Source organism: Melanerpes formicivorus, unplaced genomic scaffold (assembly GCF_026170545.1).
Source record: "Melanerpes formicivorus ecotype bairdi unplaced genomic scaffold, bMelFor1.0.p_v2 SCAF_33, whole genome shotgun sequence".
NCBI lineage: Eukaryota > Metazoa > Chordata > Aves > Piciformes > Picidae > Melanerpes > Melanerpes formicivorus.
In genome coordinates, this window is record NW_027142385.1 from 6123078 (window position 1) to 6355656 (window position 232579).

At 49.5% G+C, this 232579-nt stretch overlaps 5 protein-coding genes across 18 annotated transcripts; 2 read left to right on the forward strand and 3 right to left on the reverse strand.

Moving 5' to 3' along the window:
* Positions 1 to 2327: 2327 nt before the first annotated feature.
* PSMD5 (proteasome 26S subunit, non-ATPase 5) lies at positions 2328 to 13736 on the forward strand. The gene is made up of 10 exons (XM_068155844.1): positions 2328 to 2506; positions 2708 to 2852; positions 3529 to 3642; positions 4756 to 4884; positions 5610 to 5719; positions 6608 to 6750; positions 7735 to 7926; positions 9429 to 9538; positions 11364 to 11504; positions 11975 to 13736. The coding sequence occupies exons 1-10, from the start codon at positions 2334 to 2336 to the stop codon at positions 12230 to 12232; spliced, it is 1515 nt and encodes a 504-aa protein (XP_068011945.1). The 5' UTR covers positions 2328 to 2333; the 3' UTR covers positions 12233 to 13736.
* A 1927-nt stretch (positions 13737 to 15663) lies between these two features.
* Positions 15664 to 27727, reverse strand: B3GALT9 (beta-1,3-galactosyltransferase 9). The gene is given in 4 exon segments (XM_068155596.1): positions 15664 to 16764; positions 17434 to 17454; positions 17456 to 17531; positions 27189 to 27727. Coding segments are annotated over 4 exon segments (1737 nt in total).
* A 39-nt stretch (positions 27728 to 27766) lies between these two features.
* KCNT1 (potassium sodium-activated channel subfamily T member 1) lies at positions 27767 to 127729 on the forward strand. Of its 6 annotated transcripts, none has more exons than XM_068155850.1 (32): positions 27767 to 27918; positions 42829 to 43008; positions 97628 to 97707; positions 98937 to 99036; positions 100640 to 100696; positions 101019 to 101067; positions 101510 to 101569; positions 102416 to 102490; positions 102843 to 102926; positions 103422 to 103516; positions 105156 to 105336; positions 105432 to 105596; positions 106457 to 106593; positions 106834 to 106897; positions 107169 to 107277; positions 107794 to 107902; positions 108395 to 108544; positions 108703 to 108941; positions 111584 to 111800; positions 112909 to 113014; positions 113123 to 113295; positions 113514 to 113585; positions 114078 to 114212; positions 114470 to 114581; positions 115188 to 115289; positions 115410 to 115493; positions 115868 to 115996; positions 116371 to 116391; positions 117395 to 117698; positions 119919 to 119981; positions 122951 to 123035; positions 124018 to 127729. In XM_068155850.1, the coding sequence occupies exons 1-32, from the start codon at positions 27773 to 27775 to the stop codon at positions 124136 to 124138; spliced, it is 3804 nt and encodes a 1267-aa protein (XP_068011951.1). In that variant the 5' UTR covers positions 27767 to 27772; the 3' UTR covers positions 124139 to 127729. The 6 variants fall into 6 exon arrangements, with proteins under 6 accessions (XP_068011951.1, XP_068011946.1, XP_068011947.1 ...); XM_068155845.1 differs by lacking the exons at positions 27767 to 27918; positions 42829 to 43008 and adding exons at positions 70758 to 71128; positions 85931 to 85972; XM_068155846.1 differs by lacking the exons at positions 27767 to 27918; positions 42829 to 43008 and adding exons at positions 70758 to 71128; positions 85931 to 85972 and having other exon boundaries at positions 117401 to 117698.
* A 5321-nt stretch (positions 127730 to 133050) lies between these two features.
* CAMSAP1 (calmodulin regulated spectrin associated protein 1) lies at positions 133051 to 177345 on the reverse strand. 8 transcript variants are annotated; one of them, XM_068155851.1, is made up of 20 exons: positions 177245 to 177345; positions 167726 to 167888; positions 156567 to 156829; positions 156210 to 156371; positions 154459 to 154539; positions 153444 to 153476; positions 151065 to 151124; positions 149582 to 149723; positions 147566 to 147705; positions 147360 to 147456; positions 146543 to 146726; positions 145786 to 145880; positions 142136 to 142220; positions 139216 to 141652; positions 137494 to 137630; positions 137197 to 137405; positions 137009 to 137111; positions 136518 to 136633; positions 136168 to 136286; positions 133051 to 135371 (listed from the first exon to the last, which is right to left on the reverse strand). In XM_068155851.1, the coding sequence occupies exons 1-20, from the start codon at positions 177311 to 177313 to the stop codon at positions 135069 to 135071; spliced, it is 4998 nt and encodes a 1665-aa protein (XP_068011952.1). In that variant the 5' UTR covers positions 177314 to 177345; the 3' UTR covers positions 133051 to 135068. The 8 variants fall into 8 exon arrangements, with proteins under 8 accessions (XP_068011952.1, XP_068011955.1, XP_068011956.1 ...); XM_068155854.1 differs by lacking the exon at positions 177245 to 177345 and adding an exon at positions 168718 to 168869; XM_068155855.1 differs by lacking the exon at positions 177245 to 177345 and adding an exon at positions 168389 to 168420.
* A 4684-nt stretch (positions 177346 to 182029) lies between these two features.
* Positions 182030 to 210814, reverse strand: UBAC1 (UBA domain containing 1). 2 transcript variants are annotated; one of them, XM_068155859.1, is made up of 10 exons: positions 210414 to 210814; positions 202435 to 202555; positions 200089 to 200162; positions 198595 to 198702; positions 197483 to 197600; positions 196693 to 196801; positions 195056 to 195287; positions 193271 to 193357; positions 192271 to 192409; positions 182030 to 189017 (listed from the first exon to the last, which is right to left on the reverse strand). In XM_068155859.1, the coding sequence occupies exons 1-10, from the start codon at positions 210549 to 210551 to the stop codon at positions 188902 to 188904; spliced, it is 1242 nt and encodes a 413-aa protein (XP_068011960.1). In that variant the 5' UTR covers positions 210552 to 210814; the 3' UTR covers positions 182030 to 188901. The 2 variants fall into 2 exon arrangements, with proteins under 2 accessions (XP_068011960.1, XP_068011961.1); XM_068155860.1 differs by having other exon boundaries at positions 197483 to 197585; positions 210414 to 210813.
* Positions 210815 to 232579: the final 21765 nt, after the last annotated feature.

Genomic DNA, 232579 nt, shown 5'->3' on the forward strand with positions numbered 1-232579 from the left:
CTAGGAAATAGTAAATTTCTCAGATTTAATATTGTTGGGGCTCTACTCTTTGGGTAGAATCTACTTGGAAGTTGCTAAGCCATTTTGTGTTGTTTGGGCCCAAAATGCTCCTGTAAGAAATCCAGCACAGAGGACAGAGAGCTCCAGTCTGTGTCATCCTTTATTATTCTTGTCAGTTCTCATCAGCTGTTAGGAAAACACATTTATTGTCAGCCTGCAGAGCTGTAGCCCTGCTGGTGTTCAGATGAGAGCCTGAGGGCTGCACCTCTGTGCACTGTCCCAGCTGGCAATGGAAGAGGCTGAAGATGCACTGCCTGCTTGGAGGCCTTGGGGAGCAATGATACACCCCTGGGCTCTGCAGTATGGTAACAGCTATTGATTTATTACACTCAGTTGTCTTCCTTATAGTTTCATAGTTTCATTCAGGGTTGGAAGGGACCACAAGGATCATCTAGTTCCAACCCCCCTGCCATGGGCAGGGACACCCCACACTAGATCAGGCTGGACAGAGCCTCATCCAGCCTGCTCTTAAACACCCCCAGGGATGGGGCCTCGACCACCTCCCTGGACAACCCATTCCAGGGTTTCACCACTCTCATGGGGAAGAACCTCCTCCTCACATCTAGCCTGAATCTCCCCACCTCCAGCTTCATTCCATTCCCCCTAGTCCTATCACTACCTGAGATCCTGAGAAGTCCTTCCCCAGCCTTCCTGTAGGCCCCCTTCAGATACTGGAAGGCCACAATGAGGTCACCTCGGAGCCTTCTCTTCTGCACACTGAACAGCCCCAACTCCTTCAGTCTGTCCTCATAGGAGAGGTGCTCCAGCCCTCTGCTCATCCTCGTGGCCCTTCTCTGGACACGTTCCAGCACCTCCACATCCCTCTTGTAACAGGGGCTCCAGAACTGGACACAGTACTCCAGGTGGGGTCTCACCAGGGCTGAGTAGAGGGGGAGGATCACCTCCCTCGACCTGCTGGCCACACTTCTCCTGATGCAGCCCAGGATCTGATTGGCTTTGCGGGCTGCAAGTGCACACTGAGAGCTCCTGTTGAGCTTTTTGTCCACCAGCACCCCCAAGTCTCTCTCCTCAGGGCTCCTTTCCAGCCAGTCACTGCCCAGCCTGGATTTGTGCCTGAGATTGCCTCGACCCAGATGCAGGACCCTGCACTTGCTCTTATTGAACTTCATGAGGTTGGCTTGTGCCCACCTCTCCAGCCTGTCCAGGTCCCTCTGGATGGCCTCCCTTCCCTCCAGCGTGTCTGCTGCAAAAAAAAGATGCTCAAAAAAGGGCATTTTCCACTGCTGCTGTGAAGCAAACAGCATGCTTTCTTGCAGTATGTCCCAGACTGAACTGTTCCCATGACTGTGAGCAGGGATGTGCAGCAACACAGGAGGAGGTCCCAGCACTCCACCCTCCTCCCAGCCAGTGGGACCCACCCCAGTGTTATCCCTAATAAAGGTTTTTCACCTGGTGCCCAAAAGCCAATCTCCACACTGAGCCATTTGTCTTCCTTCTGCAGAGCAGTGTGCCAGGCATCCATCACCACAGCCAGGCACACATTTCTGATAGCACACACACTCCATTCGTCATCACATCCCCTGCCCATCCCAGAACATATGAGTGTGTGCTACCTAATGATTGTAAGGAGGCTTGGGGAGGTTGCCTAATTAGCAAGTTCATCTTTACTTTAGGGGTGTGTGGTTTCGCATTCTAATTGCCCAAGGTTTCTTGGCTCCTCTTCAGTCCAGAAGTTCTACACTTTGTGATCTGATGTCTAAGTGAGCAGCAGCAGAACACATAACACACATTGGTTTATATCCTACGCAGGGTTAGGTACTCTCTGTGATGCCTCCACCGTATTTCAGCTGAAATGACTTGTTAAATTCTTAACCTTATTCTTTTACCATCCCTGGAGCGCAGCTGTCACCTTAGGACCGAAACCCCATGTCACACGTGGGACAACGCCCTGTCCTTCCAGGCTCTGTTTCCAGAGTCCAGCGAGCGTCTGCTGCATGCGGGCGCTGGCAGGCTCGCCTGGACTCTCCTGGGTGAGGTTTTCCCACTCCCAGCCGCTCACACCACCATTTCCCCCCACTTCTCCCCGCACCGGGCGGTGCCCGGCGCCCAGCCAAGCCCCGCGGCGCACACCCCGCCATAACCCCGCCCCTCGCTCGCCCGCTCAATCAGACCGCGGGAAGGGCGGAGCCAAGAGGAGGGCGGGGCGCGGCCGCCATTTTGTTAGCGGCGTGGCGGACGCGAAAGAGGCCCCCGGCGACGCGCGGCGGTTGCTAGGGGCGGGCGCTCTCGCGATGCTTTCCGGCGGTGCCAAGATGGCGGAGGCGGTGGTGGAGCTGCTGGAGCGGGCGGCCCGGCGGGACACGCCGCTGGAGGAGCTGCGGGCCCTGCGGCTCGCCGTGCAAGCCGTACCGCCCGCGGTCCTCCGCGCCCGCCTCAGCGACGATCACCTGGGAGCGCTCTTCGCCCTCCTGAGCGTTAATGACCGGTGAGTGGCGGCAGGGCCCTGTTGCCTGACCCGGGCTCGCCGCGGTCTCTCGCCCGTTCTCCCGCAGCAGGGTGGCTCCTGCTGCTACCCCATCTCCTTTCCTGCCCCTCTTCAGGGCGGGGGCGGGCACAGGTGAGGATCTGAGAGCACCCGGCGGCTTCCCTGTCCTGGAAGGCTTAGTTTCCTCTCTGTTCTGCCCAGGGAGCAGGTGTCTGCGTGTGTTTCCATCCTGGAGAGGCTCCTGCAGGCCCTGGACCCTGTCTATGTGATCCAGAACCTCAGAGAAGAGCTTCAGAAAGGGCTTTTCCACCCCGACGATTCTGTGAAGATCCTCACTATATGTCAGGTACAGAGTTTTCCTGCGGGAGGAGGGGGGAGAGCTCTGCCCTGAGCTCCTCAGGGAACTATCCACTTGGTTTTTGAGTGTCCTGAAAAGTGGTCATTTTGTTTCATAGTTTCATAGTTTCATTCAGGATTGGAAGGGACCGCAAGGATCATCTAGTTCCAACCCCCCTGCCATGGGCAGGGACACCCCACACTAGATCAGCCTGCCCAGAGCCTCATCCAGCCTGCTCTTAAACACCCCCAGGGACGGGGCCTCGACCACCTCCCTGGACAACCCATTCCAGGGTTTCACCACTCTCATGGTGAAGAACCTCCTCCTCCCCTCCAGCCTGAATCTCCCCACCTCCAGCTTCATTCCATTCCCCCTAGTCCTATCACTACCTGAGATCCTGAGCAGTCCCTCCCCAGCCTTCCTGTAGGCCCCCTTCAGATACTGGAAGGCCACAATGAGGTCACCTGGGAGCCTTCTCTTCTGCAGACTGAACAGCCCCAACTCCCTCAGTCTGTCCTCATAGGAGAGGTGCTCCAGCCCTCTGAACATCCTTGTGGCCCTGCTCTGGACACCTTCCAGCACCTCCACATCCCTCTTGTCTGGCCAGCTGTTCCAGTGCTTGAATGGTGGGGGGGAAAAGTCTGGTTTAGTGCTATTTTCTGTAATTATTTCTTCTTGTCTTTAGGTGGGGAGGATTGTTGAAGACTCAGAGGCTGTTGCAGAAATTCTCAACAGCCCTGAACTGTTGCGGCAAATCATAAACTGCATCGGTGGAGAGAAAATAGCAGTGGCCAAAGAGGTGAGCACTGCATGCTTTCTTCCTTTGCAGACTGATAACAGGCACTTCACAGAACATCTGTTCTACTCTCTGAGATGGTAGCCTCTGCTCTTCTGGGAAGAAAAGAGAGCTTATGTGGCTTGAAAGATGTTACAGGCGTGTAGGTGCTTTAAGCTGAGAAGTTACTTGGGTGTGGTGGAAAATGCACCTGGAACTGTTACCTTCCAGTAGCCGTTGATGCCAAAGAGAGCTCATAGCTCTGAGCTTGATGCTAGAGACTTGGGTCACAGTAACCATAGATGGCCCTTCATAGGTTTACAGAATAGAATAGAATAAACCAGGTTGGAAGAGACCTTCAAGATCATCGAGTCCAACCTATCATCCAACACCACCTAATCAACTAACCCATGCAACCAAGCACCCTGTCAAGTCTCCTCCTGAACACCTCCAGTGATGGTGACTCCACCACCTACCCAGGCAGCTCATTCCAATGGGCAATCACTCTCTCTGTGTAAAACTTCCTCCTGACCTCCAGCCTGAACCTCCCCTGGCACAGCCTGAGACTGTGTCCTCTTGTTCTGGTGCTGGCTGCCTGGGAGAAGAGACCAACCTCTGCCTGTCTACAACCTCCCTTCAGGTAGTTGTAGAGAGCAATAAGGTCACCCCTGAGTCTCCTCCTCACCAGGCTAAGCAACCCCAGCTCCCTCAGCCTCTCCTCATAGGGCTGTGTTCCAGGCCCCTCACCAACTTTGTTGCCCTGCTCTGGACTTGTTCCAGCAAGTCAACCTCCTTCCTAAACTGAGGGGCCCAGAACTGGACACAGCAATGGTTTAGGTAGGAAGGGACCTCAAAGATCATCTAGTTCCAACTCTACTGCCATGGGCAGGGACACCTTCCACTGGACCAGGTTGCTCAAAGCCTCATCCAGTCTGGCCTTGAACACCTCCAAGGTCCAGTGCATGACCTCCCAGGGCAACCTGTTCCAGTCAGTGAAGACTGAATTAGAAGTTAAGAGGTATAAATTGATTTAAAACATTAGTCAATAACATTGAAACTAAGTCAGATCATCTTGGGTTTTCTGACCTTTGTGGCTTTGTCTTTTTGTTTTCGATAAGCTCTTGCTTTTGTTTCCAGGCCATCAAGTCTCTCTCAAGAATAGCACAGACACAAGAAGGTTTGGAGGCTCTGTTTGTGAGCAGTTTGTTGAGTGACTTGAAAAACGTCATGGCAACCAATGACATCGTTCGATACAGAGTCTATGAGGTAGGGAGGCCATCCACGTTGCCATTTGTGTGGCAGGGTGGTGCACTTCTCTTGGCCAGCAGTTCTTAATTGCCATCTGGATTGCATGGCTTGCTTTTAAATATTGGTATTCCTCTCTTCTGCACAAGCTTTTTGTTATCTCTGTGCTCAAGGCTGGAAGAGAGTAGGAAGAACGCCGAAGTGGCCCCGAAATGATGTCAGACCTCGGTGTATGGAACTAAATTGTGAAGCACTACTTGCATCTTTCATTTTCTGCTTGTTGTGCCTAGGGCATTGGAGGGGTTACACAGAGTTAGTAAAGACAGAGTAAAATATTTACTTCTCTGAAAGTAAAATAACTGTAGTCTCATGACCTTTGGATGTGAAGTGCTGTTGGAACTTCTGGAGTGGGGAGGAGGCCGAGACATGCCAAGAGGGCCAGCACAGATATGTATGGCAAAGGAGAAACGATACAATATAGACATTCTAGAGCTTAATGGGGATAGCAGTGATGATCCTCTGAAGAAAAAATGGCTGTGATGAGAGATCAGAGGCATGTGCTGTGAACTTGGAGCCTCTTGTGAACTTGTTCCAAGCACATACTTAGCTTAATCATGAAGTTCTATACTTACCATGTAGAGAGCTAGTCAGCATTGTAAGATGTGTTTGGCCATTACTGGGAATTGTTATCATTGGTATGTTTTTTTAAACCATCCTTTTTTCCTCCCCTCTGTGCTTTTACTTAGTTAATTGTTGAGATTTCTTCAGTGTCAGCAGAGTCACTAAATTACTGTGCAAAGAGTGGATTGATATCAGAGTTAATCGGAGAGCTGACTGGAGATGATGTGCTGGTCAGGTATGTTGGTAGGAACGTTTTCTCTGTTGTTAAAACTCAAGTTAACATTCTTTAAGCACATTGGTGTCTGTTTCATGTGAAACCCTTTGAAGGAAAACACTTTGTCTGTCTCTTCACACAGAATCACACACAGAGGTTGGAAAAGACCCTTGATCATGAAGTCCAACCCTTAACCCTGCTCTACAAAGTTCACCCCTAAACCATATACCCAAGCACCACATCTAAATGACCTTTAAATGCATCCAGGGCTGGTGACTCACCACCTCCCACCTCCCTGGGCAGCCCCTTCCAATGACTGACTGGGAAATATTTTTTTCCTAATGCCCAGTCTAAAGCTGCTCTGTTGCACTTTGAGTCCATTTCCTCTTGTTCTGTCACTCTCAAACAGCCTGGAGTGTAAAATACCAAGATACTGATTTACCATCTTTTCTGGCTGTTAGGAAGAAGTTCTTCATAGAAAGAGTTACTGGCCATGGGAATGTGCTGCCCAGGGAGGTGTTTGAGTCCCCATCACTGGAGGTGCTTAGGAAGAGCCTGGATGGGGTGCTTGGTGCCATGGTTTAGTTGATTAGGTGGTGTTGGGTGATAGGTTGGACTCAATGATCTCAAAGGTCTCTTCCAACCTGGTTAATTCTATTCTACTGTACACTTAAATTTGAGACCCAAGCTGAAGATCCCCCATCGTGCTGAGATAATTCCAACACTGAGCTGTAGAATTCTTTCCAGCTAAACACCTAAACTAGGAGAGCTGAGTGAGGTTGGAGGAGTACTGGGCGGTTGGGGTAGCGTGGGTTTTGTCTTGAGGGTAGAAAGCCTGTTTCTAATTAAGCACTGAGTACTTCAAACCCCCATCTGAAGTATGGCCAAACAACTGTTTCTGTGTTCCAGAGCCACATGTATAGAGATGGTGACCTCGCTGGCCCACACCCCCCATGGGCGTCAGTACCTTGCTCAGCAGGGAGTTATCGATAAGATTTCAAACATCATCGTCGGTGCAGAGTCTGATCCTTTCTCAGGCTTCTATTTACCAGGTTACATCATGCATTTCTTCTTGTGTTTGCTGCTTGGTTTTGTTAGTGACTGTTACATCTCTTTGTTTTGAGAGCTCCTGGGAATTTTTTGGAAAGCTGGAATGTGTATGTTGGCTGTACCCAAAAAGTGCCTGCATGAGTGGTTACAGGTACACTGCTGCTAACAGTGGCAGTACAGGCAAGAGCTGGAGAGGCTGTGCTGCACACCTGAATTAGTTTCTGAATCCAAGATGACAGTTGTTAACATTGTGAATTAAGCAGCTTCCCAAATACTGGCTTGTTCCTTACTTCTGTCTTTACTCTGATGCATTTCACAAACAGTATTCAGGCTTAATAGAATCAGAGAATGGTAGGGTTTGGAAGGGGCCTCTAGAGAGTGTCAGGTCCAACCTCCCTGTCAAAGCAGCATAGCCTAGGGCAGGCCACACAGGAATGGGTCCAGATGGGTCTTGAAAGTCTCTTTAGGAGACTCCACAGCCTCTCTCAGCAGCCTGCTCCAGTGTTCAGGCACCCTCACAGTGAAGAAGTTTCTCCTCATGTTGAGGTGGAACTTTGTTCCAGCTGCTACCCATTGTTCCTTGTCCTGTTAGTGGGCACCACTGAAAGGAGACTGGCACCTTCATCCTAACACCCACCCCTCAATCTTTAGAGACATTCATAAGATCACTTCTCAGGCTTTTCTTCTCCAGACTAAACAGCCCCAGTTCTCTCAATCTCTCTTCCTAGGAGAGATACTGAAGTCCCTTAATCGTCCTTGAAGCTCTCAGTTGGACTCCCATAGATCCCTGTCTCCCTTGAACCTGGGAGCCTCAAAGTGGTTAGGAGGAGCCCCAAACTGGCTGTGCTGGTTTAGCAGGGAAACAGTCTTGCATTAATAAACTCTTGCTTTTGATGTTGCTGAAGTTACTGTTCCTCCACTCTGAATGTGTGGTTTTTCTGTGGGGTTTTTCTTCTTTAATCAATTTATTCTTTGCCTTCTTGCAGGGTTTGTCAAATTTTTTGGAAACCTGGCTGTTGTAGACAGTCCACAGCAGATCTGTGAACGCTACCCTGTCTTTGTGGAGAAAGTCTTTGAGATGGCAGAAAGTCAGGACCCAACCATGATTGGAGTGGCTGTGGACACACTTGGAATCCTGGGATCAAATGTGGAAGGCAAACAGGTTCTGCAGAAAACCAGTTAGTTTCTTTCTTTCTTTTCTTTTTCTTTTAGTCAAACCTTTTCTGTATGACCTAATAGACAAGAAAGATGCTTTGCTGCAGCAGAAATGAATTGAGATGTGTAGCTATTTAGCTGATCACCCATTAATGTTTAGATAAAGGATGAGTGCCAAGAGGATGGAGTCAGGCTCTTGGTGATGCCCAGTGACAGGGCAAGGGGCACTGGGTAGAAGTTGAGGCATGGGAAGTTCCATGTAAACATGAGGGGGGAAAAAATTCACTGTGAGGGTGACAGAAGATTGGAACAAGGCTGCCCAGGGGGGTTGTGGAGTCTTCTCTGGAGGTATTCAAACCCCATCTGGACAGGTTCCTGTGTGATCCACTCTGGGTGATCCTGCTCTGGCAGGGTGGTTGGACTGATCTTTCAGGGTCCCTTCCAAGCCCTAACACTCCATGATTCTGTAGAGGTATCTGAGCAGCAAATAAGGTGGGTTTTAGCTGTCTGCCAGGCGTGGCAGTGAGAAATAGGATTCTGGAGTCACCAGTGTGATGCAGATTATTCTTGCCTAGTGAGCTGCATCCTGTGAATCATCAGTACTTGTGCTACTTTAGACTCCTGATGTCATGACCTTCTCACTGGAATTAGAAACCCCCTGAGTTTCCATACAATGATGCTTTCTGTAAAGACTGCACAGGTTCTCTTCATAGAAGACTGTTGGTAGGACTGAAAGTAGGTACCAGCTGACTTCTTGCTGCTGGTCTTGGCTTGAAGTGAAAATCTGTGTTAGCAGGCAGCCATTGGAGCTCTGTAGGATGAGATTTACAGTTACAAATGTACTAGAGTCCATGCTTCCCAAGATAACTCAGTTGTCTGACACACAACTTCCTTTCTGGAAATGTCTGAGTGGTCTGGAGAGTTAACATCAGCTTTGGACTGACCTTTCCTAGGTGCACAGGAAGCAAAGAGTCTGAGATTGCCTTTATTACAGTAAAGCCAGAAGTATCACAGTATAACTTAGGTTGGAAAGGACCTCGAGGATCATCGAGTCCAACCTATCAACACAGACCCCATGACCAGACCATGGCACCAAGTGCCACATCCAATCCCCTCTTGAACACCTCCAGGGATGGGGACTCCACCACCTCCCTGGGCAGCACATCCCAATGACGAACGACTCGCTCGGTGAAGAACTTCCTCCTCACCTTGAGTCTAAACCTCCCCTGGCACAGCTTGAGACTGTGTCCCCTTGTTCTGGTGCTGGTTGCCTGGGAGAAGAGGCCAACCCCTTCCTGGCTACAACCACCTTTCAGGTAGTTGTAGAGGGCAGTGAGGTCACCCCTGAGCCTCCTCTTCTCCAGGCTAAACAATCCCAGCTCCCTCAGCCTCTCCTCACAGGGCTTGTACAAGTGTTGTACCCTAAACCTGAGAAACACTCTGACTGCACTTAGTGTGACTGACAGGTGACTTTGTACTCCTGTAGAGGTCTGTAAAATCCTTTTGGTTTGTGTTTTTCCCAAAGGAAGCAGATTCCAAAATCTGTTAACCAGAATAGGACACCAGGCAAAGAATGCCCCCACGGAGCTACGGCTGCGGTGCTTGGATGCAATTTCCTCTCTCCTTTACTTGCCTGTAAGTTTGTGGCTTGCTTTGGGTGGGTTTTTTTCCTGTTGTTGTTGGGGTTTTTTTTTGTTTTGTTTGTTTGGGGTTTTTTTTTAAATACACAAAGATGAAATTGCTGTGTGACTGTCTGTGTGAAGGCCTCTTGCAGTGCTGGAACATGCCCAGAGAAGGGCAGCAAAGCTGGTGTGAGGGGTTTGGAGCACAAGCCCTGTGAGGAAAGGCTGAGGGAGCTGGGGTTGCTTAGCCTGGAGAAGAGGAGGCTCAGGGCAGACCTTATTGCTGTCTACAACTACCTGAAGGGAGGTGGGGGCTGTTCCCTTCTCCAAGGCAGCCAGCACCAGAACAAGAGGACACAGTCTCAAGCTGTGCCAGGGGAGGTTTAAGCTAGATATTAGGAAGAAGTTCTTCATAGGAAGAGAGACTGGCCATTGGAATGTGCTGCTCAGGGAGGTGGTGGAGTCCCCATCACTGGAGGTGTTTAGGAAGAGACTGGATGGGGTGCTTGGTGCCATGGGTTAGTTGATTAGATGGTGTTGGATGATAGGTTGGACTCGATCTCAAAGGTCTCTTCCAACCTGGCTTATTCTAGTCTAATCCCAGGCACAAATACAGGCTGGGTACAGTGTGAGCTGAGAATAGCTCTGAGCACAGAGACCTGGGTGTATTGATTGAGAAGCTCAACATGAGTCTGCAGTGTGCTTGCCAGAGGGCAAATCCTATCCTAGGCTACATCAAGAGGAATGAGGCCAGAGGGGATTCTGCCCCTTAACTCTGTTGAGAGACCCCCACCTTGAATACTGTGTCCAGCTCTGGTGTCCCCATCATAAGAAGGACACAGAGCTGTTGGAGCAAGTCAGGAGTAGGGCCACAGAGATGATCCAAGGGCTGGAACACCTCTGCTATGAGGATAGGCTGAGGAAGCTGGAGTTGTTCAGCCTGCCGTGGCAGGGAGATTGCAGTAGATGGTATCTAAGGTCCCTTCCAACCTGAGCCATTCTATGATATATTTCAGGAGTCAATAACTTGACTGTTTTGACATTTCCTAATATTTGTTTGCTTAAAGTTTGTTTGTCAGAAGCCAGGTGTTCTGACATCTGTTTGTAAAACACAAGACAGCACTGGCAAGGGAGTGAGAGTAAATGCTTCAGTATGTTTGTGTTTTAAAGAGAGTGTGCTGTCAAACTGCTCTAAGCCCTCCAGTGATCTGCTTGTAATAGTGGAGCTTTAAATAGGCCAATAAGTCTCTTTCACTTGTCTTGCAAGGCTGCACTCAGCACAGCACTTTTTGAAAGAAATTGATTTTGATACATCTTTACTCCAAGCTAAATCAGAATCCTGAAATGGCTTAGATTGGAAGAGACCTCAGAGATCATCTACTCCAACCTCCTGCCATGGGCAGGGATTCCTCTCAACTAGACTTGGCTGCTCAAGGCCTTGTACAACCTGGCCTTGAACACCCCCAGGGAGGAGGCATTCACAACCTCCATGGGCAGCCTATTCTGGAGTCTCACCACGCTCATACTGAAGAACTTCTTCCTTAGCTCCAGTCAAACCCTGCTCTCCCTTGGCTTCAAACCATTCCCCCTTGTCCTATTGCCCTATGAAAAGCCCCTCTCCAGCTTTCCTGTAGGATCCCTTCAGGTATTGGAAGGCAGCTCTAAGGTGCCTCTGGAATCTTCTCACTTCTTCATTTGTGAACATAAGTTGCAAGTTTAAACTCTTTTGGTTTAATCTGCTGCTGGTTAATTGCAAATAACTTCCTAACTGTTGAACACCTAACTTGAAAGCTTTTCCTAGTCCTAATCAAGCTTCCATTTTTGTGTGCTCTGTGTAGCCAGAGCAGCAGACAGAAGACCTTCTAAGAATGACTGAATCATGGTTTACATCCTTGTCTAGCCAGCCTTTGGAACTCTTCAGGAGCATCAGTACTCAGCCCTTCCCTGATCTGCACTGTGGGGCTTTACGGGTGTTCACAGTAAGTGCTGCTTCCCTTTAAAGGTTAGTGCTGGATTGTGTTGCCATTCAGTGCCAGGTGAAGTGAATGCCATGAACATCTGCAGGGTCAGAGGTCAGGCATGTAGCACTGAGCCCCACTGGCACTCCCCATTTAAATCATGCAGCAGCCATGCCATGCCTGTAGTGCTTCATTTCTTCTGAACTGCAGAGGATTAAGAGCGGTACAGCCATGCTCTGGGCTGCTGCTTTCATAGCAGAGGCACTGCTGTGATCATTCACTTAAGGTAAGCACTGAGCTGTACTTGCTTTCCAGAGTTAAACCCTGCTGCTTAAGTTGAGGAGTGGTTGTGTAACTACTGTGTAGAATGATTATCCCATTTCATTTTCATCTGTTCTTGGCTATTTGCCTAACAACCTACTGCCTGATTGTTTTGGGGGACTTGAAAGTGAACTGTTTCCCTTTCCCTCCTCTTTTGTCTCCTCATCCAGGCTATTGCAAACCAACCATGGGCCCAGAAGCTGATGCTTGACAGTCCAGGGTTTGTGGAGTACATTGTTGACAGATCTGTGGAGCCTGACAAAGCTTCAAAGGATGCCAAATACGACCTGGTGAAGGCCCTTGTGAACTCCAAAACCATTGCGGAGGTCTTTGGCAATCAGTATTACTTGAGGCTCAGGGCTTACCTGCGTGAGGGCCCTTACTATGTCAAGGCAGTTTCTACTACAGCTGTGGAAGGAGCAGAATAATGTCACTGATGTCTTGGTTCCCCTTCCTGCAAACCATGTTGCTGAATTAAGTGTCAAGATAGGTGGTGTAAAGACTCCCCACGCCGGAGTCTCTTTGCGATTGTCTCGCCAAAGGATTGTGAAGCACTTTGACTCTGTCTGAAACGAGTCATGAGAGCAAATCAAACCCTATAGGGCACAGCATATTTTCCCATAGAGTGTCATGGCAGGAGGTCTCTGTGTGCTGTCATGAGACAAGTCACCAGGATGAGCACCCTGTCAGCTGCTCACTGTCTCACTCTGCAGAATTATCAGTGTTTAGATGAAGTGTTGCTGGGTGTGGAGTTCCTATCTTCTTTCTTCAGCAGATCACAATTCAATTTAAAAAGCCCAACCATCCAAACACCTTGAGGTTTGTAACCTCAGATGCTGCCATAGTTTCCTCTATGTTTTTTTAATTCTATCTGCTGAAGGCAGGCTCTTCCATGGAGCACTTAGCCAGTCATGTTCTGTCAGAAACCCTGTTGGTAGGAATGAGCTAGGTGGCATTCTGTCCACAGGAGGGAGCACAAACCGGAGGGTTTTATTTTCAGCTTGCTGGATGTGAGTCTTGCTTGAATACTTTGTTTACATTTTATGATGAGGATGAAAACTACAACAACAAAAAAAGCTTTTAGCCCTCTTGAAAACAAATGAGTGCACACTCTGGTGTGTTACAAAACCAAACTGGGAGCTCGCTCTCCCTTGTTGACTGCGACTTTGTGTGGCAGCTCAGTTGACTTGCTGAAAGGAGCTTGAGCTATAGCACTACAAATCTACTTCAGAACCAAATCTTCAATTGTTTACATTCTTTTTTTAACAGATATCTCTTTTTTTTTTTTTTTAAATCTTGGTAGTTTGAAAATATTATTTGAGTTGCCTGAGTTAGAATAAAAGTTAGAATGTCAAGCTTTCATATTTAAGGGTGTGATCTGAATTAGGGAAATGGAAGCAGTACCTTACAAGGTTGTAATCTTCTGTTGAAGAGGATCAGCTAGCTGCAGGTGAGGTGCAAGACTAGCTGGGGCACTAGTGTCTGTCTATAAACAGAGACCACAATGTACCTTATACAAAAGGTTTTACGTTTTTGAGGATGTAAGAAAGCAAGCTAAGGAATAGCTGAAGGGAGCATAATATGAAATCACTCCTTTGGTAGTGTCAGGTCAGTGTACCTCTATGGAAAGTACTCACCCTGTGTCCCCGCTCTGCCCATTGAAGTAGGATCACCCTAGTCACACAGAGCCTCTCTTCTTGCTTATAGTAACTGTAGCAGAGGTGATGCTGTTGCCTGCCAAAAGCTGCTGCTGAGGAGCCAGTGGGCTCAGAGAAGCAGGGTAGTGGGGGAAGTTCCCTTAATGTTCAATAAGCTGTCTGGGTGCAGGTGATTTCCCTTGTTTGTGATCTAGTGCGTGCAAAAGCTGTCGTCAACATCATACTGCTGATGCTTTCATCCTCGGTGTGCACAATAAACATCTGCTAGTGAGGAGTGCAGTACTCAGTGTCTCATTTGTGAACAAGAGAGAGCACAGAAGCCTCACCAATCCCACATCCAGAAAAAACATGAAAGCACTTAAAAGGAAAGGCTCTTGTATTGGACAGTTGAGCTTTGTTCTTTGCGGTGGCTTCCTGCGTTGGTAGCTCTGTGTGAGCTGTATCCTGCAATCTCTGAAAGAAATCAATACAGAAACCTTTTCTGCAATTCATGAGTCTCTTCCATGTGTGTTTTCAGCTGTTGCTTTTGAAGGCTACTCTGTGTGCTGAGTCCTTAGCATCTGCTTTGCTTGGTGCATTTGCCAAACACAATATTTTAGCATAGACAGAGATGCCAAACAAGAGGGCTTTATAAGATATGCACATATGCTTTATTTTGTTGAGCTTTGGGCTCAACACTGATTAATTGATCAGATGCTTACCCCTTAGCATTCTCTGCTGGCCTGGGTTAACACAGCCCACCCTCACAAGGCCCCCTCTCTCTCTCCACACAGACAGGAGGGAGAGTAATACACAGACCCCAAAAAATCTCTTGGTTGAGAGAGAGTTTTAGTGGAAATGGTCCAAAGCACAATTTCCTTAGCCTGTTTGCAGAACAGTGCAGCAAAGATGCAGAAGCCGACAACCTCCTCTCACCCATGCATGCAGCAGCCAGCCTGGCAGAAAAGACCCAGCACCCCAAACTACAAACTGGAAGCAGCATCTGGAACAAGAAGCCACTTGTATTACAATCTGAACTTCAAGCCCCATGATACTTTGCTGCAGCCAGCAGCTTCATTTTGAAGCTGGCACGATGGCAGCATGGGGTTGAGTATCAGCAGCAGGTTCAGCTCAGCCCATGACACCTGCCTGTGCTGTATGTTGCCATATGGTTTACATGTTGTTGCTGATGTATCCTCTGTGGTGGGAAAACTTTAAGTGGGAAAACTTTAAAGTGTGTGGTCCCTGTCCTTTCCCCATAAAGTAAACAGTGGAGGTAATTGAGGGAAAAACACATGGAGTGATGGAGAATGCAAGTTGAGGTAACGTGCTAAATCCAAACCCAACCCTAAAACCAGAGCTCATCATTTGACCCTGGTTAACAGCAGCATAACTTGGTACTTAAGAGCTGCAGATCCTTCAGAGCACCTCTCCAATTCCTTCAGTCACAGCAGGAAGAGCAGATGGACCCTCAAAAGTAAATGTGTGCCCAGCTCAACAAGACCAATTCTGTTGAGCTGATCTTCCTGCTGCTGAAAGTGATGATGTGGAGGACTTCACCCGGAGGATGCAGCTATAGGTATGTTTTATGTTCCACAACTGATTCCTAATGTGGGAACTCTCAGTACTTTTGGATGAGGTTGGTGTTTCCAGCGTGCTGGTGAACTTGTTCTGACCTCACTGCTGATGTTCTCTAGCACAATGCCCTGTGTGGAGCTCTGGGGCAGTGTTCTCTGATGCTGTGGCTGGCAGAAATAGAAGATTCTCCAACAGGTAGGTTGTGAAGCCTCCTTGGGCTGCTTTACCTAAGCAATCCCCATGGTGGTTCTATGTCTGCCCCCACTCTAAGCTGTTCTGTGGTTCCACTGGTACTGCTCCCTTTGTGGATGAAAAGATTCCCCTTGGTCACAAAATTCTTTGGGAGCAGGTGATGCCTCAGATAAAACAGAACCACCAGGGGTTTAGGCTTCAGAAGTCTGGGGAAGAAATGCTGCAAAGAGACAAAGTTTCTTACAACACCCATTAATTCTTTTACTTGTTTACATGCACTTGGAGGGTGTTTATGAGTACATCCAGTTCCCTGGCTGCTGTAACACTGTAGTGTTGAGAATTCATTTGCTGTTGAAGGGAAGAGAGCTATGAGAGATGGTTGCTGCTAAATGTTGACAAGATAAAGCAGCTGGTAAGGGAAAGCGCAGGCTTCCTGCGCAGGAGTTAGATCTTTAGTCAACGAAATGAAGAAGCTCACTTTTAATTCTATCCAAGTTCAACTGTTTGAACTTATCAATGTAGGTCAGAACCTTGCAGGACACCAGCCCATAGTAGGTCTCCAGTAATGAGCAATCTTCCCCCTCGCTTGTTTCCTTCCAGTCTTTAAATAGCTCGTCCTCTTTCATGTTGGAAGAGGTGAAAATGAATTTATAGCAGCATCGATTGTAGCTGATGTGCTTCTCCCCAGAAAAACGAGAGCTGTGGATGGGAGTGATGCCAGCTCTTTTAGCACAGATCCCAACGAAAATATCAGGGGGCACTGAAAGTGGCACCTCCTTGGCAGCCACGTACACCTTGCAAGCGGTGTCCTGGGACATGACGAAGGCGCTCCCGTCACAGTAATCTGGGTAAAACTCCTCTGAGTATTGATGGATGGGAACAAAGCCAAGGCTCTGGGGGTCTCTGATGGGCATTCCTTGATGGATGACCCTCCCAATGTAAATGTCCTCGAGTTGTTGTAAGCTAAGCAAGTATCCAGCCAGGCTTGGAATACTGACAAACACGTCCTCATCTGTTTTCAGAATATACTTTGCCTGGGGACAGAAAGTCACTGTCCACTCCACGCTCATCAACATCTTCTGTGTCTGTGTCTCAGGAGAATCAATGAAACTGCCTTCAATAATGTCTCTGTGCTTTTGAGACTCTTCATTGATCTCCAGCTGGGTGGCTACTGAAGCTGGCTTTCCTAAGGCAAAGAGAGTAAGGACAGCATAACCTCTGGTGGCTGTCACGTTGCCCCATGTCTGCCTGATCACATTGCGTCTTGTCCTGTTTTCTGGGCTGCTGCAGACGAGAACAAGCAAAAATATCTCCTGATCAGAGCATGTTGCTGCACTGCTGACAGTGTGAGAGAGGTTGGCCTTTAGAGCATCTGTATCAAGCTTCCTGGCCCTCTCCCTAATTTCCAGAGTCTTCGCATCGGTGTAAGAAAGAGGAAGTGACCGCAGGAAGTATTCCTCCAGCAAATCTGCTCCGAAAAGCAGCAGGTGGAAAAGCAAAACATTAAAGAGAATGAAGCACCACTGGTGAGTCCGGAGCCTGCAGAGTGTCAGCTGAGGAAGAGGAGAAATGGACACTGAACTCTCCTGGTACTGGAGCAGAAAGGCTTCCTTCAGCATGCAAACAGTCATGACTTGTAGAGCATGGACTTTGTATTATTAGTGTAAGGCTCTTTTCCTTCCAGAAACTTAAGCAACCCTACTTCTGGCAGGGTGAGATCCCATGCTGGGAAGGACACTACCATGCTCTGGTTTAGAGGGGTCCTTTCCTTGCATCCACACTGAGGAACAGCTCAGTATTTCTCTCTATTTTTAACCTGTTACTGGAGGCCTGAGACCCATAATGTTAATGTGTGCTGAGAGGAGAGCCTTTGGTACCTGGCCTGACAATGCTGTATGAAAGCAGCCAAGGTAAGGGGCCCAGGGAAAGCTCTGATCCCTGCTATCCCAGAGGGAACAGCCTCCCTGTTGCAGGCTGAGCAGCGAGCTTCACAGTATCACAGTATCACTTAGGTTGGAAAGGACCTCGAGGATCATCGAGTCCAACCTATCAACACAGACCCCATGCCTAGACCATGGCACCAAGTGCCACGTCCAATCTCCCCTTGAACGCCTCCAGGGTCGATGACTCAATCACCTCCCTGGGCAACCCATTCCAATGACGAATGACTCGCTCGGTGAAGAACTTCCTCCTCATCTCGAGTCTAAAGCTAAAGCACTTACCTGCATGGTGGTGGTTCTCCCTTGCAGCAGGGTCTGTGTGCACACCAGAGGCAGTTTCTCCCTAGCAGAAGCTCACAGGGCAGTGTCTGTATCTGGGTCTGTGGGATCCAGTTACTGTTCAGTACCCTAAGACAAGAGCTTCTACCTCACCTGTCTGCAGGGAAGAAAGATGATCTCAGAGGATGATCATGTTGCAGCTGTGTAAAACACAAAGGAAGCAAAACTTCAGCCTTTCCTTTTATTAATTTCTGACACTTGGGTTTGGGTCTCTGAGAAACAAAGAAGTGAAGAAACTGCCAGGGCTTACTTGGTGAAAGAGGTCCTCTGGTACCACTATGAATACATGCCAGGCCTGCCAGCTTGTTGCTGGTTTCAGGGTAATGAACCCCTGTGCTGAGCTCTCTGCATCTCCTGGCAAGGAGGTTTGGTGTGTGAACTTTTGTGGGTTTGCCTTGTGTGGGGTCTTTGTGGACTTGGAGGACATCCTAGTGCCATGGGCACTGCTGGGCCAGGCAGTCTCTCCAGAGAAGGGAGATTCCACAATCCCTCTGGGCAGCCTGCTCCAGGACTCTAGCATCCTCAGAGTAAAGAAATTTTTCCTGAAGTTCAAATGAAATCTCCTGGTTTCCAGTTTATACCCATTGCCCCATTGTCCCTTGTCCTATCACTGGCCACTTCTGAAAAGAGCTCATCCCCATGGCCACCACCCTTTAACTATTGATCAGCACTGAGAAGATCCCTTCTCAGGCTGCTCTTCTGCAAGCTAAACAGCCCCAGGTCTCTCAGTCTTTCCTTCCTCATCAGGAATGCTGCAGTCCCCTCAGCATCTTTGTTGTCCTCTGTTGGACTTTCTCCAGTAGTTTCTTCTTCCTCTTGGATGTCCTGGCAAAGAGCTGCAGTGATCTACCCATGGACAGGCTCCTGCCTTTGGTGGTGGCCTTGGCTGGGCTGGAGTCTCTGCTTGTTAATGTTGGCTCAGTTGTGGGCTGTGCTGGAGCTGGCTGGGCTGGGAGCTGCAGGGGACTGGAAGTGCTGGAGGAGGAAGTGCCAAGGACACCACAAACAGGATGGAGGTGTCAGCAGGGGTGAGAGTTGGGTTTGGCAGCAGGTCTGTGAGCTGCGGGGGCTGCAGGGCGCTGAGGTGGGGAGAAAGGCTTTAGAGTCCCCATCAGCCCCAGGGGAGGGCAGGTGGAGGGGTGGATGATGGTAATGATGCTATTCAATGGGCAAACTGTGGTGTAAGGTGCCAGCCTCCACCAGCACAAGTGTGGGAGCTCCAGCCTCCATGGGAGAGCAGAGAGCTGGAGATTATTTTTAATGCTGAAAAGACTTTTGCTAAGTGAGTGTTCGTGTTACTGCAACACTGGGGTGCAGCACTGCTGTGGTTTGCCTGTGAGGATGTGATCCTCTGACCATTGCAGTCCTCCCTGAAGCATCCTCAGGGAAACCTGTATCAGCCAAATGTCCCAGGGAGATGGAGAGGTGAGGATTTCAGTTTGCTGTTACCAAGAGTTAATCTTCCAGCTCTGGCTTAGCCCCTAAACTCTCTCAGTACCTGCCCCTGGGTCTGTGGCCTTCTGGGGAGGTCTTTCCCATACTGGGAAATGCACACTGAGAGAGGGAGCAGCTGGGATTACAGAAAAAAGGCCAAATCCTCACAACGTGGCCACACCTTGGAGGTGCATTGTGCTCCTCTGAACAGTGGCCCAAATGCATACAGCTTGTGTGTCCCAAGGGAGACCTCGGCTTTAGGCTCTGCAAAACCAAGGGGAAAACTCCTTCCACAGAGCTTGTGTTTCAGCTGGGCTGCAGCTTCAGCTGGCCCAGCCCCACCACCGCTGTAAGCCCTGCAGAAGTTGTCCTTTGAAGCTTGGCAAGCTGTCAGCAAGGAAAGTGTCAGTTAAATGTGTTCTCTGGAATAAAAAGCTAATAAGGAAATATTTTTCATGTATAATAATGTAGCACCCCAGCCCCAGATACCCATTCTGGGGAAAAAAAATTATATATATATATATATATATATCTCCCTCCTTTGAAGCTGGTCCATCTCCAGTGAAACCATTTAATAAGCAAATAAATACCAGCATTTGAAACCACTTCCATTAAAAATATTGGCTTTTCTAATTGTGTGCTTTCAGAAGAATAATAAAACCCACATGTGTACCATCCCTCTTGCAATTAGGCTCAGCGTGGTGCTTGCAGTTACTTCTGAAGTCATTTCTTGAGCACTGCTCGGTGGTGGCAGCAGGAACTTCAAACAGCCGCCGAGAGCACGTATAGGAGATGAAGGCTCTCCAGCCACAGCCGGGGTGCAAGCGGCGCTCGGACCTCGGTTTTGTTTATCCAAAGAGCCTGGCTCAGTCCCACGGGGAGAAAGCTGAGGAGGAATAGGCATGAAATGACTGCTGAAGGGGAAAATAACTGATCTGGGAGCACCACAAACCCCCTTAACTCCACGGAGTTTGCCTGGGGGTGATCTCTCCATCGCCTTCAGGCAAGTGTAGCACACAGCAGCTTACGTATGACCTTACCTCACTTTTCAGGTGGGTGAAGTCAAACACACTGAGAGAAGACCTCACCCCCAGTGAGATCCAAGAGTGCCCAGAAGAGTGAATTCAGGATGCTGGAGTGGCTGAAGTCAGGTCAGTCTGGGGAAAAGGAGTGCTGTTCCTAAAGCTTCATTTAAACCCTGAAAAGTCTTGTGGGTGTGAATGAGGCAAACAAGCAGGGAAGCAGGTTTGCCTGGGCCCCAGGGCTTTATTTTGCTTTGTGTTAGGTATTGTCCTATTTTCCTTTAAATTTATGTCCAAGCAAACCTCATTGTGGGAACAAGATGTACCAACAGTGCTGTAGGCTACTTAAGCTACCATACCAACAGTGAGAGTTTAAAAGGGTGTTTGGGTTTGACTTTTTTTGGAGAGGACAGGGCTCTGAACCCCTGTGATACCCGAAGATAAAAGCAGAGATGCCCACAGGGCAGTGGGAGCTGCTGCTGAGCTGGCTGAGCCTGGGACTGGTGCTATGGGGTGGGCAGCCATGGAGCAGCATGCTGCAGGGGAGCAGCTGTACCCACAGCTTCTTAAAATGTCTCTGAAAGTCTCCTGGCTTCCCTCCCAACGCTGTGAGCATTTGGAAGGGGGGGAGCAGAGCCTGGCTTGTTTCAGCTCTGCTGGGCTGTGCTTGATGAGGATGCGAAGGCTCTGGATGACGCAGCGCTCTCAGGAGATGCTGTGGATGAGGAAACCACTGAGAAGTGGCTTCTCCAGTATAAATTTGATTAAATAGCCAGGCTTGAGCTCTGCTTGCCTCAGCTGCCTGTGTGTAGGTCACTTCATGGCATGCACTGTTCTTCCCTTAAGTGTGGACACCCCTCTTTGCCCCCACCATGCTCCATGCTTCCAGGTTCTTCCCAAAAGCCAGGTTGATTCCCACAGGCAGGCTTTCAGATCTTCCCAAAAGCCAGGTTGATTCCTGCAGGCAGGCTTTCAGATCTTCTCAAAAGCCAGGTTGATTCCCATAGGCAGGCTTTCAGATCTTCTCAAAAGCCAGGCTGATTCCCACAGGCAGGCTTTCAGATCTTTGCTTGACTGCTCCTGCTCCATGGGCATGCCAGAGTGGGCAGGTATGTTTTCTTCCTGTTTCTATGGGGTGTTCACCCTGCCCTCATGCAGTTCTTGCCTTTGAAAGGTCACAGATGACCCCACCACAGAACATCCTCTGACAGCCCTGCTGGTCCCCAGCTGGGAAGCTCTGGGGAGCACAAAGCACTTTTCCCATCTTTTGGCCCCTGCCCAAGGCCTCCCCTCTGCTTACAACCTTTTTGCAGCATTTCAGCAGCACACACAGACCTGATAGCATGAGGGACTGGGAAGGGACTTGTCTGGTTTTTAATAACAGCATCAGTTGCAACAAATAAGGGGAGACAATCGTTTGGTCTTAGTCACCTAATAGCAATGTTTTTACTTCAAGGTATGATTCAGCTACTGCAGGCAGTTCTTCACCTGAAGTTCTCCGTGAGGCTTGGGAGATGATGGCAGGGAAGGCTTTAGGGGAGTCACACAGTGTGTGCTTCATTTGGGCTTTGAAACACAAGCAGAGAAACTTAAAAACAACCCAAAACCTCAGAGTGCTGACACTCTAGGCAGGGAGATTAGCCACTCCTGGCACACAAATGAGGTTGCCTTTTCTTCCTAATGGAAGCTGACTACACTAAAAACATGTTTTTCTATCCAGCTTCCTAGCATTAATTTTTTCTCTGCATACATCAGTCTCAGAGTTACAGAGCTCTATCTTTTTGTATGAGTATATTTGATTATTACTTCTTGAGTTTAATGACAGCTTTGACAACTAACTGCTGCTATATTCCTTGAAAAAGGCAGTTAAACCTTCTGTGCATTGTGAGTGCTGCATTCAGACCCAGAAACAGCCAGCTAAATAGGAGCTGAATGGAGAGAGCACCAGCTTGTGACAAATGTCAAGTTGCAAGGCCACAGAGCTCCAGCCTCTGTGCTGGGCTGGTTCCTGAGAGGTGGTTTCCCTGCCAAAATGTCACCTTGACAAAGTTCCCTGTTTTGCAGCAGAGCAGGGCTGTGTCCTCATTATTCATTTTCACAGTGTGCCATGCAGGTTACTTCACCTTGTCATTTATTCATAGAATCATAGAATATGCTGGGTTGGAAGGGATCTTTAAAGGTCATCTAGTCCAACATCTCTGCAATAAGCAGGGACATGGCCAACTAGATCCTGCTGCTCAGATCCCCACCAAGCCTGACCTTAAATATCTCCAGGGATGGGGCTTCCACCATGTCCCTGGGCAACCTGTTCCACTGCCCTCATAGGAAAGAACTTCCTCCTAATGTCCAGTCTAAATCTACCCTATTCTGCTTCAAAACCATTGCCCCTTGTCCTAGTGCCACATTCCTTGAAGCTGGATGCAGGCTGTATTTGTGCCTGGCAAACTGAGCTTTCACATGAAATTCAGTTCATGTGCGCATCATCCCGAGCACTGGAGTCTTGAATCAGACTCTGCTTTGATTAAATTCACTTCATGCTTTGACAATGTTTGCAGCTGGGAGCAGATTGAGTTGCTGTGCCTGATCCCACCGCTGCTCTGTAGCTGGAGTGATGCTGGGCCACAAGCTGGGGCAGTTCTTCTGGGGGGCTTCTTGCCCTCTGTGTGTGTTTGTGTGCATGTGTGTCTAGGTGAGATGTACCTCAAAGTGCAAATCTTGCCCATGGTTGTGGAGGAAAGTAGGAGCTGAGTGCACGTCCTGGGGTTCACACAATGCTCCATCCTATCCTCTCTAGATCCTGCTGTGCTCCAGCTGCATAGACCTGGGGGTGTCCCAGGGATTTGGGGAGGGAGGGGGGAGCTGCAGACCCTCCCCAGCTCTGGCCAGGGCTGCTGCCAGTTTGGCTGTTCCCTATTGTCCCCTGGCAGGGGTCTGTTGGGGAGCTGGAGCTGTGCAAGGGCACCCCCTGACATGAATCCTTCCTGGGCTGTGGAGCACTGTGGTGTGCTGGACTTGGGTAATGTGTTCCTCAGGCAATGACTTTCCCTCTTCCCTCTGACTCATCCCACCATTGCCTCCCACAGATGTATGTATTGCTTTCCCAGACACACAAACGGCGGAGTTGAGACTGCTGCCCTGTGATCTGCCAGGGGTGGTCATTCCCTCTCACCTGGGGGGTCACAGACTGAGGGTTTGCCTTTCTCAGCAGCCCTGCACGAGCTCCCCCCATGCTGCTCTCTGTGCCTGGCTCTGCTGGGAGATCTGTGCATGCACATACAGCACACGGCTGTGCAAATGGCACGTGTCATCCCACGGCGTGCCCATTCCCTGGTGTGCTGTGGGAGACAGCCCCTTGGGACGTGGTCTCCTTTGCTTCAGGGTGCAATGGGGAATGGTGGGATGCTGGATAGGGTCTCCAGCAGAGCTGCAGGGGGCTGAGTGGGTCACGAGGAGGATGAGAAGCCATGGTGTCACAGGGGACACCTGATTGATCTTACTTTCTGTTAAGAAGGTAACTGTTGGGAAATGAGGACTTGTAGCATTGGTGGTGTTTTGGGGAGCACTGCTGCTGCAGGCAGGGAGGACCAGCACTGCCTTTGATGACAACACTGCCTTGCCTTTCCCCTGCCTTCCCCATGCTTTTTCCCCACCTTCCCCCTTAGCTTTGGGAGCACAAGGCATATGTGATAGCCCCAGAGCAGGCCCCACAGCACCCTGCCCCAAGCCTGTGACATCTCTGGGGCTGAGCAATGATTAAAGATGATGTTGAGTCATGACAAATGGGAAGAAAGTCTTTATCACAGGGTAGTACTGGCTGTGACCCCCAAAAACTAAAAGTTACCTTTGAAAAATAAGTGAATTTTACTGCTGTAGATCTTGGACGAGTAGAGGAGAAGGGCAGCATCTCAGATGAGCAGGTGGAAAGGGGAGAGTGTGAAAAGAGCCCCCCCAAATTACCCAAAGGCTGCAGAAAATGCCTTGGGGAGGAGCAAGAGCGCTCAGCTCTGGGTGAGGCAAAGGAAGAGGTGTTTTGTGTTGCAGTGTATTTTCCTGGGGAGAAAACGCTGGATAAAAGCAGAGTGGGAAGAGGCTTTGCTGCGGCTGGGAGCTGCAGTCAGACAAATGAATCCTCGTTAGAGCGAGGGGGTGAGGCTGATTAACGAGCGAGGCGGCGGGTGGGGAAGCCACGGGAAAGAAGTACCAAGGGAGGGGGATGCGGTGATCTCAGCATCCTTTACTGTGTCTTTGGAAGTCAAAAGGTCCCAGGGCTGGCTAGGGCCTTAATGCCAACACCTCCATGTGTTGGGCAAGAGATGAGGGGGTTGGAACAACCTCTCTAGGCTCTGGCACAGCCAAGTGTCCTCTGTCAGGGAGAATGTGAAGTGGTCTTGCCTGGCACCATAAGGGAGTAGAAATCCAGCATGGACCCTGGCCTGAGCATCCACCTAGGATGGGAGCCCAGCTCCCAAATACATCCACCCTCCACATATACCTCTCTGTCTGGGCTCTGACCTGGAGGTTAGGACGAAACCAGCCTGTGCTCTGCTGAAAGCTGAGGAAGAACAAACAACCCTGGCCTGGGGGCTGACAGTGCTCCATGACAGCCAGTGTCAGAGCATGAAGAACCCCTATCCCCTGGCCTCCTCTGCTTTACACACACACTCTGCCCTGAAATCCTTCCTGGAGTTGAATGATAGCAGGGCAAGGAAAAATAATCAGTAGGGAAGGAGGGACAGGGTTTTGCTTTTTATTCAGTTAACTGCAGGCTGTAAAGTGGTTTGTTATGGAGGATGGTCTTGAGCTGTTCGGTGGGAGAAGTAAAAGCTGGAAGTTCTGCAGAATGCTGGAACTGGGAGCAGTCCCCAGGACAAGGAATCTCCTTTCTCAGGTAGGATGCCACCAAGTACCACCACCAGGACAGCGTGTGTCTGTGCCCAGTGGTCAGGACTCTGCCTTCCCCCTGCTGTGTGGCAGGGTTGGGGAAACGCCAGTGCTCTTCCGGGCACAGCTCCATGGCCAACCCATCACTGCTGGCTGTACTGGGTGGGACTGGGCAAACCTCACCACTCGAGCTGCAGCATTTGGATGGGGAGGTTCTCTTCTTCTGGCTCTTGTTCATTTGTCATTTCTCATTTCTCACCACCTCACCCTCCCTGCAACTGTTTTAAATAATTCCTCCTCCACTCCTGTGTTATCACCTCTCATGTCAATACGCTGCTGTGCCACCCACCCCTCTCCTCTCGGTGCTTCACGTCAACATTTTGCACCCAATAATGTGAAGCAATTAGTGAATGAAGAATAACTTTGGTGCTTAAAAGCATGACAGGTCGGGAAGCAGCTCAGGGATGGATGGCACGGGCAGCATTAATTGCTTTTCTCACAAATGACTCCTTGTGTAGGAGAGTCCATATGGAGAGGGAGGAGGAGGAAGAGATGCTGTGGGAGAAACAAAATCTCCGGTCCTAGTGAGGAGTGTAGAGCCCAGCCCGTGTGAGTGGGCATGTCCCTCTGGAGCGGAGGCTGCGGCAGTCGATGGGCACCGTGTGCCAATGCACCGCGCCAGGACCAGAGCTCCCGAGAGAAGCTGTTGGAGAGGGCGAAGGTTGGGGGCAGTCTGAGGGCAGCCTGGAGCTGTTGGAGAGAAAGCATCAGTCTGGAAGTGGTGAGCTCCTGACCTGGGTGGCGTCACCCTTCCCTGGGGACTGACTGTGCAGGCTTTGGTGTTTTGGGTGGTTGAGGTAGCAGAGGAGCATTATGCAGGTCACAGGAGCGGCCTGGCTGCTGTCTGCAGGAGCGATAAATAACGATGTAATAAATGGTAGTAAATGGTTGTACTAAATGGTCCTGGCTGGGGTTATCTGCTCATCCACACAGCTCTGGGATCATGCAATCTTCACCGTGGTGAAGTTTGAAGAGGATGGGACAGGGCTCTTTTCAGTGGTGCCAGGCAACAGGACGAGGGACAATGGGTACAAACTGAAACCCAGGAGGTTTCACTTGAACTTGAATTTGAACTTGAGCAGAAACTTCTTTGCTGTGAGGATGCTGGAGCCCTGGAGCAGGCTGCTCAGAGACATTGTGGACTCTCCTTCTCTGGAGAGATTCCAAACCCACCTGGGTATTGTGATCCTGAGCAACCTTCTGTGAGTGACCCTGCTTTAGTAGGGGGGGTGGTCTAGATGATTTCCAGATGCCCTTTACAACCCCCACCATTCTCTGAAGTCCCCAGTGCCCATGCAACAGCATGGTCTCTGGAAGAAGGATAAACCCAGAAGTAATAGAGATGGGGGAAGTGCCAGAAATGGGGCTCTGCTGCCCTTGTGTGCTGCATGACCACTTCTGCCACAGGGCCACGGTCCCTGCCATGGCCATTGCCCAGCATGGCAATGGGCGCTCTTTGCTCAGGGGCTTGCATCTGAGGGAAGGACCTCATTTTGGGGTGCTTTGGGCTTGGCTATATGACTGTGGAGGGCACCTCCTGGCTCCAGCTGATCTTGGAGGGGAGAGGAGGCAGATTGGACTTCATCCCATTAACCCTTTCCTGGAGGCATCCGGCTTGTGTCCGGGCCCTTCCTGCTGTCCCTGGGGCGGGGACGTTCCCGCAGCGGGGAAGGTGTTATTGCAGCAGGGCGCCCCTGGAAGATCAACGCTCCCAGCCCAGCCGCCCAGCATGGCTCAGGAATTCCCCAGCAGGCTGGGGCTCAGGCGGCCTCTTTGCTTTCGGCACGGTCAAAACACAAATATTTGTTTGGCTAGAAAATTAACATATAACATAAATTCAACTAATAAAAAAAAGGTTTAAAGGCGGGGGGGGGGGGGGGGGGGGGGAGGAAAAAAAAAGTAGCAAAAAGAAAAGTAAAAATATGAAAAGGGAAAGTAAAGGGAGACAAGAAAGAAAAAGGTGAAAAGAAGGGAATAAGGAGAAAATAAGTAAAGTGAAAAAGGGAAAATAAGGAAAAAGGGAAAGAAGAAGAAAAGAAGAGAAAAAGAAGGGAACAGAAGGAAAAAAGGGGAAACAAGGGGAAAATAAATGTAGTCAAGAAGGGCGGGAGAAAGGGAAGAAAAGGGGGGAAAAGAGGGGAAAAAAGGGAAGAAAAAGGGAGAAAACAAACAAACAAAAAAAAGGGGGGCGGGGGGAATAAAAAAGGGAGAAAACCTGAAAAATTAAAAATAAAGACCAAGCCGAATGCCCCGGGGAGCCGGGCGGGCAGAGGGAGCCGCCGTGCTCCGTGAACTCGATACCGGGGTGGGCTCACGGTCCGGCGCACGCAGCCCGGGGGTCCGAGGAGTCCCGGGGCCGGTGAGGGGGGCGGCGGCGGGAGGTGCCTGCGGAGCCGGCAGGGGGCGCCGCGGTGTAGCGGCGGGGTCGGGGGCGACGGTGGCGGCGGCAGCAGCAGGAGCAGCAGCACGGTGTCGAGTCCCGCCCCGCCGCTCTGCACCGCGGGCCTCGGCGGGCAGCGCGGTAGGGAGAGGAGGCGAATAGGGCCGTCGGTAGGCGTCGGGCAGGACCCCCTCCCCCCTCTCCTCCCACTCTCGCTCCGGTGCATCACTCCCCGCCCCTCAACTTTCCGGTACCTGTTGCTGCCCGCACGCCGCCGGGCTTCCCCCCGGCGGCCGCCCAGTCCCCGGCATGCGGAGCGCTCGGGCGGCCCGCGGGCTGCTGCGGCGGCGGGGCACGCCGTGATGGGCTGCTGGGAAGCGAGAACGGGACGGCGGCGGTGGCGGCTGTGCCCGCGGCAGGCAGCCCCCGGCCGGCGGCTTCGGCAGCCCGGGCAGCTCATGCTTTGCTCCGCCTCGCCCCTCCGGGCACCCGCGCCGCTTCGCCGATGCCGTTCTCGGGAGAAGAGCGGAGCTTGCAAGGCATCTACAAGCCGGCGGGACCGGCGGAGGGCCGGGCGGGCGGCGGGGCCGCCGTCTGCACCGAGTGCTACACCAACCGCTCCTTCGTCTACGACGATGGCAGCGCCCACAGGTACCGGGCGGCGGGACGGGGGGTGTCTGGGTGAGGGAAGGTGTCCCCGGGTCTGCCTGTGCCGCTGTCGTGGTGAGCCTCGGGGCTGTGGCACGGCAGAACTCCGCCGTGCAGAACCGGGACGAGCCCCGTCTCCCTTCTCCGGTCGTGTCCGGAGGGGCCGGGACCCCGCGGGGAGAACCGGGCTCGGCTGTGTGCAGTGATTTGGAGGAGCTGCTTCATCTGAGCTCTGAAGCCACCCCATAGCAAAGAGGCAACATTTCCATAGGTGCGTAGCAGCCCATGCGCCGGCATTGGGCTGGTTTTGTGCCAAACTTAGGGTGTCCAGTAATGAGGGAGGGGCTGAAATGAAGAGCTGCTTGAAGGGGATCAGAGATCCAATGCCACAGTCCTCCTGTGCCCATTCAGCAGCAGCGAATGTATCTCACACAAGGGACAAGCCTTGTGCTGAAGTATCCAAGCTTCTTCTAACAATTTCTTTATATTATCATTGATCTGATTGCATTTCCTAGCATGGCTCTTCTGACTGTCACACTCATCAACTGTCAGCTGGAATGAGCAAATGAAGTGTGTGTTTCAATTAATTCTTGGCAGATAAAGACCTTAGCTGTGTTTGTGCCCTAGGCTGGTCAGCTGAGGTGCTCTATCTTGGCATCTGCTTGCTGTGATTTAGGCAAACCATCTTTTATTCCCAAAAGCCTAGGTGGAAAAAGAAGGAACATTCTATTTGGTGAATGCATTCAGTACATTGCCACTGACCTGATAATTGGTAAAATCCTTGGATATTGGTTCTTGGGATGAAGTCCCTCATCATTTCCCTTATTGTCCTTTCTGTCAGAGGCACAACATCCAGTGTGGCCAAGGCATTGTGTTGCCTCAGGAACCAGGACTACCTAATTTGTGAGAACACCATTCAGCTGCTGTGGGCTGCTCCAGGAGGGCTGTGGAGCCACAGGCCCTTCGCCAAGTCCACTTGCCTCATTTTGCATCTGTACTTGGTGTGTTTGCAGAAATGACATCCTTCAGAAGGTTATTGAACATGTCTGTGAGACCAGGCCGGAGATGGCAGCTTGCAGTGGGTTTGGGCTCCAGCACTGTGGGAAAATGATGAGTTGCTCAGCTTGCCCAGCAGTTATTGCTCCTTAGTATTTACACTGCAGTCCTGCTTGGGGTCATTTATCCTCATCTGGTGTGCAACAACAAAATGCTTGTCCAAAGGTCTTCCCCTCTGTCTCTTTCAATCTGAATAGAAGAGCTTTGTTTTCTAATTATTATTATACAGCCCAATGTGTTTCTAACCCCCTCTGGCTCCAGAGAGGTTAAAATGCCATTGCTTTTTGTGGCTCATCTTGCCTTTGTGTTCATTCCCTTTGCTGCCCTTCCAGAGGTATTGAAAAGCTGGTTGGAGTCCTCAGGACTTGACAGCTTTGCCTGTGGCTGCCTGTTTGCCCAGCTCAGAGCAGCCTGGATCTCTAATGAACTTTTTCAGTGCTTGTTCAGATTTAGAAGCAGAAAATGATTGTTGTAGAATGGCTAAAGAGGACTGTGCAGGAGCAGGCAGAGAAATAAACACCATCTGCAATAGAAGATCTCAGGAATCCACTCAGGAGCTCCCTGATTTCCCCTCTGCAGCTTGGACTGGGGGTGCACATCCCTTTTCAGCAGGGGATAACCCATGTTTAACAACCTGCTGTTACTCAGCCTCTGCCTTACTACAAGAGTTTCTTCCTCGCCTTCCAAGGGTTTTACCTCTGTTCATTTGAAAGGGCCATGAAGGCAGCGCCCTGCCTGTGTCTGACATGGGCTTTGTGTGTGACGAACGTGCAGTTCCCAGGGGGAGGGGCCAGGGCTTGGGAATCCTACACAGGCTCCTCAGCTTGTCTCCACTCCATGCTCCCAGGTGTGTGCTTGTAAGGGTAGGTGTGATGGCAGACAAGCAGACCTGTCACCAGAGGTGTGTGTGAAGGATGGGACAGCCAGCATGTATCTGAGCAGCAAAGATGTGGAACGTGTTCAGTGTACCTGCTGCCAAACGTTCAAGGGGACTTCAGCTGTGCTGGCCCCCTTGAAACCAGTGGAAACCTCAGTTGTCTCCTTGCTTAGCAAACCTAGATTTGGATTAAAAGCTGTTGAAGAGAAATTCCAGCTTCTCAGTTGCTTCAGCGTGGAGATATGTGTGTGGATGGTCTGTGTGCTTTCCCTGGCCCTCTTTGTAAGGTGACAATGGTCCTGAAAGTCCCAGAAAGCAAGGAGTTAACTGTAAAAGCACTTGAAAGTGTGTTTGGAGAGCAAATACAGATTTCTGGGCCCCAGAGGGTACAAATTACTTAAATTTTCCTTTCCTACCTCATGGGAAATCTGGTAAATGTTTGTGTAAGGAGCCAGCCTGTCATTTAGGGGAATAGAGGATTTCCTCTGGCCAGCTGCTCTGCTTCCTCTGCCTTGCCCATGTAAGGGCACTCCGAAGAACAGTGATGAATGAGCAGCCATATGGAAGGGCTCACACAAAAATAACCTGCACAAGTAAAGGGGCCTGTGGGAGAAGCAGGGACACACGAGAGGAGGCTTGGGTTTGCCATCCACTACCTCCTGCCACCATGGCTTATTTAAGAAGCAAGAGGTGAAAGGCGGCGACATGCAAGAGGGTACCCGGAGGAGCTGTTTGGGAGGATCAGAGCCTTTTCTTAGACGTATGTGGCTTTTCTCGTGTGTGCTTCTAATGTCTCTCACAGGAGATCTGTCTGTCTGCTAGCTCAGTGCTGCTGTTTAGAATTGGAGCAAACAGTAGATGTTCTGTGCTGAGTGGGGTGGGTTCAGGTACCTTGATGTGGATTTGGGAGCAGGACATGGAGGGAAGCTAGGTCCCAGCTGGAGCAGCTGCAAGTGCTTGAGAAGCTGAGTTTGAGGGCAGGAGAGCAGCAACCAAAGAGACCTGGGAGCGCTGCTGGTAAAACAGATCTGAATATCCTTGTGCAGTGCCAGCTAGAGAGGGCTTGGCTTGATTTGGGCTGTGTTGTGGTGGGGTTTGTGTTCAGTCCCACCCACCTGGGCAGCCAGGTTGTGCTTTCTGGCCCTAGAAATCACAGCCAGACTTGGAGCAGTGACAGCAAGGATAAAAATACCTACAGGCACTTTATGCTGCTCTGGTCAAAATGCCCAAAGGCAGGTATTTGCCTGCTGTCCTTGCTGAACTGGAAGTGAGAGGTGTGTTCTCAGAGCTCTGTCTATATGAGAGAGCTGATCTGGATCCTTGAGGGATATGAACACCAGAAAAAAAGAGGCATTGATTAAACTAGAGTCTTGCTCAGTGTGAACACTCTCATCCAGACTTGGGTTGGCTCTCCCACAGCTTCTCCTGGCACGCTTCAGATGGACCAAATGGATTGTCTGAGTTAGCACAAGGATGGTCCCCGTAGCTGAGTGCCTGTTGTTGTCTCTTTAGTGTTCCATTTGGTGGAAATGAATGGGAAGATGCTTCTTTGGCAGAGCTTGTGCTGAACCAGACTCTGTAGATAATTAATAACCAGTTCCTCCAGGCAGGACCAGACATTTATCAGCTTCCAAAAAGTCAGCCTGGTGGATTGCAGCAACTGTTGCTCTGGCTGCCAGTGGGGATCCTGGCCTCACTGTTCCAGGAGAAATTGCAATAGGAGGCACAAAACTACAGGGCCAAACACCTTGTATTTTCAGAGATGAGGAATTCTGCTCTTGTTTTCCTCAGCTGATTAGGAACAGGAAGCATGCAGCTTTGTCTTGAGTCTTGACATGGTTGTTAGCAGGTTGTGATGTGAAAGCTGCTGCAGGAGAGTGTCCACCTGGGTCAGTGGGAAGAGGTTTTTGGGACCCTCCTGCTTTTCAGTGTAACAATTGACCCCTACCATGCTGAATGTCCTCCTTAGAAGGTGATGTTGGGATCTGGCATGGCTGTGTCACCCTTTGCTAGAGAACAGCAAAGTAGGTCACTGCCTGTGCTCAAGGCTCTTTCTGCTTTGCAAAAATATTTACAGCATCTATTTGAATCCTCCCTGCTCTCCATCAGTGACCTTTTCCTGACCTCCACGCCTGGTTCCCAAATGCTGTATGCAATTTGTTTTGGAGCCTGTAAGTGTTTCTCTTGCATCCACGCCAACCTGTGCCGGAGTGTGGAACATCTCATTCATCCTTCTTATGAATAAAAACAGGCAATGAGCCATCCTGGGTCTGAGCACAGGTGCCTCTGGCCTGGTGTCCTCTGACAGGGCAGCCCCTTCCCTGGGCTGTGTTGCTGCAGCCTGTTGGATTGGGATCTTCATCTGGCAGTTGTACATTGTGGTTGAGCTTTGAAGACCTGTCTGGATGCTTCCCCTTGGATTTGCCTGGTTCCTTTTGAACCCAGTGGTACTTTCTGCCTGTATGAGAGGATGTGACTTCTCTCATGCACCTGCTCTTTGTGCACACATGCTGCTTTTCCTTTGAGCCTTCTACCCTCTGATTTCCCTGGGTTCCTGCAGCTCTTGTGGTGTGCTTGCTCCCTGGTTGCCTGCTCTGATTTCACCTGCCTTTCATCATGTCTCTTTCCAGGCTAAAAACTCCTCCTGCTCTATTTAGTGTCTCCTTGAACAAAACACTTTATAACCCTGTAGTTATCCCTGTTGCCCTTCTCTGTGCCATATCATCTCTGAAGAGGGGAACCAGAGCTGTGTGTGGTTCCATGGTGGCTTTAGCTGAGCCTCTCCTAACACTTTGGGTTTTGACCACCACTGGCAGCCAGCTGTTGGCATTTATCTGCTGTGACTTTGGCTCTTTTCTGAGTGCTAATTTGCAGATCCTCTAGTGCCTGTGCAGGAAAGTGATTCCCCCCTCCACACTTCTGAATTTGTTGGCATTTATTGATGCTCATTTTTGGTTTATGTTTTATCACTGAGTCAGTCAGTGCTGCAAGATCCTCCTGCAGCTGTTCACAGACAGGTCTAATTTGATCATGCTGGATAATCTGGGGTCATCAGCATCACTTCTGAGCCTGTGGAATAGCAGAGCGCCTTGTGGGATCCCTTGGGAAATGTCTGCTTCAGCCTTCTCCTTCTGTTTGTCTCTTGCCTTCTAACCCAGGAGACATCCCCTTCTTCATCCTGTTGCATCCTGGTCTGGCAGGAGACAAGCTTGCCTCCTGGGGCTTTTTTTTTTCCTGTAAGTCTTTGTATCCTTGAACAGTGTGAAAAGACTTCTCCTCCTCCCACGTCCTGCTATTATTTTCTGCTTTCAATAGAAGGGAGTGTTCTGCAGTGGTCTGAAGTGTAGAGAAGTTTCTTCTCCATGCCTCATCCCTAGCAGTTCACAGCAGTCTGGGGCTGTGCAGAAAGGACAATTTTCTCAGCAGAACATTAACAGCAATTAGCACTTTCCTGATCTTGCAGCCTTTATTTTACTGGCATGAACCTGAAAACCTCTGGCCACTGGCAGATTTGGTGGAGGGTGTAACAGCTTGGAGTGAGGGGGAGTAAGACACTGCCAGGCTCGTGTGCAGTGGGATAAGCAGGTACCCTCCTGTGAATAATGACTCTGGAGAGCCATGAGCTCTGCCTTGGGAGCATCTTCTTGCTCATCCTGGTGAGAGCTAGGAACAGATAGCATTGTCCTGCCTGTGTGTCCTCATCTACTGAGACAAGGGTTTGGCTGGTTCCCAAGGTGGAGAGAGTGACATTGGTCTCAGGCAAGCTCCATGTTGGAGGGGAAGCCCCAGGAAAAGAAAAAAATGGATTGGGCAACAGCAGGAGGGCACAAAGGACTTTGAAGTGTCACTTTAGCTCAGAGTGAGGTTTTCTGTCCCCTGGGCTGGAGGCAGGAGGGCTGCTGCCACCTGCAGAAGGGTGCACTGGCAGGAGCGAGACTGCCATGGAGCGTTTGGATTTGTAGGGACTACAAGGATTCCTCGTGAGGGAGTTCTAACTGGCCAAGAGCCACTTGGCTTTCTGGCCTTCCTCATGATGCCAGCTGTGGGAGCAGGGACCTGTGGGATAGCTGAGGGGTCAGTCTGAGTGGTGAGTGGAACTGCACTGGGATTAGATACCTGATGTCTGTAAGCATCTGAGTGTAGAGACCTGTCGTAGTGTGGGGAGGAATTACATTCCCCTTCAGCAGGGAATAATGGAGGGTTGGCTATTGGTTTCCAGAGCAGAGCTGGAGGCTGTGACAAGTCAGTTGCTCTCTTTTTTAGTTTAATAATCTGTTTAGATTTAAGATTCTTCACGGTTGCTTGGCATGAATCATGAGCCTGGTGTTATCCCCGTGTGCAACAGCAGCGCCCTGTCATTGAAGGCTGGGGGATTTCCCAGGGAAGCCTGATGTGCACAGCCTCTGAAATCCCCAACAGGGCTGATGGTGCCCTGCAGTGAGGGATTGCTGCTCACTCCTTGAATCCCCTTTCTGGTCCTGTGCTGATAGCTCTCCCAAGCAGATGGTGTGCTCTGCTCCCTGGTGCTTGGCACAGCAGCGACCTGTGGGTGATAGACACTGTTCACAAAACTGAAAACCTGGAGGATTCAGTGGCACCTGGGAGCTGCTGGGCTTGAGAGCTGGAGTCCAGGCTGGTTCCCTGCACTAGTCACTGCAAACACTTTCTTCAGCTTTTTGTCTTGATACTGGTTGATACTGGCAAGCAAAGATGAGGAGGTAAGTTCCTCATCCCTCCAGGAGGGTCTTTGAGAGAGGCTGGAGCCTGTTTGCTGCCAGAAGCTGGGGGATGTGTTTTGAATTGCAGTGATAGCTCCAGTGCACTCTTGAAAAAGGACAGGGCTTGAGGTGGCTCTGGCTGGCCCTTAATGCATACTGTGCTCCTTATCCTCCTCTCCACCAGCCTTTATCTGCCCTGTCCAGCCTGTCTTTGCCCCATGTGGTTGCAACTGTCTCACAAACCTCTACAAAATGGAAGGATGGGCATACAATGCCACAGTTAAAATAACAAGAGTTAAACTGGAAGCTTGGTGCTTGTGTGAAAAGAGCTCCCAAGGCTGCAGATGTCCTTTCTGTCACCTTCCCACCACGGCACATACCTGTGCCTTTGGCGGAGGAACAGGGAGCAGGAGTGCAGGGGCTGGGTGGTCAGGAAGGCCCTGGAATGAAGGCAGTGTGCTGCAGAATGAGGGGCATGTCAGGAAAGGAAACCTGGCTGTGTGCTGCTCTTCTGCTTCACTGCTGTGGCAGCCCCAGCCCAGGCTTGGGGAGAGGGAGCTGATCCTCTCAGCCACCACTAACCAAGAGTTCCTTTCCCCATTATGCCAGCCTTAACGAGGCTTTGCAGTCACCAGGGACATCAGCATGACCTGTTTAACTTCTCTTCTGCTGGAACCCCCTCAGCACTGCCTTGCAGGATGCTCTTGAGGAAGGGCTGCAGCTTGCTCTTTCCAACTTCTTCACCCTTGGCAAGGCCACCAATGGATAATGCTAGCAGCCATCCAACTGCTGGGGCTGGAGTTGGCCAGGGCACTGCCTGCCTGTGCCACCTGTGTGCTCCCTGTGCTATTGCTGGGATCAAAGGAGAGTGAAAAGGCTTCTCAGCAGGGCTTTCCTTTCTGTGAGCTTTACCTTGTTGTACAAAGTGTGCGTGAGCACCAGGCCAGAAGGGAATGGGGAGACGTGGGGCTGAATTGCTAATACAGGGCTGTCTAATAAGAAAAATGGCTCTGGCCCTGGAAGGTACAATTTTGACTTCTATCTTCTAGAAAATAGCATTGCCAGCAGGAGGGAAGGCTTGGGGAGCTTTGCACTGACTCACTCTTCCTGTTCCTTTTCAATGAGAAACACACAAAATGCTAATTTTTCGGTGGGGCCTGTGGTGCTAAATTGCCTCAGCTTGTTGAAAGCCAAGCAGTGGATGGATGGATTTGTCACAGGGCTCAGTGCTTCTCTGCTACTTTGGAGCAATAGCAGCCCCTGATGTAGACAGTTTGACTGTCCATAGAGGTGCAAATGTGGATGTAAGGGTTTGATCTACTACCTGAAAGGAGGTTGTAGCCAGGTGAGGGTTGGTTTCTTCTCCCAGGCAACCAGCACCAGAACAAGAGGACACAGTCTCAAGCTGTTCCAGGGGAAGTTTAGGCTTGAGGTGAGGAGAAAGTTCTTCACAGAGAGAGTTGTTGGCCATTGGAATGTGCTGCCCAGGGAGGTGGTGGAGTCACTGTCCCTGGAGGTGTTCAAGAGGAGATTGGATGTGGCACTTGAAGACATGGCTTAGTTAGTCATGAGGTGTTGGGTGATAGGTTGGACTTGATGATCTCTGAGGTCTTTTCTAACCTTATTGATTCTTTGATTCTATGATCTGGGAGATGGAGTGCTTGAAAGACTTCACAGAGTCACATAATGCCAGGTTGGAGGGGACCCCAAGGATCATCTGCTCCAACCTTTCTAGGTGATAGTGTAGTTGAGATGGCTCACCCTGTAAAGCTGAGTCTTAAACTAGTCCAACGTAGGAGAACCCACCCTTGGGAGATGATTCCAATGTCTAACTGTTCTCATGGTGAAAAATTCACATGGGAAGTCCAACTGGAGTTTCCTCAGGAGCAACTCATACCCATTGCCCCTTCTCTTTTCCATGTCACTCCTTGAAACAAGCAAGTTTCCAATCTTCTTAGTAGCCACCCTTTATGTACTGGTACTTACAGATATGATGCTGGCCTGGGTTAACACAGCCCTGGGTTAACACAGCCCACTCTCACAAGCCTCCCTCTGTCCCCACACTGGTGGGGGGGAAAGTAACACGCAACCACTCCTCCCCACTCCACTCCCCCGAGCTGAGATAAGGAGTTTTTCTGTGAATGATCCAATGCACAATTGCCTTGGCCTATTGGCATGTTACAATCTGATCTTCAAGCCCCAGGATGCTTTGCTCCAGCCAGCAGTTTCATTTTGAAGCTGGCATGATGGCAGCATGGGATTGAGTATCATCAGCAGATTCAACTCACCCCGTGACAGATGCTTAGGGACAAGGTTTAGTGATGGACTTTGTGGTGTTTGGTTTATGGATGGATTCAGTGACCTTAAAGGTCTTTTCCAAATGAAATAATCCTATGATTCATGTTTTTTGTGTGTGTGTGTTCTGCAGCTGTTGTACCCACCAAAGAGGACTTGGGGCAAAGCTGCCCAGAGTCACTGGAAATAATTACTGGAATGCCATGATGGGCCCATTCACATCCCTTGGAGCACTTGAAACTCCTTGAATCAAGAACTATTAAACCCACAACTGTTGTACAAGTGACAAGAAGCTGAGAAAACAATTAAATGAAATGGTAGTGGACACAAGTGTTAGTGAAGTAGAGAAAAGGAGCCTATTAAAGGAAATAGACCTTCCGCCCCCCATCTTCCCCTGCTTCCCTTTTCCTGAACCAATTTCAGACCATTAGTGCCTGGGGCTTTAGTGCTGGGCTGTTGAGCTCTTTTCCATACATTACCAGAAAGTAATTTTGTGTAGTTCATCATTCCTGTCCCCCTGGTTTGATCTGTGGGCTGCCATGCAAGTGTGGCAGGGACAGGCTCTGCTCGTGCAGCTGGCAGCGTTTCTGCTGACTGTTGATTATCTTTAAGGTTGGAAGCAATTCTGATTTCAACAATTTATCACTTGGTTTGTGGGACTTGGGCTGAGAAAATGGAAGAGGTGTTTTTAGTCTTGTAGTTTTTGGGGAAAGAACCCTGCCACCTAGCCTGGTGTGTGCTCATCCCCAGCACAGCCCCACTTAGGAGGCTGCTCAGGCCACATCTTGGTGCAGAAGATCTTCCTGTGTCTTTGGTTCCAGGACTGCTGATCTCTATGGATGACATCAATGAGTTACTGTATCACCTCTGGGAAGTGAGAGGGGACGGTGGGATAAGAATCTAAGGCTCTTCCTCCAAGAAGCTGCCATTCCCTCTTGTTCTATCACTAATGACCTGGGAGCAGAGACCAGCACCAACCTCTCCACAACCTCCTTGCAGGTAGCTGTAGAGAGCCAGGAGGTCTTCCCTCAGCCTCCTCTCTTTCACACTAACCATCCCCAGCTCCTTCAGTTGCTCTTCATCAGATTTCTTCTCCAGGCCCTTCCCAGCTTCCTTGCTCTCCTCTGCCCTGGCTCCAGCACCTCCACATCTCTCCTGTATGGAGGTGCCCAAAATCGGACACAATACTCAAGGTGTGGCCTCCCCAGAGCTGAGTCCAAGGGGTGAACCAAAGCCCACTGCTGGGTAATGAAACACATTCAAGGGTTTGCTTTATTTTTCCAAGAGAGCTTAGGGAGCCTGCAGGCACATCTGCTTCCTGAAGCTGATGTAAGCCATGGTTTAGCTAGTCAGGAGGTGTTGGGTGACAGGTTGGACTTGATGATCTCTGAGGTCTTTTCCAACCCTATTGATTCTATGATTCTATATAACCAACAGTGATGTTGGCTGGTGCTCACAGGGTGATAAGGAACACATGCCGCTGAGGCAGTGGCAGGGAGAGCAGCCCTGTGCCTGAAATGAACACCCCAGCTCCTCCACAGGGACATCCTAACAGGGCAATCCTACCATGAAGGCTGCTGAGGTGTGGTTGGTGTCTGGGGAAGGGTGGTGCTGAGCCAGGGCGTGAGGCATGCCCATCGTGGGACCTGCTTTGCATGTGTGCTTGGCCACCGCTCTGCAGATCTGCTGCCTTCCTCCCCACGGTCTCTGCCCTGCCTTCTGTCGGGCTGTGCGGTGCTGCCGTGCCAGCTCGCTGCCCCTTCGTGCCAAGGGCGCGGTGCCAACGCCCACAGCAGTCGTGTGTTGCCGGCACAGGAGGAGGGTGCTGCTTCCAGCCTGGCTCTGGAGACCGAGCATGCGTCTCCCCACGCACTGGGGCCATTAGGAGACCCCACAGGGATGTCACTCAGAAGCAAGAAACAAAAAGAGAAGGGGGAACAACTGTAACCCGGTAACCACAAGAGCTGTGGGAAGAGAAGCAAACAGAAGATGATTGTGTGTATTTTAATAAATATAGCAAAAGAAAGGGCAGAATTTCCTCTGCAGCTTTGCTCATTGGAGATGCTCCCTCGGAGCCTCACAGTGGCTGAGCTTCCATCTTCATGTATGGACCAGAGATGCAGGGCCAGACTCCCAGACATAGCTGGCAGGAAGGAGAGGACACAGCAAGGTCCTTGCTGTCCTAGGGCAGCCTGGCTCCAGGTGAGAATTTTCCTATCCCTTGAGTGCAATCTAGACACCACTGCCCCGTGATGGGTCTTGGCCAGACAGAAATTCCAGTTCCTTAATCATCCTAGTAGCCTCCATTGGACTCTCTCTAGTATTTCCCCATCTCTCTTGAACTGGGGAGCCCAAGACTGGAGAAGGAGGAGGCTTATTGAAGAAATCCAAGGTCCTGAGACTCCTGCTAGAACATGCTCCAAGAGGCAGCTTTGTTGGCTGGGCTGGGTTGGTGATGATGCCTAGCTGCAGTTCAATAGTAGGAGAGATCAATGGGAAGATCTGATTTGGTTCAGACTCAGCTTGATCCCAATTCCCATGTTCCCAAGAGGCTGAGCAGGAGGGTGTTCCCCTCCCAGCATGCTGATTGCTGCCGGGGAGCTGGCCAAGCTGGGGGAGAGACGGTGTCGTAGCGAGAAAGTGGAATAGTGTTGAGGTTTCCATATGCTGATTGCAGCATGCAGTTTTAGTGGTACATGGTTCTGGAGGAAGGAAGGAAAAGGAAGATAAAAATAAAGCTGCAGTCCTGTATTTAGCTATAAACCACTCTGGGATATAATTTTTTTTCCAGTAGTATTTGAAGACTATGCAATAAACAAGCTTGTTCATGATTTTTTCATTTGATACCACTACTGCTTTGAAGAAGTAGCTGAGTTGCTGTGGCATTTTTACAGCTCAGAATCCCAATGTTTGGGCGGAGAAGAGGGTTGCAAATCCTCTGTGCCAGTGTCAGGAGATGTCTGTGCATTGCAGGAGCACATATTTTTTCCTATGACTCTTACGTGCAGCATACCTTAAAGTCCATGGGTGATTGATGAAGGCATCTCTATCGAGCAGATTCACTCTCCCTCTCACTGAACTTTTTGTCTTGCTGAACTTTTTGTCTCACTGATTTCTCTTCAAGACCAGATTTTGAATCAGTTCATCCAGAATAAACAAATGTGCCAAATCTTTAAGATGCTGAATGACTTCATATGCAAGAATAAGAGATAATGTATTCAAAATGTAGCTGCTACTGCAGCGGGAGGAGAGACTCAGATGCAAATACAAAGCAGAAATTGTGTTTCCACAGATACTGGTATAATTGGATTTTACTACAATTTCTTAATGCTAATGAAGGACAGTGGTAAATGTTTGCTTTTTTTTTGTTTTTTTGCCCTGAATCTGACACATTACCTGGGGCCAAAAGAGGAGGATTCATTTGGATTGAAAGAATCATGTGGAGTTTAAAATAAAAACCCCCAACACATCCAAACCCAAAGTACAAGTGTTTGACATTTGAGGAAGGTGGTTTTGTGTAGACATGAATGCCCTTGACTTCTGGTGGGTGCAGGGTTATGGTGGTCCTGCCTGCCTGCACCTCAGGCTGTGGGGAATGTAGGACAGGGTGGCAGCTCCGTGTAAAGGTGCCCTTTCCACATGGCAGTCAGTGTGTCCATGTCTGTGCAGCCGTAGCGCTCAGTCTTGCCTCTAGGAGAGGAAACTGTGCTGCTTTAAACAGGCCCTTAGTAATCAGTGGAGCTCACTGTGTGTGGCAGTGTCCTTCAGATGTGGTTCTAACACCCACATTTGGAGTTAGGCATCTGAAATCGTGTGTTATAATATGAGATGAATGGATGATCTTTAAGATTTATCTTTTCCTCTACCTGAAAGTCCAGTTTTATGATGCTGTCCTGGCCTCTGAGCAGCAGGAAATCCCAGCTGGGCTAGAACTTTGCTGGAGTTGGCCTGGAGAAAGTGTGCTTTTGGAGTAATTTATCATAGCTAAGCTCTAAGAGGAAGGATTTAATTGTGCCTTTTTCCTTTGTGATTAGATGAAGGTTAGCTCCTCCTTTGCAATGCGAGTTAAAGGTGGTCAGCTAACTTTTGTTCTTATAGCACTTGATCCAGAGGGAGTCCTTGAGTTGACAGAAGTTGGCTTGATTTCTCTTAAAGACCATGTTTTGGATCAATGTGTATTGTAGAGTAACGTCCCTGGTGCCCAAGGCCCTGCACAGATGTATGCAGTGCGCATATGGCAGCTAAAAGGGATTGAAAAGCTCAGGGGTACAGAATTAAGTGGCAAATAACATCAGTGAGAAACATCTGAAGTGCTGAGAGTGAGTTGCTTCGTCTTCTGGGGCTGTGTTCAGCAGAAATTTTGCATGCTGGTTGCTCTTCCAGAGACTCAGGAACAACAGCTGAACAGGATTTTGGAGCCTGGTCAGCTGGGAACTTATTTATTGGGGCTTGAGTTGTTAAAGGTGGAAGATGATTTGAAAGAGCCTCAGACCACATCTCTGCAGCCAGCAGCAAAAGCCCTACACGTCCACTTATTGCCAAGTTAGTATTCAGCTGTTTGAAGCTCTTTTTTTTTCCCTGCCTATAGCTTATGCAATATGTACTGGAGGCAAAGCTGCGGGAAGGTGGCAGGACTGGGTTGGAGAGGCTTTGGGTGAGACCTTTGGAAGTACATCTGACATGAGTTTCAGCTATTTGCCTGACTCACACTCCAAAGTTACATGTGAGGGACAAAGAACCAGCTCTCTGCAGAGGCACCACATCTCCTCTTCCAGGATTTCCCTGTCCTTCCCACTTTCCACAGAGGATCTTTGAAATTGGAGTTCTTTTCTTTCATGGCACAGATAAATTGCACTGATGAAGCCAAACCCCAAAGGATCAGGAGCTTTGATCTTGCTTTGTGTGTCTGCACAATGGCTTTAGGGCATTGAATGGCTTTGTTCCCTTGCAAAGGGAAGTTTTAGCTTAACTCTGGTTTGCTGAAATTAGTAAGTGGCACAGGGCAGCAATGCCATGCCCATGTTCTGGCTGGTAAATGTTGTTTGAAAAAAAGAGACCAACGACAAGCTCTTAACCCTCTGAAATGATAGTCTGAGAGCTGGTTGAGTTTCATCTCCTTTCTGTGTGGCAGAGCAGACTGCGTGGAGCTGGCTGCACATTGCTGTCTTTGAGCTATCACCTTGGGTCTCTCCCAGGCATCGCGATCCCCCCACCCTTGATCAGAGGCAGCAGCATGCCAAGGGATGGGTGATATATCCTCCTGGCCACGACACTTGGCAGCTGGACAGACGACTGACTCATCAGTGTTCGCGGTTTCTCATTTAATACTGGGACCGTTCAGATGATTTAAGAACTGGCAGGCCGGAGGGGAGGTTGTGCTTCTGCCTCCGGCACAGTTGTGGAGCCGTCGCCTCGTTTGCCTCCCATCCACACTTCTCCTTGCGGAGGGAGGCTGGGGGTGGATCTGGGTTTGGTTCTCAGCTGTGGATCTATCTTGCGAGCGGTTTTGTTCCCTGCTGCTGATTGGGCTGTTCCATTGGCTCTTCTTGCTCTCTGTTGTTTGCCTGCTGTGGAACAAATGTCCTGTGCGCAGCGGGCTGCGGGGAGCTCCGGGGGACCGGACTCTGTGCCGTGCCCACCCCGCCGGCCCCTCACCTGAGGCTGGCCGAGCCCTTGGCTACTCATGCCCCCGGGGGGAGCTCTCTGCAGTGGGGGCACCGCCGCCTGCCCCGCAATGTAATTGCATTTGGGGGGCTGCCAGCCTCTCCCGGCGCGGGGGGCGGCGGTGCGGGGCAGCAGCGGCCGGTGCGTGCCGGGGTGCGGGTTGTGCGGGGCCGGCCCCAGGAGGAGGTGTCGGGGCGGGGGCGAACGGCAGGGGCGGGCAGGGCAAGGCAGGGCGTCCCCCCTGTCTCTGTTCTAAACCCCTCTTTTCCCCCAATATTGCCACTGCCCCCTTCTCTCCCTCAGGCTCTCGTCGCCCGGCGGCTGCGGCGGCGGGGACGGCGGCGGGAGCCGCAAGAGCGGGGTCATTCTGGACATCGCCGCCTTGAAGATGACGGAGCTGGAGTCCGAAGTGCTGCCTTTGCCGCCCCGGTACCGCTTCCGCGACCTACTGCTGGGGGACCAGTCCTTCCAGAGCGACGACAGGTTCGGGGGTACAGCGGGATGGGGGGGGCACGAAAGAGACACCCCCACAACCTCCAGGCGTGGGGTAGGGAGGGAGACGCATACCCGGGACAGGCAGTCCCCAGGGCTGGGGACACACAGAGCTTGGATGGAGGACACATACCTGGGGTTGGGGACACACACCTGGGACCTCATTTTGTGTGTGGGGTGCCCACGCCTGGGGTGGGTGCGGACGCGGAGCTGTACGCGGTGCTGAAGCCCGGCCGGCGTGGAGCTGTCTGCGGTGCTGATCCCGCGGGCGCGGAGCTCTCCGCGGTGCTGGCGGCCGGATCTCACCGTAGCGGACCCGGCGGCGGAGGGTATCGGGATGCGGGAAGTGCTTGGAGTCTGCGGGCATCGGGCTGTGTTGGCAGGTATCAGTGATCAAGGGGCACTGGGATGTGTGTGCGTGTGCTGGCCATGGAGGCCGTGGGGATGCATGTGAGTACACCTTGGGCAGTAGGTACCAGGAACGTGTGGGTGTTCCAGGGCTGGTGGACATGCCAGAGCAGCTTGGTAGTGGCAGTTATGGATATACTGGGCCAGCAGAAATTGAGCTGTGTGGCAGCTTGCTGGGCAGCTTGCTGAGTCCCATGAAGGGTTGGTGAGGAGGAACATGACTGCTGTCTCAGAGATGCATGGGGGGCAGCTGGTGAGGTGAGGGGCTGGTAAAACTCCATCTTAAGCCACATGCAGATTTTGGGTTGAGCTTATGCATTTCCTTTGGGGGTAAGGCTCATTTAGGCTATTCTCAGAGGCTGTCTTTGCAGCAGGGGCTGTTGATGGGAGTAAACCCTAAAAGGATGCTGTGGATCTGGCACAACTCTCCCTTTCTTGGGCTGTCTAGAGAAATGGCCTTTATGGGTTGAGCACCAAGCCTGATCTTCCTGACTAGCTGGCAAGGATTTAGTATCAGGTTGAGTGAGCTGAAACAAACGAAGGAATGCCATGAGTGCAAAGTGAATTCTATGAGCAGAGCAGTTACATGAAGTGGAACAAGAACAACCCTGCCTTTAACTCTGTTCATAGCAGAATAATCAAGGAGCTACAGTGCTAATGAGACAGATAGATGGTCATCTTTCCCCACCAATTAATTGCATGGTGTATACAGAGACAGATGTAACTCTTGCAGAAAATAACACTTCAATTGCTTGTGATTAGCCTTTGGGTAGCTGCTGTGCATCTGGCATGCCTGCATCAAGGCTTTTGTGCATCTGTGTTTAAAGGTAATTTCATTTTTTTAAATGAGTACAAGGTGTCATGCCAAAAAGAAGAAAAAAAAAAGAGAGAGAGTGTATTTGACTTTGAGAATGTTAGATTTACAAGTGTTCTGGGGAAGTGTTCCCAACTTTTATAGCTGCATTAAAATTGAGCCGTCTTGGAAGTGAGTCTGTGCTCCGCGAGATTATAAAGCCCGGATTTCCTTAACAGGTACTTAAATATTAATAAAGTTTTCTTGCACCAGATGAGAGGCTGATAGGAGACTCCTGCTGCAGAAAGTGTTTGGATTTCAGAGTGGGGATGGTGTGGCCCATCTGAATAAATGTGGAGTTTACAGGTTTAGTAGTTTTCGTATTTAAGTGTTTGAAGGTTGGACTTGGAGAAGAGAAGGCTCCGAGGTGACCTAATTGTGGCCTTCCAGTAGCTGAAGGGGGCCTACAGGAAGGCTGGGGAGGGACTTCTCAGGATCTCAGGGAGTGATAGGACTAGGGGGAATGGAATGAAGCTGGAGGTGGGGAGATTCAGGCTGGATGTGAGGAGGAAGTTGTCACCATGAGAGTGGTGAAGCCCTGGAACAGGTTGTCCAGGGAGGTGGTTGGAGTGCCGTCCCTGGAGGTGTTTAAGCCCAGGCTGGATGAGGCTCTGGGCAGCCTGATCTAGTGTGGGGTGTCCCTGCCCATGGCAGGGGGGTTGGAACTAGATGATCCTTGTGGTCCCTTCCAACCCTGACTGATACTATGATACTATGATCTTTGAGGTCTTTTCCAAGCTTGTCGATTCTATGAATTGATCTGAAATACAGAAGATGGCAATTGCAGATTGTGGGGTTTCTGCATTTCACTGCTATAACCCTTGACCTTCATTTTCATCTGGATTTGAGTGTTTCTGATCCAGAACCTCTCTTTAGTTTTAGTGTGGGGGTGCTCTGTATTACTTTGTTGAATGAATTACCTTTGTTACTCAAGATACCTTAATTTTGTTTGCTTTATGTGCTGCTGTCTTTACTTGTTTGACTTTCTCCTTCATCCAGGAAATATTTAAAACTTCACAGTGGGTTTGGGAATGCAAATCTGTGAGCACACATTTGCTAGTCACGTGGAGTCCTCTTGGCTTCACTGGGAGGTGAGCCACTGCCCTAGGATTTTGGAAGTGGTGCTGTTAGGCCTCAATTTCAGTCCAAGTCATTAATGACACTGGCTGAAGCAAGCTTGCTGGAGTAATTATGACTAGTAGATCAGTCTGTTCCAAACCAACTGAATAAAGAGCTGATTTAGGCTAGCAGAGGAAAATCAGAAAGGCTTTTTGGCTTTGCTGTGCTTATAAATACTAAGCAGCTCAGAGATGTGCTTTGAAGTGCTTTGTTACAGCACTGACAGGAATGTGCTGGGGAAAATTCCCCACGTCAACAGTGTGGGGAACTGTGAATGGTAAAATAGAGCTCATTGGACTTACAGATGTAACACTGGAGGAAAACACCCCTAGCACTGAGTATCTCATCTATTTACAAAAGCAATGATAAAACCATTAGCATCTCAAGTAGCTGCTTTTGAAAAGCTCCCCTTGAACGATGGTGTGCTGATGAAAGTGAGGTTTCTGGGGTCAGCAGGAGACTGGAAGAATGGGAAGCTGTAGAGGAATCCAGGTTTTGCTGCTTCCTGGGAAATTAGAACCACTTCTGTTAGAAATGTATTAATCCATCCTCATCACAGAGGATGCTGAGGAGACACCAACACTGGCCTGAGGTAAGAGAATGAGGTAATGCTGGAGCTTGAGAAGGCAAGATCTTGCTGGAACAAGTGGGTAATTAGAGAACTGTGGTATGGCAGGAGGAGGGAGCATGTCCAGATAATTCATGGAACTGAAAGGGCTAATCAGTGATTATGAGGTGGAACAGGTACAATAGGCTGCCTCGACTGGACTTGGCTTTTTAGAAAGCAAGAGGTGAAGACAATCAGTCAAACTGAGGCAGGCTTGCTCCTTGGCAGGTAGGCTGATTGACGTGAGAACTGAAATAATACTATGAATTTTCTGTGGTGAATGGTAATAAATCAGCCAGGGAGCAAAGAGGAAAAGACTGGCTGGAAGAGGAGAGGGGGAGGAAAATGGATTTGTGCAACGGAGAGAGAAAAGCTTAATGACAAGCAAATATAGAGGTGGCAAATGGAAGTGTTCCGTCCAACATCTTATTCATCTTTAGAAGTCACTACCATGAGACACTGAGAAGGCTTTGGGCTGAGCTGTCTCAGTGCAGTGCAACTGTATTTAAATACCAAGCTTGACATTTCTGCAAGGCAAGTCTTTAGGTTCTGGAGGCAGGATTAACTGCCACTCAGCAATACATTTCCAGAGGGCACAAAATGCAGTCTCAGCGTAAATCTGACTAATGGGGACGGGGATATGATTTCCCCTATGGACAGAGAAGGTTCTTTTTGTGCACGTGGAAGTTACCTCAGTTTTCTGGCCTATCTGGCTCAGAAGTTTCTTTCCCTCTGTTTGGAAGGTTCTGTCAATGTCAATACTGGGAGAAAAAGAGACCTGTTCTGCTCTCTTGTGGCAGTATTGCATTTCTTATCTCACCAGTGTTTTGTTGTCGTGAAATATTCACAGGCACCGGAATAGAGCAGTGAAGGCAGAGTTTAAGATGTTGAGCCTGTAACAAAAAGAAGGTGAAGAACTGAGGGCATGAATTCTGGGCTTTCCTGGCTGCCCTTTCACATGCTTGGCACGTGGCTCCTCCAGCCATGGGAACCCTCCCTGCGGTGGTACCTGGTGTGGGAGCAAGGCCAAGGGATGCTGCTGGAAGGGAGAAGGAGCTGAATTCAGCTTCCCAAACTCCCAGCTGCGAGTTTGGGCCGTGTATGGAAGGCTTCTGTTCTCAAGTGATACTGGTATTTGCTGATTGAAGGCAGCTGAGAAAGCACATCTGCTGAATTGATAAATATTGTTCCATACCACAAGCTGTGGCATGCCTTTGATCTTTACTGCAGTTTTTGATCTGCATTCCCTTTCCTTGGACAATGCTGACAACTGAGTTGGGACATGTATTTAAACCCCCCATAAATAAAATTAAACTGTCACTCAGAGAAGCTCCATTAGGAGCTTGTTTGAGCCTCATTTCAATAGTCTGAAGACTTTCCAGAAAACTGTTGTCAGAAGCCACAGTCCTATTTACAGTAGCAAGAAATAATGGCTGTCACTTTGATTAAGTGCATTTTTCTGAGGCTAATTATCAGCAAAGGATCATTTTGGTGGATGAGGGTGTTTGGAGAAGCTCCTGGTGCAGAAGAATTCAGCAGCATCTCCATGAGGATTGTAGCATCTCCTGTTTCAAGTAAAAGACTTTTCAGATGTTGCATAACTGAGAAAAGAGACTTTGGGCAACTGGAGCAGATTCTTTTTTGTTTCTGCTTCCAGGTTAGACTTTGGAAACTCCTTTGGCTTTTAGCTGACATTTGGCCTTTGGCTCTTGAGCTTGTCACTGAGTGGTGGCTCTGAATCGTGGGTGGGATTATAGTTGGCACAAGCAGAGCGGGGTGCTGAAATACCAGGCTTGGAGGATCTCATCCCCGCAGTTTTTATGCTAACATGTCCCAAGTGACTTCCTCATCAAATGCATCATTACATTAATGGATCTCAGCAGTTTTGTGTCCCTCTGTCAGGTTCCTTGAATATCTCTGCAGCTGAGTCCCCACTTCATTGCCATTTGATTTAATGGGCAATTTCTCTCATTTTATTTGGAAGAGGCAGATGCTCATTTGAAAAAATCCAGTTTGTGAGGAGAAGTTAGAGAGGGATGTTTATGTCTGTGATGGTGAGGTAATGGCCAATATTTTAGCTTCTGGGCTGCAATGTCTGTTTGGGCTGTACCATCTGTGCTTGTGAAGGTTTGTACCTGGATTTAGAAAATACATCTCTCATGCCTCAAAATTTCTCTGGCAAAGGCTTTTCACCTCCCTGCAGTTTGATCCTTTGCTTGTGGAGGCAGGATGGAGGTATTTATTGTTTAAACCCCATTCCCTCAGTAACAGCATTGAGACTCAGTGCTCCCCAGCCCTGTGTGCTAAATCTCTCAAGGGGTGGCTCAATCTCAGTTGTGATGCCTGAGCTCAGGTCCAAACCAAGTCATAAATAACCCTGGTGAGGATGGTGGAAGCTGAAACAGAATCTTAGGAGTGCCTGTGTGGCCACTGGAAGAGAATTATTTCTCCTCTGCTTTTGCCACCTGGCAAAGCAAAATCAAAACATTTATTAATTTGATTAGGCTGTTTTCCTGATTCAGAGCTTGGTCAGGAAGTTTCTGTCTGACAGAACACGAGCAAAATCCTCAGCCAGCCTGTGGCAGTGACCCTGCTCCCAGCCAGAGTGACTGCTGTTCTATAGAAGCTCCTCCTCCTGGGCCAGGCAGCAGAGTGAGTCGGGCAGGTGGCACACAGTGGTTTAGCTCTCTCCAAAGTAGATCCCTACAGCTCCTCTCTGTCAGCCCAAGCTGTGGACAATCACAGAATCCCAGCATGGTGGGGTTGGAAGAGACCTCTGGAGACTGTCCAGTCCAACCCCTCTGCTAATGCAGGGTCACCCAGAGCAGGTTGCCCAGGATCACAACCTCCAGGTGGGTTTGGAATCTCTCCAGAGAAGGAGACTCTAAAACCTGTCCTTGATGAGGCTTGCTCCTGCTCTCTGAATGTGTGGACAGGGGTACCCCAGGCCATGAGGCATGGCTCTGAAATGTGATGTCTTAGGTATAGACTAGCAGAGCTTGTAGTAATGTAGGGTAAAAGCACCTGGGGCATGTTGCTGTTGCACTTAAATCTGCTGGCAGTACCATTTGCCACCTTGCAGGGAAGAGTAACCAAAATGACCGCAGCCCTGGGAGGCCCAGTTCTTTCCAGCAAGGGTGACAGCAGCGTATCCTCTCCCTTGACAGAGGCAAACTCAACATGGGTCACCACTGGATTCCTCAGCCTGGCTTCAGATGGGATGTACCTGGGTGAAGAGTGTGTTGGAAGGCTGGGACGGCTTTATAGGAAGGATTTGGGTTTTCTTCTGTTTGTAGATCTTTCCCTTTAACAATAGATGCAATTCCTACCTCTGCTTTGCTTTTCCAGATGTTCTGAAAGGCTGCAGGGATGATTACTAATGCAATGTCTTAATTGAAGTGCTCTTTGGAGTTCTTTAAATGGATGTTTCCTTCTAGCTATTGGTGTGCCTTTGACTATTCACCTTAAGGCAGGAGTCCCTGGACATCAGCAGGAATATTGGGAAAGCAGACTAAGGGAAGGAGTGCACTTCTTTTATAATGATATATATGATTTTATTTAACCAATGTCATTAGTCTTTGCAGGGATATTGCTTTAACAGACCCTTGCTAGCAATAAAGGTGCATGCATGTAGCAGCCTGGTGGAATGAGCAGAGGTGTCCCTGGAGAGCTGCAGCCTGTACAGCTGTACCCTGATGAGAAGGAAAAACAACATTGATTTTCAGTTATTTAGTGCAATTTAACACCATGGGCTTAAGTTTCCATCCCTCCCTGGTGGATTTGCTTGCTTTATTCGCTTTCACTTGGGTTTCTCTTCAGCTTATTGAGCAGATGGGCTGGAAAGTGAAAGCAGTGTTTCAGATTACCTGAAAGCATGGCCAGAGGTGGCAGAGGGCCATGTCCACCATGGCCATGGGTGTAGTCCCAGCAGAGACGCACACCAGTTGCAGGTCTGGGTTTTTTTTTGGCTCAAGCTGTCTTCAAGAGCAAAAGAGGAGAGCAGGGCCATGAGGAGGAGCAAGTGCCTGGAGAAGAGGAGGCTCAGGGGAGACCTTAGTGCTGTCTACAACTACCTGAAGGGAGGTTGTAACCAGAAGGGGGTTGGTCTCTTCTCCCAGGCAACCAGAACAAGAGAACACAGTCTCAAGCTGCACCAGGGGAAGTTTAAGCTTGAGGTGAGGAGAAAGTTCTTCACAGAGAGAGTTGTTAGCCATTGGAATGTGCTGCCCAGGGAGGTGGTGGAGTCCCCATCCCTGGAGGTGTTCAAGAGGGGATTGGATGTGGCACTTGGTGCCATGGTCTAGTAGTCATGAGGTGTTGGGAGACAGGTTGGACTTGATGATCTTTGAGGTCTTTTCCAACCTTGTTGATTCTATGATTCTGAGTGCTTGTACTCCAGGTGCTCTGCAAGGTGGGCATGCTGTCAGGGGAGGACCTGAGTGGCTGACATTGACCTTGCAGAAGGAAAATCAAACACATTAGCAAAATGAATATTTTTACTCCTCTTGACCACGTTATACAGAACATGTGGAAAGTCCTAATTGAAAAGTTGCCTGCAGTGAGACTGAAGGCATGGAATGCAGAGTGGCATGAAAAGTGCTGGAGTCTTGGATCCTACCATGATTAACTAGGGCAAATCTCTTTCCACGTGTTCCTTGCATGAGACTGAAGCCTGATGGGGACACTGCTGGTTGCTCCAGCTTTGTGTGCACCTTTATGCCTGGGGCTTCTTGGAGCTGCTGTGCTCCAATGGGCAGCTACTTAAACTGTCCAGTAAAGAGCAGAGAACAGACATCACATGTGAGCTGGTGGAAGAAGGTTGATTGTGTATAAAATCTTGGCAGAGATCACAAATGTGAGTCTCTGTCCACAAATTTGGTGAAAAAATGATGACATTTTTTATCTTTCTTACTGCTGTTGGGTCTGTTCAGCCTGGAAAAGAGAAGGCCCTGGGGATACCTTATAGTATGCTTTCAGTACCTGAATGGGGCTATAGGAGAGCTGGAGAGGGACTGTTTGTAAGGGCCTGTGATTACAGGGCAAGGGTCAGTGGTTTTAAACTAGAGCAGGGTAGATTTAAACTGGATATTAGGAAGAAGCTCTTTACTATGAGGATGGTGAGACACTGGAATGGGTTGCTCAGAGAAGTTGCCTCATCCCTGGAAGTGTTTAAGGCCAGGCTGGATGAGGCTTGGAGCAACCTGGGCTAGTGAGAAGTGTCCCTGCCCATAGCATGGGGGTTGGAACTTGATGATCTTTGAGGTCCCTTCCAACTCAAGCCATTTGATGGTCAGAGCAAAACCCTGTGTCTGTGGAAATCAGTGGAGTGCTGCTGTTGACTTGGGTGAGGGTAGAAGGTCAGGCTGTCACTGCTGCCTTAGTGACAGCATGAGAAACGATTTGGCAGCTGTAGCTGTAATGGCAGAGAATGCATTAAATTTTTCTGCTATGTTTTCCCACTGCCTTATCTCGTCACAGTTGCATCTTTGTTCCCTAGGGAAATGATTTATTGCTTTCTGAAGGTGGTGCTCATTCCTTTTCCCCTGCACAACCTGTTTGGTGACTGACGGCGTGTAGGGAGTTTTAGCTCAGACTTCCCCCACTGGCAGCCTCAGGAGAGGTGGGAATCCAAGCCCTGCTCCACCATCACTGCCTTCTGTAGCCAGTCCTGTCCTCTGCTTGAGTGTGAGTGGCCTTCTCATGGACCCCACTCTGGCACTCTGGTCACGGTAAAAGAGGTCACAAGCAGAGCCTAAACAAATTGGTGAGTAAATCTCTCCCTCTGTAAGGCACAGCATCTCAGACACTTCATTTGTGATAGACTACGCAGCAGAGGGGTTTAGAGAAGAAGAAAACCCTGAAATTTGAATCCAAACATCTCAGTTTCCCTGAAGTTCCACCAATAGAGAGGATTAATTCTTTATTGTCTACTGTTTTCAGTCCTGCTTATCAAGAGAGACATGAATACATCTTCCTGCCGAAGCCCTTCAGCTAATGAAGATTTCCTTGCCATGCTGCATTTGCCTCTGCTCCACTGGCACTTGCCTGGATCTGTAGCAAAGCTGTATGTACTCATTTGCAAAGAAAACACCTTGGTTATTCCCCCTGACTGACAGCTCAGTGAATAGGTCACAGCAGCACTGTACCAACCTCTCGCCAGCTACCTACAGAGCTGCGCCGGCCACACTTTGTCCGTGAAGTGTTGGCAACGCAGGTTGGCAAGGCAGGCTGCTGGGCAGTGTGAGGCTGAGCAGCAGCAGCCTCCAAGCCCACGAGTTGGGAGATTTCTTCCATTATCAGCCTATTAATTTGCTGCATTGCTGTAATGAAAATAATTTTCTCTTCCATTCTTTCTTATCTTTCAAAGAGAGTGCAGAGTTTAGATCACAGTGCTACATGTCACTTGGTACCAAATGCTACTGTTGAAGTTTTATCTGCTATCATGACCTTATTTCCTCTCTCTGTCACTGTTTTTCCCTGCCTGCTTTTGTGCAGCAGTTGTGTGGGTGTGCAGATACACATATCATGATGTACAAAGTAGCCATGGCCGCAGCCTTCGAGAGTTCAGAGCCAGACCAGGACGTGGGCGCAGCCGGAGGGAAGGAAGGAAGGAGGAACTGTGCAGAAGGCTGAGGATAACAGCACATGCTGATGGAGCCTGGGGGTGGGTAGCTCATGGGGTCAGCTGGATAACATAAAGAGCGAAACAGCCACAAATTAAATGGGTGAGATCAGTGATCTTCTTCAAGGGCAAAGGGCTGAAGTGTGGCTGGAGTGGGGGCACAGAGTGCAGCGTCACCTTGGTGAAGCTGAGAGGTTTGTTCAGCTCTTCCCATGGTAGGGTTACTGTGTTGATGTATTAAAGTCTGGACTGATATGAGCTAAAAAACACAACGAAGGTTTGTCTTGTGCTTGAAGCTGTTGGCTCAGAAATAACCTGCTTTTGCTCAGGGTTCAACTGCTGCTTGCAAAGCTGGGCACCAGTGAAGTACTGGCTGCTGCCTTCTGCTGTGCCACCAGCATGCTCTGGTGGGCTGGAACCTAAGCTACCCCAGCTCCCTGACACTGGAGTTGTTCCCAGCTGGGGTGGGAGGAGCAGCGCTGAGCCCTCACCTCTTCCCTTGGGTAGAGGAGCAGCCTTCCACCACCCAGGGAATGGTCTGTGTGCTTGGATGGACTGCTTGGTGTTGCCAGGAGCTGATGGAGAAGAGTGCAGGTACTCACTGTGGTCAATGCAAACCTTCTGTTGCTTGTGGGGATGCATCTCTGACACCATTCACTTTCTCACCCTTGTGGCATTGCTCCTTTGACCTGCATGGGGCTGCCCAGTGCCTGTCCCTCACTCTGTGCCAGACTGTTACTCTGTGCCCCACTGCAATTGGTTTACAGAGGCAATTTTATGTCTGTTGTTGTCAATAGTTTCTTTGCCACAGATGATTTTTGCTGCTGTCACATAACACTCTGGTAGAGCCCTCTTGAGGACAACACAAACATGACTCCAACCCAACAGAACTCCCTGAACTCACGGCAAAATTGTGATTTCATTATTCTCTCCAGGATTCTTCTCTGTCACTTGTCCTCTAGCTTTGGTTGTAGCCTTGCATAAAGCTGACTGGCAAGGTGTGTTTGTGTGTGAGATGCTGGAGGAACTGTCTGTAGGGTGGACCAACCTTGAAAGGGTTGTCAAGCCCTGGAACAGGCTGCCCAGGGCAGTGGTGGAGCCCCCATCCTTGGGGGGGGGATGGGTTTAAAAGCTGTGTAAATGTGGTACTGTGTGGTGTGGCTTAGCAGTGACCTGCAGTTCTCAGTTAATGGTTGGACTTGATGATCTTAAAGGTCTCTTCCACTATTATATTCTGTGATCTCCTGGGGCTGATCATGATTAACACTGGCTGGGTGGTGACTTCTGCTGCCTGGTGAACACCCCGTGCTCCTTTGCAGGCTATGGCTCCACTGGGGTCGTTTTGCAGCTTCTTTGGATTCTGTGCTGCTCAGACCTGCTGGGTCTCCAGCCAAGGGACTCCATCCACCATCCACAAGTGCCGCAGCTTGGCAGGACTGCAGCAGCTTTGGGAAGGATCCGTGGGGGAGTGCGGCGGGGAGGCTGCGGAGCCAGTGCCGGTACTCCAGCGACTGTGTTTGCATTAGTGACTCTGCTGCGCTTCCTGCAGCCCACGCAGGCTCCACGGCAGCAGGAGCGTTGCTCTGCAAATTTAGCAGCTGCCTTTAAGCAGGGAGCAATTACTTTTGGGGCTGTGGGCAGAGTCATCGAGCCGTTCCGCGTGTCTCATATCCTTTCCCGCTGCGCTGATGGGGACAGTTCGCTTTGGTTGAGCTTTGCTGCAGTCGTGTTCTGACTTCAGAGCAATACAAGCAGATTGATTTGGGGCTTGGCCTTTCCAAAGGCCTGACCAGCCCTCTGTGAGCCTTGGCCATGGGTCCATGCCCCAGTGAATCAGGCACCCATTGCTGGGGTGCCACAGAGCACTTAGAGCATGAAGCACGAACGTGGTGGCTCCATGACAGAGTATGTGATAGCTCCCTGATGGCAGGAGCTGTCAAGAAAAATGTCTCCTCTGTCTAGGAGAGAGGAATGTTTCTGGGGAGCAGGTGGTGAAGATGTTTAGCAAATGTCAGCCTGAGACCTTGCCATCCCGTGGGCAGCAGTGACATCGCTGAGAAATGTGTTATCCTGTCAGGAAGCAGCAAAAAATCCACCAGTGAAATGTTTACGAGCGAGGCAGGCCTTTGCCAAAAGTGGGAGTTCTACTCCCGAGACTCACGGAGTGAGAGCTCCTCAGAGCACTGGGGATCCTGCTCCTGCACACGTGGAGGCTGAAGGCAGGAGCTGTTAGCATTGGGTGGACAGGACATCGCTGTCCCTCCTGGGCCAGCCTCTGTTGACCCTGAGCCATGGCTCCTGCCCTGTCTTTGGAGTTGGTTTTGCTTCCTTGGCTCTGGGTTTGAGAAAGAAGCAGTCTCTGAACTTCCCCCTGCCTCCATGGGGGTGGTGGGAGGATCTTGTCTCCTTCCTCTTCACTAATCAGGACCCAGCAGGGGCAATGCCAGCGAGCAGCTCTGATGAGACACAGATGCCTCTGCCTGAAGAGGGACACTTGGCATTGCCACTCGTCTAACTTGGGTTGTGACAGAGCTTGTGTGGCTGGGGCTCAGCCAGCACTGCCTTCACCACTGGTCCCAGCATGGTATCTTTATTTTTACCAGAGAGAACAGGCAGCCTAGGTGTAGGCAGAAGGGAAGTGAACACTCTTGGTGTAGCTTGTCTTGAGTCTCCTCTTCTGTTTCCGCTGAGCTGGTCTTGTAGCTGCTACCATCAGGACAGCAGCATCTGGCCAAGCTATACTGCATTCATTCTGGAAATACCTTAATCAGTCCCCCACAACTATTTAATCTGAACTTTGCTGCATGCAGTGTGCTGATTTGTATGTGAGCAAAAAGGCTTCAACAGAGAGGACAGGCTGAGGGAGTTGGGTGTGTTCAGCCTGGAGAAGAGAAGGCTCTGGGGAGACCTTGTAGTGGCCTTCCTGTATCTGGAGAGGGCTACAGGAGAACTGGAGAGGGACTGTTTGTAAGGGCCTGTGGTGACAGGACAGGTTTGGTAGGATAGGTTGGAAACTAGAGTGGAGTAGATTTAGATTGGACATTGAGAAGAAGTTCTTTATTATGAGGGTGGTGAGACTGGAATGAGTTGCTCAGAGAAGTTGTGGATGCCTCATCCCTGGAAGTGTTTAAGGCCAGGCTGGAAGAGGCTTGGAGCAACCCAGTCTTTCAGAGGTGTCCTGACCATGACAGGGGATTTGGAATCTTTAAGGTCCCTTCCAACTCATGATTCTATCATCTTTCCTGCAGATAGGCACTGAATGCAGCTTTTCAAAGCTAAACCACCATCTAAACCATTTTCTTGCAGAGCAGCTATGGATGTGATTGGATGGCCAGGAGTGGGGAGAGCTGCAGAGACCTAAAGAAGCTCGTTTGCCCGGTGCCCACGTGTCGGTGTGTGAAGTGCATAATTACCTCTGGGCTAACAGCTCCATATGGGAGTATTGTTTGAAAAAATTCTAATTTAATCAAATGGATGGTAATTGATTATTAGAAGAGAGTTTAATTGAAATAATTGGCATGCACAGCGGAGTGCTAATTTTGTTTGGCATTTATAATGCAGAGTCACGGAGTTTGTTCAAGGACAGAGCGATGGGGATTGGGTGGTGCCCCTATTTCTCAGGGAGAAGTTACAGCTGGTCCCTGGAAAGACATTTATTGGGGGAAGCTATTTAGTCACTGTTCCTCAGCTTGGGTTTTGAAGATGGATTTGCTTCATTACAGTTTGATGCAATTACACCCACGCTGCTGAGAGTGAAGACCTTCTCTGACACTTCAGTTCCCACTTAGGATGACTTGAGATTGGTCTTTGTAGTCATCTGGAGCAGCTCCACGTCTTTGGCACAGTGACATACCCTTCTCAAGGCGCTCACAGACACAGAGTTGCAGGAGTGTGCTCGCTCCTGTGCTGGTGTGCAAGCAAGGAAGGGGATGTTGATCCTCTCCATACATCCTTTCATCCCCTCCTGTCTGAAATTCCTCAAGACCTGTGCACGTGACATTGGTTTCAGCATGGTGAATTAATACCATAAGGTTTCCCATGTGGAGAAGGACTTTATAGTCTCATTCCAGAGTGGAATTGCCATCTCAGAACTGTTGTACAGAGACTGCCATGAGCTGTAAGGTTCTGCTGCAGTAATGTACTGGGTCACTGTAAGTGTTACATGGTGAGGAGATGGTGATATGAAAAGATACTACATCTTATCACCTTCTTCCAGAGCTGATAGTCATGAATTGCTCCTCTTCATCTTTCTCTAGAATGCTTTTAGAGCTCAATATTGTCACTTGGTTTGGGTCCTTCCCACACAGTATCTGCACTTAAAACTGCCCAATGCTGGTGGAGAGGTTTATTGCTGGCAGCTACTGTGCTGAAATCAAGAGGAAAAACAATTTCTAGTCAGCTTTTGTTCTAGTCTCTAATGGGAGATATTTCTTTCTTGCTAAGAACTTGTAAATGCATTTTACTGCCGGATGCAGTGCTCTGTGGCTAAGAACTGTTCAGCCTCCCAGCGCTCAGCAGTGCAAATATTTCTGCCTACGGACATGTACAAGGCACATTGCACTGTATGAAGGATGAAAGCCTTCCCAACGGCCTCAGCTAAAATACCCCAACCCAGCAACAATGAAAAAGAGCAAAGGCCACAGCTATCAAGCCCCCAGGCTTGCTATGCAGCACCCAGGGACGTGCCTTGCTCAGCTTTGTGAAGGAGTCCTGGCTGCAGAGCTGGGCAGCAGGCTCAGGCTAAGCCCAAAGTTTAAGTAAATCCAGAGCCATCCTTTTCACGGACTGCTGAAGTTTTTCCATGAGAAGCTGGTGATGTGCTTTGCCCCAGGAAGGCAGCCAGAGCTGGAGGTGAGGGACAGCCTTTGTTCACCATGTAAGTGTGCTGAAGCAGATGGCATGGTGCCAGGCATGGCTTTGCCTGCTGAATGAGGTTGGCATTCACACCCCCAGAGATTTCTTCGCCATCCGTGTTCATGTTACTGAGTTCCTGAGGGACTGCACCGCTTCAGACGGAGCAAGTGAGGGCCTGATGCTACTTTTCTTGAGCATCTTTTGAGAGCTGGAACAATGACCCCCACCTTTTAAGGCTTTTCTCCCCTCTAAGCTGCCCTATTTCCCGCTACCAGATCATAGGGAGAGAAAGGAGTGCAGCTGAACCTGCTGGTTGCAGATATTAACGCAATCATCATCTAATTGGAGCTTGATCCCATTAAACACCCTTAATAATCAGAGAGCTTCTCACTTGGTTTAATGAACTCTTTTCCAGATGACGAGGCTGCAAGATCAGACACTTGTTATAAATGTCTGTTTATTAAACAATCTTTCTTCCTAAAAGCTTCTGCCTGGTCAGAATGAATATAAATGGCGAGGGAGGTGTTTGCAGTTCAGTCTTTAAGGACACACTGAGTGGAGAGAGAAAAAAAAAGAGGCTTTTTCCTTCTTGTTTTTGTGTGTCTTTAGATGAGAGATGAAAAGAGGCCAGGACAAATTTTTTTTTAAGGGTGCTTTTTACTTTAAATGTATGAGGCAGTCAAGAGCCAGCGCCTGTGAAATAGCATCTGCTGTCAGACTGGCTCCTGGAGCGGTTATTTCCTTCCCAACAGATGATTTGGTCATGGGAGTTGAACTGACAGGCAAGATAAGACCAACCATGTCCAATAACCTCACTTAAAATCCTTTTCTGGGGCTGTAGCTCACCTTTGGCTTGTGCCCGGCCGTGCTTGGCAGAAGGCAATGCATCTGTTGGATGCATCAGCAGTGCTCGCTCCTCTGGGCAGGATTTCAGGGGGGTTCAGTGCAGAAGAGGCCCCTGGAGGTTCTTGTGTCAGGGACATGGGGTTTAATGCAGTCATCTGCACACTTCAGAGTATGAGGTAGGTAGGTACCTGACATTGTAGAAGACTTTCATCATCATGCAACTGCTATCGTTAAGGCTTTGAGGACACGGTGCCTGTTTGTGGTGGTGGTTTGGATGGCCTGAGCATGGCACACGAAACCTTTCTTTTCACAGAATCCCAGCATGGTGGGGTTGGAAGGGATCTCTGCACATCATCTAGTCTAATCCCCCTGCTAAAGCAGGGTCACCCAGAGTAGGTTGCCCAGGATCTCAGTGTCCAGCTGGACTTGGAATCTCTCCAGAGAAGAAGACTCCACAGCCTCTCTGGGCAGCCTGCTCCAGGGCTCCAGCAGCCTCCATCACCTTTTCCTTTCAGTGTCTTGCTGCTGAGCCTTGCTTTTGGCTGAATGTGTACAGAGAAAGACCATGCTTGTCAGAATGGCATCTGGGTGCAGCATGAGCTTCAAGTTGGGCATTGCCCATCCCATGACTGGCAGGACCTCCTGTCTGATGGCAGAACTGTCAGCTGCAGCCCACTACAGATTGGTAAGCAAATTTTTCTCATTGAAGTTAAAATAAGAAACATCCTTGGAGATCAATGGTCTGGTACAACCCCTTGTTCTAGTCCTTCCCACACACTGTGATGAGGCTGTCATAGACTCCATGGAGTTCATGGCTCATTTCTGCAGCGCATTGTGAGTTCCTTTTTTATACGGACTTGCCATTTTCTCTGCCTTATATAAGGCATTACAAAATGAAAGGTGACATTAACAGGAAAAAACATGGCAAATGGTACCTAGCATGATCCAGTGACCCTGGGGAAGGTAAAAAAACCCAGACATGCTGGAGCACGTCCAGAGAAGGGCCACAAGGATGATCAGAGGACTGGAGTTCCTCTGCTATGAGGACAGATGGAGGGAGTTGGGGCTGTTCAGTCTGGAGAAGAGAAGGCTCTGAGGAGACCTTATTGTGGTCTTCTAGTGTCTGAAGAAAGCTGGGGAGGAACTTTTTAGGGTGTTAGGTAATAATAGAATAGAATAGAATAGAATAGAATAAACCAGGTTGGAAGAGACCTTCAAGATCATCACGTCCAACCTATCACCCAGCACCACCCAATCAACTAACCCATGGCACCAAGCATGCTGTCAAGTGTCCTCCTGAACACCTCCAGTGACGGCAACTCCACCACCTCCCCGGGCAGTCCATCCCAATGGGCAATCTCTCTCCATGTAAAACTTCCTCCTGACCTCCAGCCTGAACTTCCCCTGGCGCAGCCTGAGACTGTGTCCTCTTGTTCTGGTGCTGGCTGCCTGGGAGAAGAGACCAACCTCTGCCTGTTTACAACCCCCCTTCAGGTAGTTGTAGAGAGCAATAAGGTCACCCCTGAGTCTCCTCCTCTCCAGGCTAAGCAGCCCCAGCTCCCTCAGTCTCTCCTCACAGGGCTGTGTTCCAAGCCCCTCACCAACTTCGTTGCCCTTCTCTGGACTCGTTCCAGCAAGTCAACCTCCTTCCTAAACTGAGGGGCCTAGGACTAGGGGGAATGACAAAAAAAAATAGAAATGGGTAGATTTGGATTGGATGTTAGGAAGAAGTTTTTCCCCATGAGGGTGGTGAGACACTGGAACAGGTTGCCCAGGGAGATGCTGGAAGCTCTACCCGTGGAGGCTTTTAAGGCCAGGCTGGATGTGGCTCTGAGCCACCTGCTGTACTGTGAGGTGTCCCTGGCCATGGCAGGGGGATTGGAACTGGCTGATCCTTGAGGTCCCTTCCAACCCTGACAATTCTATGATTCTATGAATTATTGTCATGACACACAGTCAGCAGAGCTGCCAAAGAGCCCCAAAGTTTCTGCTTGGAAGATTCATCTTAAAAAAACCAAAACAAACAAAGCAAAGCAAACCAAAACCCACAAACCAAAAGATCCAACAGCAACAAAATCCAGCCCCAAAAAACCCAAACAAACAAAAAAAAAATCAAAGAAGTTAAAATTTGTAGGTGCCAAAATTCTCCACACTTTAAGCAGAAACTCTTGGAGCCATTTAATGAGCAGACACTGCTTGGCAGTTTAGCAGATCATTCCATTAGGATTTTAATACTTGGGTAATAAAGTTGTCACACCAAACAGTCATGCACCAAAAAAAAAAGAGTCCCAGGGTTCCTTACAAGTGCAAAGTAAGGATCAGTTTGGCACGTTGAAAGCCTCTGTGAAATTGCTTCCTGGTGAGCTCTGCTCAGGAGCTCTGTGAGGTGTTCCGTGGCTCCATCCGGAGCATCGCCAGCTCTGAAGGCGCTTCGCTGCTGGGCTGGAAATAGCAAGTGCTCAAAGGGCTTTGTGGGGAGGCACAAGGTGCTTTTTCAGCCCTTGCTGTCTGTAACAAACCCTGGAGGAAGCCAGGGTGAGGCCCAGAGGAGCAGGGTGGCCCCTGGAGCGGAGTGATTTGGACAGTGTGCTGCAGGAGCCAGAGCTGAGCATGCTGCTGTGGTCTGTCCTGTCCTTAGCTGCTGACCAAGCTTCCTCTGGGTCTTGGCTCAGCTGCTGGTGGAAAGAAGGCAGCAAGGGGAAGATCCTGGCCTTGGAGTGGGGCTGCAGGGCTCCATCCATTGGAAAAAGCTGGAGAGAAGGTAGAGACACTAGAGTGGTGGTGGATGCCTCATCCCTGGAATCATTCCAGGTCAGGTTGAACAGGGCTCTGAGCAACCTGCTGTAGCTGCAGATGTCCTTTCTCACTGCAGAGGAGTTGCACTAGATGAGCTTTAAAGGTCCCTCCTGATACAAACCAGTCTGTGATTCTATGACTGCCATGGTAATTACTCCACACATGGCTTTATTGCCTGACTGACAGCTTGAGCACAGAGACCTCTTCATCCCTGCTCCTCCTGTGGGTATGGTGAGTGGTTCCCCGTGTGTTTACCAGGTGTTTTCACATTCCCAGGGGAAGCAGAAACTCTTGGAGTAAGAAATATTTATAGTGCTAAGATCCTTACAGCTGGGAGGCAACAAACTGCAGATGCTGGCAGTGGAGGGCAGTCCCCAGCCTGCTCATCCCTGGGAAGGTTGCTCTGACAGCCCCAAGCTCTGCATCAGGGAGGAGCCCAGGAGCTCCTGGGTGTGGATCCTGCCCTGCCACCTCCTCTGAGCATCCTTGCTTCCTGCATTGCTCTGGCTCCCTGCACAGTGCCAGGGCTGAGTCATGCTGTGGAAGCTGTGCCCATCCCTGCCAGCGCCGGCTGTCAGCTGTGCTGGGTGAGGACCCCGGTGCTGGGCTCATTAAATCTTGGGAAGCAGCTCGTGACCCCATTATGTACTCATCTGGAAAAGTGACTCGGCTCTGCCTGATTACTTTGCTCTGCCTGAAGACTTTTCATGCTTCCCTTGCAGATATATATTTAGGTTTTCCCCAAGGGCTTTAATTTCCTTGCCAGCCTGAACAGCTGTGACAGGTATACAGACACCTTCTCTTTTCCTCTGGCCATTTTAACTTCTCTCCAGCTTTGTTAAGAAGTGGGAAGAGATTCCCAGTGACTGGACAGGTCCAGGGTCCCCTTGCTCTGCCTGTGAGCAGGTACAGTGCACCACAGGCAGAGGGAACGGGTGGGAGGTAGCGTGGCTCTGTAGGGATATTCAGCATCTGCTCAGGTCTGCTCTATTTCTTCTGCTCCCTGCAAAGCAATCCCAAGTTAACATTCTGGGTTTGCAGCTCTCATGTTCGTCGCTGATGAGCCACACTTAGAGAGGTAAAAATGGGTTTGCAAAGGCTGCGATGACAGTTCTGGGATTCAGCGCGCGAGGCTCCTGCGTCGCAGTTATGTAAGGCCTCCCGCCAGCTCCCCGGGTACTTGGGGAGTTCCCTGACCAAGAGGGCCTTCTGCCCCTCCTCTGGGCTGGCCAAGAGGGGACTCATTGGAGAAAGTCCTACAGTCACCCATGGGGGGCAGGGTGTAGCTGTGGGGTGACTGGATGAGCCCCCAGCACTCGGAGCCGTGAGGTGCTGTGGGTGCTGGGGCTGGCGTGGGTGCTGGGGCTGGTGTGGGTGCTGCTCACTGCTCTGGGTGGGGGGAAGCTGCAAGGCATGACTGGGCAGTTTCTGAAGCCCTGGGTCTGCAAGGCTGATGCTCTTCCCTCTTCTAAGTACTAATGTTTTGAAATTGTTAACATTTGAAATGTTGATGCAGAGAATTGGGGAAGAGGAGAGAAATCAAAGGCTCTTCCAGTATCAGGCACGCCAGCCCCCCCTGGGCTCACAGCCTGCCTGCAAGCTCTGTATGTATTTTCTTCCTTTACATAATTTTGCCATCTCTCTCCATCAGCCCAGCTCTTCAAAGGCTTCCTTCTGTTTCCAGCTCTCTTGCTGCTGCTAAATATGCTCTCCTCTGTGCTCTCTAAAATGTTCTCTTTTCCCTGAAACTCCAGTGCTCTGGTTTATTAGAGAAGTCTCCCAAACTCAGCTGTGGAGCTGCTGGGTGAGGCAGGGAGCTGCTGCCAGGTGCTGTTCTCGGGGCCTGCCTGATTCAGCTGCCAAGACTAAATAGGGGAAGTGAGGAAATAAACCCCAGCCAGTTAATTTCTGCCTGCGTCACGCAAATCTTTCAGGTGCCTTGAGTGTCTGGTACAGCACCAGTTGGCCCAAGGTTTCTGCAGCTATGGGATGGTGCCAGTGAATCTTGGTGCTTCCCTGCTTCAGGCTCCCTCCTGCTGGGTTTCTTCTGTTGGCTGTGGTGCCAAGCACACCACAGAAGCACAGTGGGGATGCAGCCACCCCGCAAGCCTACCATGGTGGAACAAGGTCCCACAGGGTGGTGTAAGAGGGAAATCCTCAGAGTCTGGTACCCTTCCAAAGGTGGATGTGGCTGCTGCGGTGGCGTTGCCTGCAGTCAATGCGCTCCAGTGGAGACTCCTGAATAGAGACAGGGACTTAGGCACTGAGTCGTGGTTTTGGCAGTGAGCACTCAGCACAGTTGCTGTCCCAGCCAGCTGCTGTGACGACAGAAATCCCTGCAGTTTGAGAACTTTTCCTGAAATGCTTTTAATGACACTTTAATAAGAACACTTAGTGCTTGGTACAGAGCTTCTCACCCCTGGAAATGAAATGCTTTACTGCAAAGGGTAAGGACCATTATCCCCCATGGTCACAGGGGGGGAATAGCTGGATTTTATTTGTGAGAGTAATTATAACAAGTGGAATTAATCAACTTTTCATATGAATGGTGTTGCTTTTTAAAGGCAAATGTTGGGTAAGAGTCCTAGATACAAAGGAGAACTCTCAGTGGTGAAGAACCATCTGACGGCTTCTTGGGGAACTCGTCAGTGCCTGTGGAGCAAAGACATTAACCCTGCCAAGGCAAGGTGCAGAGGGAGCAGAAAGCAGTGGAAGCAAAGGCAAGACAGGGCTTGGGGTTGGCTTACTGGTGCCCTAGATCTCGATGAGCAGGCATTACAGGGAGCTGCTCTCACCCCAACCTCAGTGTGTATCACTCCCTCTGCACATCACCTCTCCAGCTACTCAGTGGCCCTGTTACTTGGGAGGACTCTCCCAGCTCTTGAATGTCCCCTGGGCCTTGGTGAGCTCTGTGCAGTGCATGGAGAAATTCCACTGAAATAATGGATTTTCTGTTTCTTAGTGGAGGACTCAAAGAGGCTATAACTTCTTGCAAGCTCCTGTGGAATCACTGAGGGTTGGCCTTCCCCCCCCTTCCCTCTCCTGCTTTACATCAACCTCTTACATCTTGGCTCTCTTCAGACTGCAGGGGGAAAGGGCTTGGTTCTTCTGCTGAGCCCAGGGAAGCAGAAGCTTGTTTTGGCTAGGACCTCTTGGTGTGATGGTGATACACACAGTCAATAATATCTCTGTGCACTGTGAATGCAGGCGGGAGGGTCACTGAGATGCTTTCTGGTGTCACTGTCCCACTGCTTGCAGCCCATTACTGGTTCTGTCTGTGAGTGTACCAAGCCATGGATTCACCTCAAAGAAAACTGAAGTCCTGGGAAATCCTCCCTTTAGCTTTGGCAGATCTGCTGCTGGGGGCCCCTGCTTGCAGGAGAGGGGAAGGCAGGAGCTGTGATCCATCAGACACAGAGGCTGCAGGAGCTTAAATGCAGACTGTGTTTGTCCTGCTATGGACTTGTCAGGCCCTAACCTGATGTAGCAGTGCTCAGGCAGCCATCTGCTTGAGGAGATCCACTTCCCTCATGGGGAGCAACCTCTGGGAAGCCCATGTCTCTCTGGACATCAGTTAGGAGTCACCATCCATCCCTGGGTTTTCCCCAGCCCCTTCAGGAAGGATTTGATCATCTGTGTCTTTGAAACCCAGATTTTCACTGCCTAGCTCATCTGTGAGAAAGATCTGCTTGCTCTTTGGCAGCAGCTGAGTGCTGAGGTCCTGCTGCCCTGTTCGTGGCCATGTGCCAGGGAGGACCTTCCACTCCATGCTAATGGAAAGAAAATGGAGAGAGCTTTTGAAATTGACTCTGGTTCAATACCAACCATATTTTGTAAGCACTTTGGTTAATAAACACACAAATCCTTACTGTCCAGAGAGGATTCCCTAGCATCTCCTCTATATTCTAATATCTCTGCAATCTGAAGTAATCAATGTATTGAGTTAATACTTTTGACTTTAAAAGGAACCAAAACTCTTGGATTCAACCCTCTCATTAACTGCAACTCCACCTGCTGATCAATAGTCAAAAATATGGGCAAAAGGACCTATCCTGTTAGGAAAATGTTACTTGGGCCACCCTTGTGCAGGGTGTGCTGGTCAGGAGAGAAGGCAAGGGGCCTGTAAAGACCTCAAGGTCAGCATGGTGCTATGAAAGGGACATCTGGACATCATCTAGTCCAACCACCCTGCTAAAGCAGGGTCACCCAGAGCAGGTTACCCAGGATCACAATGTCCTGGTGGGTTTGGAGTCTCTCCACAGAAGGACTCCACAACCTCTCTGGGCAACCTGCTCCAGGGCTCCAGCAAAGTTTTCCTTCCTGTTCAGATGGAACCCCCTGGGTTCCAGTTTGTATCCATTGCCCCTTGTCCTGGGCACCACTGAGAAGAGTTTGGCCTTATTCTCTTACCCTTCACCCTTTAGCTCTTGCTGAGCATTGAGAAGATCCCTTCTCAATCTGTTCTTCTCCAGGCTAAACTGTGTGAGGTCTCTCAACCTTCCCACATCACAAAGATGCTTCACTCCCTTTGTCTTTGTAGCCCTCAGTCATCTTTGTAGTCGTTTGTACTCCTAGGCAAAGACTGAGCATGGAACAGCAATATTAGGGGGTTTTACCTTCTTCTTTTTTTTCTTTTCTTGTTGACAGACCTGTGAAGGTCAGAGGAAAAAAAAAATCCAGTGAGGAATCATTTTCTCCAAAACAGTGACATTTCCACCCAATTCTCTTGTGCTTAGACAGAGCTGCTGTGCATGGCTTGGTGCTTCCCTGGATGCATAGAATCACAGAATCAATAAGGTTGGAAAAGACCTCAAGGATCATCAAGTCCAACCTGTCTCCCAACACCTCCTGACTACTAGACCATGGCACCAAGTGCCACATCCAGTCCCCTCTTGAACACCTCCAGGGACGGTGACTCCACCACCTCCCTGGGGAGCACATTCCAATGGCTAACAACTCTCTCTGTGAAGAACTTTCTCCTCACTTCCAGTCTAAACTTCCCCTGGTGCAGCTTGAGGCTGTGTCCTCTATCAAGGCTCTGCAGGAGCCTTGCAGTGGGTGTGGAGCTGCTTTTGCAGGGCTGAGCCTGAGCCTTGGCAACCTCAAAGCTTTGGCAGCTTTTGCAAATCTCATGGTGACAGTGTAGGGCATCCCCTGGCCACCAAAGGGCAGCACTGGTGTGTGTGCACTCCTGCAAAAACACTTGAGCAAAGAGCTGGGCCAGAGGGTTTGTGAGGTTTGTCAAAGAATTAGTCATGCTCTGGAGTTTATTAAGCCATTAGTGTCATCCTGTTACATTTGTTGGGGTTTTGAAATATGGGAAGCCTTTTGTGGTGGTAATGAAATTGCTGGGACCTTCCTTTGCCATGGAATTATTGAGTAGCAGGAGGTCAGGGCTGCCCTGAGGCAGCACAGAGCCAAACCTGCCCGATGAGGGGAGCAGCTGGAGGATCTGGGTGACTTTGGCAGTTGGACTCAATGATCTTAGAGGTCTTTTCCCACCAAAACAACTCTGTGATGCTACGACCTTTCAAGATTCTAAAGACATTAATCTGACTGTTCTTACTGAAGGCTTTGCACACTGACACTTCTGGGTTGTATCCCAACACAACAGGTTTGTTTACCAGAAGAATCTGAAATCAACCCAGTGCCTTCCTGTTTCATCAACTGGTAATAATGGGCCAGGCCATGCTTTAGTAATCAGGAGATGGATAGGGGTGCAAAAGGAGTTTTGGCAGTCGGGACTGAAAGCTTACCTGGATCAAAGGAGAATATTTAACAGTGCAGTTGCTGCAGATTCAATTAGGACTAATGACAAATCTGCTTCTTTCTCAATCTTATTTTCAGAAATATTATTAGCACTGCAACTGCTGCTCAGCAGCTCCCAGTCAGCTCTTCAGCCCCCGGCACAGCAGTGGTGGCTGCACAATGCAGCCGCTGAAACGAGAAATCAGCAGTTTGTAATGGGCTCTCCAACCAAAATTAAACACCGATTTCCTGGCTTGCAGTCAGATGGTTAGCATCCAGGCTGGACCAGAGGAATTCTGGCTTGGACTTTGATGTTACCAAGGTTGTGGTTTGTTGATTTTTCACTCCTTGGAGAATGTGCTGTACAAACAAGGTGTTTGATGTGTAGCTTGCCCTGGTGGACTGTGGGTGGGAACACAGACAGTGTGTCCCTGCAGGGCAGACTCACCGAGCTGTACTTTGGGGCACCTGTACAGCTGTGGCTCTTTCTAGGAACACAGAGTTTCTCAGCAGGAGTGAGCATTCTGGATGTACAGAGCAAAGTGTTTTGTCTGTGGCATTGAGTTCAGGGTAAGCACACAGCAGCCATGAATGGGCATCACCAACAAAGGGAGCTGAAATTCATTTTAAATGTCTTTTCTGAGACGTGGCCCTTCACTTTTGAGTTACAGGGAAGTTTCTGTATCTGTTCAGTGGGATCCTTTACCTTTTGGCAGACAGTGATGTACTCCACCAGCAATCCAGCATTTGAGGATTTCTGGTTTTCATTATGAGATCCCCACCTGCAGTGCTGTGGCTCCAGCTCTGGAGCCCTCAGCACAGGAGATGTATGAACCTGTTGGAGTGTGGCTAAAGGAGGCCACAACAGTAATTAGAGTGGGGAACCCCTCTGCTGTGAGGACAGACTGAAAGAGTTGTGGTCGTTCAGCCTGGAGGAGAGAACATTCCAGGTCAGGTCGTTTGGGGCTCCGAGCAACCTGCTCTAGTTGCGGCTGTCCCTGCTCACTGCAGCGGGATTGGACTGGATGAGCTTTATGGATCCCTTCCAACCCAAATCAGTTGGTGATTGTATTTTTCCCTTTCTCTCACCAGAGCCCTGGCTGCCCATCTCCCAGCTGAGAGGACCAGGGTGCTTTTGCTGCATTGCTGGTGGCTCAGGGACACAGACAGCTCCAGGTTGCCTTTGCCCCAGGTTCCTGCTTTACTCCTTCTCCAGCTGCTCTTACTGACCTGACCGTGCTCAGTGACTGGCTGGGAGGTAGCTTGGCAGGACAGATGCAGCTGATGCTGTAGACTGTTTAGGTGATGTGTGGAACACATGGCCTTGCCTGAAAGAGGAATATTTTTTTCACAAAACTACAGCAAGGGAAGAGCTTCAGCAGCCCAACGCAGACCTGAGTAGCTCTGTGGTGTTATCCAGCCTTGGAGAGGCTCTCCTCACCATCAGGTGACCTCTTTTCTCCCTTGGAAGGAAGGTGGCTGTCCAACCCAGCAGCCTGCTTGCAGTTTCTCATGACCCTGTGTCAGATCATTCCCCTCTCTGCTGGTTTCTGTGCCTTGGTTTGTGTTCAAGAGTTCAACAGAAAAGGAATCTTCATGTAGAGGCTCCCGCAGGCAGGAACTAAGTTTCTCAAGGGGTTCTTTGATGTGGTTTTTGTCACCTTCAACACTGCTAAAGTATCAAGGGAGAGTTTGCATTTTCTGGTAGAATTCTCCAGATCTTTCCTTAATAGCTCTTCTGTTCTGTGCTGCTGCTCAATGGCATTAGTGCTGAGACTATAGTTGAAGCACTAACCACCTTAAACATCAGCCCTCAGCCCTGATATTCAGGTTCTGCTGGAATTAGGAGTCAACTCTGCAAACAGCTCTCGAAAAGAGGGACCTGATTGCCCCAGTCCCACTGACTCCAGTCGTCCAGTAGGATTCATCAGCCCTTGAGCTGGGCACTGCCCACTGCAGTAATTGTCCTGGGGCTTGGGAACAACGCCCTGAAGGAAGCAGACAAGGAGCAGTAAGCTGAGGCTGAAGCAACCCACGAAGCAGAAAGGATCGACTCTGTTAGGAGCTGATTGCATGGAGCTAATGAATTATTTTGAGGCAAAAGAAGAAATTAAATGTGTGCTGAAAGCTGGCAGATCAGCAAATGGGCTGTGGGTTTTTATCCATTTTACATTTCAAAATGCTGAAATAAAGGATGTCTCAGGGTGAAACCCCATTAAGAAATAATGCTCTGAGTGGGGAAACAAGGGCCTGGTTAACAGGAAAAAGGGACCTGGTTTCTCTTCCCAGAGCACCAGGGAACAGCCTCAGTGTCACAGGGTAAGTCATTGCTGGGTCCTGATGCTAGGGGACAGAGCAGGAGCAGAGTCCAGGCCTGACAGTTGCCTGGTGGGAGACAGGAAGGCAAGGACTTGGCTTTTCCACCCTGAGCTTGGTGCAGGATGGTGGTGCCACATACCTTGACAGCCTCACAGGGTGGTGGCAGTGTGGTCAGGGCATCTTGCTGGTGCTGGAGGAAAATGTCAGGCGTGTAATTCCATAAGTGAAGTCCTTGGGATCCCAGAGTTCCCATTTCAGGGCAACTTCTGTCCCTACCTCAGAGGCAGCCCTTACCTCGCTGTCTATTCTCAGACCCTGGGAAGACCCTTCCAGATATCACTGTGGTGACTCTTGGTACATCCTGGTCATTTACCAAAAAATCCTGTGGTGAAGTTTAATCATTCCCTGTTGTCTGCTCATGGTGTGATGGCTCCCTGTGAGCAGCCTGCAAATGTACTCTTTAGTTCAAGCACACAGTGGGGCAGCACTGGAGCACAGGGTTGGCATGATGTGTGGCGATGGTGGTATGCAGTGGGCTGGTGTTGGCATGCTACATGGTGATGTTGGCATGCCATGAGTAGGTGTGAACATGCCATGGGGTGATTGCTGTTATACCATGGGGTGATGATGATGTGTCGTGGTGTTGGTAGGCAGTGAGGTGATATTTGCTGTTATGCCGTGGGGTGATGTTGGCATGCCGTGGGGTGATGATGCCGTGGGGTGATGTTGGCATGCTGTGGGGTGATGTTGGCATGCTGTGGGGTGATGTTGATGTCGTGGGGTGGTGCCAGGCTACTGCTGTCCGAGGTGCTGGGCCCTGTGCCCCGGGTTTACAGTTCTGGCCCCTCTCTGCAGTACCCTTGTGGCCCTCCTGAAGATGCTCAGTGTTGAGGGCTGCCATCAAGCATGAGCAGGAGTGGCTATGGACTGGTGATATCCTGAGAGCAGCATGCTTGACCCTGCACTCTGGTCCCACCTGCTCACTGGGGGACTCGTGTGGCTCCTCCTTGGGCCACCCCTGGCTACAGTGAATTCCTTTTTCTGTTTGCTCTCTTGAGGAATCAATACCAAGCATGTCCAAGGAGCAGCAGCTTTTGTTCTCACCTGCAGAGGGAAAGCTGGGCTGTCTGGGAACCCCTCTGCAGGCACTGCCTCAGCTGGGCAGGTGAGCAGTGCCTGAGCCCCATGGCTGATGGCTGCTCAGAGGGAAGCAGCAGCAGGTTCCTCTCTGCTCCATTCCCAGGGGTGCATTTCAGAGGGGACCTTGCTTTGCTGCTTTGTGTCTGTGAGCCAAGCTGCTGAGTCTGTTCCCTGGCATGCAGTCCACACTGCTCCTTACACAGAGGAATACGATAAAATAGCTTCCTCCCCCTCATGCTGCTACTGAAAAACAGGGATGGGGAAAAAATAATCCCTCAGCCCCTGCCCTGCTTGTGGTGATAAGAGCAACGCAAGCACTTTGTTAAAGGAGGCAGCCAAGGCAATTACATTTTTTGCTAAACAAAGATGGTTCAGAGCTTCCTGCATTGTGGATGTTTTCTCAGTCGTCTTGCACCAAATTTGTTGCAGCAGCAAGGCCACAGAGTTTGCCTTGACTCCCCTCACTACCAAAATAAATGTACAGGGCAGGATTGTTCCACTGAGCAGCCGTGAGTGGGGAGAGAGAAGAAGGAAGGAGATGGTACATGCCGACAGCTCTAAACTGAATGCGGTGAGGATTGCTATGTATGAGAGAGTTCAGGGGGGAAAGAGGAGGAGGAGGAGGTTGGAGAGGCAGCCAAAGCGCGCAGATGGCAAGAGCCAAGCTGAAGAATTCCCCTTCAGAGAGCAATTCCCATGTAAAAACTGTCCCACCAGCAACGACAGAAGATGTCCATGGGGTGAGCCCCTTGTTACCAGCTCGGAGGATGGGATCCTTGGGGAGTGATGTCGGACAAAGGTATTGCAGGACCGCAGTGATGCGTGGGGCTTTGGGTGTGTGTGGGGGGAGGAAACACCTTTTATCTTTTAAATGAGGGAGAAAAGGATTAGTGCCACCCTGGGCTGGAGGGATGATGGATCAAATCCTGCCACTAGCGATGTTAAAGAGCCACACCAGCTCCAAAGTTGTGTTATGAAAGAGGCAGCTGGAGCAGAAAAAAGGCTAGCTCCTTTAAATTTTTGATGAGTGCTTGGGTGGTTTTGTTGGGGGTTTTGTTTTGATATGTCCAAAGCATGTCTGAACAGCTGCCCTGAGTCTGTGGGGCTGCCACCCAACACTGCTCACTTGCACTGCGCCTTATCTGTGCAGTACAAGGCTGAAGCTTATTTCCCCTGTGAACGCCACAGCGTGCACGGTACCTCAGCACCATGTTTGCATGGCAGAAGAGATGCTCAGCCTCTCATCTGAGGAATAATTTATTTACAACTGCAAAAAAAAAAGAAAAGAAAAGAAAAGAATGCTGCAGCCTCTTCCTGCAAGCACACAGCTGATGTGTGGAGAGGGAAATGGGCTCTGGTTGTCAGGAGGATGAAAACGCTTTCCTTTGCTCCTGAATCACAGTGTTTCGGGTCCCCTAGTTACGAGGAGGGTGCATCTGTCAGCAATTCAGTTCTTGTTCTGCTCATTTCATTTTCTGTTTCATTCTCCCCCATCTATTCAGCCTTTCAGCCCATCCATGCTGTCTTCCTTCTTGGCACCAACTGCCTTCCCTGTGACTGTGTACTGTACATCTTCTAGGATGTAATCTGCTGCTGTTTCCAGCTCCGCTTTCCAGGGCAAATTACTGCTGTAAGAAAGCTTCTGCTCACCAAATTCTACTTGTTTGGCTTTGGATTGGAAGGAATTAAACACTTTGGCTTCAGAACCTTGCTGTGTTTCCCTGGGAGGCTGGGGGGTGGATGGCAACAAGCCAGGACTAGCAGGTGTGGTCCCCACTGGGGAAGCCGAGGGGGGAGGTGTGCGTTGCGGGAGTGAGGCAGGGACATCAGCATGGTCCTTCCCTCGGTGCTGGGCTCTCTCCAGATCTGGGAGGCAGAGTCTTGGTGCACTTGCAGAACTGAGGGTGCATGTCTTGGTCTGATGGGTGGTGTGTCAGCTCTCCAGATGGCACTGGTGCCAGTTCTCTGGTGAGCAGACACTTGGATCTTGTGGGTCGTTGCTTTCTGACTTCGTCAGGCGAGAGCTTGCATGTGTGGAGAGCTGCGAATGGGCAGCGTGTGGGTGCATTGGAGCTAAATCTGTGAAGCTTATGTGGTCTCAGCATGTTTGACAAGCAATCTGTATCTTCTCCCATGATTGATCAGACTGCTCTCATTCTGGTTTTATGTCTTGCTTTCATTGCTTCAAAGAAACATCAAAGATTGACCTGTTCTGGGGGCACCTCCATCTCTGAGGGCATGTCCTGAACACTGCTGGTGGTGAAGCTTAGTTCCTTCCCCCTGCTCTTTCAGGTACTGTTGATGTACCCCTCGTGACAATACCCACTAATTAGCCATGAATAAAGACCCTAGAGAGGCTTCTCTCCTGTGCTCAGGAGCTTGGCAGGTTCCAGCTCAGGGCCAGACAGCCAAACTTTATCCCAGGGCTGAGCGTGGCACAAAGGAGGGATGCTGCAGAATGTCACTGGATCCTGGGGGGACAAGAGACAGTAATTCCCCAAACTGCACAGCTGCAGGGTTTTAGTGGAGCCTTGCCAGGAGGCCAAGCACTCAGAGCACACCAGGGTGCTTCAGGGCTTTATAAAAGAAACCAGCTCCCTGGGTTTCACCAGAATCCCAGGTGCATTGCTGCAGTCTTAAGGAACTGATGCTGCTGAGAGGCAGAGAAGTGGCAACACTTTTGCACTCCTCTGGCAGCGGGCAGAGCCCTGTGAGCTGCCGCTTGCGGTGTCTGAATCCCCAGCTGCCAGGCTCTCTTCCTTCTGTGTGCTGCTTCCCAACAGTGGAGCTGACAATTAAGATTGAGATTTGTGCTCTTCCCTCTCACTGCCTGTGCGCAGGCAACAAAGGCAGGAAGATTGCTGTGGAAGGGATGAATAGCATGGCTGAGTGGCTTTGTCTCCTCCAAAGCCAGACACAAGCAGCGTTATCAAGTTAGCAGCGACAATTGTCACTGGGAGTTTGGGAGTGCAGTTGCCAGGTTATGATGGAATAAGATTCTGGGTTTCAGGATGTTCTCAGGGATGCAAACGAATTCTTTAGATGATTGAAGCCAGAGAAGTTTATTCTCACCTACTTTATTTACCTCCTTACTCTTAGTCATTGCAGCATCTCAAAGCTCTTAGGCGTTCCCAGTCAAAACAGGAGGAAAGGATTTGAATTGATCTGGAAAGAAACGGCTCACAGACATATGTGATTGCACACCTGGAGGGAAAAAGGGAGTCCAGGGCTTGCCCTGGCTATGCCCACTCTTTCCTGTGGATGGGGAGCTGTGGGCACACTGGGACTGGCACAGCTGCTCATCATAGAATCATAGAATGCCAGGTCGGAAGGAACCCCAAGGATCATCTGGTCCAACCTTTCTAGGCAATAGTGCAGTTGAAATGAGCTGGCCCAGCACCCTGGCAAGCTGTGTCTTCAAACTGTCCCATGTAGGAGAATCCACTGCTTCCCCTGGGAGATGATTGCAATGTCTGACTGTTCTCATGGGGAACAATTTTCTTCAGGAATCCAATCAGAATATCCCCAGCAGTAACTTGTCCCCATCACCCCTTGTCTTCTCCGTGTGACTCCTTGTAAGAAGGGAGTCTCCATCCTCCTGGTAGCCACCTTTCATCTACTGGTACATAGGAATAAGGTCTCCTGTAAGCCTCCTCTTCTCAAAGCTGAGCAAACCCAGTTCTCTCAGCCTTTCTTCATATGTCAGGTCCTGTGGAAGTTGCTCCCACTGAAGATGCTTGGAGCTGCTTCTGTGCATCAGGGGCTGCTCTGAGAGAAGGATGCAACCAGGGCAGGCTCCTGGGCACTTTGGAGAGTGCTGTCAGCCCTGCTGCCTGAGTGCCAGATCTCTCCTGGAACACAGCAATCTTGCATTGGGAGCAAGGTGTGAAGGATTGAGTCTTTCCCCTAGGAGCTGGGCTTTTCCTGAGGCAGGTTGGTCCCATGTGCTTTATGTTGGGGGAGATCTGAAAGGAAAAGGTGTGAAGGGAACAAAGTCATCGAAAAACCGAGTGCTGAGCGGTGCTCTCCATTGAGTGGCCCTGGGTTTGGGAGGGAGCTGGGGGCAGGCATGAGGATGTGTAAATATCTGTGTTTGGATCCCATCTCATGGGCTGGTGATCTTGCTGTGATCCTGGGGATTAGGGTTTAAAACACAAACATTTTTACAAGATAATCACGTCCTGTTTATGCAGCTCTGCTGGAAGCAGGGGAAGCTCTGAGCACTACCTATCCTGGGGCACACTGATACTCTTAAGGGATTTCAGACCTTGAGGTATTTGATTTTGGAGCTCTGCCCTAAGCCCTGGGAGGGCTGGAGGCTGATAGTGCTGCGTGTCCCCTCTGTGCCCCACGTTTCCACTCTTGTCTCCGAGTCTCTCTTGCTGAGCTGCCAATAGCTGAAATCTGAACTGCTGAGGTTGGGGACAAAAAATTAGCATTGCAGAAAAGTTGAGTTTGGAGAAGAGCTCTGGAGGGCTCCAGTCCAACCCCTTGTCAAAGCTGGACTAACTTCAAAGTTGGCTCAGCTGGCTCAGGACCAGCCCTGCTGAGTTCGAACATCTCCCAGGCTGGGGATTTCTGTTTCTCTGGGTGCTGGGCTTGATCATCCTCAAGATGAATAGTTTTTCCTTTGCTGTATCTTGTACCTGTTCCCCCTTGTCCATTTGCTGCATGCATCCAAGAGGAGGCTGACTACACCTCACCCATCAGGTAGCAAAGGCCAGCAGTTAGATCCTTGCCTCCCCTTCTCTTCTTCAGCCTGCACAGTCCCACCTGGCTCAGCCTTGCCTTGTCTCTCAGTTGAGATATTTTTAGCAGGAATAAATGGGACTCAGTTTCAGCCATGTTATAGGCAACAAGGTAGCTGGAGCCTACTTAGTGAGAAGCAGCAGCCCTTGGCTAGGGTGAGCTTAGTGCAATGTTTCTTGGAGGTGAAGCTCTTTGGAGAGCAAGGAAGGTAGCTCAGTGTCTGAATACCTCAGTGTCTGAATACCCCAGTGTCTGAAACCAGCTTCTGACCAATGGGTGTTTGCTTCTCCATGGGGCAGTGAGACCTCAACAAGCAGGTCTCACTGAATGTGTTTTCATCACCTGGAAAGGTCCAGCCTGGCCATTAAAAGCTTTACCTCCCACTCTGCCCTTGCAGCCATATTTCCGGGTGATGGTCTCCATCACAGGTTGCTACAGCAAGTGCCTGGGTTCAGCTTGTGTTGTTGGATCCCCTCCTGGGGGAACAATAAGTCAAGAGCTTATTTATTGATTTAACAAAAGCTTTTGCCAACCAAGAGCTTTTGGAGATGTGTCTCTTTCTTCAGTGAACAGCATCGGCTGATTTGCCACTTCAGCTTTTGGTGAGGTGAAAATACTGTGGCAGGAACTTCCCAAGTGGGGTTTGCCCACATCTCCCCTTGCCAACATTCATGGTCCAGCCTCAGTTCTTTTCCTGCTTCTCTCTTAGCTGCCTGATGAGGGTTTGTATCAGAAATCTGAGGAATATTGAGGTCAGGGGTATTGGGAGGATTTCTGTGTCTGTGCCAGACCTAGCTCCTGCAATTCTCTCTGAGCTGGGACCATCTGTACCACACTGTGAAGGTGGCACTGCTATGTTTCCTCGAAATGGGTAGGAACTGGCATCACTGCAGGCTGGGTCTCTGCAGAAGCCTTCATGGAGCAGACTTGAAAGAGAGCCCAGGGGTTCTGGAGGGTTTAACTTGCAACATGCTTTGCCCAAAGAGGTTGTGGATGTGCCCTCCCTGGAAGTGGCCAAGGATGGGTTGGATGAGGCTTTGAGCAACCTGCTCTTGTGGAAGGTGTCCCTGCCCATGGCAGGGGTGTTGGAACTGGATGATCTTTAAAATCCCTCCAACCCAAACCATTCTGTGGTTCTGTGATCCCCTTTCCTCTGGCTGGGCTAGGCTGCCCCTCGTGGGGACATGTTTCTGGTGGTGAGTATCCTTGTGTGGAGAGTGCTGAGTCCACCTCAGGGTTCACTGTACTGACAGGGTGGTGACATTCAGCAGTGGCTGCCTGAACTGCAGCATGCTATCTCCAAGCATTCTCCCAGCAGCTGGCAAACCATGGGCTGGTCTCAGAGCTGGGGTTCAACCACCCAGCCAGGCTGTGTGTCATGGGAAGGTAGCCTCTCCTCACAGCCTTGGGTCTAGCTTCCTTGGGCTGCTCTTCCAGGCACCATCCTACAGCTAAGAGGGGGGTGGCACTGCTCACATGCCCTTTCACCAGGGCACTTCTTACCCACGTAGCAGAGGGCATTGCTGTGTGATGCTGAGCATGCTTTCAGTGTAGGATCGCTACAAGGAGCAGGCAGAGGGCTGGGTTGCTGCTCCCCCTTTATGAGGGCAGTATGCAAATGCTCTGCTTGATCCTGATGAACGGGAAAGGATCCCAGATCCTGCTGCCAGCACAGCGAGCTGACAGCTGGCATCCTTCACACTAAACAGAGCCATCCGTAAACACAGCCAGGGACTCCAGCCCGGGCTGTGGTGTGGGGGCTTCAGCCTGGCTGCTGCTTCTGCTCACCCAGAGCTGCCCTGGAATGGCCCCCTAAGGGCAATGAAGCTGGTGCAGGTTGGATATTAGGAAACATTTCTTCACAGAAAGGGTTCCCAGGTATTGGAACAGGCTGCCCAGGGAGGTGGTGGAGTCACTGTCCATGGAGGGATTTAGAAGACACGTGGATGTGGTGCTGAGGGATGTGGTTTAGGGGTAATCTTAGCAGTAGTGGTGAGATTGTGAGCTCTAGGTGAGTGGTTGGACTTGATCTCAAAGGTTTCTGTCAGCCTCAACAGTTCTATGGTTCTAAGGGTCTTGAGAACAAGTCTTCTGGAGAGTGGCTGAGGGAGCTGGGGTTGTTTAATCTGCAGAAAAGGAGGCTGAGGGGAGACCTCACTGCTCTCTACAACTGCCTGAAAGGAAATTCCAGTGAGGTGGGGTTGATATCTTCTTCCAGGTCACAAGTGGATAGGACAAGAGGAAATGGCATCAAGTTGTGCCAGGTGAGATTTAGGTTAGACATCAGGAAAAGCTTCTGTACCAAAAGGGTTCTCAAAGCCTGGAGCAGGCTGCCCAGGGAAGTGGTTGAATCACCATCCCTAGATGCATTCAAAAGCTTTCTAGATGTGGTGCTCAAGGGTATGGTGTAGCAGTGTCCCTGGCAGAGTTAGAAAGTGTTTGCATTTGGGGACCTTGATGGTCTTTTCCAACCATGGTGATTCTGTATGTGATTCTCTGCTCATCCTTCCTGCTTTGTACCCACACAGGGACTAGACCCACATCACCATGACCCTGGCAAGGCTTAGCTCTGAGCTTCCTCCTGCTGGTTTCAGATGTGTTTCAGTGGCTGGTCCTGCATTTGTGGTCCCTGTCCTGCAAATCCCTGTCCCCAGGCACTCTTGGGCAGAAAGCCTCTGGGGTTGGGGTAATGGTAACCCTTGAGCTAGCAGAGCTGCAGCCATGTGTCTGAGGGGAGCAGGCTGGGTTCCTCCCACGGCTGCTTGGTGAGATACCAAAGCCACTGAAAAACTCAGTGCCCTACATAGGCACTGACACCAGACAAGGAGCCTCTCCTAAGGGTGCCTACACTCCAGACTTGGGCTTTTGCTCTGTTTGTTTTAGATCCCTCATTCCCAGTCAAGTGCTACCAGGGCATGGCATTATCATTATCCTTCTCCAGTGGAGGCTTTCCTGCCTGCAGTGGAAGCAGGATGCCAGGCATGGCCATTTGTCTGAGCTGACACCAGCTGCCAATCTGTCCACTGGGGTTATGTGGGACTGTGATGGAGTGGGGTCCCACAGCCCTACTCCAAGCTCATGCACAGTCCTTCTTCTGCATGGCTCAACCACTTGACAGGGCTGCAGGGATTCATTTAGCTCATTAGGAAAGGCCAGGAGATGTGCCTTGCTGCCCAGTTCAAGAAGGACAGGGAACTGCTGGAAAGAGTCCAATGAAAGACCATGAGGATGCTGAGAGAATTGGAGCATCAGTGTGAGGAGGAAAGGCTGAGAGCCCTGGGGCTGTTTAGCCTGGAGGGGAGCAGACTGGGAGGGAATATGCTCAATGCTCAGCAAGAGCTAAAGGATGGAAGACAAGAAGATGGGGCCAGACTCTCTTCAGTGACAGGACAAGGGGCAATGGCACAAACTGGAACCCAGGAGGTTCCATCTGAACAGGAAGAGAAATTTCTGTGGTGTGAGGGTGCTGGAGCCCTGGAGCAGGCTGCCCAGAGAGGCTGTGGAATCTCCTGTGATCCTGGGCAATCTGCTGTGGGTGCCCTGCTTTAGCAGTGGGTTTGGACTAGATGATCTCCAGAGGTCCCTTCTAACTCCTACTATTCTGTGGACATCAGAACAGCATCTGTAGGGCTTTTTTCCCCTCCCCAGCAAGCAGAGTCCAATGCCCTGGCTTGGCAGCTCCCACTCCTCTGGAAGAGCCAAAACTCTCTGGAAGGTAATTGCTGACCATGCCAGGAGGTGCTGGGCACAGGGCTGGGAATGGCTTGTCTGGCTGCAGTGGGCAATGCTGCATTTGGCACTGCACCCTGTCTGTTTCTAAACTGGATATCTTTCAGTTGTGATGCATCAGCAATAGTGTGCCCAGCAGAACCAGGGACTGCCCCCCAGTGCTCAGCACCTCCAGTACTGGGTTCAGTTTTGGGCCCCTCACTGCAAGAAAAACATTGAGGTGCTGGAGCAGGTGCAGAGAAGGACAATGTAGCTCATGAAGGGTCTGGAGAACGAGTCTTGTGAGGAGCAGCTGAGGGAACTGGGGCTGATTAGCTTGGAGAAAAGGAGGCTGAGTGGAGACCTTCCTGCTCTCTACAACTCCCTGAATGGAGGCTGGAGCCAGGTTGGGGTTGGCCTCTTCTCCCACATAACAAGAGACAGGACAAGAGGAAATTGGCTCAGGTTCCTCCAGAGGAGGTTTAGATTGGACCTGAGGAGCAATTTCTTCCCTGTAAGTGTTGCCAAGCCCTAGAACAAGCTGTTCGGGGCAGTGGTGGAGTCCCCATCCTTGGGGGGAATGGAAAGCCATGGAGATGTGGTGATAAGGGACATAGTTCAGTGGTGATCTGGCAGTGCTGGGTTAATGGCTGGACTTGATGGTCTGAAAGGTCTCTTCCTGCCTAAATGATTCTATGATCCTGTAGATTTTGCAGAAGAATGCCAAGGAAAGCCACCTCTGTGACTGATGAAGAGCCCTGTGAGGTGCCCATTGACAGGAGGAGGCAGCTGCACTGGTGCTGCTTGCCTGCTGCATGGCAGGGCTTGCTGCTGGTGATTGGTCTGGAGGGGGGGATTGTAGTTCATGTGGCACTTCCTCAGACATCAGAGAACTGTCAGTGTCTGCCTGAAGCAGCTGGTGCCTTTTTTGGTTGTCCATCAGCACAGCTTGCTGAGCTTCCTCTGGACCGGGGTGCTGGGAGCTGGAGTCTCTTCCCTGGGGTCATCCCTGCTCTGTCCCACAGTTGGGGGTGGGGGTGGGGTGGGGTTCCCCTTCCTCCATGCTGAGCATGCATGCTTTTGCATCTTCCTCTCCCTTTCCCCTTCCTCTTGGTCGTTTCTTCCCCCCACCCCACCCCCCCTTACTTTCTTTTTTTGTCTCCTCCCATCTGTCCTTCTCACATCAGGTTATTTTGGGGGATGAGTTTCTCACTGTCAGTATGGTAGGAACTGTGGTGCATCTCATGTCTTAGAGGAAGAACAATGCTTTGGGAGCCTTCTCAAGCAGTTACCTTGCTTGGTTCATCTTAACCCCCATCCCCTGCCCCTGTCAAAGAGATGATTTTGAGACCAGGAGCTAACGAGCACTAAATTTGATCACTCTCTCCTCTGTGCTGGAGTGGAGTGAGACTGAATCTCAGAGCCAGAGGAGAGTCATCAAGTTTAGTGCTATTCAGCCCCTAGTTTCAAAATGCCTCTGAGCCTTGCAGGTGGTGATTAAGCAGCCTGAAGCCCAGTGTGGTGTTGGCAGGTCATTACTTGTGTCTTTGAAACTTCATTGGGCTCTCAGTGAAAGCGGGATTGTTTGGTTATTTATTTATTTAACTTGCAAGTAATAGGAACTGCAGGACCCAAAGTGAATTTTTAATACTTCTCATTCACCAAAAATCCTCTCAGGAAAATCAAGAGGCAGTGGTGCAGGCACAGAGCTGGCAGGGAGTTTACTGGGAGGCAGCAGATCTCTGTGTGAGCCCAGCCGAGCTGCTGCTGTGCTTTCCTCCACCTGAGCATCTTGGAGCACTTGAAGCACAGGGACAGTATTAGCCTCTGATTATCTGCATGAGGCAGATGAGCCAAAGCCACCCAGACCCTGCAGCACCCTGACAGACCTGGGAGAAGAGCTGGGGCTCAGGTCTGCTGCCTTCTCTTCCTAGGAGCAAAGGGCACTGGGGCTGCAGCCCAGATCCTTGGGGCTCAGGGAGTGCTGCCCCCATCCCTGCCCAGGCAGGAGGACTGCCTTTGCTAGGGTGAGCTGGAGACAGGGTAGAGTAGGACAGCAATGTGGTCTTGTGGCCAAGAAGGCAAATGGTCTCCTAGGCTGCATTAAGAAGAGTGTGGCCAGCACGTGGAGGGAGATTCTCACCTCTGCTCTGCCCTAGTGAGGCCACATCTGGAGCACTGGGTCCAGTTCTGGGCTCTGCAGTTCAAGGGAGGCTGCAAAGATGTTGAGGGGACTGGAGCATCTCTGTGAGGAGGAAAAGCTGAGAGACCTGGGGCTGTTTAGCCTGGAAGGGAGCAGACTGAGAGGAAATCTCAATGCTCAGCAAAAGCTAAAGGGTGGGAGACAAGAGACTGGGGTCAGACTCTTTTCAGTGGCGCAAGACAAGGGCCATAGCACAATCTGGAAGCCAGGAGGTTCCATCTGAACAGGAGGAGAATTTTCTTTGGTGTGAGGGTGCTGGAGCCCTGGAGCAGGCTGGGGAGTCTTCTCTGGAGAGATTCCAAACCTGCTTGGACATTGTGATCCTGGGCAGCCTGCTGTGGGTGCCCTGCTTTAGCAGTGAGTTTGGGCCAGATGATCTCTAGAGGTCCCTTCCAAACCCCCCCACGCCATGAGGCAGGATGGGTTGAAAAGGTGGCTGCTCAGCCAAGGAGCTGCTGTGCAGCGTGGGTGAGCAGGAGATTGCTCTCTCCTGTACATAACCAAGCTTTTTTTTGTGGCTTTTGTTCTAATAATACATGCACCATTGTCTCTTCACCTTCTAATAAAACCTTTCCATTTTGGAAAGGGCTGCAGCTTGAAAGGCACTGACAGGTCTGTCTTTGTAGCAGTGAAGTTTCTTCCCCCTCTGCTCCTCTCCTTTCTGTCCTTCTTCCCTGCTCTGCCCCACTCTGAAGGAGATGCTGCTTGAGCTACTGGGAGCTCAGCATTGTGGCTTAATGTTTTGCAGGACCAAGACACCAGAAGCCTTGACTTTCCTTGTGCTGGTAACAGCCCCTGGACTCCAGAGGGGAGGGGGAGGTTCAGCTCACCCCTATGTCATGGTTGTTATTCGTGGTAGGAATGAAATGAGTCAAGGTTTGTCTGCACAAGGTAATCAGGGGGAGACAGATCAGGATGAAATTAAAAAGTGGATTTCAAGTAGATTATCTAAACCCCATTAAAAGCTCATGTAACCTTCCTGCCTCGGTTAAGTGGCTTTGATTCTGCCTGTTGTAAATCTACTCTTCCCTTCCAAGTGACACTCTGCACAAAAGGGTTCACACTGTTCTGCTAATCCCCTCCAGCAGTTAACCCGCACTTAATGGTCAGATAAGTGACTCTGCAGACAAGTCCCCAAAGGCTGGGGTGGGATTGATGAGGAGCAGCCAAGGGAAGATGCTTGTGCAGCCCCCTGGAGGGGCTGGGTTAGACTCCCACTTGTAAGGATTTTTCTGGGACCTAGAAAACAAATCTTCAGATGAGACTTGGAATGATTTCCAACCTGGTTCATTCTTTTTCTTTTCTTTTCTTTTCTTTTCTTTTCTTTTCTTTTCTTTTCTTTTCTTTTCTTTTCTTTTCTTTTTCTTTTCTTTTCTTTTCTTTTCTTTTCTTTTCTTTTCTTTTCTTTTCTTTTCTTTTCTTTTCTTTTCTTTTCTTTTCTTTTTTTCTTTTCTTTTCTTTTCTTTTCTTTCTTTTCTTTTCTTTTCTTTTCTTTTCTTTTCTTTTCTTTTCTCTTTTTCTTTTCTCTCTTCTCTTCTCTTCTCTTCTCTTCTCTTCTCTTCTCTTCTCTTCTCTTCTCTTCTCTTCTCTTCTCTTCTCTTCTCTTCTCTTCTCTTCTCTTCTTCTTCTCTTCTCTTCTCTTCTCTTCTCTTCTCTTCTCTTCCTCTTCTCTTCTCTTCTCTTCCTCTTCTCTTTCTCTTCTCTCTTCTCTTCTCTTCTCTTCTCTTCTCTTCTCTTCTCTTCTCTTCTCTTCTCTTCTCTTCTCTTCTCTTCTCTTCTCTTCTTCTCTTCTCTTCTCTTCTCTTCTCTTCTCTTCTCTTCTCTTCTCTTCTCTTCTCTTCTCTTCTCTTCTCTTCTCTTCTCTTCTCTTCTCTTCTCTTCTCTTCTCTTCTCTTTCTCTTTCTCTTCTCTTCTCTTCTCTTCTCTTCCCTTCCTTCCCTTCCCTTCCCTTCCCTTCCCTTCCCTTCCCTTCCCCTTCCCTTCCCTTCCCTTCCTTCCCTTCCCCTTCCCTTCCCTTCCCTTCCCCTTCCCTTCCCTTCCCTTCCCTTCCCTTCCTTCCCCTTCCCTTCCCTTCCCTTCCCTTCCCTTCCCTTCCCTTCCTTCCCTCCCTTCCCTTCCCCTTCCCTTCCCTTCCCTTCCCTTCCCTTCCCTTCCTTCCCTTCCCTTCCACCCCCCTCCACCCCCCTTCCCTTCCACCCCCTTCCCTTCCCTTCCACCCCCTTCCCTTCCCTTCCACCCCCTTCCCTTCCCTTCCACCCCCTTCCCCTCCCTTCCCCCCCCCCCTTCCCTTCCCCCCCCCCTTCCCTATTCTATGTGTGTGTTGGTTGGATTTTGGTTCAGTATAGTTTTTTTTCCCCCTCCATATTTTCTGTTTAAGGAACACTTGGGTGCCTGGTGGGCAGAAGGAGAAGTTTCAGTGTGACTTCTCAGGGCCAGTTCTGTGATCAGCACAAAGCAGGCCATTCACTTGGAAGCTGAAGTCACCTTTGTGTTACCATTTTATCATGCGTGCTTTAACCACAGCACAGAGTGTCCAGAGCTGCTACTGGGGAAGTCTGTAGTCTGTCCATCACTTTGGAGTCCCTCTTATTCATGGTGCCTTTTTGTGAGTGGGGATGTTTAGGTCACCTCTTGGCTTGCCTGGCTGGGGAAGGTGTCCCAGGAATTACACCAGCTCATCCCAGTGCTCCAGGACTTACGGTGATGCCAGACCTTTGGGGTCTGTAGGACCCCATCAAGCTGTGTGGTTAAACGTGCCCTTGCTTGATTAAATGTTCCCTTGCTGTTTGGTTTACAGGATTGTTCTTCTGCACTGGGGAGCTGCAGGTGAAGTAAGCCCCTGTTTGCACAGGCTTCCCGGTTGCCAGCTGGCAGTAGATTAGGAGAAAACAGAATAATTTGCCACTTCTTTCCCATAAACATCTCAGCGAGGCATAAAATGATCCTGTGCAAAGCCCAATCGAGTGGAGGGGCTTGAAGAGCCCCTGGTGCTCATGTGGGATAATCCAATTTGGCAGGAGGGAGGCCGAGCTAGCAGGGCTCCTTCCTGGGGCTGCTCTTGCCTCTGCTTTGCAGCTGGAGCAAGTCTGGGTTTGTTTGTCGTTAACAAATGCCAGGGCTGCTCCGAGGGACAGCGCAGCTGATGGACCCCCCTCAGGCTTGTTATTGCAGGGAGATGACACAAGAGACCCATTTGGGTTTTGAACTACTTTAATGCACTGTGAGGGTCACACCAGAAAGCTAAAATTGATCAGGGCAGAGAGGGAAGAAGGCAGGTTCATGGTTTGCTTTCTGCAAGCAGATTGCTTGTGGAAGAGCAGAAAAATTGTTTCAGTTGGAGAAGAACTCTTAAGATCATGGAGTTCAACTGTCAGCATTACACCACTATGGCCATTAAACTCAGAGTGCCATGTCTTCACGGGTTTTGAGCACCTCCAGGGATGGGGTATTCCACTACCCACCCCTGGGCAGCCTGTAGCTCCAGGGCCACAAGCCCAGACTGGGCCTCCTGGGCTGTCTGCAGGACCCTCCTCGTGCTCCTCAGGAGCCAGGAGCAGTGACAGAGGCTTGGCCAGGGCTAAGCCTGCAGACCAGCGGTGGGAGTCCCCAGCTCTCCCCACAAGCAGCCCCTGCACCTCCTGAGCAGCTCCCCATGACAGGCTTCCAACCAGGCTCACTGGGATGTGGGGGCTGCGTGGGGAGCCTTGTCTAGACGGAGCACTCTGCAACGCCCACGCCCCGGCTCCCCAGCTCCCTTCCTTCGGAGTTGAGCATCTCCCATGGGTCTTCTGGGTGTAACGTGGGGGGATGTCACTGTCAGTGTCGCCCAGGGTGGTGGCTGCTGCCAGCACAGCCTGTGCTTTCTGCAGGAGGTTCAGCTCTGGGGTGCTGAGCTCCTCCTCGCAGCCTTTGCACAGACGTTAGAAGCAGAGTGGTAGCAAAGTAAATCATGTTGCAAGGGAGTTTGCTCCGTGTGCCTTGTAGCTGAGGGATGAGGGAGCTTTCCCTTGGACTTGCATTTTAATTGAAATGTGAATTTATTGCTTTTATTTAGTTTGAACTATGCTGGAGTGCTGTGCACTCATACAGCACAAAGGAAAAGGAAAGAACCTTCATGAGCTGCAGCTGCCCTCTTTGCTTCGGTTGTATTTCTCACTTGTCCAGACTCATGTTAAATAAGGCCAGGAAAGAGGGCACCAGGAGGCAGGGAAGAGCTTCAGCTCCAGCTCAGGCAGTCTCAGCTAATGCCCATGGTGATGGGAACCCACAGCCATCCATGGGGATGGCTTTGTCTCAAAGAAAGCATCGTTTTTACTTTTACTTCTCCGCTGCAGTTGCTTTGTTACCTGGTGCTGTGCTGCTGTCTGGCTGCAGGATGTACAGTACACTGACACAGTCCCTTCCCCTCCTACCTTCTCTTGTACATCTTCATGTTGTTCCTCATCCCCCTGCCACGATCCCCTGTGTTATCTCATGATTCTTTTCTGTCCTTTTACCATTTTTATTGCTTGTTTCCCTTCTCTGGTCATCAGCAGTGTCTGTAAAATCCACTCTCTGAAGGTGTGTTGTAGGAGCAACCCAGGGTCTGGCTCCTAAACCAGCCCCAACCAGCATCTTTCAACATCTAAATCCTCCACAGAAGGTGTGACACTGATCTGAGGCAGACCAGCAATGCTCTTTGCAAGACTCATTAAAACAAAACAGCATAAAAAAAGTTTTTATCTCTGAAGCTGAGCCCTTAAAGGGGCTGCACACTGGCAAAGCCACCAGAGCATCCCCAGTCCCCAGTGCCCCCAAGCTGGGGACCTCAACAGGGACACAGCCCCCAGCCCAGCTCTTGGGTAGTCACTGATTCCCCATGGCATGGCTCTGGCTGTCCCACCAGTTTCTGCTCAGCAGCTGTACCTGTCCCTCACCTCCTGTGATGCTCTCGCTCTGTAGGCCGCACGCTGAAGACTTCAGCATGGATTCCTCCTTCTCACAGTAAGTTCACTGCATGCATCTCCCTGTGCTGGAACTGGGGAGGGGGTGTGGGCTGCTATGACACTCTTGGCCCTGGGGCCATCGCTCTTCCAGCAGGGAGCAGCCAACCACATTCTCCAGAGAGCAAAACCCCCTTGGAGTTTGGGGCAGGGTGTGTGGTGCGTGGTGCCTCGTGAGCCAGGTATTTTGGGTAGCTGCACAGAATCACAGAATGGTAGGGGATGGAAGGAACCTCTGGAGATCATCCAGTCCAACATCCCTGCCAGAGCAGGATCAGCCAGGGCAGGTCACACAGGAGCACATCCAGGTGGCCTTGAAAGTCACCAGTAGCCCAATCATGTTGCATTCTCATGGCAATAAAGCCCCCCCAGATTGCTGCAAACACAGCACTACAGCAGACCTGACAGCTTCATGCCCAGACTCAAGCATCCTAAGAGGAACCACTGTTGAAAGTATCCCAAACCAGATGAGGTTGGTCTTTTGCTGCTCTTGGCACCAGGGAGTTGTGTGTGCAACCAGCAAACCCTTCTGAGGCAGCAATGGCTCTCACCACGGGGAGAGCTAACTACCCTCAGAGACAGATAAGTTTCCTGGGGAAGAAGTGATGTCCTTGGCAGCAAATTGATGATTATCCATTAACGATGAGCTCCATGCACAGGCTCTAATTAAACAATCCAGATTCATCAGCAGAAGCAATTACGGGAGCAGACTCATGAATGTCAGCCTCCAATGTTGCAAAACAAATAAGCCCAACAAAACACAGCGTGTTATTCCATTGCCTCTTCCCTTTCTGGCCTTTAATCTTCTTGATTATTCTGATTTTATTAAGATCAAGTGGTGCCACTGCCTGGCCACGAGCAGCCTGGGGCCAGGGCCGGGGCTGCTCCCTGCCTCCACGAGGCTGCTGAGACCTTGGAGGGGTGACGCAGCAGGGAGATGATTTGGGGGATGAGCCTGGCCTTGCCCAGGGCACATGGCTGAGGATGTGTGTCCTTGGACAGTGATGAGCAAGAGCCCTCTGACCTAACAGGAGAGGCTTGGATCAGCCCCCCCCCCCCCCCCCCCATCTTTTAGCAGAGCCTTTTGTGACAGGGCAAGGGGTGATAGTTTTAAACTAAAAGAGGGAGATGTAAACTAGAGAGAAGGAAGAAAGTTTTACACTGAGGGTGGTGAGATCTGTCCCAGGTTGCCCAGAGAGGTGGTGGATGCCTCATCCCTGGAACCATTCCAGATCAGGATGTTTGGGGCTCTGAGTAACCTCCTCTAGTTGCTAATGTCCCTGCTGAGTGCAGCAGGGTTTGGCTTGGATGAGCTTTAAAAGTTCCAACCCAAACCAACCTGTGATTCTATGACCAGTGCTGGGTTAAGGGTGCACTAAATGCATTATCTTAAAGGTCTCTTCCAATCTGAATGATTCTGTGACTGTGGGATTGTTTGATTGTCTATACTCAGCACTGGTGAGGCCACACCTTGAATACTGGGTTAAGTTGGAGCTACTCACTCCAAGAAGGACATTGAGGTGCTGGAGCAGGTCTAGAGAAGGGCAATGAGGCTGGTGAAGGGTCTGGAGAACAGGGCTAGTGAAGAGTGGCTGAGGAAAGTGGGCTTGTTTAGTCTGGAGAAGTGAAGGCTGAGGGGAGACCTTCTGGCTCTCTACAACTCCCTGAAAGGAGGTTGGCATGAGGTGGGGGTTGGTCTGTTCAACCAGGCAGCACAGGAGGAAATGGCCTCAAGTTGTGCCAAGGGGAGGTTAGATTGGATATTAGGAAGAATTTCTTCACTGAAAGGGTGGTCAGGCTTTGGAACAGGCTGCCCAGGGAGATGATGGAGGCCCCACCCCTCAAGAGATTAAAGAGCTTTGTAGATGTGGGAAAGGGTTTAGTCAAGGACTTCTCAGTGTTAGGATAATGATTTGATTTGATCATCTTAAAGGTCTTTTCCAACCTAGGCAATGCTGTGAGTCTGTGATCTTCAAGTCCAAGTCATGACAGCATCCCCACTGCCTCCAACGCTCAGCTTGGTGCCTGAAAATGAGCTTTGCAACTGCTGAGTAGAGCTGGAGAGGGATTTGGCTGCCTTTGGGGAAAGGGGAGGTGATAAAAATCCCATTTCCATTGCAATGTCCTCCTAAGGAAACAAAACCAACCAACCAAAACCCCAAAACAAAACCAACCAAACAAACCAACCCCACCACAGCAGGAAAAAGAAACCCAGCAGCAGATTTCTTTCTGATTACTGCAGGTTCCTGAAGCCCTTCCTGCAGCCTGTGTCAGGGCTGGACAAGCCCCAGCTCAGTGGAGACGTTGTGCTGCCTCCTGCCCTGTCTTCACCCCACCAAGTTCAAGGCATTGCTCATCTCAAGGAGTGAGATGAGTGAGCATGAGGCCTGGCCTGTGAAGCCAGCCTGGGCATTGTTTTGCAGAGGTGGCTGCTCAGAGCTGGCTTTTTGTCCCCCCACAAAAGAGCACTGCAGTGTTGCTGCTGGAGCCAGGGTGACATTACCTGGCATCCCGCTGGGTTTCATTCGCTGCAGAGGGGCTGGCAGTATCTCTCCTTTCTTTGGGCAGAATTCACACTCCATAATAAAGCAGGAGGTGTGCTTGCTTTTATTTGTTCAGATTTATTCCCATGGTAAATGCAGGCAATCTTGTTTCTTCAAGTTTTTGAGCTGGCCCTGGGGGGGAGTGCATGCCACAGCATCCTGATTCCCTGTGCAGCTTGTCTCTTGGTGTGAGACTCAGTTCTGTTAATCATCACTCTGATGTGTCTCAGCATACAATCATAGAATCATTTAGGCTGGAAAAGACCTTCAAGCTACCAAGCCCATCCCTAAGCCATATCCCCAAGCACCACATCCACACAGCTTTTAAACACCTCCAGGGATGGTGACTCCATCACCTCCCAGAGCAGCCTGTTCCAATGCCTGACCCTCGTTCCTAATGTTCAGCCTTAACCTCATCAGGTGCAGGTTGTGGCCATCCCCTCTCACATGTGCTGGGGCATGTGTTGGGCATGTGCTCTGTTTGGAGCCTCAGCAGCTCAGCAAACTCCTCCTTCATGCTACTTGAGCCATGGCTCAGAGTGTTCCAGTGGTCCAGCAGGGCCACCCAGGCAGCCTGACTGAGAGGCTGGGGTTGACTGCTCTCCCATGGGGTGCAGCAGTGCTGTGGTGGCTGTGACAGTGCCATGGTGGCTGTGGTGGTGTCATGGTGCCTTCAGCAGTACCATGGTGGTTGTGATGGTGATGTGCTTGCCCCATGATGGTGCCATGGTGGTTGTGATGGTGATGTGTTGGGCCCATGATGGTGCCATGGTGGTTGTGATGGTGATGTGTTGGGCCCATGATGGTGCCCTGGTGGTTGTGATGGTGATGTGTTGGCCCCATGATGGTGCCATGGTGGTTGTGATGATGATGTGTTGGCCCCATGATGGTGCCATGGTGGTTGTGATGGTGATGTGTTGGCCCCATGATGGTGCCATGGTGGTTGTGATGGTGATGTGTTGGCCCCATGATGGTGCCATGGTGGTTGTGATGGTGATGTGTTGGCCCCATCATGGTGCCATGGTGGTTGTGATGATGATGTGTTGGCCCCATGATGGTGCCATGGTGGTTGTGATGGTGATGTGTTGGCCCCATGATGGTGCCATGGTGGTTGTGATGATGATGTGTTGGGCCCATGATGGTGCCATGGTGGTTGTGATGGTGATGTGTTGGCCCCATCATGGTGCCATGGTGGTTGTGATGGTGATGTGTTGGGCCCATGATGGTGCCATGGTGGTTGTGATGGTGATGTGTTGGCCCCATGATGGTGCCATGGTGGTTGTGATGGTGATGTGTTGGCCCCATGATGGTGCCATGGTGGTTGTGATGGTGATGTGTTGGCCCCATGATGGTGCCATGGTGGTTGTGATGGTGATGTGTTGGGCCCATGATGGTGCCATGGTGGTTGTGATGATGATGTGTTGGCCCCATGATGGTGCCATGGTGGTTGTGATGGTGATGTGTTGGCCCCATCATGGTGCCATGGTGGTTGTGATGGTGATGTGTTGGGCCCATGATGGTGCCATGGTGGTTGTGATGGTGATGTGTTGGGCCCATGATGGTGCCATGGTGGTTGTGATGGTGATGTGTTGGCCCCATGATGGTGCCATGGTGGTTGTGATGGTGATGTGTTGGCCCCATCATGGTGCCATGGTGGTTGTGATGGTGATGTGTTGGCCCCATCATGGTGCCATGGTGGTTGTGATGGTGATGTGTTGGGCCCATGATGGTGCCATGGTGGTTGTGATGGTGCTGTGGTGATTCTTGGTGGTGACATGATGACTGTAACAGTGCCATGGTGGTTGTGATGTCAACATATTCACTGTGATATTGACTGCAGTGATGCTGTGGCAGCTTCAACAGTGCCATGGTGGTTGTGATAGTGCCATGGTACCTGCAAGCTACTTTGATGGCAGTGATGGTGTCATGGGGGTGGTGATGGTGCCATGGTGGCTAAGACAGTGCTGACAAGAGGCTGATGTGGGCACTGTTGAGCACCTCAAGGATGGCTGCTGCCATAATCCATGGGGATTCTCTGAGCCTCTGCAGAATGAGTGGGAAGTGGCTTCAGTATCACATCTCCTAAGGGATGGAAGAAGAGTAGTTCATAGAGAAAGGTCTGGTTTCCCCTCCCTGCACAGCTGACCTTTTGGACCTTGCAGCCTCTCCCACTGGTCTCCCAGGTGTTCTCAGGTACCTCCCAACAGCTGGAACCTGCCCTCCTGCTCCCAGCCCTTTGCCCTGACACAGGCTGCTCCTCTCCTCTTCCCTCCATGGGTCAGCAGTGTTGGCTGGGGGGCTGCTCTGCCTCCAAAGCAGGGAGAGGTGAGCCAGCTCCCAGTCCCTCTGCAGTTGCTTTGTGCTTTCTTGTTTAAAAATGTCTCAGGGATTTATTGGAGAAGCTGCTGCAGTGAGAGATGTTTGTGGCTGTTTCAGAATGTCCTGGAGAAGCTGAACTATTCATGAGGAAGCTCCTGGCCATGGTGCTGGTGAGCATCTGCTGTAGTTGAAGGATGACTGCATGTCCAGCCACGTTTGGCTTCCTGCATGGCATCAATCCTGCCCACCTTCCATGCAGGAGGGGTGAACTTGTGCATCCCAAGGAGCAACATGATGCAGCACCCTGTGAGCACCACAGCCTGGGCCACCATGAGCTCCCAGCCTGGCCTGGAGCCTGCAGATGAGGCAGGGAAGGAAAACTAGGCAGCAGGTTTTACAGAGTCCCTGTTGCAGGCTGGTCCCTGCATGGCTGCTTGGTGCACAGGAAGGATTCAAGGGACAAGCAGGGCTGCAGTGGGAGATACCCTCCCTGAGCTCTGCAGCCCCATGAGGTTTTGTGCAGCCTGCTGTGGGTGACCCTGCTTTAGCAGGGGGTTGGACTAGATGATCTCCAGAAGCTCCTTCCAACCCACACCATGGTGAGACTTGATGATTCTGTGTCTCCATGAAGCTGTTGCCTTGCAGTCTTGCCTTGTTGAAGCCCACAGCCCCCCTCCTTTGAGTAATTGTTCAATTACTGCTTGGTGAGCCCAGGGGCAGCTTGTTCCCTGTTTCTCACTTTGGCAGGCACCCAGCATCTCTGTACACACACAAACATGCAGTTATCCCTCCTTTCCACCCCAAAACCCTGTGCTGGGATCAGCTTGGTGCAAGCCAGCAAGGCAGGAGCTCCTGTGGGAAGGGCCATAGCTGCCCCCCATCCTCCATTTATCCTAGGATAGATGGGTCCAGAGAGGTTGTTGATGCCCCCTCCCTAGAGATGTTCAAGGCCTTGAGTAACCTGGTCTAGCTGAGAGGCATCCCTGCCCATGGCAGGGAGGTTGGATGAGATGATTTCTAAGGTCTCTTCCAGCCTAAGCCATTCTATGATGATTAGATGGCAACCACACAGATCACAGAGGTGGAGTCCTGTGTGCAAAACTCACTTGGTGTCACCATCTGGCTGCATCCAAATGCCTATTATTGTCAAGAAAACAGTGAAAGGAAAGAAAAGAGCATCTCTGAAGCAGAAGAGGAGGCTGGCAGCTGCAGGAGATGTGTCTGCCTGGGTAAGCTGTGTGGTTGCACCAGCAGGTGCCTCAAGCTGGCAGGTTTGGTGGTTTGTTTGGGGAGGATCTTGCAGCAGCCTTTCAGTACTTAAAGGGGTCTACAAGAAAGATAGGGACAGACTACTTAGCAGATTCTGTTGTGACAGGACAAGGGGTGATGATTTTAAACCAAAAGAGGGAGGTTTGGACTGGCTGGAAGGAAGGAAGGTATTGCTCACAGTGAGGATGGTGAGACCCGGCCCAGGTTGCCCAGAGTGGTGGTGGATGCCTCATCCCTGGAACCATTCCAGGTCAGGTTGTTTGGGGTTCTGAGCAACCTGCTCGGGGTTCTGAGCAAGCTGCAGATGTCCCTGCTGCCTGCAGTGGGCTTTGACCTTTAAAGGGCCCTTCCAACCCAACCCACTCAGTGATTCTATGACTCTGTGGCTTTTGGCCTTTACTCAGCTTCCCCCGATGCCCTGCAGGTCCCAGCTGGCAGCAGCTGGCACCCTGGTCCCCTGAGCCCTTCCCTGGAATGCAGCAGGGTGACTGTGGTCAGTGTCCTGGCACAGCTCACTCTCTTGGCTGCCCAGTGGGTTTTGGATCCGTCTCAGCTTTCATGCCGTGCTCAGCAGCTGTCACATGCCGCAGGGACCAGAGGGGACTGCCTGTGCCCAACTGCCCATGTAAGCCTCCTGGGTATGCAGAGCATGGGGCTACATCTCTGCACTGCCCTGGTGTGGGGCTGCCTGTGGGTTGCTATTTTTCATGGTTTAAGGGGGGTTGTTTCTCCCCTGCTCTCCAGGGAAGGCACAAATACAGAGCTGGGGCTGTGCCCCTCCCTGGCTTTTCTTTTGTGCTCACCCTGGTCCTGCAACCTGCACTTTTTCTGAACAAACTATTGTGTCTTTTTCTGGGGGGAGCTCATCACCTTAGAACAAATTGCCTCTAATCTTAGATTAATAAAGTACAATAAATAACAGAGCAAAGCAAATGAAACTGCTGAGGCATTATGAAGTGCATAATAGCAGTAATTACACTTCCAAGCACAGGGCTTGCAACTAAATTTGTACTGTGAGGATTATCTGCAAGGCCAGGGAGGTTCAGCCAGAGTGAGGTGAGGAGAGCAAGGTGCTGCTTGCTCCCTTCCTGCAGAGCATTCATTGCCTGCACCCATGTGTGCTGCCCAAGCTGGGCTGGCACCGTGCTGCCTGGCTGGCACTGTGCTGCCTGGCTGGTGAGAGGGATGCTGGGTTAATGGGAGGGATACTGGGCCAGCAAGGAGGATGCCTGGCTGAAGAGAAGGATACCCAGCTGGCAGTGGGGATGCCCAGCCGTGGCATCTCGGAGGGGGCAGTTTCAATGGTCCAGTTTGGTTGAGCTGCTGTGAAGGGAGAGCCTGTCAAGGGGGGTGGGGTGTTTTGGGGTGGGAAAGCAGTCAGAGTTTAGCTTGATTTTCATTTGAAGTTAACTTCTTGACAAGAAAATTAAAGGGTGTATTTTAGATGATATCATCTCCTTCCCTCAGCTGGAAACAGAGTAGGAGATTTGATACTTTCTGTTGGTAGCTGCTGCCTGGTGAAAGCCTTCACTTGCTCTGCTGTGGGTTGACTCTGGGGTGTTGGGTTAATGTGCAGAACAGGTGCCAGAACTGGAGTAGCAACGCCATGGTCCCTTTCATGCCAAGCCTTTGCTCTGCCCTCCTTCCTCTGCCAGACAGAGGCCCCATGGGATGGTCACAGAATGACAGAATGCATTGGGTTGGCAGGGACACTCGAAGGTCATCTTGTCCACCCCCCCTGCCGTGGGCAGGAACATCACCAACTGGATCAGGTTGCTCAGGGCCTCATTGGGTTTGACCACAATGTGTTCCAGGGCTCAGCAGGGCATCACTGGCTGTGGACCCCCATAGAGCTCCAGGGGCTCAGCCTGGTTAGCAGCAAGGGCAGGCTGTCTGCACAGGAGCATGTTGTTCCTGCATGCTTTCACTTCTTCATCTCTGTGCAGTGATAAATACCCTCCTCCCTCGCCAAGACCTGCTTTAGTTGCTTTCCAAGTGTTTCTTCTTCCTGCAGGCCTGATGATGGATGAACACTTGGGCTACTCTGTCATAAAAAGTTAGATCTCTCCCAATCATTCAGTCCTTTCCCTCATCAGTGTTCATATTCATAGTCTCGAGGTGGGCTGCAATGCTCTGGATCAGCAAACCATCTGTCTGGAGACAGAGATTTATGCTGCTGTTTGTTCCCTGGGTATGGAGGCGAACGTCTGGGAGAGGAATCGTGCTCCCTCGCCTCGGCACGCCGAATCCTCAGGGATGCTAATGAATGGGGTGCCCAATGCTCCTGACGTAGCTGAAGGCCAGTTCCTGGCATTTCCTGGGCATTTTTAATAAGGAGAAGGAACAACTTGCCTGTGGGTGTAGTGTCACGAGCAGTTGTGAGGGCTGATTTATGCCCTGGCACAGATAAATTGTTTGCCAAGTCTGGCTTTGGAAACGATCGATTGTAAGAGGCACTAAAGCTGTGTTGCAGGGCTTGTGGCTGCTGCTCCTAACACAACATGCTCCTAAATCCTCCTGCCTGCTCCCCAGCACTTGCTGTCCCTGCTCCCTTCTCATGGGGCTGGTTAGCATGCACCAGGATTGGTGCAAAGCCCCCGGTGGGCACCCTCCCTACCCCCAGGCTGGCTGGTCCCCACAAGCATCAGAGCTGCAGGGGAGAGGCAGGCTCAGCTCCTGTCCCTGTTGCTGCAGATGGGAACGTTTGTGATGAGCTGAAACTCCACAGCTGCTGCCATGGGTGCACTGCACAGTGTCAAAAGGATGGGGCCAGTCTTTTTTTCAGTCTAGCCAGTAACAGGACAAGTAATGGTCAGAAACTGGAGCCCAGGAGGTTCCATCTGAACAGGAGGAGAAACTCCTTTGGCATGAGGGTGCTGGAGCCCTGGAACAGGCTGCCCAGAGAGGCTGTGGAGTCTCCTTCCCTGGAGAGACTCCAAACCTGCCTGGACATTGTGATAGTGGGCAACCTGCTGTGAGTGCCCCTGGTTTAGCAGGGGAGGTAGACTTGATGATCTCCAGAGGTGCCTTCCAATTCCCACTGTGCTGGGATTGTGTGATGGTTTGATTTGTGTTTTAGCATTTTCTTCCCTTGATGCTGTGAGATGTCCTGGTGAGGAGCAATGTGCTCACACCACTGCTGATGTAAGCACTGCCAGCCCTGCCTGGGCATCCTTCACCTTGGCATTGTAAGCAGCACAAATACTAAATGCCTTAACAGAGATCATTAGTGACTGTCTCACCGAGGCTGTTGGTAATTGCCACCTCTGCTACAGTGCCTGACATCCTGCCAAGGACCCAGGCAAGCACAGGGTCTGCAGAGGACATGCCTGCAGGTGGGCAGCAGGAGCTCAGTGTTTCCTTCCTGGATAAGACTCCTGATTCCTTTCCTTCCAGCACCACCAGTGGGGACAAGGTGACTGCAGCATGGAGCCCCTTGGCTCTGCCCACTGAAACTGGAGGGGCTTTTTGGGTCTGCCAGGCTGCACCCCAGGCAGAGCTGCTTCACTCACACTAGGGAGATGCTGAACACCAGGCTCTTGGAGCAGATCAGCCACCCCCATCCTGTCAGTAAGTCCCTGCCAGCCATCAGACCAGGCAGCTGCTGGTGGGTTCCTACCGTGTCACTCCAAGGGAGATTAAACCAGAGAGCAGTTACTGGCTCACTGCAGAAGCATGCAAAGTTTGACAGCTCATTGGAGATTTCCTCCCAGCTGTCCTGCCTGAGCTGATGGATTTCTCAGCTCTGTATTTGCTTTTTGCACATAAGAGCCTTGTAAACTCAAAATCCGACTTTTTCAGCCTAATAAAGGAGCCCATGAGAAGCCCCAAGGGGCTCTCAAGGGTGTGCCATGCTTTTTATACACCAGGGTGTTTCCCCACGAGTCGCCAGGCTGGCTGTGACATGGCAGTGGGCAGCAGTGTGCCAGGATGAAGGACTCCTGAGCAATGAGGGTCTCCTAAAATCCCTTCCCTTTTTGCTGCCCTATCAGCTCAGCATGAGCACTCAGTAAAGACTTGTTTAGCCCTCTGTGGCCAGGGAGAGGAGCAGCAGCTTTCCAATAAATCAGGATTTGGTGAGGTGTGCCAGGAGCTGGCACTGCATGTGCAGGGGACTGGCACAAGTGAAACAAACGAGGGTGATGACTTTAATGACTGTCACTGGGAATTGGCTCACGTTGGTCCCTGCCTTGGCTTGGTAATATGCCTGATTAATGAGCTCTTGATGGTCTCTTTCAAGCAGTTAAAAAGATAGTAATAATAGTAGCACTTCCTTAAGAGACTTGTTGAATGTAGTGAATTAGGGGAAGCAGCTCATTCACGGCACTTAACTCCATTAGCAGCTGTAACTACAATGAGCAGGCTTTGTCTTGCTCAGACCTGAAGCTGAGGCGGCAGGAAGCAATCCCTTTTCTCCTGCTCTTAGCAGCCAGGAGTGTAATTTATAACCCTGCCCAGTGTGAGTGAGTTTGCAAAGGGCTGCAGGTGGTTGTAAAGTTACAGAGGAGTTGGGTGGCAGATGAGCCGAGCAGGGACCAGTGTGCCTGGTCCTTTGTCGGGGTGTGCTTGAGCCCAAAACTTGCTAACATCCCTGGGGAGGATACTTGGGGCGCCTGTGTGGTCATGGGCATCCCCCCAGCACGGAGGGACTGTTGGGAGGGCTGCTGGTGGGGATCAGTGATGGAGACTGGAGCAGATGGAGGTGTGCCTGTGGTGGCCATAGTGGTGCATGTGGCAGTTTCTCAAGTTCACCTGCAGGATCTGGTGCTGAGGGATGTGGTTCAGGGATGGTGGTACCTTAGCAGTAGTGGTGGGATTGTGAGCTCTGGGTGAGCAATTGGACTCGATGACCTCCAGCCTCAGTTGTTCTGTGATGCTATGGTTCCTCCCTGACGGTTTGCAGGGTGATTCTCTGCCATGGTGCTTTGTTTGGCTCCAAATGCCAAACGACACTGGTTGGCAGCTCCTGGGTTTTTCTGGAATGGACAAATGTGGTTTCTTAGCAACAAAGGGAGGTTTTCTCCTTTTAGATTGGATTTGGTTTTTTAACAGCTTCAATGCTGAGCATTGCTCCTGCTCAGGCAGAGCCAGGGCATGGGTGGAGTGAGGACATCATCCTTGCCGTCTCCTGCTCTGCTGCAGCCATGAGGGGTTGGAGCAGGTAAAGCATTGCTGGAAGAGACTTCTCCAAGGCTTTGGACATTGTGAAGTGTGTGGGAAAGGAGAAGTTTGCAAGTCCAGTGTCAGCTGGCTGCATGTGGAGGAAGGCAAAGCCCTCAACGCAAAGCGGACCTGGCCCCTGGTCACATCTGCTGCTTTGGTACTCATCTTGGTGCTCATGGCTGGTGGTACCAGAGATTTGGTGCTGTGGGAGCAGCTGGCATCTGGGGGCTGGGCCTGGGGGGGCTGCTGGGGGCTGCTCTGGGGGGGTCAGCCACTTGGGACAGGGGGAGAAGGCTCCTGGGGGGGTTCTGGGTCCAACATGCCACCCCACTGACAGGTTCCTCTGGGTGCTTTCCCTGCAGGGTGCAGGTCGAGTTCTACGTGAATGAAAACACCTTCAAGGAGCGGCTGAAGCTCTTCTTCATCAAAAACCAGCGATCGAGTGAGTGTTCCCCGAGCGGAGTGAGCACCTGCTGGGAGAAACCAAGCCCTGCCCGAGCGCGGAGCCACGCTCCCTCCTCCTGGGACGAGAAGCCATTGCCATCTGCTGGTGGCTGTTCCCTGCGTGTCCCCAGCGCTGACCAGCCCGGGGCTGCTGCTGCCCTTTGGCCTTTCTGTCGGGTGGTGGCCAGCTCGGTTTGAGCAGAGAGGATGCTGCCTGCCACCTTTGCTTGCCGGGGACAAACGCAGCGCAGGAGCTGGCTCTTTGTCCTCATCTGGGACAAACTGGCCAGGAGCAGGGTGGGCAGTGGGAGCTGCCCAAGGAGGGGTCAGGGAGTAAATGTCCCCATCCCAGAGCTGGTGATGCTGTGGTGCCTGCAGGTAGGTGGCTGGCTGTGGGGACAGCTTGGGCTCGATGATCTTTGAGGCCTTTTCCAAGCTTATCGATTCGATGCTTCCAGGACAGGCGAAGCAGGCTGCCATCCACCCGCCCCTGCTCCAGCCAGCCAGATTAGCCTCCACTTGACTAATGGTGTTTTTATTTTCTTTCTCCAAGATGTCATTAGCTGTCTGGAGGGAGTCTGCTCCTTAATTTATAAATTCACATTTGCCTTCCCTGCCTGCATCCTGTCGCCTTGTTAAAGAGCTGGAGCGCAGCGCTGCGGGGTGCCTGCGGGGAAGTTTTTAATGAAAATGTGATAAATTTCTCACTTGTAATTCGAGTAACAGCCCAGTGAACGGGCTGAGGGGGGTGAGGGAGAAAGCAGCAGCCTTTGCTCGCTGCCCCTCCTTCTGCAAGCCGCTTGAAGTGCGGCAAGTGGGGCTCTGGCCTTGCCTGATGCCTTTTTCATGGTTAATAAGGGGGACACACTCCAGCAGCTCCTCTGTGCAGCAAGGAGCTCTCTCAACTTTCTTTCTCTAGTAGTTTCCTATGTGACACAAGGTAGGACGTGTAGAGCCCTGGACAAAGGGTGAGCAATGTCTATGTGCTGCCCTGGGGGTCCTGCAGCTCTGCCTGGGGTTCAGAGGGGTTTTGCAAGGTTCTGCAAAGCTTGAGGAGAACTAAAGGGGCTGTGCTGTGGGTGCCTGGGGTGCCCAGGGTGCATGGGGTGCCCTGGGTGCCTGGGGTATGTGGGGTACATGAGATACATGAAGTGCCCGGGGTACATGGAGAGCCCAGGGTGCCTGGGAAGTGCTGCCTGGCCCACACCGTGCTCCCCTCTGCTGCAGGTCTGAGGATCCGGCTCTTCAACTTCTCACTGAAGCTGCTCACCTGCCTCCTGTACATTGTCCGGGTCCTGCTTGACAACCCAGAGGAGGGCATAGGCTGGTGAGTGCCATCAGTGCTGCCAGGCCCCCCAGGGCAGTGCTCAGCATGGATGCAGGGACAGTGAAGATGCATGAGAGAGAGTTTTGCTCACTCCAGCTGTTTGAATGAATAGTTTAGCAAAGCTGGCTGGTCCTGGTGGGCTCAGCCCCTGTGCTCAGGCACGTGGGGGTCTGCTGGCCCTGCACAGTGCATGGCAATACTCAGAGTCCCATTCACGCCGAGCACTGTGTGGCTGTAACGGGCAGGGGTGCAGAGCGGCCTTCAGCCAGGCAGGAGCTCATGGTTTCAGTGCAGCACTGTGCAAGTATTGTCTGCATCCTGATGCCCTTGAAGACACTTCTGCTAAATCCCATTGAAGTGTTTGGGAAGGGAATCTGCTTTGCCATTTAGATCCCCGAGGTGACAGATGATTGCATGTATCAGCTTCGCTCTGCGCTCCACTGTAAGCCTATTTTTAATGTGTCCTTGCTTTGTTTAGCTCATGTACAGTGTGGGGTTGGGCTGTGTTGGGGTTTTTTGTTGTTGGTGGTGGTGTTTTTTTTCCCCAAGAGCTAAGGAGAATTAGCAATTTGATTTTCCCTTTGTAAAGGCTGCAGACTACTAAGTACATCTGCGTGGTCCTAAAGTGATTTCGAGCCGGTGAGAATTAAACGTGACACAGACAGACGGCCTGGAAAAGTTTCAAGGAAGTTCACTTTCCTGAGGCTGTGTGGGGCAAAATCAGCATTGGCCAGTGGGCATGCACCCCTGGCAGCAAGGCAGGGAGATAGAATCATAGAATGACTTGACTTGGAAGGCACCTTAAAGATCATCTAGTTCCAAACACCCTGCCACGGGTAGGGATGCTTCCCTGGGACGACAGCCAGGTTGCTCAAAGCCTCATCCAGCCTGGTCTTAAACTGTTCCAGGGAGGAAGCATCCAGAGCTCCTTTAGGCAACCTCTTCCAGCGTCTCACCACCCTCATAGTAAAGAACTTCTTCCTAATGTCCAATCAAAATCTACCCTGCTGTAGATGGAAACCATTGCCCTTTGCCCTATCACCACAGCCTTTATAAAGAGTCCCTCTCCAGCTTTCCTGTAGGGCTCCTTCAGGTACTGGAAGGCTGCTCTAAGGTCTCCCTGGAGCCTTCTCCTCTCCAGGCTGAACAGACCCAACTCCCTGAGCCTGTCCTCACAGGAGAGGTGCTCCAGCCCTCTGATCAGCGTTGTGGCCTCCTTGGAACCCTCTTCAACAGATACATGTCCTTCTTGAGCTGGACACAGTACTCCAGGTGGGATCTCCCCCGGAGAGAAGCAGAATCACCTCCTGGCCATGCATCTTTTGGTGCAGCTCAGGATATGGTTGGCTTTTGGGGCTGCCAGTGCACATTGCTGGCTTGTGTCAAGTGCCTCATCCACCAGGACCCCCAGGTCCTTCTTTGCAGGGCTGCTGTGGAAAGCCCTGGCTATATGGACCAGTGTGTGTTTGGATCTACAGAGGCATGGTCCAGGGGCATCTCCCAGAATCAGGGCATGGTGGTGAGGACACCCCATGAGTCTACACCAGCATCCCTTTTCCATCCTCCCCTTCACTGACTGCTTCCCCCTGTTTATCTCTTCTAGCTGGGAATGTGAAAAGCAGAACTACAGCACATTCAACCAGTCCACAAAGATAAACTGGTGAGTCAAGTCTTGCTCCAGTGCTGGGGTCTGGCTCTGCTGGGACACAACGATGCAGTGATGGACATGGCTGGTGCTGGCAGCTCTGGTCATGGAGCTGCTCCAGGGATGTAGAGCAGCATCCCAGGATCAAATCAATTGGCAAATGCTGTGGCTGCACTTTTGGGAATGGTTTATTCCCAGTGCAGAGGCTGCTTGAACAAACAGTACCAGTCCTGTGCTGGATCCTGCATCAGGGATGGTCCCAGACTGGCATTCAGTGTGGGGTGAAGGCACTGCTGGTTGGGCTACAGTTTAGATCCATATTGAATTTTCTTTACAGGTCACACATCTTCTGGGTGGACAGGAAGATGCCACTGTGGGCTGTGCAGGTGAGTGCCCAGACCTCAAGCAGGAGTACTCAGGATCTGGAGTTTGAGCTCTGTTGCCAGTGGCTCTCTGGGCATCCTCTGCCCACCACAAAGAGAGGCAATGGCTTCTCCTGGGCCAGCAGAAAGTGAGCTGTGGCTAATGCTGGGAGCAGCCACGTGGCCCTGGGTGAAAATCCTGGGGGCTGATAGGAGATGAGGAGCTGTAGGAAGAGAAAACTGTGAGGCTGGCTCAGCTCCTGGCTGCAGCTCTATCAGTAATAGGCTGTTTGCAGGCTGGGCAGCTGCCTGGGGAATCATTTGCAGCAGTTCTGCTCAGGAGTCCCTGCAGATCCCTGGTTGCCAGATACTCACCTGTCTAACCTGGGAAGGCTTAGCAGAGCTCTGATCGACTGGCTCTGCATCGAGGGAGCTCTCAGCAGCCTTTGCCTGTCTGTCTCTGCAGGTCAGCATTGCTTTAATCAGCTTTCTGGAGACCATGCTGCTCATCTATCTCAGCTACAAGGTGAGAGCAATGGGGCAGGCAATGGACAGTGATGCTCAGCCTGGGTCTGAGCCCCTGCTGTGGATTCATTTCTTCTCCTGAGCTGTTTGAAGCTGAACCATCCCAGGGGGACGTCTGGCTCAGTGATGTCTGCCGGCTGTGGCTGTTTTCCTTTCTCATTCCCCCTCGGGCTGCTCAATAAGTGTTGGCAGAGCAGAGCTGAGGAATCTCTCCTTTTTCCAATTCCCTTTGCATTCAGTGCTGTTTCACAAAGGTTTCCTGGGTTTGTAGACACCTTCAGAGTTTCCTGAGGTTGAGGACCTGGAGCTGAGCTCAGCAGCCTGACTCCTGTTTATGCCAAAGTCTGCTGCCTCCGGAGGTAGCAGGCACTGCTTTAAGCCAGACAGGGAGAGGCACAGGCTGACTGCTTTGGACCAAAGCCCCTTAAAATGGCCAGGAAAAGTGACCTTAACAAATGGCATCTTCTCAAGGTCCCTGGACCAGTTGGCAGAGGAGACTCAGACCCTGCGTCACCCTCCTGCTTTGAGTGCCAGCCATCTGTATCAGTCACTCTCACTCTCCCTGCATGCACAAAGCATTGCTGTGCCCCAGCTTTGGGCAGCAGCAGTGGTGGCCAGAGGGATGTCATGGCTGTGGAAGGGACTGACCAGTCTGGGAAGGTGTTCCCCACTCCAGCACACCTGCCACCAGCAGCGCCTCTCTGCTGCAGGCACACCACAGCACCTCTCTGGCTGCTCTGATGTGCTTCCCCCATCGAGCTGTGTCTGTGGCAGAGTGGGATCTTTTTCATTGTCCTCTGGCACATTTTGAAGCTTATTTAATTATTATTTGTATTTTATTCCTCAGGGGAACATCTGGGAACAGATTTTCCGCATCTCATTCGTCCTGGAGATGATCAACACGGTGCCGTTTATCATCACAGTGAGTGTTTCCTGGTGGTATTTTAAAGCAGCTTCAAGTTTAACAAGGGCTGCAGTTTGGGGGGGGTGAAATGAAGCAAAATGGATGTTTGGCCAAGCAGTGTTTAAAGCTGGCAGGCCAATTTTTTTCTTCATCATTTTTAACACAATGACTTTCTCTGGAGTGTTCTCCCCAAACCCACCCTCCCCTTTCAGCTGCTCTGCTGCAGCCAGGGCAGCAAGGCAGCTCTCGGTGGCAGAGGCCAACGCTTGGTTTGGAGATGGACACTTCCCAACAGGGCTTGAATTGGCTGTTTCTAGCTTTTCCTGATGGAGTAGCTGGATTTTTCTCCAAGTAACTCTTGCTCTCATAGATATTCTGGCCTCCTTTGCGGAATTTGTTCATTCCTGTGTTTCTGAACTGCTGGCTTGCCAAGTATGCCCTGGAGAACATGATTGTGAGTGACCAGACACATCCCCCCCCCTTTTGCACTGGGTCCCTCTGCCCTGGGGATGCTGAGGGTGGTGTGGCTGGGAGGGGGACCCTGCCTGCTGCTGGCCCACAGGCAGGTTTTGTTCCTTGGTGTGTGCAGCCGAGATGGGGTTGGTAGGAGGGGAGGCTTTGTCAGCTGGTGATGCTGGGAGGTGGACCTGAGCAGGTGGTGTCTGTGCCACACTGACTGATGGCTGTGTACTGACAGGGATGGCCACTGGCTGTCCCTGGGATGTGGTGCTTCAGCAGGATGAGATACCCACCCATTCCCACATGCCCACTTGAGCTGTCTCTCCTGGCAGAGCCCAGACCTGCTTGCAGACATACACATCCCTTTTCAAGGGCCACATTCTGGCCTTACCTTCATCTGGGGTGGGGGCCAATAAGTTGGTGCTTGAATGACTACTTTACCCTCAGCTTCTCTGAGCTGGTGAGTGCTCTCCTTTTCCTTTCTTCCCAGAATGACCTACACAGGGCCATACAAAGGACCCAGTCTGCGATGTTTAACCAGGTGCTCATTCTGATCTGTACCCTCCTGTGTCTCGTTTTCACAGGGTGAGTGTTGCTCTTGGTTTCCCTAAACCACCTTCTTCATCCAGGGAAACAACCTTGCATGTCCCAAGGGTGGCTGGTGGGACCAGGCTCTCACAGAACTTGTAGGATGGTGGTGTTGGGTTTAACCTTCCTAGCTGTGGTGGGGTGGCAGTGCCAGGATATAACTTGGTTATCTGGGGAGCTGGAGGAGGTACTGCCTTTAGGTGGTGTCTCCTTGTTTGACTTTTTTCAGCCTGAGAGGTTTGTACAACAGAGGAAAGCTGTTCAGGGCTGCTGATTGAACTCCCATGTCTCTGGTGTCCTTCTTTCTCTAATGGGACAAGTCCCAATTACTTGGGCTGAGTGTTGGCACTGGGAGAGCCATGGCAAGGAGCGGGGCACAGGTTTCCACTCATGTCCATGGGCTGTGGCTCGGGCACAGCCATATCTGAGCTTTGGGAGGACCTTTGCTCCACCAGCCCCGGGTGCTGGAGTCCTCTGTGCCTTGCTTCATTCCCCAGCACACTGAACACTGGGAGGATCCATTCCTGGTTTAGAAGCTAATTATCCTCCCTAATTACATGATTTTAACTGAAACTTTTTAATGAGCATTGTCTGAGGGAGGTGGGTGATGTGGACACTCGAGTCTCAGATCAGGGCTGTGATTGCTCCAGGGTCAGCAGCTTCTCAGAGCAGGGGAGTGTGTGATGCCTCATTCACCACACCCCACTGTGCTCACTGCCTCTCACCCTGCTCTTCCTCCCCACCCAGTTAGCACAGCTGCTTGGCTCGTTTGTGTAATGGGCCACGGGGGCTCCTGCTAATGAGCTGTCCAGCACCACCAAGGGCATCTCTTCATGAAGGAGTCAGTTCTCCTCACTGGGCACTTAGCTTTGAATTAGGCTTCTGGAATCTTCCTCTGTCTCCCTCGATCTGGCTTTGAAGCCTGTAATACCATTATGTTGCTGGAGGGACAGGAAATGAAGCTCTTAGGCTCATGAGTCTTTGGCAGTAAGGATGATCCTCTGATGGGAATTTGGAGCTCAGCAGTGCTCCCTGCCTATGGCACTTCCTGCCTGCCCCAGCCATGGAAGTGTTTCTTGGTGGAGATGGCAGGGCTGCGTTTCAGGTCCAGGATGGCTTAGGTGACACTTGTGTTTAGCGAGGTGGCAGCTGTAGGTCTGTGCAATTATGCTGCCTTGCCTATCCATGGGGAACTGCGAGGGCAGCAGCACAGGGCTGGAGTGGGTGATGGGATGTGTCTCCTGCCTGCCAGATCACATCCTTCCCCCAGGCCAAGTCCCTCCAGAGCCTTCCTGGGAGAGCTGCTTGCTTCGAGTTTGGGCTTTTGCACTGCAAAGGCATTGATGTTCAACATGCTGCCCATGGCATGACCTTACTGCAACACATCACCCTGCACTAGGCTTCCCTGTGCTGCTTTGGTGAGCAGCCACAGCAAACTAACTCCACTTATAAGCACCACCAGCTGAATCATTTCTGGTGGTGCTATAAATCCACTGGTGATGCTCACAGTGTATATCAGACACATTTCCTCCGTGGACATGGGTATAAGTCACCTTCTGAGGGTCCCCACTGCCTTCAGCAGGTGCCGTGGGCACTACAGGAAGCCCTCGCTGTGATGTCTGCTTTCTCCCTTCAGGACCTGTGGCATCCAGCACTTAGAAAGAGCAGGTGAGAAACTCTCCCTCTTCAAGTCCTTCTATTTCTGCATTGTCACCTTTTCCACCGTGGGCTATGGAGATGTGACACCCAAGATCTGGCCTTCCCAGCTCCTCGTCGTGATAATGATTTGCGTCGCCCTGGTCGTGCTGCCGCTCCAGGTTAGAGCTGCACAGCTGAGGGCCGAGGGGGATGCAGAGCCTGCCCCGGGGCAGCCCTGCCGATGGGGACATCAGCTCTCTGCCTGTGTTTGCAGTTCGAGGAGCTCGTCTACCTCTGGATGGAGCGGCAGAAGTCAGGAGGCAATTACAGCCGTCACCGTGCCCAGACAGAGAAGCACGTCGTCCTCTGCGTCAGCTCCCTCAAGATTGATCTCCTCATGGATTTCCTCAATGAGTTTTATGCCCACCCACGCCTGCAGGTGAGGACCAGGCACGTGCTCATGTGCTTAGTCAGTGTTTGCCCTTGTCAGGCTCACAGCCTTGCTGGGCATGACCAGATCCCTGCTGGTGGTCAGTGCCCTGCCCAGCTATGGTGGATGTGCCATGGGACAAGGTAAAACCATCCAGCCTGGCACCTGCCAGTGTGTGCTGCACCGGCCAAGGAGAGGTGACAAGTGGTAGGTACCTCAGGGCTGTCTCATTTTGCCATCTCTGGGCTCTCTCTGTCTTATCCACCCCAATTTCTGGCCAGGCCTGCTGGAACACTGTGTAAACACGTGGAGAGGGACCAGAGGGACTTTTCTAAGTGTAAGGATGCCCCTGCTGAATGAGGAATCTCATCCAGAAGCAGAGCGTGTAATTGCTAAACCTCTGTGGGATTTACCCAGCTCTTCCTGGAGTATCCTCACATAATAAATGATCTTTCAAATGACAGAGCCTTCCCTGCTCCCCAGGATCAGAGCTTCACAGACTTTGCTTCAGATTTGCATTTCATTCCAGCACTCACATGCTCTACATTCCCCTCACCCAGCCCTGGTTCCACACATTCAAGCTTTAAAATCCTACTCACTGCAGTAACTGGAAGAGGCTTCACTTTGCTGTGGGCGTGCAGCTGTGCCTGCATTGGCCTTACTGTGCAGTGCAGGGGGGAGAAGATACTGAGGTGTTTCCCAAGACCCTTGTAGGAACTTGGAACAGGGGCAGGGGTGTCACACATGGGAGCAAATGCCACCAGAAGCCCCAGAGGAGCTGTCTGCTCAGCCAGCCAAATCCCTTGTCTGGGCTTGCTGTGGCAGGTGTGTGCAGGCCCAGCAGCCCACCTGAGCATCTTCTCTTGCAGGATTACTACGTGGTGATACTTTGCCCAACGGAGATGGATATCCAGGTACGGAGAGTCCTACAGATCCCTCTGTGGTCACAGCGAGTGATCTACCTCCAGGGCTCTGCACTGAAGGACCAGGACCTCATGAGAGCCAAGTAAGCAGAAGGACGCTGCACATGGGGAGGCTGGTTCTGCCATGCTGCTGAGATGCCCTCAGGCCTAGGAGCCTCGGAGGATAGTCCCCAGTAACAGTCAGCCCAGATGCATGACAGTGGGCTTCCCTGCATGCCTTTGCTAGAGTCTTGGAGGGGACTGGCAGCACCATGACTGGTATGGGCAGTTGCCCAGCTTTGCTGGCCTATGCAGTTCATGAGGTCACTGCTCTCCACTTGCAGGATGGACAATGGGGAAGCTTGCTTCATTCTCAGCAGCCGAAACGAGGTGGACCGCACTGCAGCGGTAAGCCAGGCCCAAGGGGTGGCGCTAGTGGAGATAATTAATTTCTCTGGCCAGAAGGGACTGGGGTGAGCACTGGGTTAAAGATGCATCCCCCAGGTCTGGCTTTTGGGGAGCAGGAGAGGGTAGCTATTCGATGTTAGCAGTGGGGATTGGAGAAGCCCTTGCTGTACATCTCCACAGGGGCTGGGTGCTTTGCAGTTCATCCTAGGTGTAGAAGTGTTGGGGAAAATAAGCCATCTGACATGTAGCTCTTGCTCTTCTCTTTGGCTAGGACCACCAGACCATACTGAGAGCCTGGGCTGTGAAGGATTTTGCTCCAAACTGTCCTCTCTACGTTCAGATCCTAAAGCCTGAAAACAAGTTTCATGTGAAGTTTGCAGGTGAGTTTGAGGGGCTGGGTGGCAGTGGGCAGCTCTGCTTACTTCACTGCCCTGGGGCTGTCTTACCTCCCATCACAGATGATTCCAGTGATGAGAGTCCATGAGCTGGTACTGAGAGTCCTCCCAGTTTCTGGAAGGTGTTTTAGGGCTGTCAACCCTTTTATCATGATCCACACTAAAGCCTGCAGCAGGGTGTCTGAGGCTGGGGGAGAGCTGACTCAGGGCTGATACAGGATGGGTTGCATGTGGGCACACCAGTCCCATATGTGTCTGGGTGTGCATCCCCATGGATGTGACAAAGGTGGCCTCAGTGGGCTGGTGCCCATCTGTCTGTTTTCCAGCCTACATCCTTGTTTTCATGCCTGCTTTAATCCCATTCATGCTGTTCCCAGTGGGCTGTTGGTCAGCTGAAATCTCTCCTGAACTGGCAGGAGGTGGAAGCTCCCAGACACCCCCCAAAAAGAATAAATTACTGCATCTCCAGGCACTGCCACAGTGGTCCCCTCTGCCTTTCAGATCATGTTGTCTGTGAAGAGGAGTGCAAGTATGCCATGCTGGCACTGAACTGCGTCTGTCCTGCCACCTCCACCCTCATCACGCTGCTGGTCCACACCTCCCGCGGCCAGTGAGTGCTGCTCTGCCTGCCCCTGCTTGCCCCTGCCTGCTCCTGCCCAGCCAGCCCAGGAAAACAGTGCCAGGGTGCTGTGCTCCTTGGCCAGTCAGAAATGCCTGAACTGTGGGTAAAGTGCCCTCAAAAGAGTCATGGAGCAGCATTGCCAGATGACTCTCACCCCAAGCTCGGAGCTGGTTGCCCACACTGGCTCTGAAATCAGCCTGCAAATGCCAACAGCTCCTGGAGACATGACCTCACCAGTGCTGGTCTAAGTGGCAGCTTCAGTGCTTCTGAGCATTTGCACAGTGCAAGTCTGCCCTGGGAGCTGGCTGGTGTGCCAGGGTCTGTGCCAGCACCAGGGCGTCCTGTCCTGGCTCTGTGCTGGTGTCCCATCCTGGCACAAGGTGGGAATCGCAGCACAGTGGGAGGTCCTGTCCCAGCACCAGAAGGTCCTATCCCAGCACTGGGAGGGTCCATCCCAGCAGGCTGCTGCTGTCGTTGCAGGGAGGGCCAGGAGTCCCCGGAGCAGTGGCAGCGGATGTACGGCCGCTGCTCGGGCAATGAGGTCTACCACATCCGGATGGGCGACAGCAAGTTCTTCATGGAGTACGAGGGGAAGAGCTTCACCTACGCTGCATTCCATGCACACAAGAAGTGAGGACAGGGGTGGGCAGAGGGTGTATCTGCCAGTCTGCATCCCTGGGGGTGTCTGGGCTGCAGGTGGAAGCTGCTGTGAGGTCCTTTGTGCAGAGGCAAAGCCCTGAGAGGGCTTTTCTCCAGCTCTGAATGCCCACCTCCCGCTCCTGGCACAGGTATGGCGTCTGCTTGATCGGCATCCGGAGGGAGGAGAATAAGAGCATCCTGCTGAACCCTGGCCCAAGGCACATCATGGCAGCGTCTGACACCTGCTTCTACATCAACATCACCAAGGAGGAGAACTCTGCCTTCATTTTCAAGCAGGAGGAGAAGCAGAAGAAGAAGGGCTTTGCCGGGAGAGGCACCTACGACGGCCCATCCCGCCTGCCTGTGCACAGCATCATTGCCAGCATGGGTGAGTCAGGGGGCACGGGGGCAGTGGGGGTCCCTAGGAGGTAGGGGGCACACACCACTCCATCTCCTTCCCCAGGTGTTGGTTTCCTTCTCCTGGTTTGGTTTATTTTGCTTTCTGCAAACTCCCTGGTTGGATGAGATGGTCTTGAAGGTCTCTTCCAGCCAAAGATATTCTGTCACTCTGTGAAATATCTAAAGGGTGGAGGTCCAGTGGATGGGGCTGGGCTTTTTTCAGTGGTGCCTAGTGAAAAGGCAAGGGGCAGTGGGTATGAACTAGAATGCAAGAGGTTTCACTTGAACTTAAGGAGAAACTTCTTTCCTGTGAGGGTGCCAGAGCACTGGAACAGGCTGCACAGAGAGGTTGTGGAGTCTCCCTCTCTGGCCACTTTCAAAACCCACCTGGCTGTGTTCCTGTGCAACCTGATCTAGGCATACCTGCATTAGCAGGGAGGTTGGGCTAGATGATCTCCAGAGGTCCCTTCCAACCCTTACCATTCTGTGATTCCTTGCCGTGCCCCCATGGAAATCCCTTTCCATCCTTCGTCCTAGTTGCCTCACCAGTAAAAGCCACACTGCTCCCTGCACCCGGGGTGCTCTCAGCAAACTCAAGTATCATTATTCAAGCTTGGGAGGTGCATTATCATTAATGTTATTTGCATAAATCCCTCAAGCCCTGGCTGGCAGAATAAATGCCATTGACCGGGTACTAAATCATGTGTATGAATCAGAGCCTTCCGAAGAGCAGTTTGCTCTGCAGCCACTGCTGCATTCTCACAAATAAAAAATGCCATGAGTCATTGCCTCCAGCTCATGTCGGGGGAGAGAGGGGTTTGGGGAGGCTGCACTGCACGAGCAGATTATATTTCAGGCAAATAATTGATGGGTTTGTACTCATAAGCAGCAATTTGCATAGATTATCCTCCAGCAAGCTGCAGAGCGCTTTGCTCGGCAGCAGTTGTCAAGTGCTCTCCTCCCGTGGCTCTTTTGCAGAGAGACCTTTGGCAAAGAGCAACCAGAGGGAGGGAAATGGTGCAAGTGCAAGTAGGGCAGCAGTGCCCAGTAAGCCCAGAGCCTGGGCTGTGCTTGCTGGGAAATTCCCTGTTTCCCTGACCATCTGAGAACCACTGGCCAAGATTCAGGTGACAGCCTCCGTGAGATGATGGCTTGGTGGCCCTGGTCAAGGCTCTGTAAATGTGGTTGATTTTCAGAAGCTTCTGGAGGACAGGATGGGGAGGCCTCTCTTGTCCCATGATCTGTTCTTCCAAGTAACAGGAGATAGGACTTGGAAATGGCCTCAAGTTGTGCTCAGGGGAGGTTTATGTTGGACATTAGGAATGGTTTCTTCCCCAAAAGGGTTGTCAAGCCCTGGAACAGGCTGCCCCCTGCACTGGTTGAATCTCCCACCCTGGAAGGATTTAAGGGACATGTAGATGTGGTGCTGAGGGACATAGTTTGGTGGTGACTTGACAGCACTGGACTTGATGGTCTTGAAGGTCTCTTCCAACCAAAACGATTCTATGATTCAAAGGTCTGGAGCTGATCAGAAGGGATGCAGGCAGTGGTTGAAGGTGGTGTGCTGCACTTGGGGCTGCCCACCTGCCTCTCCCTGGGGGCTCAAGGATCACAAGTGTGAAGGAGCATCTACAGGGAGGGCAGTGTCCCAGCAAGGGGCAGACAATGTGGCACTAGCTTGTTCCTAACCTGATTGGTGTCTCCCAGAGCCTGCAGACCTCTGCAGGCAGGGGTTCTCCTGAAGGGTTGTCATCTCTAAGATACAGCAGAATAATAAAAATGACTACAAAGCCAGGGTTTGCAAGCTTGAGCAGAAGATGGGCAAGGGATTTAGACAGCACAATGGAGATGTCCACAGCTGATGGTGAGGGGGACACTCCTGAGGGCCAGCAGCCTGCACCCACCATGGGAGTAGCTCATCTGTGCCCTCATGGAAATGCTCCACACAGCGATGCCCAGGTGGAGGTCACTGGTGGGTGCTTTGCCTAGCTGGTTTAGCTTCATCTAGGTTGTGTTTAACAGGCACAGAGCATGGCCCCATGTGCTCCACCTCATCCTTGTGCAGGGCTCAAGGGCATGATCCTGCATCTCCCCTATGAAGAGAGGCTGAGAGCCCTGGGGCTGTTTAGTCTTGAGAAGAGAAGACTGAGAGGGGATCTCATCAATATATAAATATCTGAGGGGTGGGTGTCAAGTGGAGGGGGCTAAGCTCTTTTCAGTGGTGCACAGTAATAAGACAAGGAACAATGGGTTCAAACTTAAACATAGAAGATTTCACCTCAATATGAGGAGAAACTTCTTTACAGTGAGGGTGACAGAGCTGTGGAGCAGGCTGCCCAGAGCAGTTGTGGAGTTGTCTTCTCTGGGGGACTTTCAAAACCCACCTGGATGCATTCCTGTGGAGACTGCCCTAAGTGATCCTGCTTTTGGCAGGGAGGTTGGGCTGGATGATCTCTTGAGGTCCCTTCATGGGGTCTGTGTTGATAGGTTGGACTCGATGATCCTCGAGGTCCTTTCCAACCTAAGTGATACTGTGATACTGTGATACTGTGATATACTGTGATACTGTGGTGCTTTGCTCTTCACCTCCTTATAGCATGTCTGCTGTCCTTCCTGCCCCACTGTGTCCAGGTACAGTAGCCATGGACCTGCAGAACACAGAGTGCCGCCCTGCTAACAGCAGCAAGCTGGCACTGCCAGCAGAGAACGGCTCTGGCAACCGGCGGCCCAGCATCGCCCCCGTCCTGGAGCTGGCAGACACCTCCTCCCTGCTGCCCTGCGACCTGCTCAGCGACCAGTCTGAGGATGAGATGACACAGTCAGACGAGGAGGGGTCGGCGGTGGTGGAGTGAGTCACTCACCTTTGGTCCTTCCTTTCGCAGAGACGGGCACTGTCGTAAATTCTTCCCCATGAGGGTGGTGAGAGCCTGGCACAGGTTGCCCAGGGAGGTGGTGGAAGCCTCACCCCTGGAGGTTTTTGAGGCCAGGCTGTTTGTGGCTCTGAGCAACCTGACCCAGTGTGAGGTGTCTCTGCCCATGGCAGGGGGTTGGAACTGGATGATTCTTGAGGTCCCTTCCAACCCTGACAGTTCTATGATTCCAAATAACAAGTGGTCAGTGGTGCCTGAGGGGTGCTCAGCCTCAGCCCCACTCAGCTTTTACGTCAGCACAGGAGCATCACCCCTTGGCCATGAGCCTTCTGAGTTGCTTTGGAGATGTATCCTTTGGGTATAAGCACTGCTGGGGGTGGACATGTTGTTCCAGCAGTCTTCTCACCTCCCCTCACCAGTGGAGAGGAGCCTCTTCTCCTTTGCACATAAATGAGGAATACAGCAGTAAATTTCCTCCAGCTTTAAAGCTGTTTGTTAGTCCAGGACAGCCAAGTAAGCAAGCTTGGTAACCTGGTTGGTGACCAGTCCCAGTCAGAGCCACGTGGGGAGTTTACTGAGCATCTGCAAACCCTCACAACTGGGTTTTTCATTTATGTCCAGTTTTAGCTGCCCTTTAAATGAAAATTGGTACTTTTGTTTCCATAAAGATTACAAATGGTGGGGTGGGTTATTTTTTTTAAACAGCTGTTTTTAAATGAGCTCTAAAAATGGTCAGTGAGGAGCTGCTTCTGCTATTCGTTATGGCTCAGCATTGCTCCTCTCCTGGAGCTCACTGCCCTGTCTTCCTTCAGCCATGCTTAATGGTCTATCTGTTGTCTTCTCCATCTGTGCTGAGAAGATGGTGTATTCACCATCTCATGACCCTTTGCATTGCAAAAATGATTCCTAAATCTGTGTATTTTGGAGACATCCCAGCTGCTGCAGGAGAACTTTGCAAAGCACTTGCCAGTGAGGTGCTTGATTCTTGGGCTGCTGCTCTTCAAGGTGTTTCCCAGTGTCTGAGTGATGTGTAGGAGGAAAGTTCTCCCCATGCCCTCACACTGCTGGCTTGTCTTTCTGCTGCAGGTACGTGAAAGGCTACCCACCAAACTCCCCCTACATTGGGAGCTCCCCAACTCTGTGCCACCTCTTACCCGAGAAAGCCCCATTCTGCTGCCTGCGGCTGGACAAGGTACAACGGGACTGCAGGGGACTGCCTGGGAGCTAACAGCTCCATGACTGATGGGTGGGTGGCTGGAAGGCAGCCCACTGAGTCCCTGTGCTGCTTTCCACCACACAGGGCTGCAAGCACAACAGCTTTGAAGATGCCAAAGCCTATGGGTTTAAGAACAAGCTGATCATCGTTTCGGCAGAGACGGCTGGCAACGGGCTCTATAATTTCATTGTGCCCCTTCGTGCCTACTATCGGTCCCGCAAAGAGCTCAACCCCATTGTCTTGCTGCTGGACAACAAGCAAGTACTTTTCCATGGATGTTTCCCACCTCACCAAGCCCTTTCGTTGTGTTTTCATGGGCATCTCCTACTGTGGGGATGGGAGCGTCAGGGGATGGCAGTGCCACCGTTGGGTACTTGGGCTGATGTTGGCCCTGGTGACTCTTCTGTGGGCTTTGGGTCTGTCTTTGTGCCCATGGACTTGTGAACCACCTTGCTCTCTGTTGCTCTTCCTCCAGGCCTGAGCACCACTTTCTGGAAGCCATCTGTTGTTTCCCCATGGTTTACTACATGGAGGGCACAATCGACAAGTAGGTGTTTCCACATGTGGCTGTTGTCACTCACCTAAATCATAGAACTGCTGTGGTTGGAAAAGACCTCTAAGATCATTGAGTCCAACCATCAGCCCAACACCACCATGGCTGCTAGACCATGTCCAGAAGTGCCATGTCCACACATTTCTTGAGCACCACCAGGGAGAGTGATTCCACCACCTTCCTGGGCAGCCTGTTCCAGTGCCTGACCACTCTTGCTGTAAATAGTTTTTTCCTAATAAATGTGTTACATTTACCCCAGCCCAGACTTTTGGGTCACCCCATGAGAAGCCTCAGGGCTGGCAGCATATTGCTGAGCCCACCCTTGGCTTCTCAGGTGCTCAAAGCCCTTGAGCAGATGGGAGCAGGTGAAGAGCTGGTGGTTGGGAGCAGCCTGGGCTTGCTGTAGCGCTGCATGTCGCAGCGTGCTGCTTCCCTGTGTCCTTTCCAAGGGCTGACCCTGCGCTCTTCTCTTTGGGAACTGCCCAGCCTGGACAGCTTGCTGCAGTGTGGCATCATCTACGCTGACAACCTGGTGGTTGTGGACAAGGAGAGCACCATGAGCGCCGAGGAGGACTACATGGCAGATGCAAAGACAATTGTCAACGTCCAGACCATGTTCAGGTGAGGAGTGACCACTGCCCCAGCCCCTTGCAGCCAACTGACCTGGAGATGAGACTGAGAAGGGTGTTGGTGGCTGGGGCAGTGGCTACAGGCAGTGGGACACATTTGCAGATGTGCTTACTCTAGGAAACATCTAATCAGCTCTTTCTGACCTCAGACAGGCACAGGGGTGGTTTTGGTCTTCCTCGGGCTTTAAATGCAGGGAGTGCTCACACTTCTGAGTGAGCTGCAGGACAGCAGATCTCTTTCCATTGCAGGCTCTTCCCCAGCCTCAGCATTATCACAGAGCTGACCCACCCCTCCAACATGAGGTTCATGCAGTTCAGAGCAAAAGACAGTTACTCTCTTGCCCTTTCCAAGCTCGAAAAGGTAAGAGAAGATATTCCTCTGCACGTGGGGTCTGGGAAATCAACACTGAGAGTGACATTTGAGCTCCTCAAGGTCCTGTGCTCTTCTGCATGCTGCAGTGACCAGAGTGTGCATCTTGATGAGGTAACCTGCAGCAAACAAAAAGGGGACAGCTGATTTTTTGGACTAATCACCTCCTTCTACCTATTTATGTATTTATTGGGTGACTGGACTTTGTGCTGCTTTGCCTGCTGCTGAGCTGGGCAGTAAGGGGGGCAGTGGAGTTACTGTGCTGAGACAAATCTTCTGACAAGGGAGAAGGTACCTCTGAACCAGACACTGGGACATGTGAAAGGGCCACACCCAGCCCATGTGAGAAATCCCCACCCATGTCTTGCACATTTCCATGTTAAAAAGCAAGCCTCTTTCACCCAGTGTGAGGATGGTGTCCTGGTTCCCTCCTGGCACACCCACCAGGAACTCCATGCTGGTGACCTCTCATTTTCATGAGCCTCCTAGTTTCTATGCTGCCTGGTTTTGCTTTGCTAAATGCCCTGGATGGATGTGACCAAGCCCCTGCCAATGCTGTTTACCTGTGGGTGCTCACATCTCCCTTTCTTCCTCCAGAAAGAGCGGGAGAATGGCTCCAACCTGGCCTTCATGTTCCGGCTGCCCTTTGCAGCAGGGAGGGTCTTCAGCATCAGCATGCTGGACACGCTGCTCTACCAGGTGAGAGCCCAACAGGCTCTGGGTAATGCACCCCTGCAGCTGGGGGCAGCCCTTCACATCTCCCAGTGAATTGCTGAGCAAACCTTTTCTCTGGCTTCCTGCCCAACTCTCTCTCCCCAGTCGTTCGTGAAGGACTACATGATCACCATCACCCGCTTGCTGCTGGGCCTTGACACCACGCCGGGCTCTGGCTACCTCTGTGCGGTAGGTGCCAGCTCCTTCTGGCTTCAAACACTTGGGCCAAGCCATCGTGGAGCTGGTGGGATCTGTCACCCTGCTCATGGGGGGGGTGGGGGGGTGGGTTCCCCTCTTCTGGGGAATCAGGGACAGGCAACATTGCCAGGCCATCACTCCTCTCCACTGTGTATGGGGAACCAAGAGCCCAAAAGCTGAAGAGCTGCTGAAGACCTAAGTTCCTATTCTGAGGTCAGAAACTGTCCCTGGTCCTTTTGTGAAGTCCAACTCACTTTTGGGATTGACATGGAGGAGCTGGGGTGAAGCTCAGGAGCAGCCTCGAGGTGCTCCTCATGAGGCTTTGCACAGCACTGGAGGGTTGATGTTTGTGCTCTGCTGCTCAGATGAAGATCACGGAGGATGACCTGTGGATCCGCACCTACGGCCGCCTCTTCCAGAAGCTCTGCTCGTCCAGCGCAGAGATCCCCATCGGCATTTACAGGACAGAGTCACACATGTTTGCAACGTCTGAGGTAGGGGCATGGTGATGGCAAGTGCCAGGAAGGGGCTGCTGCTGGTCCTGGCTCAGCAGTGTTGTGGTCCATGAGGCTGGCTGGGTCCATGAGGCACCTTGGATGTGGCTGAAGGCAGCAGTGGGGAGGAGCAAGGGGAGGGGAAGCTCTGCCCTTCCTTTGTGGGTGGCATTATGGTGCTGGTGTCCTGACTCCCAGCTGGGTGCCCATCTCTGTGGGCAGCAGCCTGGCTGTGGCAGGTGGGAGGATGTCCTTGGCACAACTCTGCGGTGCCACATGGCACCGAGTCCCCAGGCATCAGGGGGGTGTGGCACAGCCAAGCAGGCTGTGTGCTGTGCTGACACTTTCTCTTTCCTTCCTTTTCCCTGCTGCAGCCCCACGATATCCGAGCTCAGGTGAGTGCTGCTTGCATCCAGCTCTCTGGCATCACCAGGCTGCCAGCACTGCCTCCTGCTCCCCACAGCCTCAGCCTGGCCCACGGGCATTGCTGGGCTGGCTTCTGCCAGTGGGTTCTCTGGCCACCACAATCCACCACACACCTAGTGCCAGGTATCACCCCAATGCCAGCAGGATGCTGCCTTTCCCTGTGAAAGGGTGATACCATCTGAGCCTCGGCACTCTGAGAAGACAAAAAGTCCTCAGTGCCCCAAAGAGTAATGAGCTGGGATAAGGAGCAGGGAGGGGAGCCAGGCTCTGGTTTAAACAACTTCAGTCTCCAGCTTTGTAGGCAGGGAGGTGAAAGCTGATTTGTAATTAACTGCATTCTCCTCTTAGAGATGCTCTAACTCACTTGGTTAGTGAACTCCTGCCCACCAGCAGGATTGCTGTGAGATCAAAGAGGGGAGACAAGGGCATGGCTGTCCCCTGTGCAGCCCAGAGATAATCAAGTGAGGGACATTTAGCAGAGCCTGTTGTCACAGGACAAGGGATGATGGTTTCAGACTGAAAGACTTTTAGACTGGATAGAAGGAAGACATTTTTGACACGGAGAGCGGTGAGACACTGGTCAGTGTTACCCAGCGAGGTACCCAGCCCAGGAACCATGCCAGGTCAAGCTGTCTGGGGCTCTGAGCAACCTGCTCTACTGGAAGATGTCCCTGCTCAGTGCAAGGTGGGGTTGGACTTGATGAGCTGACGAAGTCCCTTCCGATCCAAACCAGTCTGTGACTCGCAGTCAGGCAACCGTTAGGCTCCACTCATCAGTGCTTATCCCAGACCCATGGCCAGACAGCTTTACCAGCACAGAGGTGATGTGCTGGAGGAGTGCATGGGCGTCAGAGGAAGATCTCTATCCCTTGGGAGAGATCCCATCCCATCAGGACAGACACTTTTTGGCTCCCTCCCCTCCCCCCCTCGGCCCCCCCTCCCCTTCCCCCGCTTGACCTGCTGGGCTTCCAGTCACAGATCTCAATCAATGTGGAGGACTGCGAGGATACAAAGGATGTCAAGGAGCACTGGGGCATCAAGGGTGGCCACCACAGGAACTCCTGCTCCAGTGACCAGTCCGAGCACCCCCTGCTGCGGCGCAAGAGCATGCAGTGGGCACGGCGGCTGAGCAGGAAGGGCAACAAGCACTCCAGCAAGACGGCCGAGTGGATCAGCCAGCAGCGCCTCAGCCTCTACCGGCGCTCCGAGAGGCAGGAGCTGTCCGAGCTGGTCAAAAACCGCATGAAGCACTTGGGCTTGCCCACGACGGGGTACGGTAAGTGCCGCTCGGCTGCGCTTCTCTGCGGCGCTGCGTCCCGCCCGCGGGCTCCCCAGGTAACCCTCTGCTGAGCCTAACCCTGCACCCAGCCTGACCCCATGCCGAGCCAAACCTAACCCCAAGCCAAACCTAATGCCGTGCCAAGCCTTGCCCTGTGCCAAACCTAACCCCACGCCAAGCCAAACCCCGTGCCAAGCCTAACCCTGTGCCAAACCTCACCCCGTGCCAAGCCAAACCCCGTGCCAAGCCTAACCCTGCAGGCACTGCCGAGCCCAGCTCTGAACGGTGCCTCATCCCCCCAGCTTGCTTGTGCTTCTGCAGATGAATGTGTTCAAGGCTGGGGTGCCACAGCAACAGAGCCCCCTCACCTGTCACCCCCCAGCTGACTGCAGGCGGCCACCCCCATTTCAGTGCTCTGGAATGAGTCCAGCAGGAGTTTGCAGTGGCAGAATAACTCTCTCCCTTCTGCCTGCAGCTGGATTGAGCTTTGCCCTGCAGCCCTGGGGCATAATGCCCTGCTTGCCCCCTGCTTTCTGGCCATGCAGCAATGTTGGTTCAGGACACTTTGATTCCAAGTCAGCAAAACCCTTCATCCACAAGCCCCTCGAGTGCGGCAGGGAGAGGTCGAGCCCCGCCAGCTGGCGCAGCCCCCTTGTGTTGTAGCCTTTAATCCTTCACGAACCTCTTCCACAGAAAACACTTCGGTAGCTACAGGGCTGAGTGGTTTGCTTTGTTGCGTGTGAAGCCAGTGTCTCCAGCTGTGATGAGCTTGCCCAGCCCCGGGGTGTCCCCAGGTTCATCCGTGCAGCCACATTTCTTGTGAAGCTTCTTTCTTACTTGCCCGTTGGTGCTGGCATTTGTATTCCCTCCTGGACAATTCCCCACCCTTTGATTACAGCCAAGTCTGTAGCCCACAGCTTCTTTGGTTTGTTTAGTTTGTTGGCTTTTTGTTTGGTTGGTTGGCTTTTTTTTCTTTCTTTCTTTGAAGCCATCTTGTGCCGCTGCCTGTTTGCTCCATCCTTGAAGAGCATCCATCCACTCTGCGCCAGCCCCTGCCTGCCTATGGGCTGGCACCATAGAACCACAGATTGGTTTGTGTTGAAAGGGACCTTTAACGTCCAACCCCACCCTGCACTGAGCAGACACATCTTCAACTAGAGCAGGTTGCTCAGAGCCCTGCCCAAAAATGTGTCCCACCTGGGACAGGACCAAGGGAGGAGGATTTTGGGAGGTGAGGGGAGGGGATTCTTCCTCTTCCATCTTGGCGTCTCCTTTGCAGCCCTTCAGGGATGTGAAAGAGAAGGAGAAAATGTGAAGAAATGGAGTGCAGGAGGAAGTTTGGAGTGGAGGGCAAAGGGGCTGGCTGTGGGCATCTGCCAGCCTCCCTGGGGCTTGTCTCAGGACAGAGCAGGCACAGGGTGCAGCAAGCAAGGGCTTGCAAGAGTGCATCCCCCCTCTTTTTCTTTTTTTTCCCTACACTACTAGTCCTGAACATTTCTACTGCTTTTTGTGGGAGACTTCCAGCTCCCCACATCTCTGTTGCAGAGTCCAGAACAGGGTTGATGGACTTCACTGCCCGAAGAAGCTGTTTCACACAGCAACTGGTTGGGGGAAACAGGGAAATACCAAACCCAAAGCACAGCCTGGGCACCTGAAGCAAGAGATGCTGCAGTGTGTGCCAACCACAGCATGGCATCCCATGCAAACACAGGCAGAGGTTGAGGCAGATGCATCTTTCCTGCCTGTATGGCCCCCACTGAGGACCCCAAGGGGCCACCCTGCAGCCAGCCCTGCTGGGCTGCTTGCTGCAGCATTGGCTGGCGTAGCATCAGGGTTTGCAGCCTTCTCCTGGCCAAGCCAGCAAGTTTTGGCTGGAGCAAACCAAGGAGGAGCTGCAGCAAGGGAAGAGGCAACAGAGAGGGTGCAGGCCCCACCTCCTGTCTGGGACTGGGGTGTTGGACACAGCAGGGGAGGACAGCAGCTCCCTCTGTGCGCAGCCGTGCTGGGACTGTGCGTTGTCACCGTGTGTCACCATCAGTGTCTGGACACCCATGGCGCTCTGGAGGAACACATTGCTCTGCCTTCTCCCCCTTTTTTCTTTTGCTCATTTGATTGCTGCAGTGCAGGAGCTCGTCTCTGATATTTGCCGAATCATGGCTTGCTGACCTCTCTCTCTCTCTCTGTTTATGTCTGTGCCTTTCCCTGTATGTTCTGTAGAGGATGTAGCAAATTTAACAGCCAGTGATGTGATGAATCGGGTAAACCTGGGATATTTGCAAGGTAATTCCCTCTCCCTGGGAGTCCCGCGGGACTCACGGCGTGCAGCATACAACAAGATCATGCCAGCTAAGCCCAATCCACACCCTTGCCAGTTTTCACCTTAGAGCTTTTTTGAGCACTAATTTGTTGGGTGGTGTTGGAAAACAAAAGACCATCCTGCAATGGCAGTGCAAGCAAAGAGCTTGACAAAGTCGTGGAGATAAAACCCTCAGGGACTGTTTTCTAGTCGAGTTCTTGCAGGGAAGTCACAGCCCTTGGCTGTCATGAAAAGAAGCCCTCCTTCCATAGCTCTGCTAGTTGGTTTTGGTCTGTGAAGCCAGTTAAAAGGCATTCGAGGAGGGCATTCCTGGAAGGACAAACAGAGCAGAGCTGCTGGTGTGTGCTGTAAGGAGATGCTGGAGCTCATGTAGCAGCCATACTACTTCTTGACCACACATGGGTCAGCCACAGCTCAGGGACCAGGCAGCACTTAGAAAGCCCTTTGCAACCCTTGGGTTGTGTTCCTGGAGAACACCCCTGGGTTTGTGTTCTCTAGCCTTAGCAGACCCAGTTTTCTAACTTGGAGGGCGTTGGGGTCAGATGTCCCAGGACGCCTTGTTGGCATCAGGGATTGCTGCAGGGTTACTGCATCGTTTATGCCTTCATGCACAGTGCCCTGGAAAGGCCCTTTTTACTGCAGCAGCCTAGAGGTCAGTGGTAGTCCACTCTAGCTGTGTTTTAGGCTTCACTATCTCACACTTAAGGTGAAAAGTTGGCATTTCCCTACAAACTGTGTCCTTCATCAGAGAGGCAGCCCCAGCTGGGGCTCATGGAAGCCCCACACCAGCAGAGTATATTGCCAGCTGGCAGGTGGGTGCTGGGCAGAGCTCAGGCCCCACTGGTATCTCCCCCTCCCCCAGAAGAGTCGGGGCTGAGCAAGAGCCTGTGTTCTGCTGCAGGAGGGCCCAGGACTGTCAATTCCCCCCAGTCACCTGCTAAACCAGGAGACCCCAGGGGTGAAAGTCTGATATGGTGGTGGCATTGCTGCCAGGAACTGCATGGGTACAGGAGCTGGAGCTCAGTGCTGGCTTTCCCCCTAAAACAACCTCTCAGATTGCTGGAGGGTGCTGCTGGGCTGAGCCCTACCAGCGTGCCGCGGGGGACAACATGGCAATATACTTGGTGGGGTCAGCAGTGCCTGGCTCGGCTGCATGGGGGTGAGCAAAAGGAGCTTCCATGGTGCAGGGAAACCTGCTGTGAGCCAGGATCCTTCCCCACCTCCCTCCGTCATGGCAAACGCTGTGTCTCCTGTTGGTCCCAAAGTCTGTGCGCCACCCATGCCCCGGCATTGCCACCCCTGTCCCTGCCTCGCTGCAAGGCTGAGCACTGGGATGGCTGAAGCTCTCCAGCAGCTTGAGGGACTGGTCAGCATCTGGGACTGGGCATCCCAGCACAGGTTGGGGGATCCCCATAGACAATGTCCCTGTGGGCCCAGTCCACAGGCTGTGGCACCTTCTGTGTCCTCAGATGTGCCAGGGAGGTGCCTGAGCAGCAAAACAAGCAAGCTCTGCTGTGTGCAGACCTGGTGTGGTCCAGCTCCAGGGACACCCCAGAAGTCCACCTGTATGTGCACTGGCCAAATGCATGATGAAGGTAGCCCGGGTTGGGGGGGCTATTTGCATCCTAAGCCAGGCTAGGCTGTGGTGGCTTGAGCTGCTGTGGCTCATCTCCTGGCTGGAGAAAAGCCTAGTTTCAGAGATTTGACCCCAGTGCCCAGGCTGAAGAGCAGTTACACTCCTTGTCTGCGAGCTGGCTTGGCCACCTCTCCATGCCTGGGGTGATGGTGTACCCATGGGTGCTGTTAGGGCAGGAGGCAGCCTGGATCTCACCACATGGCAGGGCAGCCTTTGAGTGGGGGATCTCCCCTGGCAGGACAGGGTGGTGGCAGTGGCAGGACAGATCAGAAGGAGTGGGCTCCAGTCCCAACAGCTCATCTCTGGTCCCACTGCCCACCAAACCAAGCTGCATTTGTGCAAGACCATCAAACATCTGCTGTGCACCACTGCTGCCCAGAGGAGCCTTTCTAGCAGCTCCGAGAGAGGTCCCAGTGACAAGCCTTGCAGCGAGCTCCTGGCCCCTGCTGCGCTCACCATGCTGCCCCTGGCATCCATCTGTCTGTCACCTCTCCATCCTGTCCATCCACACCCCTTCACCCACTCTGTAAATGATGTTACCTGTTGCAGCTTCCACCCCGTCCCCAGCTGCCCACAGCCTTGCACCCCCCTTTCATTTCACCCATGATCTTGTTCTCAGCTCTTTCGGAAAGCACAGGGCCCCCCGTTAGCCTTGAGGCCACCTGTTTGCCCTGCACAGCACCCATGGGTGCAGCTCTTGGTGGCCTCAGGTCTTCTGGGATGTCATCACAGTTTAGAACTCTCCCTGAATGGCATCGACAGCCCTGAAATTCCAGAGGTGGTTTCTCTTGGGCAGGAGAAAGAAGCAATCGTTGAAGCTAATCCTGTTGCTGGATGATGCTTAGATTAAGTAATTCAAGATGGGGAGATGTGGGTCAGAGTGTTCGAGTGGCCTGGGGGGAGGTTTGGCTGCCCTGACCCAGTGGTTGGAGTCGTCGTGCTGTACCTGATGTGGCAAGACTAACCTGTTCCCTTTTTTGCACTAAACCAAGGTAAGATATCTTACTGTTTCTTAGGAGGGAATGGGCACTTTGAAGAGTTGTGTCTGCCAGTCCCTTGGGCCATGCTGTGGTGAGGGAGCAGCTGGGGAGGCACAGAGGGAGGTGGCAGAGTTGTTCTCAGCAATGCCATTGTCCATGGTCTCCCCCCGTGAAGGGACTCACTTGCTGTTCATGGGGACGAGCTAGGATCCCTCAGAGCCAGGTGCTCAAGGATGCTGCAGTGGGGCTGTGGAAGTGAGGGCCATGGGGTGTCTGTTGGGGCATCCCTCACCAGCCCTTTCCTCTCCTCTTGCAGATGAGATGAATGACCACCAGAACACCTTGTCCTACGTCCTGATCAATCCACCCCCAGACACGCGGCTGGAGCTCAACGACATCGTGTAGGTGCTGCCCCCACCTGCCCATGGTCTCCCCCTCCCAAGGCAGGAGTTTCCCATGCCCCTCAGACCTGCCCCACTACCTTGAGCTGCCTCTGCCTCAATGCTTTCCTTGATTTCTCATAAAAAACAGTGACTTTTGCTTCCTTCCCAGGTCTCTCCCCTTCCCCATGTTCCTGAGCAATGCCTAAACCACCCCAGCTTTGCTCATCCCTGCTCCAACTGACCAGCAGCACAGAGGTTTTCCCTTGTGTCACATTCCACTCAACCCAAGAAGGAGGAGGGAAGGGGAGTGACTCAGACTGGATGGTTTGCTTGGGCCAAATGAAGGAGACTTCCACCATAGGTCCATACAAAAAGAGATTTAATCATTAACTGCTTGACTAAAGTCATACGTGTATAGATGTGGTGTGACTGAGAGAAAGAGAACAGCTGCAAGTCTGGATCACCACCCAAGGGTCCAGAAAAGTCTTTTCTGGTCCATTCCTTGGATCTTCACTGGTGGATGCCCCTTACCTTGTTTGGAGCAGAGCCTGACACCTTGGCTTTTGTTGTGCAGCACCAGGAAAAGCAACCCCTCATCATTTATTGTTTTAAACTAGAGCAGGGTAGATGTAGGTTAGACACTAGGATGGAATTCTATACAGTGAGTAGGGAAATACCCAAAGAGGTTACCCAGAGAGGGGGGTGGAGGCTCCATCCCTGGAGACATGAGGTCAAACTTGATGGGGCCCTGAGCAACCTGGTCTAGTTGGAGATGTCCCTGGTGACTGCAGGGTGACCGTCAAGGGTCCCTTCCAACCCAGTGCATCCTGTAATTCTGTGATGGTTTTAATAGCAGCTCCCAGCACAGTGCTGTGGGACATCCCTGTGTCTCAGCCTCAAGGATAGGCTAGACCCCAATTTAGGGGTTGCACAGCTCCCTCCTGCCATTGGTGAACCTGCAGGAGGGATCCCAACGGCCTAACCAGATTGTGCCCCACAGGTACCTGATCCGCTCTGACCCACTGGCCCACGTGGCGAACGACGGCCACAGCCGCAAGAGCAGCTGCAGCAACAAGCTGGGCTCCTGCAACCCCGAGACACGTGATGAGACCCAGCTATGAGCAGCACCCCTGTGCCCCTGCCAGGGGCTGGCAGGCTCTGGGGAGAGGTGGTGAGGAAGAGGACCGTCTGCCAGAGAGGAAGGCTGCTGCCACCCGCAGGTGCCCGCTGCTGCGGCGGAAGGCGATGCCCAGCCTGGCTTTGTGCTGCGGAAGGGATGCTCGGAACCCCAGGGAAGGAGGGGACAGCTGGACAGCTGGACAGACCAACAGCCCACAGGTCCTGGGGCTTTTAACTTTTTATACCAATACCGCAACTAGTGAGAAAGTCTTCGCTGGTGCTGGTGGGACGTGGCTGAGCCCAGGTGACAAATGACCCTGTGTGAGCAGGGGCACTCCTCTCATGCTGCCCCCAGATGACGCAAGGGTGTTTGCATTTGATGGGGCTGGTCGATACAAGAGCAAAACTGCACCCAAACCCTCCTCCTCAGACAGGTATCCCTTGGGGGTACCCAAACTTCTGCCCCTTCACTCAGCTCCTGTTCTTCATCCGCTGCTGGTTCTCCATTGTGGGCATAGCTGTGAGATGAATGGGATGGAAGGGGATGGGGTGGTGAAGCCCCTCCAGTGCCATGGCGTGGGCTGCACTGCCTCCAGAGCACCTTGGTATCTCACAAACCAAAACAGCCCAAGCCCAGGTGACCAAAACCTGTCCCAGTCCTGTGACAGTTGTTCTTGGCACACATGCCTGGCTCAGGCCTGAGCCCTGCCTGTGGGCACAGTGTCCCTGGGCTTGTGTCTCCTGCAAACTCATGCCCCATTGCTGCTGCTGTTGGAGCTGCTTAGGGTTGCCCCAGGGGGTGAGGGACTCAGAGGTCTCTGTAGTGGGGGGGAGAGGGAGGCAGGCTGGCCTCACTGGGCGGTGTGGTTTGGTGTCTCAGCTCAGCCCTTTTCCCTCCATCCAAGGGCAGTCTGGGACTAGACAACCCCCAGCTGCACAGCCTGGACAGGACTTTCTCCTTTCCCCTCACCTGGCTCATGGACCAGTGACATCATTAAAGGCAGCAGGTTCTGCCCAGCCCTCCATGCCCACTGTGGGCACCCTGGCAGCTCCCTCCAACCTTGCTCAACTTTATAACTCAGCAAACCTCTGTGTCCAAATGGCTTTGCCTGGAGCAGAGGTGCCTGGATGCACAGCAGTGGTGGCCAACCTGCCTGTGCTGGCCAACCACGCTTGGGCTGCGGCCACTGACCCAGAGAGAGCTGCTGAGAGCAGACACAGCAGATGATATTCTCCACCTTATGTTTTTTTGCACACTTTACAACGTGTCAAGTTTTATTTGTCTGCCAACTGAATAACCCACTTCTTAACTTCCACTACTTTGACATTCATCTATTAAAACTCCAATGTGATTCTTTTTGTTTCCCATGAGGAGCCTGTAAAGCACAACGCCACCTTGAGACCCCCCCCCCGATCAGATGTGCTGCCAGCTGAACCCTTTATTGCCCTTAACAGTTGCAGTTCCTTCCCAATAACAACCCCCAGTAAAAATTGTTTACAACACCACCACCACCCAACCAAACAAAACCCAAACCAACCAAACCAAACCCATTTAAAGTTTGAAACGGTTGCTGAAAGGCCCTGGGGCAGCCCTGGCCCACAGGAGTCTGCTGCCCTGGGAGGATGTTCAGGGTAGACCCACACCAAGGTGGGCATTGCCTGGAGAAGGTGTCAAGCAAGACCTTCTGTGCCTGGTTGAGGTTTGGGGGAACCTTTTTCTATTTCACTCTTATTTTTTCCTGGTTTCTTTTTTTCCTGATGGTGTAGCATGGACAGGGAGAAGAACCACAGGTAAAAGATTTGAGCCTGGGCTTTCTGCTATTCTTAGATGTAGGCACAATTTTTTTTTGGGGGTGTTCTGGGCTTTTTATTATTGTTATTGTTTTACTCTAATTGGCTAAGGCAGATCCATGCTTTATTTATTTCTGTTTGTAACTTTCAGCATCCCAAAAGTATCATTTAAAAGGGGGGAAAAAACCACAACAAAGAAAGTAGTTGTTGTAGGCTAAAAATGGAGCCAAGTCTCACAGCACACATTGGGACTCTGTTAATTTAAAGCCTCCAAGGGATAACTTCAGCAATGCTTCTTCAAGTGTGAATAGATTGAAAGTAGACAATTAAGAGAGGTGATTTTTTTTCCAGCCCTCAATTAGCTTTCAGGGGGGTGGGGGTAGAACAAAGCATATTCCAGGTTTGAAACCCCAGCACTGTGTAGGATATGAGCATCCCCACATGTTTAACTGCTCAGACCTCAAGGTTTCAGTGTTCTCTATCATTTGACCAGCTGCTGGACTAACAGACCCAGTAAGCTCAGCCCTTGTGAGCACAGCTCCTGCCAGGTCACGTTTCTCAGCTAAAGCCACCCAGCCCTGCCAAATGTCACAGCCTCCAGGTTGGCCAAGCGCTGCCAAGTGAAGGCTCCTTGTGCCAGCAGCCCAACCCTGGCTGCGAAGCCATCAGGTGCCACAGCCAAAGCTTGGCTTCAGGTACCTCTCCTCCCTCCCTGGGCACTCTGAATTCTTCTTGACCCTTAATTGGAGGAGATAATCTAAAGGAGGAAACCCACACACCCAAAGAAGTGTCAAGGATCTGCGGTTTGTGAGACTATTACAATAACCCCCCCTCAGTATTCTTGCATTGGGACAATGCTTCTGTTTGTTTAATGTATAAATGTATTTAAAAGGAAAGCTCTGTGTACAAAGCCTTGGTGTTTTGCAGACCTCCTTTCTATGGTGTACATTTCTAGCAGACATTCTAATGGGATGTTGAAATAAATACTGTAGATACTTACCTGTGGTCGAGGCCAGGCTAAGAACAAAGGGTTAACTTTTCTAATTCTCCAGACTCAGTTATGATACTAATGTAAAAAAAAAAAAAAAGAAAAAAGAAAAAGTATTTTATTTTTGTAATGGTCCTGGCAAGGTTGATGCATCCAGAAGAGTTGTTTCTGCTTTTAAAAGGGCTGTCTGGGAGGGGGCCCAAGAGAAAAACCTGCCCCTGGTGTGGAGCCACCTGCTCCGCCCCTGGAGTGCAGCCACCTGCTCCGCCCCTGCCCTGCACTTCCCACGTGGAGAGGAAAATGATCACCGTTGCTTCCCAGTGCTGGAGGGGGGGAACTGGGGTTTCTGAAGGAAATGGTTGTGTCCCAGTGCAGAGACAGGACAGGCCCTAGGGGATGCAGAAACAAGGCCAGCTGTGGTACTTTCAGGTTTACCAGCGAGCGGCTCCATCGCATGTTCCGCCTCCACTAACGGTTTCATATGCTAAATATGGACTAAATCCCTCTATCAACGCAGTAAAACCAACTATTAAACCCAATGGTAGAGTATGTTTGTTTCCTGTTATGCCCCTTTTTACTTCAGTCTATAGAGAAGGGTTTTATTTCCCCTGAATGAGAGACCTGCCATCTCTCCAGGCCAGCTCGTGCATGGATTTTTACCAGCAACAGCAGATCAAGCTCCCACTTCTCCTCTCCGAGCCCTGAGCTTGTGCCCTGCTCTCCTGGGACACACTGCAGACAGCCACCCGGAGATGGTTTTGTACAACCCTTGTGAAGATGCTTCACACTTCTGTAAAGACAAACAACAATAAAACAGCTGCATGCAGCAACACTCCAGCCTGCTGTCGTCTCTCTGTCGGGGAGCACACTTCTGTTTTCAAAGCCCCGAAAGCAGTTCAAGTTCTTTCTTCGGTAAGACTTCCAAGTCAGGCTGTGGCAATTCTGGGAGGTTTTGTGTGCTGCAAACTGTTCTTTCAAGTGCCTCAGCTGAATTTGAACAAATGCTGTATGTTGAATATTTAATCAGCCCTGCTGCACACAGCAGTTTAAGATGTTCTCTCCAGAGCGTTTTCCCTCCACTATAATAAATCTGGTACTCCTGAACAAGTTCAGAGGGGATGGATGAGGAAACTATGACACTATTGCAGTACCAAGATGGAATTTGAAAGCTGATTTATATTTAGCACAGACAAAAAAAATCAATCCATCCTGGTATCCTGCAACAGAAATGTGACCATGTTCAGCACTCGGGGGGTGTGCACCAGCAGTGCCCTGGAAAGGCACAGGGCAGGAAGTGTCGTTGAGTTCTGATCCCAACAGAGCTGAGTTTGTGTTCTGGAGGGAGAGAAGGCTCCAAGTTCCCTTTTGTGTGATGCTGCTGCTTGCTAGAGGAAGGCTTGCAGCAGGCAGGCTGCAAAGGGGGCTGCCAAAAGCAGTATCATAGAAAGGTTTGGGTTGGAAGGGACCTTAAAGATCATCCAGTTCCAATGCCCTGCCCTGGGCAGGGACACCTCCCACTAGCCCAGGTTGCTCAAGGCCTCATCCAACCTGTCCCTGAACACTCAGGGAGGAGGCATCCACAACCTCCCTGGGCTGCTGCAAGATCTCACTGGAGCTCCCTCTTCTCCAGGCTGAACAGCCATAGCTCTTGCAACCATAGCAGAGGTGCCCCAGCCCTCTGAAAATCTTTGTGGTCTCCTCTGAACCCACTCCAACAGCTCCATGCCCTTCTTGCACTGTGTCACCAAAACTGTATGCAGAGCTGCAGGTGGGGTCTCACCAGAGCAGAGGGACAGAATCACCTCCCTCATCCTGCTGGTCACACTGCTTTTGATACAGCCCAGAGCATGGCTGCCTTCTGGCCTGCAAGTCCACATTACTGACTCTTGTTGACTGACAGCCCCAAGTACTTCCCCTCGAGACTGGCAGAATTGGTAACTCCAGTCTAGGTTGCACCAAGTATGGCCAAGAATTCCTGGGGAGTCTGGGGAGCAAAGAAGAATCTGCATAAATGCAGCCAGATCATTTCTTCTCATATATCAGGATTTAATCTCCTCACAGTTTTAAAGACAAAAAGATTAAAGATGTTCCAAGCCAGATTGTAAAGGATGACCAGGAATGTGAGCATTAAGCTCTTGTTACTAACCCACAAGCTTTCACTGAATAGCAAAAGCTCCCCAATTCTAATAGAAGTACTAACCACATGGTTAAATATAGACCAGGATTATCAGAAAGGTCTTTAAAATGCTCTTACATCAACATGGATTATTATAGGCCACTGTAAAGAACTTGGACATTGGCTGACTCTCTTATGTACACACACAAAAGAAATCCCTGAATTCCTGATAAACCACATCACACTAAAGACAGTTGAAGTGGTAGGCATGGTGGGGTTGATGAAACTTTGGTTTAGTTTTTAAGCTAAGAGTTTAACTTACCACATGGGATAGAAGAGCAAACCCCACACCTTGAGGTTAGCAGCTGGACTCCCATCTCCAAGGTCTTGCCCATGAAACATGTCCACTGAAATGCTGAGATGTTCAAAACTCAGAGAATTAAGCTTTAAAACACCTGCAAACAGAAAGCTCAGAACCAGAAAGGGCAACACACAATACTTACATATTGGTAACACAGCCAAACAAGATGGCCAAAATAACCCCAACATTAATCACTCAGGAGATGCTAAGCATTGCCTGTGGTCCAAATGGTGACCTCAAGTTAAATGCAAAGCTTTAAAACACAGCATGGGCAACATACTGATGTTTCATGGTGGGGAAGCTCCTCCTCTAATTCTGGTTTACTTGTCCTGGCAATTTGCAGGAGATGAAGAGCTACAGCACTGCACATCACACCCTTCTGGCAAAATAAAAGACACAAGTGAAGATTCTCTGTTTTCTTCTGTTTCTGAAGCATGAGAGAGGCAGATTCAGTGTGTTCTGATATTGTGAGTGCTCAGGGTTACCACTGGGGATGCATCAAGTTCCTTGGCTGCTCCAACAAGCTATTACAGCTCAATCCGTGATCCACAGCAATTTTAAGTGTATCACAATGTCCATGTAACACCACCAAAACAATATTAGGTAAGATGAAGTAAACTTTATCTCCCATTTTTAATACTCAGTCTTCATCTATATAATTAAACCCCAGAGCACCTGATCAATGTGTGGACAAGAATTCTGGGTTCAGTGTGGCTTTAATGTGCTCAAAGCTGTAGCTGAGACATTAAAAAATAGACTCCAGTTGACCCCATGGATATATCTCCATTTCAAACCATCCTGAAGAACATGGTAGCAAAGATTTCCCTTCTCAGCAGCTCACACACACACACCCCCCACCTCCCCCACTAAATGCTGCAGAGATTGCTCCAGTTCTGCACATGTAACACAGCAGTGAAAAAATGGGGACAGGAATCAGTCTCTCAAAAAAATCTTCTATGTGTTACTTTCTGGAGTGCTCCAGAAATCACAGCCTGGTCTGAAGGCTTAGAACTCAGCTCATTGTTTGGCAGTAGCTGCAAGAATCACACCCTGCAACTCATCCCCACCACCCTCAGCCACACCAGAATGCAGCCACCTGGCTCTCATTAAACCACTTAAAATGAATTATATGTAACCCCCTAATTGACAGAGCAGTAATTGGACAAGCATGACAGCTTCATATGCAGCTATAAAGATGGGCTGTAAATCCCAGGTGTGATCCTGCTGTCAGGAAGTACAACAGCTATCAAAATTCCAGCTCAGGGTGAAGATGACACATTGTGTTTGTTGCTGCATTTAAACAAACAAAACCAAAAAGGTGAGAGGGCTCTGAGTGTTCTGACACTGCTTCTGGTGATCAGTCCTGAAGACTTGAGGAAAAAAGCAGAAGGAAAGTTCAAGTTCTGAGGTTTCATTTTGTGCTACTCTTATGTTACAGTCCCAAAGCTTTGGTTGTAGTTAAGTGAAAGCCAGTGACCACCAGTTTCTGAACCCTCCAGTGCAGTGAGGAGTCAGATTATTGTTTTTGGCACACTCAAGCACAGTGCTGAACTTTCTGAAGGTTTTCACAAGAAATCAGTGTTTTCAAAACTCAGATTATCCCTGCTTGGACTCTTTTAACTCTAGCAGAGAGCACAATGGAAATGAGACAAAAGACATTAACTAAGGATGCAAACAGCACGTGTAACTACACAGCAGACTGATGTATGAACACTGGAGGAAAAGAAATTGCACTTTAAAGCACTTTAAAGATGTACATTCTTCTATTTATGATGTGTAAGAAACAGAGAGAGGTCACAAACAGATCTGGTTTTGTACTGCTCTATATGGGAAACCGCTTCGCTGGCTCAGAGTGAGCACAGCAAGAGCCCTGTGGTCCAGAAGGCTGACAGATTGCTCAGCTTAGGCACAGCCTCAGAAAAACAATAGTCATTTTTAAAAATGCCTTGTTTTCAGACAGCTCTTGCAGCTTATTTCCCTTCTGCAGTCAGTAAGAAAAGCTGACATTGTAGCTCCCACTCACTCCTCCTGCCCAGCCTCTCAGGACACAACCCCTGTGAGCAACTGGGAGGATTTCTAGCCAGCGCTGCCTCGCCACTGCTAAGAGGGAACAACCCTGGCTCCAGCTCACCCTGGTGAAACACAAACTGAACAGCTTCTGCTGCAGGTTGGAAAATGCTTTCTGTCTACAGGAGGCACCCAGACACAGCACAATTCCACACTATTGACATAACCACCATCTCTCCATATTCCAGCTCTACAGCACTACAGAGGCTGTGGAAAGGGCAAAAGTGCAGATTCTAAGCACTGCTTTTTAGAAGGGACATCAGCAAATGAGATGCTGACAGGTACCAGTGCACAGCTCACCTAAATATTCCTACACATAATGACTTTCAGTCATTGAAAGTGATGGCACTGAAACCACAGCCAGAAATCCTCTGCATTCACAAGCTGATCAACTTGCCACAAAACCTAAACCAGACAGCTAGTCACAGTCCTGCAAGCACATCTTACCCTGGGCTGACACCAAGCAGTGAATGTTTCAGTTGACATTTTGGATTGTACAAAACCCACTTGAGAGAATGAGTTGCCCTTCCTTCTGCAAGGCGCTGTCTGCATGTGCCTACACACAGCTGCAGTTTCCCCACGTGCCTCTGCACATTCACCCACAAATTCTGTTATGCTCTGACAAAAACCCTTCCCTCTCTTCCTGTTTCCAGACTAAATGAATACACCACAATCCTTGACAAGGCATTAGAGATTGATGCTTGTCTTGAGAACTACAACTGAAGACTCTTGGTTTTTCCAGAGGAATTTATTCTCTTAGAAAATAACTTATTCCTCCATGAGCCTCAGCTTGGGAGTAATGCTGCCTACAGATGAGGAACTCCCAGCCTCCTCTCCCGCTCCAAATGGATGTCACCTCCTATTGTTTCCAGTCATAAATGAAGCCACATTGCAGCAGGAGAAATAAGGACCTGATCTAGCGCGATGAAATCCAGGGGGACACTTGCCTCCTTTTATTCCAGCCCTTCCTCTCAGCAGCAAAAGCTCAGCCTGAATGAAAACACAAATCACTGGAATCACTGATTTAGTTCTTTTACAACCTCTCCAAACAAAGACTATCCTCCTCCTAAAAAAAAACTACTGTAGTCACAAAAAATTATTTCTGCATTGCTAAAGATTCTGCTTTGAGAAGGAAAATTTCACTTCAGTGCAACCAGGACTGATTCATTATGGAGCTTCAACAACCAGCTTATGTCTAACTTCTGGAGGCAACTGGTCTTTACAAAGCACAAGCAAGCTTAACACTGCAGAGCCCAACAGAAGAAATTCCCTTGCTGCTTCCAAAATACTCTCACTAACTGAATCCACAGATCAAAGGAAACCCTACCAGTACCAGCCAGATTCAAGAGACTGGACGAAATAAATCCCTAAAGAGGCTGTTAAGTTAGTTTCCCAGTTCTCTGGAAGCTTTTTTGGCCAAACCCTTGCACACTGCAATGAGGGTGAGGAGAGCCAGGCTCATGACATTATTGCAGTGCACAGCTTTGTAAGGGGCACAGCAAAACAGAACAGCACATCTTTAAAGCATATTAGTTCTTTGAGGGGGATGAAGTGGCACAACATCAAAAGCACACATAAAATAAAAAGGAAATCAGTTAATGATTTTTATTAAACTTCAGTGTCTCATAAAATAAATATGGTATAGAATATCAAACAGTGAGAAATCAAGCACGAGCATGAAAAGCATGGTAACAAAAAAGTTCCACTCATGACGGTGTTTAATACTTAGCACTTTAGAAACCATAAAGCCTTTTCAGTATTTACAAGCGGCAAAACTTATCTAACATCATTTACAGAGTTGCAGCAGCCTGGACAGGGAGTACTGCAAGGGGGGGGGAATAAAAATCAAATTAAAATGGAGAGACTGCAATGGAAGACCTTCACTTTGCTCTACCTAGTCAGCACTTCAGCACATACCCTATTTCCCCTTATGTACAGAACTCCTCACAGCGTCCGTTCTTCTCAGCGTTTAATAGTTACACTGCACCGGGCTTTAGAGCTCAGGTCATCACCAGGATGGTGTAGTGCCTCTTGCACTTCAGATCCATATTCAAGTAACGCTTCAAAATAAAAAGTAAACATGTACAAACCAAAGGTACAAACCCAGAATACCCTCAAGGTAGTAGTGTCACACCAGGTGCAGCAGGCGCAGGTTAGCGGAGGGAATTACAGCTGCAGAAACCTCCTGGCAAGTTTCACCAGGGCTAAAAAAATGGGGAGTGGGAGTGTTAAAAAGACAAAAACAAACAAAGGAACTGAACTACAAATGCACCCTGTTACCAGAGCCAAACATTTAATCTGCTGAAACACGACGACTTTTAAGGTCCATAACTCAAGGTTTAATATTTCAACATGAAAAGAAATCCAAGCCATTTGACTTTTGGGGGCTTCTGAACCAAATGCAAATGCCTCTTGTTTAAAAATTGCATTTAAATGAGGAAAACCCCCCAAAAAAACCCCAAAACAAACCCAAAAAAACCCAAAACAAACCCAAAACCCACCAAAAAAAACCCCAAACCAACAAATTCATATATATTAATCTATCACCCCAAAATAATAAGAAGAGAAAAGCCATGACACACTCTTCGGTTTAGAGCATGCTGCTCGTTCAGAATAAAGACAGGACAAAGAAAGTAGAATTACATTTCATGATGTAATAAAAACATTAAAATTTGTGATCAGTTTAAGTGCACCATCGTACAGGAGTAGCGTGCTCAGAGTGGAAATGTTCTACACCTACCAGGATCCACCTTTATTAAAGCAAACAAATCGTTAGGACACTACCTGAAACTGACATCAGCGTTAACTGCGCTCCAGCCAGCTCGCCTTAAAGCGTCAAGTCAGGCGTATTGCAGCCAGCAGCACCTGGATGCCTCTTCATGATTGTGTTCCAGATAGCTTTACACCTGTGAGTGCTCTTTGTTTAAAAAGACTTGGCTTTTGCAATCCTCACAAGTAAATCCTGCAAGTAAACTGGTCTGAGCAGCACAAGCTGGGGGCTTTTGTCAGAAATCTGAGAGCTGGACTTACGTTGGCAGTAGATACAGTACAACAATTTTGATGTATTAAACAGTTCCACAAAAAAGTCTGCAAGGGAGATTCCCCTAAAGACTGTTTAAAAAAAAAAACCAAACAACCCAACCAACAACCCAAAGCCAACCAAACCAAACCCACAACACTTCATCCCAGATCTGGTCAATCCTTCCCACTGAAGTTTGGAGCTTGCCAACTGTAAGAATGACAGGAGAAGGGAGGGGATGAGGGGGAGAGGAAACAGAACTAAATTATTCCCAATTTGTACCGATGAAGAGCTTCAAGTAAAAGGAAATCCACTTGTTAAAGATCTTGCTACATGCACAGTCCCTCACCAGTTGAAAGCCACAGTAGTCAGCATTGGGTGTAACAGCAGATTATCATTCATTAAAAAACAAAAACAACACTGGCAATGTTCCTTCATTCTTAGTAGCTTTGCATCCATGGTTTCTGTTTAGAAGCTTCTTAAAAAATGTTTATGGTTCTGCACATCTCATACCAAACTGGAGGAAAATGGTAAACATGTCTTCTTCTGATGCAATCCCATTCTGCAATCTTCTCCCTAAGAGCTCAGTGTCATTTACGAGTCTGAGTCTTCTTTGGCACTGCAGGTCGCTTGGCTTGCCACAAGTGGTTATGGATGGTGAGAGCATCCACGCTGACAGACATGGTTTTGGCTGGAATCACATTAAACTGTTTTCTGTCCGAACTGTACTTATAAAGTTTGTCAATCATTTTCTTGGTGATGCTCTTTGGCCCTGTTCCAGTCAGCTTGTAGATTTCTTCAGTGTCAGGGTAGTAGCAATAAAGTGCTCGGAACTGGCAGCCAGCATCACGGAACAAAATGATGTAGTGGTTGGCATCACATTTTTCTAGTTCCTGTGTTGAAAAGAAACAAACACACAGAGGATCACAGAAGGGTTTGGTTGGGACTGTCAAGATCACCTAGTTCCAACCCCCTGCCATAGGCAGGAACGCCTCCCACCAGATCAGGTTGCTCAAAGCTTCATCCAATCCATCCTTGGACACTTCCAGGGATGGGACATCCACAACCTCCCTGGGCAACCTGTTCCAGTGTCTCACCACCCTCACTGTAAAGAATTTCCTCCTGATCTCCAGTCAAAATCTACCCTCTTCTATTAAAAAATAGATTGTTCACAGTGGAAACACCCATGCTATGCTAAGTTTAGGTTTTCACATACAGCTCAGTCAGTACTTAAAGTTTTCTGAAACACTGGATCAGAAACTAGGATTTTCAGTCCTATCAGTTGAACTCTTCAGATCATGGAGATTTGTTTCCCTAGGTGAAGAAAAAAATCAACCTTCCTGAAGATCTGGGAAAAAGAACTGAAACCTCCTAAGCGTGGACATACAGTTGAATTCCCATCCCTAGAGGTTTTTAAAAGATGCAGAGATGTGGTGCTGAGGGACATGATTTAGCACCAGGCTTGGCAGAGCTAGAAAATGGTTGGACTTGATGATCTTAAAGGTATTTTCCAACCAAAACAATTCTATGATTCTGTTTTCCATAAGTCCACAGAGACATGGGAAGTAAAAGGTTCTGAAGTACTGGTACACGTTAGGAAATGGCCTTTGCTACAGGGCATCAGGGGGATTATGAAACAAGCATCATCTTCTTGTGAGAGCATTACTAATTGTGTATTTCAGTGTTTACCTCTAATATTGAATTCTTATGTGGCTCGTTCACCTTTCCAGCAAGACAGCAATGAGATATTGCATTGTGAATGATGGGTTTGTTTGATTTGCTGCTGGGTTCCTTAAATAATTTTGGACCTAAGGAAGATAAAGAAGCAAGAATCGTTTGCCCTGCATTCATGAACATGAAAATTATCATTCCAAGTGATTAAAACCCCTCAAGTGTTTTTCTACAGTAACTTATTTTTAGCGACATTAAGCAGAACAAAATACACCTGGCAGGCTCTCCGAGCTAACAATGTCACATCAGACACACCACAGCCTTTTATGACCTGTTACTCATAACAGATGCTCAACCAAGGCAGTCACCTGTGTATTCTGCCACTGAAGCAATTGAAGATGCTGTTGAAGCGTTCTCCCAGTCTCTTTCTGTGTTTCTGCTAGGGTTTCTGCTCAGTATGGGTAAGGACTCCATTGATTCAACTCTGAAGAAGATGAATTAAAAAATAATTAAAAACAATAATTACATGACAAGATTTTGGGGTTTTCCCCTTCAGTCTTCAATAAATCCACCAGTTGCTGCCTCTGAACAGAACAGGCTATTGCCCTTTTCCCTCCCCCAGAGCAGTCAGATTCTCCCCATTAGATGATCAAAGGAAAATTCTGTTATTCCCCTGGGAGAAAACAAAAGAAAATTGCAAGTTTGTACAGAACATCTGAGCTGGCAGCCAGACAGAAGATGAATTCAGCAATTACTGCTGTGCCTTCATGCCAGTGAAGTAAAACAAACCCCACTGATGCCCAGCACCATTTCATAACAGAATAAAAAGTCCAAATATCAACATTAATCCTCTCTATACCTCTGAGATGGTGTGCCACCGGAGTGTACACTTTCAGGTTCAGTTGTTGCTGCTGAGGCCAAAGAAAGGCTGGAACCAGACTGAGCACTGCTCAAATTATCAGCTACAAAGCAAAAGAGAGCATGTGACCACATTTTGGTAGAGCACATTCGCAGACTCAGTGAAAGCAAACAGATCAAACCCCTTACGTGTGGAAGAGCACTTTGTCCCTGAATCACTGTAAGATTCTTCACGATGGACTGACTTTGGCCTAGGTTTTTTGGGCTTTGATTTAGGCTTTCCAAGCCCCTGCTCCTCCAAGATCTGCTGCTGTTTTTTCCTTAGGTATTCCTGCTTGATCAGCTCTCTTCGAGCCTTCTCCTCTTCTTTCCGTATCCGGTCCTCCTCGGCTTTGCGCCTGAAAAGCAGACACATGGTATTGAACATGTAATAAATGTCCTCACCTTAAGGATGAAAAAGGGAGATTCTTTTGCACATGTTATTACCGAGCTTCATCTCTTTTTTGCTCAACTTCAGCCTCCAACTGCTGCTTCCGAAGCCGAGCCTCCTCAGCTTTGCGCTGCTGTTTCAAGAGGAATGCCGCACGCTTTTTTGCGAGCTCGTCTTCTGCTTTCTGTTCATCCTGCACAAGTCATGGGGACAGAGAGTTTTAAAGAACAGGGGGAGAAGGGAAAAATAATATTAATCTGAACATCAGAATATTGCTGAGGATTCCAGGAAGATTTTAGGAAACCACAAGCAATTCCTTTTGGAAATCTCTATGTTTTCAGGACAGAGTTGAATCAGAGCTGCATTAAACTGTTTGTTGCTTAATAAAAATCTAAGAGACAGTTGGTTTTTTTTTTTCCCCCTCAGACTTAAGGAAACACTAAAAAAAGTCTTGTCTTGCTCTGATTTGTTTTTGAGTGTGCTTAATCATCATCAAACCATCTAGAATCACAAAGACCAACGTCACTACCAGGGTGGAAAGCACAAATAACCCCAGCATAACAAAAACCTTTGAGCCAGTCAATATTAATCATATTATATAAAGCCAGAAGTCAAATTCAAAGAGATTGAGACATCTTATCTTGACTTTCTGGAAAGAAATTAAAGTATTGTCATGACAACACTACAGTAATCATTGCTAAACACATTGCTAAGATACTCAATGTTCCCAGAGCACTTCTGAACCAGAACAAGAGGACACAGTCTCAAGCTGCACCAGGGGAAGTTTAAGCTCGAGGTGAGGAGAAAGTTCTTCACAGAAAGAGTAACTGGCCATTGGAATGCGCTGCCCAGGGAGGTGGAGGAGTCCCCATCCCTGGAGGTGTTCAAAAAAGGATTGGACGTGGCACTTGAAGCTGTGGTTTAGTTAGTCATGAGGTGCTGGGTGATAGATTGGACTTGATGATCTCTGAGGTCTTTTCCAACCTTATCAATTCTATGATTCTATCAGCTTCACTAGAAGGAGGAAACATTATTTAAACCCATCCAACCCAACAATGTAAGAAGTAGCAAGGTACTAAAAACCCAACAGCTTAACAATCAGCCTTTCCCCAAGCCAGTCAGGTGTAAGATGAGAAAAAACATGTCAATTTAGTACCTTTTCATCATACCTTCATAGGACAAAACAAAAGCTGCAAGAATACTGTTAATTTATTCCATTGAAACACTGTCATCTGCAGCTACAGCCATACAAATGAATTCTCCATTGCAGTCCTTGACTTTTAAGCTGCTCAAGATCAGGAAAATTTGGGTGCAAAGGACCCTCAGCTCCCTGACAAGTTTCCAAACCTGTTCAGCAGGCTTTTACTAGATACCTGTGTTTTGTCAAATTTTTTTTGTGTCCAGTTGACACAGGTTCACAGAATGCTGGGGTTCCAAAATGCTACTTTCTTCCCTTGCATCCTGTGGCAATTTTGTGCCATGTTTACAACATCCTTCTATGTCTGTCCATTCCTCAGAAGGAAAATAAAAAGGGGGAAGAAAAACAAAGTTAAGCCTGGTTACCAGTAAGGTTAGCAAGACCCAGGATTTCATACATTAGTCAAAACCTTACTTCTCCACAAGCAATTATTTTCCAGTGCAGCTTGAAAAAGATCCTAATACTGCAACCAAAATGTATCACGTTCCACCTGAATACTGAAGAGTGAAGTGGACAAAAGCAGTTCTAACTCTAGGTAAATATGTAACACTAACCAAACATAGCAAAGCAATTTATTTACCTTGAAGAAAAACCCCACACCAGATTTCTGATCACTTTCACTGATTATATCTGTAGAGCTATCCTGGTTTTCGAGTTCTCCTTCATCAGGAGCTTTCAGTTCAGACAAGTCTACCTCAATGAGATTAGCCTTGCTTCTCAGTGGCTCATCCACTGGGACATTTTCTTTTCCTGAGCCATCAGAAGAATTCAACCCTGTTTCCTTGAAGCTGTCATTCACCTCATTGCTCATTTCAGAAATGATATTTGCATCTTTGGAGGTGGAAAGAGCGAGAGCCCGTTGATTGCTCTCATCATGAAGTCTATAGGTATCAAAGAAACACTTTTCTTGAGCAGCACTTCCAGGATCAGGGCTACTTTCCAAGCTGATGTCTGTCGGTGTCTTGGCCAAGCTGTTGGATGGAAATGGTCTTAAATGTGGTAAGGTTTCTAGAGTCTGTGTTGGGGTTTTAACACGTGCTGAGTTCTGTTGCCTGTCTTTAGTGACTTTCAGATCAGTTGGTCGCCCTGCTCGAGAGCTCCTTCCTTGGCCAAATCGAGGTGGCTTCCGAAGACTGTTCATTCCAGTCGGAGACAGGGGCTCAACAAAATGGATTGATGGTTTTACCTTTTGGTCCTGAGAGTTACTCCTGGCTCCTGGTGTTGGCACTGTTGGAGATTTCATAAGCAGTTCTTGCTGCTGAGAAATCTTTAGTATAGCCTGCTGGAGTGTACTGATCGTTTCGTTTAGTTTTTCAATGGAGAGATCACATTCGCTGATATCCACCTCAGTCACATTGTCTTCTAGGAGGGCAACAGAGATAATTTTACTCTTTTCCAAGTCATGCATAGCAGCAGAGTCTTTTGGTTTATGTGGCTCAGCAAAAGCCAGGCTGTCCTGCATTTTCACTTTTGTCACTTCTTGCGAATCATTAAGCGTCTCTTCTCTCTCCTCCTCTTTCACAAGGAACTCCTCAGATTTGGAACCCAAAGAAACTTCATCTAAGTCTTCACCGTTGTGCCGAGAGAACTCTTTTGCAAAATGTTCTGGTTTAAGAGGCTGTGGAGCATCAGGAGATTTCCCTTTTTTAACCACATGCAAGAAAGCTGCCTTGCCCAATTTTAGTCGCTGCCTTGCTGATAAGGCTTCCATCTTTTTCTTCTGAGCCTCTATTGCCCTTCGTTTCTCTTCCAGCTGCATATGAAGCTGCACCAGTTCCGAGGCCAGAAGGTTAACGTTATCTTTATTTTGCCTGTTGGGGCTTTGTTCTCGCTTTTGTTTCCACGTGGTCAGCGGTGCTGGGCAGCTCTCCGAGCCGTCTGGCGTGGTCTTTTGTGAACTACTTGTGCTGGACTTTGTTTCATAGCTATTAAGCCTCTGAAGCTTTCGTTCTGCAAAGTTGGTCATTCGAACGCTGCCACTCGTCATCGACACTCCGCTGAGCTGAGAAGTTGTGCTCAAACAGGGGCTGGAGCGGCCGCTGGCGTCGTCCTTATCTTCGTGTTCCTTCACCTTCATGTCTTCTTGCAATTTTGCAGATTCCTCCTCGCCAATGTATTTAGCAACTATAGGGTGGTCATCTATGACTACCAAGTCTTGATCAGCCTCCTCTATGTCTAAGAGGTCTGAGTCAGAGTCCTGTCTCACCATAGTCCACGTAGTATCCGCAAGGTGCGAATTGAGACCTTTCACGTAACTGACATTGGCTTTGCTTGCTATGTCATCATCCGATTTAGCAGCATGAAGAAAAAATCCTCCAGTGGGCAGCTCCTGAGTGGAAGGATCTAAACTGCTACTAGCCAAAGGTCTGGAAGCCTCTAAGCTTGCCTCCAGCAGTGCCACTGAATCTGCAGGACTAGGATCTGCAACTGGAGTGAAATCAGTACTGGAAATTGGAGTAAAAGTCCTATTGAGGTCATGATCACCATGACTGCTATTTGCTTTCTTGCGGATCAAAGGCAAGTGTCCTTCATTTAATCTCTTTACTATAAAACTCCTTTGTTTCCCCTCCCCACATTCATCCTCTTTATTGATTATCTGTTTTTCCTTTGCTGGTTTTAGAACTGCAGGCATTAAAGGCTCCAAGTAAAAACTCTCTGGCTTGCTTTCTGAAGTCTCGCTATGTGTTTTTGGAGACCATGCTGTTGTAACGATGCTGGGCACCCTGGCTGAGGCATTCTGTGACTCAAGGTCACCATGGTTTGGCCTGTCTTCAGATCTGATTATTGCAATAAGCTCCTCATCTTCATCCTCAATTTCGACGTTGTTCAGCAAGCTCTTCCCGTTGGTTTTTGCTGAGGGAGGATGGGGTTGATTTTTTGGAGTTACATTAACAATGTTTGAAGCAAGACTGTCTTTGCTGATGGATCTGGCCAGACTAATGCTATCACCAGACCCAGGGTCCACATCAGTACTGGCAGAATGATGAAGAGCAAATGGTGTTGGCTGAGACAGGGGCCTAGAAAAAGAAAGAACAGTTTAGTCACGCTTAAGCACAAAAATTTACCATTTGTTGAACTAAGAAACAGACAACTAAATGTTTTGTTCCATTGGAAAACGTATCTGGCATCAGAAATGACCAGCAATACTAGGTAGCAACCTCAGATATTTCAATTTCCAACAGTGCTTACTGAAAATCATTGAAATCATTGATTTTAGCATTGCACATATTTTTCAGTGATCTCTAAAGATGAGCATTAGGAAACATAACTAAGTGACTGCCAGAGAGGTGTTAAATGCTCCTTCCCTGGAAACATTCTGGGTCAGGTTGGACAGCGATCTGACCAAGCTCCTCAGTACAGAGGGGTTGGAATAGATGACCTTTAAAGATCATTGTATGACTCATTCCATTCTAAGGAAGTGATATCAGATCACCACAATGAAACTGTCACAGCATGCTTTCGTGATACAGTATTGCAGTACTGAAAAGCATTTCTGGTACCTGGGTTTCCTCTCTGGCCATGCAAGAACTGCACCTCGTGGCTGCCCATCAACACGGGTCAGAGAATTCGAACGATGCCTGTGACCTGAAAGATTTTAAACAGTTTAAGAAGGGTCTTTAAATAAAGCAAAAATACCAGTTAATAGGAAACATAATAAACTCTTTCACCAAGAGATGGCAGCAGCAAACAGATTTTCTGAAATACTAACCAAAATCTGAAAACAGAATACAAAGGGAAGTGATCATAGTATCACCAAGGTTGGAAGAGACCTCAAAGACCATCAAGTCCAACCTGTCACCACACACCTCATGACTAGACCATGGCACCAAGTGCCACGTCCAATCCCCTCTTGAACACCTCCAGGGATGGTGACTCCACCACCTCCCTGGGCAGCACATTCCAATGACAAACGACTCTCTCCATGAAGAACTTTCTCCTCACCTCAAGCCTAAACTTGCCCTGGGCGCAGCTTGAGACTGTGTCCTCTTGTTCTGGTGCTGGTTGCTAGAGAGAAGAGACCGACCCCTTCCTGGCCACAACCACCTTTCAGGCAGTTGTAGAGAGCAATGAGGTCACCCCTGAGCCTCCTCTTCTCCAGGCTAAACAACCCCAGCTCCCTCAGCCTCTCCTCACAGGGCTGTGCTCAAGGCCTCTCACATAAACCTATCTGAGATTTTTGGATTTCCAAACATGAAACTCTTCCATTTGCTTTCCCCATCAGCTCCACAATCTTAAAAAACAAGAAAAAAATGAAAGGAAAACCAGTCCTCACTGCATGTTGTTAGAGCTTAGACAGCTGGAATGTTGAAGCTTAGGAAAAGGAAGGAAATTCTGAGCATCTTCCTTTCAGTACAAACCCTAGGTTGCCAGTAATTAAAATGTTTAGGCACAATATGTCAAGTACTAGGTGTGAGTTTGTCATGCTTGGAGGCCACTCTTACTTCCTAGGATTCCTAAGACATCTAAGCAGTGGCTTTCTCCTGTTCTCAGAATTGACTTAGTCTTTACTTGAGATTCTGAGATAAAGCTCATTTGGGGTCGGAGTGGCTGGAGAGCTCCCAGACAGAGAGGGACCTGGGTGTGCTGATCGACAGCCACCTGAATATGAGCCAGCAGTGTGCTCAGGTGGCCAGGAGGGCCAATGGCATCCTGGCCTGCATTAGGAATAGTGTGGCCAGCAGGAGCAGGGAGGTCATAGTGCCCCTGTACTCTGCTCTGGTTAGGCCGCACCTTGAGTACTGTGTCCAGTTCTGGGCTCCTCAGTTTAAGAAGGACATTGAGACACTTGAGCGTGTCCAGAGAAGGGCAACAAGGCTGGTGAGAGGCCTTGAACACAAGCCCTATGAGGAGAGGCTGAGGGAGCTGGGATTGTTTAGCCTGGAGAAGAGGAGGCTCAGGGGTGACCTTATTGCCCTCTACAACTACCTGAAGGGAGGTTGTAGCCAGGAGGGAGTTGGCCTCTTCTCCCAGGCAACCAGCACCAGAATGAGGAATGAGGAATGACTGAGGATGAGGATAAAGCTGAGGTCCTGAACACCTTCTTTACCTCAATGTTTAACAGCAAGGCAGGAGTTCAGGACGAGTGGTCTCCGGAGCTGGGCGTTGGGGTCGGGGAGCAGAGTAATACCCTGGAAATCCATGAGGAGTTAGTTCGGGACCTGCTGAGCCACTTGGATATCCACAAGTCCATGGGACCAGATGGGATCCATCCTAGGGTGCTGAGAGAGCTGGCGGATGTGCTAGCTAGGCCACTCTCCATCATTTTCCTCCAGTCCTGGCTCACTGGTGAGGTCCCAGATGACTGGAAACTGGCCAACGTGGTCCCCATCCACAAGAAGGGTCGGATGGAGGAACCTGGAAAGTACAGGCCAGTCAGCCTGACCTCAGTGCCAGGGAAAGTGATGGAGCAGATTATCCTGGCAGCAATAACTGCGCACCTGAAGGATGGCCAAGGGCTCAGGTCCAGCCAACATGGATTCAGGAAGGGCAGATCCTGCCTCTCCAACCTGATCTCTTTCTATGATCAGGTGACCCGCCTGGTGGATGTGGGGAGGCCTGTGGATGTGGTCTACCTAGACTTCAGCAAGGCCTTTGACACCGTCCCCCACAGCAAACTGCTGACTAAGCTGTCAGCCTGTGGATTGGACCACTACACTCTGTGCTGGGTTAGGAACTGGCTGGAGGGCCGGGCCCAGAGAGTGGTCGTGAACGGTGCCGCATCCAGCTGGAGGCCAGTCACCAGTGGTGTCCCCCAGGGATCAGTGCTGGGCCCTGTCCTCTTCAACATATTCGTTGATGATCTGGATGAAGGGGTAGAGTCAGTCATCAGCAAGTTTGCAGATGACACAAAGTTAGGGGCAGATGTTAGTCAATTAGAGGGTAGAAAGGCTCTGCAGAGGGACCTCGACCGACTGGAAAGATGGGCAGAGTCCAATGGGATGGCATTCAACAAGTCCAAGTGCCGAGTGCTGCACTTTGGCTATGGCAATCCCATGCAGAGCTATAGGCTGGGGTCGGAGTGGCTGGAGAGCTCCCAGACAGAGAGGGACCTGGGTGTGCTGATCGACAGCCACCTGAATATGAGCCAGCAGTGTGCTCAGGTGGCCAGGAGGGCCAATAGCATTCTGGCCTGCATTAGGAATAGTGTGGCCAGCAGGAGCAGGGAGGTCATAGTGCCCCTGTACTCTGCTCTGGTTAGGCCGCACCTTGAGTACTGTGTCCAGTTCTGGGCTCCTCAGTTTAAGAAGGACATTGAGACACTTGAGAGTGTCCAGAGAAGGGCAACAAGGCTGGTGAGAGGCCTTGAACACAAGCCCTATGAGGAGAGGCTGAGGGAGCTGGGATTGTTTAGCCTGGAGAAGAGGAGGCTCAGGGGTGACCTTATTGCCCTCTACAACTACCTGAAGGGTGGTTGTAGCCAGGAGGGAGTTGGCCTCTTCTCCCAGGCAACCAGCACCAGAACAAGGGGACACAGTCTCAAGCTGCGCCAGGGGAGGTTCAGACTCGAGGTGAGGAGGAAGTTCTTCACCGAGCGAGTCATTCGGCATTGGAATGGGTTACCCAGGGAGGTGGTTGAGTCATCGACCCTGGAGGCGTTCAAGGGGAGATTGGACGTGGCACTTGGTGCCATGGTCTAGTCATGGGGTCTGCGGTGTCAGGTTGGACTCGATGATCCTCGAGGTCCTTTCCAACCTGGGTGATACTGTGATACTGTGAACAAGGGGACACAGTCTCAAGCTGCGCCAGGGGAGGTTCAGACTCGAGGTGAGGAGGAAGTTCTTCACCAAGCGAGTCATTCGGCATTGGAACGGGTTGCCCAGGGAGGTGGTTGAGTCATCGACCCTGGAGGCGTTCAAGGGGAGATTGGACGTGGCACTTGGTGCCATGGTCTAGTCATGGGGTCTGCGGTGTCAGGTTGGACTCGATGATCCTCGAGGTCCTTTCCAACCTAAGTGATACTGTGATACTGTGATACTGTAACGTTCATTAACACAAACAAAACTCAAGCTAAACACGCTTATGGCTTGGCTGACTGCAGTTTAATTCCATTTTAGATCACTCACATACACAAACTTAGGGTTTTTTTTTTCATTACTGCATTGCCATTGATGGCCATTGTCTGGGGAATGCAGATTCAAAGTCGACTTACCAGGGCTGTCTTCTCCCTGTAGAGATTTTTGTTGCTTTTGCCTCAAGGGGAGCAGTGGGTGGGAAGGGCTGAAGGCAGGGCTTCCTCCTTTGCCACTAATTCAGAAAACAAGAAAATTCATTATTACAAGAATTTTTTTCTCCTACAATGGGAGAAACAACACAGCTGCAGAGTTACACTGGTGAGAGTTGTCCCTGTCCTCTTTAAAACACTAATATATCATTGAAGAAGTTGCTTAAAGAGAAGAAAAAGTTTTCATATCTAACAAAACCAAAGTAAACCTGAAATCAAGCTGTTTAAGTTTCCAAACACAGGAGATTTAAAATGTACTTTATGTAAACAGCACATCTGAGAAAGTAAGGGCTGAAATAACCTACTGGTTGCCATCACACTTGAGCTGGCTGAAAAAACTTGTAACTAACCTTCTTGTATCTTAGATTCTATTTAAGTTTGTTTTCTTATCATTACTAAGCCATATCCTGTAAGTGAAGATGAGCTGCTCCAACATCACATTTCACATTTTGCCAAAATAGAAGCTAGACTGATGACTTCTGTCATGCAATGGTGACATTTACTGTAGGCATTTGCTGGCTTTTGCCAAACAAACAAAGATCAAACATAAGAGAGCACTTCAGAACACAGTAAAGGCTGACTGCACACAGCTCAGATTGACTCCTTTTGCAGCACAACCTGAGCATTTAGCAGCAGAAATCCCTAGGTTATCCAGTGAAGATTAAAAGCCATCAAACAGACTCACAGGTAGTCGGGCTCCTCAGGGTGCAGGTAGTATCTACTGCACTCAGGGCCTGCCTGAGCCGAGGGCTGCACGTCTGCTGGAGCTGTACTAGCAGGGCTGGCCATGAAGCTTCGCTTGGTTGCGTTGGAAATAGGAACAGGGGGGCGACTGCTCTTCTGCTGCAGCACTGTTTTAACATTAGCTGATTTATAACATTAACAGAACTTGTATTAGCCATTGAAACAACAAACAGAACAGCAAGTTTTCAGACTGCAGTATATTCAAATGAAAACTTTACAACACAACACCAAAATGAAACCTGAAATAACTATATTTAAAATATAGACTCATAGAGTGGTTTGGTTTAGAGAGAACCTGAAAGATCATCTCATTCAAATGCCCCTGCCATGGGCAGGGACACCTTGCACTAGATCAGGTTGCTGAAGGCTTCATCCAACCTGGCCTTGAACAACTCCAGAGAGAGGGCATCCATGACCTCCCTAGGCAACCTGTTCCAGTGTCTCACCAGCCTCACTCTAAAGAATTTCTTTCTAGTATCAAGTCTAAATCTACTACCCTCCTTCTGTATCCTACAGAGACCTCACAGGAAAGGAAGTTCTAATAATTAGTGAGCCTAAGAAAAAAATTCCCTCTCTCATTCCAAAAATCAGAACCCAAGTGTATCTAGGACAAACTTCCTTCCTTTTTTACAGCTTTCAAAGATCTCAGCATGCAGAGAGTTTGGCAAGAATCAAAACTCCAAAGGACACCATGAAAGAGTTCCATTGCAATGCATTTTAAAGAACATGCTAACATTTATCAAGAGTTAAAAACTTACCATCTTTTATTTCCTGAATATCTCTTGGCTGTACAAAGTCTGGTTTGACATTCTCAAACCACCAGAAGAGCTCCGCAATGAATACCATGACGTTAGGCTGCAACAGGGAAAAAGGGGAAAAAGAAGAAACCACATTTCACAGTAACAAAACACTTAGGATTCAGCCCTCTTTTGTCTAAAAATATATCCTTCATTATGTTTCTTACCTTTAAAACCAAAGGAGCATACAACATGTCCTCCAACGTGAGGTAAAAGCATTTGTTTAGGTATTCGTTTGAGAATTCTCTCAACAGCTGAATGTTATAGAGGCTGTCTGCAATCGAAGTGACTTCCTTCAAACAAATATCTGGGAAAGTGAGAAAGGTAAGTTACAACACTGTTGCAGTGAATTAGCTTCTCATCCACAGCTAACAGAAAGACTACCTACAGGAGCTTTGCAGACTGCTTATACACAGTCATTTAATACTTATTGGCTACTAGGGACAATTCTCTACCTGTTAAGTACCAGAGGGATAGGAAAGGGAGGGAAAGTCCTCCACAGATAAAAGAGTATCAATTCTACAATTCTCATTGTAGGATCCAGACAGAATCCTGTATATCACAGCAACAGAGGTAAGCAGGTTACAAGTAAGACACATAATAGAATAAACCAGGTTGGAAGAGACCTTCGAGATCATCGAGTCCAACCTATCATCCAACACCACCTAATCAACTAACCCATGCAACCAAGCACCCTGTCAAGTCTCCTCCTGAACACCTCCAATGATGGCAACTCTACCACCTCCCTGGGCAGCACATTCCAATGGGCAATCACTCTCTCTGCGTAAAACTTCCTCCTACCCTCCAGCCTGAACCTCCTCTGGCACAGCCTGAGACTGTGTCCTCTTGTTCTGGTGCTGGCTGCCTGGGAAGAGAGACCAACCTCTGCCTGTCTACAACCCCCCTTCAGGTAGTTGTAGAGAGTGATAAGGTCACCCCTGAGTCTCCTATTCTCCAGGCTAAGCAGCGCCAGCTCCTTCAGTCTCTCCTCATAGGGCTTGTGTTCCAAGCCCCTCACCAACTTTGTTGCTCTTCTCTGGACTCGTTCCAGCAAGTCAACCTCCTTCCTAAACTGAGGGGCCCAGAACTGGACACAGTACTCAAGGTGTGGCCTAACCAGTGCAGTGTACAGGGGCAGAATGACCTCCCTGCTCCTGCTGGCCACACTGTTCCTGATGCAGGCCAGGGTGCCATTGGCCCTCTTGGCTGCCTGGGCACACTGCAGGCTCATGTTCAGCCTGCCATCGACCAGTATCCCCAGGTCCCTCTCTGCCTGGCTGCTCTCCAGCTACTCTGACCCCAGCCTGTAGCACTGCATGGGGTTGTTGTGGCCAATGTGCAGAACCCGGCACTTGGATGTGTTAAATCTCATGTTGTTGGATTCTGCCCATCTGTCCAGCCTGTCGAGGTCCCTCTGCAGAGCCTCTCTACCCTCCAGCAGATCAACTCCTGCTCCCAGCTTGGTATCATCAGCAAATTTATTGATGATGGACTCAGTGCCTAATTAAACCCAAACATCTTGATTTGCAAATACTAAAAGGTTACTCCTAAGATTCACACTGCTGGCTGCTTCAGAAACCATTCAGGAGCTCTGCAAAGTACAATGAATCTGAGCATTTAAAAAACAATACAAAATGTTGACCTGGAGAAGTAAAATGCAACAAGGATATGGAATTATTTAAAAAAAAACAAAACCAAAAAACCCAAAACATTGCCTGGAAAAGAGAACTCATGTTTGATATGCTGAAGAGTGACAATTGCTGAAGACTGGCAGAAGCTATTTTAAGATACAGACTGTAAAATGTCAAATTCTCTACTCCTAGAGAACATAGGAGCTGGCAATGAACACTAGTTAGGCATGTCCTCCTTTGCTATGGTCTACTGAAACCAAGCTCAGTCACTTGAGCCAAAAAAAGTCATATCATCTAGACTTATAAAAGAAATTATTATTTTGTAGCTCTTAATATACAGAGCAGAGCCTCCTGAAAACAAAACCAAAGCGAAGCTACTTTTGAAATACACTGAGGCAGGTTCTGTATTTGACCTGGCTAACCTGATGTAGTTCACTACCTACTAGATGTGTCACACTTTCATTTGATAATCTATTTCTAGCTCAGCTTCCAAAGATTGAAGAGGTTTTTGTTTATTTTTCTTCTTTTTTTATAGCAATCTTTACTACCTACCATCTAGTTTCATGTGCTCTGGACAATAGTAGTGTATTACAGCCAGAAGAGCAGCACCATCACTACCATCCTTCATCAAATCTTCAAGCAAAGGAAAGTAAGGCAATTGCCTGCTTGAAAGATGGTCTCTTCGGTAACGCACCTGGCGAAAGAACACGAATGTTCATGAGATGCTGACAGAAAGAGAAGAGGGAGAAAAGGTCATTTTTGTTAAGCACTGAAAACTCTTTACGGTGGATCCTTTACAGCATTCTGCTTTAAGTCAACCCCCATTTCCAAGGTTGTATTTTTCTCTCAATGGAAGCCAATTCTGAAGAATATAGTGCTCCCCTTTTAATCATTCTCCTCATATCTGGAAGCAATCCATGCTGCTAAATTCCTAGCTTCATCCACACATTTTAACTTGTTTCAAGCAATTTAAGTCAAAATCCTTCCACACAGATGCAGGAATGCAGCAGATCCAAAGAAAGAGACATGAATAACTACATGAAAACACTTAAAGCTTGGGAGAAACAAACCAAACCAAAGCACAGCCAAAAAATAATCAGATGAGCTGGTGCTTTCTCATACATTACCTACATCCACAGACTTGCCATCATGCCCACAGACAGCAAAGTTCCCTCAGAGAGATTCTGCACATTCTGTATCTGCCAAGCCAGAACCCAAAGTGCAAAAGAAATAAACTGGGCCTCTTCCAAAAGTGGTCAGCAAGATGAGCACCAGGCCTGGCACAGCAGCAGCAGCAGGCTCTCTTTGGCTGCACTACAGAGCAGTACCAAACTCTTCTGCAAACCCCTGCCCAGCCTTCATGTCATTTGGAGCGTGGCTGAAGAGTAGCTAAAGCCAGACAACTACAGAACAAATCTTGGCATTGCTTCTTGCAGTCTTTGCAAGACAAGTTCAGTGTTGATAGTTGCTAGACACCCACACTGCCAGCTAGACTAGAAGGCTCTACCTATAGGTTGGAGCAGCAAAGCACAGGCAAGCAAGAGGGCAGTAAGGCAGAGAAACTAGCAGGAATACCTCTCAGTGCTGGAAAAAAAGTTCCTTTTACCCTTTAGTGATTAATATCACTTAGCATTTAACAAGCTATCTCAATCAATGTGCTGGCCTAACATGCAGTTATACAGAGAATGTATTTAATCATCAGAAGAAAGCTGGATTTCACCACTTTCCAGGAAACACACACTCACACACACTCTCATGGGTGTCAATTTAGGATAGCACAGGCTGAGAAAAAAATCTGTTCAGAGGAACAAAGACCACTTCCAATCAGAATAGCAAGCACCAGTTCCATTTATTTGTTTTACTCAAATATAAACACGTTAATTTTCCTGGCAAAGGCAAGTAACTCTAAAAGCTACCTCTACAAGCTACCACTATTTTCCCCCAACCTTTTACCAGGTGTAAATTACTTTTACTTCTTTTTCCCCCAGCCTGGAGCACTCCACAAATATGTAATGGAATACGAATCATACTGTACCACACGAGCATATTCCACTGGTTCCAGCATGCAGTGCGACACGGCATGCATCAGATCAGGCTTACACAGAAAGAAACAGCGAGATACACGATGGTGATTAAACAGGAAAAATCAAAATCAAATGCATTAGCAACATCCATTATGCACTGGGAATGTGGTCACTAAGTCTGACAAAATAAGGGATGCCCACTGAGGTGAACTGGTTAGCTTAAAAGGTTCATCGTTATCCACTTAGTTGAAGTAAGCACCGTACAAACAAACTTCAGAAATTTCCTCTTCAAACTTTAATCCTTCCTGTATGTGAAGTTACTACAAGTACTTCCTCTCCAATAGGTCTAAGGGGGATTTAACCCAACTACACTCAGTACTGAGAACTAAAATCTACGAGAATTCCTTTTTTATCTTCATCTTTGGTGAAAACCCACAGATTTATCAACGAAGCTTTAATGAATGTCACTCATTTTTTGCTCAGCTGGTATTCTCTTAACCATTCAGTCTTTTATACTCAGAACTCTGAACTCATATTCTGAGCTGAATTTTGTGGTTTCTTCACCCCCACTCCATCCATGCATACAACTAATGACATTTGTATGCATTAAAGTGCAGAAATGGGTGCTACTGATAGAGGTAATTAGAAACTAGAAAGAAATACAGAAGTGACACAGGGTGACAACTACTATGGAAACTACAGAATCAGTCAGCACACCAGTACAATCTAAATGTTACTGCTACCAGTGTGATAACCTCTATTTACCAATAACTTCATAGAATCAGTGAATTCCTTTGGGTGGAAGGGACCTTTAGGGTCAACACCCCTACACTGAGTAGGCACATCTTCAACTGGAGCAGGTTTCTCAGAGCCCCAGGCAACCTCACCTGGAAAACCTCTCTGGGCAACTTGTTCCAGTGTCTCATCACCATAGGTGTAAACAATTTCTTCCTTGTATCTAGTTTAAACCTCTCCTCTTTTAGCTTAAAACCATCACCCCTTGTGCCATCACAACAGGCCCCACTAGAAGGACGCTTCACACCTTTCACACAGGCCCCTTTAAGTACTGAAAGGCTACCGTAAATTCCTCCCACAGCTCAATGACATCCTGCAAGTCAATTCCATTCCTGTAGTTTCTTCTACTCTCACCCAGTTATCTCTAAACAAAACAGAAACCTACTCAACTTCCTGGAAAGGCTATCAATGATTGCCTCAAACACAGATGTGATCTTGAAGCACACTAGAAGGTAAGTGCTAAGCACTAGGTCAGTACTTCATCACATACTGGTGCATGTCACTAAATAAGGCTGGAAGACAAGGGCTCTGTTACAGAGCTTATTAGCCTGCAGGTCCCTTGAATTTTCAGGTATTTAAAGTTTATTCAGGTATTTAAAGTTTTTGCTGCAGCCCATACACTTGCTTCAAAGGCATAAAGTTTATGAGGCAGAGGAATGGGACTGAGCTGTCTGTGGAAAGGCAGAGATTGAAGGTGACTGTCCCACCATGCTGCCTGTTCCAAGTGCACTGCTCTTTGGAATCTGCAGCTGGGACAATAGCTCTCATCTTCCCAGAGAGAAAATGGAAAAAGCAAAATCCAGCAAATGAAGGAAAAAGGGCATCAAGCCTAAAGAAAGCAGAGGAACAAACTAAAATCTCTACAAGTGGAAATAAAGCCAGGAAACTCAGCCAAAAGGAAGCAGGCTTGAATACTAGAAAAACCATTGTGTTAGTTTTTTATATATAGTGGAATTGGTATTCCATTTCACACCACCATAAAGAAGCATTCTGTTCTGATGTGTAAGCTGTCATTACTCTCACTATGCCAGCTTCAGTCTCATTAACTCAGCATGCAGTTCCAGCCACCATCACAGCAGCTCCAGACTGGTTTGTCCAATCTTCTAACCTCATCTCAATGAGTAACAGTGTTCTGGTTTTGACAGATTTACAAACCTGAAGCAGAGCAGGTGCAAGAGCATTATTTAATGAACAACTGCAAACATCTGACTGTCTCAACTACAGATTCAAAGATTAAGCAACCATTTAAACCTACCAGCTTTGGTATCACCTTAGTGCTGTGATCTATTGCCTGCTTACAACAAAACCATTTCAACTGTTAATTCTCTAGGGGTTTTTTTGCTGCTACTCCAGCTCCCTCCCTCCTGCACTGGGAAAACAATTTTGCAATGCTGTAAAGTGATTATGCTATATGCTGTACAGTATGCAAAAATCATGCCATGAAAACTAAGCCTGATGACCCAAAAGGTTACACAGTGGTGGCTTTTATTTCTCAAAAGACCATCTAAGAAGCATGGTAATGGAAGCAAACTCTGAAGAAACTGAAAAAGCCATGGATTTGTGGATGACAACTGGTGTAAGAGTAGTTCACTTACAGGTACTAATTTCCAATACCACTTGGAAGGAGACTGCTCAGGAAGCAAGGAGAGGAACGTAGGAATAGGAAAGGAACATCAGCAATGCAAGTTAAAAGCAGTAATACTTAAATGCACTTCAACAAGACACACTTTCATATTTCAGAGGGCTTGTAGCTTAGAAAGTGAGATTTATAAATACCAAAATGAGACTCAAAAGCCAATAGAGAGTCAAATAGTCAACGTGATCCCTCAGACCACACATTAACTTGGAAATTGAACAGCTCTTTAGCCCCTCAGTGAAGGATATTATTTTACAACAACAAGAGCACAGAAAAATAACCTGTCACCACCATGGAAGTTAAACAATTGTGCTGTGTTCATACATCACACTTTTATCCCCTTTGCGCTGCAACGCCAATTGGAGGCAAGAATTTAAGGCTTCATCACATCATAAATTAGGAGCTCAGAGAGCTGACAGACACTTTGTCTGAGAAAAAATATGGTGCACAGGCTCCAGAAATGAAAGTGTACTTATATTTTGCAGTGCTAGTGCATTGTGATATAAATCCAAGGGAAGAAGGCGGAAAAACAACTACAAACACACATTTAACGTCTGAATGCCAAGAGTATGCTTACTAGCTAGAACCTGGGTAAGCCTCTGAATATACATTAGACAATTAACCCATGCAAAATGAATATGCCCCAAGAGCTTTCAAAATATATAACATATATTTTGTGCTGTGAAAGCAGAGTCATATTTACCCACACAAAATTGATACAAGTAATTTTAAGTTGAAACAAGTGAGTTTAGTCCAATTGACACTCAAGGGAAAGGCAGAAGATACCAGTGGGCTTGAAAGATAAGGAAGGGCACTGATGGTAGACACAGAACAGACTGCATGCACAAAAGCTTGGGAATTTTGATCACTGCCTGCCTCACATGTCCCTGACAAAGAAACCACTGAGATGTTTGTGTTTAAATCCATTAGTCCATCAATACACAAAATCACAGCTGAAGATAAATTTGTCCTACCTTTTGGTGCCCAGGACTTTCCATTAGTTGCTGTTTTAATTTAATCTCTTTCTCTGTTATCTCTCTCATTTTAAGGTTCACCTAAAAGGGCATAGCATAGAAAAGATATTAAAATAACATCTGAAGATGTTTCCACAAGTCAAGTTTTCTTCTTTCTCCTCTCGACTTAATGGTCAGCCCATAAAACACAGAAGTTCCTAGAATAATGTGTTAGAAGAGGTTTCCAGGCCAATTTTCTTACTAACAGTAGGTATAATCACAACATGAAATCCTGGCTTACCAAAGCAGGCATTCTCTTTGGAACATGTCTGTTGTCAACCCAAAGGCTTTCAGTAACTTAACCTCTACCCATTGAAAAATTTCAGTATTTCTGTTAAATAGATTCAAGCTAATCAGAATTAAGTCTGTCCTGTTACTCAACACAAAAAAATGCTTCATCAAGAAAAAACCCACCATACAAACAAAACCCAACAACACCCAAACCCTCACAGCAGCTTGTCTGAAAAAAATATAACTCAGTTTCTGCTGGTTTCCTAATTTAGTGCTTAATTAGCTCCATTTTTAATTTTTCCTTGAAAAATGTACCAGCTTTACTACAGCATCCCCAAGAAAGAAAAACTGCATTTCCCTCCTAGTTGGATTCTCTTTCCCAATGCACACAGAAACCTCAGGAAGCCAAGCAAGATGATTAAATTAGAATATGCTGCAATAACAAGGGAATCAAATACTATTAATAATAATCTGTTAGGATATTATGTTCAACTACCACCGGATGTAAGGGAGCAAGTAACAAGCAGTTGTCTTAATTTAGAATAAATAAACTTTATTTAGAATAAACCAAACCAGGTTGGAAGAGACCTTCAAGATCATCGTGTCCAACCCATCAACCAATCCAACCCACCCAAACAGCTAACCCATGGCACCAAGCACCCCATCAAGTCTCCTCCTGAACACCTCCAATGACGGCGACTCCACCACCTCCCTGGGCAGCCCATTCCATAGCGCAATCACTCTTTCTGTATAGAACTTCTTCCTAACATCCAACCTGAACCTCCCCTGGCACAGCCTGAGACTGCATCCTCTTGTTCTGGTACTGGCTGCCTGGGAGAAGAGACCATCATCCGCCTGTCTACAACCTCCCTTCAGGTAGTTGTAGAGAGTGATAAGGTCACCCCTGAGTCTCCTCTTCTCCAGGCTGAGCAACCCCAGCTCCCTCAGTCTTTCCTCATAGGGCTTGTGCTCCAAACCCCTCACCAACTTTGTTGCTCTTCTCTGGATTCGTTCCAGCAAGTCAACCTCCTTCCTAAACTGAGGGGCCCAGAACTGGACACAGTACTCATCTTCATTTCAGAGGGACAGTCTTTTTGGCAGAGCCTGCTGTGACAGGACAAGGGGTGAGTGATGGTTTCAGACTAAAATTGGGAGATTTACACTGAATAGAAGGAAGAACTTTATGCTAAGGGCAGTGAGACTGTGACCCTGGTTGCCCAGAGAGGTGGTAGATGCCCCATCCCTGGAACCATTCCAGGTCAGGCTGGAGTTCTGAGCAACCTGCCCTAGTTGAAGATGTCCCTGCTGACTACAGGGGGGCTGGACTAAACGACCTTTAATGGTCCCTTTCAACCCAAACCACTCATCTGAAGCGGAGATAGAAATACACAGGTAAGAAGGATTGACAACACTCATCAAAAACTTTCAAAATCTGAAAAGACAATAAGAAACAGGAATGTGTTTATCAAAAGAAATGTTACCTTGTTAATCCAGAAAACCATTGCATCCTCCAAATCATAGGGCAGTTCTTTCGAGGCACTGAATGTAGAGAAACGCTTGACACTAGCGACCACCTTCTCAATGCTGATCATTTCGACAGTATAGGCCATCATAAGAGCATCAATCATTGCCATATGAGAACTCTAAGAGAAGAAGACAAAGGGCACTGACAAATCCTGCAAGAAAATGAGTATTCTCTATTCCAACTGTATTTAAAGCGAGAAGATTCCTGAGGTTAGCGACCCAGAAATGAAAAGCTCTTCATTCCATTTAAATAGTGCTATTTTAAATAGTGTTAAATAAAAAGAAGATCATTAGGTGGATTTAATTAAGCTAACCATTTTGATTGGTGCAGAGCCCAGATCAGATTCAGACACAGGTGTATCATCGCTCTCCATGACGTAAATCCCTTTTCGAGACAGAGCCTGGATCACTGACTGGTGTCCCTGCAGAGCAGCCACCTGATCCCCCTTCAGAATGAGGCTACAGACGCGGCAGTACAGCTCGCTGGACAGCAGCAGCTTGATCACGGGTGGTTTAATATGTTCTTGCTCATATTGATCTATGTAAAATGGGTCCTTCAGCTCCTCTGGGACATTATCTGAAACAAGGAAGAACAGTTTCAACAAGCCACACCAAGACGTGGCATCCCTTCTAAACCAAGTCAATATTTGGAGTGTAATTCAGAGCTGGCACATGAAAAACAAAGCCCAAAAAATATCAGGAAGAAAAAAAAACACTGAAGGCAGTTCAGTCTGCAGCCTCACATGGAAAATGGATTTCAATAGGTCTTTGTGCTTTTATTTTAACTAAGTAAAGCATGTAGAGTTGGGTCACAATCTATAAAGCAGTAAAAATCTTATATATTACAGTTACCTTTCTCAAGATACTGGAATCCCTTTCGAGAAACACTTCAGCATGGACAAAGCCCCACTGCCCTCCACATACCTCTAGCTATATAGGGGGAATGGAATGAAGCTGGAGGTGGGGAGATTCAGGCTAGATGTGAGGAGGAGGTTCTTCACCATGAGAGTGGTGAAACCCTGGAATGGGTTGTCCAGGGAGGTGGTCGAGGCCCCATCCCTGGAGGTGTTTAAGAGCAGGCTGGATGAGGCTCTGGCCAGCCTGATCTAGTGTGGGGTGTCCCTGCCCATGGCGGGGGGGTTGGAACTAGATGATCCTTGTGGTCCCTTCCAACCCTGAATGATACTACGACTATGATACTATTCCCTGAATAAGCCCCAATTTAATCAGAACAATACACTATCACATGTACTGGTTAGTGGTTATTCTTCTCATTTTACTTGGAGTTAAAAATCCTTTATGCAGACCCCAGGCCAAACTGCTGTAACAGATGGACAAAGTTTAGACACCTTCAAAGTAAAACTTACAGCTACTTCAAGCAATGCATCTGTGCACAGCAACTAGATAACATAGCACTCAGTCACTAAGAGGGGCCAGCCAAACATTCTCAAACTGCAAAAGAGAACTAAGCCACCTATTTCTTGGTTCTGAACTGTCAAAGCTCATAGAAAGATCGAAATAACCTGCCAAAAACCTTGAGCATTTTACAAGCAGTTTGCAAACAATTGAGTCTCCAGTGAGCTGATGTCCACACTCTTGAAGACAAGAGCACTGAAGCATTCCAGCTTTTCAGCCTTTAAAGAAAAACTGAAGCCTATGAAGCAAAACCACACCACTTGGACTTGGATTCAATGTGAAATTTAAACCAAGTCTAAAAGTAACTTCCTTAGGAATGGCACCACTTCCACAAGCTGCCTTATAATCTTACCAAAACAAACACAGAACATGAGCGTGGCAGGCAACATGCAAGTTAAAATTAACAACACAGAAGGCTCCAGCGCTGCACATCCCTTCTTCCCCACCAGCTCCCAACCCTCAAGGGCTTCCACTTTTGCTATGAATCAGCACAGCTTCCTAGCTGGCAGGAAAAAATACATCACCAACAGCTAATACTCTGATCACTCTGAACACATGTAAGACGTTTTGAATCTATACATTGCTGAAGCACTGCCAGCATTACAGGTTCTAACACTACAACACAAAGCAAACTTCAATAGATAAGAGTTGAAAGAGGGAGGGAATGCTGTTGCAAGCAGTAGTTTCTTGCTATTGTGGAAAAGACACAAACCAAGTGAAAAACAGCTATATCCCCATACAAATACTTCCAACTCATATTCAGTAATCAGACTGGAAGCTATTGATCTTTCCAAGGGGGTGACAGTAATCAGGAGGGCCTCAAGTCTATTGTCTTAATAGAAGCCTGACATTTCATAATTCTCAAACATACCATTCTCTCTGATGCTATCCAGTCACTCTGGAGATCTTCCCCCAAAGCCACTTCAACAGTTCATTTTAAATACCCACATCTACAGTTAAAGGAATTATTCATTTGGCAGCCTATTTACTTTTCATTCAGCTAATTTCCAGAATAATTACACTTCCCCATTCAAAAAAAAAACTCCTACCCATAGCCTGTCCTTGAGTGCAAAAGAAGGCACATGGTACTTGTACACTGCAGAGCACTTAATGTTCATGAAGAGGAGAAACTGAGATAGTATGTTATCAATTACATGAGGGAGAAGTACAGAAGTGATACCATTTCAATAAAAACACACAGTAAACCAGTGTGGTTGGCTACTCAGTCACACAGTACTGTCCCTGTTTCTCAAAATGCAACAATTCTTGAAGTTCTTAACAACTAAGATCACTGTTTTTCCTTTGTACAATGCTGAACCCTGTGATACGTGGACTACAGGCTGAATCCCAACATGGGGAGGTTCAGAAGGGACCTCTAGAGATCATCTAGTCCAAACCCCCTGCTAAAGCAGGGTCACCCAGAGCAGGTTGCCTGAGATCACAATGTTCAGGCGGGTTTGGAATCTCTCCAAAGGAGACTCCACAAGACTCTCACAGCAAAGAACTTTTTCCTTCTGTTCAGGTGGAACCTCCTGGGCTGAAGTTTGTGCCCACTGCCCTTTGTCCTGTTGCTGGGCACCACTGAAAAGACTCTGGCCCCATCCTCTTGCTCCCTGCGTCTAGATAGTGACAAGCATTGAGAAGATCCCCTCTGAGTCCCTTCCAACATGCACAGAAGAGACACAATAAAACTCCACTGGCACTACATAAATAGCATGTGTTAATGTGGGTGTCCTTTTTTAGGGGAATAAAGAAATTCAAGCATTTGTAATCTTCTTAACATTAAGTCAACCTGATCTAAAAGCAAAGGCTATTGAAAGCTAATTCCATTTGCTGGTTGTTGCCGTTTCCAGAAAGCGAACTAGAGCTTCCAGTTCTACAGACTGGGGAAAGATCCAAAAATCAAAATGTAAAGCAGCTCATAGAATTCAACATTTTTAGCTCCATTATGAATAGCTACACCTTTGAGGACCAAAGACACTCTGCTTTTTACTAAAATTACTTGTGAAAGGAAATAACAGAATAGCAGCTCATACAAGATCCATGAAGTGGTACATTTCTGGTGAGAGCATTAGCACCACTCCAAGTTTGAAAGGCTTTCTCCTAACAAAACAAAGCAATGCAAAACAAATCAAAAAAGCAAATTCACAATGTCTGAAATCTGAAGTGCCAAGATGAAGGGTTTAGACTGAACATCTGCCCTCCTTCAGCTCCACAGACCCCTGCTGAGCTGGGTAACCGAGGTGACTGTCTGAAACCATGCTGTGAGCAAAGGCTGGACAAAGAGGCCTGAACCTCACCCAGGACTGCTTCAGGTCCCTTCACCACACTGCAGGCTGCAATTATTTCATAGACTGTACCTCCAGAGAGCCAAAAGCATCCTCTTCAACTCTAACACACCACAGGGGACACAGCCTATTCAACTGGGATCTTTGCACAAATCATAAAAAAGAGACTACTGGAAGATGATGCTCAGCTGCCTGTGTGACAGGGGCAGTAGGACCTCCCACATCACTTTTCACTTAAACCAACAACATTTTAATGTTTTCAAAAGCCTCTTCCAGCAATAAATGGATCTAGTCCTTACTGCTGAGTTTCCATGCTACAGAAATCCATAAATTAATAAATAAAGATTGCCTTCTGGCTACTGTTCTTTAGTCTGAACATCCAGTCAGAAGATATAAAATCTTTTTCCTCCATACTGAAGCACCCTTGAACTCCATGTTTCTGATCACCAGGTAATTGCTTAGGGACTGAATGAATTTTGATTAACCAGATATGGGGAGGATGAGAATTACTTCTAGTACCAGAGGTGTTAATTACATAAAATCATAAATGATTTTGGTTGGAAAATACCTCTAAGACCATACAGTCTAACACCATGACCACTAAACCATGTCCCCATGTCCATGTGCTTCTTGAATGGCTCCAGGAATGGTGACTTCACCTCCCTGGGCAGCCTGTTCCAATGCCTGACCAGTCTTGCAGGAAAGAAATTTTCCTCATATCCAACCTAGATCTCCTCTGGCACAGTTTCAGGCCATTTCCACTTGTTCTGTCACCTGATACTTGGCAGAAGAGACTATCCCCCACCTCACTGCAACATCCTTTCAGGTAGTTGTAGGGAGTAAGGTCTTCCCTCATCCTTCTCTTCTCCATTTGAATACAATCACAAGAAGTCATTCATAAACAGCAATCCTCCATTGACTGCAACTTATTTCACTGTAATTTGCCCAGTTTTATTTTCTGCATCATTGTATACAACACTTATGACAGCTAAATTCACCTGCCTGTGACAGAAAGGAACAGTTTTGTCATTAATGTGATGCTGTAACTAAAGGTCCACACACATTTTAGGATATAAAAGGCACATCAAAGCTCATGAGTGGTTAATATTAACTGTGCTATTTAGTTCAAATCCATTTCATGCTGAACACAATCTCACTGTTCATGCAGTGGGTACAAATAAATGCAAAATAAATGGCAGGATGAACTGTAACACAAGGAGCATGAAATTGAAGTTGAGAAAGTTACAAATACCATAGTTGTAGATGTTCTGTACATAATGGAATTATATCTCAAACAGAGGAACACAGCCTCCCTAGACAGTCATGGCCAAAAATGTGTTCTAATTGTCAGATATCTTCAGGATTTAAAATTCATCCCTGAAAGAGCCATGCAAGAAACCTATCTTACCTTTCACATTTCTGCTAATTATTCTCAATCTGCAGTACAACACAACATAAAACACCTGCAGCACCCAGGTCTGCTTATCCTCCAAAGCCTCCTTAAGAATGCCCAAACTGCCACATTGTCAAAAACCTCAGAAACAAGTTGTCAGTTTTAGAACAGGTAAACACCAGAGCCAACCTAAAGCTAACTGGCTGACCACTGTGGATACACAAGCAGCCACTGGTATTATGGGCAGCTTTTCTCCCCAGTTTTTATGGCTGGGGCAAACTCCAAAGCTGTCACACACTCTTTGCTTGCCTCACTACAGAATGTGACAAGGGTCTTTATAAATGTCCCCATCTTTCCAAGTCCCAGTTTCTACAGGCATCTTTTCCAGCACCTTCCTTTCATGACCTATAACTGAACTTGGATGTTAGAAAAATTCTGGTCATTAAAACTTGGGGTTTTACACATTTATGCTCTGGAATTCAGCAAAATCAACATGAAAAAACTAATTGCTGAGCAATGAGCTTCTAAGCTATTGTTACAAAAACTTCTGCTCAAGCAATTTAACAAAGTGTACCAAAGCAAACTAAAAGCAATGAAACCATGTAACTTTTTTTCTTTCTCTCTCATAAAAAGGTCATATAGAATCTCAAAATGGTGACCTCTGGAGATCATCTAGTCCAATGCCCCTGCTAAAGCAGGGTCACTCACAGAAGCTTGCCCAGGATCATGTCCAAGCAGGTTTGGAATGTCTGCAGAGAAGGAGACTCCACAACTTCTCTGGGCAGCTTGGTCCAGGGCCCTGGCATCCTCACAGCAAAGAAACTTTCCTCATGTTCAGGTGGAACTTTCTACATTCAGACTGTGCCTGTTGTCCCTTGCCCTGTTGCTGGGCACCACTGAAAAGGGACTGACCTCATCCCCTTGACCCCCATTGATAAAGTCTCCAATAGCACCTACATTCCAAAAGAAAGTCACTTAGATGTTACTATTGCACATTGCTGCAAAGCTTGCAAGAACCTTCTAGTTTTCCTAACGTGCTTTCTGAGTTGTTACCCCAGGAAAACGCAGGTAACAACTTCAATGCAAGCTGTACAGCTGCCAGGTTTAGACAGGCTGAGGTGTTCAAAAGGCATAAAGCTTGAAATTTGCCAGTGTTTTTACAGTAACTTAAAAACAATGACACATACCCTGATAATTAGATGAGTTAAGGCATACGTGACTAATTCCAGCTGTCCTATCAAGACCTGTCGAAGAATTTACCACAGTACACTCAGAGTTGACTGCATCTGCCTCACACATGGATTTTATGTGAATTTCATACCACATTAGTTGTACACAGACAGTTTAGTATAGAGCAAAACCACTCATTTTTACTGTTTCCCACTATGATAAAAACAAAGTCACTTTCCCCCCCCCAAGTTTCAGCAGCAAAAACTCTGTAAGGGTTCTCCCTACTATTTTAATAAGAGATGGACTCAGAGATAAATTATGATAATTTCTTAGGAACCCATTCTTATGCTCTGTTCCATCATATCCATGAGTCCTGGTCTCTCAAAACTGTCAGTGCCATGTATAAATCATTGTATACAACACAGCTGACAGGATTACGAAAACAGCTTCACTTAACACCCAGCGAGACAATTACTGCCAGCTTCTCCTCTCCTCACTGCAGGGTGGGGACCATCTCTTTATCACCTCCCTTACAAAACCCTCTTCAAAGATTACTACCTGATTATGATTTGATAAAGAAAAATACAGCAATCTGAACAAATTTGACTTATCCCTTGAAGTGGAGAAGTGGATACACCCCAGATGTTATTTTACCTCCCGCAGCACGAAGAACTGGTTCCACTTGGAAAGAGAGCCAAAGCACGATAGTAAACAGAACGAAGCTTATTCAAACTCTGAGCAGGATTTCATTAGTATCAGTATCTGCTCACAGAATTATTTAGCACTCTATGGATGGTCTCTAAGCTGCAGATCATGAGTAGAAGCCACGTGTTCTCAGCAACCAAGACCACCTGCACTACAATAAAAACCATTCTTTGCTGCTTCTCATTATATGACTGTTTTACAAACTTCTTCAGTGACCTATGAAATTACACATGATCATTTACATACAACAGGCAGAAAAAAATATCTACCAAGCTAAGGACTCTCTAGAGTTCTGGTGAGAGTGACCACACTCATCCTATCTTTTGATCAAGCACAAAGCCACAAAACTGAATGAAGAAGAAGAGACAAAATAATAACCATGCAATTCCCTCACCCCTAGAAACTTCAGGCAAGTAATATTCAGTGTTTTATTAAAGAAGCAATTGTTTAACTATTGAACACTTGCAAAACACAACAGCCTGCTTAAAAATATTTTTACTATGGACCTGAGCAGAAAGCTGACAAAGAGCAGAAGCAGGGAACTCAGGGATTGGTGCAATTTAGCCCAGAAAATGTGCTCAAGTTGCTTATACCAACTGGTAACTGTGGGTAGCTGTTAGGGGTACTGTAAAACTTTAACAAGCATTAAATACTTCAAAGACCTAAAAAAGCCACAACTTGCACTGCCCCTACAATACACTACATTAGTCCTTGCCAAAGGTCTCAGGCTAATGCTGGCATGAAGTCTATGTAAAGGAACTAAAGAAACTCTTTACAGCTCCTTGCTGCAATCCACTAAGATGGGTTTGAAAAATCCAAATTTTACAAAGTGTTTTCAAAGAAGCAACAACATTTGTCCTGGGAAGGGCTGGACACAACCCACCTGCTCACAGCAGGCTGCCACGTTGAAAAGCTTCCACAGGTGCCTTCCAGATCTAAAATGTAACTGTGAGGATGGAGATCACTTCTACACAGAAAATAATGCTGTGCTAACTAATCCTGCAAAGAGATCACGTTTTTTCATTGTCTGTTTTCCCAAACTAAAAAGTCCTGGTTGTGTTCATTCTGACTGCTGCTGCTCAGGCCTGCGGGGGCAGTGGTGCTGAGGACCACCAGGTCTGCTTCCCTCTGCTCAGCTGGGTGCAGCATGTGTCCCTGTTACAGCTTGGCAATCTGGTTCATTCTGCTGATGGTGAAGCAGAGATCTCTCCCACGGACAGCTTGCCAAGCCTCTCTAAACCTCCCACACTCACCTCCTGTGAACTGAAGTTCCACAAGCTCAGCGGCACTCTTGCTCCTTAGCCACTTAAATATCATGAGCTGTATTTTCACACTGCCAGTACAATTCCTTAAAGTGCACATTTGGTCCTAATCAAAGCTGGCTGAGGAAAAAGATAATTCTGTTCCAATCAAATTCCATTCCCTCAAACTACTGTCTCAGCTAAACGGACTTTAGAGTCCCTCAAGTGTAGAGTAGCTTTCCAGATGTTCAGAGTGATCCATGTCCACACTCCCTGACTTATTTGAGGAGACTGATGACACCAAATGAGGAAACACCTTCCTTCATAACATCCTTCCCTTGTCTCCTGGAATTTGGACAGCTGTAAGATCTTCCCTTGGAGTCCATCTGTGACAAGCATGCAGCCAGCACTGACAGACAGTGCTGGAGCTACAGTCTTCCAGAAACACTCAGCCCAGTTTCTATGCAAGAAGAGGGGTTGTCCCTCTAGAATAGAATAGAATAAACCAGGTTGGAAGAGACCTTCAAGATCATTGCGTCCAACCTATCATCCAACACCACCTAATCAACTAACCCATGCAACCAAGCACCCTGTCAAGTCTCCTCCTGAACACCTCCAGGTGTCCTCTAGCAGGATTTCTGTTGAAAAAAGAAGGTAGCAGTGTTCATTGTTTGGCTACCAAGACATTCTTTTCATGGCCAGAAGGGAAGAGAGGAAGAATGCATCCCCAAGTGAAACACAACCCAAAACTTCAGCTCCCAAATTATGTCTCATGCCTGCTCTCAGTAATTTGTCCTTGGGGAAAAAATAAAAGAAAGGATGAAAAACCTTCTGCTTAGATGTGGAGAATTCAAATACCCTGTAGCAGTAAACAGAAAACAGTTTCAGGTAAAACCTGCAGTGATGAATGACTTCTACTAACAGTCTGCTCTAGACTGCTTTTGAGCATTCCCACACTTCAGCATGAGCTTAGCTGTACTCAGATGAAAATTAAATCTGGGATATACACCAGCATTTGAAAGATTAGGGCATGAAATTATGTCAATTGATATATGTCAATCCCAAATCTAACATCTCTACGAAAACATTCTCTACTGAGCCACTCCAAGGCAGTTACAGAAACCCTCTCAGACCAGGATTACTTCAAAACATAAGACATAATAAGTTGAGAAGCTGTTGTTGTTTTCCCACCAAATCAGAACTAAGCCTAAAATGCCAAAAAAGCCTCCCAAAACTTTCATCTGCTGAGTGAGATTTTATGTGACAGATTCAGAACCGCTTGGTAGCTGCCCAAGAGCCACCTGAACAACATCCACTACCTTAACACACAAAGAAAACCCTGAGACACTGAGTAATGTATTAAGTTCAAATATTATTCAAAATGCTAATCACAGAGGAAACCTCTCTAAGCCTATCTCTCTATGAATTAAAGAGGCTTATACATTCCTAAGTACTTTGCAATGCTATTCCAGGAGTAATGGTTACTGCATGACAAAGCCTTGCAGAGGCCATTTCAAAAAGAAATCCAACTAAATTTCCACAGACCATGGGTTCTGCAAAGAATCACAGACACAAAACCCTTACTCATTGGGGCTAACCAGCAACATAACAGCCAAAGCCCCAGCAAAAATGCTTCTTCCTAGCGTTCGTGGCATTTAACTTCTGTTCAGTGAACAAACCCACGTGCAAGAAAAATTGGCAAATGCTGCTACAGCCTTTGCTGCACTGAAGATCACATCATTGACAGGATGAAAAGTGGGTTTCTGCTTTGTTTTTAGTCAAAGCAATACCAAATACTTTCCCAACACAAGACTTGTGTTGTCAAGTGTTAACTCATTAACTGGTCTAAGACGCAGAGACACAGCCTTGAGTTCCAGACCCCTAGAAGACACTAGGCCAAGGAACACGAGGCCTTAAAGGTTCCTCTGCAGTGCAGGAGCTGTGCCAGTCAGCTCTCATCTATGATGAGCTTTCTTCTGAAATAAACTCATCATACAAATAGTGTGTGGCCATGTCTGGAATAGCCATTTTATCTCTGATCACTAAAAAGCCTTCCAGCCACTGACAAATATTTACCTGAGGAAACATCTGTTCCCTTCTTCAAGCTATTGATGCCTTACCAACACCTGCCCAAAATTCCCACTTTTTAAAATGGCATAAATAGCAGCCTTTAGGCTCTTGTTGCTTGCAGCAGGATACCTTAACTAATATTAAACATTATAAAAGCATGCTTTTCCATTTTCACCACACTCATTAAGATGACAACACTGACAGAGATGGAAACACTTAAAAAAAACAACCAACCAAAGCCAGAAAAATTATTGAGAAAAATACTCCAACAAGGATTAATATTTAAGTGCAGGAATGGACTGCTTTGCTCCAGCCCTGTCACAAAGTAAGCTAGTGCTAATCCATTAAGCATATTATGAGTTTGGAGAATTAGACTTAGATTAACAGGGCTACCTCATTTTCCAAAACAAGATTCTGTAGATGCTTCCATTATATGTTTTCTTCTGGATAAACAAAACCCACAAGTATTCCATCACAATTCTCCACTTAAATTCAAGATGTATCTAGTAACAATGATTCATACTAGACAGACAGATCTAGTTCAACACCAAAAAGGAAATTCGAGTACATATAAACCCCAAGAACCTTTATTTCTCTATATCTGACATAAGGGAAGGTGAGCTGCTCTACTATCTACAATTTACTGTTTAATGTCGCTGAACACAGACAAACTCTATTCACTCATTCAACATTTCAAATGTCACTGGTAAGAAACGGACTGCTTTTAAGTTCAGTTTGAAACCAAAACCACAATCTGACCAAAACCCAAACTCCTAACTGAGCGCACAAATGGTACCGAGGCCCCAGCATCCATTGACTGAGATGACTAGACAAGGAAGCACACTACGGCCTCCACGGTCTGGAGGATCTCTAGGCCTGCAAGCAGTGACACACAGCTCTGGGAAAGAAAGTCTTCTTGGCTAAAATGAGGATTTAAACGTTTTGAGGCATGCATTCTTCACAGGCAGAGTCTGTGAGCATTCACCGTCAGGTTTGCTGATTCAGGGCATCTCATATAGTTCCTTTATTCCTCTTGAAGGCACCAGCAAATACATAATATTGCAAGACAACAGGCTGTCATATTATGGATATTTAAAACAAAGCTCAATTTAATTGCTTCTGGAACGGCAGAGGAAACAGAAAAACCAAGAACAAAACCAAGAACGACCTCCTGATAAACGTGATCTTACCTATTCCGTAGGCTTTAGCACAGATCCATTGTAGATTAGCAGCTATTTTTGCTCTGGCTGAATCATAGAGCTCCAAAGGGACAATCTCAACAGCACTATCTGTCAGGGCATCCATTTTTCTTCTGGTACTATCTCCACCCGCACAAACATCAACATCCACCATCTAAAACAAAAACAAAAGGCACCAGACCTTTACACCAGCAGTCGCTCCCGTTGCATTTTTAAAGCCAGCGCGTTATAGCAGGCACAATACGGAGGGCTGAACACCACAGGCCCGACATCCTTCAGGATTTGCATCAGACGGGCTCGTTTAGCAATTTACAATCCATTCGTAAATCAAAAGACATCCGAGCTGGGAGCGAGCATCCTTGCATTTGCAAGGGGCGGATCTGCTCGCAGAAAAAGCCCTTCGCCGAGGCTCCAAGCTGGCCTTACCGAGAGAAGAAAGGAGCAGCCCCATCACCTGCCCGGCTGCAATAAAGAAAGGCTGGGGCGCTCCCCCTCCACCCTCCCACCGCTCCCTCCGCCGCGCAGCCCCCGCACCGCCGTCCCCCCACCCCCTGTCAGATGAACAATGCGGGCAGGTACCGAGGCCCCCCGCCCGCACCGACCCGCCCCTGCGGGGCCGCGCCGGGGGCAGGGGCAGGCCCCGGGGGGCAGCACCTGCGGTTCCTTCCCTCGCCTGGCTCGGTAGAAACAGCAGAGGTTCCTCGCCCGCACCCCCATCCCCGTACCGCCCTGCACCGCTGGCCCCGCCGGGGCGGCGGAAAGCCAGAGGAGGGTCGGGGGGGAACGGCGGCTCCCCCTCCCCGCCGCGGCCCTGCCCGCATCCCCGCCCCCACCCGGAGGAGGAGGAGAGGAAGGAGGAGGAGGGAGAGGGGCGCAGCCCACCCGGCGCCAGGAGGCTGCTTGACTCACGGGAGCCGCCGAGCCCCCACCGCCGCTTCTCCCTGACACCCGCCCGCCGCGGCCTACAGGCCCCGCCGCCTCACCTTTCCGCGCTACCGCTGCCTCATCCCCAGGGCGGGAAAGGGACGGGGGGGTGTGGGCACCAGCGCGGCGCCCGGAGCCCCTGCAGCGCGCCGGGAGGCGGGGAAGGAAGGGGAAAGCTCGGCGGGCCGAGGCCGGCGCCGGTACAGGAAGGCGGGAGGGGAGGGCGGGAAGGAGCAGCCGCTGCCGCCGCCGCCGTCGGGCCGCGGCTGCCGCTGCCAACGCTCGGGACCGCGCGCGCGCGCATGCGCCCGCCCCGCACGCGCGTGCCCGTGTCTCTCTCCCCCCCTCCCCTCACCGCCCCCCTTCTCCTCTCCCGGCCGGGGCGGCGCGCGCGCGCGCGCTCGGCGGGAAAAGAGGCGGGGCCCGGCTCCCGCGCGCGCCGCTCCAGGCCCCGGCGAGCGGCAGCCAACTGCGCAGGCGCGCGGGGCACGGCCGCCTGCGGCTCTCGCTAGGCAACGGTTACCGTGGCAACCGGGACCGCTCCCCTGACGGGCCCGCTGCCCCCCGGGCTGCCCCGGGCCTGAGCAGGGCAGGGGCCCGGGGATCTGATTGCTCGGCCCCAGTGGAGGGCCCGGTACGCACGGGAACCCCGAGGGCCCTCGCATCCTCAGCGACTCGCCAGGCCCCGCAGCCTGCGGGAGGTACGGAGGCCTCCTCAGGTGGAGGTTTCGCCCTGTGATAGTGGAAGGACCCTGTGCTGTGGCCTCCTGGCCCTGGCTTGTGAGCAGCGGGGTCTGCCGTGGCCGCTGTGCCCGGTGGCAGCGCAGGAGCATTGGGTTAGAAGTAGGTGAAGGAGGGTGGCTTAGCTGTTCCCTGCACCTTGAGCCATAGCTGTTCTGTTAAGAAGGGCCCGGCACGCACAATGTGCAGTCCGGGAGGCACGGGGGGTTTGTGTACAGTTAGGAACCAGCCCACAGGCCCAGCTGTGGGATGGGGGCTTTGCAGTGGCTGTGCGAAGCCGAGCTGCACCACCACCAGCCCATTGTTCCCTTCCTCAGCCCGACTGCCTCTGTAGGGGTGGCACAACATGTTGTCATCTTCACTTAGGCTTCCATTTCACACAGAGAAGCAGACAAATGCCCAAGGAGCTTTGTCAATTGTTTGTCAATCACTACCTTTAGGTACACAAGAAAGTCCACTGTAGTAAAGTCAGACATTTGCTTAATCAATGGAAGGCTTGAGATCTCTCTGCTGCCAGCCACGCTCAACAAAACATTGGCTGGTAGTCAGTGATACTTTCCTCCAGGTTATTACAAATAATTGCCCCCAAGACTTGACGTGTATCTGCTTGTGATCAAAGGATGTCAAAGACGGTTTTCCGGCAGAACCTGGCTCATGCATCTTCTGTGTTCCTTTGCAAAGAGAGAATTTCTTCACCTGGTTTATGTTGTGATCCACTGATAACAGCAAAAAATATCTGACAAGTATAACGTGCTGACTGTTGTTCTTTGCTGCGTGCACTTAGACTGTCAAAGTCACCCTAAGGCTGTTCTGCTGGATGCAGTTGGAATGCTAGTTTCCCCCAGCTGCTGTCCAGAGGCTGGGTCCTGCTGCCCACACTGAGAGCCTTGGGCTCATCCCACCCTCTGCTGCACACTTGTTTTGTGATCAGAACTAGACCCTGCAGATTAACTCTCTTGGCAAGTGACTTTCAGGGCTCATCTGAAAAGTGAAGCTGCACGATTAAGCGGGTAGAGGCTCGAGCCTTTAATGCCCATGCTGGATAGATGAATCACCTTAATATCCAGCTACTGAAAACGGTGCTCATAAGTTTAGCTGCCAAACAGTCACAGCAGACTGACCTTATTCTACCTAATTTTCTCTGTTACCATTCTCATAAATGATATTTTTGCTGCATGTAAGGGGTGGATTACATAAATGTTTCACAATTGATAGATTCATTTGGATCTGTCTTAAGACTCAACAGCAATTTCCTTCTGTCTTTTCAAAGGGCAAGGGGAGGGCATTCTGCTTCTTGCCATCAGGAAATAGGATCCACTGTTCAAAGGTTACTCCAGCCTCCATCATCACTCTTCCAGGCATTGCCAGGTTGTAGGCAATTAAAGCAAACAACTTCCTAGTTGGTTTATGATCTGCATTTGAAGAGCCGAGTTTTCAGCAGCAGTTTTCCAGGCTGTCGCTTTGTGACGTTATCATCATAACAAGCTGCTCTTGTTTCTAGATTAAGCCTTAAGGCTCAATCCAAATCCCTTTAAACTCAAGAAGAATGTTTTCATTTGTGGGCTGAGTTGGGCATTAAAGGAACTGCAGAAAGAAAATGGCCCTTTGACATCTAGCTCTGGTGACCTGCATGCAAGGGTAAAGGTGCAATGGGGAGAAAACTGACCTACTTCTTCCTCTGATATATTTTTGCTACAGATAGAGAATGGACCCAGTTAGTAAATGTTCCATAATCACTTAGGAATAAAATATGTTTCAAGAGGGTGGCAGTCAAACTCTATAAAGCCAAGCCAGTATTACCTGGACCCCTGGAATTCTCTGAATAAAGAAAAAATGGAAAAGAGAATGAACATTGTGGATTAAAAGCATAGGGAGGAGTGTAGTGGCAAGGGGAATTCTCTCCTTCTACAGGCTTCTGCATGTAGGATGCTGACCTTAGCCATGCCTTTTGCTCTGCCCCTCCCACTCACCCAGCACTCTCCTCCAGGTCTGCATTTGTGCTTTGCTGTCCGATGTGAAATGTGCTGCCACTTCTTCCTCCAAGGTTATACCCTGAAACTCTGTTATAACCTGAAACTCTGCTGCTTGGAGCATTCGTGAGTCCTTAAGCTGAAATTGATGTTTTGGGATGCTTGGTAGGTGATGATGAAGTGGTTTGTCAAGAGCTCAGCACCATCCCACACCGGCGTCTGCAAAATTATCCTGGAGATACAAAGGCTGCATTTGAAATGGGAGGATCTAAGGGTGTTTGCTTTTCCCATGAAACAAATGACTCTTCCCCTGTTCAGCAGCAGCAAATTCATCTTTAATTTGCCTACCACTCTGCTCCACTACTAAACACGCTTCAAGGCTTTTCTTCTGGAAAACATTAACACATTGCTTTTTTATTTGAAATAATTCCCCTATTAGTCTCTTGGATTCCTTTGCCACTTGGAGTGGGTGTGCATGTGAACTGACAAACACTGCACAACTTGTCTTCCAGCAGAACTCTGAGGTTAATCACTAGGAGGCAATACCTTGGAGAAATCACTGCCTTCAAACACGACACCCATTGCACAGCTAAACCCACAGCTTGTTTTCGGCCCTGCTGGGAGAACGCCTGAGATTTTGGGTTGCTCTTCCACCAGGTTTCATTTATCAGTATGGGAGATTCCATGTGCAAGAAGAACATCAGCCCTTTGTCATCCCAAGGACACCAGAGCTAAATTTGTATTGTTAAGAAACAAACCCAGGCATGTATAGTCTGTAGAAATAGTAACGTTTTGTGCACTGTGTGGAAATACCTCCTGAATATGTGCACGGAGAAGGCAGGAGCTGGCCTGCCAGTGGCTCTCCTTCCAGCTAGAAAAGTCATTAGGGAATTGAGATTCTCCTCCATCATTACAAACTGCACCTTAAGGTGATGGAAAACATGTATCTGCCGGAGCCTGGCCATGCTTCACTGTCTCACTGCTGCTATTTATGGAGGGGGGAGGACGCCACACGATGTTCGTTCCCATCACATAAAGCTCTTGGTGCTAAAGTCACCAAAACAAGCAGGACAAGGAGCTAGGACTTGGGAATTTTTATGTGCTGGGTAGCCTGATTCCTGTGTTATTTACAGTCCTCAATTAGGACTCACCATGCTTTCTGGTGCGATGATCTCCCATCTTCCACCTCCTTTCTTCCTTTCTCCAGAAGAAGAATATTTATTACCATACCAGTGCCCTTCACCAGCTCCTCCCACTGTGCCCACAATCAGGTATGGTTTACCATAGCCAGTCCCACAGTGTAAACACCAGTCCCACAGCATAAACACCATAAGGTGGGTTTGCTCCAAGCAGCATCACCACAGAGCAAATGAGAACAAACTACCCTGCTGTGGTGCATGCTGCACTCCTCTTCCCTCAGGCTGCTTTTTAATCCACATCCTTCGGGATCCGGCTGCCCGCTGCCAGCACCGCTCGTTAGCATTGCTGGAGGAGTGCCTGCTAATCCACCTCACCGGCATGGAAAGCTGGGTAGCTCTATTTGGGAAGACATTTTTTTGCCTTCAGTCTTCCTCAACAGCTCCTGCTTGTGCTCACAGGGGCAATGAAAAGACAAGTCAAGAGGAAAGGCTGAGAGAACTGGGTTGTTCAGACTTGAGAAGGCTTAGAGGAGACCTTATTCCCATGTACCAGTGTGTAGAGGGTTGCTACCAGGAGGATGGAGACTCCCTTTTTAGAAGGAGTCACATGAAGAAGACAAGGGGTAATAAATAGCAGTTACTCCTGGGGAGATTCTGATTGGACTCCAGAAGAAATTTTTCCACCATGAGAACAGTTGGACATTGGATCACCTGCCAAGGGAAGTAGGGGATTCCCCTACATAGGACAGTTTTAAGACTCAACTTGACAGGTGCTGAGCCATCTCATTTCAACTACACTATTGCCTAGAAAGGTTGGGCCAGAGGATCCCTGGGGTCCCTTCCAACCTGGCATCCTGTGAAATGAATCAACAGGAATTTTTTTCCTGTTATCTTCACAAAATTTCCATGATGGTCAGCAGTGCTGAGAATGGCCCCAAGCAAGCAGCTTGGGTGCACTTCCAGCCCAGCATGCCTGCAGCCACCTCCTTACAGCTCTATTTTCAGCCCTGGACTAATTTTGAACACGGCTGTATCTGCTTCCCGCTGCTTAGTCCTGCAGGGCCTCGTTTGCCCCAGTGCTGAGCACTTAATATCCCCTGGGCTGGGATCAACTTAGAGCCTGGGCACTTCTGGAGGTCACTGCATGGGGATGATGCTGGCACCAGCACCATGGGCTATCTGGGAGGAGGAGGAGAAGTCTGTCTCCTCTATGCCAACATGCTTTAGCATCCCCCAGCACATACTACAGAGTTCAATAAAAGTTACTTCTTATTAGAAATTCACTGGGGAAAGAGAGATGTGGTCAAAAAGACATTTAAAATACTGCCTGAGTGAATGGAGCTGGGGCACTGAAACGTGAAGGGGGAGTGGTGGCCTCCTCATTTAGTGGCTGCTCTGACAGCCCCAAATGTCTTTTTCTCTCTTGAACTAAACAGTTCCCTGGGACAGTTCATCATGTAGCCAGCCTTCAGGAGGAGAGAGCAGAATATTATTCTTAGTAATAGAGCAGTCACCTCAGTATGATTACCAGCACACCATGGGCACAGTTTCTGTGGCATAATGTCCTTGTCAGTCATTACCTCTACCAGTTCTGCAACTCCTGAGGAATATGCAGCACCATGGCCTTGTGCATCAGGAACTGCACGCAACAAGCTGTGTTTTCCATGTAAATGAAGCAAACAAATCAAGTTCAGCTAGCAGGACTCAGTTTCACTCAATGTTTTTACCTTATTCAAAGGCAAGGTGCATGCAGCTCTAATGCTGATGAGCACAACGAATTATTCAGACTGAATTCTTTTCCCCTTGCTTAAAATGTTTGCTGTGGATAAATGATGCCAGGGGAGATTCCACTTCACAGCCCCTGCCTGCTGTTGGGTTTCTACTGGGAGCTGCTCCTGCCCCTCCAACCCTAGAAGTCAAATTTCTCCAGGGGCAAAGGAGCCTAGCAGGGAGCACCAGCAGGTCTGCCCCTTGCAGACAGGGGCTTGCCCCCAGGGCTGGTGTGCACAGGGCGAGGACAATCCCCATTGCATTTACAGTAATGCTTCTATTCAGCACTTATCTTCAAAGTGCTGTACAAACATTAATTAATGACTCTGTTATTGCCAGGGGGAAGAGCTGGCAAAGGGAGGGGTGACAGCTCACCCTGCCTGGCTGGCTTGCTGGAAGCTAACCTTCCTATGCCAGCTGCTAGGAGCTGGATGATGGCTCTCCAGGCTTGTGGTTATCTGCAGCAATTACAGCTCTGGAGGGGCTGCCGGTGGGTTTTAAGTACCTCCATTAATAATAGAAAGAGTTTAGTGAGATTTTTTTTCATCTGTGAGTTTGTTTATTTTTAAAGTCCCTGGGCTATGTTTAGGAGGTTGACAGGTCAATAGCATTCACAGCCCAGCAGGTTTTCCAGAGAGAGTTTCAATACCAAGAGACTCGTTCCCAGCGTGCCTACCCTCTGCCTTGTCCTTCCTTGAGCATCCCCAACCAGGGAGACCCCAGGGATGTGCTGGGCAAGTGCTGAAAGGGTTTTGAGCATTGGTATGATCTAATTAATGCACAAATTAGATTTTTCTACATTTCCATGGACTTCTATATTCATTAAAGCCTTTTTAGCAGCCCTGTTTGGGCAGTGTTCAGACAGAAATCGATTTTGATGGGAACTGTGGATTTGCTTTACCCAGATGATTTCTTTTTAAATGGCACTTTTTCTTTCCTAAGGACATTTTGGGAAGTCAGACTGTGTTTACCATAAATGCACAGCTATACAAAGAGAGACTGACTTACCTCCATCTTTTCCACCACTGTTTAAACATTATTAGGGAGTCATGAATAATTGAGAGGCAGAAGAAATGAAGAAGAATAAACATCTAATTGAATCCTAAAGCACAACATCTGCCCCCTGCTCCTGGCTGAGCTCTGCAAGGTGCAATAGCCAAAAGCAGGACTGAGCACATCCAGCATTTTCATCCCAGTAAAAGCTGTTGGGTTTGTAGCCAAAAGGGTACAAAGCCTTGACACCCCAATAACCAGTGGAATGACTCATAACCCTCCTCTCTCCCCATGAGCTGGTGTGGGGTTTTATTCAAAACAGCATCCTGAACCACTGCTAATTCCCACTTTGGGAATTCCCAGCAGGCTCCAACCAACCTTTTCCAAACCCATGTTACAACATCATTATTTCACTGAACTCTTTCACGCTCCTTGCACGGAGGGAGGTGTTTGCGTGGGAGCAAAACTGGGGCCGCCTTGTTCCAGGTCCCCCAGGGGATGCACAAAGGCACAAGCTGCCTGCTGGGTCCTGGAAAATCACCTCCTCCATCCCAGAGGCAGAAGGGATGTAGCTGAGCCAGGCATTTCCCTTTCCCTATGGCAGGTTTGTGTAATGGTCTCAAGATACTGGGGATGTTTTGGGGAAAGAGGTGGATTTTAAGGTTTTCCCCTCCTTAGGTATAAAGCACACAGCCCTGGGCTGGGGGAACACCACCACAATGTGCTCCGAGTCATCTGATGTGCAAAACTTCATTCCAGACAGGTTCTAGGGCAGGAACTGCCTCAAAAGCAAATCAAAGCTCCTCCAATTCCACCTCTGCAGGGTCTGGCAGGGGGTGGCAGTGGCTTCCCACTGTGTTTCAACTCATTTCCATTCAATATTTTTAGCTCCTGCCGTTCTGGTGGGACACAGCTCCTGGTCCACCTCACTGCCAGCTCCTTTTCACAGCTGAGCCCTTCCTTGGTAGCCCTGTCCTCTCTTGCCCTGCCTCTAGAGAGATGCCAAAACAAACCCTGCCTTCCTCACCCCCTTGGGTTCTGGCCAGCTTGCACATGCTCTGCTTGAGCACTCTTAAATCTGCAGCCAGAGAAATATGTTAATGTACAAATTAGTCAGGGTAACTGAAACACCTCAGTCCTGCTCGGCCAGGTCCTACTTGCAGCAAGAATTTGATGACTGTAAAACTCAAAACACCAAGCAGGAAACCAAACCACACCAGTGCCTCCAAGCCACTGGCAAGCAAACTGCCTAATGGATCTCAGAGCAAATCTCTCAGACAGAAAGGAGCAGGCAGGGACCACTCCAATCCCCAAGCTCCTGGCAGGTGGCACATGTCCTGTCCCTCTGTGCAGCAGGGCTTGGCACACAGGGGCTGCCTGCACACCCTGAGATGCCCAGAGCAGATTATCTCCTGTCACCCCTTCCAAAGGGTGGGCATGTGCCAAGGTTGGCCAAGGCAGCCTGTAGCTCTGCATGAGCAGGATGTGGCCCTGAGCCAGAATGGGTCAGAACAAGGCTGTGACACCCAGAGCAGCACCCAGGGCTGAAATGGCTTTTAAGGGCCCCATCCTGCTGTGACAGGGTGACCTCACTGCCCCAGCTGAAGTGAGCACAGTGCTGGTGACTCAGGCCATCAGGAACAGCTGCTGCCCACACGTGTGGAGCTAAATGACCCTGGTTCCCCCCACACAGACTTGTACCACCCAGGTCCCCATGCATGCTGAGGCTGGTGCCTGCCCAGCACCACTCTGCCCTGCGCTCCCCTCACTCCTGGGACCCAGAGCTGGCTCAGGGCAGCCCACTCGACCCATGGGGCTGGCAGGAGCACACAGAGAAGGGGATGCTGCAAAGAACACCCAGATCCTTGGGGCTGGGACATCGGATGCCACCGGGAGAGACACACGGACGCTGTAAGACCCCCAGCAGAAGCCCCCCGCCCCCGACGGGTAAATCCCCGACAGCGCTGACTTACTGGTGACAGCCGCCGCCATCCTCGGAGCTTTGGGGGTCGCCGGGGGCTAGGAACAGCAGCCTGTGACATGGGAGCCCATGGCACGTCCCGGGGGCTCAGCGCCGGGGCTTTCGGTCCCCTCTGCTGCCCGGGAAGGGCCGGCGGGAGCGGGGCAGCGCTGCCCTCCCCAGCATCACCGGCGTCGCCACGGCAACTGCCGGGTGAGTCACGCTGCTTTGAGTGACATCAGAGGTGCGGAGGAGGGGGCCGGGGGCTGGAGGGGCTGAAGGCGATGCCAGGAGCGGATATTCCCAGTTTGGTTTTGCTGGTTAAAGACAGAAGGTTTTGTGCAGGGAAAAATTCCATATCCATCCCCCCTCGGGCAGCATCTCCCCGGGGGCCAGGGGGAGTGTTGCAGGATGGATGGAATCAGGATAGGAGGAGATGCTAGAGCTCCTCCATGGGTTAGCTCTCCTCTCTGCCTGTGGGCACAGATTGGAGCAGAGCAGGATGGACACCCCAGGCAGACAACACTCCACTCCCTGTGCTGCCCTTGGGCCTCAGATCTGTTCAAAACACAATCAGATTCACTAAACCAGTTCAGAAAGCACCTGCTCAAGCTGGCTTTGCCTTCAAGCCAGGCACACAAACGAGGGGAGGTCACCTTCAGGAAATCAGACTGGGGTTCTTGTCTTCAGCTACGATGCTCCTGCAGATCATCCCCATGGACCCTGCCTGCCCCAGGGAGGCACTCGCAGCTCTCCAGCAGGGTCACCCTGGGAGCTGGAAAGGAACCTTGGAAAGCAGGCAAGGAGAGGAAAGAAGCATTAGCTGGGCACATGCACAGCAGGGTTAGAGAACACCACAGACAAATGTTCCATATCTGGGCATATTTCAGAGCATTTTGGTAGCACATTGGCTCATGGCTATGCTGTGCAGGGCTTCCCTTCACACCATCTGCTAGCCACAGCCAGCAGTGCTGGTGCTCCAGCCCCTCCTTCCCACAGCTCCATCAAATCAAGCCTGATGAAACAGAATAGAATATTTTTAGTAGGACAAGAGTTCTGCACGAGCAAGAGTAGTGCCAGGTCAGGAAGTGATGCAGCAGCTCCACCAGCTCCAAGAAAGAACTTTTCTCAGCCCTCTGAAGGAGAAGCCCCAGGAGCATTACTCACCTGCACCCTGCACCACACACCCTCCCATGGGCTTCTGGGAGGCCCTCCTGATGCAAGGTTGGGATCAGGAGACACAGCACTTGGGCCTTTTATTTTTAGCCTAGCAAATGATAAATACAGCCCACGGTAACCCAGAGTGACTTCTTGGCCTGGCCAGTGATGGCACCGGGGAAGCCCACGGCAGGCAGAGCTGCCAGGCCAGCACAGCACCACCATCCGGTGGTGGGAAAGGCACCATCCCGCTTCCAGACACCTGAGCTGAATGAAAACATGAGGCCCTTCCAATCACTTAACCGGTACGATGCTCCTGCAAGGGCACGGAGAGGGTTGGCAGGAGGATGGAGCTGCTGCCACCTCCTGCCTGTGCTGGCAAGAGGGAAGAGAGGAGAGGATCACTCGGGGGCCAGAGTGCAGGCCTCATGGAGAACTGTGCATTTTTGATTGTGTAGGTAAGTGTTCAGGTGTGGGAGCAGGGCGAAGGCTCCTGTCTGGGAGGCAGGCAGGCAGGCGTTCGGGGGGGAAAGGCAGAGAGCACTCTGTGATTCATCACACGCAGCCTGGCAACAAGCTCCTGTGCAGGGGAAAACACAGATGGAAGAGGGCTGCTGCAACGCCGAGCCAGCAGCACGGAAATAGCCAACTGGTGTCCTTTTAAGGATGATTTAGAAAGGTCTGAACTATTTTCCTTTTCTTGCATGCTTCATGGAGGAGCTGCGTGGGGTGTGACAGTCCAGCAGCTTGCACTGCCTGGCTCACTCCAGCTTGCACCACGTGGAAACAGAACCACAACAAAAAATAATCTCAGAGAGGGGTCCCAACCCCCCCCAAGTCCTCGTACAATGGAAAGGGTCGAGGCAGATGCATGGATGGAAGCAGCAGCGTGTTCAGCACAGCACCATGGGCTGGGCTCTTCCAAGGCCTGCCCTGCACGGCAGCAGCGAGGAGGAGCTAAATAAATAATTCAACCAAACCCTGGGCACATGGAGCTGCCCTGGGTACAAGACTCCCAGGCACAGATTCCCAGCAGAGCAACCCTTCCTCAGAGGACAAATAGAGGTTTGCTTCCACATGAATGTGGTTTATGCCCAAGCTACAGCTTGTAAAAGCCAAGCGACCACATCATGCATAAGCACTATGAGTCTTCCATGAATAATTTCTTTCAGCAGCTGCTCACACCTGCAAAGCACCAAACACCCAGAGAAGCCCTCACCAAGAATTAAGCACAAAGCCTCTGCTTGTGCTATGCATGCAGAGCCCTGGTGTGGAACCAGCTCAACCAGCTCCCTGCATGCTGCTTCCCGGAGTGGGAGAGTTCATTATGCAACTGCTGATGGCATCGCTAATGAAACCTGTTTGAGCTGCAACTCTCCCCTATGACAGCACATGTAGAGGCAACAGGACTACATTCTGGGCTGCAGAATCTGTGCAGGACCCCAAGGAATGGAGTTTGCATCCTCCCATCTGCTCCATCAACCACACGCAGCCAAGCACCCAGAACAGGGCAGGCAGCAGCCACGCTGCTAGAGCCCAGCACCCAGAGTCATGGTGACTTTGCAGGCTGTAAACTCCATGCCTTATATTTAAGGAGCAGCTCCTTAGCAGCCATGTGATTTACACCCCTGGGGCTGAGCAAGCTGGTCACCTCTCCAGGTTTATTTTGGTCTGGTGTGGTCTGGTCCAGCCCATCTCGAGTTACTGATGTCCCTCCCCCAGCTCCAGCAGTGACCGGATTCCTGGTGACACTGGATACACAGGGCTTGGGCACTGCTGGCCCTTCTCAGGTCACACTCACTGGCAGTCCTAGCATCACTGTTCACATGTGTAGGTTACAGACCTGCCCCATTTCCAGGACCAAACCATGGGAGCAGCAGATCCAGCTCGTGGTGCAAGTCTGCATTTGAAGCCAAAGCTTTTGAGCAGTGAGAGAAAAGAACTTGCTCCATTAATTCTGCCCCAAACCTGCTTCCCCTAGAGCAAAGCATCTCCATCGTCTTCCAGAGCTGCTGCTTCCTTTGGCCAATTCTTCTCTCATAGTAAAATCACCACTAAAACAAAACAGCACAATGAAGCCCAGAGCAAATGTTGGGATTGTCACATGGGGACTGCAGTCCTGATCCACAAGCAGCGAGCTGCCAAGGGTGCAGGAGCTCCCAGGGGCAGCATCTGTCTCTCCTTCTGTTTCTGCTGGAGCCCACTGCAGGCAGATACATTTGAGCAGCCAGCCAGGTAACTACAATGTTCTCCTCCTCCTCATGGGTTAGAGTGACCAGAGAGCATCAATTCACAGAAGAAAGGTGAGCAAAGGAGAAAGCCTGACCATGGCACAGCTTGCAGGAAGAGACTCTAATAAAGCACCTAGTGAGGGAATGGGGAGATGCTTTTGACACCCCATGTGTGTTATTAGCAATGTCTCACCTTGTCAACACCAAGTTGCATTCTCACAGTGAAGTGCAACCCATACTTACCCTCCCCACCCTTTGCAGCAGAGACTTGGGCTTTGCTGGGGATGACTTTTGGGCCGGGGCAGCAGCAGGCTTCTCTCCTTATTGCTGCTGGAGGACACCAGCAGCACATTGCCGTGCTGAAAGCTCATCATCTCAAGAGCTGACAAAGACTATGCCAATTACAGCCCATCCTGTCACTCAGATAGCACCACTTGTTCATTTTTAAGGTGTGGACTTCTGCCCAGACCTGCTGTACCAGTTTGGGTACAGAAGCACCATTATCTAATGCTACACCACAAGCTGCTTTATGGTTGGTTTGTTGTTTTGGGTTATTTTTTTTTCCCTTTGGTTAATTTTAAATTAATGGACAGCTGTCCTGCAGCCTCATCTCTGCAGTCAAGGGAATGCAAGTTAGGGCCCATCTGGCACCAAGAGAAACCTGCATTTAACAGCACCACATGGACAAACCTGCACTCAACAAGCGTTCAGATGTCTCATGCCCTAATCCTCCATCGTTCACAGGACACAATGAAAATGACTCTCAGCTCCTCAGCAGTTGCTGCAAGATGTGCTAAATAAACAGGCTGCTGGCAGGTGCCCTGAACATTCTGTGAAAATGCTAATAGCCCCACCTCTGCTCTGGAGAAATAACCTCACACACACACTCTTCATCAGTTGCCGCCAAGGCAACCACACACACACAGACACTGGGCACTGGAGGCACTTCCCAGCCCACTGCCAAGTGGCCAGCAGCAGCATGGGCACCACAGAAGGGAGAAGGGCAGTTTGGTGTAGTCACCTGCAAGTCACTGCATCCCACCACAGGACCAGCTGCCATCTGCTCGAGCTGTTCTCCTTAATGAGGGTCCCCCTATTGCGGTAGAAAAGGCTTCCAATTAATCAGTCAAGATAAATCCCTCTTAAGTGGCATCAGCCTGTCCCAGGGGATCACCCAATCTTGTTTCACACAGCCCTTGTTTTCCTTGGAAAACAGAGGAATAGCTTCCAGGTGCAAATCCAGCTTTTGACCCAGAGATTGGCTGCACAAAATTCTGTTACAGGTTTCTTGAGCAGCTCATTCCTCAGAAACAACTCTAGCAGTCTTGCAGCCAGAAGGAACATGATGGGGATGGGGCTGCAGAAACCTTTGCTGCTCCTGAAGAAGAATACTGCAGAACACCTTGTAATAAATCCAAAACCCCTTTATTTTTAAGATATATTATAAATTTACAACACACATAACATCAGTGTCTTCAGTGTGTGTGTGTGTGTGTGAGAGCAGGTTTCAAGCCTCAGCATTCATTCTAGTCTCATTTGTGGGTATGACTTCTCAATGGTGTCAGCCAGAGCAGGTCTGGGCTTTGCCACGACCCCCCCAGGAGCGTTTCAGCAGACCACAGCAACTGCTCAGAAGGGTAACTGGTGCAAGAGCAAAGCCTCTTGGCTTTCCCACTCGGGGAGAGGTCAGTGACCCACATGAGCATGTCCAGAATGAACCCTGAATTCCACAGGCTCTAGTTAAGCTTGGTAAAAGTAATGTTAACATCTCAGAAACAGCTGTGCATGCCACATGGCGGTGTCTGTGCCCTAGGGGGGGGAAAAAAAGTCATCCTAAGCTGTACCTAAATGATTTTATACACAGGTGAAATGAACAAAACCCAAAAAATAATGCTAAGCCAGTACCTTGCACTATAGTTTTCCTGGTGCTGCCTCGTGGGTAAGTGCTGGATAGCAAATCACATTCGTGTACAGCTCATTAAACCATGGGGGAAACAGGCAGCTTAAAAAGAAATCTCTACAGGCCTCTGTCACCTGCTGCAACAAAGACACTTGGGTTTGGGGGTGGGGGGCTTAGGTTAAAATGTGATCCAATTTCTTCCCTCTCCCCAGAGCATGATATAAAACTAATACCCAAATTCAGTAAGAATTGAATGCATTTACATTTATGGAAGTCCACATGCTGCAAACAGGAGCTGAGTTGAACATCTTCAAATGCAGGGCAAGAGGTCCTTAAAAACAACAGCACCCCGCCCCTTTGGCTAACACCTAGATGTCAGGATGCAAGTGAGAACAACTACCATGAGAGCACATTCACAGAGACACAACAGACACTGCTTGCTGTCTCCTCTGCAGGGACCCTGGGGGTTGCCACCCTGGCCACACTCACTGACCATCCTGCCTCCAACAGCGGCCACCGCGAACCCTTCAGACGAATCACTGGCCCAGAGGGGAGGACACAGTCAGCGGTTTGCTTTATGCCTTGAAGCACAAGGACTTATGATCAGATGGGAACACCCAGCTGGTTAAGAAAAATGTTATTTATTAAAAGTAGTAAAAAGAGAGCATTTCCTTTGGGTGAAACACTCACCAAATCCTGTGCATGTGGCTTCTGGAGCACTGCCACTGAAGCAGAGATCAGTGGTACCCTCCATGTCTCTTCCACAGGGGACACCTGCTGACAGTGCCATTGTACATTCGTTTGGTGCAATGCTGAAACAGCTTCCAAAGTATATTAAAAGATCCTCAACCCATGAATCACAAGGCCTAAAAGACCCAAAATAAATCATAACAGTCCTACCTAAAAAAAAAAACCAAAAGGATTTCATTAACCACCAAAAGTGTTCCTTGGATATGAAGATCACTCTTTGAAAAGTAAGTTTGGTTCCAGGAGAGCAAGGAAAGAAATGGGGGTCAAGGCTTTGGGACATGTCTGCAACAGAGGCTGCGAGCAGCCAAAGAGAAGCAATTAGCTGGAGGTGTCAGAGCTCTTGAGGAGTGAACCTTGCACCATCCCAGAGGAGCAGGAGTGCACTGATGACTGCTTTGGAAACCATGCAAGTCAATTTTCCAGCTGCACGGAGAACAGGAGCGTCCTTGGAGCGGCCTGAGGAGCAGTGATCTGTGAAGCAGCTGAGCAATCTTGTGTGACCATGTCCATCCAGTGCTGCAGCAGCCTCAGAGGAAGACTCATGTCACTGCTCACAGGGAGAAAGAGATAATGGCAGGCTCTTTGGACTGGACCAGAGGTTTATGAGAAGCTAGGCTAGCTCAGGCTCACAAGTCAGGACAATCAAGGCCCAAGCTGTCAAGCAGCCACTGGCATTTTCCCCAAATACATCCCTTGGAACACATTCCCCTACAAAGGGAGTGTAAAGAGGAAGCCCTGAGAACAAACTCCCACATAGTACATTTCTATTAAAAACATCATTGTTTTGATGACAAAATGATAAATTACCTATTGAAATAAATAGCTAGCTTTCCAGAGCCATCTGCTATCAACAGGTAGAAGATTGTCTCTATCAACTGATGGAGGAAGGAGCCAGAACTGTAAGAAGCAGGTATTGCATTCGCCACCTACCACTCCACTTCCTTCCTACTCGATTTTACAGGCTTCCAAATGTTCCCTTGACCACATTATGAGGCACTTCAGCACCATGTCTTTGCCAGATACAACTTCCACACCCGAGATGCAAGCACAGGACCTGAGCCTGGATAGCCTTGCTCCTGTGAGTAGCTCTTCCTCACAACAACTGTTTTAACCAAATCCTTCTATTCCCACTTGGTTAGTGACCTCTCAGGGGCTCACAGACCAGATCCACCAGTCCTCTTCACCCACCAGCTGCAAAGCAGGACCCCAGGCAAAGCTCTGACTGCACACTCTCTTGTGCCTGGAGACCCATCTGCACCTTCTGACTCCATAGCAGTGATCTGCCAGGTGCTCTGCAGGTTTTGTGAGATAATGATTGCTTTTGCAAGCACCATGCACCCCTCTCTGCTGAGTGTGATGAAGGAACTCTGGTGTGATGGGGACACACAGCTGCCATGAACCACCACTGAGGTCTTGACCAATTCCTTGAGCATTTGTTTAATCTCAAGGGTAGTTTTTGCTTGCTTTAAACCAACTCCTCTGCCTTGCTGCAAACATCACACCTCCTAACTTGTGGCCTCTTTCAGCTACTGGCCACTGGGAACTCAAGCTCTCTAAACAAGCTATGTTAAAGCCACACCAAGCAGGACTGCTCAGGAAGAACACACTCTCCCAACACTTCAGTTGTGTAAGTGCTGAGCTCTGGAAAAGCAAAATCCAGAAATAACCACAAATTCTCAACCCTTCAAGCATTTTACAGCTGCAGTATTCCTTTATCCCTAAAGTCTCTCACTGCTGCCACCACATTAGTTTCTCTGTGTGAACCTGACCATTCTTCCCTTCTTTTAATCCTATCAACATGATGCTTTTTTTACTGATGGATTTGTCCTCACTTTATAAAAGGTTCAGCAGCACCAATTCTGCTCTGGCATACCAAGGGAGACAGCTCTGAATTGTCTTATCACCCTGATCAAACTGATACTGCACAGTTCATTAGCAGGTCCTGACAGTATCAAAACTCTGATCCTGTTGCTTTGGGGCTGATGAAGAGATACACAAGAAGCAGAACCTTTGACACTGAAAGCTCACAACTCTGCTTCTCTAAAGCAGGTCACACACCACATATCAGGCATGTGCCCAGCTTCAGCCCTCTGTGAGCTGGGCAGATGGTTCAAGTTCATCATCCACAGTGCCCTGGCAGCAGCAGCAGCCAGTCCTGGAACAGCTCCTCCTGTGTCAGTACAGGTGAGCTGGGTTGCTCACTCTTGCCACATGGCCAGTCAGAGAATCACAGAATTGTCTTATTGGAAGGGACCTTTCAGATCACCAAGGCCAGCCATTAACCCAGCACTGCCAGGTCACCACTAGCCTGTGTCTCTCAGCACCACATCCACATGGCTTTTCAATCCCTCCAAGGATGGGGACTCCATCAGTGCCCTCCCTGGGCAGCCTGTTCCAGGGCTTAAAAACCCTTTAGAAGAAATTTTTTCCCCCTAACATCCAACCTAAACCTCCCCTGGCACAACTTGAAGCCATTTTCCCACCAAACTTCTAGATGACTCTGAAGTTGAGAGATGATCCTCACCTGCTCTGTCTGGAAGCTCTACAGTCACTTCAGAGTCTGATCATGAAATCAAAAGCAGCATTTTAATAAGCCTTTATGCTCTTCAAAGACCAAGGCTGCTACCAGAGTACCTGTTGGTCACACCTCAACCTGTCCTTATTCATTGAGAAGCCAGAAAATCCCCAAACTACAGGGTAGTTTTGCCCAGCTTTGCCTTCTAAAACCCCCCAATAAAAGCAGTATTTACAAGAATCATGATTGGTAGGAGAGGGCATGAGCTTCTCTAAACAAAGAGCTTCAAGTACTGGTGTCTTCTGGGATTATTAGAGGCAAAAAGCTTCAGGGATTAAGGAACCAAAAGAGAAAAAAACAAAAGGTGGGGGGGAGACACAAAATAATCAAAACCTTTCACAGCACAGCAATACTCAGTCATAACTCCTCGTGAGTCCTGCTGCACTCATAGGGCTGCAGGACTCTGAACAGCTATGGGAGAAGGTTATAATTTAAGGGCATGTGTCAAATTTGTTTCTTAGGAAGAGTCCAGGAACATGGCTTCACTGTCCCATTTGAAGAGCAGCAACTCCTCTCTAACAGCTTGGAGTTTCTAAATGCACCAAGTAAATACTGTAGCAGCCATGAAGTGTAAAAGCTTGATATGAAATGACAAATAATAACAATAAATAATCATCCTCCTGGGATAGTAAGTGGAGATAAAATCTCATGCTGTTTTGATCTTCCCCACCCTTCATATTAATTATGTGAAATTGGCAACTTCAGTGCCTTGACTGCAAAACAGCACAGGTGAGATGCCAAGTTCAGGCCAAAACTTGTTGCAGGGTTTCGGGTTGCATCTTGCTGCATTTCTTGTTTAAAAACCCCAAGTGCACAACCCTACACACAGCACAAGGTGAGCTGCAGAGCTCTTTGGGAGCTTTCTTGGCAGGACACCAGCACAAGGTGAGCTGCAGAGCTCTTTGGGAGCTCTCTTGACAGGACACCTTTGTGCTGTTTAAGGACAGGGTCTCCAGCTGGTTGCTCTGCATTTTGGAGAGGCAGGTCTTGCCTAGCCTGCCTTTCAAACAACAAAAATAACAAAGGGCTGGGAAGCACAGCACAGGACAGGGATCATCAGAAGTGAATTTGAAAAGAAATGCCATTTTTGGTCAGCCTGTTAGAAAGGCAACACCTGCTGAGCTCAGTGGGCCTGACCGATCCTCACTATCAATCCAGACTGGAGGATGAGGTGTTAGAAAGCAGCCCGGTGGAAAAGGATCTGGGGGTGCTGATGGATGAGAAGCTGGACAGCAGCAGCAGGCAGTGTGAGCTTGCAGCCCAGGATGTGATTTGCCTTCTGGGCTGCATCAAAAGATGTGTTGCCAGCAGATCCAGAGAGGGGATTCTACCACTTTGCTCTGGTGAGACCTCACCTGGAGTACTGTGTACAGGTCTGGAGCCCTCAATATAGGAAGGACATGGACTGATGGAGAGAGTCCAGAGGAGGGACATGAAGCACCTCTGCTACAAGGACAGGCTGAGGGAGGTGGGGGGTGTTCAGCCTGGAGAAAAGCAGGTTCCAAGGAGACCTTCTAGTACCTGAAGAGGGCTACAGGAAGCATGGGGAGAGACAAAGGCCTGCAGTGACAGGACCAAGGGCAATGGATTCAAACTAGAGAAGGGCAGATTTAGATTGGAGATCAGGAAGAAGCTCTTTACTCTGAGTGTGGTGGAACACTGGAGCAGGTTGCCCAGGGAGGTGATTGAGGCCCCTTCCCTGGGGATATTCAAGGTGAGGCTTGACAAGGCTAGGGACAACCTGATCTAGTTGGGGATGTCCCTGCTGACTGCAGGGAGGTTGAACTAGATGACCTTTGGAGGTCCCTTCCAGCCTGGGCCACTCTCTGATTCAATCATAAAAACGAGCTAGCTAGCCACAGTGAGTTCTGTTCTGAAAAGCTCACAACTCCTTGAAATCCACCTTGAAATCTCAGGTCATCCTGACCCAACAGGAAAGACACAACCTGACATTCTGGGTGTTTCCAAGGTAAAAATTAAGCACTGAGAAGACACACTTTTAATCTCAAAGAAAACAACAACTTGAAGCGTGCTTTTTAAGTGTGCTGAACGAGACAGAAACCTCAGTGGGTTCTGCTGCTTTACAGATCACCAAAGAAAACCCCATGCAAAGTGTTTGGGTGTTTTTTTTTGTAAACAAAGTCAAAAAACCCCTTCAAGTGTCCCCTTCCAAAGCTGTGCACAGAACAATACCACTCCACCACGTGAATCTATCCCTCCTTGCACTAGGATACGGGAGAGTGGGAACTGCAGCCTACTCAAGCATCCAAGTCCTGGTGAAGGGAGCTGTGCTGTGAAGGAGATACTGCATCTTTAAGGTGGCTGCCAGAGTCTCCTCCAAGCACAGGCAGTGTGGGGCTGCAGTCAGCACTAAGACAGAAAAATGAATAGGCAAAAGCAATGCTATTTATTAAAAGCCTCCCACCTCTGGCTGATCCTGGTTGAATTGCACTGAGCAAAGGTTGGCTGGGGATGTGCTTGCTCTCCCAAGGGTTGGACTTGTTTTTAAAACCCACCTAAACCATTTTCTAAGAATCAGTTTTCAAAAGCATTTGCTGGCTGGATGTAAGCCATAAATTAATACTGTGTGGAGATGATGAACATCCTGTGCTAGTGGTCAGCGACCTCTTGTAAACACCAGCCAGCTGCTAGCAGAACTGGCCAGAAAACTACTGCCACAGGCTTTGGGAACAAGCATGGTCATGTTTCCTTCCACCAACCAGCTTCTTAGCTGTTTTCACCAAACCTTTTCCTATATTTTTTTTTCAGTTATTATTCTTCTGATGATGCTTTTGGGATATACTTTATTTTAAACCTAATACCTGAAAACAGAAGCAAGTCTTCAAACCTCTCCCCCTAACACTACATCCACAAGGCAACTCACTTCAGTTGGCCCTAACTACATGAAGCTCTGGCGTGAGAGCCCCTTTCCAAGGGGATCTCCTCCCCTCCCCCTTCCACCTGCCCCCCTCTCCAAGCCATCCATGCTCCCTCCCCATGAGGGGAGGGTGGAGGGAGGGGCAGCAGGAAGCGGCGCAGCGGGCTGGCGTCGCCCTCTACGTGCGGTTCAGCGTCTGGAAGATGCGGGAGATCTGGAGCATGACGGGCCCGGTTTCTGGGTCGTTCATCCACTGAGTGCTGTTCAAGGGGTTTTCAAGCATGTCTTCAAAGGCTGCCAAGAAATTGCAAAGCTCAAGTTAGCACTTTGGTCAGCAGAAGGCTTCAAACGTTGGGGATGCTTCACACAGAACCACAGAAATCAAGCAGGTTGGAAAAGACCTCAGAGACCATCAAGTCCAACCTAATACCTAATACCTCACACCTCCTGGCAACCAAACCATGGCTCCAAGTGCCACACCAATTCTTTTTTGAACACCTCCAGGGATGGTGACTCCACCACCTCCCTGGGCAGCACATTCCAATGGCCAATTACTTTTTCTGGGAAGAACTTTCTCCTCACCTCCAGCCTAATCTTCCCCTGGCACAGCTTGAGACTGTGTCCTCTTGTTCTGGTGCTGGTTGCCTGGGAGAAGAGACCAACCCCCACCTGTCTACAACCTGCTTTCAAGTAGTTGGAGAGAGCATAAGGTCTCCCCTCTTCTCCAGGCTAAACAACCCCAGCTCCCAGCTTCAACAAGAGGACAGTTAGAAAGAGCTACAGCTCAAAGGCCATGGGCAAGCATGACTCAAAACTGGTGGGAATAAACATTTGCCCTTTACACTCCACAGCCTGGGATGCCACAGGATGGTTTTCCTTCTCCATCCCACAGCAATAAACTCACTGCAGACAGAGGCTGATGAAATACTCAGCCTGGATTACAGCCAATCTCCCAACACCTCAAGAACATGAGTTTGAAGAGCTAAAGCCTCAGCAAATGTCTGCACGTGGTAGCAGGGATCATGCTATGGAGGAACTCATCCCTTTAGGAAAGTCCATCTCACAACTGGGTCACTCTCTGCCAATACTCCTATGGAAGACCTCTTCAACTCCACTGCTCTGAAGATTTTCCACATCCCAGCCTACTTACTGCACCCTGGTACTTCTTTCTCTCTGGTACTCAACCACAACAGTTCATGGAAAGCTCTGTCACCCCCTTGCCTCTGTTACCTTTGCTTTCCCTTGCTGCAATTTGGCTGTCTCATGGCAACTCTCTCAGAAAACCTCTGAAGAAGAAAACCTAAGCCAGTGAAATAAGCAGCAGATGTCAAAGGCTACTCAAGAACGAGCAGCAGAGCCAGCAGAAATTGGCTCCTCAGAGCTTCATCTTTTCAGAGGCCCATGGAGCCAGAAAGGAAGGAGATGGACCTGATGGAATAGGTCCAGAGGAGGACCATGAAAATGATCAGGGGGCTGGAACACCTCTCCTATGAGGACAGACTGAGGGAGCTGGGGTTGTTCAGCCTGGAGAAGAGAAAGCTCTGGGGAGACCTAATAGTGGCCTTCCAGTATCTGAAGGAGGCTACAAGAAGGCTGCAGAGGGACTGTTTACAAAGGCCTGCAGTGACAGGATGAGGGGCAATGGTGTGAAATTAGATTTAGATTGGATGTTAGGAACAAGTTCTGCACCATGAGGGTGGTAGAACACTGGAACAGGTTGCCCAGGGACATCTCCCATCCCTGGAGATATTCAAGGCCAGATTCAAAAAGGCTCTGAGTAACCTGATCTAATGGAACATGCCCCTGCTCACTGCAGGGGGGTTGGACTAGATGACTTTTGGAGGCCCTTTCCAACCCAAACCAGTCTATGAATTCTATGATCTTCCCCATGAGCATCATGTGCTTTCTCCTTCCTGGTGTTCAGAGAGCAAAGGATGTCAGGGAGGCAGCCAGCTCTATCCCAGGCAGCACACCCTGTGCCTGTGCAGAACAATCACCTCCATTTCTGAACAGTGCCAGCAACCCAAACATTTAAGATTTCTTTCTACACACAGTTGTCTCTGCAATAAGCTTTGTTGTTCAGTTTGGTTTCTTTTTCAATGTGTTAGTTTTCACCCTTCTACCTAACTGCAGGACCCAGACAGCTACTGCAAGAGCTAAGCTGCAAATCTGGCACAAGAATTGACCAGGCAATAATTTATAAGCCTTATGACAGACATTGAGCTGGGCTATTGGCCATTTGGAGCAATCATTAGAGAACAGGACAAAAAAAGCAGTTGCACACCTGACCTATGCAGAAGTCACTCAAATGTCAGTTGTAAGAGTCTGGCAGACTGGCACCAAGGTCAGGGCCTTAATTTTCCCCAGGCTGTTAGTGTACAAAGCTCCAAGCGGCATCAGTGGGAGCTGCAAGTCCCCAGCACCTCTGAAAGGCTCATCATGAATACCTTGCTCAAGGTCATGCAGCATGCCTACAGAAAAGCCCAGGGTAAAGAGCAGTTCTCACCTTTCACCACTTCATATTATTTTACACAGACTCAAAAGCTTAGAACCAGAGATTTATCAACATTCTTCAAGTATCCAATGAAATGCACACACTCACTATTAAAATCTGTGACATAAGCAAATTGCAGATGTATCATCAGGAATATATTGCCTGATGCTCCTCCAAGCTTTACAAGCACATATAACAGCATTTCATTTTCTATTTATACTCTGAGCTGCAGTGTGGAACCCTCCATGGAAATGAAGAGAGCATTTGTTCAGATGTCAAGAGTGGGAAGGTTCTGCTCCTGGAGGATTTAAAACCTTGCAAACTCTCCCAGTTGCTTTTAAAGCTGTGTTTCCAAAAGAGCTGCACATACATCCCTTAGCTAAAAGCACTGCCTCCAAGTTGGAGGCCAAAGACTGCAAATGCAGAACTCTGGATGCACTTCAGAGTTAATGCCATTCATTCTTCTGTGCTGTCCTCCACAGCATCAGAGAGAGCAATTAATTCATCAGAGATTTGTGTTTCACTGTCAGGGTCTGTGGGTACTTGCTGTGCTCACAAACTGTCCCACCAAGCTGACAGCCAAGCAAGGGGATGTGTTCTCACACACATTATCTCAGCTTTGATAGCTCAGACTTCTTGTTTGGTTACTCTTGAGACACACAGTAAGCTCTACAGCAGGAGACAGCCTTGTTTTTCCTGTGAAATAATCAGGGTTCTAGACAGACATTCCTGATTTTTCTCCTTGTAGCCAAAGGGAGCACACAAAAGGTCTCCTAAATCCACAACAGCATTGCAGCCAGCAGCTATTAAAGTTCTGAGTTCAGCAAGTGTAATCCAGTAGCCTGGGGAATTAGCATCGTTTCTGGGATGGCCCCAAGTTCTGGTCTGGGTTTAGCTGAGTTGCAGTATGAAGCAAACAATACAGCTGCTGAAAGGGAGAGAAAGGGTAGAGAGCTGCACCTATCCCACAAAGCAGGCTGCCATCACCCAGTCTCTACTTGCTGGCAACAACACAGGCAGTGTTTACATAGCAGGAACCCAAGCAGGACTTACCTAGTAGAGTTTTGGGGTTGGTTAACCCTAACTGTACCACTGGGTTTTCTAAGATGGCTTGGAAGAGAGGGCTATTGGTGTCAATGCCCTTATCTAAGTCCTCTGGAGAAGGCTTTCTGTCTCCCAGCAGCCATTCACACTGAAAGAGATCAGCAGGCACAAGAGATTTCATATTGGTTCCATTAGGATCAGTGTCTCCAAAGTTTTGACAAATATGGCACATTAAAAAACAGTTTCCTGTCACAGTGAAAGACCAAGCTCTCCATTCTTCACACTTGGCTGCTCTTCACTTCTGTGCTGCTCCCACACCACTTTTGTTTCCACAGGAACAGCAGCAGTGCCTGGGCATGGTAATAAAGTTACACCAGCTTTGGGTGCTTCAAAGCTCAGGGAAGATGGGTGTTACCCCATCTATGTCCTGCTTCAAAGCAACCTCATCAACATGCTCACCCTGAAATAACACCCAGCACTATATCCTCTTTAACAGCAGCCAGCACTGGATGCTTGAGAAAAGACTCCTCAGCTATCAGCTGTGCCAACAAATTTTCCTGAGCATATCCACCAGCCTCTGAAAACCTTCCTATTCTTTTAATGCCATGAGCTGTGGAATGCTTTGCTGCAGAATGGTCATTCACACTCTGCATGGCTTGAGTTTTTTGCTTCATCCTTTATTCCTGTGCTGTATCCAGTAATTATTTGGAACACATTTTCCTTTCTCATGATAGCACAATCTCTCTTGCAGACTCTGGAGAGGGAACTTCTCCAAAGGTGTTGAAGCAGATAAGCTTCAACCTCGGGCATGCCAAGTTACTCTACAAAGTCTTCACTCCTTGTACTCTGCTTGTGTATTGAATTTGAAAGAGGCACAGGACAGGTAGTGCTCATTTCACCTTCAGTAACAGCTGAGCTTCATGACAGACCAAAACATCCTCCCCTTCACCCATGAGAACTATCAGCTGAACAGATTGAGAGGACAGTAAGGAAGTGACATAGTACTCACGGCTGCATTTTGCTGGTTGTTGTTTACTCTGAGCGCATCTACCACTTCTTTCTCATCAAATCCCATCTCCATCAGGGCAATGACAGCCTAGATCAGATTGGCACAGCTTAATAAAGGTAATATTTAAAACAGAGATGAGAACAATCACATCCTTTCACCTTCTCTGGGGTAGAAGACCCCATTGTTTCCACCTGTAGATGCCTAAGTAATCTTATCTACCAAGTTTTCCACTACTCTGTATTAAGAGAGCCTTGTTTTAATGGAATAAGAGACCTTTAAGGGTAGTTCCTCTCCTCAGCACTGAAAGTAAGGCAAGGAGCAAGCACACCTGGGGTAGAAAGAATAGAATAAACCAGGTTGGAAGAGACCTTCGAGATCATCGAGTCCAACCTATCATCCAACACCACCTAATCAACTAAACCTTGCAACCAAGCACCCTGCCAAGTCTCCTCCTAAACACCTCCAACGATGGTGACTCCACCACCTCCCTGGGCAGCACATTCCAATGGGCAATCACTCTCTCTGTGTAGAATTTCTTCCTAACCTCCAGCCTAAACCTCCACTGGTGCAGCTTGAGACTGTGTCCTCTTGTTCTGGTGCTGGTTGCCTGGGAAAAGAGACAAACCCCCACCTGGCTACAACCTCCCTTCAGGGAGTTGTAGACAGCAATAAGGTCTCCCCTGAGCCTCCTCTTCTCCAGGCTAAGCAACCCCAGCTCCCTCAGCCTCTCCTCCCAGGGCTATGTTCCAAACCCCTCACCAACTTTGCTGCCCTTCTCTGGACACGTTCCAACAAGTCAACCTCCTTCCTAAACTGAGGGGCCCAGAATTGGACACAGTACTCAAGGTGTGGCCTAACCAGCGCAGTGTACAGGGGCAGAATGACCTCCCTGCTCCTGCTGGCCACACTGTTCCTGATACAGGCCAGGATAAAGCAGAAGAGCAGGACAGAAGCACCTGAATTTAGAGCTTCTCTTCAGGTCACAAAGCTTTTCTTCTCATCTCGCCGACGGCTCAAGCTTCACATGCACTTGTTCCATTCACTCAATTACCTTTCACTTCCCAGATTTATTATGTTGCTGGTGAGTGTGATGCATTTAGACAAGCGTGCCTAGATATTGTTTTGAGACTGTTTAATCACTTAGAAATTGTACCCAGGTCATCAAATACATTTGCAGCTTTTAACCCACGTCTCAAGAAACGGCTGCTGGTGAGAAAAGCTAAGTGCCAGGTTCTGAAGAGCACCTCCTGGTGACTCTGCAGAGTGTTAACAGCACTGAATTTCCCTTCAGCTAATGCTGCATTCTGAAGTTAAAACCTGCTAACCCTTGCATTTGCTGCAAGACAAAAATCTGCTGGTGCTGGTGATACTTTGCTTTGCCCTCTAAAAATTAAAACAATGCCCTTCTGTCCTTTTCTACAGCAAAAGGACCTGCTCCTCTTCTGCAGCCCTTCCTTCCTAGACAGCAGTGATGAAATGCAATGCCAGGAGTCTGGCAGCTCACTTCAGTCCCATCAGTGAATTCTCAGGTGCAGAAATAACAGTGTCAGTAGTTTAGATCCTGTGACCTGAGACAGCAATGCCTTCATTACCTAATATCCCTTTCAGCAGCCTGAATTTAAACAGCCCCTAAAGACTTCCACTAAAACACTGTTGAGCCAGCATAATATACACGTACCCAGGTGTCCCATTTAACTTATTAACTACAGAGCTATTTGGATTCCATGGTGCCCACACTGTTCCTTCCAACCCTAGCAGCTACCTAAGGAGATAAACACCACATACTCGTGGGTCTGGACGAAACTCTCTTTTCCTCCGGATCTTCTTGAATATTTCTGTCAGCTCATCCTTGGCCTCTTCCCCACCTGCCTCTGCACTAGGACCTGCAGTTGCTTCAGCAGAGGATGCACCAGCTTCATCTGTGGCTTCTGATGGAGTCTGACCTGGAAGTGGAGCATCCACTGTAGGGTCGTCGGCATGTTCTATCAACCACTCCATGGCTTGTGTCACCGACATACTGAAAAACAAATCAAAGCACAGGGATAAGCAGCACTGCAGATGAGCAGCAGCATCCCACATACATTTGCCTCCATTTATTCCCATGGTATACTAACTTCCAGATTCATTCATGTCTGGAAAGTCAAAAATCATAAAGTTTTGGAGCAAAACTCAGAGCACCTCAATTCTCTCTGCGTTCAGATGGATCTCTGCAGCCTGGAAGACAGAGGAATGAAGTCCAACTTGGACAGCTGCAACCCAGATTTGAAAAGGCTTTTCTGAGGGAGTCACCTTATTCTGCACATCATCTGCTGTGCTTCACAACAGTGACACCAGCTATTTGCAACTGTTGACAAAACTGCAAGCCAAGCATGTTCCAAATTTACATGGAACCACATCTCAGCTGCAAGCTGCTTTCTTGCTTCTTAGCGAGGTCTCTCTCAGACACCTGAGATCTGGAATGCCATTAATGACACAAGAAAGAGGGTGAAAAACATTGTATGTGCACAATCTGCCCTGAGCAAGAGCAGAATTGAACACAGGGAACTGTACTTGGACAGGTACCACTCTGCTCTTCCTCCACTCTGGCTTAAGAGGGAATCTGTTCTTTCAAAGGAGAGGTCAGCCCAAGGCAGCAGAACATCAGATTCGTAACACGGTCACTTGCTACACAGTTAAGTGCTCAAGGTAAGGGATCCTGAGCAGTGAAGGAAACAAACATAAGAGGGCAGCTGAACATGTAGGGATTCCCATATCTCACATGAAATTACATGTTCACAGAGAGGAAAGCCTTTGCCTATTTGGCTTTTGGGTTACAACACAGAAAATGAAGGACATAAGAGAAGTCTGAGTCTTTAGAGAGAGGTATTGGAAAAGAGGGACTGGAATGTGCTCTCCATCATTAGAGATATTTGAGAATGGTCTAACAAATCCCTCTCAGGAGTGAGGCTGCACAGCTGATTCTCCTTGGGGCATGAGAAACAGCACATTACCTCCCATCTCCCTACAGCTACTGTCTGGACTTCACAATACTCTTGGGATGTTTTCAAAAGATCAGCATGAGGTACTTTTTTGTAGCTGAAAGCCCACTGTGGATGGGCTTGGTTTGCTCTTTTCTTTGCAAAATCTGAACTCTAAAGTAGCAGACAATGTGAATTTCATAGCTGTGAACAGGGTCAACCTGGCAGCCTTGTGAACTGCAGACCAGCTCTTCTCTCCAGAGCACGTTGAGCACCACTTCCCCTTCCCTGTGCTATCCCCACCTGCGCATTGCCTGAGGCAGCACTGTTCTTCGAGTTACTGCTTTCTCCAGCCTAGATTTAGGTGACCCACATAAGGAGACTTTAGAGGGGGGGGGAAAAAAATGCAATTTTTCATTTTAACCATCTCAAGTACTTCACAGGCAGTGTGCTGAGTACACTTACTGATTTAATCGAAGGGCTTTGACAGCTCTGCTTTCTGGAAACCCCATTTCTGTAAGCTGTCGCAGAGCTATCTCATCCACTCTGTCTTCCTCATCCTCATCCAGCATGGCTACACATACACAAACAAAACAATGTTCAGATTGACTTCAAGCTAAAAATAAACCCCTCTCTCAATGGAATGGCATGTGTTAAGTTCAAACTCCATTCTTTTCTTCCATCCCTTCTTTTGTTTCTGCCCCAAATTTGCTATCTCGTCATTTAATTTGCTGCAGTCAGCTTGGTCTGGCTTAGATAGATTCTTCCAGGACAAAAGACTTTGGCCAGATGTGTTCAAGATCTCAAATAAAAGACAGCTAACTCTCACAGGACCATGATACTCCATGTAAATGTACAGGAGACTCACTGAAGATTTATCTGGCAGTAGCAGCCCTCAAGAGTGAGCATTTGCCACAAACTGAATCAGCAGCTTCATTTTCTCCTCATTTTGCTAACTCCTTGTGTATTTTAAACTATTCTTTACCATCCCTAAAGTGCAAGATGAAGTTTTCCAGCTTTTTTCCACTGCTATTTCCTTTTTAAATGGAACTTCTCATCCATCCCAAAGGTACCTCAGAAATTCACCACTTGCACACAATCCATTTCCACAAGGTGAAATCTTTGGCACAAAGCTGGCGGTAGCTTTGCTATTACACCAAGGCCTGGACTCCACTCTTGTCAGCCAATTCTTCTGCTATGGAAGCAAAAATAGTTCCCAGGACTGAACTAGTAACTATTAAAGGTAAGTTCATACCATTTGCCTTCTTAAATAGTTCAACTGCATCTGGGTTCAGCGCTAGCAATTTCTGTGCAACTTCTATGAGAGACACTAAGATCTTCCGGAGCTCTGTCTGGAACTGCAAGAAAGGAAACTGTCAAAACATTTAGACAGGAAGTTACCAGACATCATTGAAGTTTAATTTATCTACTGTTAGGATCTGGACAGAATGTGGCTTTATCAGGGCTCTATTTTCATTGCTTAGCCTCTCAGGAAGCACTGGGCCTTTCCTGGGAAGTGCTACGTGGAAGTAAAAGCTACCGGGCAGAAAAGTCTTTATTTCTCCCACAGCCTGCTGCCCAGTTGCACCACCACACCTGCAGTGCTCAGGACCACAGAAACAGGCCCACCATCTTGGCCAGGTGTTGCAAAAACACAGTTACAGTAGGTTCACACTGGTGCTCCTTGCTTCTGTGAATCAAGTCTTCCTAGCCTGCTCCCTAGTCATCTAAACTTGAACACCACAGATCAAAGACGTCTTCTGAACTGAAGCATCACAAACTCCTTTCAGCTGGACATTTGGGTTTAAGTGTGTTGTGCTCAGTAGGTCATGGTGGCCAGTAAACAGCTTAAATGCCAACTGTCCCCTTTAAGTTACTAGGGCACACTGACAGCACGTGATATGTTGGCAGATTGGTTGCTTCATACCCCTTGTAGCACTAAGGGTAGAACAGTCCCCATGCTGCTGCTGATAAAGCAGCATGAGAGACTCTATCAACATTCAATAACTGAAGTCAAAATTTATACTTAGCTTCTCTTTTCAAAGCCATGGAAGAGAAACCCCCTCCCACCACTGCAAACACCTGAACCATTTCAGATTGAGGAAATAAACTTCCCTAACTTCACATCTGCCATACCTGGAGCATGTTTACTGAGGCTCTCCCAAGGACAATGGAACATTTAGAAATGACAACTTCCATTTCATTATCACTAAATAGCATGACCAGAGTCTAACTCTTTAGCTATCTACTGTAGCATACATCTGAATTTCTCTTCTAAAGGAAAGAGAAACACATTTGTCTGCAAGAGAAATGGTCACACAAAAGGTACTTGGATGTTAAGGTGTCTAAGTCAAGTGCAATACTTACATCCCTCATGCTGTGATGGGCCACGGTGCGATCCACGCTGCGAGAGGGCAGGTTTGCAGTTGCTTTGAGAATGGCATCCTTATCAGGAGCTTTCTGCTCTTGTTTCCTCTGAAGGACAGGAAATATGATCAGGTTTCATAACTCATTATCCCCAGAACAGAGAACACAGCATAACTGAGAGCAGTTTCTTATCCTTCACCAAGGCATCAAGCAGTGCTCTGTAACTCGCAGCTAAGAGAAAGAGCAGTCCAGCAGTACAGGGGGTTAACAGCACCAGAATCATTCTGCACTTAGAGAGCAAAACTGGACCTGTTGGTTTGCCTCACTTTCAACCCTTATTTCCTATTTCTCTTACCTAAACATACAGGGAAATTCCAGCATAAAGAGGGGAAGTGATGAATCAAACATGGGAGTGAACAGAGGTCTCAGTTCCCAGGACCATGCTCTGCTCATAGCTTGCTCTCTTCCAACCCACAGATTGTTGAGATGTGCCAACACTCTGCTCAGACCAGCACTCAACTACTCAGCACTAGGAGTGCTTCATCACTTGCAGGTATCATGCAGAAGTAGATGGTGCCTTGGATTTTTGGTACATGCTCATAGTCCAGGAGAAAACATAACAAGGGACAGCTGGAAACATTTCCCAGTCTTGTAAGTTATGCTTTACAGTGACATTCTGCAAGGCAAGACCATACTGAAGGGAGAGACATACACCAATACCTACAGGAAGGGACACAGAGACATACACCAATACCTACAGGAAGGGACACAGAGACATACACCAATACCTACAGGAAGGGACACAGAGACATACACCAATACCTACAGGAAGGGACACAGAGACATACACCAATACCTACAGGAAGGGACACAGAGACATACACCAATACCTACAGGAAGCAAGAAGAAACAAAGCTGTGCAAGGATGAAGTAGTGACATCTAGAAATTCACAATGTCAGGCACAAGCATTGCTCAAAGTGTTGATGTGATAACATCAGCTGCAGTCTCACTCATGCATAAGCATCATCCTGAGAGCATGACTGACCCTCAGTAACAATTGCATTCCACTAACATAAAATATAGAACAGTCAAGGGCTAACACTTCAGCTCTAGACACCTGGTTAGAGGGTAACAAGCCACAGACAAAGTCAGCCTGACAACAAATCAACACACTCCTGTTGGGTTTTCAGACTGAGATAAAGCAAGGCACCTGTTGAACTATGCTTATACAGCTGTTATTTTGTTCAAAGATCAAATCCATAACCACTTCCAGAGGGTAAGCCTGCATGTCTCAGTCTGAGGCACATCTTAAGTTAAAAAAAGGGCGGGGGGGAAATCAATCCGTTCCCTCAAAGTTTGGAAGAAGGAGAAAATAACTTCCCTAGAATTTAACAGGCAGCATTTGCCTCTACAGACAAGAGTGCACCACAGCAATCCTCCTGCAGCTCATTAGTAAAGCAGCTAATGAAGGGCAGAAGTCTTTCCAAACTCACTTTCTCCTCTGCTGACACGTCTGCCATTTTGGGGAGCGGAGGTGGCGCACGCTTCTTGATCAGCAGCAAGACATCTGCAAAGAGAGTGACACTGAAATGCAGCAGAAAGCAGTGTGAGGAGAGCTCTCCTAAGACAGTTCAGAAATCCACCTTTTCCTAGAGATGAAGTTTGTGTTAATTCCACTGTAGCACCAGACCTTTTCCACACTTCAAAGCCTGTATGGCTTTATACACTCCCCTTAGGTGTCTGCTGCTTCTTAGTGCAGAGTGAATTCCAAACGTGGTCCATTATTAGTTGGACCTAAGGAAGAATCATCTTCACTTTGGGGGTGCTGCATTTGCTCAGAGAGGTTGTGGAGTCTCCTCTGGAGACTTTCTACACCTGCCTAGACACTGCAATCCTGAGCAACCTGCTTTGGGTGCCCCTGAATTCGCAAGGGGGTTGGACTGGGTGATCTCCAGAGGAGCAAAGCAAGCACCAAGCTTTCAGCATCACGCTAAAGCTCACCTTTGTGTGTGAATGGCAGCAGAGTGACTCAGTCTAGAGCAAGGCTGCATCACTGGTAGCCCAGCAGGGCAAGTATCAAGGGCAAACAAGTCACCAGTCTCAGATATCCCACAACACCTGGCACAAGCTTCACTTGAGCTTGTCAGACTTCCACTGCCAAGGCACCCTTTTTCTGGAGATGAAGTGATGCTTTACAAGTTTCTAGTACCTCAGTTACTCCCACCTACATTCTGAGGGTGGAGAGATGCAGATGAACAGCTTGGAGCCCTACAGGGGTCTGTGCAGCATCTGCAGCCCTTCAGCCAGATCCAGCCTGACACAGGGTTTTCAGTCCGTTGCATTAAGCAGCTAAAAAGCAAATGAAGCATGCTCTGCACAACAAGTTTCCTTGGCTTGGCTCAGCACATCACAGCCAAGAGCAACAGCTGGTGCAGGCTGTTAACCCTCATTTGTCCAGCTGATCACAGGGCCAGAGGATCCATGTGCTGACTCTTGGCTGCCCTGCGCAGTCAGCCGGTGGCCATCAGCTGCTGGCTGTGATCTCGTTCCCCTGACAGACAAGGCACAGGAGAGGCAGAGCACGTTGCAGGGGGAAAGGGAGTGAAGAGGCTTTCCCCTGGCAGCTTGTGAGGAGCACACAGTTAATACTGCTGAGCTGCTGCAAGCTGCAATTCAAACCTCGGCAGGAGCCGGCGCCTCGCCTAGAAATAACACAGCACCCTCAGCCTGGGCGCCTCTCAGCTCCCCTTCTGCTCTGAAGGTGAGAGGTTACACTGCCTTGGAACAGACACCAAGCCCTCCTGGTCATGGCATCTGCTCTCCAGCCTGCAGGAACTCAGGCAAAAACCCAGGAACTCTGCTGCTGCCAAGTCTCTGGTTCAGGCAATACCTCAGCCTACAGCAGCCCTGCTTCCCTCCCTTCCTGCACCACTGCCCTTTAGAGAACTACCCAATTAACCAGGTTGGGAAAGACCTTCGAGATCACCAAGTCCAACCTAGCACCCAACACCACCTCATCAACTCAACCATGGCACCAAGGGCCTCATCCAGGCTCTTTTTAAACACCTCCAGTGATGGTGACTCCACCACCTCCCTGGGCAGCACATTCCCATGGCCAATCTCTCTTTCTGTGACCAATTTCTTCCTAACATCCAGCCTAGGAAGGGACCACTACCTTCAGCTGTCTGGTGAAAGCTGACTCCAGCTCCCATCTTTAAATCTTCTTTTGTTTCACACGATCCTTTACACCTTTAAGCTCAGGAGCAAAGACACCTCACACACTCTGCTGCAGTCAATGACACTACAGCACCATGGGTTCTGACCTACACTTGCAGAGGACAGAATGAGATCTAAACTGCAGACACTCAGGTACACCTCAGCAACCACCCTTCTGCTTGACCTACAGACCTCAAGAAACCCTCCAAAAGCATTGGTTTGTCTGCCTGGGAATACTCAGCTGCCTGGTTAATTCTATTCCATTCTATTCTATTCTACTTCTGAATTGTTTAGAAGGATAAATGCTGCCCTGGAGTTAAAACAAAAAAACCTTTAAAAGACATAAAAATAGTACCTTAAAAACTTACTGATTTCATGAACACTCCTAATTCCTTTTCAACCCTTAAAGGCAAGAGTAAAGAAAAGCAAACTGCTCAAGGTGCTCTCTCTGAGGAAGAAAAAGTCTTTTATTCCCCTCTTTTTTTTTTGGCCAACTTATTAGCTTCCTATATCCAAGCAGAAAGCAGACATTGAAAAGGTTACTGTTTGGAACTTGCTAACTAGTCCAACACAACCTCATGTTTCCAAGCTGATAGGGTATAATCCCACCCAGGCAGTCTTACCTCTATCTTGAATGTTTTCCTCCAACACTGTTTTTGTGTCTGTCAGCACCTTCTCAGAAGTAGCATGGATCAACTTATGATGTGTCACAGTTTTTGGATCCTCCAGGCTCCCAGGTACACACTGCAGAAGAAGATAAACACTGGAAGATCAGAGGAGAGAAGCAAGCTCACTGCATGAATCACTGTGCTCTGCACTGAAGATTCTCCACACACAAACTGTGCCATCATTTACAGGCTTCTTAATAAAGTAACCACACAACATGCCAGAGGCCAGAGCACAGAGGGTGTTTTATGAAAGACACTGCAGCTTGATTTATGCTGCAACACCACTGACTGTGGTAGGTTTCCACCTGCACATCCAAGCTCCTAGATGGGAAGACTAACCACCAAGAGGAAGGATTTTACCCTTCTTTCCTCATAGAATGCTAGAGGTTGGGAGGGACCTCCAACCCCCCTGCAAAGCAGGGCCACTTAGGACAGGTCACACAGGAACCAGGTGGGTTTTGAAGATCTCCAGAGGAGACACCACAACCTCTCTGGGCAACCTGCTCCAGTACTCTGTCACCCTCATAGTGGAAAATGTTTTTCTGATGTTGAGATGGAATTTCCTGTGGTTGAGTTTACACCCACTGCCCCTTGTCTGTCCCATCATTGGGTATTGCTCGGAAGAGACTAGCTCCACCCTGCTGACAGCCACCCTTCAGGTATTTGTAGATATTGATAAAGTCCCCCTCAGCCTTCTCCTTTCCAGGCTACATGGCCTCAGGTGTCTCAGTCTTTCCTCCTAAGTGAGATCCTCCAGTCCCTTTATCATCCTCAATGCTGTTAAATGGATTGCTACATTTAAGTTACAGAATCAACCAGGTTGGAAGAGACCTCCAAGACCATCAAGTCCAACCAATCACCTAAACAATCAACCAGACCATGGCACTGAGTGCCTCATCCAGACTTTTCTTAAACACCCCCCAGGGACATCGACCCCACCACCTCCCTGAGCAGCCCATAAGTTCCAACTAATTATGGTCTACAAAGACCTTTAAACAGCCAGTTTCAAAGACCTAACATTACAGCACAATCACCCCAAGGGGGGATTTGCACTCTCTCACTACAGGACATCTCTGTCACTCTTCACACTGAGTGCTGCTCCTGTATTCAGGCCCAGAGATTTGAAGCCAAAGCAAGGATGCCCTAGGAGCCACAGCTACGTGAACCCTGCCACAGATCTCCTGAGAAGTCTGAGGGTAGCAATTAATATAGTTAGAATGCAAATCTACAAAAAGCAGCCAGTGTTTTTACAGGTTGTAACAATGCAGTGTGTTTCTTACTTGTAACTGGTGGCAAAATAGAGGAGAGGCTCTGCTTCACCTCCTAATTGTTATTTACACACACTGGCAGACTAAACAAGCAACAGCCAGCAGTGATTTTGGTTTATGTGACCTTAAACTGAGAAGCAAACTACAGTTTCTGCACCTTGTTTCAGGCTGAAATCAGATTCAGCATCTGAAGGGGAGAAGAGAGCTTCAGTCTCTGAAGGGGACCTGCAAGAAGGCTGGGGAGGGACTGTTTAGAAGGTGTGGTGATAGGATGAGGGGCAATGGCTTGAAACTAGAGCATGGTAGATTTAGGCTGGATGTTAGGAGGGAGTTCTGCCAGCATTTCACTACCCTCATTGTGAACAGGTTGCCTAGGGAGGTGGTGGAGGTGCCATGGTCTAGTCATGGGGTCTGTGTTGATAGGTTGGACTCGATAATCCTCGAGGTCCTTTCCAACCTAAGTTACACTGTGATACTGTGGAGGTCCCATCAAAGCTGACAGGGCCCTGAGCAACCTGATCTAGCTGGAGGTGTCCCTGCTCACTGCAGGTGCATTGGACAAGACAGCATCTGAGAGTCCCTTCCAACCTGATGCATTCTGTGATTTGGCTGCTGGAGTCCTAACCTGGGTCCCTGCTAAAAAGCACTGAACAAAAAGCTCTGTGCACAGTGTTTCTTCCTCAGCCACAAGTAATCAGCACACAGCAGATGCTTTTTTTCCATGTATGAGTGCTGTGCTCAATTCCTCATTACCATTCTGAACTGTGTGTCAATTAACTGAGTAGGAAATCCAGTTCAAATCCTGAAAAAGAATGTGCACACACAAGCCTTGAACTGACTCATCTTCACACCAGAGTGGCTCCCAGATCCACAGGGACAGATTTCAAGAGCATTACATCAGTGCATCTCGAGGCTTTTAACTCGCCTGAGTGGCAAAAGCAAGCAGAGAGGCTGCAGTTCCAGAAAGGCAAAATTAAAAATAACACCCAGCCCACCCCACAAAATTGCTGCTGCTGCTCTCACCACTTAATGCTGACCTCACCTGCTCTGCTCACAACCCCCCCAGCTTTTAATGACACCTCTTTCAGCACATGTTCCTTCCAGCATGTCTGCAGAACACTGTGTTCGCCTTTCCCGTAGCAGAGCCATTTCCAGAAGCCTCCCTGACATCACTGCTTCAATTGATGGAGCATTTAGTCTTGTTCCTCATAACATCTGTCACCAGCCTCCTCCAAAGGAAACCTTTCAGTCCATCATCACCTTTTCTGTTGTGATTCAACTGATGGGAAATTCAGCTGCCTGCTCTTCATCCAAACACAGCAGGCTCGTTTTCATCACTGATCTTCGGCTCCTTATCTGACCTTCTGTACAGCTCTGATGCCCCAGTGATCACAGAATGGTTTGGGATGGAAAGGACCTTAAAGATCATCTAGTTCCAACCTTCCATTAGACCAGGTTGCTCAAAGCTCCATCCAACCTAGCCTTGAACACCTTCAGAAAGGGCCATCCACAACCTGCCTGGGCAACCTGTTCCACTGCCTCACCATCCTTATGTCTTATGTCTTCCTAATGTCTTATGTCTTCTTAATGTCCAGTTTAAATCTCTCCTCTTCCAGCTCAAATCCATTTCCTCTCATCCTACCACAATAAGCCCTTGCAAAAAAAAAAGTCCCTTCCCAGCTCAATAAGATTGAGGGGAGAATGCCAGAGTCCTGCTTCATCTAACAGTAGCTTCTTTACCAATCCTTCATCATATTAACTGCTGAACACAAGCCAAAGAACACATTAAAGCCTTGAAGCAGCTGGGAGTACCTCCTGAAATTGATCTGATGAGTTACCCAAAATGTGTGAGAGTACATCAGTGGAACAGCTTCCCTCTAGAGGAACAAGCTCAAAATGTTCCTGTTGCAGATCTTGGGAGTCAGAGCCCAAGAGGAAGAACTCAGAAATGGGAGCTGGGAGGTGAATGTTTGGGATGGGACAGGACACAGACCTATTAGCCACTTTTCCCTTAGCACATATTAATGGGGGGTGGGAGAGGTGTGTGCAATCATAATACTAATGGGTAAAAGAGTGGGAAAAATAGAAGTTGCTGGTTTAAAAAGCTCTGTGGACACCTCAACTTACATCCTGCTCCTCTAACCACTTCAGCAGCAGCTCCCTAGAACAATAATGCATATATGGACAGCAGCTATAGCAAAGAGGCTGCTTAGTGAAATGATGAGTTTATCACAACATGCCCTGCACACAGAAAGGCCACCTCAACAGTCCATGACTCTGCTAGCTCTCCACAGCCCACCAGGAACCACCACCACTAACCATCCAGATCTCACTGTGGAGTCTTTGCTTCATGAGCACCATACCTGCCAAAATACAGTGTTCTTTTATATTGAACACAAGGCTTTAAACTGAAACCATCTTCCTGCTCAGAGAGGGCACAGCACTGGTAACCCCCAGGAAGAGCAGTGAAGGGAGGAGGACTCCCTGCACGGTGCAGAGGAAGTGTGGGTCACACAAGTGAAAGAAAGCAGAGAAATGAGGGTGCACCTCAAAGCTGAGAACTCAGGCTGCACCTCAAAGGCCCAGGGCATGACTGGGCTTACCAAGCACTGCTCCCCAGCAATCAGAGGCACAGCATGCTGGGAAGAGAAGCTCTCTCTCTCTCTCTCTCTCTCATCTTTTTGTACAAAGGCACTGTGAGGAGAGGATCTGCTCTTTCATCCTTTTGCTTCCAGCATAAATATTTGCATTTCTTTACAACACTGGAGCTCAGGCAGGCTGCTTTGCCAGGCAGGTGAGAAACCTTTGTTCACAGGTGCCTGAGCAACTGCTTCAATTGTAAGCCCTGGTGATGCCAAATGCTGTTTGCAAAGCCTGGAAACCACAAAGCTTTCTGTTTGGGCTTTTTTCTTTAATAAGAAAAAGCATTTTCTGTTTGCTTTTATTAACACAAACATTTGAAAACAGCACTGGCACTCCCTACTACTAAGCTTGGGTGGTTTAAACCATCTGTATCCCTCACAAAGTATCCAAAACATGCCCAGGGGCATGAACCTACCTTATCTCTGTTCTAGAGCTAGCATCTTGCATTTCAGTTCCACAGATACTCCTTATCATGCCTTAAACCCCAGGTGAGTATCACTGAGGCAGTAAGAAAAAGGGGAACAGCAGCACAGAAGCTATAAAACCTTGTCTCACACTGCCAGGAAAATCACAGGCAGAGCTTACAGACACACACAGCCCATGTGTGCACTTGCAGCCCACAAAGCCAATCAGATCCTGGGCTGCATCAGGAGAAGTGTGGCTAGCCGGTCGAGGGAGGTGATCCTCCCCCTCTACTCAGCCCTGGTGAGACCCCACCTGGAGTACTGTGTCCAGTTCTGGAGCCCCTATTACAAGAGGGATGTGGAGGTGCTGGAAGGTGTCCAGAGAAGGGCCACAAGGATGATCAGAGGGCTGGAGCACCTCTCCTGTGAGGACAGACTGAAGGAGTTGGGGCTGTTCAGTCTGCAGAAGAGAAGGCTCCCAGGTGACCTCATTGTGGCCTTCCAGTATCTGAAGGGGGCCTGCAGGAAGGCTGGGGAAGGACTTCTCAGGATCTCAGGTAGTGATAGGACTAGGGGGAATGGAATGAAGCTGGAGGTGGGGAGATTCAGGCTGGAGGTGAGGAGGAAGTTCTTCCCCATGAGAGTGGTGAAAGCCTGGAATGGGTTGTCCAGGGAGGTGGTCGAGGCCCTGTCCCTGGGGGTGTTTAAGAGCAGGCTGGATGAGGCTCTGGCCAGGCTGATCTAGTGTGGGGTGTCCCTGCCCATGGCAGGGGGGTTGGAACTAGATGATCCTTGTGGTCCCTTCCAACCCTGAATGAAACTATGAAACTATGTTTGTGCACCCCCAGTGCATGACCACAATCTCCATCAGTATTGCAGACCTAAGGTCCAGCCTCAGCAAGGAGCAATTAGAGCATCAGAACCGGGCCTGCCCGCAGCACTACTGTGCCTGGCTGCCAGCACTGCTGTACCTGGGCTGCCAATGCTGGGCACAAGGATTATGGATCATACAAATATTTAAGTTAAGCTTGAGTTTCAGTGGTTGAGCCAAGCCTTCTCAAATCTGGCCCTGAAAGAAGAGTTGCTTTTTAAGGAAACCACAGGAGAGCTCAGGGCCTGCTCCTGCTGAGGCCCTGGGGCCTTGCCCAGGGAGAAGAGACTGTTCCAAGAGCACACTGGAGGGTGAAACTTGAGATAAAAAATGACTAGCAAGAGAAACAACTTATCATCAAGTATTTGTTCACAGGGTACACAGAGGGCATTACTGAAGGCAACAGCTCAACAACATATAATCACTACTAAATTGTTAGAAGTCAAGAAACAAAACTACTGGAAGGGTTTGGGGGGTTTTTGCTTTGTCTGTAACCAAAAAAACCAACCCAAAAAAATCAGACATGACATTCAGAGTGACACCTCAGAGGTCAGCATGCATTTGAATGTGACAGAGGGAAAAGTGGCCCCTTCCTCCTTCCAAATACTATCTTCCCCTGCTTCCTGAAAGAATGATTTCAGAGGCTTTAGGGAACATAATAATCAGTGTCTTACAAGAGATGGCTGCATAAATTATCTCAAGGTGCTACCAAGATTCATTGCAACACACTCATGATCAGGAGTCATGATTCTTCCACTTCTATTTTTCCCCTCCATAAAACTATACATTACCCATAATGGTTATGCAAATCCACACCATTAGCACCAAGCAGCAGAGAGAATGAAATCAAACATCAAGCCAAGTTATCAATTGTCTGCTGCCCCGACTCGCACTGCAATGCAACCCTCTATTCAATTAAGCTTCCTGATAATTAAAGGCCTCTCAGCTCTGCACACATCCATGTAATCAGTAGCTCACCCTGCTTTGGGAGTCTTTGCACCACTCTGCTGCTTAACCATCCAGCTGCACTGGAGAGGGACAAGAGTGGAGCACTCAACTTCTTCCATGAATTAAACAGTTGGAGAGACCTTGCACCTCACAGGTTTCAGCAAGGCACCTCCGTTTTCCCTCAAGAAGGCTCACACCTGCCACAGACAAAGCAACCCCAAGTGTAGCCCTTCTCATCCCTAAATCAAAAGGCACTTACAAAGACCATGGGACAAGAATAAAGAGCATCTGCTATGACCTGTAGTTTCCAGAGGTTCCATTTGAAAGCAAAGAACCAGGAGGAGGCTCTGGCCAGGCTGATCTAGTGTGGGGTGTCCCTGCCCATGGCAGGGGGGTTGGAACTAGATGATCCTTGTGGTCCCTTCCAACCCTGACTGATACTATGATAAGTTGAGAGCACATGGGCTGCTGACCACCCTTCACAAAGTGCTCATTGAGAAAATAAAACCTTTTGCCCTTCAAATGGGGGCTAAGTAATTACATATTACAGATGTGTTCTCCTACTGTAGCTCTATTCTATGAAACAAACAAACACAGACACAAAAACCCCAAAGCAAATCAAAACCAACCCCAACCCTTTGCAAGACTTTGAAGACACAAGGGGGGAAAAAAGCCCTTATGAAATCTGATTGAGTAAATTGAGATGGGGATAGAAACCTTTGCTTTTGCCACTAAGAAGTTACACCCCTGAGTAAATCTGTCAGCAAGAAATTCAGCAGGTTCTGACTCAAGCTGCCAGAGCTGTGTTGGGTACAAAATGACACTTTGGGACGGTTCTGGCCATGGGGCACCACCTCACATGCTGTCGTTGTCAATCATGGTTTTGCTTTAAAGCAAACCAATGTCATGGCAGATCTTCAACATTCATTCCAACAGCTTTGAATCCACTGGTTCTAACATTTAACACCCATGAACACACCAGTGGTAACTGAGCAGGGGAGTGCAGAGCTTGTGTTTCCCAGCTGGACTCCTACAGGCTGTGCCTAGGCATTTTTAGGTGCTTTCTCTTCCAGACAGCGATTAGCAATTTACTCTTTGGACATGTCCACTAAGACCTTACAGCTCAGGACACAAGGAGAGCGTTAGACCAGCCTTTTACCTCCCCACACCAGCTACTGTGCCAACACAGGGTAAGGCTGTACTAAGTCTTTCAAAAAGGGAAGTTCTCCTCCACAGCTGCAACTTTCTTTGTTCTTAAACAGAAACAAGACACACACCCAGGCTACTCTTTTTGAGAGGAAGCCTGTTCACCAGTACCTTGCAACCCACATTCACCAGTTCACAAAGTGCATGCAGGAGCTGCTGATCTCTAACGATGCCACGAAACACACACCGAAACTCTGTAACTAAAGGCTACAAAGTAATTCGCCCCACAGCTCGTTTTTCAACACACACACAATCTCGAAACTGGCATTTTCTTCCGACAGGGAACAGCTTTAAGTCAACCAGAGGGCTGGCAGACAAGGCAAGCCAGGAAAACAGAACACAACCTCACTTGTTTACTTAGGTTTATAGGGCGTTGGGGGAAAAAAATCTGTTTTCTTCCAACGGAGACTCGCCTGCCCTTCCCTCCGACCAGGATTTTCAGCCCCAGCCCAGAACACGCCGCAAATCACAGACAGAGCAGAGATTTCGGCGCTATCTGCGCCTCACACCCGCTCCCTCCCAGCAAGACTCGACACTCCCGAGGGTTTGCTGGGGACACGGAGCAGCCCCGGGGAACGGAACACTTCTCCTTACGTGCTTCAGGCATCGCTCCTTCAGCTTCTCCACCGTAGTGTCCTCGGGGACCTCCTCCAGCCACTCCGCACCCTCCATGGTGCACACATGGAGCCTCAGCACCTTCCCCGCGAAGATCTTCTCCTCCTGCACGAACATCGCCCCGGGCCCCGCCGCCTCCGGTCCTCGCTCTGCCCAGGCGACGCCTCACCAGGCCCCGGGCACCCCGCGCTACCGCCCGCCCATGAAGGTGACCCTGCCAGGCCCGAGGGGCGCGGCGAACCCGGCCGGGCCGCGCTGGGAGACGAGGAGTTCGGTGGGCCCCGGCTGCGCGGCCCCGCCCTGGCCACCCTGCCCCGGCCCCACCGCCGCTGCCGCTGCTGTCACCGCCTCGGCCCGGCGGTCCCTCCGAGGGGACGGGGGCGCTCCCGCCGCGGCAGGAAGCGGAAAGGTGCGGTGGCGCGGTGCATGCCGGGAGGTGTAGTTCCTCTGCGGCTTCTCCGGAAGTGAAGGCCGCAGTGGCCCTGGTCAGGGAGAGGACCCACAGCCCGTGGGTCTGCAAGGAGGTTCACTCACGGTCATTACCGTCTATTAACGGTTCCGCGGCGGGCGGTTCCGTGCTATCTAAAAACAGGTCTAATAATGATTAAATTGCGTTTTCCTGGTGCATTGTGGGATCGCGGGCTCCCTCCGCCGCGGAGCACGGTGGGAAGTGCAGTCCTGTCCCCCGCCCCCCGCCCCCCGTTGTGTTGGAAGCTGTAGTCTAGAGCCATGAAGGCGTCTCCCGCTGCCGGCCCTCGCAGCCCTGGGGCAGCGGCTACCCCACGGGCATCCACCCGCGGGGCGCTGGGGAGGCCCGGTCGGAGCCAGTCCTCCGCGCCCGGGACGGCCTGGACGGTTGGGTGGACATGGCGTTCCCCCTGCCGCCGTTAGAGGGGGACCGCGAGCTGTCTGCGAAGCGCCGAGCCGCGTCGTGGCTGCCGGGTTGGTGACAGTGGCCCCGGGCGCGGCGCGGGGACAGTTCTGGGACAGAAAGAGGCTAAAGCCGCCCTCGGGGAAGTACCGAGCGGGGCAGCCTCGGAAGACCGGCGAAGCAGACGAGGAGTGCTGCACCAGGGCCTGGCCTGTGCCGGGGGCCTGCCAGTGCGTCCAGAGCTGCCTGTGTGGGCACCCGGACCAGCCTGAGTGCTAAGCGAGCTGCCCCTCTTCCATCCTGTTCAGGTGCCCGTGGCTGCTGCAGGCTGCGGCAATTTGTTTCCTAGGGCGTGTGTGATAGTTCAGTCTAATCCACAGTAAAACAACGAGGGCGGCGAGACGCTGGCTCAGGCTGCCTAGAGAGGCGGTAGCTGCCCCATCCCTGGACCCATTGCAGGTCAGGAAGGTTGGGGCTCTGAGCAGCCTGCTCCAGCTGCAGATGTCCCAGCTGGCTGCAGTGGGGTTGGGCTAGGTGAGCTTCAAAGCTTCCAACCCAAACCATTTGGTGATTCTATGAATCTGTGATTATAACCCTGGCCACACACTTTCTAGACACTCAACATGCTTTGGTTTGTTTTCCCTTCCCAGGCTCTTGCCTGCAGCCTGGCAGGCTGTAGTGGTTTTTTGGGTTAAATACACTGCTGAGCTTGAGATGAAAGAAAAAAATAAAGGCACTGCAGCTATAGCTGCTGGATTTTTTTATGTTTATATTAAATGGAGCTGTACTTGTCTAGAAAATATGAGGAATATGTCAGCGTTTCATCTCTGAGAGTGAGCACTGTAATATTCATGCTACACAGTCTGGAGCTGGTTGAACGGCAGCTAAGGCTCTCTGGAATAAATAAATCCAGGCAGAATTAGCAGACCCAGAGACAATAAAGGCAATAAAGTGTTACATGAGAAGGAGCTGAGAGCTCTGAAGAGCTAACATTTGATCCCATCAAAGAGCAGATTTGGTTTTGGATTGGCCCAAGCATTAGGTAGTGCAGGAGCCCAAACCCACGATTGTATCTCTGGGGGTCTTTACACTTAGGCTGTGCTGGGCCAGCAACTCCCAGGGGTCAAAAGGGAGATTTTCTCTCCGATTTTCCAAGATGTGGAGGAATCCCTTCCATTTCTGTAGCCATTACTGTCGTGCTGGGCTCAGACACCAGCTCCCGGAGCCCATGAGAGGGAGCAAATCACACAGCCCCAGCAGCAAATTCCCAGCTGCAGCTCCCTTTGGGGACAGCCTGGATGAGTTTCCCCTTTCCCAAAGCATGACTCTGATACCGTGGGGTGCCTGCTGGGACTGACATGAGGGGAGGGTATGGGAGCTGAGGACAGCAATGGTGTGACCAGCTGCCTGCCACATCCTAGCCACCAATGTGACCCTGCTGGCATGGTGCTGGCTGCCCTGCCCAGGGAGAGGAGAGGGAGAGGGAGAGGGAGAGGGAGAGGGAGAGGGAGAGGGAGAGGGAGAGGGAGAGGGAGAGGAGAGGGAGAGGGAGAGGGAGAGGGAGAGGGAGAGGGAGAGGGAGAGGGAGAGGGAGAGGGAGAGGGAGAGGGAGAGGGAGAGGAGAGGGAGAGGAGAGGGAGAGGAGGGGAGGGGAGGGGAGGGGAGGGGAGGGGAGGGGAGAGGAGAGGAGAGGAGAGGAGAGGAGAGGAGAGGAGAGGAGAGGAGAGGAGAGGAGAGGAGAGGAGAGGAGAGGAGAGGAGAGGAGAGGAGAGGAGAGGAGAGGAGAGGAGAGGAGAGGAGAGGAGAGGAGAGGAGAGGAGAGGGAGAGGAGAGGAGAGGAGAGGAGAGGGGAGGGGAGGAGAGGGAGAGAAGAATACAGTAGACTAGAATAGAGTAGAATAGTGTAGAATAGAGTAGAGTAGAATAAACCAGGTTGGAAGAGACCTTCAAGAATCACTTTTGTCTCCTGATCACCAACATTATTTGCTCACTGCAACTTTTCCTGCTTCACGAGGGGAGCTGCAAGCGTGGATGCCAGCTCAGGAAGGCCACTTTTGGGCGACCCCAGCGGCCGTTCTCTCTGCGAGGGAAATCCACGGCAGCGTTTTGCTGGGAGGGATTTCAAAGCAGCAAAGAAGCATCCTCTGGTTTCACAGCAGGCTAAATTCAGTGGTGAGCTCTTTGTGTGGGGAGGATGCGTGGATGTTACGCAGCCATAAAGGGGGCTCTCAGCAGTCGCTGCTGCGAGCAGAAGCAATATTTGGAGATGGATCTGGAGCTGAGGCAGAAATAATGCTTAAAAAAAAAAATAAACAAAATAAAGGAGACTTCTGCTTTCTGGCCTTGTGTCAGAGCAGTGCTTGCCTAACACAAGTGGAATAGTTTATTCTCGTGCTTTGAATGCAGCTTCTGTGTGCTTGATAGAATGTAGCCATAAAATTGCAAATACAAGGCAATTTGACTACTGATGGCTAATGCATCATAACGGCTCAGGAAATGGGAGCATTTAAAAATGCCCCATTTAAACGTTGGGCCACTACCCTCCTTTGCTTCCACTATAGCAGAATAAATAAACAATATGTGTGTGTTATGTTAATATTGTCCAGAGCCAAAAGAATGAGTGCGCAATGTGGTGCTACTTGCTTTTTATGACCGATCCATTACGCCCAGAGACCAGTGTGGGAATGAGAAAGGGGGAGGGGGTGGGGGGGTGTGGGGGGGTTGGAGGTGTGGAATCAACAGCTCTTTCCCTTTGAGAAATGGCTCCTCTTGTTTTATGTCTGCAGGTGAATTATTTTCCATGATTGCACCAGCAGGCACCTCCTGTGCTACTGAGCATGGTACAAGTCCCAGGGAAGACAAAACTCTGTTCATTTGAGGACTGCAGGTGCTGGCCTGGGTGCTGCCCTGTGTTATAGAGGGGAGCAGACCAGGGAAGGGGGGACAGAGCCCACCCACAGTCAGACAACTTGTGTTTGGGCTTGCTGCACTGTGCTTAGGGAGGTTGACTCCTCCAAGAACCAAAAAGGAGGGGTGTGGGACCAGGCACTGCTGCCTAGGATTTCCTTTGGTTCAAACTGAGTAGTTTTGGGACTGCTCTACTGTCTGCACATTGTTTGTGGCCCTCTTAGGGAGGGGCCAGATCTGAGGACTCCTCAGCACACACAAGATGCCAACCTGTGCCTCTCCCAGGCTAATTTCTTCTGCTGCAAGGACTCCAAGGGGCTCTCTCCAGACCTCCGTGGCTGGGGGAGTGGGGACAGCCAGCTCAGGGAAATCCACACCAGCAAGACCCTAATCTCTTTTAAATTCTCTGAGAGTGGGAGGAATAAAAGAGAGTGAAAATCACACACACCCCCCACAGCTTTTCCTGGGCAATCTCAGAATTTATTGAGACAACTCCTGTGGGATGCTCCATCATGTCAGCCAAGACTTGTGTATTGACTCTTTTTCCTGCCGCTGCTGAGGGGAGAAATATGATAGCAGGAGGGATAATGAAGCAGACATGTTTTCTTCAAATCAGACTGATTCTCTCCTAAGATGGGATAAAAGGGTAAAGAACTTTCCCTTTGTGATATTTTTCTCAGTAATGTGTTTTGACAATTTAATTCAGAAGTCATAGAGTAGCGAAGACAAAGTCACCCGGTGGGTGGACATCGGCGAGTTCAGTTGCCTTTGTGATGAATTGGTGATAGTACAGAGATGACAAAACAACACAGGGGGGACAAGAGGGAGGCTGGCAGCACTGTCGGCAGCGTGCACAGGATAAATTGAACACTACACTTCATCCAGGCTCTTCAATAGTCCCAGGCATCCCCATATAATTTATGAACTGCAATTAGCATTTTATTAGGGCTGGCGCTGGAGCTGCGCACCTATCGCTCAGGTTCAGCTCCTGCAGGAGCTGCAGAGTGAAGTTTTCTGAAGTTTAAAGTCCCCAGTTATTGAAATTAAAGCAATAAATATGCTCAGGAGCCTGCTCTCCCAGGTTTGAGCTAAGAGTGTGGATTTCTTGCCGAGGCTTCCTGGGGGTGGGGTGCTGCCTCACGTGGCTCCCCTCACCCAAGCTCCGGCAGCAGACGCGTGGAGGCTGCTTGTGTTTGGCAGCCTGGGCCAGCAGTGCCGTGGGACCTGGTGCAGGAGCACCAGCAAAGCAGCCAAGGGAAGCACCAGAATCTGACTGCATGCAACAGCTCCAATAGGGTTGTGTTTACCACACCTGGGCTGGTGCCTCACTGTGCCATGGAGGAGGTCCTGCTCTCACCCAGTCTCTGAGCCATCTGTGTACAGCTCTGAAGTCCCACAGGAGCTTTGTCCTGATGCTTCAAGGCCAATGGGTCCCAGATTTATTTCTCTTTCTCTGAGACATGGAATCTTCTGCCTCTTGGCCTTTAGCCCCTTAGCAACTTCCCCAGTCAGAGGGTGGAGGAGCACTGACCTCTGCTCCACATCCCAGCTGGGGAAGGACCTCCCTTCTGCATCCTCTTCCCTGCAAACCAAAGATTGTCTTGAAAAAGAGCATTTTAGTTGGAAACTGGAAAAAACTTATCATGCTGCCATTTTCAACAGTGCTTCAGGACTCACAGCCCCCTGGGGAGGAAGGTGCCCAAACAGGGTCACCTCATTTCCCCCTGCAGCACCCAGCACCTCTCTGCCCCACCCAGCATCACCTGCAGCAGCTGTGGCTGGTACCCAGTGCAGACAGAGGCAGATCTGTTGTACAATTTAGCTCTGGAATCACTCTGAAAGGCCCCTGACTGTGCTCCAAACGACTCTGTGGGTTGTTATAAATATACAAAGCTTTTTGTGGGGATATTCATGAAATTCTATCACCGCTTACCCTGGCTGGTAATGGCCTTGTTTATGTATGGGCTCTATACCTGGCTTTGCAGCCTCTCCAAACACAATTCTATTAGGGTGTTTAACTGCTCTATCAGTGTAGTGCTGAGCGCTCTCTGCTCACCAGCACAGCTTCTTAATGGCCAGGGAAGGTATTAGGCACTGCAGTTTGTGAGCATTCAAAAGAAAGTGCAAATCTCACAATGTTTTTATTTTAAAATTCATGGAATTTCTAAGTACCAACTTGCAAGCCATGACCAAATAGTCATTTCTTTCCTAAACAGCCTTTATTTTCCCCTCCTGCCCCCCAACCAGCTAACTTGATCTCATCATCTTGGCAGGACCCACAGCTGTCAGATGCCAGCTCCTCCTGCTCTCTGTCAGCTCTTTCCTCCCCAAAAGCAGACACAGGGCAGCTCTGCCCACGTTGGCCATCACTGTGGGGAAACTGGGAGGGGGCACTTTGGGGGTTTGCAGGTGTCATGGGGCAGGTGACCACTGGGAGTGCTGGGCAGCAGCCAAGGGAGCAAAGATAAAGGGGAGAATTAGAAACCAGGAGGGTATTTAAAAGGATGTGACTGTACCTGTGTGAGAAGGACAGCAAAACAAAGCCACTGGTGGTGCTGGGGGTAGCAGTGGTGGAAATGATCCTGTGGGTCTTTTGTTATCATCAGTCATAGCCTGGAGAAGAGGAGGCTCAGAGGAGACCTTATTGCTGTCTACAACTACCTGAAAGGAGGTTGTAGCCAGGTGGGGGTTGGTCTCTTCTCCCAGGCAACCAGCACCAGAACAAGAGGATACAGTCTCAAGCTGCACCAGGGCAGGTTTAGGCTGGATGTTATGAAGGAGTTCTTTATAGAAAGAGAGATTGGCCATTGGAATGTGCTGCCCAGGGAGGTGGTGGAGTCCCCATCACTGGAGGTGTTTAGGAAGAGACTGGATGGGGTGCTTGGTGCCATGGTTTAGTTGATGAGATGGTGTTGGGTGATAGGTTGGACTCGATGATCTCAAAGGTCTTTTCCAACCTGGTCTGGTCTATTCCTATTCCTACTCCTACTCCTATTCTATTCTACTTCTATTCTATTCTATTCTATTCTATTCTATTCTATTCTATTCTATTCTATTCTATTCTATTCTATTCTATTCTATTCTATTCTATTCTATTCTATTCTATTCTATTCTATTCTATTCCTATTCCATTCCTATTCCATTCTATTCCATTCCATTCGTATTCCATTCTATTCCATTCTATTCCTATTCCATTCCATTCATTCTATTCTGCTTTTAGCTACCACATGGATCCAGTTCACAGATTTCTGTCCTAAAGCAAGAAGAAAAACCTTTAGAGTGCCTATTTAAAGTCCCACTTCCCACACAAGCAGGCAGAGAACGACGCCTCCCCGCCCGCCGCCACCGCCTCCATCAGGTGCTGCCTTACCCACGACCACCACTGCTGCATCAAGGCTGGCAGGAGGCAGCTGGGAGGATTTTCCTTCTCTCTTCCTCCTCTTTCCAGCTGATTGAGAGCGTTTTCCACTTTCCTCGTACGTTTTGGCAGAATGTCACAATTTAATTGTTGGAAACAAGAGCAGGAAATATTAGCAGCACAATAGGATTTTAATTTAGCTCCAGGATAGAAATGGGGCTCTAGCAGAGTGTGCCAGGCTCTGGGATTGCCTGAGAGCGTGAGGAGCCTGGAGTTTGCCTAATAGTTTACACAACTGGGGTAAATTCTGTAGGGATGTGAGGGACTTAATTGGGCTCATGCTTAAACATCCTCGTAATGCGAGGCACACTGCGTGCTCGCAGCATTATTATTAAACAGCCCATTTCACTTTTTAATGATCATCTTGGATCACCCTAACAGTGATCAGCAAATAATCCTGGACAAATAAACATCGGTCTTCAGTGTTTCCCCAGCTGGAGCTGCTACAGAGCTCTGCACCCAGTCAGCACAGGGGAGGAGAGCCATGTCCCCAGCCCCACAGGAGCCCCACGTGCCTCTCCTCTGCCCAGCACCCACAGTATCACAGTATAACTTAGGTTGGAAAGGACCTCGAGGATCATCGAGTCCAACCTATCAACACAGACCCCATGACTAGACCATGGCACCAAGTGCCACATCCAATCCCCTCTTGAATGCCTCCAGGGACGGTGACTCCACCACCTCCCTGGGCAGCACATCCCAATGACGAACGACTCGCTCGGTGAAGAACTTCCTCCTCACCTCGAGTCTAAACCTCCCCTGGCGCAGCTTGAGACTGTGTCCCCTTGTTCTGGTGCTGGATGCCTGGGAGAAGAGACCAACTCCTTCACTGGGTCGGGGGCTTGGAAGTCAGGGTTGGTCCTCATCGCTGTGTACCCTCTCGGGACACCAGTGTCTGCCCCGAACACTGCAGGCACGGGAGGTGTGTCGCCCACCTGCCTTGACATTGAGGTAAAATATGGGGCATCACTAAATTATTCAGTTGGTGAGAGGGGCTCTCAGGATGGTGTGTTGCTCTTCTGCAGTGTAATTAATAGTCTTTAGATTAAATATGAAATCATTCCTAGCCATTAATAATTTAGCCGCAGCGTGGCGATCTTTAGAGCGCGGCAGCACTTCATATTCTCCTCAAGTACCTTGCCTGAAACGCTTTGGGGGAAGCCTGCTGCCCTTTCATCCATCTCAATTACAACTGCTGGCTGCTCAGTTCCTTCTCCAGCATTGTTCTGAGAAGGTGTAAAACACTTCCTAAGCCGGTGCTCGACAGCACCAGTGCGTCCTGGAGGCGAGGGGTGTGTGCTCTGCATCAACAGTCGTCTGCTGGAGAGCGGAGGGGCAGACCCCGAGGTGGCCGTGTTTGAGCTCTGGTAGGTGCTGTAAGAGTTTTTTGGGTTGGATTTAGCTTCAGTGCAGATTCTGCCATCCTCACCATGGCCCTGAGAGAGGTCTGAGTGTCCCACCAGTACTTAACCAATTTGACAGAGAGAGATGGAGGGACAGAGAAGAGCTTCCCACAGCCAAGGAGCCTTTGCTGCTGCCCTACCATGGCTTTGCCAAAGTGCTGGTGACCTCAGCCGTGCCCAACCCAGCAGCACCAGTTCTAGCTCCACAGCACAACAATCCAGTCCCTGTAATTTCCAGAAAACAGGAGCTGACCCACCTCTCCTCCCTCTCTTCCAGCCCCCAGGCCCCATGACTGTGCTTTTTATGAGCAGGACAGAGATGACAGTTTTTGCTAATGCTGACAACTACCATAATTTAGCTTTATGCCAGCACTAAAACTGGAGAAAAAATTCATGTCCTGGGACATCTGTGACACAGTTGTGGCTGACAGTGAATTTATGTGGAGCCCCAGCGGCTCCCAGCAAGAAAAGCATCCTGGCACATATGGAGAGGGGTAACAGCTCCCAAACTGGCTCTGAACTTGTCAGTGAAATGCACGAAAGGAGCCACCACACCGCAGTTCCCCATGGGGAGGGACAAAGCTCTACTCCCCCTTAGCCCAGTGCAATCAACGGGGAAAGGGAAGGAAAAAGCCTCATCCACACCTTTCTGTGATGCTGGTGGGCTCCCTCTGGTGTGCAGGGCCAGGCTGTGCTGGTGCGGGGTTGTGAGGATGCCCTGGGGAGGGCAGGGATGCTCAAAAGCAGGAGAAGCAGGGGAAGGCAGGGGAAAGCAGTGGCCTGGACAGAGGCTTAGAATCATAGAATCATTCCTGTTGGAAAAGACTTCTAAGATCATCAAGTCCAATCATTGACCTAAGCAGCACTGTGGCCACTAAACCATGTCCCAAAGTGCCATGTCCACACATTTCTTGAACACCTCCAGGGATGGTGACTCCGTCACCTCCCTGGGCAACCTGTTCCAATGCCTGACCACACTTGCAGGAAACAAATTTTTCCTAATAACCAACTTAAACCTCCCTTGTGCAACTTGAAGCCACTTCCTCTCATTCTGTCACCTGATACTAGGGAGAAGAGACCCCCACCTCACTAAATCCCCACACAGCCCAGCTCCTGCTTCCTCATGTTCAATCACAGCTTGGCTGCAAAAGGCCACCCATAACAAGAGGAACATTTCAGAGCTGTGGAGCCCCGAGGTGCCAGGCTGGGGCTGTGCCAGCTGCTGCTGGTGCCCCTGGAGGGACCCTGCCTTTTGCCAAGCGCTGTAATTCCCATTTCCAAACAGCAAACAAATGTTAGGCAGCTGCTGCAGAAAAATCTGAAAGCAAAGCCAGGACCCCTGGGGGTGCCAGCAGTAGTTGGGGTGAGGAGGGGTAAGGGGCAGGACGAGGCCAACCCTGATGCTGGGCAGGGAATTGCAGCCCTGGGCTTGAAGGGGTGAAAGCAGCAGCTCCAGGGGTCCTGGTGAGTCTGAAGGTCCTGGCAAAAGTGGGCACTAAATGTCACATCTCCCAAGGAGCCCTAAATAACGGCGTGGCTGCTGTAACCTTTATGGAGCCCTCCTGCTTCAGCGTCAGCTGTTACTGTAGGATAAACTTGTTTGCACACCTGGCTGTGTTTTAAAGAGCTTTAATCCCTTTGTGCCTCTCTGCAGCTTCCTCTGATGACTAAATGACTTGTCAGCTGTTGAAGACTGAAGGCTGCCGGCTGCAGCTTGTCCCCCTCACACTAGTCTTGTCCCAGCAGCATCCTAAGGGACATAAGAGGGTCTTGGCCGAAAGTGTGGTGCTGGCCACCAAATGCTGTATTCCATGGGGTGAGAGGATGTAGGGTGATGGGGGTGAAGGGGCAGTGAGAGGCTAGAGACACCTTAGAGGGCCAAACCACTTCCAGTAGAGCCCCTTGGTGTCGGGCACCCTCCTAGGTCCCTCTGCCAAATCACAGTATCACAGTATCACAGTATCGCTTAGGTTGGAAAGGACCCTGAGGATCATCGAGTCCAACCTATCAACACAGACCCCATGCCTAGACCATGGCACCAAGTGCCACGTCCAAGCTCCTCTTGAACGCCTCCAGGGTCGATGACTCAACCACCTCCCTGGGCAACCCGTTCCAATGACGAATGACTCGCTTGGTGAAGAAATAACGCGATCCCCACATCCTACTGGGACAGCAGCCAGGACAGGGGCTAAAGGCAAAGAGGGGATGATGCTGGGGCTAGATTCATCCTCAAATCACCCCAAAGGTGCTGCTGTCCCCCTACTGCTGTTTGGGGGAGTTGGCACTGGTGGTACCTCAGCATCCTCCTGGCACCCTCCCAGCCTTGGCAGGTTGTTGGTGGTGCTACCTGAACGGAGATTCTTGGGCACAAACCCAGGCAGGGATTACCAAGACCTGTTTCCGCTTAGGGAACACGTTAGTGCCAGCCCTCCCGCGTGGCGCAGAGGGATGGGAAACCAGGACCATAAGGGAGCCGGGTAATGAATATGGAAACCTTCTTTTCTGGTATTGCACACTCATAAATGAATCCACTTTATAGAGCCATAGCAGGGAGGAAATGACTATTGGGAGCCTGATTTATCTGCTCAAATGCTTTGTAGTACTTCAGATTAATAAAAATATTTAATAAAGAATCAAGCTGCTTTATCTGTAATGCAAAGAGAATCGCAGCCCCTGTGTTTTTATTACTGAAATATTGGAAGTGGGAAGAAATAATGATATAAGCTACTGTATAAATGACAAAAAATACCCATTCTAGTTATAGGCATTGCTGTACAATCTCTTCCCATCCTATAAACATAATATATTCCTGTGCCTGTTTCGACTGATTCGGTCGTCATATGCTGCATTGTGCAGTTTAATACCATCCCATCCTCAACAGCTCTGGCAAGTGATTAAATAAGAAATAAATTTTGCTGTCATTGCATTTAAAATCAAATCAAGGATCATTTGTTACCCCAAACGAACCAGTTATCCTTCCCTGCTCGTAAGTAGGCTGCTGTTTGCCGAAGCATTTAGAAATGTATATATAGTAAACTCTTTGCATAATGGCTTGTACTGTAATATGATCTTTATGAGCCTGCCGCTCCGGAGACACTCGCAACAACCAATAAACACCACATTGCCTTTTTTAATTTAAAGTTAGAGGTAGGAGGCGTTTCAGCTTCTCCTCCTATGCATCAGAGCCTCGCTGGCCGTGCTGCGGGGCCGGGACCGAAGGTGCGCGTCCCACCGGGGCCTCCCGCAGCCGGCGCGAACGGAACAGCCTGCACCGGATGATCTCTGAGGTCCCTTCCAGCCTGGCATTCTGTGAGTCTCTGCTGACACCCTGCTGACCCACTCTGTGCCCACACCACCCTGCCTGACCTCCTGAACGCCTGGGATCACAGAACAATTTCAGTTGGAAAAGACCTCAAAGAACATCAAGTCCAACCATCAGCCCAACACTACCGTGACCACAAAACCATGTTCTGAATCACAGAATCAATAAGGTTGGAAAAGACCTCAAAGATCAGCAAGTCCAACCTGTCACCTAACACCTCATGACTACTAAACCACGGCACCAAGTGCCACATCCAATCCCCTCTTGAACACCTCCAGGGATGGTGACTCCACCACCTCTCTGGGCAGCACATCCCAATGGCTAACAACTCTCTCTTTGAAAAACTTTCTCCTCACCTCCAGCCTAAACTTCTCCTGGTGCAGTCTGAGGCTGTGTCCTCTTGTTCTGGTGCTGGTTGCCTGGGAGAAGAGACCAACCCCCTCCTGGCTACAACCTCCCTTCAGATAGTTATAGACAGCACTAAGGTCTCCCCTGAGCCTCCTCTTCTCCAAGCTAAACAACCCCAGCTCCCTCAGCCTCTCCTCATTAGGCTGTGCTCAAGGCCTCTCCCCAGCCTCATTGCCCTTCTCTGGACACATTCAAGAGTCTCAATGTCCTTCTTGAAGTGCCACATCTACATGTCTTTTGAACACCTCCAGGGATGGTGACTCCACCACCACCCTGGGCAGCCTGTTCCACTGCCTGGCCACTCTTTCATTAAAGAAATTTTTCCTAAGATCCAACCTAAACCTCCCCTGGTGCAACTTGAAACCATTACCTCTTGTTCTATTGCTTGTCACTTGAGAGCAAAGACCAACACCCAGCTCGCTCCAACCTCCTTTCAGATAGTTGTAGAGAGCAATAAGGTCTCCCCTCAGCCTTCTCTTCTCCACTGCCTCCCCCCAGGGAGAAGCCCAGCAGCCATCCACCTGGGAATGCATTCAGGAGGGAGAGACAAACTGTCCCATTCTCCCAGTACATTAAATTTAATGTTGCTGCCTCGTTAATGGCCCCTTGTGTTATAATGTGTAATATAAACTCACAAATTAATTGCAATCCCTTCCAAAGCTTCTTTAACTGCTGCTGAAATGAGACCTGGCTATAACCATCATTTTTAAACTCCATGCTCCTTGGAAGGTTGCATCTGACCAAATTTCTTTTCCTGGCTCATCATTTTGATTTCTCTTCCCTCCCTGAGAGTTGCTCTTTCGTAGACCACCTATTTACCGTTGTTGGGATGTACTGGAGAGCAGATGATGGGATGGGATGGGATGGAATGGGATGGGATGGGATGGAATGGAGTGGAGTGGAATGGAATGGAACGGAACGGAATGGAATGGAACAGGATAGAATAGAATAGAATAAACCAAACCAGGTTGGAAGAGACCTTCAAGATCATCGCGTCCAACCCACCAACCAATCCAACCCACCCAAACAGCTAACCCATGGCACCAAGCACCCCAGCAAGTCTCCTTCTGAACACCTTCAATGACGGTGACTCCACCACCTCCCCGGGCAACCCATTCCATAGCGCAATCACTCTTTCTGTATAGAACTTCTTCCTAACATCCAACCTGAACCTCCCCTGGTGCAGCCTGAGACTGTGTCCTCTTGTTCTGGTACTGGGTGCCTGGGAGAAGAGACCATCATCCGCCTGTCTACAACCTCCCTTCAGGTAGTTGTAGAGAGTGATAAGGTCACCCCTGAGTCTCCTCTTCTCCAGGCTGAGCAACCCCAGCTCCCTCAGCCTCTCCTCATAGGGCTAGAACAGGATAGAACAAAATAGAAATAGAAATAGAAATAGAAATAGAAATAGAAATAGAAATAGAAATAGAAATAGAAATAGAAATAGAAATAGAAATAGAAATAGAAATAGAAATAGAAATGAATAAACCATGTTGGAAGAGACCTTTGAGATCATCAAGTCCAACATATCACCTAACACCATCTAATCAACTAATCCATGGCACCAAGCACTCCATCCAGTCTCTTCCTAAACACCTCCAGAGATGGTGACTCCACCACCTCCCTGGGCAGCCCATACCAGTGACCAATCACTCTCTCTATGAAGAATTTCTTCCTCACCTCCAGCCTAAACCTCCCCTGGTGCAGCTTGAGACTGTGTCCTCTTGTTCTGGTTCTGGTTGCCTGGGAGAAGAGACCAGCCCCCACCTGGCTACAACCTCCCTTCAGGGAGTTACTGATGTTACTTATGGTCCTCCTCTCTGATGGATGAACCTGCAAAACTCCCTACCTTGTGCTCCAGGTGGGAGAAGAGCCTGTGGCAGGAAAGAAAGAAAAAGAATTTTCATTAGAAAAGAACAACCCAACCAACCATTGCAAGAAAAAGGAGGCTGCCTGGGGTGCTCCACTCTGGCTCCCATCAACCCTGGGTCTGTCACAGGCACCCCTCCTGGCCCCCCAAATCCAGTGGCTAAATGATTTGTTGCAACTTATTTGCTCAGCTTTAATTGTCAAGTTTTGGCACCCATTAGTCAAACCGGTTAATTTTATTACAGGGCAAACAACAAATCACAAGGCTGACAATAATGAGGATGAGCAGGCATTTAATTATCCTTGTTCTAGACAGAACAATTATTAATTTTAAATTGGAAACAAAAAAAAAAACCCCAACCACATCAACAACCACAAAAGCCCCAACTCATCTGAAAAGTTTGGAGTCTGGAGAGTTATCGTGGGGAGCGTAATATTGCTGCGGGAGATCCACAGTCAGCTCTTCCATTAATCCCAGCCCATCAGGCAGATCAATTCCTTCACCAGCCTCTTGCCTCCCCGTTGGAAGATGCAGGAATAAAAGTAATAAACTTTGGTGCTGGGTGCTTTGTTAAATGTCTGGTGGCCCCAGAACAAGGCTGGGCTGGAGTTCGTCTCCCAGTCCTTGTGCTGGACCTGGAGACAGGTGCGGCCCCTGCTCTGCAATATCACGAGGATGATCAGAGGGCTGGAGCACCTCTCCTATGAGGACAGACTGAAGGAGTTGGGGCTGTTCAGTCTGCAGAAGAGAAGGCTCCCAGGAGACCTAATTGTGGCCTTCCAGTATCTGAAGGGGGCCTACAAGAAGGCTGGGGAAGGACTTCTCAGGATCTCAGGTAGTGATAGGACTAGGGGGAATGGAATGAAGCTGGAGGTGGGGAGATTCAGGCTAGATGTGAGGAGGAGGTTCTTCACCATGAGAGTGGTGAAACCCTGGAATGTGTTGTCCAGGGAGGTGGTCGAGGCCCCATCCCTGGGGGTGTTTAAGAGCAGGCTGGATGAGGCTCTGTCCAGCCTGATCTAGTGTGGGGTGTCCCTGCCCATGGCAGGGGGGTTGGAACTAGATGATCCTTGTAGTCCCTTCCAACCCTGAATGAAACTATGAAACTATGAAACTTCATCCTAAATCAGAGCTGCTGGCCAGCTGGGTGATGGAGCCTCAAAAGCCACCCAGAGGTGCCTTTTGGGGTGAGGAACTCATTGCTCACCCTCAGCATTATGCCCCCAGGTGAGGAAGAGGAAGGTGTGATGTCCATAGAACCCCAGCGTGATAGGGGAAGGGACCTCTGGAGATCATCCAGTCCAACTCCCTGTGCAGAGTCACCCACAGCAGGTTGCCCACTATCACAATGTCCAGGAGGCTTTGGAATCTCTCCAGAGAAGGAGACTCCACAACCTCTTTGGGCAGCCTGCTCCAGGGCTCCAGCACTCTCACACCAAGGATATTTCTCCTCCTGTTCAGATGGAACTTTCTGGGTTCCAGTTTGTGTCCATTCCCCCTTGTCCTGTCACTGGGCACCACTGAAAAGATTCTGGCCCCATCCTCTTGCCTGCCACCCTTTAGCTCTTGCTAAGCTTTGAGAAGATTCCCCCCTCAGGCCACTCTTCTCCAGGCTAAAGAGCTTTTCATTCTCAAAGAGTTACACATCCAGTCCCCTCTTGAACACCTCCAGGGATGGGGACTCCACCACCTCCCTGGGCAGGACATTCCAATGACTAACAACTTGCTCTGGGAAGAACTTCCTCCTCACCTCGAGTCTAAACCTGCCCTGGTGCAGCTTGAGACTGTGTCCCCTTGTTCTGGTGCTGGTTGCCTGGGAGAAGAGACCAACCCCTTCCTGGCTACAACCACCTTTCAGGTAGCTGTAGAGAGCAATAAGGTCCCCCCTGAGCCTCCTCTTCTCCAGGCTAAACAATCCCAGCTCCCTCAGCCTCTCTTTGTAGGGCTTGTGCTTGAGGCTTCTCCCCAGCCTCGTTGCCCTTCTCTGGACACGTATGATGTCCCTAGGTGAGGATGAGGAAGGTGTGATGTACTCAGACAGGACAGAAGCAGAGGGCTGGCACTTGTACTCCCCAGGGCACAGCATGGGAGATCCCCATGGACCTAGGGACAATTGCCATTCGCTTCCCTCAAGTGCTGCCCTGAGCAGCTCAGCGTTGAGGCAACCTATTAACAAAAGAGGAATGAAACCCTAGCACCCAAAGGAAAAAAAGGAAGTCAGGAAAAAGAATCTGGAAGAAACAAAATGAAATCTCATCATTTATCCCCAGTGGTCAGTGGCACAGATAACATTTTTCACAGAGTAATTGCAGTCAATTGTACTTTCCCCCCCCCTTCCCCTCCAGTGCCCGTCAGCTCATCTTAGCTGATGTGATAAATGTTGGCTTTTAAGCAAGAATGGATTGATTATTAATAGCTTAGATACCAGTTACAGGAACTGCAATAAAACTAGATTTTAATTTCCCTCTCTATTAAGGGATCTCATGTTTCATTCAACACAGAGAGAAAATAGGGGGGGTTTTGCAAGGATACTGGATTTACCACCACTATAAAGATCATTGATGCACCAGGGTGGGTCATCGTGGTCTGGCTTCTCAACAAAAGGCAGCCCGAGGGGTGATCAAGTTACACCTGGGGCTGGCCTGGCCCTCACTGATGGGAAGGTGCTGGGAGGGGATATTCTGATCAGCATTAAAGCATCACCTTTAAACCTGCAGGTGAGCAGGGGAAGCTTGCTGTTGGGGTGGGGAGGATGCAGCACCCTAAGATGCCCTGTGCCTATCACCTGTCCCCTTCCCAGAGCAGCACTGGAGGCCCTGAACTTCCCTGGCACTGGTGAGCAGAGGGTTTCTTAGAATCACAGAATGGTTTGTGTTGGAAAGGACCTTTAAAAATCACCCAGTCCAACCCCCCTGCAACAGGGACATCTGCAACTAGAGCAGGTTGCTCAGAGCCCCATCAAGCCTCACCTTGAATGTCTCCAAGGATGGAGCTTTCACCACCTCCCTGGGCAACCTGTGCCAGTGTTCCACCACCCTCATAGTAAAGAACCTCCTCCTAGTGTCCCACCTAAATCTGTCCTGCTCTGGTTTAAAACCATTTTTCCATGTTCTATCACTCAGTGCCTTTGTAAAAAGTCCCTCTCCAGCTGTCCTGTAGTTCCCTTCAGGTCTGCTCTAACTTCTCCCTGGAGTCTTCTCTTCTCCAGGCTGACCAGCCCCAACTCTCTCAGCCTGTCCCCACAGGAGAGGTGCTCCAGCCCTCTGTGGTCCCTCCTCTGAACCCACTGCAACAGATCCAAATCCTTCTTCTGTTGAGGGCCCCAGAGCTGGACACAGTCTCACCTGAGCAGGATCATCTCTCTTGCTCTGCTGGCCACACCTCTTTTGAAGCAGCCCAGGACGCTCTGGAGTCTTTGATGGCAGCAGAACCTGCCGCTGGCTCCTGCTCTGCTCCCACCTCCTCTCCATGCCCTCCTGCTCACCATCAAACCAAAAATCCCTGCAGAAATTCACTTCATCAGGGCAGGGATCTTTCACCTGTGCTTTGTGTCTGAATCAGGAGAAAAAGCACACGAGCTGCCTCGACTGAAGAACATAGTTGTGCATTTTAATCTCTGATAACTTACTTTTATGATGTAATTCTGAATTATGTTATTGCATTTGTATTTAGAGAGCACACCAGATGGTGCATGCAGTAACACTTTAAATTAGGGTTTCCCAAATACACATTAAATTTAGATTTAATAAGACAGTTATCACATGGGAATTAAATACCAATTGATTATTTGTGAAACACCAGAGCTCAGCAGAGTGTGCAGCTCCACCGTTGCCCTGCACTGCAGCTGATGCAGGCAAAACACACCTGTAGGGAGCAACTGGGGCTCCTCCTGGGCACTGAGAGCCACTGGCCTCCCTGTTGCCACCCTGTTGGTCTCTTTGGCACCTTTTATGACAGCAGAGGATGGATGTGAAGGGAGGGACACCACCAGTGCCCAGCATACTGGCTGTCCTGAGTGTCCTGCCCCTGAATACTGCACTGGTTAGGCCACACCTCAAGTACTGTGTCCAGTTCTGGGCCCCTCAGTTTAGGAAGGAGGTTGACTTGCTGGAACGAGTCCAGAGAAGAGCAACAAAGTTGGTGAGGGGCTTGGAACACAGCCCTGTGAGGAGAGGCTGAGGGAGCTGGGATTGCTCAGCCTAGAGAAGAGGAGACTCAGGGGTGACCTTATCACTCTCTACAACTACCTGCAGGGAGGTTGTAGACAGGCAGAGGTTGGTCTCTTCTCCCAGGCACCCAGTACAGGAACAAGAGGACACAGTCTCAGGCTGCGCCAGGGGAGGTTCAGGTTGGATGTTAGGAAGAAGTTCTATACAGAAAGAGTGATTGTGCTATGGAATGGGCTGCCCGGGGAGGTGGTGGAGTCGCTGTCATTGAAGGTGTTCAGGAGGAGACTTGCTGGGGTGCTTGGTGCCATGGGTTAGCTGTTTGGGTGGGTTGGATTGGTTGATGGGTTGGACATGATGATCTTGAAGGTCTCTTCCAACCTGGTTTGGTTTATTCTAATAAAAAGGTTTAGTTTTTATTCACAGAACCATAGAGTCATAGAATTGTTTTGGTTGCAAAAGACCTCTCAGATCATCAAGTCAAACCATCAACCTGACACCACCATGGGCATTAAACCTTGCCCTGAAGTGCCATGTCTACATGGGTTTTGATCACCTTCAGGGATGGTGCCATGTCTACATGTGTCACCCAAACTGAAGCAGTGATTTCCAGAGAGGAGCCATGGCTTGGCTGATGGCCACTCCAGACCAGCATTGCCTCTGTGCATAGCAGCTGAGGGAGCTGGAGTTGTTTAGCCTGGAGAAAAGCAGGCTGAGGGGAGACCTTCTGGCTCCCTACAACTCCCTGAAAGGAGACTGCAGCAAGGTGGGTGCTAGTTTCTTCTCCCTAGTAACAAATGATAGGATGAGAGGAAATGGCATCAAGTTGCACCAGTGGAGGTTTAGGTTGGGTAGGAGAAGAAATTTTCTTCACTGACAAGGTTCTCAACCACTGGAACATCCCCAGAAAGATGGCTGAATCCCCATCCCTGGAGGTGTTTAAAAGGCAGAGGTGTGGTGCTCAGGGATATGGTTTAGCACCAGATTTGTTAGAGATAAGTAATGGTTGGACTTGATGATCTTAAAGGTCTTTTCCAAACAACAACAGTCTATTATTCTACATAAAATCATGCTCCTGAAGGCACCTCCAGCCACTGAGACCTGCTCACATCCCCTGCAGCCATGCCCAGCCATACCCATTGCTGTTGGACAGAGAGGTGCCAATACAAATGGGCTTGTCCCTGGTGGCATGGGGGTCCCTGGGGTCCCTAGAAGATAGAGACAGCTGGAATTATTCAGTCTGAGAAGAGAAAGCTACAGGGAGACCTTTTAGCAGCCTTCCAGGATCTGAAGTGGTCAACAGGAGAGCTGGTGAGGGATTCTTTACAAAGCCATGGAGTGACAGGGTGAGAGGTAATGGCTTCAGACTGAAAGAAGCTGAATTTAGATTAGCCATCAGGAAGAAATTCTTCCCCATGATGGTGGTGAGGCACTGGAACAGGTTGCCAGGGGAAGTGTTCAAGGCCAGGCTGGACAGGGCCTTGAGCAACCTGGTGCAGTGGAAGGTGTCCCTGCCCATGGCAGGGTGCTTGAAACTGGATGACCTTTAAAGGGTCCCTTTCAACTCAAACCATGCTATGCTTCTGTGACAGGGGGCAGCTCTGCCCAGCTGTGCCCTGGCTCCATGGTGGGCAGCGATCACAGCTCAGTTGCTGCCCAAGTGACTCCATTCCCTGAAAACATTAAGGATCCTTTAGTGCCACTGATTTTTATTTTTTATTATTATTATTATTCAGAACCACAATATGCTGCTCAGATATTCTGGGTAATTTACTTCTCTAATCAAATTGATTTCCATTCAAATGAATTCTCCTGTCCCTCTCTATTCCAGTAATGTTATTTTAAGCATAAGCTGTGTCTTGGTACAAATGTCTAATCAAATAGGGAGATGCAGAGGGCATTGTGGCACTTGATGGGGAATCAAATAGAGGTGAAATGATAGAAGCTTTTAGGTGCAATAATTTATGTGTTGGAAGTTCTGGTTGGGCCCCACGAGTGAGATTACAAACCCCTCCTGGATTTATCCCTCATCTTGCTTTGTGGCTCAGCATTTCTTCCTCTTCTTTATCCCTTATTGTCCTTGCAATGAATTAGATCTAATTCCTCTCCCAGAGGGAGCAGAGCCCCAAGGGGGTGAGAGCTGGGTGAGGGCTGCTGGCCCCACGAGACCCAGCACAAACCCAGCAAGGATGGGACCCCACCTCTGAGGATTTTGGGACCCATCCTGCTGTCATTATCCCCACCCCAGTCCCGAAATGAAGAGCCTGCCTCACTTAGCCAGCCTCCTGCAGCACATCCCTCTGTCAGCTACTTGAGGAGCAGCTGCACGTTAATTATGGGCATGCTGGTGGCAGCTTCCCTGCAGAGACACGTTAATTGCCACCACGCTGCTGTCACCATCGCCGACTGCCACCATCCTAGCACCGCTCTGAAGATGTGGCCCCCACACTTGCACTCCAACCTATCCCTGCCACCCCTCACCTTCCCTTCACCAAACCCAGGGCATTTTCATCCCTAGAATCATAGGATGATAGGGGTTGGAAGGGACCTCCAGAGATCATCTAGTCCAACCCCCTGCTAACACAGAGTATCCTAGATCAGCTTGCAGAGGAACATGTCCAGGCAAGTTTGGAAAGTTTCCAGAGGAGACTCCACAACCTCTCTGGGCAGCCTGCTCCAGTGCTTGGGCACCCTCCCAGGGAAGAATTTGCTCCTTAAGTCCAAGTGAAACTTCCTGAGATCAAATTTGCACCCATTGCCCCTTGTTCTGTTACTGGGCACCACTGAAAAGAATCCAGCTCCATCTTCTTGACCTCCACCCTTTAGCTCTTGCTGAGCATTGATCAGATCCCCTCTCAGGCTGCTCTTCTGCAGGCTAATCACCCCCAGGACTCTCAACCTTTCCTCCTCACAGAGATGCTTCAGGCCCCTCAGTATCTTTGTACTCTCCACTGGACTCTGTCCAGTAGTTCCCTGTTTCTCTTGAACTGAGAAGCCCAGAACTGGGCACAATACTCCAGGGCAGAGAAAGAGAGGGAGGAGAACTTCCCTCCACTTGCTGGCCACACTCTTCTTAATGCACCATTGGCCTTCTTGGCCACGAGAGCATGTTGCTGACTCATGGTGAATTTGTTGTCCACCAGCACTCCCAGGTCCTTCTCTGCAGCACTGCTGGTCTTGCTCCCATAACTCTTCAGCTGCCCTGCCCCAGCCCTGCACAGCTCCCACCCACAGCCCTGCTGGCAGGGGCTGATTTATGTGCTGGTGACAACCTCCAGGCAGTGCCGGCTGCCCCAGGCAGCACCGCAGAGCGCGGCAGGCACGGCAGCGTGCATGGGGAACGCTGCACTTCCTACCCTTCAGCCTTTATTTGTATTTTCTGTCCTGCAGGATATATCTCAGCCATTGCCTGAGCTGGAGAGCCCCTGCACACTCCATTAGGAAATGGCTGGGTGCAAAAGATGCCCATAAATAAGAGAAGCTGTGAAGTGCTCCTCAGCCGCTGGTGCCGGGAGCGCTCGCGGCTCTGATTTACAGCCTCTGCTGGATGGGCCTCCTGACATCCATCTCAAACTTCATTCACATCTACAGAGCTCAGCAGAGGGAGCAGCAATGCCCCCAGCACCCACGGGTGTGCACTTACCCTGCTAAGCGCCCTGGGCCACCCTCTCTGACAGGCAGGCAGGGAGCTGGGAGTGATCCTGGTGTCTTGGCTGTGCCCAGGCAGAGTCCTCTCTCCTCTTTACCACAGGGCTGGGAGCAGACATAGTCCTGGGCTAACAC

What these genes read in the sequence shown, in the direction of transcription:
- PSMD5 (XM_068155844.1), top strand. Translation starts at nt 2,334, where the DNA reads ATGGCGGAGGCGGTGGTGGAGCTGCTGGAGCGGGCGGCCCGGCGGGAC. An exon ending in AGATCCTCACTATATGTCAG is followed by an intron (nt 2,853 to 3,528) that starts GTACAGAGTTTT and finishes TCTTGTCTTTAG; the next exon opens with GTGGGGAGGATTGTTGAAGA. An exon ending in GGGCTTTACGGGTGTTCACA is followed by an intron (nt 11,505 to 11,974) that starts GTAAGTGCTGCT and finishes CTCCTCATCCAG; the next exon opens with GCTATTGCAAACCAACCATG.
- KCNT1 (XM_068155850.1), top strand. Translation starts at nt 27,773, where the DNA reads ATGCCGTTCTCGGGAGAAGAGCGGAGCTTGCAAGGCATCTACAAGCCG. An exon ending in TGGTCGTGCTGCCGCTCCAG is followed by an intron (nt 105,337 to 105,431) that starts GTTAGAGCTGCA and finishes CTGTGTTTGCAG; the next exon opens with TTCGAGGAGCTCGTCTACCT. An exon ending in ATGCCCACCCACGCCTGCAG is followed by an intron (nt 105,597 to 106,456) that starts GTGAGGACCAGG and finishes CTTCTCTTGCAG; the next exon opens with GATTACTACGTGGTGATACT.
- CAMSAP1 (XM_068155851.1), bottom strand. Translation starts at nt 177,313, where the DNA reads ATGTCACAGGCTGCTGTTCCTAGCCCCCGGCGACCCCCAAAGCTCCGA. An exon ending in GATGGCGGCGGCTGTCACCA is followed by an intron (nt 167,889 to 177,244) that starts GTAAGTCAGCGC and finishes TTTTTGTTTTAG; the next exon opens with ATGGTGGATGTTGATGTTTG. An exon ending in TGCTAAAGCCTACGGAATAG is followed by an intron (nt 156,830 to 167,725) that starts GTAAGATCACGT and finishes TCCTTGTTTCAG; the next exon opens with ATAATGTCCCAGAGGAGCTG.
- UBAC1 (XM_068155859.1), bottom strand. Translation starts at nt 210,551, where the DNA reads ATGTTCGTGCAGGAGGAGAAGATCTTCGCGGGGAAGGTGCTGAGGCTC. An exon ending in ACGTGTCAGCAGAGGAGAAA is followed by an intron (nt 198,703 to 200,088) that starts GTGAGTTTGGAA and finishes CCTGTCCTTCAG; the next exon opens with AGGAAACAAGAGCAGAAAGC. An exon ending in CCCATCACAGCATGAGGGAT is followed by an intron (nt 197,601 to 198,594) that starts GTAAGTATTGCA and finishes ATGTTTTGACAG; the next exon opens with TTTCCTTTCTTGCAGTTCCA.